This window comes from Phacochoerus africanus, chromosome X (genome assembly GCF_016906955.1).
Source record: "Phacochoerus africanus isolate WHEZ1 chromosome X, ROS_Pafr_v1, whole genome shotgun sequence".
NCBI classification, from domain to species: Eukaryota; Metazoa; Chordata; class Mammalia; order Artiodactyla; family Suidae; genus Phacochoerus; species Phacochoerus africanus.
In genome coordinates, this window is record NC_062560.1 from 43725581 (window position 1) to 44007161 (window position 281581).

General features: G+C 41.8%; 3 protein-coding genes and 1 long non-coding RNA gene across 11 annotated transcripts; 3 read left to right on the forward strand and 1 right to left on the reverse strand.

Moving 5' to 3' along the window:
• The first annotated feature begins 3487 nt into the window (after positions 1–3487).
• Positions 3488–47333, forward strand: RP2 (RP2 activator of ARL3 GTPase). The gene is made up of 5 exons (XM_047765728.1): positions 3488–3869; positions 21130–21795; positions 29070–29184; positions 44560–44645; positions 47126–47333. The coding sequence occupies exons 1-5, from the start codon at positions 3768–3770 to the stop codon at positions 47207–47209; spliced, it is 1053 nt and encodes a 350-aa protein (XP_047621684.1). The 5' UTR covers positions 3488–3767; the 3' UTR covers positions 47210–47333.
• On the reverse strand, positions 12944–71306 carry LOC125118859 (uncharacterized). Its single transcript, XR_007132903.1, has 3 exons — positions 71074–71306; positions 17961–18156; positions 12944–13593 (listed from the first exon to the last, which is right to left on the reverse strand). It is a non-coding gene; the product is annotated as an uncharacterized LOC125118859 (long non-coding RNA).
• A 23323-nt stretch (positions 71307–94629) lies between these two features.
• On the forward strand, positions 94630–229121 carry JADE3 (jade family PHD finger 3). Of its 6 annotated transcripts, none has more exons than XM_047765687.1 (12): positions 94997–95130; positions 122288–122368; positions 166650–166706; positions 167769–167848; positions 181656–181813; positions 193087–193277; positions 197293–197504; positions 202695–202862; positions 205503–205619; positions 219294–219764; positions 220835–220952; positions 226059–229121. In XM_047765687.1, the coding sequence occupies exons 2-12, from the start codon at positions 122326–122328 to the stop codon at positions 226967–226969; spliced, it is 2526 nt and encodes an 841-aa protein (XP_047621643.1). In that variant the 5' UTR covers positions 94997–95130; positions 122288–122325; the 3' UTR covers positions 226970–229121. The 6 variants fall into 6 exon arrangements, with proteins under 6 accessions (XP_047621648.1, XP_047621647.1, XP_047621643.1 ...); XM_047765689.1 differs by having other exon boundaries at positions 122288–122384; positions 226059–229104; XM_047765690.1 differs by having other exon boundaries at positions 94999–95130; positions 122291–122384; positions 226059–229104.
• An 11782-nt stretch (positions 229122–240903) lies between these two features.
• RGN (regucalcin) lies at positions 240904–263736 on the forward strand. 3 transcript variants are annotated; one of them, XM_047765730.1, is made up of 7 exons: positions 240904–241233; positions 244091–244269; positions 246980–247162; positions 254508–254723; positions 260776–260907; positions 261578–261732; positions 263195–263327. In XM_047765730.1, exons 2-7 carry the CDS (start codon positions 244101–244103, stop codon positions 263243–263245), a joined length of 906 nt encoding a protein of 301 aa, XP_047621686.1. In that variant the 5' UTR covers positions 240904–241233; positions 244091–244100; the 3' UTR covers positions 263246–263327. The 3 variants fall into 3 exon arrangements, with proteins under 3 accessions (XP_047621686.1, XP_047621685.1, XP_047621687.1); XM_047765729.1 differs by having other exon boundaries at positions 240905–241233; positions 244088–244269; positions 263195–263736; XM_047765731.1 differs by lacking the exons at positions 240904–241233; positions 244091–244269 and adding an exon at positions 246426–246554.
• The last annotated feature ends 17845 nt before the right edge of the window (positions 263737–281581 follow it).

Here is a 281581-nt window from a genome sequence, read left to right on the forward strand (position 1 = left end):
TTTCCTTGTTTAGTCCCCTCCCTTAGTGAGCCAGGGCCAGCCCTGTGTGATATGTGATTTTGGAAGCTACACCACAAGGGGCCTTACTGTGGTCTGCCTTGGCTGCATGACCCCACACTTATCCTTAGGGTCCTCAGCCTGATGTATGAAATCTGACTACCTTAAGGCCACCTTGCTTGGACAGATCACATGGAGAGGGTCTGAGATTTTGTGTAGAATGATTCTGGGCCAGCCCCCCAGCCATTGGAGTCATCCCAGCTGAGGCTCTGGGCGCAGTGTGGAGCAGAGTTGATCTGTCCCCACTGAGCCCTACCTAAATCTCAGATTCAGAGGAAGGTAAATAATTGTTGTTTAAGCCATTAAGTTTGTTAAGCAGCAATGGATCATGGAACAGCTCTTCTCTTTTCTCCTTCACTTGTAAAGTGTTCCCTTAGGTGAGTGCAGAGTGAGCAAGCATGTGTCAGACCAATTTAAGAATAGGGAGTTTTGGAGTTCCCTGGTGGCTCAATGGGTTAAGGACCTGGCACTGTCACTGCTGTGGTTTGAGTCGCTGCTGTGGTGTGGATTTGATCCTTGGCCAAAGGCTTGGCCAGAGAGAGAGAGAAAAAAATTGGGGATTTTCCAGTCATTTTTGCTGGGGTACGTGGCTTATTCATGCTGTAAATATATCTGTTTTCAAAACTGTCTTCTGAGAGGTAACTATGTCACTTCTGGGGTCAAGACATATGGGGACCTAGACCACGACCAAAGCCTGTGGCTGGGTGCACACCCACACCCCAAATTTTTAATAGAGATGAGCATGCATCTATTCAGCTGAACATGAAGGGCAGCTTTCCATTGAAAAGAAACCACAAGAATATAAGTAGCAGGAGGACCATAGGCAGAAGGAGCGACCAATTTCTGTCTGGACTCTGTGGAGTTAGGACTGCCAGCACGTGTGCCTGTTTCAGGACCTGAGCCCCACTCGCGTTTGCAATATAGGACTCATCCTTGCACCTGCAGCAATTCGACCAGGGGTGTATATGAGACCAGTGGGTAACCATTCTATTATTGGTTGACGAGCAACTTATCTGGTTATCTCCCTTGAGAATCCAAACTGGTATCAAGAGATTGTAGCAGGCACTCGGACAGAAAGGCCATGAGGAATGGGAGGGATCATGACTTTTCTCAGCCCCGTGTATGCTAATGAGTAAGTAGAGTGCTGGTTTGCAGAAAGAAGTGGTGATGAAAATCCACTGGCAGGGATGGGGAAGCGGGGAGAAAAGAAAGAAAAAGTAAGAGAGAAAGAAAGAGCATGAGAAAGCTCTAGCACTAGCTCTGTTCATTGGCTTGGAACACGCCCCAGTTTAAATAATTTAATTATTAAATAATAATTCTTCTCCTTTTTTTTTTTTTTTTTTTGACTGTGCCATGCAGAAGTTCCTGGGCCAGGAATTGAACCCGCACTTCAGTTGTGGGCTGTTGCGCCACAGCTGTGGCGATGCCGGGTCCTTAACCTGCTATGCCTCCAGGGAACTTTCTAAATGATTATTATCACTAACTGCTTTAATTTAATTTTCCTTTATTTTCTTTCTGGTCGGGGTGATGGTGGGATGGGATTTAACAGAAAGGGGACCTTATCTTCACTTTCGTTTAAGGGACCTTGACAAGATTGCTATTGGATATAGATTTTGTTTTAGGTTTAAGTTTCTTATTAATGAATACTTCAAAACTATATTCGTTTTAGGGATTGTTTCTCTAAAATAAGTTCTGTTGTTCATTCAGTACAAGGAACAGCATCACTGCGGGACAGAGCTCCCATAAACATCAGAAGGCCTTAAGAAGACGCTTCTTTTATTTATTTATTTATTTTCTTTCTTTCTTTCTTTTTTGGCCGCCCTGAGGCATGTGGAGTTCCCAGGCCAGGGATCAGATCCAACGCCAGATCCTTTAACCCACTGTGCCGGGCCAGGGATTGAACCTGTGTCCCAAGCAGATACTTCTTTACTTCTATCTTTCAGATGAATCAGAAAGTACCACATTTGGGAGGAGGGAGCATTGGACACACAGGCTCTCGGTTTTTCTAGACCCTGCCCAACCACTTTCATTGTGACGGCAGATTAGTCCCTTCACCTCTGTGGACCTCTGCATTCCTCTGCATGGTGATCACAATTTTAGCCTTCTGGGAATAAAAAACACCTAAGGGTCTCATCCAAAACATCCTCACATAGACTCTCTCATCTCACTCTGAAGAAGAAAAAGGGAGCACTAGGTAAAACCTCAATTGCCTAAGATCTGGAACTTAAATTTACAGTAATTTCTCATACTTAGGCGCATGCACTTTTCTTCCTGATTGTGCAATAAAAGGCAGGAAGTGAAAAAGGGAACATCCTTAATGCTCAAGTTAAGTCAGAGGCTCATTTAAGATATACACCAGTGAATACGTGTGAGAAAGCAGAAAAATAACTAAATTTGAGCCTCAACTAATCTGCATTTGATGTCCTACCAAATACCAAAATGATGTGTTCAGAGAACTAAACCAACAACTTACCTTTTCTCTCACATAAGCAGTATATGTGCATCGTAGTAAAACTCAACCCGAGTACAGCAAATGTGAATATTTAATATATATTTTTTAAAAATCTTCAAACTCTGTACCATTTGCCGAGAACAGATTTGATGGTTTATATGGGAATGCTTTTTTCCTCCACTAGGCAATAAACTCCAGGAGGAGAACCCTTTTACCGTTCCTCCCCCTTCATCCCCTCCCCCGCCCCGCCCCGCCCCACACACTCTGGTTATTTTGTTTGGGAAGGAAGAGGGAAAGACTGTAAAGGTTTCCTTCATTAGTGTGCAAGCATTCATTCAACAAACGTTTTATTGAGCAGCTAGGGAGAAACTGAGCCAGACTTGGGGGATTTAAAAAAAAAAAAAAGACAAGCCTTTTGATGTCAAGAAATTCACAATTCCAATAGGGAGACGATACACAAGTAGTTATTTTACTAAGTTCTCGTTCAATTTTAGAGTGATACGTGCAAGTTCTAAGAAAGTACAGAAGACAGGGCAAGGAAGGTAGGGAAAGTGGTTGGGGAAATCTCCCGCGGGGGGTGGGGGTGGGGTGGGGGGTGGTGACGCGGGCCAGAAGACGCGGGGGCGGGGAACGGGTGATCGGGAGTGAGGAATGCGAATTTCAGGGTCCTTCTTGCGTCAGCAGGACTTTCTGTTCCCTCATCAATTGCATCACAAAACTCAACTCCCCCGGAGACTGCACACGGGAGCCCTGCCGCATCTAGAACTTTGCCCAGCTGAGACGCAAGGGCAAAAAGACCCGCCTGCCAAAGCGGCACTCCCAGCAGCGGGACGGGCCCGGTGGAGTCCTCGGAGGGACGGGGCAGGGCTGGGGGCGGGGTCGGCCGTGCGTGGGCTGGAGCCGGCTGGGCCCGCCCCTGGGGGCTGGCGCAGGAGCCGGGTGTAGATTGGTTGTGTGCATTTGTCGACCTCTCTTCATAGGCAGCACAGGGCTGCTCTCGGGACTTTGATTGGCTCCCCGGGCGCTGAGTGGTCATTGGCTATGGTGGGTCGTCAGGGCGACTGAGAGGAAAAAGAGCAGGGGTGTTGGGCCTGGCGGGCGAACCTAGGCTGCGGGTGGCTGGGCGGTTTCGCGGGGGTGGTGTACAGGAGAGCTGCGGTGCCCGGGGCGCCCAGGGCTGAGGCTGCAACTCCGGGAGGTACCTGAGCTAGTGGGCAGGCAAGGAGGAGCGGCCAGTGAGACGCCGCGGGCCGGGACCATGGGCTGCTTCTTCTCCAAGAGGCAGAAGGCTGAGAAGGAGTCGCAGCCCGAGGGCGAGGAGGAGCGGCCGAAGCAGTACAGCTGGGACCAGCGCGAAAAGGTAACCCAAGTCCCATAGATGCTCGTCTCAGCCCCCTCCGAGCCTCTTGGCGAGGGTCCCCCGCCGCCCCGCAGCGCCAAGGGGGGCTGACCCAGCAGCTGCTGCTCCCGCACGCGCGCTCTCTCCCGCGAGTAGTTGAAGTCGGAGTGAATGACTTTTTGGGGAGCCGAGAAATTGAGCGCTAGAGAGGGCGCCACGGAGGGCTGTGCAGCGCTGGAGGGGGGCCTAGAGCTCATTGTCCGGGTTGATGGACCCTGCGGGCTTTCCTTCCTCGCTGCATCCCGGCCTTCGGTCCGGGGATGGACTCGAGGGAGGGAAGGGAAACCCGGCAATGCCCTAAATCTCACATCTGCTCGTTTCACCAGCAGCGCCCAGCGGGGTTTTGTGCAGTCCTCGAGTTACACATGGGACTGATTCTCATCTCTTTCGCGGCTTATGTTCTTTCTTTCTGTGGCTGTTTTCTCTTTTGTCTGCCCCTGCCAGTAAATCTCTTTGGTGCCTCCTGATAGATTCCGCTGCTGAATTTTCTCAAGGACGAAGTGGACCGTTTGACCTACAGCTTTGCTTTCCCTCCTCTTCCAGTTACCCGAAAGGAATAAGGAAAATCGAATCAGCCTTGGAATGTGGGTTAAGACTGTAAGATGAAAATAACCAGCATAAGCCAGGCGATATTTTCCTGTTGTTTTAATGAATGAAAATGCCCTCGTTTTTACTTTTCTATATAGCCAGAAACGAACAAGCTTTGAGCACGTCCACCAGGGTTACACAAAACACACTTAGTCATAAATTTCATAATGCTTCCTCTTTCTACATAGTTCTCCATTTGACAGATTTATCAATTATTTTTCTCTTCCAAACAAAATGAGAAAAAAAATTTGAGTGTTATGAACAGTTAACTCCTGCTTAATGCAACATGTCTTTATGCAGAAATTCTTTCTGGTAAATTTCTTATTAAAGTTTTGATTCCATAGACCATCCTGCATGAATTGCAACCCCCAGGAGAATTTAATCATGTAAACTCAGTTCTCCAAGTGTCAGATTTAAGAAATTGGATGCTTTTTACAGACTTCTTGGCCCCATCTTTCTGCCTCTGGTTTCACAGGGTTGCCGGGTCTTTATTGATTCTCTCTTATCCATAGTTGATAGCAGCATTTTATTTATTTATTTGTTATTTTATTTTATTTTTGCCACGCCTGTGGCATGTGGAAGTTCCCAGGCCAGGTATCGAACCAGACCCGCAGTTGCGGCAATGTGGGATCCTAACCCACTGCACCACAAGGGAACTTCTGATAGTGGCAGCAGCAGTTTGTAACGTAGGAGTGGAAATACTTTACTTTCTGTCTTACAAGAAGATTGCATCTATTATTTAAAGTTATTTGGTGGACAATTTTTAAAAGATTCATTTATGTGGCCTTAGGGGTGTTTTGTTTTTTTGTTTTTTGTATTTGGCCCCGCCCATGGCATGCAGAAGTTCCCAGGCTAGGGATTGAACCTGTGTCATAGTAGCTACCCAAGTCACTGCAGTGACAGTGCTGAATCCCTAACCGGCTGTGCCACAGGGGAATGCCAAAACTCAAGTACTTTTAGTTTATTATTATTATTATTATTATTATTTTTGTCTTTTTGCCTTTTCTAGGACTGCTTCCCATGGCATATGGAGGTTCCCAGGCTAGGGGTCGAATCGGAGCTATAGCCACCGGCCTACACCACAGCCACAGCAACGTGGGATCCGAGCCCCATCTGTGACCCACACCCCAGCTCACGGCACTGCCGGATCCTTAACCCACTGAGCAAGGTCAGGGATCGAACCCGAAACCTCATGGTTCCCAGTCGGATTCATTAACCACTGCGCCACGACGGGGACTTCTGTTTTTTATTTAGAGTAGCTTGGTTGCCCTCTGACTCATTACTTCATAATAAATTGTTTTACAGTTGCCTTTATTAACATAATGGTTCTGTTGAATGGAATCTCATTGATCAATCTTTCTCCTTTTAGATAAATGGATGTATTCTGTGATTTTTTTTCCCCCTTTGGCACTTCGGCTAAGTAAACACACTGAAAAATAGAATAGTGGAGACCAACATCTAACCTTTTTCTCCCAAATGAGGGTATAGCAAACTTCCACATGTAGACATGGTTTTAAGCTTACAGGGAACACTTTTTGGGAACCCTACTAGGTACTAGAGTTGTAGGGGAGTAAGAGGTGTTGCTGGGTATGTAAAATAAGCTCATGCTTCTGAGTTGTGTATAATAAAATCTCAGTCAACTGAACTACCCCAATTTTTCTAACTCGATAAGCATTATATTCTGAAAACAACCCCTCTTAAAAAGCTTTTGGGGGAGTTCCCATCGTGGCTCAGTGGTTAACGCATCCGCCTAGGAATCATGAGGTTGTGGGTTCGATCCCTGGCCTTGCTCAGTGGGTTAAGAATCTGGCGTTGCAGATCTGGGCTGTGGTGTGGGTTGTAGACGTGGCTTAGAGGCAGCATTGCTGTGGCTGTGGCGTAGGCCGGCAGCTACAGTTCCAATTTGACCCCTAGCCTGGGAACCTCCATATGCTGCGGGAGTGGCCCTAGAAAAGGCAAGAAGACAAAAAAAAAAATCTTTTGGATTATTAGAGAAAGACAGTTACCAGCTGACATCGGGAGACAATGGAGATACCACATTTCCCATCATTGCCTTTTCTCTTTGGAACTTTTTCTTTTGGAATTGCTAGGCGTTCACTCTAGGGTACTTCTAATTTATGACAGCCTGCTAATGACTTTAAAGATTTTTTTTTCTAGCCCCTTACCTCTCATGAGGTTGATAGGGGTAGTGTGCAAATGTTCTGTATTAGTCCAGTGATGCTTTTATTGAGTTTAGCATGGTCTTGCTTGCTCCTAGAGGATTTTACTTGTACCTTAAAAAGCATAGACTGCAGGAGCTCCTGGTGTGGCTCAGTGGTTAACAAATCCGACTGGGAACCATGAAGTTGTGGGTTCGATCCCTGGCCTGTGCTCAGTGGGTTAAGGCTCCAGCGTTGCCGTGAGCTGTGGTGTCGGTTGCAGATGCAGCTCAGATCCGGTGTTGCTGTGGCTGTGGTGTAGGCCAGCGGCTACAGCTCCAATTCGACCCCTAGCCTGGGAACCTCCATATGCCAAGGGAGCGGCCCTAGAAAAAACAAACAAACAAACAAAAAAAAAGCGCAGACTGCAAATACAGTCCAGAGAACAGAAATGAGACATGTTGGATGTATACTAACGGAAAATGGTTCGTATTCAAAGTTTAGGTCTCTGTAATGTGATCATGGAGTATAACAGAAACAATTTTAAAGTTCAATCAGGCAGTTACCCTTCAACTGTAAGCCTTAACTGCAAAAACAAAGCGCATTGCCTGAAACGTTTCCTTGCCACTTGGAAAAGTGGTGTTTCAATTTTTCCTTAGGTTGTGTAATAAGAGTATCTTTATCAAGAGGCATCCTCTGGGTTTTGGGTTTTGAGCTGCGTAATTGGGTCAGTCTTAGGGGACTGAAGCTCGGAGAGGTTGTCTCAATTAGAAAGAATGTTTGGGGACTAAGTGTTGTCATGACAACTGATATACTGTAATCAACAGTGTAAAAAGCTCATTTTCTTTTGCTGACTTTGAAAAAGAAAAACGCTTACTGTACAATTACTCCATTAACATAAGGAAAAATATTTTTGGATTGTGAGATCTGTGTTTAAATCATTTGGAAAGAGATGCTTTTATCCTTGTTATCTGTGTGTTGCCTCCCATAACGAGGCAAACTATTCTATATACACACACACACCAAGGAAGACTCAAAAGTGTGAGAGCTGACTGGCTTTTTTGAGTTAAAACAGGAAATATTTGAGTACAAAGGGAAGGTGAGTAGTACAGGAAAGTAGCTTTCATTTTCTGGTTATTCATACCAACACTCTACCTAGATGATAGAAATGATGGCATAGGAGTTCCCGTCGTGGCTCTGCAGTTAATGAACCCGACTAGTATCCATGAGGACACAGGTTCGATCCCTAGCCTCGCTCAGTGGGTTGAGGATCCGGCATTGCCTTGAGCTGTGGTGTGGGTTGCAGACACGGCTCGGATCTCAGGTTGCTGTGGCTGCAGCTCTGATTGGAGCCCTAGCCTGGGAACCTCCATATGCCACTGGTGTGGCCCTAAAAAGCCAAAAGAAAAAAAATGATGGTATAGCTATGAAAACTGTATGGACAGCACATCTTGTATCCTCAGCTATAAAATGAAACCTGGTAGGAGTTCTTTGGTGGCTCAGTGACTAAGGATCTGGCATCGTCACTGCTGTGATGTGAGTTCGATGCCTGGCCCCAGGAACTTCTGCATGCTGTGGGCGTGGCCAAAAAAATTTAAAAAGTTAAAAAATAAAATGAAACCTGTAATGATTTCTCTACTATTTCATAAGGTAAAGGCTTGTCCCGAGGAAGAGGGGTTAGACAATAACGGTCACCTCTGAAGCTGGAACTTTTTTTTTTTTTTTTTGGTCTTTTTGCCATTTCTTGGGCTGCTTCTGTGGCATATGGAGGTTCCCAGGCTAGGGGTCGAATCGGAGTTGTTGCTGCTGGCCTACGCCACAGCCACAGCAATGCGGGATCCGAGCCGCATCTGCGACCCACACCACAGCTCACAGCAACGCCGGATCCACAACCCACTGAGCAAGGCCAGGGATCGAACCTCATGGTTCCTAGTCAGATTTGTTAACCACTGCACCACGACGGGAACTCCCTGAAGCTAGAACTTGGACCAGGGGTTGGACAGGACAGAACTAGTCTTACTATAAAGCAGATCTTAACTCCCAGACTTGTTCATTAGTGGAAGGAGTGGCTATGTGAAGAACTGATCTCCATGTCAGTCAAAACATTCAGACAGATGGAGTTCCCATCGTGGCTCAGTGGTTAATGAGTCCGACTAGGAACCATGAGGTTGCAGGTTCGATCCCTGACCTTGCTCAGTGGGTTAAGGATCTGGCATTGCCGTGAGCTGCGGTGTAGGTCACAAATGCGGCTCGGATCCCGCGTTGCTGTGGCTGTGGTGTAGGCCGGCGGCTACAGCTCTGATTGGACCCCTAGCCTGGGAACCTCCATATGCCGCAGGAGCGGCCCCAGAAAAAGGCAAAAAGACAAAAACAAAAAAACCAAAAAACACACACATACACATTCAGACAGAGGTTGGATGGCGACCTACTAGAAGGAAGTGTCTGCATTGAATGGGGGCTAGATGCTGTTTTTAGCCCTTTAAGTACACAAGGTATTCTAGTTATCCATTGCTACATACCAAACCACCCCAAACTTAATAGCACAGAATAATGGCAAGTACTTATTCTGCTCACAGCTCTGCAATTTGTTTAGGGCTCAGCAGGGTTGGGTCTCTGCTTTACGTGGCATCAGCTGCGGCCGCTTGACTAGGGGCGGGAGGATCTGTTTTCAATGTGACTTCATCACAGAGCTGCCTGGCAAGTTGATGCTGGCTTTTGGCTGGAGCTCAGCTAGGGCTGAGGGCCTGGGGCCTAGGCACGTAGCCCTAGCCCTGGCTGCTGCACGGCATGAAGGCTGGGTTCCAAGGGTGAGTGTCTTAAAAGAGACTGGCAGAAGCTGCATGGCCTTTTCTTTTTTTTTAATAATGGTTTTTATTTTTTCCATTATAGCGGATTTACAGTGTGCTGTCAATTTTCTACTGCACAGTGAGGTGACCCAGTCACAGATACATGTATGCATTCTTTTTTCTCACATTATCATGCTCCATCACAAGTGACCAGACATAGTTCCCAGTGCTATAAAGCGGGATCTCACTGCTTATCCATTCCAAAGGCAATAGTTTGCACCCAGATTCCCAGTCCCTCCCCCTGCCTTGGCAACCACACGTGTGTTCTCCATGTCCACGATTTTCTTTTCTGTGGAAAGGTTCATTTGTGCCATATATTAGATTCCAGATGTAAGTGAAATCATATGGTATTTGTCTTTCTCTTTTGACTTCCTTCACTTGGAGAGTCTCCACTTCCATCCATGTTGCTGCAAATGGCATTATTTTGTTCTTTTTCATGGCTGAGTCGTATTCCATTGTGTATGTATACCACATCTTCTTAATCCAATCATCTGTGGATGGACATTGAGGTTGTTTCCATGTCTTGGCTGTTGTGACTAGTGCTGCAATGAACATGCGGGTGCATGTGTCTTTCTCAAGGAAACTTTTGTCCGGATATATGCCCAAGAATGGGATTGCTGGGTCCTATGGTAGTTCTATGTATAGTTTTCTAAGGTACCTCCATATTGTTCTCCATAGTGGCTGTACCAGCTTACCTTCCCACCAACAGTGCAGGAGGGTTCCCTTTTCTCCACACCCTCTCCAGCATTTGTTATTTGTGGACTTGCTACTGATGGTGCATGGCCTTTTCTACGTAGCCCCTTAAGTCAGGGAACATTACTTCTGCCACAGTTCATTGGTCAAGGCAATCACAGATGTCTACCCACGTCCAAGGGGAGAGGACCTCTTGAGGGGGGACGTGTCAGAGACCTTGTGAAAACGTGTTTTAAATCCTCTACATAAAGTTGTGGTTAAAGGAAATAACTAGTTCTATGTTTAATCATTTAAAAATAGCTTTAGCGAGATAGAACTCATATGCCTTCTAATTTAGTAATTTAAAGGTTTCAATCCATAGTTTTAATAGGTTCACGGGCTCATGTTACCATCCCTATGATGTAGTTTTAGAACATTTTCATCCCTCACAACCCAGCCCCATTAGTAGTCATTCCCCACTCCCCCCAGCCCTTTGAAACCAGTTTTACTCTCTATCTCTATAGATTTGCCTACTTAGGACATTTATCAGTGGATTCATACCATATATAGTCTTTTGTTCTTGGTTTCTTTCACTTAGCATGCTTTCGAGATTCATCCATATCATAGCGTACATCAGTAATTTATTCCTTTTTATTGCTGAATAACATAATATAGCATAACTATTTTATTTCATTTTATTTCTAAATAAATTTCGCTTATTTTACAATCGGTTTTGTTTATCCATTCATCAGTGGATAGACATTCAGATTATTTCCACTTTGGGGCCCTTACAAATAATGTGGCTATGAATATTTGTGGACAAGCCTTTGCATAGACACACATTTTTATTTCTCTTGGAGATATACTTAGGAGTGGCATTCCTGGGTCGTATAGTAAGTAACCCTGTGTTTAACTTTTTGAGAATCTACCAAACTGTTTTTCAAAGGGTCTGCACCATTTACATTTTTGCCAGCAGTGTGCAAGGGTTCCAGTTTCTTCACTCACATAAAATGAGAAAAGAGGAAAAAGCACGTCAAGTGGACAGTGTATGGGACCGGGGTTTTAATTTGCATTTTGCCCTATGCTCCGTCTCACCAGTCGGGTCATTCAGCTTTTCCAGCTCTCAGTTTCCTAAGAGCCCTTCTAGGTCTTCAGTTCTTTGAGCATCTCAGGCAAGGAGGTAAGCATTGCTAGCAGCACTCAGGCAAATCTGAGTGAACAGAGGAGAAAGTGATAGGATGTAAAATGAGATTAAGAATAGATGAGATTGGAGTTCCCGTCGTGGCGCAGTGGTTAACAAATCTGACTAGGAACCATGAGGTTGCGGGTTCGATCCCTGGCCTTGCTCAGTGGGTTAAGGATCTGGCATTGCCGGGAGCTGTGGTGTAGGTCGAAGACTCGGCTCAGATCCCGTGTTGCTGTGGCTGTGGCGTAGGCCGGTGGCTGCAGCTCCAATTCGACCCCTAGGCTGGGAACCTCCATATGCCGCGGGAGCAGCCCTAGAAAAGACAAAAAGACAAAAAAAAAAAAAAAAAGAAAAAAAAAAGAAAGATGATACGAAAAAATCCTTTCCAATCCTGATGTGTTACCCAGTCTGTTATTTTGTCATGGCAGCCAGTCTTAGTCTGCTCAGGCCCTTATGAACGGGGGTGCTTAAACACCAGGAATTTATTGCTCCTGGTTCTGAAGGCTGGGAAGTCCAAGATCAAGGCACCAGCATATGCAGTATCTGGTGTCAAAGATAAATACAGCTGGACATTATTAGTTAAGGCAATGAAAACAGATTTTGTTCAGTAACTCCTGACAGGGGAAAGAGCTGAGCTCCGTTTTGCTTTGTGCCAAGGTGATGTGAGCCATGTGAAGGAGACGGAGGGAGTGGGGAGAGCAGGGGCTCAGCGGAGCCCGTGAAGTGAACAGCTACCCAGTTGGTCCTTGCAAATGAGATTAGGCCAGCAGTGCTGGTTAGCTGGCATTTTTGGAAGTTATCCTCCCACGGAGCCTGGCCCTGTCCTTCGCAATAAGTACGTTTCAAAGGAATGGCTCCCAGGTCCTGGAGAAAGACACTTTGCAGGTATAAGAGATACAGCCACAATTGTCAGTGCTTTTTAATAAATGCTCTGAGAAAGGGAGGTCAGGGGCCTATCATCAGATGTTGGCTGGAACAAATGGTAAATTTTCTCGCAGGGTTGAGCTTTCTCAGACTGGCATTTGAATAGGGGCCAGGGGCCCTTCTAGTAGCCTAGTGCTACGAGAAGCCATGCTAGAGTGTGGTCAAGTCTCTTGGTACAGGGATTTGGACAGATGTGCAGTGTGCCAAGAGCCCTGCAGTCCTCACTGGTGACAGCCCACTTCCTGCTTGTAGTCAGGAAGCTGCCCTCTTGCTCTATGCTCACATGGCCTTTCCGCCGCCGTGCCTGCCTGCGCATGGAGCGAGTGAGAGAGAGAGCGCTTCTGAAAAAGGGCACGAATCCCAGCATGAGGGCCCCTCCCTCACGACCCCTTCTAAACCTAATTACCTCCCAAAGTCCCTGCCTCCAAATACCATCACATTATGAGGTTACCGGGCTTCAACATAGGGCTCTTGAGAGGACAGAAAACGTTCAGTCTGTAAACACAGCCCACGCAGACGAAGAGAGCAGCTCAGTAACTTTAAAATTAAGAATAGAGAGTTCCCGTTGTGGCTCAGTGGGTTAAGAACCCTACTAGAATCCATGAGGATGCAGGTTTGATCCCTGGCCTTGCTCGGAGGGTTAAAGAGCTGGGGTTGCTGCAAGCTGCGGCATGGGTCACAGATGCAGCTCAGATCCAGTGTTGCTGTGGAACTAATTATATATTAATACCATTGAAATTTCTGTTAAATAGTGTATATCGTATGTCATCTATAATTTCTCATACAAAAAATTTGCAAAATCCCTTTTTAGTAAGAAGTATTAACTATTTTATCTTTGTCTAAATATTGGTTTGTTTCCGACTTAAATTCTCAGATAAATGTGCTTGCAAACTTTTGAATCTGCTGTCTGGGCCTCAGGCAGAGATAATTTGGCCAGACTCTTGAAGCCCACATCAATTCCCCAGGAAAAGAGACACATTTTACATAATAGCTTTAAGGAGTTTCTAATCCAGTGAGAGAAACCATAAACTGAAGCCGAAAGATTCCTCTTGCTTATTGAGTTTGAGGCCTTGGTAGAGGCAGGCCATCTCCTGGGCTCCTTTTCAGACAAATCTACCGGTGGCACTCACACCCGCCGTGGGAGGGGGACTGGTGCCCAGAAGAAGGCCAGAGAATGTCTGTCATCCTCCTTAAGGCCTAAAGCAGAACTGACTTCAGCCACTCTTGCGTGTTCCATACGCGATCAAGATCCCGTTAGCCTGCTCCGCGGCCACATTCCCATCTCCTTCCACAAGCTCGACCAAGCAAAAGGCAGCTCCACTTCCTTTTTCCTGAAGGTCGAGACAGAGGAGAATGAAATGGAGACGCCCAGGGGTGCCTCTGCCTGGCTTTCTGTAGAAGGATAATATATATCTTCTTGCTCAGAAGTTGGCCAATGGCGGGAGTTCCCACTGTGGCTCCGTGGGTTAAGAACCTGACTAGCATCCATGAGGACAAGGGTTCCATCCCTGGCCTCGCTCATGGGGTGAAGGATCCGGCGTTGCTGTAAGTGGTGGTGCAGGTGGCCGACACAGCTCGGCTCCCATGTGGCTGTGGCTGTGGCGTAGGCCGGCAGCTGCAGCTCCAATTTGACCCCTAGCCTGGGAGCTTCCATGTGCCACGGGTGCAGCCCTAATAAGACAAAAAAAAAAAAAAAAGAGAGAGAGATACCTGGAGACCACCTGCCTCTGGGTACAATCTGAGGTAATCAATTTAAGCGGTTAAAATGAATTCAACAAAGACAGGTGCAGTGCCTCCATGGTGCCAGACACTGTTCTAAACGCTGGCGACAACAGGGGTTTACAGAACAGATGATCCCTTCCCTCGTGGAGCTTATGTTCCAAGGGAGGGCAGGGGGAAGACGGACAATACATATAGTTCAGAGGAATGTGTTAAAAAGAAGCTAAGTGCTTTGGAGAAAAATAAGGGTAAAGGCGTAATATTGGAGGAGGTGTTTCTCTTTTTATCCCCCATTGGTGAACTCCCCCCCCCTTTTTTTTTGACTTGCGTTACCTCTTTTTTTTAAGTTTTATTGAAGTAGAGTTGACTTATGAGGTTGTGATCATTTCTGCTGGACAGCAACGTGATTCAGTTCTACACGTACACATGTCCATTCTCTTGTAGACTTTTTCTGTTTTAAATAGATGGGTTATAGAGTTCAGGCCTAAAGCTTTAGATACATTAAGGGACATAGATTGGGGGTTTTTTTCTTCCCTTTTTTTTTTTGTCTTTTCTAGGGCTGCAGCATATAGAGGTTCCCAGGCTAGGGGTCCAATTGGAGCTGTAGCCGCCGGCCTACACCACAGCCACAGCAACACAAGATCCGAGCCGTGTCTGAGACCTACATCACAGCTCACAGCAACGCCGGATCCTCAACCCACTGAGCGAGGCCAGGGATCGAACCCACAACCTCATGGTTCCTAGTCGGACTCGTTAACCACTGAGCCACGACGGGAACTCCATAGATTGGTAATGTCATGTAGGTACTCAGGAAAAGGAGAAGCAGGCTCCTGGTTGAGGGAAACTGGAAAGCTTCGCAGAAAAAAAATTTGACAGGTGGACAAGTAGAACTAGGAGAGAGCCTTCTGGGCAGAGGAGAATCAGGGGGCATAGACAGGTCTCAGCAAGTGCTTCAGCTCTACTGAGGAATAAAGTTCCCATAGGGGGGCAGTGGGAGTTAGGACTAAAATGTAACTTGATGTCACATGATGGTGACTTACATCGAAAGGTTTTCTAATAACTTCCCCATTTGTACACAACCTGAGATAAATCTAACTTGGTTGTGGTGCTTCTCATAGGATTGATTTGCTTTTCATTTCTTTTTTTTTTTTTTTTTGGTCATTTTTGGCTGCCCCCATGGCATTTGGAGCTCTGGGCCAGGGATCAGATCAGAGCCACAGTCTCGACCTAAGCTGCAGCTGCTACAACGCTGGATTCCTAACCCACTGTGCCTGTGCTGGGCCATGGATTAAACCTGCCTCCCAGCTGCTCTCAAGATGCTGCGGATCCTGTTCCTCCACAGGGGGAGCTCCTGCTTTGCAGTTTTTAAATACCATCCATAAGCATGTGTGAAATGGATCTAAACTTTTCTTCCTTCTTTCCTCTCTCTCTTTTCTTTCTTTCTGCCTGCCTTCCTTCAGTGTTTTTGTTTGTTTGTTTGTTTGTTTTTGTCAGTGCCTGCAGCATGCAGAAGCTCCTTGGCCAGGGATCAAACCTACGTCACAGCAGTGACCTGAGCCACAGCAGTGACAATCCACTAGGCCACCAGGGAACTTCCTAAAATTTTCTTTTGTTCCGACTTTTTCTTATTAGAGTCTTGCTGGATAGACTAGTAGCATAGTTCTTTTTATGTTGTCTTTAAGGGTTTTCATAAAGCCGGGATGAATAAAACAAGAATCTGGTGTTCCCTTTGTGAAAACTCTTCAGCCACTGCTTCTACTTCTTTCTAGTAGTAATAGCTTTTAACTTTTTGAATTGGTTGTGGTAAGCTAATTTTAAAGACATTTATTCAATTCATGGACAAAATCTTAAGTTGTTGGTATGAAATTGTTAATATTCCTTTTTAACTTCTACTTTATTTATAACACGCCCCTGTTCATTCATGCTGTCTGTGTTTTCATTCTCCTTTTCTTGATTATTCCTGTCAAGTTTGCCTAATTTTTAAGTCCCCCCCCAAAAAAAAACGATTTTGGGTTTTGCTGATGTTTTCTATTGTGTATTTGATTTCTAAATCATTAATCTCTCCTTTTATTTTCACTTTTTTTCCTTCTACAGAAAGTAGATTTATTCTATTATTGTCCAATTTCTTCACATGGACATTTAACTCATTAATCTGAGAGTTTGTTTTTTTTTTTTAATTTTTGCCTTTTTAGGGCTGCAACCCTCCTTTTTAGGGAGGTTCCCAAGCTAGGGGTCAGATTGGAGCTATAGTTGTCGGCCTACACCACAGCCACAGCAACGAAGGATCCTACACTACAGCTCACGGCAATGCCAGATCCTTAACCCACTGAGCGAGGCCAGGGATCGAACCTGACTCATGGATACTCGTCAGGTTTGTTAATCACTGAGCCACAACGGGAACTCCTGAGAGTTTTTATTGTAGCGATTTACAGTTATACATTTCCCCCAAAGCACCATTTTTGCTGCACCTCATATATGGTGTCTTAATGTTTAATTCTAAGTATTTTAGGTTTCGATTATGATTTTTTTAACCCTTGAATTATTTAGCAGTGTCTTTAAATTTTCGAATAGGCAAGGATTCTTAAAAGTGTCTTTTGTTATTAACTTCTAACTTATTTGCCTATTGTTCTATATAATGGCCTGTGCATTATCTGTTATTTAAGATTTGTTGAGGGGTTCCCTTAAAGCCTAGCGGTTAAGGATTTGGCATTGTCACTGCTGTGGTTCAGGTTTGCTCCCTGACATGGGAACTCCCACATGCTGTAGGCATGGCCAAAAATAAATAAAGTAAAATTTGGAGTTCCTGTCGTGGCGCAGTGGTTAACGAATCCGACTAAGAACCATGAGGTTGCGGGTTCGATCCCTGGCCTCGCTCAGTGGGTTAAGGATCCGGTGTTGCCGTGAGCTGTGGTGTAGGTTGCAGATGTGGCTCAGATCCTGAGTTGCTGTGGCTCTGGTGTAGGCTGGTGGCTACAGCTCTGATTGGTCCTCTGGCCTGGGAACCTCCATATGCCGTGGGAGCGGCCCTAGAAATGGCAAAAAAAAAAAAAAAAAAACCAAAAAAGTAAAATTTGTTGAGGCTTTCTTTATGATTTGGTGCTAGTACATAATTTTTTTAAAAAAAATCTTCAATGTGCCGTTCCCGTCAGTAACAAACCCGACTAGTATCCATGAAGACTGGGTTCGATCCTTGGCCTCACTCAGTGGGTTAAGGATCTGGCATTACCCTGAGCTGTGGTGTAGGTTGCCGACGTGGCTCGGATCCCGAGTTGCTTGTGGCTGTGGCGTAGGCTGGAAGCTACAGCTCCAGTTTAACTCCTAGTCTGTGAAATTCCATGTGTTGCTGGTGCAGCCCTAAAAACAAAACAAAACAAAACCAAAAACCAAAACAAAATAAAAAAACCACCTTCAATCTGTGCTTGAGAAAAAAATGTGAGTATACTCTACTTGTTGGATGCAGAACTCAAACTTACTCATTGTGTAGTGTGGATCTCCTAGATTCTCGGAGTTTGGTTTTTGTTGGTTTTTTTTTTTTTTCCTACTTGACCAATTGATAATTGAGAAGCAGCACTTGAAGACACTCCTTAGATTTCAATTTGCCAGTTCTGAGGATTTGGAGAGGTGCTGAACCACTGTCCAAGTTAGTCCCCACCCATTTTTCTCAGCTCTTCACCAGCATAGGGTTTCTGCCCTGCCCCAGATTGGCTCCCAGGGAAATCTGGACCAGAAATCTGAGTCCCAGCAGGTGTAGGAGAAGCATCGCTGTCTCAAGATTTGCGAGGGGGTGAAACACGAGCAAAACTCTCAGAGGTTCCTTTTCTATTTTATCCTCCCACACCCACCACAAGGGTTTCTCATGGTTTCCCCTTTTCTTGGTGTTTTCTCTGCCTGATCCATTTGGGATGAGTCTTGGGCAATGGGGAGCCAGCAACTACACTAGTTCAAGTAGCTTGGTAGAGACCAAACTGGAACACAGTACCTTTACATATGTGTGTCGCCTGTGAAATCCTAGGAGTGAAATTGCTTGAGCATGTCTTCCCATTTTAAACCTGTTGCCTCCTATATGTTCGTTCGTTCGTTCTTTATTATTTTTTTTTCTTGCTTTTTAAAAAAATTTTTGGTGTGTGGCACGACCAACCTCCAGGCACATAAATCAGAGCCATGCTTTTTCAAACCTGTGGGCAGAATAATAGAAAGTATTAGGGGGGTTAACACGAACTAAGTATTTTGTGAAACTGTTATTTCATTGGTATGTGTACATGCACAAATACTCAAAGGTACATGCACTGGGCTGCGCTGGAGCATGTACTAATGTGGATTGTAGTCCAAAAAGTTGAAAACTACTGGACTAGAGAAACTAGGAATCATCTTTGACCCATCCTTCTGCCTTACCTCCTACAGCCATTGAATTACGAAATCTGCTGGTGGGACTTCCTCAGTATTTCTCAAATTCCTCCCATCTTCCTCTTCCCGGCCAACCACTGCTCTGGTTCCAGCCCTTTCTGGATGGTTGCAACAGCCACACTCCACTTGTCCTTATTCTCACCAGAATAATCTTCCCAAAGTGTACATTTCGCTTATTTAAATCCTTCTGTGGTACCCTGTTACCCACGGATAACTTCCAAGCTTCATCCCACGGCCCCTGCCTATCTCTGTGGCTTAACTTGCTCCCATCGCAGTATCGCTGATAACACCAAACTACTTTCTGTTTTCCTCACACTGCCTGAAGAATTTCATTGTGTTCATTCTTTCACTCTTGCCTGGTGTGGGAAGGGAGGATCCTTTTTTTTTCTTTTTTTTTTTTTTTTTTGTCTTTTTAGGGCCACACCGCAGCATATGGAGGGTCCCAGGCTAGGGGTCCAATCGGAGCTCCAGCTGCTGGCCTACACCACGGCCCCAGCAATGTGAGATCCAAGCCGCGTCTGCGACCTACACCACAGCTCACAGCAATGCTGGATCTTTAACCCACTGAGAGGCCAGGGATTGAACCTGCATCCTCATGGATGCTAGTCGGATTCATTTCCACTGAGGCAGGACAGGAAGTCCAGAAGGGAGGATCCTTTACTCCCACCCCTTTTACCTAGTAAACTTCAGCTTATTCATTGTCACCTCATACAGGAAGTCTTATAGCGCTGCTTCCCCTGCCCCTCAGTGTTCCTCTGTGTTTCCTGAATATTCTGGGTACTTCTCATTCTACAGCCAGGTTGTTTTAAAATCATCTGTTTAGGTTAGTGTTTACTTCTTTTACGGAAAGAGCTGGTCATGTGCATTGTGGCCCTTAAAACAACGTCTGCTTCATATTGAGTGTTCAAATGTTGGTTGACTGAAGTTCTAGAAAGTTAAAGTGCCTTTTTCATTCACGTTGTTCATGGGTGACAAAATTGACACTAGAAAACAGGTGGCTCCTATTGCCTCATGCTCCGTACCAATACTTGCTTCTAGAATCTTGTATAAAACTGGACAAGTACATTTACTGAGTCACACTGAATAAGTCACTTTAAGCTAGTTTGTTAACAATTAAGATGATGAAATTATCTTTGTAAATACAAGCAAGTTTTTACCTATTGTACCTATGGGAGCCTGTTTCTGGTACATGAATAGTATGAAATTTGTGTGAAACCATATATTCACAAAGAGTAGACAGTACAAGTAGATTTTAAAGTAATTTGGAAAAATCTAAATGGTCTTTTAGTGACTGTTTTTGAGATGTTGTCTAAAATTTTAAAACTAATGTTTTTGTTTCTCTTTTTTCTTCAGCTACTTTAACTATCCAGGCACACCATTTAAAAGATTATGTGCACTTTAGTTTAGAATACCTAAAGGGGGAAATGGGGAAATTTGAAAATTACATTGGAGGACTAGCTCAATAAATGTTTGAATAAAAGTTGTAGAGGGAGTTCCTTGGTGGCCTAACAGTTAAGGATTTGGAGTTGTCACTGCGGTGGCTTGGCTTCAATCCCTGGCCTCAGAAAAAAAGTCGTAGATGAAGATTCTGACACATACTGATTCTTGTCCCTCCAGGTTCTTCCATTTTCAGTAGCGTATTGCAGAAATCAGTTGGGGGTTAGAAACTAAGACCCAGGCATCAATTTGTGGAAGGATAGAGAAATATATTCCAATCTGGGTGTATTTCCAATTCCAGAAGTGTTTTTTTTTTTTCTTTTTATGGCAGCACCTGTGGTACATGGAGGTTCCCGGGCTAGGGGTCAAATCGGAGCTGTAACTGCTGGCCTACGACACAGCCATGGCAACACTGGCTCTGAGTCACATCTTCGACCTACGCTGCAGCTTGCGGCAACACTGGATCCTTAACCCACTGCATCCTCACGGAGACTACATTGGGTTCTTAACCCGCTGAGCCACGATGGGAACTCCTCAAATTTCAGAGACTTTTAAAGAAGCTGAAGTTGTCTTAAAAGTGAAACATCACTTGACATTGTAAATCAACTCTACTTGAGGTAAAGAAAGATTTCAAAAATAGAGATAAAAAAGCGAAGCATCAGAAAAAGAAAAGGGTCAAACCTGAAATATTCTTTCATATTATCCAGTATGCTGTATGTATGAGAATTTTCCCACCTGTTTCCAAAAAGTACTTTTACAGTTGAAATGTTGCAACAGGATCCAGCAATGTCCACACCTGGCTTGGCTGCTATGTCCTTGAGTCTTTCTTTATCTCTAACAGTTTCCTCTCCCATTCCCCTTTATGCCTGCTATTTTTTTTTGTCTTTTTGCCTTTTCTAGGGCTGCTTCCCACGGCATATGGAGGTTCCCAGGCTAGGGGTCGAATCGGAGCTGTAGCCGCCGGCCTACACCACAGCCACAGCAACACAAGATCCGAGCCGTGTCTGAGACCTACATCACAGCTCACAGCAACGCCGGATCCTCAACCCACTGAGCGAGGCCAGGGATCGAACCCACAACCTCATGGTTCCTAGTCGGATACGTTAACCGCTGCGCCACGACAGGAACTCCGCCTGCTATTTATTTATACAGGGTTTTTTTTGCCCTGTTCCTTTTCTTACTATGTGGCAAAGTCAGTAAGCGTCAGAACCTATTATCTTAGCATTCAGAATTGTGCCTGACATCTAATAGACAGTGTTTGCAGAATACTGTTCCTCATGCTCAGGGTCTGTGCTTTGTTCCTGCAGGTCGATCCAAAGGACTTCATGTTCAGTGGCCTGAAGGACGAAACAGTAGGTCGCTTACCTGGGAAAGTGGCAGGACAACAGTTTCTCATTCAAGACTGCGAGAACTGTAACATCTACATTTTTGATCACTCTGCCACAGTCACTATCGATGACTGTGCCAACTGTGTCATTTTTCTGGGACCCGTGAAAGGCAGCGTGTTCTTCCGGAATTGCAGAGATTGCAAGTGCGCCCTAGCCTGCCAGCAGTTTCGTGTGCGGGACTGTCGAAAGCTGGAGGTCTTTCTGTGCTGTGCCACTCAGCCCATCATCGAGTCTTCCACACATATCAAGTTCGGCTGTTTTCAGTGGTACTACCCTGAACTAGCGTTCCAGTTCAAAGATGCAGGGCTCAGTATCTTCAATAATACCTGGAGTAACATTCATGACTTTACACCTGTGTCAGGAGAGCTCAACTGGAGCCTTCTGCCAGAAGATGCTGTAGTGGAAGATCACGTGCCTCTGCCTACGACGGAAGAGCTCAGAGCTATCCGCCTTTCCACTGAAGCCAGTAAAAGTATCGTCCCGGTGTCCCGGGGCCAGAGGCAGAAGAACAGTGATGAATCCTGCTTAGTGGTATTATTTGCTGGTGACTACACTATCGCAAACGCCAGGAAGCTAATTGATGAGGTAAGGAGAGAGAGGAAAGAGAAACAGATATACACCTGCGTGGTAACATACCACTTTCTGGCGAGCTCCCATTCTTTTCTCATTGGCTATTAGGAATACAGGCAACCTACACAACATCGTAAAGGAACTATACTTCAACTTTACAAAAAGAAAGAAAAAGAAATACAGGCTATCTTTAAATTATAGTCCTCTGCCCCCCTACAGATTTATCTGTAAGCTGGTTGTAAGCAAAAATACTTTCCCAAAGAAGTTTTTTTTTCTTTTTTGGATGCCTCTTGGCATATCCAGTTCCCAGGCCCAGGGATCAGGTCCAAACTGCAGGGGCAACCTACGCCACACTAGTGGCCATGCCAGATCCTTAACCCACTGTGCAGGGCCGGGGATCGAACCTTCGGTCTCAGTGCTCCAGAGATGCCACCGATCCCATTGTGCCACAGCAAGAACTCCCCAAAGAAACTTTTTAAAAGTGTAATTTAATTCAGGAAGCATTTAGTAAGCACTCGTTATGTACAGGTTACTGTTACCCTATTTCATTGATCGTAGGATGCGTTTGGTTTTCCTCTGTTTTGCTTGTCGGAGATGCATCTTGCAATTGATGGCGGCTTAGAGCTGATGAAATCTAACATGGGCTGGGAGTGGAAATACATAGACAAAATTCTCTGCCCTCAAGGAACTTCTGCTCTATAATAAAAGATTTCTATAGGAGCTCACAAAAGTAGTACTGCAAAGTAAAGCATGACCTTTTATAATGATTTGGTAGGGAAATCTATTTGGAGTTTTAATTGCTTAGACTGTGAACTGTGAGAGCACCCATCACATTACTTGCCTTAGCTTCCTTTGCCCTGTTGCCGAAGAGAAAGTTGATGCGAAAGAATAAGTTGGGAGCCGAGACAGCAGAGGTAGGCTCAAGACCAGGGGCTTGTAGTGTGTTCAGGAGTAGAGAGGGGTCCTTGGGTTTCACCTGACAAATGAATGGGAACATGGAGGTGTGGGGCTCCAGAAGCAGCAGTTCCTATGTTGGCGGGTGCTCCAGCGGGGAGGCAGCAGTGGGATGTATTAATTATCCATTCATCAAGCTTTCTTCAGGAAGTGTTGATTGGAATTTAAAAATCAGACTTTCAGAGTTCCCGTCATGGCTCCGCAGAAACGAATCTCTCTAGCATCCATGAGGACACAGGTTTGCTCCCCGGCCTCTCTCTGGTTAAGGATCCGGTGTTGCCCTGAGCTTGGGTGAAGGTTGCAGATGTGGCTGGGATCCCACGTGGCTGTGGTGTAGGCCGGCAGCTGCAGCTCCGATCCAACCCCTAGCCTGGGAACCTCCGTATGCCGAGGGTGCAGCCCTCAAAAGACTAAATAAATAAATAAATAGATAAATATCAACCTTCCAGAAACAGAGACGTGAATGGAAAACTCTTTTGGATGGATTTTTTCTTAAGTTGTAACACGTCTGTCAAAAGGAATGATTTTTAGAAAAGACTTTAAATGACCACTTCTCTGCAGCTTATACATTCTACCATGTTGAAAACCCATGTCTGAAATCTACAAAGTATATCCGAGGTCTAGTTTTCAAAGCAACAGATGCCAGGAGTTCCCGCTGTGGTGCAGTGGGTTAATGATCTGGTTCGTCTCTGTGGCGTTGCTGGTTTGATCCCCAGCCCAGCACAGTGGGTTAAGGATCTAGCGTTGCTGCAGCAGGGAGGTAGGTTGCAGCCCCAGCTCGGATTTGATCTCTGGCCTAGGAACTTCCACATGCTGTGGGTGTGGCCGAAAAAGGGGGAAAAAAAAAAAAACTCCAAAGTATAATCTTAAGACTTTGATATTTTCTTTTTTGATTATGCCAATCTGATAAAAATGTACTGGTGCATCTGTGAGATATAGAAAGTGTTTTTGGAGTTCCCGTCGTGGCCCAGCAGTTAACAAACCTGACTAGCATCCATGAGGATACGAGTTCGATCCCTGGCCTTGCTCAGTGGGTTAAGCATCTGGCGTTGCTGTGAGCTGTGGTGTAGGTCGCAGACATGGCTCAGATCCGGTGCTGCTGTGGCTGTGGTGTAGGCCGGTGGCTACAGCTTCGATTTGACCCCTAGCCTGGGAACCTCCATATGCCGCGGGTGCAGCCCTAGCAAAGACAAAAAGACGAAAGGAAAAAAAAAGGCTAAGTAAATAAATTTAGGGAAAAAAAGTGTTTCTGGCCTGTGAGCTATCTAATCACATGTTAAACCAACATCTGAGAGGTAAACATTTTCATTATACTGTATGGTGATCTTTTAAAAAAATCTACATGCAGTTTTCAAAAGAGGTAATTATTTCAGGTTAAACTCCTTTTGGATAGATAATGAGGAGTGGACATAAAAAATGTAGAGCATGTTTAAAGAAAACAAGCTATCAGAACCAACTGCCGTCATTCTTCATGAGTCATCAGATGTTCTTAACCTTTTCACTTTTGCTATCTGATGTGAGAGATGGCAGTGTCGTGTGCACTTGAAAGCAATGTGACCGGGAGGAGTGATGTTCTTTAGATGTCCCTCTGGGTTACAAAATAATTTAAAACAATAAAAATCCAGTAAGAACAAAAACAATGATGACAATAGTTATGATAGCTAAGACTCATAGAATGTTTACTATATGTCAGGCATGTTTATGGGATTTAAATGAATTAACTTAATTCAGAATAACCTGTGAAATGGGCGCCATTATGCCCCTTTATAGAGACAAGAAAAAGCCACAGAGAAGGTAAGTAACTTGCAAAAGGTCATTCACTGTTAAGTAGCAGAGCCATGATTTTTTTTTTTTTTTTTTTTTTTTTTTGCTTTTTAAGGCCGTATCCATGGCATATGGAGGTTCCCAGGCTAGGGGTTGAATCGGAGCTGCAGCTGCCGGCCTACACCACACAGCCACAGCAATGCCAGGTCTGAGCCACATCTGCGACCTACACCACAGCTCATGGCAATGCCAGATCCTTAGCCCACTGAGCAAGGCCAGGGATCAAACCCACAACCTCATGGTTCCTAGTCAGATCCGTTTCCACTGTGCCACAACGGGAATGCCAAGCCATGATTTAAATACAGGCAGTTGAGCTTTGTAGGCCATGGTCTTAACCCTTAAGCATGATGCTACTATGCTGCCTCAGTGGTAAAGGAAACTTAATAAATGCCTGGTTGGAGCAGGAATGTGACCAAAAGTGTGTGGATGCAAGGCAGATACTACCCTCCAGCCTAGAAGGAAAAACCCTGGGACTTTTTGGCTAGAGTTATCCTATCTGATTCTGAAATCAAAGAATTAAGAAAAGAGAACAGGGAGTTCGTGCTGTGGTGCACTGGGCTAAGAATCTAACTACAGCATCTCGGGTCACTGCAGAGGTGTGGGTTCCATCCCTGGCCAGGGTAGGTTGCAGCTGCAGCTTGGATTCAGTCCCTTGCCCAGGGACTTTCATACGCTGCAGGTGTGGCCATTTAAAAAAAAGGAGCAGGAAATGGTAAAAATTAAAAACCTTCTTTAAAAAAAGAAAGAGGAATTCCCATCGTGGCACAGCGGAAACAAATCTGACTAGGAACCTTGAGGTTGCGGGTTCCATCCTTGGCCTCGCTCAGTGGGCTAAGGATCTGGCATTGCCACTGCTGTGGTTTGGGTTACTGCTGTGGCGCAGGTTCGATCTCTGGCCTGGGAACTTCCACATGCCACAAGTGTAGCAACAACAATAACAAAAATCAGAAAAGATAACAAAAAGAAGAAAATGCCAAGTATATGAGAAGAGGGTATCACATGTTGAAAGACCAGTGACTTACACGTTAAGAGATTATGTATTTTTTATTTTTTAATTTTTTTTGTCTTTTTAGGGCCACACCCCCAGCATATGGAGGTTCCCAGGCTAGGGGTCCAATTGGAGCTGTAGCCGCCAGCCTACACCACAGCCACAGCAATGTGGGATCCAAGCGGCATCTGCGACCTGCACCACAGCTCAGAGCAACGCCGGATCCTTAACCTGCCGAGCGAGGCCAGGGATCAAACCCGCATCCTTATGGATACTAGCTGGTTTTGTTAACCACTGGGTGATGACAGAAACTCCTGAGATTATGTATTTTTTTCAAAAATGAAGCTCGAGTTCCCTGGAAAATTTGTGTAGAAGCTAGTTAATTCTGAGATGGAAAAAAAAAAGAACCACTCGAGTGGTTTCTGTTATCATAACACAAAATGTCTTGGAATAGCTTAGACTGGAACTGTGCTGCTAGCTCTGGTTTTGTTAAACCCTAGGAGTATCACAGAATTTTGTTTCACACTGTTTTCATAAATTAAACATATCATAATGGTTTTCTGAGATAGGAAGTATGAAACTTTGAGAGGGCAGAAGTCCAGAAAAACTGGGTAAAGCAGAAAGCACATTCTGTAGGAGTCAAGAGAAGTTACTGGGCCTCGGTTTTCATACCTAAAAAATCAGATTTCTTGCGGGCTCTTAACTCTATCACAGACATGCATGGGCTAAAGTAGATAAAAGCAGTTTGAATTGTTTGGAAGTATGGCGTAATTTGAGCTGGGTAGTTACAACTATTTTCGAGTCTTTCAAAGTAGAGGAATTTTCATAAAAAAAAAGTCTCTTCACATATCTGCAGTGAAATATCAAAACAGATACACTCGTTTCAGAGCTCATTATTTGTTTCTAGGTAAAGGTATTTTGAATTAATCATCTTTTGTCAGTTTATGTGTCTGACTATAAAATGAGAGGTAATGAGCAGTCTAGAGAATTAGAAACAGATGTGGGATTGTTTCTGATATTTTAAGTAACTTTGCAGTCATCATCTGGCAGTGATGTTTATGTAATTTTCTGCTACTTTTTATGTATGTCTTTTTTTTTTTTCTGAGGCAGCAAAAGGATTCGAGTTGGAATCCAGCTTGATCAAGTGGTATAGGATAATGTAGCCATAGAATGAAATAGTAGCAACCATTAAAACTGATTTTATAGTAGAATAGCTGGGAAATGTTCATAACCGAGCAAGTGAAAATTTGTAAAATATTATGTAAAGTGTTTGATTTTTTTTTAAGTAGCTAAATCTGGAAAGTATATATATACTAAAATGTCTTCTTAGGAAGTGGATGAAGAGTAGGGTTTTCTGTTTTCTTTTTAAAAAAATTTTTTATTAAAGTATTGTTGATTTACAATGTTCCTTCAGCTTCTGTTGTACAGCCAAGTGACCCTGTCATACATATATGTACGTTCTTCCTTTTTTTTCATACTATTTTCCATCATGTTCTCACCCAAGAGATAGGACATAGCTCCCTGTGCTGTACAGTAGGACCCCATTGCTTATCCATCATTCTAAATGGAATAGTTTGGAGTTCCCATTGTGGCGCAGTGGAAACGAGTCTGACCAGGAACCATGAGGTTTCAGGTGTGATCCCTGGCCTCGCTCAGTGGGTAGAGGATCTGGCATTGCCGTGAGCTGTGGTGTAGGTCACAGATGTGGCTTGGATCTGGCGTTAGCTGTGGCTCTGATGAAGGCCGGCGGCTGCAGCTCTGATTCGGCCCCTGGCCTGGGAACCTCCATATACCACAGGTGCAGCTGTAAAAAGCAAAAGCAAAAAAAAAAAAAAAAAAAAGTAAGATTTTGCATCTACTAACCCCAAACTCCCTATCCATCCCACTCCCTGCCCCCTCCTCCCTGGCAACCACAAGTCTAGCAGAGTTTTCTTTTTCTTTCTTTCTCTTTTTTTTTTTTTTGTCTTTTCTAGGGCCGCACCCGAGGCCTATGGAGGGTTTCAGGCTAGGAGTCTAAGCGGAGCTGCAGCTGCTGGCCTACACCACAGCCACAGCAACACCAGATCCCTAACCCACTGAGCGAGGCCAGGGATCGAACGTGTAACCTCATGGTTCCTCGTTGGATTCCTTTCTGCTGCGCCATGATGGGAACTCCCTAGCCGAATTTTCCTCTCTTATTTGCAGTTCTATGGATTGTACATATAACATGTATCATTTCTGTGACGGGAAAAAGAAGACTGGAGGGTAAAAGGAAGTATACCTACGTGGCAGTGGCATTTTTGAGTAGTAGCACCTTGGTTGATATTTCTTTTTGTTTTTTTTTATTTTGCAAATGTTCTGTATTGAGCCTAATTGTTACTTTTATAACTAAAACCCCAATAGGCTTTAATGGGTCGAATGACTTTGCATTTTTAAAAACTACTTTCCTAATTATTTTAAAAATTAATGTGACCTCATTGTAGAGAACTGTGGAAATAAAGAGTAGCAGTAAGTTTAAAAATCATCCTTAATGACTGGTGTTTTTAGGAATAAGTTTTAATTTATCTAATCTGTGATTAGAGTAATTGGGTTCAAATCACAGCTCTGTTACTTAACAGTTGTGTGACCAGGGGTGGATTTCTTAAACCACTCTGTGCTTTAGTTTCTCACCTGTGAAAGGAGAGTAATAGGAGTTCCCATCGAGGCGCAACGGAAACGAATCCGACTAGGAACCATGAGGTCGTGGGTTCGATCCCTGGCCTTGCTCAGTGGGTTAAGGATCTGGCATTGCCGTGAGCTGTGGTGCAGGTTGCAGACTCGGCTCGGATCCCAAGTTGCTGTGGCTGTGGTGTAGGCCGGCGGCTGTAGCTCTGATTTGACCCCTGAGAACTTCCATGTGCCACAGGTGCAGCCCTAAAAACCAAAAAAAAAAAAAAAAGAAAGAAAGAAATGAGAGTAATAATTGTAATTGTACCTGGTGAAATGTGTTACACATATAGAATGCATAAAACTGCCTGGCACATAGTACTCCATAAATATAATCTATCAGTGTGCTATACTATATAAATATGAATTATGCTTTTTAAAATTGACATTATTGTATAAGCTTCCCCTATTTATTATTTGTTACATTTGATGAACTATAGTACTTTCTCATGTGAAGGTACCATAACTCATTTAACCATTCACTCCCTGGGCATTTGCAGGATCATCAAACCAAAGTCTCCATCCGTTTGTTTCAGCCTCCCCAATTTTTTTAATAATGTTTAAAATTTCGAGAGCTAATTCACATTGGACTGTTAATCTCAACAGTGGGCACTGCAGTACCCATTCTTAACCAGAACCGCCCCCCCCAATCTGGAATAAAGAATCTTCCGTATGGTGAAATCTTATTACAACAAACACTCTGAATTAGAGTCATAACTAAAACAAAAATCAGTGCTCTGTTGCAGTTTATACAGAAAAATTGTTTATACAGAAAAAAAATTATTGTTTTAGTCCCTGAAGGTCATTTTAAAACCTAAATGACATTTTATTTCCACAGATGGTGGGTAAAGGCTTTTTCCTAGTTCAGACCAAGGAGGTGTCAATGAAAGCTGAGGATGCTCAAAGGGTTTTTCGGGAAAAAGCACCTGATTTCCTTCCTCTTCTGAACAAAGGTACCTTCTGGATGACTGCTATATTTTTGTGATTATTCTCTTGACCTGCTGATTTGATTTACTCTTGCCTTTAATGTTTCTCGTTTATGTTGTTTCCTATTGCTATTCAGAAATGTCAACATTTCACAGCATTCAAAAAGCCATATACAACTAACTAGAAATTAGGTATTAGGGGTTTCCCCCCCCTCCTGTTCTATCATCTTAGTTCTTGGAAATCACATTTTATTACTATGTATTTTATTATTTTCAATTATTTTATTATTGTTGTATTAGTATACTTTAGTGAGTGACCATTTCCTTGTCCCGGCCCAGAGTTAGAAGGCACTGGATAAGGATTCTTTTTTTTTTAATTTTTAAAATTTTATTTATTTATTTATTTATTTATTTGCCATTTCTTGGGCCCTCCCGCAGCATATGGAGGGAGGTTCCCAGGCTAGGGGTCCAATCGGAGCTGTAGCCACCGGCCTATACCACAGCCACAGCCACGCGGGATCCGAGCCGCATCTGCAACCTACATCCCAGCACACGGCAACGCCGGATCCTCAACCCACTGAGCAAGGCCAGGGACCGAACCCGCAACCTCATGGTTCCTAGTCGGATTTGCTAACCACTGAGCCATGACGGGAACTCCTGGATAAGGATTCTTTCTGCCTTCAGTGTGCTTTGACCATCCTAGAAAAGAAATAAGAAATATATACTATTCTGTGTATTGAATACAGTTGATTAACTCCCCGTGCATCATCAGAATTATTTTCTCCCATGGATGCATGCCAGCAGTAAATTTCAGATACTGGAAATAAGTTTGCAAACAGAGTTTGTGTGCCCTCCTAAAGTATGGCTGTTTGCCTCCATGTATTTGAAGGTGTACCGATCTACAAGGCAGTACTTATTCATCTGTCAGAGCACGGATGTTGTTTGCTCAAGGCTCATCAGGCTTTTCCTGACTGGCCTGAGCAAATATGTATAGTAATATGTAATGCTGATTGGTTATAGCCTAGAAAAAGGGTACATCTGCATGGACATGGTCTTTATGTATAAATGAGTTGTGATACATTGCAAAAACCTGTATGAGAATATTGGAGGACTGTTAGGATAATTTTAATACTAATGCTGGGTGTGTGATTTGGCCTTAAGTCTTTTTTTTTTCCTCTTTTTTTTTTTTTTTTTTTTAGGTCTGCACCTGAGGCATATGGATGTTGGAGGTTCCCAGGCTAGAGGTCGAATTGGAGCTACAGCTGCTGGCCTACACCACAGCCACAACAACGCCAGATCTGAGCCGCATCTGCGACCTACACCCCAGCTCACAGCAATGCTGGATCCTTAGCCCACTGATCGAGGCCAGGGATCAAACCCACATCGTCACAGTTCCTAGTCAGGTTTGTTAACCACTGAGCCACGAAGGGAACTCCCGGTCTTAAGTCTTAATACAGTATTTTATAAGCCTTGGTGGCTTTATTCTAACAGTACTAAGGACTGCCTACAACCAGCACATGAATCTATCCTAGATTATATACGGGAAATTATGACCTGGCTCCTTTGATGCAGCCATTCTGATATGGGAACATTCTGATGGAACCTTGAAAACAAATCTTTAAACTCTCAGCAGCTTTCAGAAATTCAGTCAAGGACCAAGTGTAATAGCATCCTGAGGATTAAGAAAGAAGGGAGCATCTGAGTAGGCCTAAACTCGTGATTTATGTACTCATGATAAAGTCAGTGAAGTTGTTTCATAAAATTGCTCCAACCCAACCATCGTATGTGTTTCAGTGACACAGCATTCCACATGGAAGAAGTAAAATGTTCTGCTTCTGCACAAAAAAGTAGCACTGAAACCAGTGAGCAGATATTATAGGAGTTACAGCAAATAAATGTCATTTAAACAGCTTTCAGAACCAGAGATGCCCAGAGGAAGTAGCCAAAGACAAAGGAGGTCATGTCAAAAAGTCATAGGAGCTAGCTTGAAAGAGTCTCCACTGGCCAAATTTGGGACAATTTGAGCTTTAAAAAGAATAATGAAGAGAACTGATTTAACAACAGCAGAAACCCATGTACCCATAGTGATAACGAAAAAGAAGGAAGAGGAAATTGGCACTAAACCATGGCCCAGCATGCCCTGTAAGCTTGGAATCTATCTAACTTTGGGGTCTACATAGATATCACATGTGACTGCTAGGCACGCCCATGGTCTAGAAGCTTCCTATCCTCTAGTAAAAGAAACACTGGTCCATTAGCTTAAAATGACCAGTTCTCCAGGACCCCAAATTGGTAATAATCAGTTTCTCATCTCAGTAATCACAAATCTGTTTGAAATTTGTTTTTCTAATCTGTGAAATACCTTCATGAAACTTATCAGCCCATGCTTTTTATCTAATTTGAAAAATCAACACTATTTAATGTATTCAGTTAATAAATGTGTACTAAGCACCAAAAAAGGGGGCGGGGGGCGGAGGGAGAGGGAATAAAGAAAAGCTCTCGGGAGTTCCTGTTGTGGCTCAATGGGTTAAGAACTCAACATAGTCTCTGTGAGAATGTGGATTCGCTCCCTGGCCTCACTCAGTAGGTTAAGGATCTAGTGTTGCTGCAAGCTGCACCAGAGGTCCTAGATGTGGCTCAGATCTGGCGTTGCTGTGGCTGTGGTGTAGGCCAGCATCTGCAGCTCCAATTCGACCCCAGCCCGGGAACTTGGATATGCTGCAGATGCAGCCATAAAAAGACCAAAAGAAAGAAAGAAAAAAGGAAAGAAAAGCTCTTTACAGACTACTATGAGCTAATAAACATAGAGAGAATGATAGACTTTAGAAATCACCATTTTCCAACCCCTGATGTAATAATTAATTCAGACAGAGTTTATCAGTGGATGCTAAAATTCCTGGGGTAAGAGCTGTGCGGTGGCACAGTGGGTTAAAGATCCGCCCGCAGCAGCTCGGGTCACTGCGGAGGCCTGAGTTCCACGCCTGGCCCGGGAACTTCCAGGGCCATGAAAAAAAAGTTGATAAGAAGCAGGATATTTATACATTCTAACTCAGATGGGAAAGTGCACCTTTACAGCAGAGATTTGGTGATTATCACATTAACCCAGTGATCAAACTTAGCATTGCTGAGGGCAGGGCAGCCTGACATTGTATGTCTCCTGCTGTGATGCAGTAAGAAATAACACATCATCGGCTATGAAGGACTCTTTCCAAAAATATTTTACCTAAATCTAACCAAGCCAAGGAAATCTGGAAACACGTTAACCGACCCCTTGAGGAAACAGACAAGCAAAAAGAGAAGACCTTCTACAAGATGACTGACTAGGACGCTTCAGACAATGTCCTGGAGAACAAAAACAATGGGGGACAGTTTGGGATTAAAAGAAATCTAACCATGGGAGTTCCCGTCGTGGCGCAGTGGTTAACGAATCCGACTAGGAACCATGAGGTTGCGGGTTCGGTCCCTGGCCTTGCTCAGTGGGTTGACGATCCGGCGTTGCCGTGAGCTGTGGTGTAGGTTGCAGATGCGGCTCGGATCCCGAGTTGCTGTGGCTCTGGCGTAGGCCGGTGGCTACAGCTCCGATTCAACCCCTAGCCTGGGAACCCCCATATGCCGTGGGAGCGGCCCAAGAAATAGCAACAACAACAACAACAACAACAACAACAACAACAAAAAAGAAATCTAACCACTACATGGAAGGAATGAAACTTCATTGGATTTTGGATTAGGGTAGGGTGAGCAATAGAGCTGTAAAATGCATTTTGGGGACAACTTGGGAAGTTTGAAGATGATATCATGGAATTATTATTGTATCCTGCAGTATGATAATGGTATTATAGTTATATAGGAGATGCATGTTGCATTGTCATGATGCCTGCTATTTTCAAATGGCTCAGCAAAACAAAAACGAAGTATGTTTGTCTGTGTGTGCATGTGTGTGTATGTGTATAGTGTGTGGCAGAGCAAATGTGGCCAAAGGTTAACATTTGATGGGTGTAGGTTAACACATCCTAACAAATCCTTGAGTTCTCCTTGTGGCTTGGCGGGTTATGAACCCAACTAGTCCCTGGTCCCGCTCAGTGGGTTAAGAATCCGGCCGTTGCCATGAGCTGTGGTGTAGGTCACAGACGTGGCTCGGGTCCCACGTTGCTGTGGCTGTGACATAGGCCGGCAGCTCAGCTCAGAATCAACTCCTAGCCTGGGAACCTCCATATGCCACAGGGGCGGCCCTAAAAAAAAAAAAAAAAAGTTTAAAAAAAAATCCAAGCAAATGGATGTTTGTTATTCTTTCGATTTTTATATACTGTTTGGAATTTTTCCAAATAAAAGTTGGGGACAAATTTTAAGCTGCCCAATAGCACCCTGAGTGATGCAGCGTTATGAGTAGGCTGTCTGTGGAGATATTCCAGCAGGTGTTAGATGGACTGGGTCCTTATCTAAAAGTGGCCATCAGTCATTCTAAGGAGTTTCTCAAGCACAGCACCATTGATATTTTAGATAATTCTTCATTGTAGCGGGCTGTCCTCTACATTGTAGGATGTTTAGCAGCATCCCTGGCCTCTATGGACTGAGTGCCAATAGCATACTGCCCCAGCTATAGCAACCAAAAATGTTTGCAGACATTGCCAAATAGACATTGCCAAATGCCCCTTTGGTGGGGGGACAAAACTGCTCCCAGTTGCACACCGCTGTTCTTGGGCTTGGGCGGGGGTTGAGGGGAGTATGGACTTATGCTTTTGAACATTCATTTTGATTTCAAATAGTTTATACTTTAGAGTCTCTAAATTTTCCTCTTCAGTTCAAGTAGTCATATTATTTCCTTTCAGAGAATGAAGCTCTTTGACAGAATTCACTGTTTCCATCTAGAGACTCTCCAAATCTGACTTGAGTCTCAGAACCGTCTGGGGTGCTTTTAAAGATTGCAATTTCCAACCCCTACTCCAGAAAGACTGATTCAAGTATCTCTGAGATTAACCCTTGGAATCTGCATTTTTTAAAAGCTCCCTAGATGGTTCTGCTGATTAGGCCGACTTGGGCTCTTTTGTTGTAGAGAGTCATTCATTAATTTAGTCTATAAACATAGTAGATGAGATCTGAGAAGTAGTAAAGGAAGAATTAGATAATATAGGGCCTTGTAGGCCACTCTACAGACTTTGGTTTCTAGTCTGTATGAGATGAGAAGCTACTAGACATTTTTATTTTTATTTTTTTAATTAAACTCTTTATATTGGAATAATTTTAGATTTGCAGAAAACTTGCAAAGTCCGTACCGAGTTTTGAAACCCATGTTCCCCTCATGTTAACATAAGTATGGTACCTTTGTTGAAACTAAGAAATTTACATTGGTAAAATACTATTTACTTGAGCTGTAAACTTTATTCAAATTTCCACCAGGTTTTTTTTTTTTTTTCATTCATGTTCTTTTTCTGTTCCAGAACTCAATCCAAGATCCCACATTGCATTTAGTCATTGTGTCTCTTTAATCTCTTCTTGTCTGTGACAGTTCCTTAGTCTTTCCTTGTTTTTCCTAACTATGAAATATTTGAACAGTACTGGTACATTACTCTGTAGACTGTCCCTCTATTTGTGGGTGTTGTTTTCTCTTATTAGACTAAGGTTTTGGAGAAGAGGTCATATCACATCACATCGCAGGGCACATGACAGCAACATGACTCAATGCTGGTGATGTTGACCTTAGAGACCTGGCTCAGGTGCTATGGGCCAGGTTTCTTGCAGTTCCTGTTTTCCTCTTTCTATACTCTTTGGAAGTTCTCTCTACATTCTTTGGAAGTTGAGTCACTAAGACCAGTGTCCATCCTCAAGGAGAGGAGAATTATACTCCACCTCCTAGAGAGGGGAGTATCTACATACATTATTTGGAATTCTGCAAGAAAGATTTGTCCCTTCTCTCTCATTTATTTATTCAGTCATTTATGTCTATCAGTAGGGACTCAGAGATATGTTTTTATTCTTTGGCTTATAGTCCAATACTATCCAGTTGTTCCACTTTTAGCCTTTGGGAGCTCTTTAGGTTAGTTGCTCTCTTTCTTCTACATGCCTCTTATTTCCTTTTTTTTTGCATGATTATGTTGGCTAGGATGTCCACTACGATGTTATGTAGAATAGTGAGAAGAGAACATTCTCGTCCTCTTACTGATCTCAGGGTGAAAGTGTTCAGTCTCACCCTTAAGAATGATGTCAGTGGTAAATTTTTCATACATACCTTTTATTAGACTACGGGAGTTTCATTCTATTCCTAGTTTGTTGAGTTTTTATCACACGTGGATGACGAATTTTGTTGAAAACTTTTTCTGCATGTATTGCGTTATCATGCGTTCTTAATGATTGAGTCATTGAAGCAGGTGAATTAATTTTGTTCATTTGAATGTTGAACCAGCCTTGTACTCCTGAGATGTACCCCCTTGATCATGGTATTTTATCCCTTTAATATATCACTGGGTTCCATTTGCTAATATTTTATTGAGGATTTTTACATCTTTGTTCATGAGGCACATGGGTCTCTGATTTTCTTTTCTTGTAATATCTTTGGCTTTGATGTTAAGGTTATGCTGGCCTCCTTAAGTGTCTAGTAGAAATCACCAATCAAACCATCTGGACCTAAAGACTTGGGGAAAATATTTAGCTATACATTTTATTTGTTTGTTTGTTTATTATTTATAGAACTCCTCAGGGTATATTTTCCTTCTTAGGTGTATTTGGATAAGTTTTGGTCTTTCAGGGAATTGTTTCATTTCAGTTATCAAATTTATAGGTATAGAGTTTATAGTATTTCCTTATTCTTATGTATGTGGAACCACTAGAGATGTCCCTTTTATCCTCCTCCTGTTGGTAATTTGAGGCCTCTCCCTCTCCCATCAGCCTAGATAGGGGTTTATCACTTTAGTGATCATTTTAAAGAAGCAACTTTTTGTTTTACTGATTTTCTCTATTGTTTTTCTCTTTTCAGTTTCATTGGTTTCTGCTCTAATGTTTATTTCCTTCCTTTCACTTGCTTTAGGGTTTAATTTGCTCTTCTTTCTCTAGTTTCTTCAAGTTTAACCTTAGGTTACTGATTTTAGATATTCCTTTTTTTTTTTCTTTTTGTCTTTTTGCCTTTTCTAGGGCTGCTCCCTTGGCATATGGAGGTTTCCAGGCTAGGGGTCGAATCGGAGCTATAGCCGCTGGCCTACACCACAGCCACAGCAATGTGGGATCCGAGCCACATCTGTGACCTACACCACAGCTCACGGCAACGCCAGATCCTTAACCCACTGAGCGAGGCCAGGGATCGAACCGGAAACCTCACAGTTCATTAACCACTGAGCCACAACAGAACTCCGAGATATTCCTTCTTTTCTCTCTCTCTCTCTCTCTCTCTCTCTCTCTCTCTCTCTCTCTCTCTCTCTCTCTCTCTCTCTCTCTCTCTTTTTGGCCACACCCGTAGCATGCAAAGTTCCCAGGTCAGGGACCAAACCCACGCCACAGCAACGACCTGAGCCACTGAAATGACAACACTGGATCCTTAACCTGCTGAGCCACAAGAGAACTCCAACTTTCTTTCTTTTCTAAAAGAGTGGTTCTCATTATTCATGGTAGTTCTGTTCCATAAAGTTGCTATGAATGCTGAATCCGTAAGTATGGAACTGCTACTCCTAGGAGAAATGCAGAGCCAGGATCCACAAGTCTTTGGTCACACACAACATTTGTATCAACCAATCAATACATAACCTTATTGTATGTATGTGTCTGTTTAAAGACACCTCATTTAGTAGATGTTCATTAACATTGAACTCACAGCCAACAGCATTATACCTTCTGCCTGAATGACGCTTATCTAACATATTTTCTCTGTAAGGCACATTGCAGCTTTCCTAAGCTTAGGAACATCAGACCATACTTGAGCATTTCATTTGAAGGACATTTTAAGCACCGATGTTCCCAACGAAAAGCACAAAAATGTGAAAAATGTGGCATGAAATGGACTGTGAAAAGGACATTTGGTTACAGAATCAGTGCTGAAACAAGAAGGCAGAGCATCACTTAGTTCAACTTTACCTGGGAACATGCAATGTCAGGCAATTCATATTTTTTGCCACCTTGTGTGTGTCCATGAATGACCATGAAAAGACTGCAAGTATTGATTTGGGGTAACACATTTTGCCTATTGGGTAAAACAAAGTTTACCAAGTAAGCAGTTAGCAAATAAGGAATCCACTGATGATGAGGAATGACTGTGTGTGTATTTTGTGTTAGAAATTTTCCTTTAAGTGTTGCTTTAGCTGTGTCCTGCCAATTTTAATATGATGTATTTTGATTTAATTCAGGATTTAGCAAACTATGGCCTACCGTATGTTTTGTAAATGAACTTTTATTGGAGCACAGCCACATTCATTGTTTCATCTGTTATGTTTTGCTGCTCTTGCGCTGTAACAGTAAAGATGATTAGCTGTGACAGATACTGTATGGTTCACTAAGCCTAAAATATTTCCCATCTGGCCCTTTACAGAAAAAAAGTAGGCTGACCCCTGATGCAGTTCAGAATATTTTTTAATTTCCCTGGAGGCATTTCACTTGATCTGTGGACTATTTAGAAATATGATGTTTGGAGTTCCCACTGTGGCACCATGGGACTGACAGCATCTCTCTAGTGCCAGGATGCAGGTTCGATCCCCAGCCTGGCACAGTGAGTTAAAGGATCTGGCATTGCCACAGCCACGGCGTGGCTCAGTTCTGATCCCTGGCCTGGGAACTCCATATGTGGGGGTGGGGGCAAAATGAAAAGAAAGAAAAAAGAAATATAATGTTTAATTTCCAAACATTTGGGCAATGGTCCAGATATATTTCTATTACCGATTTCTAGATTAATGTTGTTATGGTCTGAAAACTCACATTGTATGATTTCTTTACTAAGTTAAGGTTTGTTTTGTGGAACATAATATAGTCTATTTTGGTGAATAGTCTGTGTGCAGGGAAAAGAATGTGTAATCTGCTTTTGTTTGGTGAAATGTTCTATAAATGTCCCCTAGGTTAGTTTCATTGATAATGCTATTCAGGTCATCTATGTCCTTACTAATGTTCTGTCTATTTTTTCTATGAATTAAAGAGAGAAGCATGTCAAAGTCTTCAACTATAACTGTGGATTTATTTCTCTTTTCAGATCCTATCAGATTTTGCCTTAGGAATTTTGAAACATTTGTTAGGTGCATACACATTTAGGATTATGTCTTCTTGAAAAATCTTTTATCATTACGTAATATCCCTCTTTGTCGCTGATAATCTTCCTTGCTCTGAAATCCACTTTGTCTGAAATACAGCTACTCACTCCAGCTTTCATTTAGTTGTTAGTGTTTCATCATATATCTTTATCCCTTTTCTTTTAACTTATCAAAGTCTGTGCATCTAAGGTGAAGTTTCTGTAGACAGCATATAGTTGGTTCTTGCCTTTCAGTCCAATCTGATAGTCTCTGACTTTTAACTGGTGTGTCTGCACCATTCATATTGAAAGAGATTGATATATTTGGATCAACATCGACCATCCTGCTAGCTGCTTTCCATTCCATTTGCTCCTTGTTTCTTGTTACCTCTTTTGCTGTTTAATTGGGTATTTTTTTAACGATTCCATTTTTTTCTCCTCTGTTGCCTCTTTTCCTAAATCTTATTTAATGGTCACCTTTGGTTTTTACAGTATACATATTTAAATCATTTGAGGCTACCTTATTCTAATATTATACCCTATCACCTATAGTATGTAGGGGCCTAATTTATATCCTCAAATCTTCCTTCTCATCCTTATGTCATTGTTATATATTTTACTATTACATATGCTATAAACATCTAATGCATTGTTCACGTTGTTACTCTAAACCGTCAGTTATCTTTAGAAAAATTAAAAATAGGAAAAATACAGACATATTTTACCGGAGGTTTTAGAACCTAGGAATGCCACGGTCCCTTTAAAATGTAACTTTTATCATTCTGGTTACTCTAAGGGAGAAGCAGAGAGACCAGCTGGGAGTCTGTTGCTCTAATCTAATTGAGACATGTCTTGTTCCAAGGTCATGTGAAATAACACAGAGGAGTTCGTTAGACAGAACATCCAGAAGCCTTTTTTGTTTACTTCACAATCTCACAATTTTTCACGACAGTTCAAATTTTAGATTTAAAGCTACTGCGAACTATTTGATAAGACGGTCACATTAAAACACTAAAAAACGGGGCCAGTGATCTTGGTGACCTCATGGTTCAGTTTGAAATAACCACCGTAATTGCGGTCACCATCAGATAGACAGAACTACTTAAAAAGTACACTGTCAGTGTTGTAGGTTTTTAAATTTAGGATAATTCACACATGTTAATCAAAACTCATGCCCTTATCCATCTTTATTGTTGATTTTTTTTTCCCTTTTCGGCCACACCCCTGGCATAGGGAAGTTCCCAGGCCAGGGATACAATCTGAGCCAGATCTGTGACCTACATCATAGCTGCGGCAATGCTGGATCCTTAACCCACTGTGCCAGCCTGGGGATCGAACCAGCAGTGCCACAGAGACCAGCCAGATCATTAACCCACTGTGCCACAGCAGGAACTCCTGTTGATATTTCTTTGTTGACAAATTAAGTTACTTATTGGAAGTTCCTCATATTTTGTTCAAAGTATATCAACCAAGTGATATACTTGGAAATTCTATCAAAAGTGTATTTCTAAATTCTAGATTGTATTGTCTTTAGAGAATACAGAAACTTTTAGTAATAAATGTCTGATTTAAAAAATATATCTATTGGGTGCAACCACTGTGGAAAACAGTATGGAGATTCCTCAGCAAACTAAAAATAGAACTACCATTTGATCCAGCAATCCCACTCCTGGGCATCTACCCAGAGAAAACCATGACTCGCAAAGACACATGTATGCCGATGTTCATTGCAGCACTATTTGCAATAGCCAAGACGTGGAAACAACCTAAATGTCCATCAACAGAGGAGTGGATCAAGAAGATGTGGTACATATACACAATGGAATATTACCCAGCCATTAAAATGAACAAAATACCAGCATTCTTAGCAACATGGATGGACCTAGAAATGATCATGCTAAGTGAAGTCAGCCATACAATGAGACACCAACATCAAATGCTTTCACTGACATGTGGAATTTGAAAAAAGGACAGATGGAACTTCTTTGCAGAACAGATGCTGACTCACAGACATTGAAAAACTTATGGTCTCCGGAGGAGACAGTTTGGGGGGTGGGGGATGTGCTTGGGTTGTGGGATGGAAATCCTGTGAAATTGGATTGTTATGATCATTATATAACCACAGATGTGAAAAAAAATATATTAAACCACCTAAAGTTGGTGACTTCAGGTGTGGAAAATATATATATATATACATATATATATATATCTGTTGGAGTTCCCGTCGTGGCTCAGTGGTTAATGAATCCGACTAGGAACCACGAGGTTGTGGGTTCAGTCCCTGGCCTTGCTCAGTGGGTTAAGGATCCGACGTTGCCGTGAACTGTGGTGTAGGTCGCAGATGTGGCTTGGATCTCACGTTGCTGTGGCCCTGGCGTAGGCCGGTGGCTATAGCTCCAATTAGACCCCTAGCCTGGGAACCTCCATATGCTGTGGGTGCAGCCCTAAAAAAGACCAAAAAAAAAAAATATATATATATAGTATTCTTTTTAGTGACCCTGAATAGAAGTAAATTCCATTCTACCTTAATTCAAACTTTCCATCTGCTCTCTGCAAAACTGGAAATCCTACATTCTCAACTTTTTAGATCAATATTTATTTGGTTTAAAATGCTTTTTAAACTTTTTTGAAAATTTCCAAATGTACTGTGTCTTCTCAGAAGTAGAATGCCATCACCTCATGTGTACCCATGCCCCAGGTTTATCAACTTTTGCCATACTTTAAAAAATAATCTATACTCTCCGTTTTTGCTGAAATATGTTAATCAAATTTTGCCATTTCATCCCAAATACTTCAGTATGTGTCTTAAACAAAACAAAATTAAAAACGAATGTTTTTCTTTTTTAATAACAGTTTTATCAAGATATATTTTAGGAGTTCCTGCTATGACGTAGTGGCTTAAGGATCCAACTGCAGTGGCTCAGGTCACTGCAGAGGTGCAGGTTCGATCCCCAGCCTGCGGCAGTGGGTTAAAGGATCTGGCATGGCCACAGCTGTGGCTCAGATTCAATCCCTGGCCTAGGAACTTCCATATGCTGCAGGTGTGGCCAAAAAAAAATTTTTTTTTAAAGATATATACCATAACAATTTGACAGCTACACAAATATTTTCTTAAGTGAAATATATTACCATGTCTAACATGATTAACAATTTCTCAGCATCATCTACTAACCATTCCATATTCAAATTTCCCTAATTGTCTAAAAATATTTTTTATGTATTTTTACAGTTAATTTGATACAGATGTAAAATTGGCCTACTCACTCACTGTATGTGGTGGTTTTGTATCTTATATCACTCTTAGCTCTTAACCAGAAACAGGAGTTCCCTCGCCCAGAAACAGGAGTTTTATGCCTTTGTTTCGTAAAAGAAACCTAGTCCATTGTCCTCTAGTTTGCAGATGTTTGTTTAATTTGTTCCTCTTGTAGATGTTAAATCAAAGTCTTGTGCTTTTTTGTGGGGGGGGGGGTGGCAAGAATATTACACAGATGGTATTGTTTCCTATTAATGAGAAGGTGCAAAATGTTTAATTGTTGTACTGTTAGGCTTAGGTGGTGACAGTCTTTTTATTGTAGTTTCCTGTCAGTCTTTCTTGTGAATTGCCTGATCCAATTATTTTATTAGGAATTTCAGGAGTTCCTATTGTGGCGCAGCGGAACTGAATCCGACTAGGAACTATGAGGTTGTGGGTTCCATCCCTGGCCTCGCTCAGTGGGTGAAGGATCTGGCATTACCGAGAGCTGTGGTGGAGGTCGCAGATGTGGCTGGGACCTGACATTGCTGCGGCTGTGGTGTAGGCCGGCAGCTACAGCTCTGATTAGACTCCTAGCCTGGGAACCTCCATGTGCCACAGGTGTGGCCCTAAAAACACAAAAGACAAAAAATAATAATAATAAAGGAATTTCAAAATGATCATTTTCTTTTTGGCCACACCCTCAGCATGTGGAAGTTCCCAGGCCAGGGATCAAACCCACACCACAGCAGCAGCAGTGACCCAAGGCACAGCAGTGAAAAACACCATATCCTTAATCTGATAGGCCACCAGGGAACTCCAAAATGATCACTTTCTTTTCTTTTGTTTTTTTTTTAGTCTTTTTAGGGCCGAACCCATGGTATATGGAAGTTCCCAGGTTAGGGGTCGAATTGAAGCTACAGCTGCCAGCCTACACCACAGCCACAGCAACTCAGGATCCGAGCCACCTCTGCGACCTACACCGCAGCTCATGGCAACACCAGATCCTTTAACCCACTGAGTGAGGCCAGGGATTGAACCTACATCCTCAGGGATATTAGTTGGATTCTTAACCCACTAAGCCACAATGGGAACTTCAAAACGATCATTCTCTAATTGTGTCACTACATCTGCATTTATTAATGGATGTTAATAGAACTTCTCGTACACCAGGCTGTTTGGTTACCTTGAAAAGTGCTTCATATCAGAAAAGCAAAGTAAATAAAGGAAAATTAAACATTGATTTTCAGAGTAATAAATCAGTGCCCTAGCAACCTACAGTGGTGCTCAGTGACTTCTGTTTCTGTCTTTTCTAAATATCATTATGAGTTCACGACTTTATATATCCAGTATGTTTTAATAAATTGCAGTCATTATTCCTTCTGATCTCACCATGTCTCATTTTTGGCCATTAGGAGCCTCTTCAAACTGGCTCCTGTGTCCTTTTGATAAAACACTATTGGCCTTTGATAGCCTATTGCTTTTTGGCTGAACAAGATAGTGCAGATTGAGCTTGTCCATTTTGTAGCCCCAGACATAGAATCATCCATTTTTCTGAGAAAATATTCCCCAGTTACCTTCTTTTGTTTATTCAGCACCTATCTTGATCTACATACTGTGACACTGAAAAACTCACACTTTGTTAATTTGTTCTCTGTATCTAATTGTACAATTGACTGTAATATATCCTGCCTTTTCTTTTTTTTTTTTTTCTTCTGTCTTTCTGCCATTTCTTGGGCCACTCCCGCGGCATATGGAGGTTCCCAGGCTGGGGGTCGAATCAGAGCTGTAGCCTCTGGTCCACACTAGAGCCATAGCAACGCGGGATCTGAGCCACGTCTGCAACCTATGCCACAGCTCACGGCAATGCCGGATCCTTAACCTGCTGAGCAAGGCCAGGGATTGAACCCGCAACTTCATGGTTCCTAGTCGGATTCGTTAACCACTGTGCCACGATGGGAACACCCTATCCTGCCTTTTCTGTATTTGCTGTTGATATTAAATCTCAAGCCCTTTTCTCTTCTTGTGCCTTGTTCTATGGACTGTGACCACATTCACCTTAGTATTTCATTCCTGAGTACTTCATTATCCTCTCTTAGTCCATACTGTTTAATGGATTTATGTCTTTTTTTCAAGAAATTTGTAATCTCCTGGAGGTCAGGATTTCTCCATTATTAAAGGAGATTAAAAAAATCTATTAGGAATATAGTGATAGATGAATAAGTTATAATTGAATTGAAAAGCTTATTTTGTTTGGCTCACGTATGGCCATGTTTGCCAACAATTTGATGCCAGTTGTGCCAATGCTATGTTTAAATCCAAGTCAAACTGAATCACGAATCTTTACACCAGGATTTAAAGTATGGGTGGTTTCAAAGTAATCAAATTAAGCCTGGGAAAGGAGGCACACATGTTCTCTTCAGAGAATTAAAGACTAAAAACTTCGTTGTTGGTTCTAGGATATAGTTTTATGGCACCCTCAAGAAAAGTACTTTCATATGGTCATGACTTTTGGTGCCTGCTTTCAATTCCCACTTGGCTGAGCTTCATCATTGGTGGCCCAGAACTTGGCTGCTAAGTAGAAGAGTTGGAAGCAAGACTGGCTGCTTGGCACAATGACTTGAATAGCATTTGATCTTATTTGTCATTTTATCAACTATTTTTTGTACTGCTAAAGGGGTGGACTTGTTATGGATTTTGCAGAAGTATGAAAACCAGAAAAGCCAGGCGATTTACAACACTTAAAAATGTGACACTAATCCCAGCACTGAAACTACTTGTCCTGTGATGAAACTCTATGTTAATTTGTTTTATGATTAGAGTAGGAAGTGGCTGAAGTGACGTGTCCCATCTGTCTACTTCTTTCTTTTCTCTCACCCTCAAAGAAGAGGTTGGAGAGTCTTCAGGGAAGAAGAAAAAGATTAATTGGAGGATAGATTTGTATTCATAAGACAACTCTTCTTGGTTTTGCTTATAGGTCCTGTCATTGCTTTGGAGTTCAATGGAGATGGTGCTGTAGAAGGATGTCAGCTTATCGTCAACGAGATATTCAATGGAACCAAGGTACAAGGCTTTGTTGACTATCTTCCTTCCTTCCTTTCTTTCCTTTTTTTTTTTTTTGGCTTTTTAGGCCCGCACTTATGGTATATGGAGGTTCCCAGGCTAGGGGTCCAATTGGAGCTATAGCTACCAGCCTACACCACAGCCACAGCAATGCCAGATCTGAGCCACATCTGCGACCTGCACCACAGCTCATGGCAATGCCAGATCCTTAATGCACTGAGCAAGGCCAGGGATTGAACCTGAGTCCTCATGGATCCTAGTCAGGTTCGTTAATTACGGAGCCACGATGGGAACTCCTGTGGACTCTATTTCAATCAAGCCTTTCATTTCCTTACAATTAAATAGTTACTTTCAGCACATCATGACTTTTAGAACTTATGGTAAACAATTGGAAGCTAAGCTTTGGTTTTTCCTTGCCAAACTAAAATTCTAATAGCTTAAAAATTTACCAAGTTAAGTATCTACTTATAAAAAACCTTCAATAATACATATGTCTCTAAAGTTAAAAAGTCTCACCAAATGTTTCTTCAGATCCTTCCTTTTCTAAAAATAGTGGTATGTTGAAAATATTATATTTCTAAGATCCGTATACTTTGGATGGACAATCCTATTGCCCAGTGTTCATTTTTATTTGCTTTAGTAATACTTCATAGCTAGAAATCACTGTATGTAGGTATTTTCTGGATATGGTAGATGAAGTTGCTGTATCTAAGAATTTCAGACTTAAATAACTTAATAGAGCTTAAAAACCAAACATATAATTACTTTGTCTTTTGTCTCATTTTATCATCCCAACAGTACTAAGGGAGAAGGCATATATAATCAGATTGCATAGAAAAGGAAACTGAGAGAAAAAATGGTTATATAATTTGGAGTTTTTAGATCTGAGTGAGTTAAAAGATTATCTGTTCCCACTTTCTCATTTTATACACATGGAAACAGGCCAGAGAGGTTTATTAAATTGTCAGCATCATATAGCTGGTTTATGGTAAAGCCAAATAGGACTCAGAACCCTCTAATTTCTGACTAACATTTGTAAAAGCTATTTTTGAAGGGTTCTGTTGAGTACTGCTTTGTTGATGTTTGGGAAATAATTTTAAATTAGTGATATATCTTTAGCAGCTTTAAAAAAGATTATCTCAAGTTTTGCTTCTCAGCCTATTGAGATTCTTCCTAGAAAACATAAGAAACTAAGAAATCTTTAAATAAACCTCTTTGTTCAGTAGCTTTCATAATATTGATAGTTGTATAGTTTAATTCTGGAGTTCCCAATGTGGTGCAGTAGTTTAAGGATCTGGCATTGCCATAGCTGCGGTGTAGGTCACAGCTGTGGCTTGGATTCGATCCCTGGCCTGGGAACTTCCACATACTGCAGGTGCAGCTGAAAAAGAAAAAAAAGCCCTGATACTCCAAGTGTAATAAAATACAACTGAAGTATTATGAAGCAAAGACCTTAATTATATCATAAATGCTTTTAAAAGAGCTCAATTTGGAGTTCCTGTCATGGTGCAGCGGAAGGGAATCCAACTAGGAACCATGAGGTTGCAGGTTCGATCCCTGGCCTTGCTCATTAGGTTGAGGATCCCGTGTTGCCACAAGCTGTGGTGTAGGTTGCAGACATGGCTGGGATCTGATGTTGCTGTGGCTGTGGCGTAGGCCAGCAGCTACAGCTCCGATTCGACCCCTAGCCTGGGAACCGCCATGTGCCACAGGCGTGGCCCTAAAAAGACCAAAAAATAAAATAAAATAAAAAATAGGAGTTCCCGTCATGGCGCAGTGGTTAACGAATCCCGACTAGGAACCATGAGGTTGCGGGTTCGGTCCCTGCCCTTGCTCAGTGGGTTAATGATCCGGCGTTGCCGTGAGCTGTGGTGTAGGTTGCAGACACGGCTCGGATCCTGCGTTGCTGTGGCTCTGGCGTAGGCCGGTGACTACAGCTCCGATTCGACCCCTAGCCTGGGAACCTCCATATGCCGCGGGAGCGGCCCAAGAGGTGGCAACAACAACAACAACAACAACAACAAGACAAAAGACAAAAAAATAAAATAAAATAAAATAAAATAAAATAAAAGAGCTCAATTTACATCATAGCCATTGAAACTATATTTGCATGAATTATACAGAAAACCCACAGATTAAACATTATAAATGATGTACTTGAATTATTTCTTTTTCTGCTTTTTAGGGCTGCATCTGTGGCAAATGGAAGTTCCCAGGCTAGGGGTCAAATCAGAGTTACAAATGCCGACCTACACCACAGTCACAGCAACACTGGATCCTTAACCCACTGAGTGAGGCCAGGGATCAAACCTGCATCCTCATGGATACTAGTTGGGTTTGTACACCACTGAACCACAATGGGAATTCCTTGCATTTCTTTTAAATAGCAAGCTTCTGGTGCCTGTTGTGTGAAGAACATGGGCTTTGGAATTGGGGGATTACTATTTATGTATTTTTTGTTTCTTTTATATTTAACATAGATGTTTGTATCAGAAAGCAAGGAGACGGCACCTGGAGATGTAGACAGCTTCTACAACTTTGCCGATATACAGATGGGAATATGAAGTACAGTTTGAAACCAAGGACTTGATATTAAGTTCTTTTCAATTCGCGTATTAGCAATGGTCTTTTTACTGATGCTGAAATTGTTAAAGGCATTTTTAAAATAAATTGTGGAATACTGCATCATTCCCTTGAGGTTCAAAAAGAGTTCATTTTAAATTAAGTCGTTTTCATCAGCTTAAAAACTATTTAACCCAGTTCAGTGAGCTTGTAGTTTTGTTCCTCTGCATATGATACTGTTATTAGAAAACAGAAGTGGCTCACAGTTCATGATTTTAATCCTAATTAAACATTCTTTCAAGTCTCTATTTTACACTGTCCTCAGTACTCTATGATTTTCTCTTTTTGTTGTGGTTTTTGGCCGCCCCACGGTATATGGAGTTCCCAGGCCAGGGATCAGATCCGAGCCACAGGTGCGACCTAAGCTGCAGCTGCAGCTGCAGCGACGCCAGATCCTTAACGCTGGGCCAGGCACCGAACCCTTGTCGACAAGGGGCGCTCCCAAGACACCGCTGATCCCATCACACCACACTGGGAACTCCAATACTCTACGATGTTTGTTTGAGAATACATTCCATTGCTTATTTTTCTTTTCTAATTTAGAAGGATTCATTCTAGTTGATCAATTAGAATGAACCCATGTGCTTTTTTTTTTCATGTGTACATAATCCAGTTAAATATTTGCTTCCTAGTTGCATACTATGGCAAGTGAGGTTTTATATACACAGTTGTCAGAGTACTTTGTAAATTTAATTTTTTAAATTAATAGCTATTTGATAGCCAGTTTTGCAAGTAACTCTACTAACTGATGTTGGTATAGCTATTTAAAGACTATTTTGTGAGTAATGCGATTATTTGAATCCCACATTGTTTTGTTTTTGAGTACAACTGCTCCGTGACTCTTCTGCTTCCTGGTAAGAAAAGGCACATGTCACACTAAAACTATAGAAGCCCACTCACTGGCAGTTCAGCAGTTCAAAAAGATGGTCATTGTTTTTATCAGCTTTTTGTTTTGTTTTGCTTTTTAGGGCCGAACCCACGGCATATGGAAGTTCCCAGGCTAGGGGTCAAATTGGAGCTGCAGCGGCCGGCCTACCCCACAGCCACAGCAACGCCAGATCTGAGCTGCGAGCTGCGAGCTATGTCTTTGACTTACACCACAGCTCAGGGCAATGCCGGATCCTTAACCCACTGAGCAAGGCCAGGGGTCAAACCCGAATCCTCATGGATACTAGTTGGATTCGTTTCCGTTGTGCCACAATGGGAACTCCTTTTATCAGCTCTTAAGAGCTACTAGAATTAAAACAAAACCTTGCAACACTTAGCTAAGAAATACTTAAGCATATTTGATGAGATATGCAGGTTTCTAAAAAGCTAGATAAATTCGATTTTTATTAGCTATGCCATGCCTATCAAGCAATGTTCAAGTATGATAAAATAATGTTGGTGGCTTTAAAGCATTATTTTCCAAACCAATCTGCCTATAATAATTTACCAGGGGGCAGGAGAGAGATACTTGTTTAAAAATCCACATTCTTGGGCCCAGCGTTTAGGTGCATGGATTCAACATCCAGAGGAAGCTCTGTTTTTAAGGGGTGTGTTGTAATGTAATCAGAAGATATTGATAGGTTGATCTTGCAAGAAGGGACTGAACCTGCCATCTATACCACACAGAGCAGCTAATCGGAAGTTAGCTTTCATAAGTCTATTTTTTAAAGGAACCTTAAATTTAATTCTATTTTGATAAAAAAACTAAGGCTGAAAATAGCACAAATTTCACTTGTAAAAATTCCTCTTATGATTGTTACTAAAAATGTATTTTCCTGTTTGAACTCTTTGGGGATATTTTTCAGATTCATTTATAACTACTACATTGAATCATGTCTTGATATTCAGAAATGATACATTGAAAGACTTTTCACTTTAAATTAAGTAATATTGACCACCTACCCTGTGCCTCGCCTGTATTAGCATTGTATCATTTCAGTCTTTTTACAAGAGCATTCTATACCACATAATCAACCTCTTCTTTAAATCACATGACTTCATAAGATGCAAATAAAAACAGGTGATGGGTTTAATATAATTTGTAATCATAATTTACAAATGAGCTTTGCCAAGTAGTGGTTAGAGGGCATTGATTTTTCTGATGGTAAGGTGAATTAAGCATATTCTTTCTGATCATGGTTGCATTATTAAATCCCATTATTCACAGTTTTAAAAATCACAGTACTTTTTGTTTTTCAAAAATATAACACAATGTTATGCCATGCTGTAAATTGAGTTATTTTATCTACGGTATTTTAGCAAAAACTCAGGAATATTACCTATAAGGGAGATGTTAATTTAATTTTCCACTAAATTTAGTATCTATTAACCAGAGCCTAAAATTTTATACTCCAGTTAGATAAGAGCTTTTACCCAAGTTTAATTTGTCTTTCAGGACAGTTCTTTGCTTCTAAATGTTTGAAAAGATTTTTTTAAAATAAGTAGTGCTATGTTTGTTGTTTCTATCCTTTTAAATCTTGATCGTAATTAGAGTATTCTACACTTCATGTCTTTTTTTCCCCTACATTTCATTTCTGAATAGCTTTCAAATGTATGAAAAAGTATTAGCAATGAAAACTTAGTAATTTTATTAAGTTATACATGTTTAAACATGATATTAGACATTATATTAGCGTATTTCTCTTGTTAATAGTACTATTTTTGCTTCTATATATTTATGTCTAGCTTTTATATGTAATTTATCTAGTGTTTATAAAATGTGATTTGTAATAAATATTGTTAAAATGAAAGTGGCTTCGTGAATTTTTGAAGAGAACTTTTATAACATATATTTACTCTTACATGTACCAAAATTTGGTCATGATACCAGTTTTTTAATGATAAAAGTAAAGCACAATGGTCTAACCTGTCTTATGTTAATGAGAAATGAACGATATTGTGTGTACAAAGCACTCTGAAGAAATGCAGAGGAACTAGAAAACCTATTTTAATCTAAGGAATTTCTGACATAATGCTCCCTTTGTTAAAAGATACATTTTATTATAATCAAATACTTACTAAGATTAGGTATATTTTTCTTCCATATTTGAGAAAATAACGAGGAGTTCCCGTCGTGGCGCAGTGGTTCACGAATCCGACTAGGAACCATGAGGTTGCAGGTTTGATCCCTGGCCTTGCTCAATGGGTTACGGATCCGGCGTTGCCGTGAGCTGTGGTGTCGGTCGCAGACGTGGCTCGGATCTGTCATTGCTGTGGCTCTGGCGTAGGCCAGCGGCTATAGCTTTGATTCGACTGCTGGCCTGGGACCCTCCATATGCCGAGGGAGCGGCCCAAGAAATGGCAAAAAGACAAAAAAAAAAAAAGAAAAAAAAAGAAAATAACGAATTGTTTGTGATATACTTTCCGGCTTATACAAATGGACCTTATTTTTACATTACTACCAAATTTACCAGCCTCTGTACCCAACTTCTCCCTCTCCCAGCCCATAAATCAGAAGCTACAGTGTTTAAATAAGATTTATTATCATTATTTCTGTAAAGCTTCTATATGTACAGGTAGAGCATTTGGGGGAAAAAAACAGAACTGCATAAGATAGTAGCAAAAATTACTTACTGGATAATTATTGCTGTGCTGAGTTTTTTTTTTTTTTTTTTTTTTTCCTTAGGGCCACACCTGTGGCATATGGAGGTTCCCAGGCTAGGGGTCCGGTTGGAGCTGTAGCCACTGGCCTACACCATAGCCATAGCAACACCAGATTTGAGCCACATCTGTGACCTACACCACAGCTCACGGCAACGCTGGATCCTTAACCCACTGAGCAAGGCCAGGCATCGAACCCGCAACCTCCTAGTTCCTAGTCAGATTTGGTTCCGCTGCGCCATGACGGGAACACCAGCTGTACTGAGTTTAAAATTTGTTTTTCTCATTTAAAAGGGACATATTAACTGCTTTCCATAGGAAGAGAAGGTACTGTAATTAGGGTATGATTACTCCTTCAAAATCCATTCTAGAAAATATTTTATCCTTTAAAAGTGTAACACTAAAAAAGCCAAATTTTATTTGCATTGTAGTAATGAAATTTTTTGTGTGAAAATGGAGTCATTCTCTGTTGACTTGGTTTTCTTTTTTGATACAGTGTTTGAGGAGCGTGGCAATCAGTCCTACTCAGCTGAGGAAGCAGTAAACCTTTATACTACATCCCTCTCCTTTGACTTTTTTTTTCTGGCTTTTTAGGGCCACACCTGAGACCTGTGGAGGTTCCCAGGCTAGGGGTCAAATTGGAGCTGTAGCTGCTGGTCTACACCACAGCCACAGCAACATGGGATTGGAGCTGTGTCTTCGACCCACACCACAGCTCACAGCAACACCGGATCCTTAACCCAGGGATGGAACCCACATCCTCCTGCATACTAGTCGGGTTACAGCTGAGCCACAATAGGAACTCCTCCTTTGATGTTTTTGACATCTTAGGTGTTAGTGGCAAACTCCAGCAAAATGTTCAGAAACGGCAGGGGGTTTTTGTTTTTGTTTTTTTCCTTTTCTGGTGTTTTGATGCTTTCCTGGTCAGGGCAGCTTCTCACCTATAAATAGATGTGGGAGCAGGGGCCCAGGTGGCAGAGAGCCCCAGCACCCTCTTCTTAGCTCTGATCCTCCCTCTGGGGCCTGCCTTCCTCATTTCAGTTTAATCTGTCCACTAGTGATTGGACTAATGAAAAGAAACTTGCAAGTGGTGTGACAAGTAATGAGCTGATGTTTGGGAAGTGCCTTGAAACTGAAAGGTGCTTTATGGATGTTAAGTGTTATTGTGCCGAACAAGTTGAGTACCATGTTCTTTAAAAGTAGTCCAGTTTCGAAGCCATACCCTCACCTACAAATAGGCAACTGAAAGGAAGCACATGTAAGAGGCTGTTAAGACTTGTGTTATTTTCTTATTGATTGATATACTTTTAATCTGTCAAATGGAGGTCAGTTTGTTAGGCTCATTAATAGAACCTCTCATACTATTTCACCCTAACTTCTAAACAGAGCACATACTAAGTGATTTATCTCGTTAGGAGTTCCCTGGTGGCTTAGTGGGTTAAGGACCCAGCATTGTAACTACTATAGCTGGGGCTGCTGCTGTGGTGTGGGTTCCAGCCCTGGCCCTGGAAATTCTGTATGCCATGGGCACATCCAAAAAAATTTTTATTTCATTAGAGTCATCTAGTTTTAGGACTGACGCGTCTGGACATTTTCAATCCCTTCTTTTATTCTTATTTTATTATTATTATTATTTTTTTCGCTGCACCCACATCATGTGGGAGTTCCTGGGCCAGGAATCGAACCCATGCCACAGCAGTGACCCAAGCCATGGCAGTGACAATGCCAGATCCTTAACCCACTGCACTGTAAGAGAACGCCAGTCCCTCGTTTTACAGATGAGAAAATTGAGGGTCAGAAAGTTTAAATGGCCTGTCCAACTCAAACCAGACTCAGTGAACTACAGTGTAGACCTCTTGAGTTTCAAACCATAATCATTAAACTACAACGGAGACATCTTGACGTCCCCCCTGCGATCACTTAGAGAACAAGGCTCAGCCCATCAGGCTTCTCTACGAAGCCTTTTCTAATTCAGAAAGGCACAGTCCCTCTTTGGTGCTCATACAGAACTCTGCAGAGACGTCCTTATTCCAGTTCTTTATCCATGCCTCGCATGTGGACATGTGGACAGCATCAGCATCACCTAGAGCTTGTTAGAAACTCAGGCCTCACTGCAGACCTGTTGAATCAGCCTGTCAGCTGAAGAAAAACATACAACCTAAAAGCTTTAAGCTATGTTTTCTTTGGGGACCTTATCGAGGACTATAGCCTGGGAGACAGCCTCTCAGACCATTCTGATGAACTGCTCCAAAGAGGTAAGGGAAGAGTCAGGATATATAGGAGTTTTTGCTGAAAAAAAACAAATATGTAGTTCAAACAAATGTCAAAAGATCACTGCTAATCACAAAAACCAGGCCTCCTAAGTGAATGATTTTAGTGCTCACCTATGTATGGGAAGATGCAAGTCTGTGCTCATGGAAATTATTCCTTAGATATGCATCTCAACTATCTAGAACCTGTATTGTTTTTTCTCCATCCTGAAATCCCCTCAGGGGCTGCTGTTGGGGGGCAGCTGCAGTGGCTGATGGCTTGATGGCAGGGCAACATTCTTTGTTTACTGAAATCCCAGGCAACATTTTTTTGTATGCAAGCTTCTACCTTTTAACAAGGTGTTCAGAGGATGCATATGCACATTAAAGTTGGAGAAGCTCTATTCTAGACTGTTAATTCCTCAGGGACTAAAATCAAGGCTCAGAAATCTCTGTATTCCTAGAGAGGGTCCATAATGTGATCTATAGTTTATCAATATTTTTGATTGAATGACATAATCCAGACGCTCAGATTTGAGTCTTTTCCGTCATCCCTCTCTTCGTGTCCACTCCTTGATTGGCTTTGGAATAAGAACATTCTACAGTATTTACTCCCCCCCCCACTCTCCCATTTTGTGTTAAAATAGTAACCAGGATCTCTGCCCACTGAGGCTTCTGGGGAGCTTTAAGAACATCTACGGTAGGCGGTGGAAACAGAGATAAGAGCACAGCAGCTTCTGACTTAAATCTTCTTCTGATGTGTTTTCGTATTCAAGCGTGTTTTCTTCAATGAAGAAACATGTTGCATAAGCCAGAGTGGGGATTTGTTGATGCTGGGGCTGAGTTAAAACAGCAGTCAGCTACTTGCTTTGAGCTTGTGGGGAAAGCTAATCACTTGGTCCCTCTCAGACATTATCCTCCATCTTTTTTTTCCCCCTTTTCAGCAGCACCCATGGCATAGGGAAGTTCCTGGGCCAGGGATAGAATCCAAGCTGGAGCTTTGACCTACAACACAGCTGCAGCAATGCCAGATCCTTAACCCACTATGTCGGGCCAGGGATTGAACCAGTGCCTCCATAGAGACGAGGCAGATCATTAACTGTGCCACAGTGGGAACTCCTATCCTCCATCTTTATCTCTTGACATCTTCCCACTTTGAGAGTTTAAGGTTGAGCTTGGTCATTATCATCAGTAGAACATGTATGGAATTGTCCATACGGTGTTGCTCCAACTTGGGGCGCAGGGATATAGTGGTGATAATGCCTTTTTTTTCTTTCCTGGAATGAAAGCTTAATTGTAAATTTAAAAGAAAAGTAAAATCCTAAATACACATTCTACCCTTTATTTACTTTAAATGTTTTTTTTTTCTTGTCTTTTTGCCTTTTCTAGGGCTGCTCCTGCAGCATATGGAGGTTCCCAGGCTAGGGGTCTAATCGGAGCTGAAGCCGCCAGCCTATGCCAGAGCCACAGCAACTCCGGATCCGAGCCATGTCTGCGACCTACACCCCAGCTCACGACAACGCCGGATCCTTAACCCACAGAGCGAGACCATGGATCGAACCTGCAACCTCATAGTTCCTAGTCGGATTCGTTAACCATTGAGCCACGACAGGAACTCCTTAAATGGTTTTTCTTTCTGTTTCCTCAGTATATTGATGTCTTCATATGATACTTAATTGTAATTTCTTGTTTGGAAAGTATTTCTTTGCATTTATTCAATAGTAGCAGTAGACCAAGATGCAAGTGGCTCATGATCACTCCCTTCCTATTACTGTTTTAAAATATGTGCATAACAGCAAAGGAAACCAAAAGGAAACCAACAAGACAACTTACAGAATGGGAGAAAATAGTTTCAAACGATGCAACTGACAAGGGCTTAATCTCTAAAATATGCAAACAACTTATACAACTCAACAGCAAAAAAGCCAACAACCCAATGGAAAAATGGGGAAAAGACCTGAATAGGCATTTCTCCAAGGAAGATATACAGATAGCCAACAAGCACATGAAAACATGCTCAACATCCCTGATTATTAGAGAAACACAAATCAAAATTACCATGAGGCACCACCTCACACCAGTCAGAATGGCCATCATGAATAAGTCCACAAATAGCAAATGCTGGAGGGGGTGTGGAGAAAAGGGAACCCTCCTGCACTGTTGGTGGGAATGTAAGCTGGTACAACCGCTATGGAGAACAGTATGGAAGTACCTTAGAAAACTATACATAGAACTACCATAGGACCCAACAGTCCCACTCTTGGGCATATATCCAGACAAAACTTTCCTTGAAAAAGACACATGCACCCGCATGTTCACTGCAGCACTATTCACAATAGCCAAGACATGGAAACAACCCAAATGTCCATTGACAGATGACTAGATTAAGAAGGTGTGGTATATATACACAATGGAATACAACTCGGCCATAAAAAAGAACAAAACAATGCCATTTGCAGCACCATGGATGGAACTAGACTCTCATACTGAGTGAAATAAGTCAGAAAGACAAGTACCATATGATATCACTGACATCTGGAATCTAATATACGGCACAAATGAACTTTTCCATAGAAAAGAAAATCATGGACTTGGAGAATAGACTTGTGATTGCCAAGAGGGAGGGGGAGGGAGTGGGATGGATGGGGAGCTTGGGGTTAATAGATGCAGACTATTGCCTTTGGAATGGATTAGCAATGAGATCCTGCTGTGTAACACCAGGAACTATGTCTGGCCACTTATGATGGAGCATGATAATGTGAGAAAAAAGAATGTATACATGTATGTGTAACTGGGTCACCATGCTATACAGTAGAAAACTGACAGAACACTGTAAACCAGCTATAATGGAAAAAAATAAAAATCATTATATAAAAATATAAAATATGTGCATAAATGTGGTACTTAGGTTGTATCAACTGAAAAAAATGCACAACCTAAAAGTTCAGAATTATGTTTTACTCGTGGACATTCTGAGGACTTCAAGCCTGGGACATAGCCTCTCGGATAAAGAATAGAGACTGCTCTAAAGAGGTATGGGAGGAGCCAGGATAGACAGGTGTTTTTTGCAATAAAGACTAGTATTCAGAACATCAAAAGATTATTGTTAACTAAAGAAAACCAGGGAGTTCCCGTTGTGGCTCAGGAGAAACAAATCCGACTAGTATCGATGAGGATGCAGTTTCGATCCCTGGCCTCGCCCAGTGGGTCGGGGATCTGGCCTTGCCATCAGCTGTGGTGTAAGTCGCAGACATGGCTCTGAGCCCACATTGCTGTGGCTGTGGCGTAGGCTGGCAGCTGTAGCTCCGATTCAACCCCTAGCCTGGGAACTTCCAAATGCCATGGGTGAGGTCCTAAAAAGCAAAAAAACCCAAAAACAAAAAACCAGATATCTCAAGGGATTTAGTGCTCTTCTGTGTATGGGAAGATGAGGCAAGAGTCTGGGCTTATGGAAATTATTCCTTTGATACGCAACTCAGCTATCTGAGGCCAGTATCCTGTGTTTTCCCATCCTGAGTCTCCTTGGGGTGCACCATTGAGGGGTGGCAGCAGTGGCCAAGGGCTTGATGGTGGGCATCCTGTTTCTTTTTTTTTAACTCAATGAATTTTATTATACTTGTAGTTGTACAATGATCATCACAACACAGTTTTACACCATTTCCATCCCAAACACCCAGCCCAACCCGACCACCTCTATCTGTCTTCCTTGGTAGCCATAAGTTTTTCAAAATCTGTGAGTCAGTACCTGTTCTGCAAAGAAGTTCATTGTATCCTTTTGTTAGAGTCTACATATAAGTGATAGCATATGATGTTTGTCTCACTGTCTAACTTCACCTAGCATGATAATTTCAGGTCCATCCATGCTGCTGCAAATGCCATTATTTCATTTCTTTTTATGGCTGAGTAATATTCCATTGTATATATGTACCACATCTTCTTTATCCACTGCTCTACTGACGGACATTTAGGTTGTTTCCATGTCTTGACTACTGCATATAGTGCTGCAATGAACACTGGAGTACATGTATCTTTTTGAGTCATGGTTTTCTCTGGAGAGATGCTCAGGAATGGGATGGCTGGCTCAAATGGTAATTCTATTTTTAGTTTTTTGAGCAACCTCCATACTGTTTTCCGTAGTGGTTGTACCAATTTACAGTCCCACCAACAGTATAAGAGGGTTCCCTTTTCTCCACAACCTCTCCAGCATTTATAGTTTGTAGACTTTCTGATGATGGCCATTCTGACTGGTGTAAGGTGATAACTCATGGTAGGTTTGCATTTCTTTAATAATTAGTGATGTTGAACAGATTTTCATGTCTTTTTTTGGCCATCTGTATATCCTTGGAGAATTGTCTGTTTAGATTTTCTGCCCCCCCCCTTTATTTTTGTCTTTTTAGGGTCACACCTGTGGCATATGTAAGTTCCCAGGCTAGGGGTCGAATTAGAGCTGTAGCTGCTGGCCTACGCCACAGCCACAGCCACGCCAGATCCGAGCCATGTCTGTGACCTACACCACACCTCATGGCAACGCCGGATCCTTAACCCACTGTGCAAGGCCAGAGATTGAACCTGCATCCTCATGGATCCTAGTCAGATTCATTTCTGCTGGGCCATGACAGGAACTCCTCTCTGCCCATTTTTTGATGGGGTTGTTTGTTTTTTTTTGGTATTGAGCTGCAGGAGGTGTTTATATATTTGGGAGATTAATCCCTTGTCAGTCTATTCATTTGCAAATATTTTCTCCCATTCTGTGGGCTGCCTTTTGTTAAGGGTTTCCTTTGCCGTGCAAAAACTTTTAAGTTTAATTAGGTCCCATTTGTTTATTTTTATTTTTATCATCATTACTCTAGGAGGTGGATCTGAGAAGACATTGCTGTGGTTTATATCAGAGAGTGTTCGGCCTATGTTTTCCTCTAAGAGTTTTATAGTATCTTGTCTTATATTTAGGTCTGTAATCCATTTTGAGTTTATTTTTCTGTATGATGTTAGGAAGTGTTCTGATTTCATTCTTTTACATGGAGCTATCCAGTTTTCCCAGCACTACTTATTGAAGGGACTGTCCTTTCTCCATTGTCTATTCTTGCCTCCTCTGTCATAGATTAGTTGACTGTAGGTATGTGGGTTTAATTCTGGGCTTTCTATCCTGTTCCACTGATGTATATTTGTTTTTGGTGCCAGTACCATACTGTTTTGATGACTCTAGCTTTGTAGCATAGTCTGAAATCAGGGAAATTGATTCGTCCAGCTCCATTTTTTTCTTTCCAATATGGCTTTGGCTATTCGAGGTCTTTTGTGTTTCCATATAAATTTTAACATATTTTGTTCTAGTTCTGTAAAGAATGTTATTGGTAATTTAATAGGATTGCACTGAATTTATAGATTGCTTTAGGTGATATTGTCATTTTGACTATATTAACTTCCAATCCAAGAGCATGATATATCTTTCCATCTATTTGTGTTTTCTTTGATATCTTTCATCAGCGTCTTATAGTTTTCAGAGTACAAGTCTCTTTAAGTAGGTTTATTCCTAGGTATTTTATTATTTTTGATGTGATGGTAAATGGGCTGGTTTCCCTAATTTCTCTTTCCGATCTTTCATTGTTAGTACATAGAAATACAGTCGATTTGTGCATATTAATTTTATATCCTGCAACTTTACCAAATTCATTGATGAGCTCTAATAGTTTTCTGGTAGCATCTTTAGGATTCTCTAGGTATAGTATCACGTCATCTGCAGACAGTGATACTTTTCCTTCTTTCTTTCCAATTTGGATTCCTTTTACTCCTTTTTCTTCTCTGATTGCTGTGGCTAGGACTTCCAAAACTATGCTGAATAGTAGTGGCAAGAGCAGACATCCTTGTCTTGTTCCTGATCTTAGCAGGAATTCTTTCAGCTTTTCACCATTGAGAATGATGTTAGCTGTGGGTTTGTCATATATGGCCTTTATTATATTGAGGTAGGCTCCCTCTATGCTCAGTTTTCGGAGGGTTTTTTGTTTGTTTGTTTGTCTTTTTATCAGAAATGGGTGTTGGATTTTGTCGAAAGCTCTTTTTGCATGTATTGAGAGGATCCTATGGTTTTCATTCTTCAGTTTGTTAATGTGGTGAATCACCCTGATGGATTTGTGGATACTGAAAAATCCTTGCATCCCTGGGATAAATCCCACTTGATCATGATATACAATCCTTTTAATGTATTGTTGGATGCAGCTTGCTAGTATTTTGTTGTGGATTTTTGCATCTATGTTCATCAGGGAAATTGGCCTCTAGTTTTCTTTTTTTTTGTGGTATCTTTGTCTGGTTTTGGTATCAGGGTGATGGTGGCCTCATAGAATGAGTTTGGGAGTGTTCTTTCCTCTGCAATTTTTTGGAATAATTTCAGAAGGATAGGTGTTAGCTCGTCTCTAAATGTTAGACAGAATTCGCCTGTGAAGCCATCTGGTCCTGGACTTTTTTTTGTTGGAAGTTTTTTAATCACAGTTTCAATTTCAGTAGCTGTGATTTGTCTATTCATTTTTCCTATTTAATCTGGGTTTAGTCTTGGAAGATTGTACTTTTCTAAGTATTTGTCCATTTCTTCTAGGTTGTCCATTTTATTGGCATATAGTTGCTTGTAGTAGTCTCTTATGATCCTTGGTATTTTTGTGATGTCTTTTGTAACTTCCCCTTTTTCATTTCTAATTTTATTTATTTGTGTCCTCTCTTTTTCTTGATGAGTCTGGCTGAGGGTTTATCAATTTTGTTGATCTTTTCAAAGACCAGCTTTTAGTTTCATTGATGTTTTCTATGGATTTCTTCATTTCTATTTCACTTATCTCTGTTGTGATCTTTATGATTTCTTCTGTTAACTTTGGGTTTTGGCTGTTCTCTCTCTAGTTTCTTTAGGTGTAAAGTTAGGTTGTTTATTTGAGCTTCTTATTGTTTCCTGAGGTAAGCTTGTATTGCTATTAACTTTCCTCTTAGAACTGCTTTTGCTGCATCCCATAGGTTTTGGATTGTTGTGTCTTTGTTGTCATTTGCTTCTAGGTATTTTTTTAAATTTCCCTTTTGATTTCATCAGTGATCCATTGGTTATTTCGTAGCATGTTGTTTAGTCTCCATGTTTTGTGCTTTTTGCAGTTTTTTTTCCCTGTGGTTGATTTCCAGTCATATAGTGTTTTGTTTTTGTTTTTGTTTTTGTCTTTTCACCTTTTCTTGAGCTGCTCCTGGGGCATATGGAGGTTCCCAGGCTAGGGCTCGAATAAGAGCTGTAGCCACTGGCCTACACCAGAGCCACAGCAACGGAGGATCCAAGCCTCATCTGTGTCTGTGACCTACGCCACAGCTCACAGCAATGCCAGATCCTTAACCCACTGAACAAGGCCAGGGATCGAACCCACAACCTCATGGTTCCTAGTTGGATTCGTTAACCACTGAGCCATGACGGAACTCCATATAGTATTGTGGTTAGAAAAGATGCTTGAGGGAGTTCCCGTTGTGGCGCAGTGGTTAACGAATCCGACTAGGAACCATGAGGTTGCGGGTTCGGTCCCTGCCCTTGCTCAGTGGGTTAATGATCCGGCATTGCCGTGAGCTGTGGTGTAGGTTGCAGACACGGCTCGGATCCTGCGTTGCTGTGGCTCTGGCGTAGGCCGGTGGCTACAGCTCTGATTAGACCCCTAGCCTGGGAACCTCCATATGCCGCGGAAGCGGCCCAAAGAAATAGCAAAAAGACAGAAAGAAAAAAAAAAAAAGAAAAGATGTTTGATATCATTTCAGTTTTCTTAAATTTACTGAGGCTTGATTTGTGGCCCAGACTGTGATCTATCCTAGAGAATGTTCCTTGTGCACTTGATAAGAATGTGTATTCTGCTGCTTCTGGGTGGAATGTTCTATAAATAACTATTATTAAGTCCATCTGGTCTAATGCATCATTTAAGGCCTGTGTTTCCTTCTTGATTTTCTGTCTGGATGATATGTCCATTGCTGTAAGTGTAGTGTTAAAGTCTCCTGCTATTGTTGCGTTATTGCCAATTTCTCCTTTTAAGGTTTTTAGCAGTTGCCTTGTATATTGAGGTGATCTTATGTTGGGTGCATATATATTTACAATTGTTATATCTTCTTGGATTCATTCTTTGAGCATTATGTAATGTCCTTCTTTGTCTCTTATAATATTCTTTATTTTAAGGTCTATTTTATCTGATATGAGTATTGGTACTCCAGCTTTCTTTTGATTTCCGTTTGCATGGAATATTTTTTTCCATCCTCTCACTTTCAATTTGTACGTGTCCATAGAACTGAAGTGGGTCTTTTGAAAGCAGCATATATATGGGTCTTGTTTCTATACCATTCAGCCAGTCTATGTCTTTTGGTTAGGGCATTTAGTCCATTTACATTTAAGGTAATTATTGATATGTATGTTCTCACTTCCATTTTATTAACTGTTTTAGATTTGTTTTTGTTCATTTTTTTTCTTCCCTTCTCTTGTTCTCTTGTGGTTGGATGATTATCTTTAGTGTGCTATTTGGAGTGCTTTTTCTTATTTGTGTGTATATCTATTGTAGATTTTTGGATTGCAGTTACCATTAAGTTTTGATAAAGGATTCTATGTGTGTGTGTGTGTGTGTGTGTGTGTGTATAATAAAACAATCTTGTATTATATATATCTTGCAAAACAATCTTGTATTTTAAATATATATAAATTTATAATATATTTTACATTTATATTTATTTTAAATATATATATTTATATATATGTATATATATATACACACACACACACGAGATTTTTTTCAAGTTATTGGTCTCTTAATTCCAAGTGCATCTCCAGTGTCCTGCATTTATACCCTCCTCATGATTTCTAGTATTGGTAGCATATTTGTGTGTAGATGATTTCCTACCTGTACTAGATGTATGCTTTTACCAATGAGCCTTGTCATTTGTAATATTTTTGTTTCTAGTTGTGGCCTTTTCTTTTCCACCTAGAGAAGTTCCTTTAGTATTTGTTGTAAAGCTGGTTTAGTGGTGCTGAATTCTCTTAGCTTTTGCTTGTCTGTAAAGCTTTTGATTTATCCTTCAAATCTCAGTCAGAGCCTGTTGGGTAGAGTAATCTCATTTGGAAGTTTTTTCCTTTCATTACTTTAAGTATATCATGCTACTCCCTTCTGGCATGCAGAGTTTCTGCTGAAAAATCTGCCAATAGCCTTATTGGGTTTCCCTTGTATGTTATTTGTTTCTTTTCCCTAACTGCTTTCACTATTTTCTCTTTGTCTTTGATTTTGGCCAGTTTGATTAATATGTGTCTTGGGGTGTGCCCCCTTGGGTTTATTTTATATGGTACTCATTGTGCTTCCTGGATTTGAGGGATTCCTTTCCCATGTTAGGGAAGTTTTTGGCAGTTATCTCTTGAAATATTTTCTCTGGGCCTTTTTCTCTCTCTTCTCCTTCTGGCAGTCCTGTAATGTGGATGTTAGTGCATTTAACGTTGTCCCAGAGTCCTCTTAGACTGTCCTCATTTCTTTTCAATCTTTTTTCTCTTTTCTGTTCCTTGTCAGTGATTTCCACTGGCCTGTACCCACCCTGCTTATTCATTCTTCTGCCTCCTGTATTCTGCTATTGGTTGCTTCTAGTGAATTTTTAATTGGTGGTTGTATTTTGCATCTCTGCTTGCTTAATCCTTAAATCTTCTATTTCTTTGATCAATGTTTCTTGTAATTTATCAATCTTTGCCTCCAGTTCATTTCCAGTATCTTGAATCATCTTTACTATCATCGGTCTAAAGTCTTTTTCATAGAGGTTGGCAATCTCCAGATCACTTAACTATTTTTCCGGGTTTTTTTTTTTCCTTGTTTCCTTATCTGAGTCATAATTCTGTATCTTTTCATTTTGTATAGATTTCTGGTGTGGTCTCCTTTTTGCTGACAATACAGCTGTAGCCTCTCTTGCTTCTGATGCCCCCCCCCACACACCTTGTTGCTGAAGTTGGTAGAGGGCTTGCCACAGGCTTCCTGTAGGTGGAGCTGATTCTTATCCCTCTGGTGGGTGGGGCTTTGTTTCTGGGTGAGATTAGAGGTGGCTATGTGCCTGGGGGTCTTTAGGCAGTCTGTTTGTTGATGGGTGGGGCTGTGTTCCCACCCGGATTACTGTATGGCCCTGATGGGTGGGACAGATGGGGCCATTTCCCAAATGGCCATCTCTAGAGAAGCACACACTGATGATTAATTCCCAAGATTTTGCCCCCAGTGTCCCACACAACAAGCTACAGTCATCCCGTTTTCCCAGAAGATCCTCCAAGAATGGCAGTCAGTTCTGACCCAGATTCCTATAAAGTCTCTGCTTTGCCTGGGGCCCAGTGCACATGAAAGCCTGTGTGCACCTTTTAAGAATGGAGTCTCTTTGGGATGGAAATGCTCTAAAATTGGGTTGTGGGAGTTCCCATCATGGCTCAGTGGTTAACGAATCCGACTAGGAACCATGAGGTTGCAGGTTTGATCCCTGGCCTGGATCAGTGGGTTAAGGATCTGGTGTTGCTGTGAGCTGTGGTGTAGGTTGCAGACTCAGCTCGGATCCTGTGTTGCTGTGGCTCTGGTGGAGGCCAGTGGCTACAGCTCCAATTAGACCCCTAGCCTGGGAACTTCCATATGCCGTGGGTGCGCCCCTAGAAAAGACAAAAAAAAGAGTTGTGATGATTGTTGTACAACTATAAATGTAATAAAATTCATTCAGCTAAAAAAAAAAGAATGGAATCTCTGATTCCCCCAGTCCCGTGGAGCTCTTGCACACAAGCCCTGCTGGCCCTCAACACCAAATGCTCCGGGGACTCCTCTTCCCAATGCTAGATCCCCAGGCCTGGGAACCTGAAGTGGGGCTCAGAACTCTCACTCCTGTGGGTGAGCGTCTGTGATACAGTTACTTTCCAGTCTGTGGAGGTATGGGGTTGCTTATATCACATAATTGCCCCCCTACCATCTTGATGTGGCCTCTTCTTCTTCTTCCCAAGTAGGATATCTTTTTGGATAGTTTGCAGTCTACTTAGTTGAAGGTTGTTCAGCAGTTGATTGTAATTTTGTTGCTCAGGCATCCTGTTTCTATCCTGAATTCCTTCAGGGCTCACCATCTAGGCAGCTGTACTGTGTTGCAGCTTGATGGCTGCAAAATCCTTTGTTTACAAACTTGGCAGGCAACTTTTTTTTTCATTTGCAGTCCTTCCTTTTGGTCATAAATTCAGCTAATATTTGGTAGACATTTCATGGCAAATTTTTTGTCCCATGGTGCTAGGAAGGTTCATTCCTAGATCAGGTGAAGATTTTGTTCATATGCCACTCAAGGTGCTAATTTCTGGATTAGGCGCTGTTGCTAATTTAAAATTCTCTGGATCCCCTGTCTTACTAGTCTATTACAACCCAGGAAATGTTTTCCCTTGTTGCTTCTTCCCATACCTAGAATCACGCTATTACAATTATTCTATGTAGAGTTATAAATGTTAAATATTTCTTCAAGGTGTTTTGCCATCATCATTTTTGTTGGAGGCCTGGCTACATATTGGGTCATGTAAGAGACAGCAATCTTATAAAATCAACAGGTTATAAGTAATACAGCTAGTAACACTGACAATGTCATAGTGCAGTAGGGAGACAAAGCATGAACAATTTTCAAATAAAGAATGAATTAAAACAATGACTGGTATAACTAGTTATAATCCGGTTGCAATAAACTATCAAGTCGTAGGAGAGCCAGCTGGAGAAGACAAATTTTAGAAGGAACAGGTAAGAAACATGAAAACAACAAGAACAAGAAAAAGATATAAATATTTTATCTTTGCTTACAAAAGTACACTTTTAGTATACTTTTTTGCTTTTTTAGGGCTACACCTGCAGCAAATGGAAGTTTCCAGGCTAGGGGTTAAATTGGAGCTGCAGCTTCTGGCCTGTGCCACAGCCACAGCAACACCAGATCTGAGCCATGTCTGCAACCAATACCACAGTTCACAGCAACGCCAGATCCTTAACCCACTGATCGAGGCCAGGGATTGAACCCGCGTCCTCATAGATGCTAGTCAGGTTCTTAACCCACTGAGCCACAATGGGAACTCCTACAAAAGTATACTTATCAACTTGCAGGTCATAGTATAAGCGGGAAGTTTTTCTGAAAACAAAGATTAAAAGCCAGTATATTTCCAAAAAAACAATCATTAAGTTATAAATTGTATTTATCAGTTTGTTCATCCCATGTAATTAATTAATTCCTGGTGATGCGGATGAGGTCAAGTTTGCTTCTTTCAGCAGCATGATCAGACTATCAGAAACTTCTGTCAAAAAGTCCTTTTTATGAATTTTATTCAAGACCTTCACTTTATAAAAGCATCAGAGTTTAAAACAATGATTGTCAATAAACAACAAGACTTAAAATGGCGTGGTTAAAGATTTGATTACAATTGACAAGAAACTTGACTATTTCTATAGCATACCATGTTTTAAGATAATAACTAGAATTATGACTGATAACATTATACTATGCAATAAACTTTAAGATTTTTAGGAATTCCGTGTAAATTTCCGAATATCTATATTAATGACATTTACCCCTACAATATAACCTAAGGTTCACCTCCAATCACTTGACAATGTTTCTCAAGTAATTTAATGTACCAAAGAAGTCTAATTAGTTTCTTCCTATGTATGTTTGTATATAGAAATTCCTCTCTGAGATGTTTCAGGGTTGCTTTGAAACGAGCATTCCAGAGTTTACTGGAGGTTAAAAGAACTTCAGTTAGAATTTGATATTTGGCAAGTTTGTTTAAAAAAGGTTTTAAAACACATGAAGTCACTGTGAAGCAAATACCTATTGACTTAACTAAGGTGACAAAGATTTCAAAAAATAAATACCGATGACTTACAGCCACTTATACAATCTGTTTTCAAAAGCAGTACCCCAAGAACACTTTGTCCTCTTAACGGAGAGAAAAATCAACCTCCAGTCTTGTACCAGCCTACTTGTAACAACAAAATCCCTTTACTTAATTAAATTAAACCTAAATTTAGCCGATCTGGACCATGTATAAAACTCTTTTCTCCAGGGTTCCTTTTCCACAACCTTTTATCATTTTCTGTGGCCATGTCATTTTGTCCTTTCATTTTCCCATTTAGAAACAATCAACTCTAGGGAACAAAATCACTTTACCTTCTCTTAACAAAATGGAATTCCATTCTTTATACCTCCTTTTGTTCACAATATATGTCTTCCATTTCTATTGTATACTGAAAGGTTTTTATTATTTCTAGTAGCATTAAGTATATATTTAAGCTAGACTCCTCAACTCTTAAAACCTTAATTTCTAGTGAAAATTAAAACAGGCAATTAGGAACTGTTTTCTACATTAGTATTCTATAGGTTGGCAAACATAAATACCAATAGTAATTTCTAACAACATGTGCTTTCTTATAAAAAATATCTCAGTGTGGCACCAACATATTTAATCATAGTCCTAAATACCTTTGGTTTCTCTGTTAAGGGAAGCCAATCTTCAGTAAACTTCAATAAACTTCAATGTTCAATAAACACCCATCATTCAACTGAATTTAGCACTCCAGAATTTCAAGTTACCAGGTATCTGGAGAGATTGCTTTCAAGTAGGCATTCCTAAAACATAATTATTTCTGAAGAGTTTACCCAAAAGCTCTCATCTCATTTGTGTTTAATTTACAAGAATTTTATCACACCAAGTTTTTTTCTTGCTGTCAAATTCGTAACAGATATAACAAGATCTTGCCTGACTTGTATTAAACCTAGGAACAATAAAAACATTATACTTAATATTGATGACTCTGAAAACATGTCAATATTAATTAACTCGACAAACTTTAACCTTAATATCAGGTATTAACTTAATACTGAATATTTCCCAGTTCACATGACCCAGAAAGTCATTCTGGCTGGGTTTCTTTTTTTCATATTTAGAAATACTTAATTTATAAGTGCTTACTTTTAAGTTAATTAAATAGAACACTTTTATAAATTTCATTTTGATAATATTTTCTAGAGCTAGAGATAGCTCATATGTATAATGTGTACACAGACATATAAACAGACAAAAACAGAGATCTCGTAGCGTCACTTAAAAAAAACCCTTAGTTATGAATCAGATATTACAATGTAAACTTAACTAGTTTATAAATAACAGTTGGAATAAATTAAATTTGCTTGCTTAGATGACTAAGGCTTTACTATTTATGGAAAAGACTTTTAAGATTTGTATTTGTTCTTGATAAAATTCTAAGGAGGCTGTGAAGAATTAGATTTTCAGCTGAGGAGAGATTTCTGGCAGTTTAACTTTAATATGCCATTTTTCCTTTTTTTCCCTTGATTTCTGGTTCTACCTGATGGAGCTAATTAGGTTCAGTCTCAGGTCCTCTTGGCCTGTATTTACATTTCTGATCTGTACAGATCTACAAAACAAAGACAGTTCCTTTTAACTTGTCAAAGAACTAGTCTGTCACCCAAAGGATATCAAAAGGTTGATTGGCCCGACTATATTTTCTTTCATTTGTTTCTCTATATCAGTGGGAAGATTTCTAACTAAACCAAAATGTAAGAGTTCCATGTTCTAGACTTTGGGGTTTAATTTATCATGTCTTCCAAACCTGGCAGAAGGCATTCAACAAGGGCCCTCTTTCTGAGTGCAGGCTAGACCCAGAGTAAAATCTCTACTATTATTTTTATTAGCTCCTGAATATTAGTTTCCAGGTTTTACTTTATTTTGTATGGTTCAGGCAACCCAAGTGGTTTCCTTTAGGATGTGATATTTCCCGAGAGGAAGTTCCCCTTGTGGCTCAGTGGTAAAGAACCTGACTAGTATCCATGAGAACACAGGTTCGATCTGTGGCCTTGCTCAGTGGGTTAAGGATCTGGAGTTGCCCTGAGCTGTGGTGTAGGTCACAGACATAGCTTGGATCTGGCGTGGCTGTGGCTGTGGTGTAGGCCGGCGGCTATAGCTCTGATTCAACCCCTAGCCTGGGAACCTCCATATGCCATAGATGCGGCCGTAAAAAAAAAAAAGCAAAAAAAAAAATCCTCAGAGGCAGAACTATATGCCTTATCTTATAATACCAAGCAGCGGAAGACCCCAAGTGAGACATGTCTATCCCACAATATAATTATGCAAAAGAGATGCAGCCATCTTATAGAAAGCCCATTTATATACATCATTTTTTGTGAACTTTTATCTTAATCCTATCAACTTTGGTTTTCATTAGGGCCCAATCAACAGTTCTTGTTTTTAGAAGGAGTCTTAGAAGCTTTTCTTTCTTTTTATCCCTTGTCTATTTAATCTATTCTTATATAAAAGACGCTGGGATCCCCAGAGAGGGGTTGAGCCAAGGGACTTAGACCCTTTATCAATTTTTAAACGTGATTAATTGGCCTGTTGCCCCAAGTAATTGTTGGTCAAGTATCTCAGTATAATTTTTTCCCAGCCCTTTAAATGTCCATTTTATTCATCCCATGTTTTTTATTTTAATTATTTTTTTTGCATTAAAATGTTTATTGAAGGATAGTTAATTTACAATGTGTTCATTTCTGGTATACAGCAAAGTGATTCAGTTATACATATATATATATATACATATTCTTTTTCATATTCCTTTCTGAACATAGTTCCCTGTACTATACAGTTAGGACCCTGTTGCTTATCCAGCCTATATGTCATACTTTGCATCTGCTCATCCCAGACTCCCAATACTTCCCTCTCCCCTCACGCCCCTGGCAACCACAAGTCCATATGTGTGAGTCTGTTTCTGTTTCGTAGATATGTTCATTCGTGTCATATTTTCTTTCATTTTTGAACATTTTATTGAAGTATAGTTGATTTGCAATGTTGTATCAATCTTTGCATTGTATTTTAGATTCCACATATAAGTGATATTATGTGGTATTTGTCTTTCTCTTCCTGACTTACTTCACTTAGTATGATAATCTCTAGTTCTACCCATGTTGCTGCAAGTGGCATTATTTCATCCTTTTTTATAGCTGAGTAATATTCCATTGTATACATGTACCACATCTTCTTTATCCATTCTTCGGTCAACAGATATTTAGGTTGTTTCCATGTCTTGGCTATTGTAAATACTGCTACTATGAACACAGGGGTGTATGTATCTTTTATGAATTAGAGCTTTGTCCATATATGTGCCTAGGGGTGGGATTGCTGGATTGTATGGCAACTCTATTTTTAATTTTTTGAGGAACATCCATACTGTTTTCCATAGTGGCTGCACCAATTATTTATCCCATTTTAAAATAACCATCGAAAGATTTCTTTATCCAGTTGGGATGTCTCCTTAAAATTTCCACCTTGTTGGGAAAGAGGCTCTAGACATTCCCTACAGCTTTTTTTCCCTGTTAATCAACCTAAGTAACATTAGTTATTCTAATGTTTTTATGAGCATCTTTAAGACCCATTGAGGGGAAGGGGAGACCCTTGGGAGACCACTATACCCGATTCCCAAATCAGTTTTTCTTGTTTGATTTCAACTAAGGCAGTTCTTAGGTTAACCAGTATATATTTTTCCACCTTTTAATTTAATTTTGTATAGCTACCAATATGCAGTTATTTCTAATGAGAGCTAAGAATTTAGCAATTTAGAAAAGCTTCTCTAATTTAAAGGATCCATCACCTGGCTATTAATGAGATATATATTAATTGTGATTCAAACCAATAAAATGGGGAGTTGTCATCATGGCTCAGCAGTAATGAATCCAACTAGTATCCCTGAGGACACAGGTTGGATCCCTGGCCTCGCTCAGTGGGTTAAGGATCTGGCGTTGCCGTGAGCTGTGGCATAGGCTGGGAGCTACAGCCCTGATGTGACCCCTAGCCTGGGAACTTCCATATGATGCAGGTGCGGCCCTAAAAAGCCAAAAAAACTAACCAAACAAAAAACAAGCAAAAGCAATAAAACACAAGAGGCTTCCCCATAAGAGAGTGAGGAGGATGCTACATAAATAAGATCCAGAAAGTTTACTCAAAAAATAGTATGGAAGAGGTCAAGTTTTCAAAACACACACACACACACACACACACACACACACACACACTGTCCTAAGATCAGTTAGAACATTTTCCTTTTTTTTTTTTTTTTTTAAGAAAATGAGAGTTGCAACGTTTATTTCAGGTTCTCTCTTGGTTTTTTGTGTTTTTTTTTTCCTTTTTGGCCACACAGGCAGTATGTGGGAATTCCTGGGCCAGGGATTGAACCTATGCGGCACAGCAGCAATCAGAGCCACAGCGGTGAGAACGCAGGAGCCTCCACCCCCTAGGCCATCAGAGAACTCCCGGTTAGAACATTTTCATTTCAAAGACATAGGAAGACAAACACAAAGTCTCCCCAGAAGGCTTTTGTTTCTTTAAGGTTAGAATTCTGAAAAGATGTTTTTATCAAACCAGCTTTAACTTAACTGTGTATGCAATATAAGAGCCCCATCTTATATTTAAGTTATTATTTAATTAGTATTATTTAAATAATATTTACTTTCTTATTAAATATTAAAGTAATATTTAATTTCCAATTAAGTAGGTACATTTAAGTATGAGCTCCATACATATATGAATCTGGCTGGAGTGTTAGAGGTTGGCTTTCTGATGCCCATCAGGGTTTTTCGTTTGTTTGTTTGAGAGACTCTCTTTCCCATTTTAAAGTTGAATTCGTTGGGGATAAAATTTGCTCATGCACTTTCATCCTGACATTCTTGTTAAGGTAGCCAATTTGAGGAAAGACATCAGGTCAGCCTCTGACCTAACCATTCAGCCCAGACCACTCAGTAACTTTTTAACTGAGCCAATCTCCATGTTTTTGAACTGGGCTCCCCCCGTATCTTTCAGTTAGGGGAGTCACTCCCCAGTATCTTTCAGCTGGGGAGCCAGGTACCTGTTAGATGTTGCCAAATAAACCTCAGGCTCATCAACCAAGGAGACCCGAAAAACAGGAGAGACTCACCCAAATTCGTCTGGACTCTCCAAGGAGGGAGACGGGCACGAGAGGCCTCTGCTGGCACCAAGGCTCTGGTGCCTCATAGAGTTTAGGTGAAGCAGAGAAGTCTGCGCTGGATCCCTTCATGGTCACCAGAACCGGTGACTGAAAAAATGCACAACCTAAAAGTTGAGAATTATGTTTTAGTCGGTGGACATTCTGAGACCCAAGCCAGCGTGTAGCCTCCCAGATAGCTCTGAGAGACTGCTCCAAAGAGGAAAGGGAGGAGCCAGGGAGACAGGAGTTTTTGGCAACAAAGACTAGGTAGTCAGAACATCAAAAGATTATTGCTAATTAAAGAAAACATGCATCTCAAGTTAAGGAATTTAGTACTTTTCTATATATGGAAAGAGGCAAGAGTCTGAGCTCCCTGAAATTATTCCTTTGATATGCACCTTAGCCATCTGGGGCCAGGAGCCTGCATTTTCCCATCCTGAGTCTCCTCAGGGTGCATCTTTAAGGGGTGGCTGCAGGGGTTTGATGGCAGGCATCCTGTTTCTATTTCTATCCTGCGTTCTTTCAGGCAGGGCTCACCATCTGGGCAACTGCGATGTGATAGCTTGGTGGCTGCCACATCCTTTGTTTACTGATATGGCAAGCAAGATTTTTTTTCACTCGGGTCGAATTGGAGCCACAGCCGCAGCCACAGCCGCGCGGGATCCGAGCCTCGTCTCCCACCTACACCACAGCTCACGGCAACACCAGATCCTTAACCCACCGAGCGAGGCCAGGGATCGAACCCATGTCCTCGTGGATCCTAGTCGGGTTCATTAACCACTGAGCCAGGAAGGAAACTCCCAAGAGGCAGATGTTTCTGACTTGAATCAGGGCTTAGCTTCTTGAAGTGAAAGAAAAAAAACAAAAAAACAAAAAACTCACCTCCTTCCCACCACTTTGCTCAAGTTGATTGTATTACAAATCCTTTGGTGTTAACAAGTACTTGTAAAGCTAACTGAATGATCAAAGGCTATGGCAATAGATAGGGCAGCATGTGAGGTTCATATAGTATTATTCACACTGAATCTGCCAACACAAGTGCTGTCCTGATTATTCTTACTATTTTTATTTTTTTGGCTGTGCCTGCCGCATGTGGAAGTTCCTTGGCCAGGGATCAAACCCACACCACAGCAGTGACCTGAGCCACAGCAGCGACAATGCCAGATCCTTAACCCACTGAGCCACCAGGGAACTCCCTGATTATTTTTATACTGGAATTAAGTATAAGGAAAAATGTAAAGCGTGGGACACGGAGTGAATGCTCAGAATGTCACAGCGCCCTTCCTTCAACTTTATTTATAAAACTCATTTCTATGAGTGAATTTTGAAAAACTGTGGTGATGGGAGTTCCCATTGTGGCGCAATGGTTAATGAATCCAACTAGGAACCATAAGGTTGCGGGTTTGGTCCCTGGCCTCGCTCAGTGGGTTAAGGATCCAGTGTTGCCGTGAGCTGTGGTGTAGGTGGAAGAGGCGGCTCAGATCCCACGTTGCTGTGGCTCTGGTGTAGGCTGGTAGCTACAGCTCCGATTGGACCCCTAGCCTGGGAACCTCCATATGCTGCAGGAGCAGCCCTAGAAAAGGCAAAAAGACAAAAAAAAATTGTGGTGATGAGTTGTATGAGATGCTTGTATAGAGATTAAGCCCTTGTCAGCTGCATCATTTGAAACTATTTTCTCCCATTCTGTAAGTTGTCTTTTTGTTTTCTTGAATGGATTAGCAATGAGATCCTGCCGTGTAGCACTGAGAACTATGTCTAATCACTTATGATGGAGCCCTGCTAATGGGAGAAAAAAGAATGTATACGTGTATGTGTAACTGGGTCACCATGCTGTACAGTAGAAAAATAACTGTATTGGGGAAATAATAACAAAAAAATTTTTTCAATTGTGGTGAAAAAACACATGAGATCTACCCCCTAAAATTTTAAACGAGTGCATTTTTATGGGAAAATGTTGGATTCACTCTACCTCTACCCCCTGCATGCTCAATTATACGTGAGGAGACACTTCCCACCTTCTCTGAAGGGGCCTAAATCACTTAAATGTAGTTAGGTTTGAGGTTTTGGGGTTTTTTTGTCTTTTTAGGGCTGCACCCGTGGCATATGGAGGTTCCCAGGCTAGGGGTCTAATCGGAGCTGCAGCTGCCGGCCTACCCCGCAGCCACAGCAACGCAGAATCCGAGTCGCGTCTTCCACCTACACCACAGGTCCCGGCAGTGCTGGATCCTTAACTCGCTGAGCAAGGCCAGGGATCGAACCCGCATCCTCATGGATACTAGTCGGGTTTGTGAACCACTAAGCCACGCTGGGAACTTCCGGGTTTGAGTTTTTAAATGCTGTTAGATAGGGCAGCTACTTCTTATATGTGCTTACCTCTGTGTTAAGCACTTTGCATATTTGATCCTCTTAGCAACCGTAAAAGATAGGTACTTCTACTATGTCTACTTTTATGATTGAGGAAATTAAATCTTAGTGGGGCTAGCTAACTTAAATTGGTAAAAAAAAAAAAAATATATATATATATATATATATATATATATATACACACACACATACACATAAGGCACGAATGAACCTATCTGTAAAACAGAAACAGACTCACAGACATAGAGAACAGACTTGTGGTTGCCAAGGAAGGGGGGATAGGGAGAGGGATGGACTGGGAGTTTGGGGTTAGTAGATGCAAATTATTCCATTTAGAATGGATAGGTAATGAAGTCCTACTGTATAGCACGAGGAACTATATCGAGTCTCTTGGGATAGACCATGATGGAAGATAATATGAGAAAAAGAATGTGTGACTGGGTCACTATGCTGTGCAGCAGAAAGCAACACAACACTGTAAATCAACTATACTCCAATAAAAAATTTTTAAAAAATATGTTAAGTGCAGAATATAGACCCAAGGCCAAAGAAATAAGTTTAACCCCAAAATCTGTGCTCTTAACTGTTGCATTATACTGCTCAGCAATACTAACAAGAGTAAAAATAATTTTAACTGTTCGTTGAGCACTTGCTATAATAGCTAAGCACCATATTAGGTGTGTTGTATACTTTAAGCCATTTAACCTTTGAATCAAATATATGAAGACCTAGGATTGGCCCCATTTTGCCAGATGGAGAAATGGGAAGTTAGGCGAGGACCTCATTTGTTGAGGTCACACGTCTGAGACTGGTGAGTGGGGATCTATCAAAGGATGAGATCAACAGGCTGAGGATGTGTTTGGCCAGGATAGAGCAGAACCTCAATCCTGCCCCGATTACGTGGTTCCAGGAGGTCTCGGAGGAAAACCCATGCCCAGAGTTTAAAATAAAGCAAAGTGACCATTTCACAGGAGCCACAGCTTTTGGCCCCAAACTCCAATGTACCACCATGAGGAGTGAGACTGGCTCCTCACGATTTTCCTGCACTAGATCGCAGCCTGAGGCTTCCACACATTCAAGGTGTGGCTATTCTTCCACTGATGTGATAAGGCCCTCCTTAGGGGTGCTAGATGGAAAAAAAAGATTTTGTTTTTAAGGCTTTAGTTATTTTTTTAATTAGCATATAGTTGATTTACAGTCTCATATCAATTTCTGCTGTCCAGCAAAGGGACCCCCAGCAACCCCACTCCCGGGCATATATCCAGACAAAACTTTCATTCAAAAAGACTGGGTTTTTTGTTTGTTTGTCTTTGTTTTTGTTTTGCTTTTTAAGTCTGCACCCGTGGCCCAGGGAAGTCCACAAGCTAGGGGTTGAATCAGAGCTGCAGCTGCCAGCTACATCCACAGCAATGCTGCATCCAAGCCATGTCTGCGACCTACACTGAAGTTCATGGCAAGGCTGGATCCCAAAGCCACTGAGCAAGGCCAGGGATCGAACTCGTGTCCTCATGGATCCTAGTCGGGTTTGTTACTGCTGAGCCATGACAGGAACTCCAAAAAGACTTTGTTTGGATGGCTAGAAGCCTCTGCCCCTAGAAGATGGCTGCTGTGAAGGGAAGGCAAGCAAAAGGTCCCTTTCAGACCGAGGGAGACAACCTGTAAGATCCGTGTATCTCTTTACTCCTTGCCAAGTGCCTCCTCCTGTGACTATGGTTCAGACTAGGGTCCTGGAATCTTCTCAATCCAGATCAGCACTCCTTTGGGGGCGGGGATGGAGGTGGGGTGGGGAAGGAGAAGAGTAAGTAACCCTGAGCTTCCTTTCCCCTAAGGACTAAGCATTACCATAGCAAGTAAGTGGCACAGCTGGAGCGTAAATGGCTGTCCCTTAACCACCATTCCAGAGAGAGGGGCATATCAAAATTACTTGCGGGTCTTTTTCAAAATACATATGGCCCATCAGGCAGTAGAAAGCCTAAGCAAGGTGACTGTACAGAGTATTAAAAGGTGGGAGAAGAAGATCAAAGATGGGCAGAGAAACAACATGCAAAGAGCCAAAAAGAAACAAAGATCTATCTTTATGTACTGTGAACAAAAAAATGCTGCCTGCCATTTCAGTAAACAAAGAATGTTGCCCGCTATTAAGTCCTCAGGCACTGCAGGCCCCCCCCCCCCCCCCCCCCCCCCCCCCCCCCCCCGCCCAAGGTGCACCCTCAGGGGAATTCAGGATGGAGAAAAATAGGATACTGGCCCTGCATATTTAAGATGCATATCAAAGGAAAGATTTCAGTGAGCCCAGACTTGCATCTTTCCATATATAGAAACTCACTGAAATTATTAACTTGAGATGTCTGGTGTTTTTTTTGTGATTAGCAGGAATCTTTTAATGCTCGACTACTTTTTCTATTTATTTACATTTATTCATCTGACACTATCTTTAGTCTTAGTTTTTTTTTTTTTTGTTATTTCCCCAATACGATTTTTCCCCCTACTGTACAGCATGGTGACACATACATGTATACATTCTTTTTTCTCACATTATTATGCTCCATCATAAGTGACTAGACAGAGTTCCCAGTGCTACACAGCAGGATCTCATTGCTCATCCATTCCGAAGGCAATAGTTTGCATCTACTAACCCCAAGCTCCCCAACCACTCCCTCCCCCTCCCTTCGACTACTTTTTGTTGCAAAAACTCCTACATATCCTGGCCCTTCCCTTCCCTCTTCAGAATAGTTCCTTAGAGCTACTCTGTCTTCTGGGCTATAGTCTCAGTAAGGTCCCCACATAAAACAGAGCTCATAACTTTTAGGTTGTGTGTTTTTCTTCAGGGGGCAGTACTGATAAGGAGTGACGTTACATTTAGATTACAAAACCAAGGTCTGGAGTTCCCGTCGTGGCGCAGTGGTTAACGAATCCGACTAGGAACCATGAGGTTGCGGGTTCGGTCCCTGCCCTTGCTCAGTGGGTTAACGATCCGGCGTTGCCGTGAGCTGTGGTGTAGGTTGCAGACGAGGCTCGGATCCTGCGTTGCTGTGGCTCTGGCGGCTACAGCTCCGATTAGACCCCTAGCCTGGGAACCTCCATATGCCGCAGGAGCAGCCCAAGAAATAGCAAAAAGACAAAAAACAAAACAAAACAAAACAAAACCAAGGTCTACAGCAGTGCACTCACTGTGCTAACTTACGTACAAAAAAAGGGACCTAATAAGTATATGTATATATCAATTTTGCATAAAGGACAACTGAAAGGACAAATAAGCCAATAAATTGCCCATAGAGGACAAGAGAAACCAAAGGAGATGGGGTTAGAAGTGGGAATGAGACCCCTACATGTATGTATGCCTTTTTACAATTTTGATTTTTTTTTCTTTTTAGGGCCACACTTGCGGCATGTGGGAGTTCCCAGCCTAGGGGTCCAATCAGAGCTGCAGCCGGCGGCCTACCCCACAGCCACAGCCACAGCCATGCCAGATGTGAGCCAGGTCTGCGACCTATACCACAGCTCATGGCAACGCCGGATTCTTAACCCACTGCACCACAAGAGAACTCCATGTTTTTTTTTTTTCAATCACACTTTGTACCTGGTAGCATTTTTCACTGATAATCATTGCCTTGTTCTTTAAAATTTCTCCCCCCTTGGTTCCCAGGATAATGAACACAGTTGTTCCCCCTCCATGAATTCACTGAGCCCTGCTTCTTGGGCCAGGCACTGTGCTAGATGCAATTTTTCCTACATCTTTGAGACTTGGTCTCTTTGGTTAGCGCCTCATTTCTTTTCTTTCTTTTTTCTTTTTTTTTTTTTTTTTTTTGCCTCTGTCCTTCTTTTTCCTCCTTCTACCTAAGCTGTTATTATGGTATAAGGTTCAGTCGTGAGTCCTCTGCTTTGATCTCTGTGTCCTCTCCTTTAGGTGCATGTACCTTACGCATAGCTTCAACCAGCGCCGCTAAGCTCAGCTGCTTATCTGGCTGCCATTGCTCAATCTTCAACTCTACCAAGTATGTTCACTTGGGTAGTTAAATTTTAATTGTTCTCCTGGTCTCACCATGTACTAAACAGAACTCATCACATTCCTCCTTCCCAGATGGTCCGCCTCTCCTGACACCCTTGTCTCCACTGATGACATGTTTATCTTAGTTATAGCACTGACATTTTGGGATCATGTTAGAATATTATTCCCCCCACCAACACCAGCACCCCACCCGCCAGCTAAGCAGCTCTTAACTAGCCCTATTGTTGAAATGTTTTTCTTCTACCTACTTTCCTTTTCATGCCCATTCTTATCAACCTAACGTGTGCCATTGGTCCCATGGTTGCTGTATCAGCCTCCTCGCTAGGACCCCTACTTAATACCTCTGATCGCTTCTTCCCATGCATCTGATGCATGGGCAAAAGGCATAGTAGTTAAGAGTGTAACCTTCCGGGAGTTCCTGTCGTGGCTCAGTGGTTAACAAATCCGACAAGGAACCATGAGGTTGCAGGTTCGATCCCTGGCCTCGCTCAGTGGGTTAAGGATCTGGCATTGCCGTGAGCTGTGGTGTAGGTTGCAGATGCGGCTCGGATCCCGCATTGCTGTGGCTCTGGTGTAGGCTGGCGGCTACAGCTCCGATTGGACCCCTAGCCTGGGAACCTCCATATCCTGCGGGAGCGGCCCTAGAAAAGGCAAAAAGACAAAAAAAAAAAAAAAGAGTGTAACCTTCGGGAGTGGTTTTGTATCATTAGCCTCACATCATCGTGACACTTTCTATTGTGGAACTCAAATAATTCCATTCTCTCCCAACCTAGACTGTCAGCTTTTGGAGAAAGCCAAATGATGAGCACCTTCGTTTTCAAGTGTGGGACCCCTTAAAGAACAAACACATCAAAAACTGAGTGGTAGGGAGTGCCTATTGTGGCACGTGGAAACGAATCTGACTAGCATCCATGAGGATGCGGGTTCGACCCCTGGCCTTGCTGGTGGGTTAAGTATCTGGTGTTGCCATGAGCTGTGGTGTAGCTCGCAGACATGGCTTGGATCCCGCATGGCTGTGGTTGTGGTGTAGGCCGGCGGCTGTAGCTCCAATTCAACCCCTAGCCTGGGAACCTCCATACGCCAAAGGTGCAGCCCCAAAAAGCAAAATAATAATAATAAGAAGAAAACAACTGAGTGGCAACTACATGCCAGGTGCCTTCACAGAATTCACCTTGGTATGCCCACAGCAGCTATCACAGGATGCTGAGATAAGTCAACGGATACTTATTTGTTTGAAGAATTCCGTTCCCTACTTTAGCCATCTGATCTTGTGACTGTTAAATAGTCATGATCCATGAAAATTGCTCATTGTTTACGTTCCTCTCCACACCTGGAATCCTTTGATCACTCTCCCCTCTTCCTCTCCCTTGCCCCAAAGCTTCAAATTCTTCCCTTCCTTCAAGACTGGCCCAATTTCTACCTCTTCCAGGAAGCCACGGACCCCTGCTTGTTTGGACTGGTCATGTCAGAGGTGCAAAGAACGAGTGTGAGTTTGAGAACCATCAGACCTGGGTTTGACTTACATTCTGCTACATGCTGCCTGTGTAGATCTCTGTAAGCCATGTTATGTCTTTAGTTTTATCTTCTGTAAAATGAGAATCATGACTGCTTTGCAGTTATTCTGAGTATTCAGTGAAATAAAGGGTGTAAAAGTTCTAGCCTTAGTGTTACCTCTTGTCCTTAATCACATAAAACCATGAAGTATTACTTTCCTTGTGTCTTATTTTTCAAAATGACCAGAACTCACTGTGGACACCAAGACTTTACAACTGCCCCCTGTTGGCCTCAGGCAGCCAAATACTGCCCGAGTAAAAGAAATCCTGGTTAGATGAGTACAAATCTAAACACTTGTAGGGGGCTCTAATGCCGCAAAATCAGTAACTCTGAATGAATACCTGTAAGTATTGAACTTAGGAGCTGAGATGATGGGTCATATATAATAAAGTCTTAAGGTAGGCAGCTAGGCAGCCCAACAACTCTGCAATGTCGTTACAGCCCTCGGCTCTTTCTATCTTCCTGCTCTGCCATTCTAAACATGTAACTTCTTCTTTATGCCAATACCATGGCTTTCATACCTCTAAGTATGGTGAGTGCGCTCTCAGTAGAAAGAATGGAAAAGGCGAATGGCAAAAGGCCAGCAAGGTCTGCACCTTTCCATTGGGAAAAGAGAACTTTCCCTGGAGTGTTACTCAGTAGACTTCTGCTTGTATCTCATTTGCCAGAGCTGGATCCCGTGGCCATCCTACCTTCTAGGGAATTTGGGGAGGTGAGTATTCTTACGGGGTATATTGCCTCCCTGAAAAATTGAGGTTCTGACAGTAAGATGAAAAGAATGGCTATTGCCTAAGCAACTAGCAGTATTTACCACATGAAGCCTATGGTCTGCGTAGTTTAGAACACACCATAAACAGATGTGAGGGGAGAAATTTAAGAACATTTCCAAGAAATAACCCAAAAGTTTCTTCAGAGGGCTAAAGACTAGGATGAGATCATTGGGGTAAGGTCTCCCAGAGAAGTAAAAAATTCCCAAGAAATTGCTGAAGAACTTCAGACACAAAACTATTGCTGTTGTGATGAAAACAAACAAACAAAAACAACAACTGGCCCATGTATCTCATCAGACATGTAGGATTTTATGGATGGGCTTGACTAGAGCATAAAAGGCTTGGAACAGTTTTCCTGAGCTTCTATCCCTTAAAAGTGCTTATATCTTCAGAAAGCTGAATACAGAGACTTCTGAGAACTCACTTGGATAATGGTTTCCATGAGGAATCACTCTCCTAAGCCACACATGGTGTAGTTTATTTCCAATATGGAAAATGATGGTTAGTCTCTAAAGTTGAGCATTCTCCAGAATCGGACACTTAGTTCATCCCTTTCGAAATTTCTGATTGAGAAAAATCTAAAGAGAGGAGACACAGTTCAGGGAAAATTAATTTTCAAGTACATAAAGATTCCGGATTTATATATAAATGTAAAGATACTGATTGTATCATTCAGGATTCCACCAGAGAAACAGGACCAATGAACTACCTTAGGTGATTATGGGGGCTGGCAAGGCCAGGCAAGTCCAAAATCTGAACACTGTAGTGGGGATTATCAGGACAGGGAGGTTAGAGCTCTCAGGCACAAGCTGATGCTGTGCTGCTGTCCATGGGTGGGAGTTCTATTTTTTTTTTTTTTTTTTTTTTTTTTTTTTAGGGTCACGCCCGCAGCACAGGGAATTTCCCAGTCTAGGAGTCAAATCGAAGCTGCAGCTACCGGCCTACACCACAGCCACAGCCACACAGACCCAAGCTGTGTCTGCAACCCACACCACAGCTCACGGCAACGCTGGATCCTTAACCCACTGAGCAAGGCCAGGGATCAAACCTGCATCCTCATGGATACCAGCTGGGTTTGTTAACTGCTGAGCCATGAAGGGAACACCGGGAGTTCTTCTTAAGGGAAGCCCCGGTTCTGCTCTTAAGGCTTTCAACTGATTGAACAGGCCCGCCCAGATGATCCAAGATAATCTTCCTTGCTTAAAGTCAACTGAATGTAGACTTGACCCACACCTACAAAACATCTTTGCACCCCCATCTTGACTAGTGCTTGACGGAATAGCTGGGAACTATAGCCTAACCCTGTAACACGAATGGTGTTGGCTGGTGTTTCATTTTTGTTTTTCTTTCTATCAGTGAACACCTTGTTCTTTGTAAAAATAAATCACGAGTCCACACAGGCTTACAAGGAGAGACGGAGCCAATATTATCAATCTGCGGCATTAGCATTAATACATATGTGGTCTATAAGGTCATTAACCATCTGGTAAAAGGAAGCTTCATTGATTATAACTCATCTACTGGGTGTATGCTATGGCCCAGCTCCACTAAGTGGTTTTCAGTTTATTGGTAAGAAAATGAGTTCTCCAACTCATTTGCAGTTAATACCTAAAAAGGAAGGAAGTAGTTCAAAGAACAGGTATATATTTCTCCATTTGTAAATCATTTCCTTATGCCACAAATGTTTAATGAATACTGAGCTAGGTTAGTTGGCTATTTCTATATTCCCTTGGGATAAAAATGGTGGATGCTTTAATTGGTGAAACCTGGAAGTTTCCTCGTGGTGCACCAGGTTAAGGACAAGGCTTTGCTGCAACCGTGGCATAGGTTGCAACTGCAGCATGGGTTTGATCCCTGGCCCAGGCACTTCCATAGGCATGGCCAAAAAAACCCCAAAAACAAACCTAACAACAACAACAACAACAACAAATAGTGAAACCTACACAAGAATAGAAAGCATTTTGTTTGAAGCATACCTACTGTCTACTAATGATGGGGAAAAAGTTATTTTCTCTCTGAGCCTGTTTGTTTACCTTTGCAGTGGGAATAGTGATGACTATATGGAGGATCTGGGGAAGGATTAGATGAGAAAATATAACTTAAACACTTGGAATACTGTAGATTCTCCACACATATTGATTTTCTGTCTCCTTCCATGAATATAGCTTTCACAAGTGAAATCTTGTGAATTAAAAGTTCTCTCCAGAGAGTTCTCATTGTGGATAAGTGGGTTAAGAACCCTACTAGTATCCATGAGGATTTGGGTTCCATCCCTGGCCTCATTCAGTGGGGTAAGGGATCTCCCATTGCCATGAACTGCGGTGTAGGTTGCAGACACGGCTTGAATCTGGCATTGCTGTGGCTGTGGCGTAGGCCGGCAGCTGCAGCTCCCATTTGACTTTCCTCCCGGGAACTTGCGGCCTCCCCAATATTTTTTGCTGTCTCTACTTGATAGCATTATTTTGGATATCAGTATGCAGCAAAAAATCAAATAATGTCACTAGTGCTCATGAATTTATCACTCTCTCACTGTAGTTGTCTTTGTATTTACTATGTGCACACAAAGACCATTTTTACATGTTATCATTTCAACCGAGAGCGCAGATAAAGGTTCCCTGTGTTTACAATTGCTTTTTTGTTTGAAAAACCAGCAATTTTCCGAATGTTATCTGAAAATGTTCCTGCAAGTCGTGAAGTTCTGAAGAAAGGTTAAGTGTCACCAGATTTCACAAGGTTGAAATAACTTTTGGCTGAAGAAAAGGGAGCATGTCTTAAATTCTTTTCCTTATCAGTCTCTCTCTCATGTGGCCTGGCAGATGCACAGGTTGTTTTGTTTTATTATTAGTTGTTAATTATCCAAATCATACCACTTTATTTTCTCTGAGAAAAAATGTTGATAAATCTAAAATCCTTGGAGTTCCCGTCTGTGGCTCAGTGGAAATGAATCCGACTAGCATCCACGAAAATGCAGGTCCGATCCCTGGCCTCACACAGTGGGTTAAGGATCCGGCGTTGCCGTGAGCTATGGTGTAGGTCGCAGACTCGGCTCGGATCTGGCGTTGCTGTGGCTCTGGCCTAGGCTGGGCGGCTACAGCTCTGATTCAACCCCCCTACCCTGGGAACCTCCAGATGCTGCGGGTGGTATGGCCCAAAAAGACAAAAAAAAAAAAAAATCTAAAATCCTCTTTGATCCCTACTCCCCATTGGTAACTGCCATTATCAGTTTGGTCTGTATTCTTCTAGACCATTTGTCTATGGGTTTACATATATATTACAGTGCACAGACAGATGAACTTACATGGGAAGTAGCTATTTTACAAGTAAAATACTTGTCTAAGGGAAACGGGGCCTACTGATTTTTATCATGTGAAATTGGTGTGATGGGTAAGAGAGAAATTGGAGAGAAAAGAGAAGGAAGGACAATCTTGCCAAGGGTGATAATTTACTCCTCTATATTTCTTTGGCCTTTTCACTTTTGGTCCCCTGAGCCCGTTTCTGGCAAGTTACACCACCACAGCGTCTGCACCAAAGCACGGCCAGATCTTACATCCAGTTCCATCAACAAGTGGCTTAGCAAAGATTTACAATCCCCCAGGCCTTCTGAAAGTATCTGTCCACTAAAGTCCAAACATTAGCAGTTCTATTATTTTACAAATTTTAAAAAATTGTTTTAAAAATTAAAAAAAATTAAATTAAAAAAAAAAAGAAAGACAAGAAAAAGAGTTTTGGCTTTAAAGTGCAAGCTGAAGTCATCATGACCCCCGATGGCAAATTCTTTCTGTTTTCCAACTGAAACAGAAATGTCTTCATTTATCATTTCATTAATTGCTTTTAAAAGATGACGTAACTTCAAGTTTCAGACAAGACAGCATGGACTCATTTCTCCTTGCTCCTCCCTGCTAAGTGTAACTAAAATCCCTGGAAATAATAGCAAAAGTCCATCATGAAGAGACTCTGGTGGCAAAAAGAGGAATGGGGGCTGGTTAGAGACCTCAGGACTTGAGGAAACCTGGAGTGAGCTCCCTAGTTTTTCAGTATTCCAGACTAGGTGCTTGTGAAGCCTGCAATCTAGAATTTCCTGCCAGAGCAGACCGAAACAAACAAGCAAAAGATAACAAAGCCAAAGAAAAACCTGTTCCTTCTGGCCAAAGCACCTGGAAAGGAGAGAAACCCAGTCCCGTAGGAGAGAAAACTTGATGACGACACCTGCCCTACCTCAGCCTATGGTGTCTGAAGTGACTAAGCAGGGACACTAGACTTAGGACCCCCATCTAGTCGCTGCTTTCCTCCCCCTGGAAAAGCACAAGCTGAGATGGAGTGGGAGTCCCAGTGGCACCAGGCGGCCTGTGATGCACTCCCTGCATTCAAGAGTGAGCTGAGAGTTGGGGGCAGTGGTGGTGGTGCTGTGCTCTGCTGGAGGCATCAGCAGATACCCAGCAAAGAATTCACACTGCTATGGCCCAGCCAGCAGCACCAGGTAGCCAGGGTTAGCATTTTCAGCCTGGCATCTTCCCCCACCCCCATCACCAACCTGAAGACATCAGATGGCCCTGGGGAGGCATAGGATCTCCGGACTCCCATCAAGTGGCAGGTGGCTGGGGAGGCACTTTCCTCTCCCACCAGCAGTGCCAGTTGAGCACAAGCGGCAGTTTGGACATCTGCCACTCCTCTCCCACCCCGCATAAGGAGAGGATCCAGCAAGATGCTCCCTCTACCCAGTGTTGCCATGTCTAGACTTTCACCCTGTCTGCCAATGGCAGCTGGTGCTCTCATTCTCTCAGTTTCAGAGTGAAGAGGGGATCTCAAGAGAGGAGAGAACTGGGAAAAGGGCTTCTTCTTCTTCTTTTTTTTGGCCCCACCTGCTACATGCAGAAATTCCAGGGCCAAGGATGGAACCTACACCGCAGCAGTGATCAGAGCCACAGCAGTGACAAGGCCGAGTCCTTAACAGCTAGGCCACCAGGGAACTCTGGAAGGGACTCCTGGAAAGACACTTGACTGACCCAAAGGTAAAAGTGACTAATCAACATGCCTGAAAGTCTGAGAACTGAACTACAGTGTGGAATACCACCTCAGTTTTCAAGGTGGCTTCAAATAGCACACAAACAAAGTAGACTGGAATAGCACTGCAAGGGTTCTAAAAACTAAATTGTCATTGGTACCATAGCCCCCAAAAGTAGGCTAGGACCTGCGCACTAAGATTTGAGTAGCGTCCAGAGTCTCTTGACATCCAAAATGTCTAGGAGACAATGGAAAAGAATTCATCACATTCCCAACTTGAATGGGAAAAGACAACAGATATACCACTGAGATGAACTAGATGTTGGATTTATCTTCTTTTTTTTTTTTTTTTTTTTCTTTTCTTGGCCGCCCTGCAGCATGTGGAATTCCCGGGTCAGGGATCAGATGCTGCAGGTGTGGGAACGCTGAACCTTCAAGCCACCATGCCAGAGATTGAACCTGTGTCCTAGTGCTATAGAGATGCCGCCAATCCTGTTGCACCACAGTGGGAACTCCATATGTTGGATTTATCTTACACGAACTTTAGAGTAGCTGTCATTAAAAAAATGTTGCAATGATCAATTACAATCAACGCTTCAGTGATCTTGAAACAAATGGAGAAATACATAAAATACAGGAAAAAAAGAACCAAACAGAAAGCATAGAATTGAAAAATTCAGTAGTGAAAAGTTAGGGGGGGTGGGGGGATGGGATGCTGGGGGTTTGGGATGGAAATTAGTTTGTGACGATCATTGTACAACTATAAATGTGATAAAATTCATCGAGTTAAAAGTAATTAAATAAAGAAAAGGTACTGAAAAAGATTTTTAAAAACTCATTGGATGGATTCTATAGTAGCATGAAGATGACAGGATAAGAATCAGTGAACTTGAGGACAGAACAATAGAATTTCTCCAATCTGAACAAAAGAGAAAAAATAGATGCGGGGAGGAAAAACCCAGTCTCAGGGACTTGTTGTACAATAACAACAAACGTGCTAATACTCATAAAATTGAGGTCACTGAAGGACAGGGGGGAGTGGGGCTGAAAATGAATTCAAAGAAATAATGGCCCAAAATGTCCCAAATTTGGCCAAAGACATAAAGCTACAAATTCAAAAAGCTCACTGAAACCCATACAGGAAACCTCAAGAAAAAATCCACAGCAAGACACATCACAAATAACTTCTAAAACTAAAGATAAAGAAAAATGATCTTGAAAGCAGCTAGAGAGAAAACTACATTACCTACAGAAGAACATTGAGTCAGGTGATAGTGAATTTCTCATCTGAAATTATAAAGGCTGGAAGAACGTGATACATTTTTCAAATGATGAAAGAAAAGAACAGTCAAATCTGAATTCCACAATCAGCAAAAATATCCTTCAGGAATAAAGGAAAATAAAAATGTGCCCAGATAATAGAAAACATACAATTTTTTACTAACAGACTTACCATTAATTAGTGGGTAAAGGAAGCTCTCCAAACAGGATGGAAATGATAAAAGGAGGAGGCTTGGAACTTCAGAGAGGAAGGAAAGCAATGACTTGTGTAAAAATAAGGATAAATATAATAGACTGTGTTTTTCTTCATGAGGTTTTTTTCTATCATGATAGACTGCTGAAACAAAAATTATAATACCATCTAATGTTAGGTTTAATGTATGTAGAGGAAATAAATACGAAAATTGTATTTAAAACGTGAGAGGGTCAAGGGACATAAATGAAAATAGGATTTCAACACTTTACTAGAAGTGGCAAAATGGTGATAACAGTACATTGTGATATTACATATGTGTATTTTAATACCTAGAGTAAACATAGATCTCTATAAAGTTATATACTCAAAAACACAATGTCAGTCAAAATGGAATTCTAAACAATATTCGAGTAACCTATAGTAAGGCAAGAAAAGGAAAACAGAGGAATGAGAAATAGAGGGAATAAACAGAAAGCAAATAATGAAAACCTTAGATGTTAGCCCTAAGATATCAATAACTACGTTAAAGGTGAAGAGTATAAACACATGAATTAAAATGCAGAGATTCACAGAATGGCTTTTCAAAATACCCAACTATATGTTGTTTACAAGGAACTCACTTCAAATATAACATAGGTAGGCTGAAAGTAAAATGATGGCAAAAGATACACTAATCAAATATTAATTTATAAAAGCAGGAGTGGCTATATTAATATCAGATAGACCTTAGAGCAAACAAAACTAGCAGGGACAAAGAAGGACATTAGTGATAAAAGGGTCAATCCACCAAGAAGACATAGCAATCCTAAATGTGCATGCCTCCGTGACTCAGCAGTTAACGAACCTGACTGGTATCCATGAGGATGCGGGTTCAATCCCTGGCCTTGCTCAGTGGGTTAAGGATCCGGCATTGCTGTGAGCTATGGCATAGGCCAGCAGCTGTAGCTCCAATTACACCCCTAGCCTGGGAACCTCCATATGCTGAGGGAGTGGCCCTAAAAAGACAAGAGACAAAATAAATAAATAAATAAATGTGCATGAGGCAAACAACAGAGCTTCAAGATACATGAAGCAAAACCTAATAGAATTGAAAGGAGAAACAAATCTATACTTATAGCTGGAAACTTCAATAACCCCTCTCAGCACCAGAACTACTAGACATAAAATCAGCAAGATTATACAGCTCAACAACACCATAAAACAACAGGATCGAATTTATAGGACACTCCACCCAACAATAGCATAACTCACATTCTTTTCAAATACCAATGAATATTCACCAAGATAGCTCATATTCTGGGTTATAAAACAAACTTCGACAGATGTAAAAAGAATTAAAATCATGCAGAGTATGTTCTCAGGCCATAATGGAATCAAACTAGAAATCAATTTTTTAAAGAAGTCAACAGGAAAATCTCCAAATACTTGGAAACTAAATACCACATTTCTCATTAATCCATAGGTCAAAAAAAGAAATCTCAAGGGAAATTTTAGAAAATATAATGAACTGAATGAAAACGAAAATACAACATATCACAATTTGTGGAATGCAGCTAAAGCAGTGCTGGTATGGGAATTTAGAACCCTAAATGCTTACATCAGAAAAGAGGAAAGATCTCAAATCAGTCACGTAAGGAGACTAGAAATCAATCACGTAAAGAGACTAGAAAAAGAACAAAATGAAATGAATTCAAAGCAAGCAGAAGGAAGGAAATAATAAAGAGCAGAAATCAATGAAATTGAAAATAGGAAAATAGAGAGAATCAATTAAACAAAAGGCTGTTTCTCTGAAAAGATCAATAAAATTGATAAACCTATAGCACAATTGACTAAGATAAAAAGAGAAAACATAAGTCACTAATATCACAAATGAGCCAGGGGATCTTCCTACAGATCCTGCAGCCAATGAAAGGAAAATAAAAGTTCTCAACCCAGTACCCAAATTCCTTGGGAGAAAGATGCTATGGCAATGTCTGTCTATAGCAAATACAGAGTCCATCCCTGACCAAAATATGTCACTATTTGGAAGAAAAACTTGCAAATCATTTCATATATATATAGTAATTGTTATTTTAGGGCTACACCCAGGGCATATGGAGATTCCCAGGCTAGGGGTCGAATGGGAGCTACAGCTGCCAGCCACAGCCACAGCCACAGCCACAGCAACATGGGATCCGAGCCATGTCTGCGACCTACACCACAGCTCACAGCAATGCCAGATCCTTAACCCACTGAGCGAGGCCAGGGATCAACCCGCATCCTCATGGATACAAGTCAGTTTCATTAACCACTGAGGCACGAAGGGAACTCCTCATTATATTTTTTGATATTAGGGACCCCCCCTTACAAAAATTAAAAAAAAAAGAACTACCACATGCACCAGCAATCCCACTTCTGGGTATATTTCAAAAGGAATGAAATCAGGATCTCAAAGAGCTATCCTCACTCCCATGTTCAATGCAGCATTATTCACAATAGCCAAGATATGGAAGCGACCTAAGTGTCTGTCAACAGATGAATGAATCAAGTAAATGTGGTGTGTCATGCGGGTACACAAGAATATCATTCAGCCTTTAAAAAGAAGGAAATCCTGTTATTTGTGACAATAGTGATGAATCTGGAGGGCATTATGCTAAGTGAAATGAGCCAGACAGAGAAAGACAACTACTGCATGGTATCACTTAGATGTGAAATCTAAAAAAGAGTCAAACACATAAAAAGAGAGAGGAGAGTGGCAGTTGCCAGGGGCTGAAGGGCAGGGGAAATGGAGAGAGGTTGGTAAAAGGGTGCAAACTTAGATGAATAAGGTCTGAGGATCTAATGTATAACACAGTATAGTTGATAGCACTGTATTGTATAATTGCAATTGCTAAGAGGGTAGAACCTAAATTGTCTCACCAAAGAAAAAGAAGGGGAGATAAATATGTGAAGTGTGTGTTTGTGTTTTTTGTTTTTTCTTTTTTCTTTTATGGCTGCACCTGCGGCACATGGAAGTTCCCTGGCCAGGGACTGAATCCAAGCCACAGCTGTGACCTACCCCACAGCTGTGGCAATGCCAGCTCCTTTAACCCACTGTGCCGGGCCAGGGATCAAACGTGCATCTCCGCAGCAACGTGAGCTGCTGCAGTGGTTCTTAATCCACTGTGCCACAGTAGGAACTCCTGGATGTTTTTTTTTTCTTTTTTTAAAAAGGAATGCTATGAAAATCCCTATGCATATAAACTTGACAATTTAGATAAAATGGACCAATTCCTTGGAAACCACAAACTATCAAAACTCAAGATGGAATTTTATAATCTAAATAATCCGATAACTACTAAAGAAATTAGATTTGTAATTTATTTATTTATTTTTTTGTCTTTTTGCCTTTTCTAGGGCTGCTCCTGCGGCATATGGAGGTTCCCAGGCTAGGGGTCGAATCAGAGCTGTGGCCCCTGGCCTACACCAGAGCCACAGCCACGCGGGATCCTACACCACAGCTCACGGCAACGCCGGATCCCTAACCCACTGAACAAGGCCAGGGATCAAACCCGCAACCTCATGGTTCCTCGTCAGATTCATTAACCACTGCGTCACGACGGGAACTCCCTTAGATTTGTAATTTAAAAGGTCTTGGGGGAAAAATGTTCCAGGTCCACATGGTTTCACCGGGAAATTTTACCAAACATTTAAAGAATTCACACCAATTTCACACAGTCCCTTCCAGAACACCAAAGAGAAGGGAGCATTTCTGTCAGGAGTCCTCAACCCATTCCTGGCTCAATGATTTACTAGGATCTCAGCATACAGTCAGACTCAAGGCTACTATTCGTCACAGTGAGAGAATACAGAGCAAAATCAGCATAGGAAAAAGGCACATGGGTGAAGGGCAGAGAAAACCAGGCACAAGCTTCCAGGAGTCCTCTCCCCGTGGAGGCACACAGGATGTACTTAAGTCCTCCAGCAAAGAGTTGTGACAACACATGCGAAAGGTTTTCTATCAGGGAAGCTCACTAGAAATGTAGTCCCAGGGCATTTATTAGGGGGTTGGTCACATGGGCACCCTCTCCTTAGCACTCAACAAAATTCCAGACTCCCAGAACGAAAGCAGATGATCGACACAAACCATATTGTTTGTACAGTTTAGGCACAGTGAGGCACTCTTATCAGTCCTGGGAGTGGGGCGAGCTCACCCCAAATCCAAGTTTCCAAGAAATGACTTTGCAAAGAGGTCTTTCAAAGACTAACAGTCCTGCGGTGTTAACTCTTCCCGCAAGGCTTGGAAATCAGAAGACCTGAATTTTAGTTCCCGGCATAAATCACATCTGTACAAACAGTTTAGGCATAGTGAGCCACCCTTATCAGTTCTGGGAATGGTGGAAACGCGCCTGAAATCCAAGTTCCTAAGACCCACCAAGGACCTGCTATGATTACTCTTTTCTGCACAATTTCTCAACTCATTTCATGAGGCCAGGATTCACCTAGCACCAAAACCAGACAAACACAGTATGGGGGGAAAAAAAACTCTCAAAACTTATTTCATGAACTTTGACACAAAAATCTCCAACAAAATATCAGTGGTATAGAATCCAGAAAGGTATAAAAAAATTATACCATGGCCAAGTGGGGCTTATTCCAGCTATGTAGTGTTAGTTCAAAAATCAATATTCAGGAATTCCTGTTATGGCGCAGCAGAAATGAACCCGACTAGGAACCATGAGGTTGCAGGTTCGATCCCTGGCCTAGCTCAGTGGGTTAAGGATCCAGCATTGCCATGAGCTGTGGTGTAGGCCGGCAGATCCGGCATTGCCATGAGCTGTGGTGTAGGCCAGCAGCTATAGCTCCAATTAGACTCCTAGCCTGGGAACCTCTATATGCTGCAGGTGCGGCCCTCAAAAAACAACAACAACAACAAAATATTCAATTAATATAAACTATCATATCCAAAGGCTAAAGAAGAAAAATCATAGGATCATATCAATTGCTGCAGAAAAGCATTTGACGAAATTCAGCATTCATGATTAAAAACTCTCAGCAAATCGGGCACAGAAGGGTACTTTGCTCAATTTGATAAAGAGCATCTACAAAAACAAACACACTACAGCTAACAATGTTCTCAGCTGTGAAAGCTGGAATGAAAGTTTCCCCCTAAGACAGGGAACTAGGGAAGGATATCTGCTCACACCACTCTTTTCCGTTTTTTTTTTTGTTGTTTTTTTTTTTGCCATTTGGAATATGGAAGTTTCCAGGCCACAGATCAAATCGAGCAGCATCTGCTACATATGCCACAGCTGCAGCAACACCAGATCCTTAACCCACTGCGCCGGGCCGGGGATTGAACTGGCAACACCTCACAGACAAGCTAGCTCATCAACCCACTGCACCACAGTGGGAACTCCTGCTGACACCACTCTTATTCAACATAGTACTAAAAGTTCTAGCCTGCATGAAAAGGAAATAAAAGGCATATTTATTGAAAAGGAACAAATAAAACTGTCCCATACGCATGGGAAACACATTTGTCAATGTAGAAAATCCCAAAGAATTTACCCAAAAAACCCTCCTGGAACCAGTAAGTGGGTTCAACAAAGTCAAAGAATCTAAGATTAACACCCCAAATTAACTGCATTTCTATATACTAATAACGAACAATGAATGAAGAAGCTGAAATTTTCTTTTTCTTTGTTGGCCACACCCATGGCATATGGAAGTTCCTGGGCCAGGGGTTGAATCTAAGCCATAGCGTCAAGCTATGCCACAGCTGTGGCAATGCTGGGTCCTTAACCCACTGTGCTACAGCGGGAACTCCTAAAGCTGAAATTTTAAACACGATGTTATTTGCCATCACTCCAAAGAAAATAAAATACGATACACACTTCACCAAACATGTACAGGATCTGTATGCTGAAAATTCCAAAATGCTGATGAAAGAAGTCAAAGAAGATCTAAATACACGGAGAGACACACATAATGTGTTTATGGATTGAAAGACTCAATATAGTAAAGATGCCAGTCCTCCCTAAATTGATCTATAGGTTCAACATAATTCCTATCAAAATCCCAGCAAGGTTTCTGTAGATATACACAGGCTCATCTCCAAATTTGTATAGAAAGGAAAATAAATGGCCTTGAATGGCTAAAACAATTTGGAAGAATAAAGAAATGTGTAGCTATAGTAATCAAGACTGTTTGGTATTCACAGAGAGCTAGACACATAGAACTATAAAACAAAACAGACAATCTAGAAATAGCCCCACACAAATATGCCCAACTGATTTTGACAAAGGTGTAAAAGCAAGTTAATGGAAGGAAAACTGTCATTTTCACAAACCGTGTTTGAGCCATCAGACATCCATTGGCAAAAATATGAACCTTGACCTTAAGTTCACATTTTATACAAAAATTAATTCAAAATGAATCATGGCCTTAAAGGTAAAATATAAAACTATAATACTTTTAGAAGGAAATGCAAGAGAAAATTTGTGGGACCTGGGGCTAGGTGAAATTTTTCTTGGACATGACACCAAATCACGATACATAAATGCAAACATTGACAAGTCGGACTTCATCAAAATAAAAAATTGTGGCCTGCAAAATCTCTTAGAGGGATGAAAAGACCAGCTACAGACTGGGAATAATGTTTGCAGACCACGTACCCGACAGAGAACTTGTATCTAAAATATATAAAGAATTCTCGAAATGTAATGGGCAAAAGACATCACATCAAAGAGGACGTACAAATGGCAAATAATCAGATGAAAAGATGTTTAACATTATTAGCTATTGGGGAAAGGCAATTTAAAACAAAGAGATATCACCGCACACCTATTAGCATGACGAAAATAAAAATACAGTGACAATACCAAATGCAGACAAAAGAGACAAAGACAGAGAAAGTGGATCTCTCATACATCGCTGGTGGGAATGTAAAATGGTACAGATAGTCTAGAAATTTTAATAGTTTCTTATAACACTAAACTTACATACACCACCTGACCCAGCAACTGCGCTCTTGGGCATTTGTCACAGAGACGTGAAAACCATGCTTACACAAACACTCTATATGAATATTCCTAGCAGTTTTATTCTTAACAGGCAAAAATTGGAACAACCCAAATGTCTGTCAGTGGGTGAATAGTTAAACTGTAGTACACCCACAGCAATACTACTACTCAGCAATAAAAAGGAATGAACTATGGATACATGCAACAACTTACGTGGATCTCAAAGGAAATTATGCTGAGTGAACAAAAGGTATGATTCCATTTACATAGGATAAAAATTACACGGTACTATATACCCAGACACAGAAATGAGTGCATGTAAAACTGGTGAGATCTGAATAAGGCCTGTGGATGGTACCAACGTCAACACCTTGGTTCTGGGAGATATTACCATTGTGAGAAATTGGGTGAAGAGTACATGAAACTTCTGTAATACTGTTTATGGATTTCGTGAATCTCTAACTATTTCAAAATAAGTTTTGAAGGACCATGAATACTTCAGAACTCACACATTTGCGTATAATAAAATAGAACTACGTCCTTCATATGGAAAACGGACAAAATACAAAAAGGGCCTATATTTTTGTTTAGCCTAGAAATGTAAATGCAAACGACAGTGTGAGCTCACAGTCAAGGGTTTGTTGCTTAAACATCTGTATGAGTCAGTATTCCACCAGGGAAGCAGACAAATAGCCATATGTGTGTGTGCGTATTATATTATATATATTATATTTATATATATATATTAACTCATTTAGTAATTAGAAGATATTGGCTTACAAATGTGCGGCTGGCTAAGCAAATCCAGAATCTATAGGGCAGGAGTCAGAAAGGAATAATCAGGCCCATTTAGATTATCCAGGATAATCTCCCTTACTTTCCATCGACTGATCAGGAGCTTTAATGACAGGAAAATTTCTTCACGGCAACACCTTGGCTTAGGGTGTGCATACCTGGGGGCTGTAGCCTAATCAAGTTGACTCATCAAAAAGCCACACGCCATCATAAACCTTTTGGGCTTGCCATTGAATAAATTCACTCTGTTAATAGCCTCTTCGGCTGGACGATTATAGGTCATTCCAGCGCAAACGACCTTAAGCAATAGAGGCCGACAACGAGGTGTAGACAGGAGGGTCCACTTAGAGAACTTTCGAGTTGAAAGGGGCCAGGCAAAGCTTCGGCAGTATTTCCACACAGCCGAGCTACCTCCCCTGCGGTCGCTCTCCCCGGCCCTGGGAGGCGCTGAGGCGCCTCCCGGCTGCAGCGCGCCCAGCAGGAGCTGCGAGGAACCCACCTGGAGCCCGGCGCCGCGGGTGCGGGAGCACTGAGTGGGCGGAGCCTCGAGACGCGCGGCGGTGGCGACGGCGCCCAGCCCGCCAGAAGAGCGAGCGGCGGGCAGACGGCGGGGAGCCAGTCGGGTAGGGCGAGCGCGGCCGGCTGTTGGCGGGGCGGGTAAGTGGAGCGCGGTTGGGGGGGCGTTGGGGAGAGGAAGGAAGGGGAAGAGGCGGAGCGTGGGAGCGCACAGTGTCAGGAATACAATAGTGCTCCGCTCCGCTTCAGCCGCCGCCGCCTCCGCTGCCGCCGCCGCCGCCGCCGCCCAACCGCCTGCCCAGCGCTGAGGCCTGACGGGCCGGCCGGGCGGGCGGGCGGGCGGGCGAGGGCCCGAGGGCGGGAGCTGCGGCGCGGGGGGCGGCCCCGGCGGAGGGGCGGGAGGCGGGGGTGGGGAGGAGATTCGGGGGCAGGTGCGAGGGAGGGGAGAGAAGAAAGCGAGCGGTTCAGGGGGCGGTGACCACCCCGGCCGGACTCGCCCGGCACGTTGCCGGGCCCGAGCGTGGAGCAGGGGAGGAGCGGCGACCGAGCTGCGCGAAGGTAGGCGCCGCTGAGGCTGGACGCGGGGCGAGCGGGCTTGGGGGCGTTGCGTCGGGTGGGCAGCGGGAGTGGCGGCCTCGGGGAGTGGAAACGGACGCCGCGGAGCGCAACGTCCCGGCCCAGCCTCGCCGCGCTCCGGGTCGCTCCGGCTCCACACCGCGGTGGCCTCCGGTGTCCCCAGCGCCTGGGGGCCGAGAGCGCGTGTGGGCTTGCGGCGAAGTGCCCGGCAGCCCCTCAGCCAACCCGTGCAGCGCCGGGTGGCCGGCTCGGAGCGGGGGGGCGTTGGAGGCGGGGGTTGGGGGGGGGGCGGCTGCCGGCCGGGCTCGGCGGCGGCTCTGCTCGGGCAGGAATTGAGCGCCATAACTGTTGCGGCCGTTCCCTCCGGTGCCCCCTCCTGGCGCCCCTCCCTCCCGGTCCTATGCCTGCTCGTGGGGCTCCCGGGGCCAGACCCCGCGGCGGGAGGACCTGCCGTGCGGGGCCGCCTGAGGCCGGATGCTCCGGGGAGCGGGGGCGCGCCCTGGCTGTTTCGATCTCTAGGGGCGGGAAGAAGCGAGTCCCGGAGACGGGGGGACGGGCGGTGCGGGCGGCGAGGCCCCCGGTGAGCCCGGGCGCCCCGCGGGCTGGCGAACTTTCCCTCCCCCCCCCACCCCGGCGTCATTGTTCGGGCGCTGCTGGTCCCGGGCCGCCGAGGCTGAGGAGCGCCCGGGCGGTCCCGGGGGCGGGAGGGTGGGAAAAGCGGGAGGGCTTTGCGAGTCTGAAGGGAAAAATTTCCCACCACGGGGCACGACAAAGTTAACTTTTCTCCACCGATCGAGTTGGCTTTATTCCCTCCGCCGTGGGGGCAATCGATGAAAAACATTTTTTAAAAAAAAGATAGCCTCCTTCCCATCCAGTCCCTCTCGCCGCTCTTCAGGGCTGCTGTTGGTGGGCTGACTTTTAAATTGCACGGGGCAACCTGCGTTTATTATTTGTGAGGAGGAAAGGGGGGCGGGCTCTCGGGTGTGTGGCCGCGATAGTGGTATGTGGAGGCATGTTTCAAAGGTGGTGTCCTTGTGTAGCCCTGGGACATAGGTAGCTCCGAAGCATTTGGCAAGAAACTTGTTTGGCCGCTTCTCTGACTTGCTGAGCTGTGAGGAAATCCACGGTCTCAGATGTTTGAGCGATTGTTTTTGAGGTGAGATCCCTGGATCTGGGAAGCTGAGGATGAGAGATCCCCGTGCCTCCCCCACCCCCCTCCCCGCCTTGTGATTGTAGGAGAAATCAAAACCGACTTGATGGTGATTCCAGTGGCTGGGAGGGAAAGACGACCTCATTCCTTGTATTCAGTCTGATAAAGATAACTGTCTACTTCTCTCTCAACTCGCAAAGTAATGGAAAATAATTTAGGTAAAGACTGGTTGCACAACATCTCGGCTTAGTTTAAGCAACCCAGAATCCACTTTCCCAGAGGAGTTCTTTTAACTATCTTCCCTGCAGCCACGTCTTGTCAGCCTGGGGGTGATGGTGGGGGGGCTGAGAAAGGAGCCGGCCTGAACAAAGCATTGTGTTTTTATTTAATTTAATACTTTCATAACCTCTGTAAACAATGGGAATGTGGATCTCGGGCCTCTGTACCCTTTGAATAGTGTAGTTCTCATGCTTTTATAGCATCATGTGATTGCTTTCTGGTTAAGTGAAAATAGATTTTTTTTCTCTTTTGTTTAGCCTAGAAATATTCTATCTCTATATAACATTTTCATTTGAAGTGAGCTCTGAATTTAAATACTCGAACTGTAAAAGGATGATAACCTCTCTTCAAGGGTGGGAGAATTACATGAGATCTTCTCAGTGCTAGCTACCATCGTTTTGTTGGCTAGAGAAGTGCTGTTAACCCAGTATCGTTGCCCTGATAGAGTTCCTTGCATTCTTTGTCTAGTCAATTTTGGAAGACTCTGAAGTCCTGGTCTGGTTCTAGAACCCACAGTTTTGGTCTCTCTCTTTTTTTTTTGCTTTTTGGAGCTGAACCTGCAGCATATGGAAATTCCAAGCTAGGGGTCAAATTGGAGCTGCAGCTGCCGGCCTACATCACAGCCACAGTGGATCCTTAACCTACTGAGCGAGGCCAGGGATGGAACCTGCAGCCTCATGGCCAGGGATCAACCCACATCCTCAGCGGTCAGGTTTGTTACCCCTGAGCCACAATGGGAACTTCCTCCGTCTCCTACCTTTCTGAGTCGTGTTGCTATGTCTTGGCAGTGTGGTAAATGCCTTCTTACCTGTAGAAGTTGGTGAATCTTGGTCACAAATAGAGGAAAGTGAAGAAGCCCCCCCCCCACTCCTTCCTGAAGTATTTGTGATCAACTGGCCGTCAGGAGTGACTTGGAAGCAGCCTTTGGGTGCCTGTGACACACCTTCTGGACTGTAGAGAAGGTTCCCAGGAGCAGGACAAGTGATGGTGCAGGGCTCTCATCATAGTTGAGATGTAAAGGTTGGTGAAAGTTAAAATATTTTAAGAACAAAGGATGGAGTTCCTGTCGTGGCGCAGTGGTTAACGAATCCGACTAGGAACCATGAGGTTGCGGGTTCGGTCCCTGCACTTGCTCAGTGGGTTAACGATCTGGTGTTGCCGTGAGCTGTGGTGTAGGTTGCAGACTCGGCTCGGATCCCGCATTGCTGTGGCTGTGGTGTAGACCAGTGGCTACAGCTCTGATTTGACCCCTAGCCTGGGAACCTCCATATGCTGCGGGAGTGGCCCAAGAAATAGCAAAAAAAAAGACAAAAAAAAGAACAAAGGATGTTGAAGCCTTGTAGGATGCGTATGGTCTCCTTTGGTTATGCTTGTCTTTTCCCTCCTTTGTGTTCCACCAGCCCTGACACCCATTTCTCCCTTAAGCTATACAAAGCTATTTCTTCTTTTTGCACACTTCTTTGAGGTCTGGCTGGAACTAGGTAAGTGTTTGGGTGGAGGCAGAAGGCGTTGGGTGTTTTTGAAGACATGGCATTACAGATAGCTCTTATAAGCCTTGATCAAGGATACAGAGCTTGAATGTTATTACAGAACATGATGCACCTATCTCCTCATGGAGCTTACACAGAGCAGGATCTGAGGAAGGTAGAGAGCATATCCTGGTTTACATTAAGAAAATCTCTCATCAGGGAATAATTTATCTCACCTTATTGGTGATGGGTTAGTGTTGGGTGTCACCCACGTGGCACTCCTCTGAAATGGCTAATGTGGAGATACTTGAATGGTTTACAAGGTTCTACTTGTTCCACTTACAGTGGCTAGGAAAGCCCAAGCATCCTGGTTTGTGGGGTGGGGAGAATCTGGGATGAGTAGGTGGAAGTGATGAATGAATAAAAGGGTGCTAGCTAGTGGTCATTATAGACCAAGTAACTACTGCTTTGATTTTTCTGTTTCTGGAATCTTTGTGACTCCCCCATGGTTATTTTTGCTTCCTCTATTTAGGTCTCTCCATAGACAATAGCAGCAAAGCTCTTACCATCAGAATTGCCTCTGTGCTTCTCTTGGTGGGGAACTCGGAGGGGGCAGGCCTACTAAAGAAAGTAGGGGGCCTGGTATGGGTACATAGGACTGGGGCTTTGTCCAGTAGGAGATACCTTATGTGTTCATTACTGTTCTGCAGGCAATAAGTAATTTAATCTCTGTCCCAACCCAGAAGCCATGGCTGAGCTCTGCTACCCAAGGGGCTTCTTATCCCTTGATATTGGCTGATAGGCAAGGAAACCCAAGTCTAGAGTGTGTTTTTGGAAATAGCTGACAAGAAAATATGCTACCGGCATGGCCAGTACATTAGACCTTGTGTGTTGGAATGTCCTAGGAAAAATGTTACCTTTCTTAGATTTTCAAAACTTCTTACTTTGTTATAATAACTACAAAAAAAAAAGTCGCAAGAATAGTACAAAGAACTCCTGTATTCCCTTTACTCAGGGTCACCATTTACTAACAGTTTGCTCCCATTTGCTTTATCATTTGCTCTTTCTGTTTCTTTTTATGAACATTTGAGAATAACCATTGAGAGATTAATATTTGTCAAAGGCATCTTGTCATGAGGGTAGCTCAGGTGCAGCTGCAGGGTATAGCAGAACATTGGTAAGTCTACCTATAGCTGCTAAAGCATGCAGTTGTAAATCACATGGAATTTCTGGTGCTATATTTAGAAATCATCAATTGTAAAAGTGGTTAAGATAAACTCCCCTTTTGATATGATTTTTGTTTTGCTATGCCAAACTTTAATATTGTTATGAAAATCCATTCCACCACTCCCCAACTTTGCACCTATAAAATATATTCTCCTAACATTTTCATGTAGTTGCTTAGCAAACATATATTTGCTAGGGGTATAAGAGGTAAAAGATATTTACCCCTTTGTGAGCTTCACACCCAGTGGAAAGAAAGGTAGTAAGGAAATCTACCATCTCAATCAAAGGGAAGAGTATTCTGCTGAAGGGGTTTACAGGGATGATTGGAACACCAGGCTGGTTAAGGATTTGAAGAGTTAGATACCTAGGAGTCGTTTGGGCTGTATGTGAATGTGAAGGTCCGTCTTTGCTGAGGCTTACTGCTCTTAGGTGATGACAAGGTTCATGAGTTAGGGAAGCCAGCACAGGCTGTGGGGTCAGACCAACTTGAATTCTAATCCACCACTTGATTTTGGCCAGTGTCTTATCTTCTCTCTGCCTCAGTTTCTTCATCTGCCAAACCACATCTCCAAGATAATAATTAAATGAGGTAATACTTGCTCATTTATTCATCTTCCCTTCCAAAAATGCAGTATAGGGTAAATAGCATGAAGCCATTAGGTATTAAAGTGAGATCCAAAGAAGTATTTCTATTTTTTCTACAAATTTCTAATTACTAATTGTACTAAAGAGTTGTGATGGAGATTACTGTGAAGTAAGAGCAATAGCAGCGATGATTTGTTGAGCATTTTCTGTGCACTAAGCACTGTGCTAAGCGCTTATCACGGTATCTTTCTGAGCTCTGAGGCTCGGAGAGGTGAAGCAAAGGTAACTCGCCTAAGGTCACACAGCAGGTAAGAGGTAGAATGCTTCTGAGAGGGAGATCAGCAAGGTGCCCTGGGGTCTGAAGGAAGAGCAAGAAAAAGCAAGGTAAAAGTCAGAGAGAAGGGATTGCCAGGCAGAGGGAACAGTAGTGTTGTGAGGGCACTGAGGTGGGAGAGAGATGGAGAAAGGATCCACAGAGGATTGGCTAGGACCTGGGGATAGAGATGAAATAGGCAGGGAAAGATTGACAGGGCCTTATGGGACCTCGTTAAGGAGCTTGTGTTTTATTCCAAGGGCTGTGGGAGTCTGCTGGAAGGTGTTTTTCAGAGAGAGAGGGAGGGAGAAAGAGAGAGAGAGTGAGCCCACCATTAACATGACTAAAAAGGGTTGCTGTGATGCTGGAAGAAGCTGGTCCTGTAGAATGCTTCTAGAAGGAGGTTTAATTGGACTCATAGATCTGATGCTTTTTAGACTGCATTAAGGACGCTCTTGCAGCTTTCACCAAGCCGTGTCAAATTGGGAAAAAAGTAGAACTGGAAGAAAAAGTAATTCCTGGAAACCTGAGTTGTTATTTGTGTTAGAAATGGAACTGCGAGTATAAGACTTTGGTCTAAATATATCATGATAAAGATGCTTCAATGAATGACTAAATGGAAATTTTTAATTTGGGGGTTTTTTGTTTTTTCTTTTTTTTAATTTTTTGATGTGCGCCATCTGTGATGGCAGACAGTGCATTTGTGAGAATCTGGGAAGACTTAGGAATTTTTTTCAATACTTATATATTTATTTATTCTCATCCAGGTACCACAGGTTTTTTTATTTGAAACTATTTCTTATGTGCAGAGTCAACTTCATAGGGAAAATAAGTGTTCTCTTTCCCTTTCCGTGTGTACCAGACCACAGACATATTTGCTCTGAAGTAGCCTATGTCAGTTAGCTTTTTTGGGCAAGGAGGGTGGTTAGCTGGCAGCTGGGTGATCTAGGATGGCCTTGCTCACACATCTGGTAGTTGGCAGGCTGGTCGGGCTAGGAGGCCCAAAGCTAAGATAGCTCGTCTTCACCTCAAGTGGTCTCTCCTCCAGCTGGCTGGTCTGGACTTGTTAACATTGTGGTCTTAAAGGCACAAAGAGGAGCAAGTGAGAGCAAGCACCAGGGCACAAACACTTCTCAAGTGACTGCTTGTGTCAAATTTGATATTGTCACATCAACCAAAGCACAGTTCTTCCCTGACCAATACCAGAGTCATTGTGAGAGACTCTGATGTGAGAAAATTGGGGACCATTACTACAGTAGTACATAATAATTGCTAATGAATATAACCTATTTTCCTTTGATTAAATCATGCTAAAGACTCATTTATAAATGTAGTGCATTCTTGAGACTAAGTATTAACAATTGTGCCCCCTTCTCTTCTCTCGAGTGTGGAGCTGAATGATGGTTTTTCTAGGAGGAAGCCAAAGGGAGTCAGTGTGGTTCTAGATGTAGATATTCTCATGAATGTCTTGGCTGCTCACTGATCTTGTGTGGCTGTTATCAAAGGAGTTCCTGGGTTTCTGCAACCTCCTGTTCAAGCTTTATCATGAAAACTGTAGTGTACTAGACTGTGCTAGGTTTGGTAATTAAGCAAAAAGATGGTTAATTGGGAATCCATCACTACCTAAAAGATGAGAGAAACATTTGCAGCCTTTCTTGACCTTAATGTGATGTATAGTTTTACCTAAGAGAAGAAATCCTTATTTGGGCATTATAATAAGAACAGAGATAGATATGTTTTATTTGGTCAGGATTTGAAAATCTCCCTTTGGTTGCAGTGAATAATCCAGCATTGCGCTGTAGCGTGGGTGGTCAGTGACTAGTAATTTGAGGCCTTTGGCCTTTGCTTAGGAAGATTTTAGAAGTAACACCTTTTATGTACCTGAAATAGGCTTTACAACTAGCTTGTGGGCTGAAATATATTGCATGAAAATGCAGCTGGACCCTAGGAAGCATGTGTTGGGTAATTGAGTAGAAGACTCACTTTGTACATCTTAGAGCTGTACATTCCTCCAGAAAGTTGCCTGGTGATAGAATCACAGCTTCCTTTTTTTCTTCTTAGGATAAAAATGAAAAATCCCTGACATTTTAAAAGTCAGTGACTTGGAAATATCCATCAAAATTATAAATGCACATATCATTTGACCCAGCAAACACTTCCAGGGATGTATTCAACAAATATTAGCATATTACTTGGAGTATTGCTTATAATAGTAAAAGAGTGGTTATAGCCTAAGAATCAATCAAGGCTTGATTACACAGTAGAATATTATATTAATAGTGCATGATCTTCAAGATGTACAAAATGAAAAAAAAGCAAGAGACAGAACAGTGTGCATTGTATACTAACATTTGTATAGAATAGTGAGGCAATAATAGAAAAGCTTTTGCTTACATGAACATAAAATATTTCTGGAAGGATATTGAAGACAGTAATAGCTTTGGGGCGTATATGGTGAGAGGGAGACTTCACTGCATAAACTTTTTTTTTTTTTTTTTGCTTTTTAGGGCCACACCCAAGGCATATGGAAGTTCCCAGGCTAGGGGTCAAATGGGAGCTATAGCTGCTGGCCTACACCACAGCCACTTGGGATCCAAGTGGTGTCTGCAACCTACACTACAGCTCACGGCAGTGCCAGATCCTTGGCCCACTAAGTGAGGCCAGGGATTGAACCCTCATCCTCATGGATCCTAGTTGGGTTCGTTATCCACCGAGCCACAAAGGGAACTCCCTGCATAAATTTTTATATATACTTTTGGAATTTTAAGTCATGTGAATATATTACCCTATTTTAAAAATACTTTTATCTAAAAAGATATGATATATGGTGATGGTAATGTGAACTTCCATGGCTTCCTATCCAGGTTGATCTGGTCAGAACTATCCCTGTTAAAAATACATATATCCAGCCAGTTTTGTTTCCTAGAAATGCCTTAGAATAGTGTATGTCTGAATTTTTAACTGTAGCCCTACCTTTTCCAGAATGTCATATGAGTGAAATCATACAATATATAGCCTTTTTTGGTCTTGCTTCTTTTACTTGGTTCATCTATGTTGTGTGAATTAATAGCCTATTCCTTTTTTTTTTTTTTTTTTGCTTTTTAGGGCCACACCCACACCATATGGAGGTTCCCAGGTTAGGGGTCCAATCAGAGCTACACTGCCGGCCTATGAGACAGCCACAGCAATATCAGATCCAAGCCATGTCTGCAACCTACACCACAGCTCATATCGACACCAGATCTTCAACCCACTGCACGATGCCAGGGATTGAACCCAAAACCTCATGGTTCCTAGTCAGATTCATTTCTGCTACACCACAGTGGGAACTCCAATAGCCCGTTTCTTTTTATCACTGAATTGTATTCCATTATCTGGATATACCACAGTTTGTTCATTCACCTGTTTGAGGACAACTGGATTGCTTCTGGTATCTTGATGATTATGAATAAAGCTGAAGTAATCATTTCGTGTGGACATAAGCGTTTAGTTTATTTGGGTAAATGCCTAGGAGTGGGGTTGCTGAGATTTTATGTAAAAATCTCCAAACTACCTTCCAAAGTGGCTCTGCCATTTTGCATTCTCACCAGCTGTGAAAATGGGGAGTGTATGCCAACGTTCATCTTCCTGTTGTGGCCCAAATGGTGTCGAAGCAGACTAGTATCCATAAGGATGCAGATTCGATCCCTGGCCTTGCCAAGTTGGTTAAGTATCCGGCGTTGCCATGAAGCTGTGGTGTAGATCGCAGACGTGGCTTGGATCCCCAGTGGCTGTGGTGTAGGCCAGCCGCTACAGCTCTGATTCGACCCCTAGCCTTGGAACTTCCATATACCACACGTGTGGCTCTAAAAAGGAAAACAAAACAAAATAGTATCTTTTCTCTGTTGGATTACTTTTGTTCCTGTGTCAAAAATGTGACCATGCTTGTGTGGGTCTATTTCTGAGCTCTCTGTTCTGTTGAATTGATCTATGTGTCTTTCATTTTGCCGTTATCACACTGTCTTGACTATCATAGCTTTATAGGATTCTCGAAATCAGGTAATACGAGTACTGTTATTTTTTCTTCTATCAGAATTATACTGGTGAGAGAGGACATCCTTAATTTGTTCCGATCTTGGAAAGCATTCCATTGCTCACCATTAAGGATGATGTTAGCTCTAGGTTTTTTTTTTTTTCTTTAAATATATACTCTCTGAAAAGAATTAACATAGCAGGCCTTAGGCTGCTGTTTTAGAGGGATTTCAAGATCGGCCCTTGGATGGTGTCTGGGGAATTGGCTTTTCAAACATTTTGAAAATAAGATACTATATTCTACCTTCATTTATTCCTTTTCCAGTGCCGTTAATTTCTTTATACTAATCCAAGTTCCCACCTTAATCATAATCTTTCTTTCTGAAGAATTTTCCTTTAACACTACTTTCATGCCACATCTGCTGGTAGTAAATTCTTTGTTTTTGTTTGTCTGAGAAGCTGTTTTTTCTTCACTTTTGAAGGACATTTTCATAGAATATGGAATTCTGAGTTGAATTTTTTCCCTCTCTCAATGTATTACTCCACTGTTGCCTTGGTTACATGGTTTCTGATAAGTCTGCTGTAATTCTTACCCTTATTCTTCCATAGTTAATGTGTCTTTTTTCCTCTAGCTGCCTTCAGTCTCTTTGTCTTTGCCTAGGTGTGGCCTTTCTGTCTTTTCATATTTATGCTGCCTGGTGTTCTTTGAGCTTCTTGTATCTGTAGTTTGTTGTCTGTTAACTGATTTGATAAGTTCTTAGCCATTATTTCTCCAAATAATTCTTGTGCCCGTTCTCTCACTCTTTTTCTTCCGTTTATGGTTCCAATTGAAAATTTTATACTGTCTGATAATGTCCCACTGTTGTTGAATGCTGTGTTCTATTTTTTTTTCCTCTCTCTAGTCTCTTCCTGTTTTTATTTTTATTGACCTGATCGATAAACTTGATCTTCATCCTCACTGATTCTTTGCCTTCTGTGTCAAGTCTACTGTTGAGCATGTGGGTTTTTTGTTTGTTTGTTTTGTCTTTTTAGGGCCACACCTGAGGCATATAGACGTTCCCAGGCTAGGGGTCGTTCCCAGGCTAGGGGTCGAATTGGAACTGTAGCTGCCAGCCTACACTACAGCCACAGCAATTCAGGATCCAAGCCATGTCTGTGGCCTACACCATAGCTCATGGCAACGCCAGATCCTTAACCCACCGAGTGAGGCCAGGGATCGAACCTGCAAATTTTTTTTTTGTCTGCTTTTTTATTGAGCATTTCTATTTGATTCTTTATGACAGTTTCCATCTCTTTGCTGAAATTACCCATCTGCTCTTGCATATTGTTTACCTTTTCCATTAGTCTTTACCATATTAATTGTAATTTTAAAAAATTTCATTTCTGATAGTCCCAACTTCTTTGTCACACTGAGTCTGGATCTAATGATTGTTTTGCCATTTGGAATATTTTCCTGCCTTTTATCATACCTCATAAATATGTCGAAAGCTGAACATGGGCAGAAGCACACAGATTCCCTTCTGTTAGGCCTTTAGTGTGGGGATTTAAATTAATCTAAGTCAGGAGTTGGCCTGTGTTAGATGTTTGTTTTTGCTGTGGGCACTAGAGATTTATGATTCCTCTAGTGATACCTTCTTTTTGACTCCTGCTTGGCTTTGGATTTTTCCTTTGTGCTGGTTCCCAAGAGCTGTCTCTTATAGCCCTCCCAGTTGTATTCCCACTGTTGCTAACCAAGTAGCTGGTTTGCCAGGTGGTGGTTGGTGGGGGAGGGGGAGTTTTGATGATTTGATTAAGCCTCAGACTTAGGCAGGTACTAGAAGCTGAGTCTTGAGAATGTCCTTCACAAGATTTCCTGCCCCTCTATAGGTAGGACTTCTTTTACTTTTTCCTCCCTAGCTGCAATGAGTATCCACCAGTGTCCTCAAACCAAAGGAGTTAGGCCCTTCCTCCCCCTGCAGATTAAGCCCTTTGTTCTGGCTGGATTTCACAGTGAATGCTATTTTCCTCAGCCAACCAGAACCATGGTGGGAGCCTTCTCTAGGATTTTCCCTGATCCTCCCTATAAGAGCCTGGTGGGATTCCTTTTGGTAAAACTTGTGAGGGATGGGAAACCCCTCCCCAACAGTATGGAGCCTAGGAGCTTCATACTCTCATTATATCCCGTAGTCTGGCTTCCAGAATAATTTGTCAGAATCACTAGTTTAATCTTCCTACCAGTTTACATGCTCAGATCCTGTATGTACCTGCAGGCACCTGTCTCTTCAGACAGTGGATGGTGGTTTGCCCTGTGACTTAACTTCTCTGATAGGTCCGAGAAGAGTCATTGATATTCAATCAGTCTAGCTTCTTTCCTGTTGTAAGGGTGGAAATGATGGCCTCCCAGTACTTTTATGTGACCAAGCTGAAACCTGAGTCCTCAAATAAGTTTTAATCTACACAGATGTCTAATGTGCCACCTATAGAAACTTAGTACAGAATTAGCCTTTTTTTTCCCCTTATTTTTCTGTTTCTCACCCCCTTGAATTTTATAGTTTTATGGCTAGGGAGCCAGAAATAATAGATTCTGGTTTGGGTTCTGCCTATTTTAGGCTTTGAAAACCTGGCACTGCTGGTATGTTATATGTTTGTCTTGCTCTCTTCCAAAATTCTATGTATGCCTTTGTAATTATTGAGCTTGTCGTTAGCACTCAGTAATAATTTGCCTCATTCAAAATTAGAGCATGATTTAGCCTTTTTAGATTATAGGGTTCATTAGTGACCCATGTGTTTGTGATTTTTATTCTCCACATTTCCAGGTGCAGTTCAGTTCAGCTGATATTTGTGAGTGCCCCGTGTGCTACAAGTGAGACACTAGGTGTTGAGAAGAATACAAGCCTGACCTGGTAAATGGAGCAACCAAGGGGTTTCTGAAAGGAATGGAAGCCCCATGGATAGAAGTATAGTGCAAGTTGGGAAACATCTCCCTACCAATCTGGAAGGATTTTTGAAATTCTTTAAAAATTTTTACTTTTAATTGTATTAGTGATATATGAATACATTCTAGTAAAAACTGAAAAGTTATAGAAAGAGCCATGGTTGTCCATGACATCCTTAATGATACCCTCATTCCATCACGTTCTCCTTCCCAGAGTTAATATTGGTAACTTATTTTTTACTATGCAAATTGCTATATCAAATATATCATCCAATACATTTGTTGAAACACTTTTTTTGGCTGTTCCCATGGCATGTGTGGAAATTCCCAGGCCAGGGATCAAACCCAGACCACGGCAGCAACCGGAGCTGCTGGAGTGACAATGTCAGATCCTTAACCCACTGTGCCACAAGGGAACTCCTATTGAAATATTTTTCTTTTTTTAAGGGAGTAAGCACCCAAATTCATTTATTTATGTATTTATTTTTGTCTTTTTTGTTGTTGTTGTTGTTGTTGCTATTTCTTGGGCCGCTCCCGCGGCATATGGAGGTTCCCAGGCCAGGGGTTGAATCGGAGCTGTAGCCACCGGCCTACGCCAGAGCCACAGCAACGCGGGATCCGAGCCGCATCTGCCACCTACACCACAGCTCACAGCAACGCTGGATCGTTAACCCACTGAGCAAGGGCAGGGACAGAACCCGAAACCTCATGGTTCCTAGTCGGATTCGTTAACCACTGCGCCACGACGGGAACTCCCCAAATTCATTTAACTTTTAAGGAATGTTTATTGGAGATAACTGTCATCATTCAGTTTAGATGTGTTGCCTAGTAATGGGTCTTTACTTCACATTATAATGTAACTCTTCTAATTTTTTTTTTGTCTTTTTGCTATTTATTGGGCCGCTCCCATGGCATATGGAGGTTCCCAGGCTAGGGGTCGAATCGGAGCTGTAGCTGCCAGCTTACGCCAGAGCCACAGCAACCCTGGATCCAAGCCGCGCCTGCAACCTACACCACAGCTCACGGCAATGCTGGATCGTTAACCCACTGAGCAAGGGCAGGGACCAAACCCGCAACCTCATGGTTCCTAGTCGGATTCGTTAAACACTGCGCCACGACGGGAACTCCTAACTCTTCTAATTTTTAAACATGAAAACTAGTGTTGGTGATAGATAGAACTGTAAAAGTCTACTGTGAGTAAATGGGAAATATAGAAATTAGTACTGACCAAAAAGATGATGACTCCTTGCCTTTTTCTTTAATTATCATACAGTAAAATTGACTTTTTTGGAGTATGTATAGTTCTGTGGGTTTTGACACATGTGTAGATAGGTGTATCCACTACCACAACTAAAGTACAAAACAGTTCCATCACCCCTAAGAAACTCCCTTGTGCTACCTCTTTCAATTACACTCTGTTCCCACCCCAACCCCAGTCAGCCACTGTTCTCTGCGCTGTCACACTATAGTTTTGTCACTTTGATATCACATAAATGGAGTCGGACTGTATGTAATCTTTGGAGTCTTACTTTTTTTTCACTCAGGATAATGCTTTTGAGATTCATCCAAGTTGTGTGTATGAAATAGTTTGTTCCTTTTTATTATTGAGAAGTATTCCATTCTATGAAGGTACCACATTTTGGTTGTTTCTAGTTTTAGGTGATTATAAGTAGAGCTGCTATGAAAATTCATGTGCAGTGTTTGCGTGCATATAAATTTGCATTTCCCTAGGGTAAATACCTGAGAGTGAGATTGCTAGAATTATACTGCTATTCATGGTAAAACTGGCTAGAGTTTAAATGCTAGAATGGATAGAGAAACAAACACCCAGGAGTTCTCATCATGGCTCAGCAGTAACAAACCCGACTAGGATCCATGAGGATGCGGGTTCGATCCCTGGCCTTGCTCAGTGTATCAAGGATCTGGTGTTGCCGTGAACTATGGTATAGGTCACAGACATGGCTTGGATCCCAAGTTGCTGTGGCTGTAGCCTAGGAACCTCCATATGCCGCCACTACAACCATAAAAACACACACACACCAAGAAAAACAAAAACCCAAGTTGTTTAAATTCTGCTTTTGCTTCTTACTAGCTATGCAACCTTCAGTGAGTTTAACCTCTTTGTTCCTCAGTTTCCTTATTTGTGACTTGAAGTTTTACCCATTGGTAACAACCACTGGAATTGTTGTGTGGAATTATGGCATATTAAGTATAAGAAACTGGAGTTCCCTGGTGGTTCAGTGGGTTAAGGATCCAGCATTTTCACTGCTGTATTGCTGTATAAGCTTGATCCCTGGCTCTCAAACTTCTGCATGCCATGGGCATGCCCCCCCCCCCAAAAAAAGAATAAAATACTGAGTAATGTCTGGCATACCACATTTATTATTATTATCATCATCAACATTATCATCATCTATGTTTAATAGAGCCTCTTTTTTGTCAGAAACATTCACCTTTAGTTAATTAAAATGGCAAGATTAAGTAATCCATAGTTGCAGTGTGTTTGGCAGGCAAGCCTTCAAAGCATGCTGTCTGTGGATGAAATTTTAAAAATTGTCCTCCGGAGTTCCCGTCGTGGCGCAGTGGTTAACGAATCTGACTAGGAACCATGAGGTTGTGGGTTTGGTCCCTGCCCTTGCTCAGTGGGTTAACGGTTCGGTGTTGCCGTGAGCTGTGGTGTAGGTTGCAGACGCGGCTCGGATCCCACGTTGCTGTGGCTCTGGCATAGGCTGGTGGCTACAGCTCCGATTCGACCCCTAGCCTGGGAACCTCCATATGCCGCAGGAGCGGCCCAAGAAATAGCTAAAAAGACAAAAAAAAAAAATTGTCCTCAGTGGTGAAAAAGTTTAGGAACATAGATGTATGGGAGTCTTATATAACATCCTAAGATTGGACCAGATGCCACTTTTGATAGTTTTACTTGTCCTTCCAAAATTAAAGAATCAGAGTTCCGTCATGGTGCAGTGGAAACGAATCCAACTAGGAACCATGAGGTTGCAGGTTCGATCCCTGGCCTAGCTCAGTGGGTTGAGGACCCAGCATTGGCGTGAGCTGTGGTGTAGGTCGCAGACGCAGCTGGGATCCAGCGTTGCTGTGGCTGTGGTATAGGCCAGCGGCTACAGCTCGCATTGGACCCCTGGCCTGGGAACCTCCATATGCCGTGGGTGTGGCCCTAAAAAGACAAAATCAAAGAATCATGTTCACCAAAATTTAGGGTGTTACTGTACTTCTCAAAGAAAATAGCTCAGAATCAACTAACACTCCTTGAGTGCCCAAGTCTAGGCACTTCTCAAGTCTATAAACCTGAGTGCGCCCTCACAAAATAAATAATTTGGATAGTCACTAAATGTTATTTTTATACTATTTTAAGAAGCTAACTGTTGAGGACACTGATGAGGCATGATTTCTTGAAACCCCTGTGATGTGAACCATCTATGATTTCTCAGGTCCTAAAATAGAACACATCTTTTTCATAAGAAACCTCCCCGGATTTGAGGAACATGTTGAGGAGAGAATTGGCAAAAACTCAACATGCCCACTCAGATCTCTCCTTAGAACACTATGTCATTAGAAAATGCAGTGGAGGTCCCTTTCTTGCATAACTGCTGTATAGTATGGTATGGCTCCGTCTGAGCAAGCACCAAGGGCAGAGGAGATGTGTTTTCCCCTGGAGAACTTTTCCCTGTCCTGTGAGGTATGCACAAAGGGCCATCTGTTTCCCTAGACAGTGGATAAAGCCCTGTATGTGCAAAGAGGAACCTAAATATCCTTTCTTTTCCTGTCTTTTAGCTCAGTTGTTTCGTAATGTTTTCATATGACACAACCCATCAACTGAGGACAGTTCTTCACCTGGAATTTCAGGGCAACTAGGTGGAACAGAAGTCTGCAGTACACAGTCTAAAAGTCATCTCTGAACTGTTTGCTCACTGCCTCCCCTCCCCCAGTACCACCAACAATCTAGCACTCAAGTTTACCTGGAGTCATTCCTCACAACTGGATCATCCTTTCCTCTCTGCCCTGCCAATCAGTCCTTCTTGGGCCAATTCCAATTTCTCAGAAATTCTGGCTCATCAGGAGATTCTCCACTTCTCTAAATCCCACTCATTTGGATGTCATCCTCTACACCATATCCCCTCATTAGGTCCTGACTTTTCTATTCACTTTGGCACCTAATGCCATACTTCCTTACTCTGTGACCTATTTTGTATACACTTGACCTGAAGATTTACAACTAGACTGCCACTCCCATGGTGGAAACCCTCAAATTCTCTACATCCTATCTTTCACAAATACCTGAAAGAGAATTGCTGCCTACTATTTAATTAATAAGCCAAACATCAGTTCTCATTTTGTGTTAAAAAAAATTTTACATGTAACATGTTCTAATGGCTACATAAGTCCTGTGGAAAGCAGTAGTTTGGAAAAGGTATACATTTTTCAGACTGTCAGAAAAAAACTGGTGTTTAATATGCTGCCGTTGTGAAAAGTGTGGCTATACAATCTGTCTGAGCAGAGCATGGTTTCACAGTGTAGATAATAGTCAAAGCTGCAGGCAGCTTTTCCCTGGCTCCGTCATGGTTTCTAGCCTTATCATGATTCCTTGTCCAATTAAAATGTTAAAGAGCACTATAACCTATATGGAAAAAGAATCTGAAAAGGAATATGGATATATATATATATTGATTTACTTTGTTGTACACCTGAAACTAACACAACTTTGTAAGTCAACTATATTTCAATAAAATTTATTTTAAAAAAGAGCACTAGGGAGTTCCCGTCGTGGTGCAGTGGTTAACAAATCTGACTAGGAACCATGAGGTTGCAGGTTCAGTCCCTGGCCTTGCTCAGTGGGTTAAGGATCCGGCGTTGCTGTGAGCTGTGGTGTAGGTTGCAGAAGCAGTTCAGATCCCACGTTGCTGTGGCTCTGGCATAGGCCGGCGGCTGTAGTTTCGATTCGACCCCTAGCCTGGAAACCTCCATATGCCACGAGAGCAGCCCTAGAAAAGACGGGGGGGGGGGGGGGAAGAGCACTAGGATTTTTTCTTTTAAAATACAGACAAAACTTTGACTGTAAGCAACAGTTGTATCCTACTTGTCTCACATGAAACTCACACCTTATACAGGAGGTGTGTGTGTGTGTGTGTGTGTGTGTGTGTGTGTGTTATGAGCCTAAATTTAGTTCTCTCTAGGATAACCAATTAAATCCAAAGTAAACATTTTTTGTACTTCTAAGTAAACCTACCCTAAAAGCTCCAATTACACCCTTTAGCCCCTTGAGGAGAATCTATGTAGGAAGTTGCCTTTAGGGAAACCGACTCTAGGCTGCTTTCTTGCCATGATCTCTGTGCCACTCCAGGTACAACTCAGCTTCCTTCCAAACTGCTCTCCACAAAGATGCAGGCTCTAAAGGCCTATTCCCTATACCCCCATACCCAGTCATGCCACTCGGCCACCATGTACCCCTGGCTGCTCACTCCATAGTAGGTAGTGTCTGTACACCTGAGAGCCTAGCAGTTGAAGGCCCCCACATCCAATCATAACCTTTCCCACCTCTTTACTTCTTATGTCTTAAATACCCTTCTCTACCCACTCCACCCAAGTGTGCATTCACTAGAGTCTAAACATAAACATGAGTCATCCTGCTGCTCTGTCTGTACTGCCTCTACCTGAAGTTCTCCCCATTCCTCTGTATTTCTTCCAGCTGCATGTTTCTCAGGATCCATTCAGAAGCTCTTTTTTTTCCACCCCAATTGTTCCTTCCATCTTTCAAGGTCCACAGGACTAAATGTGATCAACACTCATTTTCCCAAATGGGATGATATGATAGAGTGCTTAATGGCCACCAAGTCCTTTGATCTCTGTGTATACACCACTTTACAGTGTGACTTTGCAGCTCCTCCCATCAGGAGGTGGAATCTACTTCTCTACTCTTTGAATCTGGGCTATTCTTGTTACTCGATTTGGCCAATAAATTCTGGGTGACTTCTGAGCCTAGGTCTCAAGAAATCTTGTAGGTTTCCTCCTCTCCCTGAGAACCTTGAAGCAACCGTGTGAAGAAACCGCAGCTAGCCTACTGGAAGATGAGAGATCATGTGGAGCACACATTCAGCAGCCAGCCATCAGACATGTGAGTGAGGCCATCTTAAATATTTAGCTCTAGTTATACTGCCAGATGACTGACTGCAAGAGGGACCCTGGGAAAGATTAGCAAAAGAACCACTCAGCTGATTCTAGCCTAAATTGCTGACCCACAGAATGAATTATGAGCAGATAAAATTATTGTTTTGGGGTGATTTGTTATGCAGCAGTCAATATCTGTGAAAGGGTAGGGTTCGTGCTGCTGTATTCCTGGCATCTAGAGGACATGTCCATGGTAGGTTTTCAGTAAGAGATTGTTGTGGATCACTGTCATCATGGTGTCACTCCTGTCTTGTCTTAGTGGACAATCAAGCTTCCCAATCCTCGTGTGTCTCCCTGGCTCTCAAACAGTTCAAAGCTTGGGCTCAGCACTGTATTCCAGAATGACACCTTGCAGTTCTGCTTCGCTTCACCGGACCCACATGCGCTCCTTTCACAGCCCCATGACAGGTCGTATCTCTGAGCTCCATGCTGCATCTGTCACTACTTACCTATTCACTAATCCTGTGGGGCCAACCCCAGTACCATAAAGCTGTTCTCAACTTCCCAGCCTTCCACCGTCACTGAACCCTTACTACCTGATTCATATGTGCTTATGATTAGGAGAGACCTAAGAGATTGTGTAGGACAGCCCCTTCCAGTTATAAATGAGGGGGGGAAAGCCTAAATAAGAAATAATAATAAATGGCTTATTCAAGGTAGCCTTACCACAGTATCAGTACAGAATCTGCATCTCATGCATGTAATTGCCTTTTACGTTGCTTGTTTGTGCTTGGTTTATGTGTGTGAATCCGTGCCTTGTGGTTTAGACTAGAAGTTCTTTGGAGACAGGCATAATATATTTTACTTCTGCCTTTTCACATTCTCCTGCTATCTCCAAAGGCTAACCAGTAATTACTAGACACATCAGTAGTTGATAAATACTTATTGATTAACTGACATTAAAAAAGAAATTATGCTGAAACTGTTCTATATATTGTTTCTGGTGGTAATTATAGCCATAGGTACTTGTCAGAACTTGAACTGCACATTAAAAAGAGTAAATTTGGAGTTCCTGCTGTGGCATAGTGGGTTAAGAATCTGACTGCAGCAGCTCAGGTTTCTGGGAGGCATAGCACAGTGGGTTAAAGGATCTGGCATTGCCACAGCTGCTGTGTAGGTTGTAGCTGTGGCTTGGATTCAGTCCCTAGCCTTGGAACTTCCATATATCTCAGATGGGCCCATAAAAAAAAAGGTAAATTACACTATGTATAAAATTATTAAATTAAGGTAGAATTCAAAGCAATTATGCTGAAGAAATCTACTTATTTGATAAATATTGCTGTGTGTATAGGTAACATGTTATTGTGTGAAAAGAAATTTGGCCCTTAGAAAATAAACTTGCACATAATAGGCACTCAGTAATGTTAGTTTCCTTCCTCCTTACACACAAATGCTTCGTGATCACCTGTCAAGACTGCTAAAGAAAGCATTCCTGTCATAGGAGATGATTGGATCTCACATGACTTGTAAGATCCTAAGATTGGTTTGAAAGGTAAATAAATAACTATTTTAGAATGCATTTGTAAAGTAAAATGTATTAGCACTACCACACTATTTTATAGGTGGGCCCCCTAGAACCTTAATTTTATGTCTGAAGACTTAGACATAAAAGTATTAGCCCTTTGTTAATAAAAATTATTTTAAAACTTAAAAATAATACAAAAGGATGGCCAGATGTCCTTTCATTTTCATTCTGGAGCATTGATTGAGAGGCCTACTTGAGGATTATTTAGTTCTCTAGGAGATCACATCTTTGCTTGGTTTATTATTCACTGATGATTAGGGTCTAGACTTTTTTGAAGTGACATGTTAATTTACAGATTTTTTTCGGCCATACCCATGGCAACGTGGATGTTCCCAGGCCAGGGATCGAACCTGCACCACACCAGATCCCTAACACACTGCACCACCAGGGAACTCTTAACTTACATATTTTTGTCTGGTAGAGATGAAAAAAATTTCTGTTTGGTAGAAGAAATAATCCCCAAGACTACAAATTAACTCTCCTAGACTGCATTAACCACTTTTCTATCAAGCTATTCTATTCTAGCATTTTTGCTTACAGTATCTATATGTACTGAATCTCTCAAATATTTTTCGAATGAGCCTTACATCATGCTGGATCCCTCACTAATAAATTAGCCTTTGACGTGTTCATTCTATATTTGTATGTGAGTCATATTTTTAATTTTGAAAATTATATTTTGATACCCCAAACATCCTATGACATTTTCTGTGGGCTGTGCCCCAAACTGTACCAAACCCCTAAAATCTGTGACTTATTGCTGGTTGTAACTCTATACCAGCACCTTGAAATTCCTTTGTGATCATGGTGGTATCTGAAGAGGTCTTAGGAAAAAAAAAACAAAAAACCCAGATACCTCTGCACGTGCTCAAGAAAACTGCAGAAAGACTCCCTGGAACTACTTTCACAAAATGAGAAGCTGATGCTCCTTCCTATCATGTTACTTACTGTTCTATCTGTAACATGATAGGATGACATTAAGAACCTTTGTTTTAGGGATCCAGAGCAAATAGACTCACACTGGCCCTTCTTTCCTGTCAAACATTATTCTTATAATCCACTTTGCTAGTAATGGCCATAAAATAGCTATATTGGTGCAATAAAAATTGATAAACTACCAGCTGCCTCAAAAATCTAATAGCTTTGGCAAAATATACTGCAGCTCATTGTGATAGAGCCTTCTTTTCCCTAACCACTTTCCTTTTCATACTACTGAGTAGCATGATCAAATTAACAAATTCAGCAAATGCCCAGTGTGTTCCAGGCATTAGGCATTGCTCAGCCCTCAGCACCCTCACTCTCTGCCCCTGCAGGCTCAACTCAGTGTTAATCACTGATTTGCAGTTGTCTAGGATGAAAATGGGGAATAGAGCCCAAATGGAGGGTTGCAGTCTGCCCTGTCAGCACCCAAAAGATTTGAAGTGGAGTCAAGCAAAAGAATGATCTCTTCCACAGGAATAAAAGCTTAATTATCTACAATACCACTGAATATTAAATACATACAGATTTGAAACATCCTGAGAAACAGGAAGGGCAGGTTAAAACATGGTTCACTAACAGGTATTTATAAATATTCCGAATTGGCTTGACAACTATTGAAAGAGGTATGAAACAAATATCTTGAAATAAAAACTCAAACATAGATAATCCAAGTATGGTGCCCATTCATACAAAGACCAAAGTGCCAACTTTCCATGCAGGATAGGAAATTCTCTTCAGCGTAAGTCTGAACCAAAATTCTAAAACACCAGGGAGAAGGAGGTGAAGTGGGTTGAGGAAATGAAACAAGAGTAGGCAAAATTTTTTTCAACCTACTTTTCCTCTAGTGATTATTAAAACAAAATTCTGTAATATTTCACAATAAAATGTTTTTGAAAAAATCATTTTGGGCCAGCTTCTGCCTTAGGATGTAGAAAGCAGGAAGTAGTGTTGCTCTCACCCTTAAAATTAAGTCAAACTAAATTAAAATTCATGACTTTTATTGAACACATCGGAGAAGAGTCTTTTACTCATATATTTGAGAGGAGTATTTGTTCAAGTATTTTGTTCATTTTTAAATTTGGTAGTTTCTTTTATTTTGTCGTGTCTTGAGAGCTTTTTTAAATATTCTGAATAAAAATCCTTTGTTGATTATGTTATTTATCAATGTGGCTTGGCTCTTCATTCTCTTAAAGGTGTCATTTACCACGCAAGATTTTAAATTTGGTGCAATTTATCATTTTTTAAAAGGGCTCATGTCTAAGACCTCTTTTATTAACCCTAGGTATGAACATTTTCTCCTATGTTTCTTCTAAAAATTTCATAGTTAAATGTTTTACATTTAGATCTATACCTACTTTGAGTTACTTGTATTTCGTATGAAGTTTAGGTGGAGATCCGTTTTTTATATAAGGATGTCTGATTGTTCGTGCACCATTTGTTCAAAAGACTATCTTTCCTCCTTTAAATTGCGTTTTGCACCTTTTTCAAAAATCAGTTGCCTAGGCCCAGGCGCAGAGCCAGGACTCTGGAAGTGTTACAGTTGAGTTCGCTAAGACTCCTGCTCTGTTCCGCCTGGCTCTGGTGCTGTCTACAGGGGCTGAGGCTTGCCGCCTTCCAAAATGGCCAAGCAGTCCAATAAAGCCACGAAGTACTAGACCCTGGAAGAGATCCAGAAGCACAGCCACAGCAAGAGCACCTGGCTGATCCTGCACACAAGGTTTTGACCAAATTTTGGAGGAGCATCCTGGTGGGGAAGAAGTCTTAAGGGAACAAGCTAGAGGTGATGCTATAGAAAACGTTGAGGATGTCAGGCACTCCACAGATGCTAAAGAGTTATCCAAAACATTTATCTTTGGGGAGCTGCATCCAGAACTCTTCACCTGAAAATAATTTGAATATACCTGTTCACTTTCTTCCCTACATTAGTTGCAAAGCAAACCAAAAAGCACTGTTCTATTTTTTTCTACTCCTGAACTTTTAGAGTGTGTCTTTTTATTCATCAGCTTTGTTTTGATGTTCCATCACTATGTCATTTGCTTATTGTGGGAACAATCTTGAAACATACCACCAGGAGTTCCCATTGTGACTCAGCAGTAATGAACCTGGTTAGTATCCATGAGGATGTGGGTTTAATCCCTTGGCCCCGCTCAGTGGGTCAAGAATCCAGCATTGCCATGAGCTATGGTGTAGGTCACAGACGCAGCTCAGATCCTGTGTTGCTGTGGCTGTGGTATAGGCTGGCAGCTGTAGCTCCAATTGGAACCCTAGCCTGGGAACTTTCATATGCTGGCTCTAGAAAAGAGAAAAAATAAATAGAACATATCACCATGTTTGCCTGTCTTTTTGGTGTATAATTGTCTTTAACATTTGGAGTCTGATTTTTTTTGTCCGTCTGATGTGAGGAGGGGTGCCTTTGGATCTCTTCTTGTGTTGCATGGTCTAATTGAATAATCAGATAGTGCCTATTTCCAGTGTAGTTGTTTTTTTTCCAAGGAAAATAAGAAAGGCTCAGAAATAATAGCTTCAGGATTTCTAGGAGTTCCCGTCATGGCTCATCAGAAATGAATCTGACTAGTATCCATGAGGACACAGGTTGGATCCTTGGCCTCCCTTGCTCAGTGGGTTAAGGATCTGGCTTTGCTGTGAGCTGTGGTATAGATCGCAGATATGGCTCAGATCTGATGTTGCTGTGGCTGTGTCTGTGGCGTAGGCCAGCGGCTATAGCTCCGATTCGACTCCTAGCCTGGGAACCTCCATATGCCGAGGGTGTGGCCCTAAAAAGACAAAAAAAAAAATAAAAAGATTCCTAATACTTGTTCTACTTGAACAATTGAATAGAGGACAAAAAGAAAAAGTGGCCTGTAGGACCTCGAAAAGAGACTCCATCCCTTCTTTGATTAAAAACCACCAGCAACATCAACAAAAGCCTGTGAACTGTGAGAGAACATCACCATTGTCACTTCCCTCAGCTTAAAAATGACGTTCCACGAGTTCCCATTGTGACTCAGTGGTAACGAACCCTACTAGTACCCATGCGGGTGCAGGTTTGATCCCTGGCCCCACTCAGTGGGTTAAGGATCCTGTACTGCCGTGAGCTGTGGTGTAGGTCACAGATGCAGCTCGGATCTGGCGTTGCTGTGGCTGTGACTTAGCTGGCAGCTGTAGCTCCAGTTCGACCCCTGGGCTGGGAACTTCCTGATGCCGTGGTGTGGCCCTAAAAAAGACACACACAAAAAATGACGTTCCAAAGATGTTCTCAGTTATAAAGCTACTGATGTTTTATAGACTCCTTCAGAGGTGAGACTGTTTGTATACTCCTATAAGAAAATGTTGAGTCTCCAATTTGCAAAAACACATATTTGAAAGAGATTGTGGGACGTTTAGCATCTGATACGTGAAAGTTCCTGGGCCAGGAATCAAACCTGCACCACAGCAGTGACTGAGGCTGCTGCAGTGACAATACCGGATACTTAACCTGCTATACCACAGGGGAACTCCTGGAATCTGATTTTTGAAGTAGTTTAGCTGCTCATGGGCCATGAGGAACTCTGCTGTGGCTCCAGTGGACTGATTTGTCATCCTGTCTTTGTTTATTATTCTCAGGCTCATGCTTTTTTTTTTTCTGTAGATTTGGAAACATGAGAGATGATTTTGTAGAAACTGAAGTACCTCATAGTTAGCAATGACTATCTCTTGCTGTGCTTGCTGATTCTGAAGCCATGGAGTTCTTCAGAAATAACTAAAACACATTGGAATGGAATTTTTTTTTTAAGGTACAGGGCATAGATTTTTATAATCAAAGACATGTGTCACCACTCTCTGCCTGGAATTTAGAGTGAATGTAGGAGGACGGTGGGGCAGGTGGCTGTATCACAGAGGAAAATATCTTGCAGAGGAATCCTTTGTTCAGATTTTGATAAATGTATGCCTGGAACAAAAAAAAAATCAGTCGCTTATATTATGTAGGTCACTATCTTGACTCTCTCGTTCCATTCATTGTTCTGTTTTTATCACTTCATCAATACCACTGACTTGATTACTGTAGCCTTTTAGTATGCCTTAAAATCAGTGTTTCTCCAACTATTCTTTTTTTAAAAAAATTGTTTTAGCTGTTCTAGATCTTTTGCTGTTCTTTATAAATTTTAGAGTCAGCTTGTCTATATTTACAGAAAAAAATCCTACTGGCATTTTTTTTATTGGAATTAGGTTAAATCTCGGGATGAATCTGATGAATTTGGGGACATTTGACATCTTTAATAATGCTGAATCTTCTACCACATGAATATATTTCTTCATTTATTTTGATTTTCTTTGATTTTGTCCTGCAAGTATCAGCGTTTTAATTTTCAGCAAATAGATCCTGTACATGTTTTATTAGATTTATACCTAAATATTTTATTTCTTTGGAGTTGTTATAAATGACATATTTTTGGAGTTCCTGTTGTGGCTCAGTGGGTTAAGAATTCGGCTAGTATCCATGAGGATGTGGGCTTGATCCCTGGCCTTGCTCAGTGGGCTAAGGACCCAGCATTGCCTGCGTAGATTGCAGATGTGGCTTGGATCCAGCATGGCAGTGGTTGTGGCTTACGCCGGCAGGTGTAGCCCCAGTTTGATCCCTAGCCTAGGAACTTCCATATGCCTCAGGTGCAGCCATAAAAAGCAAAAAAAAAAAAAAAAAATTTTTTTTAAAGATTCAGTTCCTAGTTGTTTATTGCCACTATGTAGAAATATGATTGATCTTTGTTTTGACCTTATGTCCTACTTCCTTGCCAAGCTGTTAGTTATAAGACTTTAAAAAATAGGTTATCTGATATATTCTAAGCAAACAATCATGATGTTTAGGAATAGGTATATTTTCATTTCTTTCACTCATTCTGTATACCTTTTGTATATTTTTTTGTCCCTTATTGCACAGGCTAAGACTTCTAGTATGATGTTTAATAGGAGTGGTGAGAAAGCACATCCTTTTCTTGTTTTAAGGTCTTTATCAAGTTGAGGAAGTTCCCTTCTATTCCTAGTCTGCTGAAAGTTTCAATGTGAATGCATATTGAATTTTAACATATGCTTCTGTCTTCATCAACTGATATTATCATTTGGTTTTTCTCTTTTAGACTTAATATGTTGATTACATTGATTGACTTTTGAATATTGAATTTGCCTTGTATTCCTGGAATAAACCCCGTTTGGTTGTAGGGTTTTATATATTGCTGTTATATTTGCTAATATTTTGCTGGGGGTATTTGCTTCTATATTCATGAGAGATATTGGTCTCTAGGTTTCTTTTTTTTTTCTTTTTTCTTTTTTCTTTTTGCTATTTCTTTGGGCCGCTTCCGCGGCATATGGAGGTTCCCAGGCTAGGGGTCTAATCGGAGCTGTAGCCGCCGGCCTATGCCAGAGCCACAGCAACGCAGGATCCGAGCCGCATCTGCAACCTACACCACAGCTCACTGCAACGCCGGATCGTTAACCCACTGAGCAAGGGCAGGGACCGAACCTGCAACCTCATGGTTCCTAGTCGGATTCGTTAACCACTGTGCCACGACGGGAACTCCTAGGTTTCTTTTTTGTATTGCATTTGTCTAGGTTTGATATCAGGGCTTCATAAAATGATTTGGGAAGGATTCTCTCTTCTGTTTTCTGAAAGAGATCTAAGAGAATTGGTGTTATCTTTTCTTTAAACGTTTGTTGGAATTTGCCAGTAAAACCATCTGGGCCTGGGCATTTCTTTTAAAAAAGATATTTAGCTATGAATTTAATTTCCTTAATAGATGGTATATTACTCAAGTTACTTTTTTTTTTTTGTCTTTTGTTGTTGTTGTTGCTGTTTCCTGGGCCGCTCCCGCAGCATATGGAGGTTCCCAGGCTAGGGGTTGAATCGGAGCTGTAGCCACCGGCCTACGCCAGAGCCACAGCAACGCGGGATCCGAGCCGCGTCTGCAACCTACACCACAGCTCACGGCAACGCCAGATCCTTAACCCACTGAGCAAGGGCAGGGACCGAACCCGCAACCTCATGGTTCCTAGTCGGATTCGTTAACCACTGTGCCACGACGGGAACTCCTCAGGTTACATATTTAATCTTCAATGAGTTTTAGTAGTTCGTGGTTTTCAAGCAGTCTGTCCATTGCATTTAACTTGTCTAACTTATGTGTATAGAGTTATTCGTGATAGCATCCCCTTATTATCTTTTTCTGTGGGGTCTATCGTGATAATCTCTTTCATTCCTGATATTGGTACTTTGAGTGTTCTCTCAAAGTAGAGGTTTATCAATTTTATTGATGTTTTCAAAGAACCAGCTTATATTTTCATTTATTTTTTTTTCTGTTGTCTGTTTTCAGCTTCATTGATTTCTACTTTATTTCCTTTTTCTGCTTGCTTTGGGTTTATTTTGCCCTTTTTCTAGTTTCCTGAGGTGAAAGTGTAAATTACAGTTGACCCTTGAACAACAGGGATTTGAACTGTACAGGTCCACTTATATGTGGTTTTTGTTTTTTTTTTTTTTCAGCAGTATTACACAGTCCACATGGTTGGTTGAATCCACAGATGTGGACAGCAGAGAGGAAACGAGGTTATGGAGGAAGCACGGGTACGGAGGACAGACAGTAAGACATGAATTTTCCACTGCACAGAGGTTTGGCATCCCTAATGCCTGCATTATTCAATGGTCAACTGTATTTGAGACTCTTTTTTTTTTTTCCCCTTAAAGGAGCATTTGCTGCTATGAATTTCCCTCTAAGCACTGCTTCAGCTGTAGCCCACAAATTGAGTTATGTTGTGTTTTCATTTTCTCTAATTCTCAATATTTCCTAATTTTCCTTAAAAGTTTCTCTTTGATTAATGGATTATTTAGATGTATGCTATCTAATATCCAAGCATTTGGAGTTTTCTTCTTTATTTCTTTGTTGTTGATTTCTGTTTTGTTTCCTCCATAGTCAGGGAACATATTATTTATGACTTCAGTTCCTTTATATTTGAGGTTTGTTTCGTGACCCAGGATGTGTTCTATCTTATTGAAAGAATATATATTCTGTGATTGTTGGGCACAGTGTTCTGTACATGTCAGTTAATTCCCCTTAGTTGACAATGGTGTTTAGTTCTTACATATTCTTGCTGATTTTCTACTAGTTCTATGTGTTAATTAAAGAGGAATGTTGAAGCCTCTAACGATAATTGTGGGTTTTTCTGCTTCTCATTTCAGATCTGACAGTTTTTGCTTTACATATTTTGAAACACTGTTGTTAGGCATTTACACATTTAGGATTGCTAAGTCTTTTGGGTGAGTTAGATAATCCTTTAAACATTATGCCATGTCCCTCTATATCCCACTTTATCCTTGTAATTTTCTTTGCTATGAATTCTTTTTTCTTTTTGTTTTTGTGGGGTTTTTGGCTTTGCCTACAGCATGCAGAAGTTCCAGGGCCAAGGATCGAACCAGCACCACAGCAGTCACTGGAGCCACAGCAGTGACAATGCCAGATCCTTAACTGCTAGACCACCACGGAAGTCCTTAATCCTTTCTTTTGATCATCATTTGCATCATATCTTTTTTATCTTTTACTTTTCATCTGCCTATGTCATTATATTTAAAAGGACTTTCTTATAGACAGTTTGTAGTGGGGTCATGTTTTTTAAATCTGTTCTGACAATCTCTTTTAATTGTATGTTTAGACCATTACACTTAATGTAGTTATTGATATGGTTGGTTTAAGCCTACCGTTTTACTATTTCCTTTCTTTGTGTTATCTCTGTTATTATTTCCCACTTTTTTCCACTTTCCTGCCTTTTGGGTTATTTGAACATTTTTAGTCCTTATTTTACTTCATCTATTTTTTTTTTTGTCTTTTGTCTTTATAGGGCTGCACCCTCATTATTTGGTGGTTCCCAGGCTAGGGGTCTAATTGGAGCTGTTGCTGCTGGCCTACACCAGAGCCACAGCAAGGCTAGATCCAAGCTGTGTCTGAAACCTATACCACAGCTCATGGCAACACCAGATCCTTAGCCCACTGAGCAAGGCCAGGGATCAAACCCGAAGCCTCATGGTTCCTAGTCGGATTAGTTTCTGCTGTGCCACGACAGGAACTCCATCTATTTTTTTAATTCATAATTTTTGAGTTTATCTCTGCATATTATTTGTGGTTGCTCTAGGGATTATAATGTAATTTTTAGCTTTGCAGAGTCTGCTTATAATCAATACTTTACCACTTCAGGGGGAATGCAGAAACCTTATATCCTATAGGTCCCTTTACCCTCACCTCTTTATGTTATAGTTGTCATATATTATATCTACACATAATGAAAATCCCTTCACACATTCTTATCAGCTGCCAAACATATTTTAAAGAATTCAAGAGAAGAACAGTCTATCATATCTACTCAAACATCACCATTTATGTTGCTGTTCTTTCATTCCTAATGTGCTACATTTCTTCCTGCTGTTATCTCCCAACTGTCTGAAGAACTTCCTCTAGCAATTCTTTTCAAGTAGACTGCTGGCTATAAATTCTCGTTCCTGAAGGGTATTTTTGCTGGGTATAGTATTTATGTGTTGACAGGTTCCCCCTACACACACACACACACACACACACACACACACACACACACACACACACACACTCTCTTCAGACATGTCTTGCCATTTCTTTCTGACTCCATGGTTTCCAATTAAAAAAATCCACACTGGGAACTCCCCTAGTTGTGGCTCAGCAGGTTAAGAACCTAGCTAGTATTCATGAGAACACAGGTTTGCTCCCTGGCCTTGCTCAGTGGGGTTAAGGATTCAGTGTTGCCACACAATGCAGCATAGGTCATAGATGTGGCTCGGATCTGGCATTGCTGTGGCTGTGGCATAGGTTGGCAGCTGTGACTCCATTTCAACCCCTAGCTCCAGGAACTTCCATGTGCCATGGATGCAGCCCTAAAAAGAGAAGAAAGTCCACAGTAATTCACATTGTTATATCCCTATAAGATAATATGTTTTTCTCTGGCTGCTTTCAAGATTTTTTCTTTCTTTTTATTTAAGCAGTTTGATTTGAGTATGTCCAGATATGGGTTTCTTTGGATTTATTCTGTTTGGGGTTTTTCACTGCTCAGGCTATTCAAAGTCTCATAAGTAGGCTCTAGATCTAGAATAGGTTGGAATAGTAATGATAAAAGACTTCTTTTGAAAGTATCTTTGCTTCATAGGGACCTATACACAGTAGAAATAGAAATTTTTCCGTATATCCCAGACAGAATTTAACGTAAGTTTAGTAAATTATAGTTGTAACTCCTATTCCCTTTCAGTGATGTGGAAGATTGTTGCAGATGGACTAGAATGGACAGAGTTGAGCCTCAGAGAGAATGAGTTTTGTAGCTTTACACACCTAGTAAGTTGCAGGTCTATAAGTTAGTTTTCAAATTCTGTTTACACTACTATAATATGTTTCTGTGCACTTACAGAATTTGACCCTCCTCCCAGTCTGAAACTTGAATGTAAAGTTTATGGTGAGATGCTGGTTTGAAATGTCTACTTTTTTTTTTAAATCAGTCTAAATCTGAAATTTTAAATTCCTTCAGGGAAGCATCAAATCTTGGTTTGAGCAGGGATTGGCACACTGTAGCCTGCCAGCCAAATCTGGCCCACTACCTATTTTAATACAGCCCATAAGCTAAAAATGGATTTTTCTGGTTTTGACTGGTTGAAAAAGAATCAAATGAAGAATAGTATTTCATGACGTACGAAAATTATATGAAATTCAGATTTCAGTGTCTATGTGTGAAGTTTTATTGGAACACAGCTATGTCCATTTGTTTACATATTGTCTGTGGTTTCTTTTATGTTGTAATGACAGAGTTGAATAGTTAAGACAGAGTCTGAATAGCCTGCAAAGAAAAAGATATATTGTCTGGCCCTCTACAGAGAAAGTTTGCTAACTCCTTGTTTAGAACAATGTCCAGTGAATTGAGTGTGAAAATGGTAGATATAATTCAGAATTCGCTGTTTGAGTAACTGTCATAGGTGTAAGAAAGTAGAAGATAAGGATTATTAACTGATTACAGTACTAGTCTATTGGCATGTATTAAATATTTTCAATTCTGCAGCAGTATGCTGTTCATTTACAGTTTGCCCTTTGGGGAGTTCCCATTGTGGTGCAGCAGAAGCGAATCCAACTAGTATCCATGAGGATGTGGGTTTGATCCCTGGCCTTGCTCAGGGGTTTGGGGATCCAGTGTTGCTGTGAGCTGTGGCGTAGGTCACAGACATGGCTCGGATCTGGTGGGGTGCAGCTACAGCTCCGATTCAACCCTTGGGAGCCTCCATATGCCGTGGGTATGGCCCTAAAAAGACCAAAAAAAATTAAAAGGAAAAAAAAGTAACCATGTGAAGTGATGGATGTGTTAACTTGATGGTGGGAATCCTTTTATAATGTACAGGTATATCAAATCATCACATTGTACACTTTAAATATAATTTTGTCAATAAAGCTGAGGGGGAACTTAAATAAATAATAGGCAAAAAAATAAAATAAAATTAGCCTTTCAGATCAAGAAAAATGATTGAAAGAAAAGCCAGAGCTGTTTCTACCTGGTTATTTGAAGAAGATCGACAGTTGGAGGCACTTGAGGCCCAAGTGTGAGGGGCTTAGGGAGGTTTTCTTGGCTGGATGAAATAAAGGCTGTTATTTAAATTCTGTTTTCCTGCTTCTATGGGTTTTTTTAATAGGTCTAATTACCTTCACTACTGTGGTACAAGTTTGATCCCTGGCCCAGTTACCTAGGTGACTTTCTGTAGGCTTCTTTTGTCAAGTTTTTTTCTCTGTGGTGAGAGGAAGTGGCTGATCACTTTTAAGAGGAAAGCCCAACTCAGACCAGGAACCATTGTCTCTCACCCCTACCCTTATAGGTGGGCCTTTCCTCTGGGCTTACAGACCTGCCTTGCCAGCCAGCATCAGAAATCAATTGAGATGTCCATGGTGTGTTTCTCCTAACCTCTTCTTGTCCATCTCAAGGGCCAAATGAGCCACATCTGTACTATGCACATATTTACGTATTTTTTAGGTCCAAGTTAACTTCTGTTACTCATTGAAATTTAAGCTTCTCAGGTGGGTCAGGTGGTTTCTGAGCATTTCATTGTATGAATGTACCAAAGTTTCTTTTTATCTGTTCTGTTGATGGACATCTTGGGTTTTTTTTGTAAGTCTTATTGTGGTTTTAATTTGTATTTCTTTGATGCCTAATACTATTGAACATTTTTTCATAATTTATTGCCATTTGAATATTCTCTTGTGAAGAGCCTGTTCAAGACTGTTGCCATTTTTCTATTGAGTCATCTGTCTTCTTATTAATTTATTAGAGTTCATTATGTAACTTGGCTATGAGTCCATTTTAGTCTGAGAGTCTTTTCACTCTTAAGAGTATCCTTTTTATACATTCATACAGGAATGTTCATAGCAGCTCTATATATAATAACCAAAAACTGGAAACAACCCACATGTCCTTCAGTAGGTAAATGGTTAAACAGACTGTGATACATCCATATAATGGAATAAAAGTAATGAACTATTATTGATACTTGGAACAACTTGGATGGATCTCAGGAGCATTATGCTGAATGTAAAAAAAGCCAATCTCCAAAGTTTATATACCAAATCATTTCATTTGTATGGCATTCTTAAGATGACAACTTTATTGAGGTATAATTTACATGTCACAAAGTAAACATAAATTTAATGCTTTTTAGTAAATTTACCAACTACATAATCCAGTTTTAGAATATTTCCATCACTCCAGTACAATTCTTTGTGCCCATGTGCCATCACTCAGTTCCCCTCCCCCAAGCCCTAGGTCACCACTAATCTACTTTCTGTCTCTATAGATTTGCCTTTTGTGGACATTTTGTATAAATAGAATCACACACTATATGTTCTTTTCTGTCTGGCTTCTTTCAGGTAGCATAATGCTTGTGAGATTCATTCATGGATGTGCCGTGTATCAATAACTCATTCTTCTTTATTGTTGAGTAGTATTACATCATATGGGTTTACCACATTATGATTATCTATTCTCTGTGGATGGACATTTGAGATGTTTCCAGTTTTTGGTTCTCATGAATAGTGCTACTGTCAGCATTCATGTACATGTCCTTGTGTTAGGCATATGTTTTCATTTCTCTTAGGTAGATTCCTAGGAGTAGAATTTCTGGATTATTAGGGTAAATTTATGTTTAACCTCCTAAAGAAACTGTCCAAACTGTTTTCCAATAGTCCCACCAATTCCTGGAGAATGTTCCATATGCACTTGAAAAGCATGTGTATTTTGCTTATCTTGGGAGGAATGTTTTGTAAATACCAACTAGGTCAATGTTTGGTAATACTTTTCTATATTCTTTCTTGCTTTTCTTTCTAGTTGTTCTATCCATTTTCAACAGTAGGATGTTGAATTCTCTTTTAGTTTTGAATTGTTTGTTTCTTCACTTCTTTGCGTTTAGTTCATCAGTTTATGATGTGTCTGGGTGTGGATTTCATTGTATAGATTATGTTTGGTATTCTCTCATCTTGGCAATTTTCAACTCTTTTCTTCAAATATTTTTCAGCATCACACTTTTTCTTCTCTGTATTAGATTCCAGTTACACAAATGTTAGATCATTTATTGTTATCCTGCAAGTTCCTGAGGCTTTGTTCTCCCCCCCTTTTTTTTCTCTTATTTAAATTAGCTAGTTTGTTTGTTTTCAGTTTCAATACCTCCTCCCATTCTGCTGTTGTGTTCTTCCAGTGAATTTATTTTATTTTATTTTTGTCTTTTTAGGGCCGCACCTGCGGTATATGGAGATTCCCAGCCTAGGGGTCTTACGGAGCTACAGCTGCTGGCCTATGCCACAGCCACAGCAATGCCAGACCCCAAGCCGTGTCCACAACCTACACCACAGCTCATGGCAATGCCAGATCCTCAACCCACTGAGCAAGGCCAGGGATCAAACCCACAACCCCATGGTTACTTGTCGGATTCGTTTCTGCTGCACTACAACGGGAATTCCTGAATTTTTTATTTCAGTTATTTTCTTTTCCAGTTCTAAAGTTTTAATTTGGTTTTATCTTCTCTGTACTTTGCCAATAAATTTCTGTTTAACCTTATTTCAAGAGTTTTCAAGTTCGGTGATTGCTCATTTGAGCATTTTTATAATAGCTGTTTTAACGTACTTGTTAGATAATTTCAACATTTATGTCATCTCGTTGTCATTTATTGATTGTCTTTTCCTGTGTGAATTGATATTTTTGTTTTTTGCATACCAGCTAGTTTTGGATTTTATTGTGGACATTTTGAATATTTTGTAATTAAACTCTGGACTTTGTTTCAGTCCAGTGGAGAATGTTGATTATTTGTTTAGCAGTCAGTTGACCTGGTTAGGTTCAGACTGCAAGTTCCAACTCACTTTCTGTGGGCTGTAGTTCTGATAGGAGTTCAATATTCAGTGCCTTTGCAGTGCTATTCAGATCTGTCCTATGTCTGACGCCCACCTGTCAGTCTGAGACCTGAGTGTTTGTCTCTTACTTAGCTCAGTTCTCAAAGTATTTGACATGCTTATTAGGATCGAATCCACATATGCACAGATGGGGGATGATCAGAATTGTTCATTAGCAGCTTCCTGAGCTCTCCCCTCTTTGTTTTCTCCATGGTACTTTCTGGTTTTCCAGAGCTTTCTTTTTTGGTCCTCCAGTTGAAAGCCACCCACTTTCATGATGCACTGCCTCTAGGGCACAAGGGTCAGACTGACAGAGAGAGAAAGTAAAAAACAATGGTATGTGGCTTTGCCTTTTTGGAGCTAGCTATAGTTGCACCAAATGGAATGGAATGTTCCTCTCCCTTGAGAGTTTTTCACTCCTACAGTTTTCTTCTGCCAATCAGTTTCGTCGCTGCTGCCACAACTTCCACCGTGGGATTTTCTGAGCATGAGAGAAGGGAAAAAAAAGGAGAGAAAACCCCAGGGGATTCCCACCCCTGCCCCGCAGTCTCTCTTATAGTAGTTCCCTTTTCCAAAAAAAGCACCTTGAGCCAGAACATGTGCTCTAAAACCTCACTTTCAGGTTTTGTTGTATTTTCAGGCCAGAGAATCCTGGAGAGAAAAAATAGTAAAGTCACTACCAGTTCATTTGTACCAGGCATTTTGATATTCTTCCCTGATTCACCTGCTGAATCTAATAGCTTCCCATGCATTCTGTAAAGATTTTACAGTTGCTTTCAGTGGACAAAAAGGTGGATGTGTTGATTTCATTTTACCTGGAACCAGAAGTCTTAACTGATTTTTTTAATTGGATTTTTTTAAACTTTTTTTTTTTTTTTTTGCTTTTTAGAGCCGCACTGGTGGCATGTGGAAGTTCTCAGGCTAGGAGTCGACTGGGAGCTGCAGTAGCCTCAGCAACGCAGAATCTGAGCCACATCTGTGACCTACACCACAGCTCGTGGCAACGCCGGATCCTTAGCCCATTGTGCAAGGCCAGGGATGGAACCTGGATCCTCATGGATACTAGTCATGTTCATTACCACTGAGCCACAATGGGAACTCCTACTTTTTTTTGTTGTACAGCAAAGTGACCCAGTCATCCACAGTTCCCTGTGCTGTGCAGTAGGACCCCATTGCCCATCCATTCTAAGTGTAACAGTTTGTATCCACCACCAAGTATAGTTGATTTTCAGTGTTGTGCCAATTTTTGCTATACAGCAAAGTGACCCAGTCATACATGTATATACATTCCTTTTCTCATGTTATCTTCCATCATGGCCTATCCCAAGAGATTGGATATAGTTCCCTGTGCTATGCAGTAGGACCTCATTGCCGAAATCCATTCTAAATGTAATAGTTTGCATCTACTAACTCCAAACTCCCAGTCCATCCCACTCCCTCCTCCCTCCCTTGTTCTGTATGTGTGTGAGTCTGTTTCTGTTTTGTACATAGATTCATTTTAACTGATATTTTAAGCAGTGTTCCTATTTATTTGTTTATTGGCTGCACCCAAACTCCTAAGTGGTGTTTTAGATTGGTTTCCTCAACTCCTCAAAATGTTTATATCTGAAATAATAGTTACGAAGATGCAGCGTTTGGTGAAGTTAAGTGGACAAAAGTTTCTAAGGGTAAGCAGAGGAGCTGCACTATTGGCAGAATGATGACCTGAAAAACAAAGCCACTTTTCTGAAGACATACATGGTAATCTCATCCGGAAGCACAGTTCTTTGTCCTCATGCAGCATATCATTGACCTTGTTTTCCTTGGCCCTGCCTCTTTGTCACATTCTCTTACTTCTGTCCTGCTGTTTTTCAGTTAACCTTTGCCCCCCAGGACTTCATTCATCAACTCCTTTCTCCTCCTCCCTCCCGTTTGTCTCTGGTTTTCCTACCCTCTTCTGAACATTACATTCTTATATTTTATCCCCAGACTCTATCTTTCAAGGACGATTACACTGCCCTGTGACGTCTTAGGATGTAACTAGGTTGGGGTGGTGGGGAGTGAGTAATCAGCTTTTGCTTATAGATTAGGGCCAGACCTCAGTCCCTGCAAGACATTGTGGTGGTCTAGTGAGCTGCTTTTCCAGCATATTAAGGCTTTTTCTCTCATATAGTATTTCTGGTGATAGTGGGGCCAGGCCACGTGAAGCGCCAGCACAGCCAGAAATTATCAGTCTAGAAGGAAGGTAGTATTCAGGCCACACTAACCTCATTCACTTGGGACTATATCAGAGCTTTCTGAGCTGTTTTGTTTTGTTTTATTTGCTGTTAATCTTGAAATTTAATGGGGAGAAACTACTAAATAACAGTTACCTTTATGCCAGCATTTCCTATTGTTAGTATGGTACAGAATCACTGCAGGAAGGAAATCCTAAAAGGGCAAAAATACATGGGCAAAGCACATGTTTTTATGTTGCAGCATGCTTTCAGTATTTTTATGGTGGAAACATAACATTCCTTAAAAACCACAGTAGGCTTCCCAGGTGTCTCTTCAGATCCATCAGGTTCTAGGCATATAAAGGCTGCTCAACTCATAACCTTCTGGGCCATGTACAGATAAACTTGTAGGTACAAAAGATATGGTACCTTTTGGAAAGAAAATCCTCAGGTACAGCATGTTGTCTCATTTACTCTCACTAAAATTCATTATCTTGTCTGGGAGCAAGGCAGCAGCAGGGAGCAACATGAGTTCTGACCCACTGTTTTTATGCCAAACTGGCCCTCCTCACACAAGGACAGGTCAATGATACTTGTTTTCCACTGCTAAGATTTTTTTTTTCTTTTGGCAGTAGCCAAGGCACCTAGTTAAAAAGAAAACACTCATTATTCCTACTTTTTCATTTTACACAGTAATAGTCATTTCAGTGGCATGTTTCTGGTGAAGATCTCTTTAGCTATGGGAGCAGTTTGACTTTGATACTGAAAAAGCTAGTAAGTCACAGAAACAGTGATTAAATAGGCAACCGTTCTATAAATAATATTGATTTAATTATGTACCTGAAGTTGACCAAGGCGTGAGAATTAAAGTGAACTTTATTTAGGGCCAGTAGAGTTCTTGTAAACACCCCACTCCCCGTACTTGTAATAATTTTCAGGCCTAATTAAGTGAATTATTCTTTTTTTTTTCTAGGGCCGCACCCACAGCATATGAAGGTTTCCAGGCTAGGGGTCTAATCGGAGCTGTGGCCGCCGGCCTACACCACAGGCACAGCAACACAGGATCCAAGCCGCATCTTTGACCTACACCACAGCTCACGGCAACGCTGGATCCTTAACCCACTGAGCCACGACGGGAACTCTGTGAAATATTCCCAGATAAAATCTTTAAAGGCTGTATCGATTTGAGATTATTGCATTATTTTTTAAAAACTTGTCTTGGTATAACTACTGCATTTTCCAGAGCCTGTGAGTCTCTGGTCCCATGGTGATGGAACCTGAGGATTGGAAGGACCTTGGGGATCACCAAATTCCCAGTGCAAGAATCCTCTCCATAATATTCTGTCAGACAGGCAATTGTCTGCTTCTTGACCACTTTTTTCCCCCAAAGTATGTATTTTTCCTCCACAGGTGTTTGATGCTACTCACTCATCTTTCCATGATAAGTCATTGTTTATGTCCAAGCCAAGATCTGCCTTCTAGGATCTCTCACCATTGTTCCCAGCTCTCCCCTCCATTACCACACAGACCAAATCTTCTTTGTCCAAAATAGTTAAAGCCATCTATTTTCCTATTTCCCATTCCCCTTTCTCCCACCTGTGATCTTCTCAGGTCAAAAAAAAATTCCTGGTTCTTTCAACAGCTTATTTCAAGGTTTTAAATGCAGTGGAAAATTCAAAGAGTAATATAATGAACACTCATATTCTCTGTCAGCCAGAATTATCAACAATTAAGATTTTGTCATGTTTTTCTTAAATAAAGGAATTTAAACAGTACAGAAATGGTTATTTCCCTTTTGATCACCCTTTCTAGTGTCGTCTTTCTCCTCTGTGTCATGCATATATAGGTATGTTTAAACAACATACAGATTTGTTTTGGTTTTCTGTTTTAATTTACACAAATGATGTTGTTATGAATTTGTCTGTATGTTTTGTCCACACAGCAAAATGTCATAGATCTTTCTGTATTTTTTGTATTAATCTTTCCATACTATATATTGTCTTAATCATTATATATAACAAAGTATTTTTGGCTATCTGCCATTTGGGCTTATGATAGGATTGTAGTCCTGTCCCTTTTGAAGTTAGGTGTGGCCATGTGACTTGTTTCCGTCAATGAAATGTCAGCAGAAGTAATGGGTACACTTCCAAATGGAAGTTTTAAGAGTTGGTGTGATATTCATTCCCCCCACAAATAGAGACAGGGTCTGTCAGCCTGGGTCTGAGAATAACTACGTTGAACTTCACTGCCAACTCACTTTTTAAACATGTAATATAAGAAATAAATGGCCTTTGCTTGTGTTAAGCCACTCAGATTTTAGGTTCCTTTTATTAATTTGGCAAACTTAGCACATCCTGATATATAAGTAAACCTACATCATTGTTTTAGTGGCTGCAAAGTTTCCCTTATAGACTTTTTCTGTCTGTCCATTTTCCTACTGATAGAAGCCTAAGGACTTCCTGAATTTGCTTTTATAAACAATCTTATATTGGTAGTTGTATAAATTGGTGAGAATTTCTCCAGGATATATATCTAGAAACAGGATTTCTGGGTCGCAGGGTATGAATAATTTCAGTTTTATAGGATTCTGTTTTTGCTATCTAAAGTGGCTATACCAATTTACATTCTCACCCTTTCAACTGTCATTTGTGTGACGTGATTCCCAACCCTTTTTCTAATCTTGGTTCCCTTTTCGGAATTCACTTTTTTTTAAGGGTCTCTGAATTCACTCTTGTCAGTCATTGTTTCTCTGTGATACTCAGACTGGAAGTTGGTTGTCCAGTTGTCCAACTGAGGTAGATGATATATTTCTGAATTCAGCCCAAGTTGAATAGCTGGGGGTGTTTGCTGGCATAGAAAACTGAATATCTATCATGCTATATTTAGGAGTTTTTAAAATTGCGGTGGCTTTACATATGTTCTAGTTAAATTTCATTCTGTTTTTGCTTATCATATTAGCTTCTGAATTCTCCCCTTTCCACTGATGAATGTTATTTCTCCTAGGACAGTAACCTTAGATTCATCTACATTACCGATCAAAGTTTGATCAGCACCAGGCCAAAGGCATAGCTCTCTGTCCCATCCCAAGACCCTTTTCAGGTTTACCTGTCTGTAGCTGGAATTCTTCATCTTATCACCTGGAAAATTTTGTCAGCTGCACCACATATACTCTACCTGTAAAGAATTATCCCAGTGAATGAATTGAATGGCTAGAACAGAAAGGAGTCTGGTGTAAGTTGGGTGTGTCATGATTTTAGAAAGCCTATGCTGGCTGTTGGTGACAATTTTTTTCTTTTTCGAATGCTTATCCAACCAGTGCTTTATTAATCTCATCTAGAATTCAGTATGGAGTGAGACTGAAGCTTTTTATTTGTAGAGATTACATTCCACCTCTTTTTTTTTTTTTTTTTTTTTGTCTTCAGTACCGCACTCGAAGTTCCCAGGTTCCCAGGCTAAGGATCGAATTGGAGCTGTAATCACTGGCCTACACCACAGCAACACCAGATCTGAGCCACATCTGCAGCCTACACCATGCTCACGGCAATGCTAGATCTTTAACCCACTGAGCGAAGCCAGGGATTGAATCTGCGGCCTCATGGGTACTAGTCAGTTCGTTTCTGCTGAGCCATGATGGGATCACCCCTTCTACCTCTTTGGAAAAAAAAAAGGGGAGATTTTTGCCTCTCTCCAGTCTTTTGGGAGGTCTGATTTCTGTGGGTTTTCATAGATGAAAGGAAGTGTTTCTTCTATTACGGCTGCGAATAGTTTTTTAGCCCTGAGGAGAGGAACAAGATGATTTTTAGGAGTATGAGCATTGGGATGCCTGTGCTCTACTCCCCAGTCAATATGTCTTTTTTTCTTGTATCAGAACCAAACCTGTTCATAGTTCAAGGAACTATAGGGATTTCCTAGGCCAGCAGCTCAGGTCGTTACAAGTTAGGTTTATTGATGGTCTTTCTCTTGTTCTTTGGGACCAGCTACATGCCTTATTCCTATTACCATTTTCATAGTAGGATTCTTAGTTACATGTGTCAGGATCCCAACTCAGATTAGCCTAAGAAAGAAAAAGAAAGTTTACTGTTAAGTGAATAACACATAGATGCTGCTTTTAGGAGTGGCTGTATCCTCTCACTCATCACAGCCCTGATTCTCTTTCTCCTACCTTTGCTTTTCTCTGAGTCAGTTTCGCTTATTCTCAGGCAGGCCACCTGCAGTAGATGCGCAGTGCTTCTTTTCCAGTACTTCTGTCAAAACCCTTGGGTGACTTGTTGATGTAGCCTGGTTCATGTGCCTTAGAAGAAAGAGGTGTGTATGGGGGGGGGGGGGCAGAGAGTGCGCTCACCCAGACCACATGGACTGAGTGAGCCCTCATTCATTCCTCTTTCATACACTTGCTGAGTGCCCACTATGTGATAGGCACTGTGTTAGGCTCAGGGGTTGTTACAGCAAACAGTACAGTTATAGTCTCTGCCTTCTTAAAGTGTGTAAGTGTTTAAAAAAAAAGTGGACTTTAATGTGCTCATAGTAATAAAGGAGAAATTACGGGTGCTGGAAAGCAAACGACAGGGGTTCTGACCTACTCTGGGGCAGGTAAGGGAAGGCTGCCCTAAGGAAGTGCTCTTTGGATTGAAATCTAACATGAGTAGAAGTTAGCTATGTGAAGTAGGTAGGAAGGTTGATGACGAGCATTTGGGGGAGAGAGGTGGAATATACAGAGCCTTGGAGGCAGGAAGGAGCATATTTCAAGACACTGAAAGAAGGCCAGGATGTTCGGATCACAGAGACTGAAGGGGCAGAGAGAGACATACGTGGGACTGGAGAGGTAGGTTGGTACCACCTCTAGTAAAGCCTCATGATTTGGCAAGAAGTTAGGAAGTCATATAGATAGCCATAGCCCACATCATGTGGGTAACGCATGTCCTACGGCTTAATCTAGTTAATTAACTAGCCAAGATCACTCACCTGGTTGGGATTTAAGTCTTGGCACACCAGGTATCTGTCATGTGTCCAGACCTGTTTCAGGCATTGCCTCTCCCAGGAAGCAGTCCTTCCTGCCCATGGGAAAGGGTAAGTGTTCCTCCATTCCTGCTCCCTTAGTACTCTGTGCAGAAAACTTTCATGGCTTTATTTACCCCATCCAGGTCTGGGCAGGACATGTTGGTGCCCAGCCAGGCCAATGATTGGCATCCATGAAAAAAAAAAGTGTTATCATAGCAGGCTTGACTGAAAAGTTGTCCCTTGGCTGGCATCTGGAACTTGACTTTCAGGGGGGTTCCCACCATTCCCAGAACTGATAAGTGTGGCTCAGTGTGCCTGAACTGTTTATACAAATAAGGTAGTTTCTGCTGAACATCTGCTTTCCTTCTTGAGGTCTAGAACTTTGATATTTGCCAATCAGAGGATGCCTGTGTGACCAACCTCCAATCAAAACCCTGGATACTGAGTCCCTGATGAGCTTCCCTACTGAACATTTCACGTGTGTTGTCACAACTTGTTGCTAGGGAAATTAGGTGCATCCTGTGTAACTCCACTGGGAGAGGACTCTTGGAAGCTTGTGCCTGTTCTCCCCTATATTTCATCCCATATGCCTTTTCCCTTTGCTGATTTTGCTTTGTATCCTTTCACTGTAATAAATCCTTGGCGATGAGTGTGGTTATATGCTGAGTTCTGTGAATCCTCCTAGTGAATCACAGAACTTGGAGGTGGTCTTGGGGATCCCCCGATACAGCACCCTTGAAAACCATTGTTAATTTTTTTTTTGTCTTTTGTCTTTTTAGGGCCGCACCTGGAGGTTCCCAGGTTAGGGGTCGAATCGAAGCTACAGCTGCCAGCCTATACCACAGCCATAGCAACATCAGATCCGAGCCACATCTGCAGCCTACACCACAGCTTGTGGCAACACCAGATCCTTAACCCACTGAGTGAGGCCAGGAATTGAACCCTCAACCTCATGGTTCCTAGTCATCCGATGCACCATGATGGGAACTCCCCATTGTTAAATATTTTTCAACACTTATTTTCAAAGGAGAGAGTGAGCCTGGCGAGGAACTAGGGCAGAGAAAGGGGCTCTCAATTCACTTTGCTGTACACCTGAAACTAATACAATATTGTAAATCAACTATACTCCAATAAAAAAAAATTTTTTTTAAATCTTTATTGAGGATAGCCAAGACATGGAAACAACCTAAATGTCCATCGACAGAGGAGTGGATCCAGAAGATGTGGTACATATACACAATGGAATATTACTCAGCCATCAAAAAGAACGATATACCAGCATTTTTAGCAACATGGATGGACCTAGAAACTATCATGCTAAGTGAAGTCAGCCATACAATGAGACACCAACATCAAATGCTTTCACTGACATGTGGAATCTGAAAAAAGGACAGACGGAACTTCTTTGCAGAACAGATGCTGACTCACAGACATTGAAAAACTTATGGTCTCTGGAGGAGACAGTTTGGGGGTGGGGGGAATGTGCTTGCGCTGTGGGATGGAAATCCTGTGAAATCAGATTGTTATGGTCATTTTACAACTACAGATGTGATAAATTCATTTGAGTAATAAAAAAAAATGAAGAAAAAATCTTTATTGAGGATTTCCCTGGTGGCTCAGTGGGTTAAAGATCTGGCATTGTCACTGCTGTGGCATGGGTTTGATCCTTGGCCCCTGGAACTTCCGCATGCCACAGGTACAGCAAAAAAAATAAAATAAAAAATTGGGTTCTTTGATGGGCTCTATAAGAGTGAACATGTGAAACTCAGTCCCCTCCCTGCTTTACTTCTGAGACAGCTTATGCAAAAGCAAGTATCACTTACATTTTCTGCAGTGGAACCCTCTGAAATTGTTTTTTAGGTGGTCGGGATGCTATCAACTGTCAAAGTAGGAATGTGGGGTTCTGAATTCAAATGTGGGGAGAACAGTAAGTAAAGAACTTTTTTATTAGTCTCCCTCCTGTGAATTGCTGATATTTCAAATTACTATTAGTAGCTTTAGGGGTATTTTGGGCACTTTTGAGTTTTACAGTTTTTCAGTTGGTAAAAATATTACTATTTCCATAATCTGCCACCATTGTTTTGCTTTCGTTGCATATCAGGGATGATATTTCCTAAGGGAAAACTTAATCAGACCGTGCTATAAATCTTCTTGAGGAAATAGAGAAAAATGGTTATTGAAAACACACTTGATGAAAGATCTTATTAAAAGAAAAACCTTTGAAAGAGGAAAACATCCTGTACTGCGGGAACAGAGGTGGGATGATGGAGTTTTGCTGTCCCTGTTTTGCATTTCTAACAGTAAACTTGAAAGCACAGGATCTTCTGACCATTGAAGCTGAAATTATGTATTCAGTGTTTCTCACGAAATAACATTTACTATTAAAAAGAGATTGCATTTATATTTGTCTTGGGTAACTTTCAAAGAAATTGCATTTATATTTGTCTTGGGTAACTTTCAATGCAGAAAATTCTAAAAATTTTAATGCAGAAAATTCATAAGTTCAAGACCCACGTCAGCACACAAGAGCATTACATTGATTACATGTCCATGTATTGGCTGATTCCTGAAATGGTGTCTCAGAAGGATTAAAATTGAGCCTCTGTTCTGAACACGTGGTGTTGACTGTGGCTTGGGAGTGTGCCAGTTAGTTGCAGCACCTGCGCCTCCTCACAGGGTCTTGTTGCGGCTGTTCAGGAAGATGGAGGGAAACTGCCTCACCACTCTAGCCGCAAACATAAGGCTAGGAAGCCTGCCTATGAAGCTTCTTCTCCTGCTCTGACTGACAAGAGATCCAGAGATGATATTCTAGCCAGCTGGCTGCAACTTTGGGGCAGTAAAAGCAGAAAAAATGAGAATAAAATCAAGCCCTCCCGCCCCCAGCCTACACTGATGATAATGATCAGATGCCTTTTTGTCAACCACCTCATCTTTCATTAAAGAGCATTCGGAAATCCTGGGTGTGATGGCCTATTTGCAATGTGTAAATGGATCATGGGAAGAGGGTGCTCAAATCTGACCTAGACATTTGAGATGTAGGCAAAGAGACCTAAAACCCCACTGGGGACTCACAGGCCAATTACCTTGAATCTGGTTAACTGGAATACAAGTCCTAAAGGAAACTAGGTGTTTTGAACTAAGAAATAATGTGTGTATAGGCGAGGCTTCATGTATTCTTTCTTTGTTTATTATAAGTCCTCAAAAGTTCGTAGGAATTAAGATTTTCCAGAGTGTGTGAGGGCTTTGGAAACAAAAGAAGAGAAGCAAAGGAGGAGCCTTTTCTTTTTTCTTTTTGTTCATGAGTAAAATCCTGCAGTATTAGATTGAACCATATGAAATTGCTGATACTCAAATGTTTTTACCTACAACAATGGCAGTTTCATATGGTTTAACCTAATATATCTAAACTAATTTCGTCACATCAATTCTTTGAAAACATTCTCAGCTTATGGTTGTATTAGGCTTAACTTTCTTTATCAGAGGAGGAAGGATCTCATAAATTCTTAGAATGTCTTTATTCTTTATAATGATGACATGATCATCACTTATCACATGTTTTTTTAGCAGTTCTATTGAGATACAACATAAAAACTGCACATTTTCAGTGTATACGTTTGGATGAGTTTGGACGTATACACATACCCATGAAACCATCACTACAGTCAAGGTAATGGACATATCCATCACCTGCAAAAGTTTCCTTTGTGCCTCTTTTTTTTTTTTGTGATAAAAAGACCTAAGATGAGATCTACCCTCTTAAATGTTTACATGCACAATATGGTATTGTTAATAGACAGTATGTTGTATAGCATATCTCTAGAACTTAATTCATCTTGAATAATTAAAATTTATACTTATTGAACAATAATTCCCTATTTTCCTCTCCTTCCAGTCCCTGGCAACCACCATTCTATGGTCTGCTTCTATGAGTTTGTTTTAGCAACTTCGTATAAGTGGAATCATGCAGTATTTGTCCTTCTGTGATTGGCTCATTTCACTTTACCTTATGTCCTCCAGATTCATCCATGTTGTCACTAATGACAGGATTTCCTTCTTGTTAAAGACTGAGTGATATTCCATGGTGTGTATATTACCATATTTTCTTTATCCATTATTCTATCAAATAGACATTTGGGTTGTTTCTGTATCTTGACTGTTGTGAATAATGCTGTAGTGAACATTGGAATGCCAGTATCTCTTTGAGATCCTGACAATTATTTTGGATATATATGGCCAACGAGCATATATAAAGGTGCTCAACATTGCTAATCATCAGGGAAATGCAAATCAAAATTACAGTAAGCTATCACTTCACATCTGCTAGGATGGCTATTATATATATATAAAAGATAAGTGCTGGTGAAGATGTGGAGAAATTAGATCTCTGGTACATTGTTGGTAGAAATGTAAAATGCCGCTATGGAAAACAGTATGCAGTTCTTCAAAAATTAAAAGTATAGCCACCATAAGATCCAGCAATCTCACTTCTAGATATATATCCAGAAGTTGTGTTTGTTTTTAACTTGGATATTCTTTCTTTTCTTTTTCTTTTTCTTTCTTTTTTTTTTTTTTTTTTTGGCCAAGCCTGCAGCATGTGGAAGTTCCCAGGGCAGGAATCTAACCCACACCATAGCAGTGGCCTGAGACACTGCAGTGATAATGCCAGATCCTTAACCTTGCTGTACCACAAAGGAACTCCTTAACTTGGATATTCTTGAGAGAGAAACCCAAGGAAATCCAGAACCACAAGGCCTTCTATCTGGAATACTATAGCATTGTAATCAGTGGTCTAGATAGGCTGGAGAAGCCTGGAATTTTTAGTGCATTTCTGGCTCAGTACCTGATTCACTAGGTACTTCTTAGGTAATCATTAGGCATTACTACAAATCAGTTGTTGTTCCATCATTTCATAACTTCATCCTCAAAATGTATGTTGAAGACTAGCTACATATTCCCTTGCTCAGAATGTTTTTGGAGCACTCTTTGGGGGGATTACCTTCAGAGCCATTTAATAAGCCACATGAGGAATTGGATATTCACTTCATTCAGTAAGTGTTTATTTGAGTCATTTACAGTGTTGGGCACTGTATCAGGTACAGAGACAGATGACGTGGATATAGCAGGGAAGGAGCGTGCAGGAAAGCACCAGGACATGTGAGTGGGGAGCAATGAGTGGCTCACCTTCCCTAGGAAAGAGACTGTAAGGAACATAAAATTGGAAAGGTGAGCATGGCCACATTATAGAGGGCCTTGGATACTAAGTCTAGGAGTCTATAATTGTGCTGTGAGGAGTCGGGAGCCATTGAAGGTTTTGAGATTTTTTTTTTAATTTATTAAAGTATAGTTGATTTACAATATGTTACTTTCTGTTGTACAGAAGAGTGATTCAGTTATACATATACATTCTTTTTCATAATCTTTTCCATTATGGTTTATTACAGGATATTGAATATAGTTTCCTGTGCTATTCAATAGAACCTTGTTAATCCATTCCAGACACAATAGTTTTTTTCTTTTTATAGCCGTACCTGTGGCATATGGAAGTTCCCAGGGTAGGGACTGAATCAAAGCTGCAGCTGAGGCCTACGCCACAGCCGCAGCCACAGCAACACTGGATCTGACCTGCATCTGCGACCTATGCTGAAGCTTGCAGCAACACCAGACCCTTAACCCACTGAGTGAGGCCAGGGATCAAACCTGCATCCTCAAGGAGACTACATTGGGTTCTTAACTTGCTAAGCCAGAGTGGGAACGCCTATGCATAATAGTTTGCATCTGTTAATCCCAAACTCCTAATCCATCCCTCTTTTCACCCTCCTTCCACCTTGGCAACCACAGGTCTGTTCTCTATGTCTGTGTGTCTGTTTTCTATTTTGTAGGTAAGTTCATTTGTGTCATGTTTTAGATTACACATATAAGTGATACTATCTGCTATTTGTCTTTCTCTTTCTGACTTGACTTCACTTAGTATGATAATCTAGGTCCATCCATGTTGCTGCAAATGGCATTTCATTCTTTTCTATGGCTGGGTAGTATTCCATTATATATATTACCATATTTTCTTCATTCATCTGTTGCTGGACATTTGAGTTCTGGGTTTGTTTGGTTTTTGGTGGGTTTTGGGGGTTTTTTTGGCTTTGGTTTTGTTGTTGTCTTTTCGGGGCCGCACCCGCAGCATATGGAGGTTCCAGGCTAGGGGTCTAATCAGAGCTGTAGCTGCCGGCCTGCACCACAGCCATAGCATCTCGGTATCCGAGCCACATCTGCGACCTACACCGCAGCTCATGGCAACGCCAGATCCTTAACCCACTGAGTGGGGGCCAGGGATTGAACCCGCAACCTCATGGTTCCTAGTCAGATTCGTTAACCACTGCGCCAGGACGGGAACTCCTGTTTTGTTTTGTTTTGTTTTTGCTTTTTAGGGCCACACCTGCATCATGTAGAAGTTCCCAAGCCAGGGGTCAAATTGAAGCTGCAGCTGCCGTCCTACACCACTGCTCGCAGCAACACTGGATCCTTAACCCACTGAGTGAGGCCGGGGATCGAGCCCACGTCCTCATGGATACTAGTCAGATTTGTTTTGGTGCACCACAACAGGAATTTCTGAGTTGTTTTCATATCTTGGGTATTGTAAATAGTGCTGCTGTGAATATAGGGGTGTGTGTATCTTTTTAAACTCTGGTCTTGTCCAAATATATGCCTAAGAGTGGGATTGCTGAATCATAGGGCAACTTTATTTTTAGTTTTTTGAGGAACCTCCATACTGTTCTCCATAGTGGCTGTACCAATTTACATTCCCACCAACATTGTAGGAGGGGTTTCCTTTTCTCCACACCCTCTCCAGCATTTTTTATCTGTAGACCTTTTTTCCCCCCTTTTTGGCCAGCTTGCAGTACATGGAGTTCCTGGGCCAGGAATCAGATCCGAGCTGCAGTTGCAACCTGAGCCACAGCTGCAGCCTATACTGCAGGTGCTGCAATGCTGGATTCTTCACCCACTGTGCTGGGCTGGGGATCTAACTTGTGTCCCAGGGCTCTGGAGACAACACCAATCCCCATTGTACCACAGCAGGAAATCCTGTAGACTTTTTTAATAATGACCATAGTGACCAATACAAGGTGATTTCTCATAGTAGTTTTGATTTGTATTTCTCTAATAACTAGCAATGATGAGCATCTTTTCATGTGCCTGTTGGCCATCTGTATATCTAGGTCTTCTGTCCCTTTTTTTTTAACGGCTGTATTTGCAGCATATGAAAGTTCCTTGGCTAGGGGTTGAATCAGAGCTACAACTGCAGGCCTGTGCCATAGCCACAGCAACACTGGATCCGAGCCACACCTGCAACATACGCCACAGCTGTGGTCACACTGAGTCCATAACCCACTAAGCAAGGCCAGGGATTGAACCTGAATCCTCATGGAGACAACATCAGGTTCTTAACACACTGAGCCACAGTGGGAACTCCTTCTGTCCATTTTTTTTATTGGGTTGTTTTTTGTTATTGAGTTGTATGAACTGTTTGTATATGTTGGAAATTAAGCCCTTGTTGGTCACATTTGCAAATATTTTCTTCTAGTCTGTAGGTTGTCTTTTTGTTTTGTTCGTGGTTTCTTTTGCTGTGCAAAAGCTTATAAATTTGATTAGGTCCCATTTGTTTTATTTTTTCTTTTATTTGTATTGCCTTGGGAGAGTGACCTAAGAAAACATTGGTATAATTTATGTCAGAGAATGTTTTGCTTATGATCTTTTCCAGGAATTTTATCATGTCATATCTTATGTTTTAAGTCTTTAAACCATTTTGAGCTATTTTGGTGTGTGGTGTGAGGGTATGTTCTAACTTCATTGACTTTCATGTAGCTGTCCAACTTTCTGAGCACCACCTGCTGAAGAGACTGTCTTTTCCCCATTGTATATTTTTGCCTCCTTTGTCTAAGTTTAATTGACCATAGGTGTGTGGGTTTATTTCTCGGCTTTCTGTTCTGTTCCATTGATTCGTGATTTTTTTTGCCAAGACCATGTTGCGGTTTTTTTGTTTGTTTGTTTGTTTTTACATATCTTTGGCTGTGCCCACGGCTGCAGAAGTTCCTGGGCTAGGGGTCAAACCTGTGCCACAGCAGTGACCCAAGGCACAGCAGTGACAATACCAAATCCTTAACCCACTGAGCCATAGGGGAACTCCTATACTGTTTTGATTACTCTAGCCTTGTGGCATTGTCTGAAGTCTGGGAGGGTTACGCCTCCTGCTTTGTTCTTTTTCCTTAAGATTGCTTTGGCAATTCTGGGTCCTTCATGGTTCCATATAAATTTTAGGATTATTTGTCCTAGTTCTATGAAAAATGGCATGGGCAATTTGATAGGGATCACATTAACTCTGTAGATTGCTTTGGGTGGTGTAGCTATTTTAGCCATATTAATTCTTCCAATCCAGGAGTATGGGATATCTTTGCATTTTCTTGAATCATCTTCAATTTCCTTTATCTGTGTTTTACAGTTCTCATTGTTGATGTCTTTCACCTCCTTGGGCAGGTTTATTCCTAACTATTTTATTTTTATCACTTCCTAATAGTTTCTGCATGAAGTCTTTAGTGTTTTCTATACATGTATCATGTCATATGTATATAGTGACAAGTTTTTCTCTTCCCTTCCAGTTTGGTTACCTTTTATTTTTCTTGCCTGATTGCTGTGGCTAGAACTTCCAATACTAGGTTGAATACAAGTGTTGAGAGTGGGAATCCTTGTCTTGCTCCATTTTAGTGGCAAGGCTTTCAGCTTTTCACCATTAAGTATTATATTGGCTATGGGTTTGTCATAACTAACTTTTATTATGTTGAGATATGGTCCCAATACACCCACTTTCACAAGAGTTTTTATCATGAATGGATGTTGAATTTCATAAAGTGCCTTTTCTGCATCTATTGAGATGACCATATGGTTTTTGTCTTTTGTTGATGTGGTATATATATCACATTGATTGATTTGCATATGTTGAACTATCCTGTGACCCGGGATGAATCCAACTTGGTCATGGTGTATAATCTTTTTTTTTATTATTATTATTTTTTTTTTTACTGCACCCATGGCATGCAGAAGTTCCCAGGCCAGGGATTGAACCCGAGCCACATCAGGGACAATGCCAGATCCTTAACCCACTGAGCCACAAGGGAACTACTTATGGTCTTTTTTAATGTATTATTGGATCCAGTTTGCTAATATTTTGTTGAGAATTTTTGCATCTTTATTCATCAAAGACACTGGCCTGTAATTTTCTTTTTTGGCAGTATCTTAGTCTGGTTTTGGTATCAGGGTGATGATGGGCTTCATAGGATGTCTTTGGGAGTGTTCCCTCCTCTTCAGTGCTTTGTTAGAGTTGGAGAAAGATTTGTATGTTGTTTGTATGTTTGGTAGAATTCACCTGTGAAGCCATTTGGTCCTGGACTTTTGCTTGTAGGGACTTTTTTTAAATTACAGATTCTGTTTCCCTTCCAGTGATTGATCTGTTCAAATTATCTATTTCTTTTTGATCCGGTTTAGTGGGCTGTATGTTTCTAGAAACTTGTCCATTTCTTCTAGATTTTCCAGTTTCTTGGCATATAGTTGTTCATAGTATTTGCTTACAGTTTTCTGTTTTTCTTCAGTATTGGTCATAATATCTCCTCTTTCATTTTTTATTTGTTTATTTGGATCCTCTTTTCTTCTCAGTTAGCCTGGCCAAAGGTTTGTCAATTTTGTTTACCCTTTCAAAGAACCAGCTCTTGGTTTTACTGATTTTTTTTTCTAGTTTTTAATCTCTATTTCCTCTTTGATCTTTATTATTTCCTTTCTTCTGATGACTTTGGGTTCTGTTTGTTCTTTTTCTAATTCTTTTAGGTGATGGGTTAGACTGATTGGGATTTTTCTTTTTTCTTTTTTTTGAGGAAACCCTATATCACTGTGAACTTCCCTCTAAGAACTGCTTTTGCTGCAATCCATGGATTTTGTATGGCTGTATTTGTGTTTTTATTTAGAGTTTTAACTTGCTGGCTAATGACTGTAGAACTGGAATTATAAATCAGTCTTGCAGTTTGTTTTCCCAACTTGTTACTGACTAAAACTAGTTTTACACACCTCAATTGCATGCTCATTTGAACGGACTTCAGGTAATATTTGATTGTTTCCAAAAGTGACATTCACTCTCAAAGGGAAAAAAATTGCTTCCATTGACCTTATTCAAAGAAATATGATATGCCGAAAGGACAGAAAGCAAATGCAAGTGAAAATGTCCTGAGTATTTTGAGAAATTTCATTTGCCTAATAGTATCTCTTGGAAGTCAGCCTATAATTGGATGTATGAATTCTGGTGTACTTGGGGTTTTTTAATTATGTCATAGTTACATACATATGTGTAATTAATCTTTTGAGTTGGTATCTGCCCTGCCTTTAGTGGAGTGCACTGAAGTGTAAACAGTGTGCAAATAGAGGATGGGGGTTATAACTAAAACAAATAGGGATTCTAATAGTAATGCTAAATTGTCTCAGGTGGGATATTAGGGGTGTGGGACATATTAACTAATTAACTAGTTAAGTACTAATTGCAGGTTCCACTGCCTTTGGTGAGGAGGGTACTTTATGTCTGCCTTGGCATCAGACAGGATGAGAGACTTATATAGAGTGACTTTTGTTATTTGTATGGCCACTATTGCACATTTCTTGAGTCAGGTGTTGACCCCTCTGTGATCTTGGCATTGGCTAGAATGCTTTTCTGAGTGGAGCTCAGCAGTAGTGCCTGCTTTGGAGAATTATTCAATGTCTAAAGTGATTCAGTGTAGTAGGACTGAGGTGTATGATGAAATTTCCATTTTACATTTAATCATTCAAAACTGATTACTAAATTCTATCAGTTAACTATTGCTGTATACCTAGCCACTTCAAAATTAGTGGCTCAAAATAATAGTTGTCTATTTATCACATTATTTTGTGAATTCGCCATTTGGGCTCAGTTCAGCTGAGCAGTTCTTCTGTTCTTAGCTGGTCTCCCTTCTGTTTATGGTTAACTACAGGTCGGCAGGGAGTGCTGTTTTTGAGGTTGGCTGGCTGTCAACTGGGGCAGGGGTAGGGGGCAAGAGCCCTGGGCTATAGATCTCTTATATAGTCAGTTATAACAAACTGTTTGTTTTCATGATAGCTAGGCAGGTTTCTATGTCTGAATAAGAAGCAGCAAGGCCTCTTGAGGCCTAGATTCAGAACTGGCGCAGCATTACCTCTGCTACATTTTGTTGTCCTAGGCAAGTCACAAAGTCAGTCCAGATTCAAGGAATGGAAAGGAGCTTCACAATCACCTTGAGAGGGCATAAATAAAGAACAGGAGGGATGGAGTTCCCTGGTGGCCCAGAGGGTTAAGGATCTGGCACTGTCACTGCTGTGGCTCAGGTCACCACTGTGGAATTCAACCCCTGGCCCAGGAACTTCTGCATGCTGCAGTAGAGTCCAAAAGAAAGAAAGAAAAAAAAAGGAACATAGGGGAGAATTGGGACCATTTTTGCTATCAGACAAATGCAGATTACTCTTTTTATGGCCACACCTGCAGCATATGGAAGTTTCTGGGTGAGGGGTCAAATTGGAGCTGCAGCTGCTGCACTGTGCCACAGACATAGCAATGCCAGATCCAAGCCACATCTGTGACCTACACCACAGCTTGCATCAATGCTGGATTCTTAACCCACTGAACGAGGCCAGGGATTGAACCCGCATCCTCATGGACACTATGTCAGGTTCTTAACCCAGTGAGCCACAACAGGAACACCAGATTACTCTTCTTAAAGACTTCAATTACTCCTATAACATTTAAAAACTCATGTGTTCTGTATATTCACATAATTCATATTCATGTGGTCAAAGACTGGTCAAAAACCAATAGGGAAATATTAAAATTGTTCATAGGTCAAGGCCATGATAGTCCTTTTGTCAGGTTGAATTTCGTGGGGGGACTTGAATGCTCTGATACTTGAATATGACTCATATTTTAAATCAAAATCATTAACTCCGGATCCTTGCTACTAAATAATGTGAAGAACATAAATGGAGGTTTAAAACGAAACCCCAGATTCTTGGACACTCATCAGGAGGCAGTCTCCTTCCTCCTGATGTCTCCTGTGTCTCCTTCCATTTAAATCTGGGTGGACTTGTGACCACTTCAGCCAGTACAATAGAGTAGGTGACTTTTGGGGCTAAGTTATAAAAGGCAGTGCAGCTTCTGCCTTGTTCATTAGAACATTCATGCTGGGACCTCTGAGTTTCCATGTAAGAAGTTTTATTCCCCTGAGGCTACTGTGTAGAGAAGCCTTGTGTGGGCACTTCAGAGATGGTCTCTGCTAAGCCCAATCATCCTTGTCAAAGGGGCCAGGTGAGTGAGGAATTCTCCAGATGATTTCAGCTGTTTAAGTCTTCCCAGCTGAGGTCCCACACATTGTCGAGTGAAAAAAAAGCCATCCCTGATGAGTTACCTGAATTTCTGACCCTCAGCATTTGTGAGATTATAAAATGGTGGTTTGTTCTATGCTGCTGTGTTTTGTAGTGGTTACACAGCAGTTGATAAGTAGAACAAAACAAATGAATGGGCATGACTGTATTCCAGTAAAACCTTTTTTATGGACACTGAAATAAGAATTTTACATAATTTTTATATGTCATAAATATTCTTTTGTTTTTTTTCAACCTATAAAAACTATAAAGGCCAATCTTAGTTCATGGGCTATACTGAAAACAAGCAGTGAGCCAAATTTGGCTTACAGGCCATGGTTTGCTGACCTCTGCTCTAAAAAATTATGTATACTTGTAAAATTTAAACCTAAGGGCTTTTGGTCATGGTGGCTCTGATTTCATACTTCAAACTTATATCAGATCTTTTCTAAACAAAGTGACAATAGATAAAAAGTTAGACATATCTGTGATCAAGAAAAGATAAATCTCTAGACAGAAACAGATAAAACAGTAAGTGGAGATTGTCAGTCATGGGCCTCTAGTCACTGATATACTGGACTCTAGATCTAGAAAAGAGTAGAGATGGCTGGGAATTGTATTTCTGTAGATGATGGAAATCAAAACATTCAGATCGGGGAAAATGATCCCTGGTTGTGTAAAGTCAAGGATTGCTCATGAACAGAGACAGAAAATGATGATGCTTCTATTCATAGTGGCAGGCAGGAGAGCAGAGAGAGACTCAGGACTAAATGCACATGTATTATTGGCTTACTGTCTAAATCTGTACTTTTACTCCTATTGGTGGGATGGGATTGAGAATGCTGGGAGGAAGCAGCTTTCAGTGGAGAGGGTGAATGAAGGTGAGAAATGAACTTTTTCCAAGGTCTTACAAACTAAAATTTCAAAGTGAGAATATTTGTCCAAATTAGCAGCCAGCAAATAAATTTACTCCCAATGAGAATCTTTTTATTTTATTTTTTGTTTATTTTTTGGCCATACCTGCAGCATGTGGAAGTTCCTGGTCCAGGGATCAAACTCAGCCACAGCAGTGACCCAAGCTGCTGCAGTGACAAAGCCCAAACCTTAACCGACTGCACCACAGAACTCCCAAGATTCACTTTAGAGTGACTTTAAAGTTTATTTTCAAAGAGATAAAGGAAGGATAATACCCATTAGAATTTTTTTTTAATAGCAATACTTGGAAGGAACTCATGTTCTAGTTGGAGATTTTAAAACCTATATCAGTGATTATGTTTGTAATGGTGCTGTACACAGTCCATTCCGAGAGCATACTGCTATTGGGATTGTCAAGTGCTAAGTCAGACAAGGGAGGTTCTTTAGAAGAGGTGATGTGTTTGCTAAGTCTTATAAGGATGAGTTTATGTGTTTGCAAAGTAAGGAATTGAGAAGAGGGCCTTCCAGGCAGAAGGGATAGTATGATTATATAAAGCATAGGGGTGAGGGGCACAACATGGCGGTAAGAACTACAGAGGTTCATTGTTATTAGAGCATAAAACCGGAGCATACATAGTGCGTTGAGGGATAAAGCTGCAGAAGTAGATGCAGTTCGACTATGGAAGACCTTGTTGGGCTTGACGAGGACCTTAACAAAGATCTAGGAGCAAAAGGAAGCCATTCAAGTCTCAACAATGAAGGGACATAGTTCAATTTGTGTTTCTGATCAGCTTCTGGCATTTGAATGAAGGGTAAATTTGAGGGCAACAAGATCAGAAGCCCCCAAACCAGTTAGGAAGCTGCTATTTCAGTTTCAGGAGATGGATAAGTCACAGACTAGGAAAATAAAGGCTAAAATGGAGTAGACATAGTGATTTACAAGATTATTTCAAAGGTTAACTTGGCAGGGTTTGATGAGAATATTCCAGGGTGAGCGAGAGGAAGAAGTTGATAGACTTCTTCCAGATTTTGTAACCATATAAAGGAGGGAGCCAACTGAGACCACTAGAAGGGAAGAAGAACCAGTGGAGAAAAGAAGGTAGTGGCCTTGGTATTGATCATCATCTTCCAGGTTGATGCGTCTGGTTGGCATACAGGGTGAAGTATTAGGGGTTTTTTTCTTTCCCTTTTCCTTTCCTTTCCTTCCTTCTTCCCCCCACCCCCGACTCCTCTTTCTTTCTATTCTGGGAGCCATAAGCATGGGTATAGTGTAGTAGGGCACTTTGGGGAAACACTGTCATGTACAAGATGGTTAGAGGAAGAAAAGAATATTAGGGAGCACTGCAGGAACCCAAAAAAAGCCTTTGGAAACAAAGACAGTTGTTTCAGGAGGGACAGTGGGAAGGGAAGGACCAAGTGATCATGGTGTCAAATCCACCATGCAGAATGGGAGGGTTGGGAAATATCTTGGTGACTCTTTCAAGAACTCTGTAGAAGCCAACTGAAGAGTGACTGAGAGCAAGGAAGGGAAGACAGACCATAGACTACATTTTGAGGCGTTTTCAAGAGAAGGGAAAGAAGGAAATTAGGTGTATTAAATAGAGAAAAATGATGTAAGATCAAGAGATAGTGTGGGGACAAAGACAAGGAGAGATTGGAACCTGTTAACAGGTACAAATCTAGTATAAAGGAAGGTTTTTTTTCTGTTTACAGAGTTATTTCTTTGTTTAGAGCTGTTTAAAAATTAGAATGGGGAGTTCCTGTCGTGGTTCAGCAGTAACGAACCCAACTAGTATCCATGAGGACTTGGGTTCGATCCCTGGCCTTGCTCAGTGGGTTAAGGATTAGGCATTGCCGGAGTTCCCGTCGTGGCACAGTGGTTAACGAATCCGACTAGGAACCATGAGGTTGCGGGTTCGGCCCCTGCCCTTGCTCAGTGGGTTAAGGATCCGGCGTTGCCATGAGCTGTGGTGTAGGTTGCAGACGCGGCTCGGATCCCGCGTTGCTGTGGCTGTGGTGTAGGCCAGTGGCTACAGCTCCGATTCGACCCCTAGCCTGGGAACCTCTACATGCCGCGAGAGCGGCCCAAAGAAATAGCAAAAAGACAAAAAAAAAAAAAAAAAGGATTAGGCATTGCCATGAGCTGTGGTGTAGGTCACAGAGGAGGCTTGGATCTGGTGTGGCTGTGGCTGTGGCGTAGGCCAGCAGCTGCAGCTCCAATTTGACCCCTAGCCTTGGAACTTCATATGCCACGTCTGTGGCCCTGGAAAGACAACAAAAAGATAAGAATGGGAGTTCCTGCTGTGGCACAACAGGATCAGCAGTATCTCTGCAGCACCAGGATGATCCTCAACCAGGACATCTTTACAGATTTGATCCTCAGCCTGGCACAGTGGGTTAAAAGGATCCAGCATTGCCACAGCTGCCACATAGGTCACAACTGCGGCTCAAATCTGATTCCTGGCCCAGGAACTACCATGGGGTGGCCAAAACAGAAAAAAAAATTAGGATGGATTGCCTTGCTAGATAGTTGCTCTCTCACTGGAATGGTCAGATAGAGGTTAGATGTTTTCTATTCAGCACTGTAGAAAGATATATTGGTGAGTGTCTTGGGGTGTCTCTGTTCAGTTCTCAACAGTTTGCCCAGAGTTGTTTTAAGCGTTATAAACTAATGAGTTACTTTGTGGATTTGTCTTGCCTGATAGCTCCAAATCAGTGGACCAAGTTAATTTATGTGCCTTTGATCTTGAAGGATGAAATTAAACTGCTGATTCTCAGATAAGAAAATACTGAGGCTCATTGTCCAGGAAAGTTTCATCACTATGACAGTCAACCATGGCCTGGGTTCACAGGTATTTTTGACAAGCTTTCCATACACAGCAACACCAGTCTTTATTTCAAATTTTTGAGAGATTTATTTTTTTATCTGCCCATCATTTTTGTAAAACACTCTTACTTGGAGTAATTAAAATAGCACTGAGATTACAGGAGAAAGGATAGAGAAGAAAAATCCATTTCCTTCCCTCTTTTTGTGATTCCTATATGGATGATTTTAGTTTACAAAGAAGTTTTTTTAGGGCCAAGAGGAAATAATTAGTTTCCATCTACGCTCTCTAGTCTTCATCTTAGATCTTTTAGTGGTCCTTTTGGGTAGCATTTAAAACAATTCAGGGGTAAACTTTGCTGTTTGTCTCAAATGACTACTTATCTGTATCCAAATCTGGCTTCCTGGGGCACTGAAGCATGAACGGCATAAATTACTGAACTCAACTAATTCTCAGAAAGCCACATTTTAGTCAGTACTTTCCAGCTTTCTCACTCTTCATTTCTTTTACAGAACTAAATTGTGTAACTAATTAGAGTTTTATTCCTTTACAAGTTATACATTTTAAATTCTCTCCGTTAACCTTTTGAAAATGCTAATAAGTAGTAAAATAACAAATACATACAGGGAAACCAGAAAATATAAGTACTGGAAAACAGCTTCTCACTCCCAAAGAAAAAGCACCAGGTGTGGTTAAGTATTTATCTTTTAAGGAAAAGTAGATGCATCCCTGTCACCAACCGACATTCCTTCTTATGGCCTGCAGATGATAGGGGCACAGCCTCCCAGTTACCCGCACACCTATAAGTTTTATCTGTTTCTTAGTCTTCCTCTGGGAGAGTGCTGTAAGTGAAAAGTCTCACAAGTCCACAGGTTGATTCTTTTTCTTTCTCAATGTAATACTCTCCAAACATGTTAAGAACTTGAGTAAAATGCCCTTTTTTATAATACTTTTTATGTTAATTTTTTAATTTTGAGATTAGTATTTTTATTTTGAAATAAGAGATTTTGAGATAATGTCTAAATATAGAGAGGAGTTGCAAAAATAATATAATAGAGAGCAAGTGTCCTGTACCAAACAAGATGGCGTAGACATATTTCACTCTATTCCAATTAAACGTAATGATATAGGTAATTTAAAAGTAAATGGATGGAAAAGGACATACCACGCAAATGCCAGTCAAAAGAAAGCTGGAATGGCTATACTAATATCAGATAAATTAGACATCAGAGCAAAGAAAATTACCGAGGACAAGAGGAGCACCATAGTGATCCAAAGGGTCAATCCGCCCAGAAGACACAGCAATCTTAAATGTGTATGTACCAGACAGTAGAGCTTCAAAGTACATGAAGCAAAACTCAACATAACTGACTTGAGAAGTAGATAAATCGACAGTTGTAGTTGGGAACTTCAATGGCATTATATACTCACTTTTCAAGTAGACATGTAACATTCACCAAGGTAGACTATATCCCAGGTCATAAAACAAACCCCAACAAATGTAAAAGAATTGAAATCATATATAGTACATTCTCTGACCATAATGGAATCAAAGTAGAAATGAAAAACAGACCACAGGAAAGTCTTCACACACTTGGAAACTAAACAACACACTTCTCATTAATCCATGGGTCAGGAGGAAGTCTCAAGGGAAATAAAAAAATACATTGACCTGAATGAAAATGAAAATACAGCATATCAAAACGTGTAGGTTGTAGCTAAAGCAGTGCTGAGTGGGACAGTTATAGCACTAAATGCTTATATGAGGAATAGATGAAAGGTCACAAATGAATAACCTGAGCTTCCACCTCGAGAAAATAGAAAAAAGAAGAGCAAAATAAACCTAGAGCAAGCCAGAGGAAAGAAAGAATAAAAGAGAAGTTAATGTAATTGAAAACAAAAACAATAGAGAAAAACAATGAATCCAAAAGCTGGTTCTTTGAAAATAGAGATTCTCACTTAATTGATAATGGGTACAGTTTGGGCATTGGGATTTTTTTCAAGCTCCTCAGATGATTCCAGTGTATAGCGGGGATTGAGAACCTCTGCTGGGGAGGCCACATACATTTTCTCAGGGTTTAACTTGTGTTGGCATCTATGACCCAGCCCCTTTGATTTCTCCTGAGGAAAACTTGTAGCCATTTCATTTCCCCTCAATTTTTGTTGCCCTCAAAGTCAGTACTGACCCTTTCCCTTATATGTTAACTTCCCTGTCTGACTGCTCTTTTGCCATGAGTATAGCTCAGACCGGAGGTAAACGTTTAACAGCAACCCCCACCCCACTTCACACCCACATCACCTTGATTGATTTGGGATTAACCCCAAAACCCCCCGCTGATTGGTTTGTCACACATCATTGGTCACCAGCTTTAGGCTGTGATCACCCAAGCCATAGTAACAGTGTGTCTAGTGCACCTGGTCTTGTGACCCTGACTCTGAGGGAGCCGAAGGACTTGGTTTTTCCATTGTGGTGGCCACTTGCAGGGCCTGCCCTCTATTAACACAGTATTAACAGTGGATGTGCGGTGGATTTGAATTTGCTCAGTAAGTTTGGGATTGTTTGTGTTTGTTTGACCTATGTGAGGCATTGTTTAATATGTGAGGCATATTAATGTTTCTAAAACCTGGCGTAAAAGTATTTTTCCTCCTAACAAATTCTGATGTTTACTTTAAATCAAGTAGATGGTATTGTAAATGTATTAGGGGGTACATGTGACTAAATTTCAGCATGGAAGCAATTCACAGCAGGAGATAAGACATAATGGAAATCATTCTTTTAAAAATTGTGTGAGTTTCTATCTGGAGAAAGAATTATGTATTTCTTGGTACAAGCTATTGTTGATTTGCTTTATTTTTAAGAGGTCTTATTTGAAATGGTGTCTTATCTTAAAAGGATTTGTTTTGTGCATATATCTCTTTATTCCTAAGATGCCAAGCCTACTTATTTATCCGAGTAGTTGAAATTATTGAATATATGTGTATAAATTAAAAAGAAAATGTACTGCTAATTTTTAAAAAGTTGTTGTAATGGAACCTTTTTGCTTAAAAGGCATAAAACAGATTTTAATTTAGAAAGGCTCTAGGATCATTAAAATCTGTCAAGATAACATCACAGAATAGGCCACCCAAGCTGAAACCTTCCGGTGAGGTCTGTATTAGCCAAACAGTGGGCTGAGAGATTAGGAAGAAATGGGTGGTGTTAGGAGAGTGATAATTCAGTTGTATGCTTTCAATTTTCAATGTTCTTTTTTTCATTAAAAGAAAGGTTTCTTGTAGATTAGACCAGAGGTTGACGAACTATGGCCTGTGAGCCAAATCTAGCCTGCCACCTGTTTCTGTATAACCTACAAGCTAAGAATGGTTTTTAACATTTTTAAGTGGTTGAAAAATGACGAATACTATTTTGTGACATGTCAAAATTATATGAAATTCAAATTTCAGTATAATAAAGTTTTATTAGAACAGAGCCATGATCATTTGTTTATATACTGTCTGTGGCTGCTTTCATGCAGATTTGAGTAATTGCCACAGAGAACGTATGGCTCATAAAGCCAAAAATATTTGCTGTTTAGTCCTTCACAGAAAAAGTTTGCTAAACCCTGATCTAAATTCTCTTCCCAGCCTGGCCTTCTCAGGCAAAATGATTTCTACTCAGGGGGTTTGAAATTCCCAAATAATTTGTTAACATGTCTGTATTTTAAAGAGGGTAAGCCTGTTTCCTGGCAATGGGGATAACTGTAGTTGACAAAGAAATACTCGATTGAGTGGCAGGAACCTACCTAGGTAAATTTGCATTTTCTTCTTTTTTGTTTAATGCTTTTTGAGAGCTTTAGAAAAGAGTTGACCTTCAGACTCCTTATCTAGTCACAGGGGACTCATGAGTCACATGATGTGTCTTTTTGCTTTTTAGGGCTGCACATGGAGGTTCCCAGGCTAGGGGTCTAATCAGAGCTACAGCTGCTGGCCTACACCACAGCAACACCAAATCCAAGCTGTGCCTGTGACCTACATCACAGTTTATGGCAACACTGGATCCTTAACCCACTGAGCAAGGCCAGGGATCGAACCCGCAACCTCATGGTTCCTAGTTGGATTCGTTTCTGCTGTGCCACAACGGGAACTCCCACATGATATATCTTAATTTTTGAAAACAAGCTTTTAAAATGACCGAGATGAAGGCATTCTTCTTTTAGAAGGTTTATCTACTCCAACTTCTGGTATCTCTTTATTTATTTATTTATTTATTTAAAGCTTTTTAGGGTTGCTCCTGCAGCATATGGACGTTCCCAGGCTAGGGGTCAAATCAGAGCCGCGTCTGCAACCTATACCACAGCTCATGGCAATGACGGATCCTTAATCCACTGAGCAAGGCCAGGGATCGAATCTGCGTCCTCATGGATACTAGTCTGGTCCATTACCACTAAGCCACGATGGGAACTTCCATCTCTTCTTTTTTAAAGATGAAAGGCAAAGATTTGTTTCGGAGTGAGGGGAAGCAGTAAAATACATAGGGTATATTCTTTTTCTCTATTATTTCTTGTTTACTCAGGTAGTTATAGTTTTAATTACTGGACTACTGAAATGTGGTACAGATGAAAGATATCTGAGGCGAACAGACTTAAAGGAAAGTTTGGTTTCCACAACACTAAAATAGTGATAGTTTGAATTGTTTTATTGAGAGGGGTGAATTCTGAATTAAAGCGTAGGCAGATGACTCAAATAGTCTTAGTGTGGAAAGGGTTAGTATTGTTTACCCCAAAGCAGTTAGTCAGCTTAGAAACACATTTATAGTATTTATGATTTCTGTTTAAGGCATAGCTTGGGCGGTTCTTTGCACACATGGGCAGGATTGATCCTTAAGGATAAAAGAAGTGTGTTGCTCTGGTCTGACCAGTGGCCTGACTCAAACATTTATCTCTTTTAATGGCTCTGAAAAGTATTTTCCTAAGGGAGCTGGACTTTCAGATGCTTCTTTACTTAAGGATTACTTCCAAATTCCGTCATGGATTTATCCTCCCTCATTTTATCTCAGTCCTTCTTGAACCTGTTTACATTTACATTCTGTTCCACTTCTTGAGCTGATGAGTTCTCTAAGTTCCCTAAGCATTGCTCAGAGTCCTGCTTTATTTTGATAAAATTGCCTTTAAGTTACAGGGGGTGCCCCTTTGTTACTTTAACTCTTTGATTGTGTAAGTAAAGTCAGTCATTTCTACATTCTTCTTGACTCTTAAGGTTTTGCACTTTCTGGGACTAACTTTATAATACCTCTATCCAGTTGATTATATTGTGCTTTTCTGGATTTTTTTCAGCTCTGGTTGATGTCCAACTTGAACAATAGTGACAACTGCTTTCATAGTTTCAGTTTTTCAGGTCAGCTGCATTATTTGTGGGTAGCGTGCGGGACACATACCTTGAAATCTCAGAAGTTTTTTTTCCTAATTATAAATGTCCTGTGTGTGTAAAAATGTGGAGAACGGAAAGAACTGAAAAGAATGTTTTTATCACTCAGAAATTCATCATTTTAATGTTACTGATGCAACTAACATGAATAAATTGATTTATGGCCTTCATCTATTTTCTATATATTTTATTTCATAGATGCAGTCTTGATATAAAACCAATTTTTATACTGCTTTTTCCATTTAACTTTTTTTTTTTTTTGTCTCTTTAGAGCCACACCCGTGGCACATGGAAGTTCCCAGGCTAGGGGTCCAATTGGAGCTGTAGCTGCTGGCCTACACTTCAGCCACAGCACACCAGGTCTGAGCCACATCTGTGACCTACACCACAGCTCATGACAACACCAGATCCTTAACCCACTGAGCAAGGCCAGGGATCAAACCTGCTTCCTCATGGATAGTAGTCAGGTTCGTTACCACTGAGCCACAGTGGGAACGCCCATGTAACATTTTAATATAAATATTTCCCTGTGTACTATATTTAAATGATGGAATGAAATACCATAATGTTAATATACTTTGTTCCTCTTTTGTTTGATAGCTAACTTTCATTTATTTTTATTAAGGAGTTTTAATGAACATTTTTGTTCATAAATAATTTTCTGTGTTTTGGATTATTTTTCAGAGATGAATGTTAGAAGTAGAATTCCTGGGTCAAATGGTGTGAATATGTTTAAAGTAAAGCCTTAGATTATTTTTAATCTGCTGCATGGCCCCACAGATGGCGGTGAAGAGCAGCTCCTTGCACTGACCATGCATTTCAGATGTCTCATAGGCATAGGCAAATAGAAGGAAAGGAACAGGGCTGTGTTTGAGTTAATCACTTTTCCTGCCCTCCTGCTCTTCTGTGGGAATATTAATGGGGAGGCAAGTAGCCACCAAACCACAGATTTATATTCTAGTCCCAAATAATCCTAGTTGGGTTAACTTCCAGACAGTGCTCCTTTAAGAGGGAGTCTCACCCAAGGAGGGCACTTACTTTATATGTTTGCATTTTGCCTGGCTTATGAGTCACTGTTAAGATAGTAATCATTTAAGTTGTTAATCATTTTGGTTGAGATTATAGTAGGAATAAGATCTGAAAACTGCCATCAAATTACTGTTCTCAAGGGTACAAGGTGAGAGCTGGTGCACATTTCATTTCTGCCAAAATAAAGGAGTACTCATTGTGGGAGGTAAGGAAGAAAAGAATACCTTTATACAGTCTGCACCCTGAATAGAGGACTAGAAAATAAACAGCTGCTCAATATATCCAAGTAAGACATCATGGCACATTGAGCTCCGTTTATTTATGGTTTTGCCTAACAAAAAATTTTTATTCTAAAGCACTTTTTTTTTTCTTTTTCTTTTTTTAGGGCTGCACCTACAGCATATGGAAGTTCCCAGGCTAGGGGTCAAATTGGAGCCGCAGCCACCAGCCTATGCCACAGCCAGAGCAACGCCAGATCCGAGCTGCATGTGTGATCCATGCCACACCTTGCAGCAATGCCGGATTTTTAACCCACTGAGTGAGGCCAGGGATTGAACCCACATCCTCACAGACACTATGTCTGTCAGGTTCCTAACCCGCTGAGCCACAATGGGAACTCCCCTAAAGTACTTCTTAAAGTGTACCACCTAATGAAGATTCGTATGTTGTCTTAAGTAGAGGTGCCTTAGAAGCAGAACCTGAGATCGTATTTGAATGTACATGATTTGTTGAGGGAGTACTCCCAGGAGAAACTTGTAAGGGAGTGAGGACAAGAGGGTAGGAAAGAGGAAGGAGCTAAAGTAAGGATACGGTCTTAGGAAAGTCTAGCCTTAGCCTCTTTAGGTTAGGGGTAGGAGTGGGGTGGTGTAGAGCACTTATTGACTGCTGGCTGCCCCTGGGAGGAAGACAGGGAGAGTATAAGCTCCCTGCAGGACTCTAGCCCTTGGGGAAGGGGACAGCGGTGAGCCATTAGCAGCCATCAGGCAGTGGCTGGGAGATAGGTATGCTAGCTAGTAAAAGGATCTGAGTGAGGCACCACAGCTCCTTTAACTCTTTTGTATGTTTACTTTGTACAGGACACTGTACTGAGACCTAGGGATAAAAGAAGAGTGTGGCGTAGTTCCTGCTTTGATGATAGTTGTGGTCTTGTGGCAGGGCTGACCATGTAAAGAAAATTTACAGTGCAAATGAAGAGTTTTTTTACGTGGACAGAAACATGTAGAGACTTGGATATAGAAATGAAAGGAGTGAACAATTGTAAGAGAGGCATATCTGGGGAGCCTCACTGAGGAGTTCTAACAAATGGGTAGGACCAGGTCAGGGTAAACAGACAGGAAACTATTAGACAGAGGAAAGAGCCCTGTGCAAAAGCTGGCAAGCGTGAAACAGGATGGTGTATTCATAGAATCACATGGGCCATAGCATGTGCAGGAGGCGGGGGAGCAGCATCTGATGAGATCTGACAAATTGGAGCTGGAAGTCTATAGGCCTCAATGGTCATGAGGCTGAGCTTAGATAATATTCCTACTGTTATCCCCCTAGTCTTCCTCAGGCCCCAGGGTCAACCTGGAGTGCACATTCTCCATAGCCCTGCCAGCTCTGCCCTCTGGTGGCCATGTAGCTCCAAGTGTGTCATTTAAACATTTCTGAGCCTCAACTTCCTCATTTGTAAAATCTGGTGGTAATAATGTTTATGACTATTGTGATTAGAAGTAACGAAGATAATCTAAAGATTTGCCATCATGGCATTATTCTGCTGATGTTTACTATTCTTTGTCATTTTTCTGTAGTAGATAAAACAGCAGTGCAGTCACAGAAATGGACAAACAGATCAATGGACTTTAATAAACCAGACCCGAAAACTTGCTTTTTCTTTTCTAAAAATTGTAAGCAACCCAGTTTCCAGGACTGGCATTATTGGTGTTAGATAATCTGTTTTCGAGGCTCTTTACTGATATGATTTTTTGTTTCAATCTCTAATAAAAAATGATTGTTTTACTGTAATAGTTTAAAAAGCACCGGATTTTACAGATTCTTAAAAATCTGTACCTGCCTCAGTCATGAGCAGTTTGGTGTCTTACTTAAAGAGAAGAATATTAGAGAAAATGGAGATGCCATTTTAACCAAAGTTCGTAAGACCAGAACTTCCAATAAGAGGAAGAGTCCTAAGATGTCTTAGGTGTCCTGAAACTTTCAAGAAAGTGAAGAGAGAGGGGCCCCGCTCAGTTGGCTTTCTTCACTGAGGGTTTTTAAAAAACAAAAATTATTTCTTCTATGGCATATGCTGTTTCCAGTCTCAGTATGAGTAATGTTATGTTCAGTAGACACAGAAATTTTTTATTGCTTTTATTCTCGACTCTACCTAAAAATTTCTCATTGGTAAAATGTCACAATAATTTTTAAAGGTTTTTTTTTCTTTCATTTTTTATGCCTTTTCTTTTTTGGGCCTCACCCTTGGCATATGGAGGTTCCCAGGCTGGGGTCTCATCAGAGCTACAGCTGTCAGCCTACACCACAGCTCACAGCAACGCAGGATCCTTAACCCACTGAACGAGGCCAGGGATGGAACCTGCAACCTCATGGTTCCTAGTCAGATTCATTTCTGCTCCACCACGACGGGAACTCCCTAAAGGTTTTTTCCTTAGCTCTATTGAGGTATAATTTACATACTATAAAATTCATCCATTTTAAGTAGACAATTCAGTGGGGTTTAATATATTTACAGTTTTGCATCTATCACTGCTATCCAATTTTAGAACATTTCTGTCACCCCAAAAGAAGCTTCATGCCCAGTCAGTATGTGTTTTCACTTCCACCCCTAGGCAGCCACTAATCTACTTCCTGTCTCTATAGATAGGCCTACTCTGGACATTTCATATAAATAGAATCTTATAATAAATGGTCTGGTATTTATGACTTCTTTCACTGAGCCATAATAGTTTTTTGTTAAGTGGGGTTTTTTTTTTTCATGTTTTACATTTGTTTTACATATTGTAGCATTTATCAGTATTTTGTTCCTTTTTATTGCTGAGTAGTATTCCATGGTCCAGATGTATCATAGATTGTTTAACCATTCATCTGTTGAAAGAGATCTGGATCATCTCCAGTTTTTGGCTATTATGTATGAATAAAGCTGCAGTAAACATTTGTGTATAGGTTTTTGTGTGAACATATATTGCCTTTTCTCTGGAACAAATGCCCAAGAGTGCTATTGCTGGGTCCTATGATAGGTGCATGTCTAATTCTTAAAGAAATAGCTGAGGAGTTCCCCTTGTGGCTCAGTGGAAACAAATCTGACTAGCATCCATGAGGACACAGGTTCGATCCCTGGCCTTGCTCAGTGGGTTAAGAATCCGGCGTTGCCGTGAGTTGTGGTATAGGTTGTGGACGTGGCTCAGATTTGGTGTTGCTGTGGCTGTAGCATAGGCCAGCGGCTATAGCTCTGATTCAGCCCCTAGCCTGGGAACTTCCATATGCCAAGGGTGTGGCCCTAAAAAAAAAGAGAGAAAGAAATAGCCAAATTGTTTTCTGGAATAGCTGTGCCATTTATATTCCCACCAGCAGTGTTTGAGTGATACTCTGGGTAGATTTGTGCATTGTGCATTCAATAGGGAACAGTTAGAAAATATATTACTTTCATCTTTAAATTTCTACATTCATTGTGACTTTATTTTTCTTTTTCCACTGCACCTGTGGCATATGGAAGATCCCAGGCCAGGGATCAGATCCAAGCCAGAGCTGCAACCTATACCACAGCCGTGCCTAACTCACTGGGCTGGGGATCAAACTGGCACCTCCGCAGAAACAAGCTGGATCACTAACGCACTGTGCCATAGTGGGAACTCCCATTGTGACTTTATGTCACTTTTTGATGAGAAGTGTTCTGTTATCATTGTTTTTGTTTACATTTCAGAAGAGTGTTTGAATGTCTTAAGTTTTATACTGGGAGCCAAAGGTAGCCCCTCAAATTTATATGATGGGAGATTAACATCCTATTTAAAGAAACATTCTTCATTTTGCAATATGTACAGATACTGAATTATTATGTTATAAACCTGAAACTAACATAATATGAAATGTCAATTATATTGCAGTTTAAAAAAAGAAATATTCGGGGGAGTTCCCATCATGGCTCAGCGGAAACGAATCTGACTAGTATCCACAAGGACGCCTGTTCAATCCCTGGCCTCACTCAGTGGGTTAAGGATCTGGCATTGCCGTAAGCTGTGGTGTGTAGGTCACAGATGCGGCTCAGATCTGGCGTTGCTGTGGCTGTGGTGTAGGCTGGTGCTACAGCTCTGATTCGACCCCTAGCCTGGGAACCTCCATGTACCACGGGTGTGGCCCTAAAAAAAAAAAAAAAGAAAAAAAAGAAATATTCAGTTGACTTTGATAGTAGAACAAATAGAATTTAATGCTTTTGATACTTAGGCTAATCCTATTAGTTTAAAAAAAATAACAGCTTTATTGAGTTATAATATATATATATATACCCTACAGATCACCCATTTAAAGTGTACAGTTTCATGATTTTTAATATATTCAATGATATGTGCCAACATTACTACGGGGCACTTGGAATATCTTATCTTACTGCCTCCAACTTCCATTGTTTCTCATGAGAAGTTAGCTGTTAATTTTATTGGGGTTCCCTTCTAAATGAGGAGCCATTTTTCCCTTGCTACTTTTGAGATTTTCTCCTTGTCTGGCTTTCAGAAATTTGACCGTGTTATATCATCTATTTGTGCATCTCTTTGCAGATAGTATAGTATAGTAGTCATAGTAGTAGTTTTAATAGTAATAGTGCTGTAAACTACTTGGCATTTGATGAGTTTCCTGGATGTGCAAATTAATGTTTTAGAGTAAAATTGGGAAGGTTGAAGCCATTAAAAATTATTTTTTCTTTTTGCTTTTTTCTCTCTCTCCTTCTGGTACTCTCCTTACATATATGTTGGTGCATTTAATGGTGTCCCACATTTCTCTGAGGCTTTGTTCATTTTGCTTCATCTTTTTTCTTGGTTCATGGTTTTCTTTAGTTCTAAGAACATATTTATATGGCTAATTCGAAGTCTTTGCCTGCTAAATCTGACATCTGGTTGCACTTACAGGCAGTTTCTGTTGCCTCCTTTCTTGCTGGTGTGCAGGTCATACTGTGTTCTTTTTTGGCATATCTCGTAATTTTTTGTTGGAAACTAGACATTTTAGATAATATAATGTAGCAACTTAGTACTGGTGCCCTGCCACCCCTGAAGGCTCGTTATTGTTATTTACTTGTTTACTTTTTTAGTGACTGGCTACATTATTTTATTTTCTTATTTTCATTTTTTTAAACACAACACAGTTATATTTTAATACACAACCAAAATACAAAACACCGTAGTAAACTGGTGGCATAAATATATGGTATTTCATTTGCAATGCATGACAAATGGTTAATATCCTTAGTCATAATGAGTTTTTAGAAACCAGTAATACAAGCATTGATATTCCAAGGGAAATGAAAAAAAGGAAAATCTAATAACACAAGTGACCAGTAAAGATTAAGTATATATGAAGATGAGCATTGTTTTATTGAACTCTATTTACTCTCCCTCCTTGCCCTGGAGTATGAAGTCTCTATGTTGCTTCTTAGGGGTGCAGCCTTTGGTATGCCCACAGTCACCCTAGGATGACAGTGGTTTTGGCAGGGTTCTTTTTGACTCTTTTCTCTGACCACACCCAGCTGTTAAACTCCACTAATTGCTGGCTGATTGCACTGTTGTTTTATAATAATGCCCTGGGGCATAAATTGTTCCCCAAACTGATCCAATCAAATTGGGGCTCCTTTGAAGGGATAAGTTCCTGAGCAGTAAGTAGTCGAGATTTCTTCTGACCCCAGGATGATTCCTCCCAGCTATTTCTTTCCCTAATTCTCTCTAGCATGCTAGCCTAGGCTCGAACTTCCCCACACACTGATGAAGTCGTTCCATTGGGGAACAATTTGGAGCCTTATGTTCTATGATCTACTTCTCCCCCTAGGCAAAATTCTGAACCATAGCTCTAGTGTAGCAGGTGGAGACAATGATGTGTTTCCTTTGAGTGGCAACTCCAGGTCTTCTAAGTTTTCCTCCCTATGTAGAACCCCCACTCTATGAGCTGGAGCCAGGACAATTGGGGCCTCATTATTTTGGTGGCACCACACTTGAGGCTTAACCTCCATCTCAAGAATGAGGGCCACCTGAAAAAAGGGAACCCCTTTCTCTCAGCCACACTTGTCTGGGACTTAGCCTCAGCAACAGGTAGTAAGTAGCTGGGGACCAGATGAGAAACACAGACATCCAGCTTCTCCCAGGAAGAAAACCTTGCATCTGGGAGAGGAGAGGGAGCTCTGTGTTCTTGATTGCAGCAGTCTGGTGTGAGATCTGTGCTGGGAGCTGGGATGGAGAAAGGGAGTCTAGGTCCAAATACTACAGACTCTAACTTTATGTTCTGAGTTGTAGTAGATAAAATTCTTCATTTGCTGTAGGCCTTTAGGAGTATTTACAGAAATTTTTAATGAGTGGGTTTTTTTTATTTGTTCACCAGTTTCGCTAAGAAGTGGGTCCACAAAGCTCTTCACATTGTCATGCCAGTAATGGAACTCTATTAGCTTTTTAACATATAATTTTGTTTCTGTTACTCCTAATTGCTCGTATTACTTGTACTTGAATTTTTATCTCCTTAGTAGATTGTAGGGCATTTAAAGAAGTAACCCTGACCTTTATTCCTTGTGGAATCATTATTTCCCCTAGTAGCATTTCATATACTATGGCACATAAAAGAATGTCAGTTATTGACTGTATCACTATCTTTTCTAGTTTACAGTTTCAGCACTTTGTGACTCAAAGTGTCATATCGTGTCTTCCTTTTCACCTACTCTCTAGTGCTGATATGTTCCCAAGAAGGTGGTACCTCTTTTTGTCTGTTGTTGGTGTCTCTCTCTCTCATGTGCGGACACATACACACATGGAAGGATGCTTAAACCATTAGAAATTTTAGTTAAAAACATATTTTTCACAATGTAAGAGCTTTCTGTAGAATTCCTTGAAGATTATACAGATATAATTTTAACTTAGGCTGGTTTTTTGCAGGATAAGGACAGAGAAAAAGTGAGAAAGAGGGAGAAAGGGCAGGCAGAAAAGCAATGTGTTCTGCTTTTAAAGGTGGGGGGCATGCCTTACTTTTTTTTTTTTTTTTTTTTGGTCTCATGCATTTTAACCTTGGCCCTTGGCAGCTCCGCCTTTGCAACTGCTATTTGATTTCCTACTCTTCTCTTTTTGGGGATTTCTGGCTGATGGCCCTTTGGGTGCCCCTCTTTGTTTGGGCATTGGTCATGTGTCTACATATGAGGCTCCAGCCAATCCTATACCATTCATCCCCTGCAGCTTGGGTTTTCTCCTAAAGCTAATACATGGCCTCACCCAGTCTTTGATACACTCTGTATTGGAGAATTTGGTAGTACTCTTCTCTCATCACTCTAGGTCATTTGAGACTATTCTTAACATAAATCATTTGATTTGTGTGATTTGCCTGCTCTGCTTCTTGGGCAGTATTTACTGCCCTCTGTGTGTGTGTGTTTTGACTCTTTTATTCAGTGTTGTTTTCTTTCCCAGGATGCTCCAGGATGAAACGCCATAGAACTCTGAGCAGCAGTGACAGTTCAGACGAGAGTGAGTAGAACCGGCCAACAGCTGGTAACCTCTGTATCTTTACTCCTTGAGGATTTCTTTTTTGACTTGAGGACAGGCTTTTTCATGCTTCCTTCAATGGTTAAAAAATGTTTCTAGGAAGGAAAGTTTGGGATACCATTTTTCTTCTTCATTTAAGTTTCATTATACATAGATAAGTTAGGTGAGAGAATTGATTTTGTGTGGCATATAGCATTTTGTTTTTCACTTTTTATTTACTCAAGCAATAAAAGCCACATCTACCAATGACTTAGCAGTGTTTCTAGAAAAGTAAGAAAAGTTTGAGAGCATAAATTGTAGACCCCACAGTTATGTTTGTAGCTCAGGTACTAAGTGCTTGACTGGATGAGTCATCATTTGTAAAAGGCAACAACTTGGAGTTCCCATCATGGCTCAGTGGTTGACGAATCCAACTAGGAATCATGGGGTTGTGGGTTCCATCCCTGGTCTCGCTCAGTGGGTTAAAGGTTAAGGATCTGATGTTGCCGTGGGCTGTGGTGTAGGTTGCAGGAAAGCAGCTCGGATCCTGCGTTGCTGTGGCTGTGGTGTAGGCTGACGGCTACAGCTCCAGTTCGACCCCTAGCCTGGGAGCCTCCATATGCCGTGGGAGTGGCCCTAGAAAAGGCAAAAAGACCAAAAAAAAAAAAAAAAGGCAACAACTTTATTAACAGTAGCATTTGGGAAGTGCTGAAGGACATACAGATTACTTGCTCCACATTTTCAGTTTTTTCAGTTGCTTTTGCAGATAACTTTTTCTCTAGATAGAACATAAATTGTGTTATTCCAAATTGTTATGAGGTATGATTACACCAAATCGAATCTCCTTAGCATTAGTATTGTTGAAGCTTTTACACCCTGGGAGGTCACCTGTAAATGTCATTAAACTCCATTATGAGGCTTTCTTGGTTGCAATTTAACTATTTTCTTCTGTGATATAAGGTCACTGTGCTCTTCTCAATCATGTCTTTCATATTCTCTTGGATGACATTTAGTTTTATTAGCAGGTAATAAGTCTCGGTATTTTTTTCTAATTATCTTTTGCAGGTCCTTCCACTTCCTTTACTTCTGGCTCAATGTATAGGAGCAAGTCAAAAATTCCAAATGAACACAAGAAACCTGCTGAGGTGAGATCAGATATTCAATTTTTAGACTTTAAAAAAAAATAGCTGCCTTCTGCCTATATACACCCAGATCTTGGAGCTGTGAAGAGTAAATTATGTGCCAATGGATAGGCTTATCTTTTGATGAACTTTTGTATTTTTCAAGAAAGATTCCATTTCCTTTCTCCCTTGGGAAAAAGTAATCTTCACTGTGCTTTCATTTTGGTGATGACACCTAAGTGCCTGGCTTTAGAATATAAATCCTCCCCTAGCTAAGACGTCAAAGGGAGCCAGACTTGGAGAATTGGGAAGGACCCAAAGATCCAAAGATTTGGCCTGTGATAGGAAAGAGTTAAGTTGGCAAGTGGGAGGCAGTGCAGGAAAGGATAGATGAGGAAGTTGTGGATAGGGAAGGAAAGGACTAGATTGGAGATCTGGGTTGTGGTGTGTCCTCACAGCCTTCAAGACACTACCGCCAGCCCAGAAAAAATGGGTCAGTGCTCATGAGGCTGGTTATCTTCTGCCCCAAGGGCAGCAAAGTGCCAGGGTTGCACTTGGACTTGGTAAGGGTTTAGTGATCCTGTATACTTTCCTCTGTGATGATTTAATGATGAGAAACTGACCTTGATTCTTCATATTTACTATGAATAATAGTCTTCCTTGACTGCAAAGGAAAAGAGAGTGTATATTAACTATCGCTGTATTACACATTATCACAAAATCAGTGGCTTAAAGCAGCACACATTTATTATCTCAGTTTCTGTGGGTCAGGAGTATGGGCACAGCATGACTAGGTTCTCTGTTTAAAGTCTTTCAAGGCTATAATCAGTGTGCTAGCTGTTCTGTGTTCTCACCTAAAGTTTGACAAGGGAAGAATTCGCTTTTAGCTCATTCACCTTGTTGGCAGAATTCATTTTCTTCCAGCTGGAGGACCAAGGTTCCTGTATTTTTGTCGTTGTTGTTGTTCGCTGGCTTTTGGTAGAGGACTACCCTCTGCTCCTAGGAGCTGTTTGTAGCTCCTTCCCATGTGGCCTTCTGCATAGATCCTTTCAAAACATAGCAGCTTACCTTTGCAAAGCCAGCAAGGGGAGAGTCTTTTGCTCCAGTCTTCCAAGATTGAGTCTTATATCTCATAACCATCACATTTGCCAGGTAACAACCTAATCAAGGGAATGATATCCCATCATTTTTGCCATATTAATTAGAAGCAAGTCCAGGTTCCACCTGCCCTCTTGCAAAGGGGTGGAGAGGCATCACTTTAGGGTGTCAGCCAGAGAGAGCATTTCTCCCTTTCTCAGGTCACTTTTCATTTGTTAGGTGTCTTTGTAGGCATGGTAGAATGTATTTATATGTGTCTGTGTCATGAGAAAAACTTAGCAAATAAAATGTGCAGAAACAGAAGCAGAACAAATTTCCTCCTCTATCCAGAGGAGGCTTTCACTACAGAATGGTGAGGGAAAAAACCTTGCTACTTTCCCATTTAGGACAACCAGTGCTAAAACTTAAAGTGACTCAAGAGCTTTGGGTCTTAAGGTCTGCTGCCTCCAAGTCAGTGAGAATATCGGTCTTTTGTTGTAAGAAATATGGGATCTGGGCTACTGGAAGCAAATTGTTTTGTTCATATGTCACATTCTGTTAGAAAAGAGAGATCCTGATGTTGTAGAACAGAACCAGCCTTGGCATTAAAAGAAATTGAATCCATGTTTTCCTTTGCTGGCTTATTTCATCTCTCTGAAATAATTTTTTTCATTATAATATGGATATTACCACACCTACCTCATAACTACCATTTATTGAAATTTTTATGTGCCAAGAGCTTTCTATTAGATAACCTGGTTGTTTCCCAAAATTAAACAATTGTAAGAACTCCCTGGATGCTTCCTTAATTTAAAATTTTTATTTAATAACTTATAGCAGTATGAACTCAGGTATATTTATTTTATACTTTGGATTATAATCCAATACTACATAATTTACTGTACTGCTCAGAATATTCTTTAAATCAGTGAAGTTATCTCTTATTATTTTTCTCTTTTCAATTCCATTGATTTCTGCTCTTATTTTTTTTTTATTTTCTTCCTTCTTGCTTTAGTTTTATTTTGCATTTTTTCTAGATTCTTGAGGTGGGTGCTTAGGCTATTTGAGATTTTTTCATCTTTTCTAGTATAATAATTTTAGTACTATAAATTTCTCTTTATGTTTGTTTGTTGTCTTTTCTGGGGGCCACACCCACAGCATATGGAGGTTCCCAAGCTAGGGGTCTAATCAGAGCTGTAGCCGCCGGCCTACACCACAGCCACAGCAACTCAGGATCCAGGCCGCATCTGCGACTTACACCACAGCTCATGGCAACACCGGATCCTTGACCCACTGAGCGAGGCCAGGGATCGAACCCGCAACTTCATGATTCCTAGTCAGATTTGTTAACCACTGAGCCACGACGGGAACTCCTAAATTTCTCTTTAAATACTGATTTAGCTGCATCCCATTAATCTCATGGTTTCTAATAGGAAATCTGCTCACATTTCATCCAGTTCAGTATATTTATTTCTCTTGAGACTTCCTCTTTGACCTATGGATTATTTAGAAGTGTGGTGTTTAGTTTCCAAGCATTTGGAGACTTTCTTGCTGTCTTTCTGTTACTGATTTCTAGTTTGAGTCCATTTTTGTCAGAGAATATAGTCTCTTCTCCAAGTTCTATTAGATTGCCTTTGTGTATGTTGAAGCTCTGTTGTTAGGAGCATACACATTTAGGATTGCTATATCTTCTTTGTGAATGTATCACCACGTAACGTCCCTCTTTGTCTTTAGTAATTTTGTTTGCTGTGAAGTCTACACTACCTAGTATTAATATAGTTTCTGGCTTTCTTTTGATTCATGTTTATATGGTGTATGGTATTTTTTTCTATCCTTTTACTTGTAATTTTTATATATGATTTTATTTGAAATGAATTTCTTGTAGATGCTACATAGTTGGGTCATTTTTAATCTACTTTTTCAATTTCTGCCTTTTAATTGGTTTATTTAAAACATTGAATATAACTTTCGGTACAGTTTGGTTTAAATCTGCCACTTTACTGTTTTTCTATTTGTTTCCTCTGGGTTTTTTTGTTCCTCTTTTATTTTTTGTCTTCTTGTGAATTACTTGAACATTTAAAAAAAATTCCATGTTGGTTTTTCTATGGTGGTTTTAAGGGTTTATCTTTGTTTAACTTTTCATGGTTACTCTTGGGAAGCAACCTTTAAAAGGAAGGGCCTTTTACAAACATGACATACCAGTCTACTGGTCTCTACCTTTTACCACTTTGAGTGAAAGAAGGAAGCCGTACCACCATTTAGGTTTGTTTATCCACTCGCTACCTTTATAAATTGTCTTAAATATTTTATCTACATACATTGAGAACTACATTAGACATTGTTAGAATATTTGCTTCAACTGTCAAATATTACTATAAAACTCAAGAGAAAAAGGATAGTCAATTATATTTACCCATATTTGTATTCTCTTGTTCTTCCTGTATTCCTAATGTTCCAACTTTCCTTTTCTTTATTTCCTTTCTATTTGAAGAACTCCCTTTAGTTATTCTTTTAGAGTAAGTCTGCTAGTGATAAATTCTCCTAGCTTTCCTTCATTTGAGAATGCCTTGGTTTCACCTGAAGAATATTTTCACTTGTTATAGCATTCTAGTTTGACAGAACTTTTCTTTTAGCACTTGAAAAATGTGTTGCTTCCTTCTGGCCTAAATGGTTTCTAATGAGAAATCTGCCCTCATTCAAACGGTTGCTCTCCTGGCTCCTTTACTTACAAAAGTCTTCATCGGCAAAGGAAGGATTTCGAGTGAGAGCACTGGAGTAATATGACTAGCGTTGTGCAAAGGAAAAAGCACCCAGCCTCAGCTTCCCTGTGTTACTCAAGGGAGAAAAAAATCCAGTTGCCTTCAAGATTTTTCTTTGCCTTTACTTTTCCAAAGTTAGATCCTGTTTAGTTGTCCAGATCTTGATGTGCCTGGCATGGATTTCTTTTGGTTTTCCTATTTAGAGTTTGATGACAACACTGGATCCTTAACCCACTAGGCCATGAGGAAACTCCTATTTACCAGTTCTTTATTGTGTTAATTCCGTTATTCTATTGAGCCTAACCTGTGAATTTATTTCAGTTATTATCTTATTCCATTTCAGATTTTCAAATTTGGTTATTCTTTTATATGCTCTTATTTCTTTACTGAAACTTTCTTTTTTTGTTTCAAAAATGTTTCTAATTTCTTGTTGAAGCATTTTTATGATGGCTTCTGTAAAATCCTTGTCAGATAATTCCAGCATCTGTGTCATCTGAGTGTGTAGGTGTCTATTTATGGCCTCTTCTCATTCCTAGTTCTTATTAGTATTATGAGTGATTTTCTGTTACATCTTGCACTTTTTATTTGCATTATGTCATCAGACACTAAGTCTTATTTAAGTCTGTTTTAGCAGGCCTTCGTAATAACCAGACCAGTGGGGAAATGAGGGCACTGACTTTTTACCACCAACTACAGAAATTCTAGGCTCCCATCCTAGTTCTATTATATTTCTAGAAAGATAATTCTGTTAACTTCTCTGGAAAGGGGGAAGGGTATCTCATTACTTCTCGGCAGGGGTGGAAATCTCACCTTGTTGCCTCCACTGACAGCACGGGGAGTGTATGGTAAGGGGTACCACATTACTGATGTGGTACCCCTTACTATAAAAACATTAACATCTTTTTTTGAAATATAATTCTTACAGCATATAATTCATCTTCTGCAGCTCTCCCATCTGTAACCACTGTTATCACTAAAGGCTTTAGCATGGTGGTAGGGTATGGGGGAGGGGTGGTGTTCTCTAATCTTCTGATGAGTCTCAGTCTTTGGAGTGTATAGTGGTCCTGAGTCTGGGGGTGAAGTGGGGGAGGTGGCCCTTAGGGATAGAGCTTTTTCGCCCCTGCCTGCTCTTCTGCCTGCCTGCAGTAGGTATCCTCTGGTACTCTCAGTCTCCATCCTTGAGGTTCTCTCTCCTATAGATTAAGGATTTTTTTCTCCCTTGAGTAACACAGGGAAGCTGAGGCTGGGTGCTTTTTCCTTCGCACAACGCTAGTCATATCACTCCAGTGCTCTCACTCGAAATCCTTTCTTTGCCGATGAAGACTTTTGTTAGTAAAGGAGCCAGGACACTGAGCACCAGCAGCCCAGACAGCACCACTGGGGAGCTTTTTTTCCAGGTTCTTACGCATTTTTCCCTGTGATAGCCTTCTTGAGTTTCCAGAGAAAAGTTTATAAGAAAGTGGGAACCTCCTGACTACAGCCCCCAGGAACTTCAGATTCTCATAGTAGTTCCCACTTGGCCCCCAAAGATTCATCATTATTTCTAGTTTAATGTTCCTACTGTGGCTTCTGCCCCAAGTAAGCAAATACTCCTGTCCTGTGTCTTCCTGCAGGCGTGCTTGTCTCTCTTTGAGTTGATCATTTGTTCTGTGACGCATTTCTCTAATGGTTTCACAAAAAGTCGTTAATTTGCTGCCTTTCCTACCTTGTTCTTCTTATAAGGACAGTAACTTCTTTCTTCTGACTCTCTGCAGGTCTGAGATGAAACCTTATGGTTTTTGTTTTTTACTGGGAGTTAGTCATTGGAATGCAATATAAATCTTTTTCACTGGGGCTTAATTGGTTACATTGATAGACAGATATTTTCTTTGATGTTTAGTGCTTTGGTGAGAGATTCCTTTGTGTGCCTGCCCCTGATTTATTCCCTAGAGAGGTGTTTCCTGGGGATATGTGAATTCCAAATATGACTCAAGGGCTTTGGTACCTTCTGAAAATTGTATACAAACTTTTAACGGTATATTTTTATGTGTATTTTTTTCTGAGCTAGTAGCCTTCATCTGATCCTCAAAAGGCTCCTGTTCTTAAAGATGTTTTTAAAAAGCTAATTGCAGGAGTTCCCTTTGTGGTGCAGTGGAAATGAATCCAACTAGGAACCATGAGGTTGTGGGTTCGATCCCTGGCCTCAATCAGTGGGTTAAAGATCCGGTGTTGCTGTGAGCTGTGGCGTAGGTCACAGACGTGGCTCAGATCCCACTTGAGTTCCTGTGGGCTGTGGCGTAGGCTGGCAGCTACAGCTCCAATTCAGTCCCTAGCCTGGGAACCTCCGTATGCTGCGAGTGTGGCCCTAAAAAGCAAAAAAAAAAAAAAGGCTAATTGCCCTAGAAAAAGCACATAGTACTAGATGACCAATTTGAGTGTATTAAAAAATCTTCTATTCTTTCTCAAAAGCCAGGATATTTTCACCTAATATTAGCCCAACTAGTCTATAAAACATACCAACCTATCTTAAAAGATTGACTGCCTATCTTCTGTAGGCCCAGAGTCTAATTTATCATGTCTAGAACTTTCATAGCAACAGAGTAAAAGCTCATATACTTTAACTCAACGGAGAACACTGCATACCCTCAAATAGAGCCTGTTTATATCACTTTGTCTCTATTTCTCACAAGGTTGATTATTTGGTTTTCTGACCCACGACAGATAAAAAGTACTAGGCTTGCAAACGCATACTTATTGCACAAAAGGGACATTGAGGGATGGGAAAAAAACTTTCAAAGCAAACTTCAGTTGTCATCTCTTATATGAAAATTGCCCAGATCTTCAAGTCAGGCTCAGTTGCTCCCCTTCCTCCATTACCAGGATGCATATGCCTCTGTTTGGCACAGGGTAGGGGGAATAATCAAACCTACCTAAGTAGCCCAAAAGTATATTGCTTTATGGTAACTGATATTCCAGTTGATATCAGCCCATAGTCATCAAAAATGTCCTGTTTAGGAGTTCCCATCATGACTCAGTGGTTAATGAATCCGACTAGCATCCATGAGGACACAGGTTCGATCCCTGGCCTTGCTCAGTGGGTTAAGGATCCAGTGTTGCCATGAGTTGTGGTGTTGGTCGCAGACACGGCTCGGATCCTGTGTTGCTGTGGCTGTGGTGTAGGCTGGCAGCTGTAGCTCCAATTTGACCCCTAGCCTGGGAACTTCCATATGCCACAGGTGCAGCCCTCAAAAGACAAAAAAAAAAAAAAAAAAAGAACGAGCTTGTATTCTTTGCTAGGTTTTCTCTGCTTTAAGTAGTTGATTCTTTTAGATAACCTGAACGTTTTTCTCTTAAGATTGTATAATTTGGAGTTCCCTGGTGGCTCAGTAGGTTAAGGAGCAAGCATTGTTCCTGCTGTGGCACTGGTTTGATCCTTGGCCTGGGAACTTCTACATGCTGTGGGTGTGGCCAAAAAAGAAGAAAAAAAAAAGATTTATACAATCTAAGAAAATTACTTAAGGTTAATTCCTTTTAATTCCATATAGTTACCATGGTTGCAGCTGTTTTTTAAATGCTTTTGAGGTGACACATATATTTGTCATCAGTTACGTATAGTTTCAGATTTAGTGACTGTGAATCAAAATTGATCTTTCTCTCTGCTTCATTATACATGAACCAGACAGTGTACCCCTTTGTGTCATATAGGAAGTAAATGTTTTGGCTTTTCCCCTAAAAAATGTCACAAATGTTCGGACTAGCTGTGCTTTAAGAAACTGCCCACTGAGAGATGTTAATGAACAGTAAAAAGCCAGAGCTGTCCATGAAGGGCATTTTCATTTTGTGGCTCTGGCAGGTTAAGCATTGATATTCTAATTGAATACATAGTGAGGCCTCCTTTGTTTCTGCAAGCATCTGAGAGGCCAAGATGTGCATGCACTGTTGGACTTGGCATAGCTTCTGGGCTGTATGTTAGTCTGTGAATCCCCTCTTTGACCATAAATGAACAGATATCTAGTAAGTACAAAGCCTTTTTGTTTCAGGAACTTTTGGGGAAACTACCAGTGCATATAAAACAGGCACACAATTAAGAACTTGTAAAACTTCTCAACTTCTTTCCCTAGGTCAGTGTCAATATCCAGATCCCTCATTCATAATCTTTAATTTAGCAACAAACAGCCATGTTTCATTTTGTGAGATTTCTGCATTACCTCATGACTTATATATAGGATGTTGGTTAACATTCTTGGGGGGCTCTTGCTTGGCAACATTATCTTTGGGAGTCAAACCATGTATGTTTTAGTTGAGCCATGAACTCACATCTCCTTTACCTCATCAACAATTACTTTTTAGACTAGAGAGGAGAACTCAGCTATATATTTCTTTCTGCTTTTAGAAGTAAAGCTAAAACTATGATGATGATGGTAAAATAACTACAGCTAGGATTTATTTAGCAGTTACTGTGAGCCCAGTACCATGCTAACCCCCTTACATAGTTTCATCTATTTAATCCCTACAGCTACCCTTATGAGATCAGTGTTATCCTTATTTTGCAGATAAGTAAACTGAGACATGGATAATTTAGACAACTTTCCCCCAAACTACTTTTGAAACCAGTGGATCAATCTAGGCAGTCTGTCCCAGAGCCATATTCCTTTCTTTAAAGATTTTTAATTTCATTTTAAACCATATAAAGCATTTGTCTGGTTCAAATAAACTAAGAACAAAATACATTCAGAGAGATCAGTTTTTGTCTCTCTCTCCCTGTTTTGTCCCCTTTCCTCAGAGTTAACTTTTTCCTAAGTTCTTAGTTTATCCTTTTATTATTTCTTTATGAAAATATATACAAATATGCATGTATGTATATGCTACTGTATGTGTTTAAAACTCACATCTCTACCCAGGATACACCATAACCATTTTGTTTGCGTATGTTTATTTTAAAAACCTTAAAAATGCCTTTTCTTATCAGAAGCAGATTCATGAGACCAGTCTGGTAAATATATTGCATATCACTTTGCAGATACCGTCCTGAGTACTGAACTTACATTCCTATCTTCTCTTCAGTATTTTATGTTCTGCCTCATACTTGAAATGTTTGACTTCTACAGCAAGATAAGGCAGACTCTTGCACTCTGCCTTGAGTAAAAATGCTTCTCTAGAAACCTTGAATCTGATGCTGTTTAATCGGGCTTGTAAAGTTGAAATCAGGCTTCCCATATAAGTCTGCTATTTTTCTCTAAAGACAGGAGGGAAAATTATAATAGTCATTGGATTTAGCTTTCATTTGTTTAGGAAAAATCTGTATGAGTTGATTGCTATTTCTGTAGGCCGAGGTTTCCCAGACTTCACAGAGTGCCTGTTCCCTGGAGGTTTGATATTTCTGAAGCCATGGACAAGGGCCAGATTTCATTGGCCTCTGCTTTTTATCTCTTTGTCTAGAGTCTTCAGGTTACTCTTCTATTTGGTAAATTTGTGTATTAGTTTCCTAGGGCTGCTGTAACAACTTAACCACAAACTGGGTGGCTTAAAACAACAGGAATTTACTTTCTCACAGTTCTAGAGGCCAGAAGTCCAAAATCAGCCACACTGCACTCCCTCCAGAGACTTTAGGGGCGATTCCATTCTTTTCCTCTTCCAGGTTCTGATAGCTATCAGAATGTACTAACTTGTGGATTAATGAGTCACTCCAGTCTCTGCCTCCATAGTCACACTCCCTATCTCAAATCTCCCTCGGCCTTTCTCTTATAAAGATACTTATTACTGGATTTAAGGCCCACCTGGATATTCCAAGATGCTAGCTTCATCTCAGAAGCCTTAAATTATTTATATTTGCTAAGATCCCTTTTCCAAATAAAGGAACATTCATGGGTTCTAGAAATTAGGATGTGGACATATGTTCTGAGGGGCCACCGTTCAACCTACTACAATATGTTTCCAGTTTACTTAGGAAACTATACAGAACAGATTTTCATAAGCATTTACGTCAGGTATGAAGACATGGCATGTTATGTGATTATTACTAAGCCCAAAGCATGATTTTGCAACCAGTTTATTTATTTTGAGATGTGTTATCATATGGAAAATAATGAAATATTTTAAGAGGTTGAAAAATAACTTGGCTCTGGAGTTCCTATCGTGGCGCAGTGGTTAACGAATCCGACTAGGAACCATGAGGTTTCGGTTCCATCCCTGGCCTTGCTCAGTGGGTTAAGGATCCAGCATCTCCGTGAGCTGTGGTGTAGGTCAAAGACACGGCTCGGATCCCGCGTTGCTGTGGCTCTGGCGTAGGCCAGTGGCTACAGCTCCCATTAGACCCCTAGCCTGGGAACCTCTATATGCCAAGGGAGCAGCCCTAGAAAAGGCAAAAAAAAGAAAAAAAGAAAAATACTTGGCTCTTTCCAGAGTATTCTTCCCATATCTAAAGTAAGATTTCCCACAGTACTGCCATTGCCTTTTAAACACTGTCTCATTAAAGTCACTCTGGCAGTTTATAGAGTATTTGGCAAAATAGTGATTCGGTTTCTCCCTCTAGCACACTAGCCCTATGCAAAACCTGTTAATGGATATGTCTGTGAGCCTCTCTTACCCCCTTATACAAAGCATTATGTAATAAACCACCAGTTTTTATTTCCTGTAGACTTGCTCCTTACACAGTACCCAATTAACCTTAATTGGCTAGGATTCCTGGTAAAAAGGTCATTTTTGTTGCCACCTCGCTGGTCTCCAGCATATTTAAGGTTGGTTTCCTTCTCTGCATTACTCAGGTCATATTATTAATCTAAATCTTCCCTAAATGAAACCAACAGGCATTTGCAGGGTTGTCCCTGCAAAAGTAGTAGTTGGAATATCCTTTCTATTTAAATGGCATCATTTAATTATGTGGTAGTATAGCCCTGTACTCTGAAATGTTGTCAGTTTAAGTAGAACTACACCAGCTGAGAATTAATTGCTTTATTGTATCATGCTCTGTGCTTCTACTTTCATGTTATACATAACTTAGTGTTTCTCCTCCGAAAACCTTGATTAGCATTAAAGGCTAAAATGTTTGCTTGATAGCATCTTGTCCTTTGATAATCCAGAGATGTAGAAACATTTATCTTAAACCTGCAAGTGATTGTTTGATTTTTTTCAGAATTAGCAATTAGTAGGTGAGGTATATACCAGTGTATGTATGCTTTTGTGTGAAAGTTTATTCCATCATTGTTTAGATGTTTATTGGGCCTTCATCACTGAAGTCAATGCCAGGTTAGCTGAAGAACTCATGGCATACTTTTTCCCTGTTGTTGAAAGGGGAGACATGCAAAGCCTAGCTTGTCACAACAATTTATATGTTCCTAGGCTGGTGAGTACATTTCTGTACTCCTTAGTCACCCGAGGGCCCTTTCAACCAGAGCATAGTAGTACATCAGCCTTTAGATGGATCCTCGTTCCCATATTGTCAGTACTTAGTTGTGCTTAATGTGCAGAAAATGGACTTGTAGGGAATCTCTTTGTAAGTCCAAGGTTTAGCTGTACCCATATTATCATTCCCTACCTCTGGCCTTTGAACTTTCCACACAGCTAGGGATCCTTTGCCAGGGGTAGGGTTAAGGATCCCACTGGGCACCTCTTGGCTGCCACAGTAGACATATCATTCCAGTCCTCCTCTTCACCCCTGCTGTGCACACTGCTGTGCAAAGTGGAAGTGTCGATACTTTGCCAGCTCTTGTACAAATAAGTTGAAAAACTTGGATAAGATAGATAACTTACTATGGAAATAAAGATTACCAAAATTGATCCCATCATAGGTAGAAAGCTTAAAGAGATCAACTTCCAAAAAGGTAGAGAAAATTATTAAGGAACTACCCCCCCAAAAAAGTACTGAGTCCCAATAATTCTCAGATTATTCTAGAGCATTGTAACAGAAGGAAAATGTCCTAATTCCTTTTATGAAACATGCATAATGCTGATACCTAAATCTAAAAGACAAAGACAATAGAAAAAAAAAACTGCAGACAAATATCACTCATGAATATGATACAAAAATATTAAATGGAGTTCCCATTGTGGCTCAACGGGTTAAGAACCCAACATAGTGTCTGTGAGGACATGGGTTTGATCCCTGGCCTTGCTCAGTGGGTTAAGGATCCGGCATTGCCACAAGCTGCAGTGTAGATGGCAGATTTGGCTCGGTTCGGGTATTGCTGTGGCTGTGGCATAAGCCGGCAGCTGCAGCTCCAATTGGACCCCTAGCCCAGGAAATTCCATATGCCGCAGGAAAAAAAAAAAGAAAAAATATATATTAAATAAAATATTACAAAACAGAGTGTAGTACTTTAGTAAGAAAATGTCATGATCAAATAGACATTCCAGAAGTGCAAGTTTGTTTCAGTATTAAGAAGTCCAGTATTGTCATATAGCATATTAATATATCTAAGGAGAAAATTATATAATTATTTCCTTATGTACTAAAGAAGCCTTTAATAAAATTCAGTACTCAGGCATTATAAAACATTCAAGAAAATGGGAACTGTAAAGCACTTTTTTTTTTTTTTTTTTTGCTGTGCCTGTGGCATGTGACATTACCACAGTAATAACTGTTGGAAGCAAGAGATCATCTACCTCTGGATGCTAAAATTACTCCTCGACAGGTTGAGGCAATACAGGATGTTTTTATAATCTCAGAGTATCTCAAAGATATTTATTAATTGCAAAGGGAAATATAGTAACCTAACGGTGGAGAAAACAGCAAGACACACTACCATAACCACCTGATCAAGTTTAACATCACCACTAACATGACATCAGCATTATACATTCCTGATATAATGGAATAACAGGGGCACAGCATCATTTCTGTGGCATTCTTGCTCAAAAAATGAATAACCTCAATCTAATCATGAGAAAACATCAAACAAACCCAGATTCTAGGGTCATTCAATAAGATATATGACTGGTACTCTTCAGGAGTGTTAAGGTCTTAAAAACATGGAAAGACTATGAACTGTCACAAATTGAAGAATGCTAAGGAGACATGAAAACTGATGCAGTGTGGGATTCTGGACTGCATTCTGGAACAGGAGGACATTGGGGTGAAAATTAGTAAAATTTGAATAATTTTTGTAACAACGTTAATTTCCTGGTTTAGGTAATTGTACTCTGGTTACGTGAAATGGTTTAACATTAAACTACATGAAGGGTATATGGGAACTCTGTACTATTTTTGTAACTTCTCTGTAAGACTAAAATTATTTCTAAGTAAATAATTTTAAAATAAAGTGATATCTAAATAAAGTTATAAGCTATCAGAGGATACTTGTTGCTAAATTTGAGAGAGTTAAGGATTGTTTGTTTTATGCAGACTTTTTTTTCCTTCTTAGGGCTGCACCTGCAGCTTATGGAAGTTCCCAGGCTAGGGGTCGAATTGGAGCTTCAGCTGTCGGCCTACACCACAGCCACAGCAACGTGGGATCCAAGCCACACCTGCAACCTACACCACAGTTCATGGCAGCACCAGATCCTTAACCCAGAGTGAGGCCAGGGATCGAACCCACATCCTCATGGATACTAGTTGGGTTCGTAACCCCCCTGAGCCACAAAGGGAATTCCTTATGCAGACTTTTTAAGAGGCACTGATAGTATTGTTTGTTTATTTGTTGGCAACACCCATGGCATGTGGAAGTTCCCAGGCCAGGAATCAAAAACGCAGTCCTACAGTGACAATGCCAGATCCTTAACCCTCTGTGTCACAAGGGAATTCCAAGAGTAACCTATACGGTTGATTTAAATTCAAGGAGTCCCAGAAAATAATTCAGGAAGAACCTTTTTATTCTTTATTAAATCCAGAACAAGCTGGCTTCCTTGTCCATACCTCAAACCTTTTCCAAATAGAAGTTCATCTGGCCATTTAGGAAGTTAGAAATGTGTCTCTTGTTGATATGTAGAGTGGATGAGGGTGGACTTTTTAAAAGGAGAACATTAAATGGTGTTAGTTCCATAGTGATGGTCCTCTCAATGTGTATACACTGTTTTCCCAGGTATTCCGGAAGGACCTTATCAGTGCCATGAAACTTCCAGACTCTCACCATATTAATCCTGACAGCTATTACCTCTTTGCGGATACGTGGAAGGAAGAATGGGAAAAGGGAGTCCAGGTACCAGCCAGTCCGGACACTGTTCCACAGCCTTCCCTCAGGTATTTGCATGCATGTACCTTTGATTTAAGGGATGATTGCTCTTGTGGTTATCTGTGTGCACTTGAGGGGAGACTTTGAGTGACTAATTATACATTTCTAATGCAAAATCACATACCATGTTCAGCAGTTCACTCAGACCAATGGCAGATTATACCAGCCTAGGATAGGTCAATAGTTAAAAATCAGACTTATTTACTTAAGGATATAATATGTACCTGTTCACAGGATAAAACTGTTTGAACTCCAATCTGAAATTATGATAAGGTTTTAGAGACGAGGATTTCCAAGTCTGACTCAACAATCAATAGCATTTATAGCCTTTGAAGAGCATTAATAAGCCCATAATAATTCTGTTAATATATAATGCCATGAGAAGTTACTTCGTTTTAATAGGGGCCTCATAGTGATAGCATCTGTAAATAGAGGGCCAAAATATACAGAATTATAAAATGCATAAACCCAAATGAAAGGGGATAACTGCAATAATTAGGTTGAACATAAACACACAGCCTTCATTTGCAAAGACTTGAGAAGAAAATTTAAGTAAGCAAGGACTTTTGGTTTTGTTGAAAGAGAAGAGAGAACTTTTCTACCAAAGGAAGTAGTAAATTTAGCTCCTCAGGAGTAATGACTGATTTTTTCTTACTGGTCTTTGTGTTCCCAGTGCTTTGCACAAAGGCTGGTGTGAAATAAAATGCTTGGTATAAGTTTGAGTGAGTGAATGAATGAGGGAAGGAAGGAAAGGGGAGGAATAGCATCAGATAAAGGGACTAGTGGGACCTACAACTATGAACAATTGAACATCTCTCTATTTCTAGTATGTATTAGGTTCATAAAGGTCAGAGGCCATATTCTTGAATTCTCGGCCCCTAGCCGAGGTTCTTAGATCTCAGTCATGTTTCAGAAATGCTTGTCAAATCATTTCTAAAAACCCAAGCCCTGGCTGTCCCACTCACAGAGAGAATGTCTGTGCTCTTTTAAGAAAAGTCTCACAATCTTGCCCAAAACATGCACCAACCCTCACTTTTTCATCATCATTGCCACCATCTTCCTAGAAATCACAAATCATGAATGAACACAAAAGTCAGGCATTTTCATGTCCTTACCATCAGTATTTTTATATACTGTTGCAGTAACAGGGGGGAGCCTAGACTTAGACCTTAAACCAGCAGTAATGATGCATCCTTCCCTCTCCCATCTAGGGTAGTATCAGAGGAGACTTTCACCACTCTCTAGAGGTAATGAGGACACCTCCCCCACCACCATGGCCACATAGGGAGCAGTGGTAAGGTGATCTTACCAACCCCAACAGGGGAGGTATCAGTGGAGTCCTAATGGGAAGTGAGAACGCTCAGCCTCACCCAGTAATAGCAAAGAGTCCCCACCTCTGGATGTCAACAGAAGCCAAATAGTGAACAGGGATTTCTACAATCACCCGGCAGTAATGAGGTGATATCTCCCCCAACCTGATCTCCAGCCAGAGCAGTGTCAGAGGAAGCCAATCAAAACAGATTTAAAGAAGATCCAGAGTCTCATAGCATGATCCCAAAATGTCCAGGTTCTAGTAAAAACAAAATTACCAGAAAGATCTCAGCTTGGTCAGTCAGTAGATGCCAGTACCATGGTGACAGAGATTAGAATTGTCTAACAAAGATTTAAAAGTAGCCATCATACAAATGCTTCATTGAGCAGTTATGAACACAAAGCAAATGAAATCCCCTCTTTCATAACTGATATTGGCAATTTTTATCTCATTTTTTTCTTGCTATAGGTTGATTTTTTTTTTACTGACCATTTTACAAAGCCGTCTTTTTGTTTCATTATCTTTTTAAAAATTTATTTCTGCTCTTTATTATTTCAATTCTTTTACTTTAGATTTATTTTTTTTTTTATTTTCCCACTGTACAGCAAGGAGATCAAGTGCTTTAGATTTATTTTGCTCTTCTTTTTCTAGTTTCTCAAATTAGGAACTAAGCTTATTGATTTGAGACTTCCTCTTCCAGAATAATTGTCATTCACTTTAGTGTATTTTTCCCTTGAGACTTCTTTTATTTAAAAGTGTGGTTTTGGAGTTCCCGTCGTGGCGCAGTGGTTAACGAATCCGACTAGGAACCATGAGGTTGCGGGTTCGGTCCCTGCCCTTGCTCAGTGGGTTAAGGATCCGGCGTTGCCGTGAGCTGTGGTGTAGATTGCAGACGCGGCTCGGATCCCGCGTTGCTGTGGCTCTGGCGTAGGCCGGTGGCTACAGCTCCAATTCGACCCCTAGCCTGGGAACCTCCATATGCCGAGGGAGCGGCCCAAGATATAGCAACAACAACAAAGACAAGAGACAAAAAAAAAGTGTGGTTTTTAGGAATTCCCACTGTGACACAGTGGGTTAAGGATCCAGTGTTGTCTCTGCAGAGTCATGGATTCAATCCCTGGCCTAGCACAATGGGCTAAGGATCCAGCATTGCCGAAACTGTGGTATACATTGTAGCTGTGGCTCAGATTCAGCCCCTGGCCTGGGAACATCCATGCACCTCATTGTTGTTGCACCAGAACAAAAATGTGATTTTTAGCTTATTTGAGTATTTTTTTAATCTTTGTTACTGATTTCTAGTTTTAATTCCATTATATTAGAGAACACACTCTATATAATTTCAGTTTGTTTAAATTTGTTGAGGTCTATTTTATGGCCTAGGACATAGGCCTATCATGGTATATGTTCTGTGGGTGCTTGAAAACAATGCTTCTGTTGTTCCTGTTGGGTGGAATATTTTATTAATGTCAGTACAATCCCATTGATTGATGATGTTGAGTTCTATATTCCTGATAATTTTCTGCCCATTCTATCACTTACTGAGAAAGGTTGAAGTCTCTAGCTATAATTGGGGAATCGTTTTTTTCTCTTTTCAGTTCTATCAGTTTTTGTTTCAGATATTTTGCAGCACTGTTGTTTGGTGCACATACATTTACAATTGCTATGTTTTCTTGGTGGATTGATCCTTTCATCATTATGTAATATTCTTCTCCATCTTTGGTAATTTTCTTTGCTATGAAGGCTACTTAATCTGATATTAATATTGTCACTCTTGCTTTCTTTTGAGTAATGTTTGCATTGTATATCTTTCTCCATTATTTTACTTTCAACTTATATGTTTATATTTTTAGTATGTTTTTGGCAGACAGCATATATTTGGATCATGTTTTTTAATCTGCTCTGCCAACCTCTGACTTTTAATGGGTTTAGACCATTTATATTTAATGTAATTATTGATATGCTAGGGCTTAAGTGTGCTAATTTTTTTTGGCTGCACCTGCAACATGTGAAAGTTCTGGGGCCAGGGATAGAACCTGTGACATGGGAGTGACCTGAGCCACAGCAGTAACAACACTGTGTCCTCAACCTGCTGAGCCACCAGGGAACTCCTGCTATTTTATTACATATATGTGTCTGTGTGCTCTCTCTGTTTCCTCTCTTTTCTTTTTCTTGCCCTCCTGAGGGTTACCTGAGCAAATTACTACAACTCAACCAGTGTGAAATAATCATTTTGAAGAGCCCCATAACTATTAATGAAATTGAATTTGTAATTTAAAACCCTCTCTAGGGAGTTCCCTTTGTGGCTTAGCACCTAACGAAGGATCCATGAGGATGCGGGTTCAATCCCTGGCCTTGCTCAGTGGGTTAGGGATTCGGCGTTGCCTTGAGCTGTGGTGTAGGTCGTAGGCGGGGCTTGGATCCCATGTTGCTGTGGCTCTGATTTGACCCCTAGCCTGGGAACCTCCTTATGGCGAGGGTACAGCCCTCAAAAGACAAAAAAAGACCAAGCTTGTATTCTTTGCTAGGTTTTCTCTGCTTTAAGTAGTTGACTCTTTTAGATAACTAAAAAACTAAATAAATAAATAACCCTCTCTGAAAATACCTCCACACCAAAATAGTCTCACTGGAAAATTCTGCCAGACATTTAAAGAAATAAAAAGTGATAACACTGGAAGAGAAATTTGAATCAAACTAAATGTAGTTATAAAATAAGTAGTTGATCATGGGAATGTGAATACGCTGTTGTAGTTTAAGAGGCTCTAGATATGCAGCTAGAAGAACTTAATGAAGGCAAACTTATGGGCATAAAGAAAGTGATTGTGATGGAAAGAATGAAGATGTCCCAGAGAAAATGATGGCAGAAAAGAAACTGCACATTAAGGAACCCTCAGAAAATTTTACAACAGTGAAAGCACAAAGGACAAAATGATGGAAAATGATCCAAACTTAGGAGTATGACAGTTTGCCAAGACATAGAAAAATTGCTTGCTCTGTGTCATAAGTTACGCAATTAAAAGGAGTCAAATACTATACTCTTGATAAGTTTTAGAAAGAGATAAAAGAGTTTAAATTCTCAGTGTTTCAAATTACAGCGTGTTAAATACATGTGTGATTTTACTATTTTTTATTTCCCCACATACTTATGGCCAGCAGTAAGAGAGTAAAATATTTTGATAAATTTTAAAGGTCACTCAACAATCATAATTTAACCATTGATGATTAAGATTGCTCTTCATAGTTTCATTTTGCGCAGTCATTTTTACAATACAATACCACTGTGCAAAGTGAGGACTATTTGATTTAATGACTACAGATCAGTCGTGTTTTGGAAGTGGCCAGTGAAGCAGAAGGGCACAAGGAAACGTTTAGAGCTGATGGATATATTTATTATCTTGGTTGTAGTTCTGGTTGCACAAATGTATATATATGTGTCAGAACTTACTAATTTGCACATGTTTAATATATTCAGCTTAATATATGTCATTTATACCTCAATAATATTAATGTGTCATCCATATATATATTATAAATATATATATAAATAATCATCACAAATAGAGGAGTATATAGATGGGTAAGAAAATGTGATAGTGGGTACATGAAGGCACAACAGTCTGTGATTAAAAGAGAGAAGGAAGACAAGATGTGACTATAAGATACCTGAGAACAGAACCCTTACTGTCAAATAGGTTTTCAGTATACATTTATTATTGTAAGGGGAATAGAACAAAGGAAGTAAAGAGGAAAATGAATAGGTGTTAGGAAAGAAAATTAGCAGACAACCAGAAGATATAGTTGACCCTTGAACAACATGAGTTTGAACTGTGTGGGTCCACTTCTATGCACTTTTTTCCCAATAGTAAATACTGTGGTACTGCACAGACTATCGTTAATTAAATCCACAGATCAAGAACCATGTATATAGAGGGCCAACAGTAAATAAATTATGTGCAAATTTTTTACTACACGAAGGTTCAGTGCTCCTTATCCCATCTTAAGAGTTAACTGTACATTCCTATCAGCATTGTATGAGGGTTCCTTTTTTTTTTGGCTACCATGCAGCAGTTCCCAGGCCAGGGATTGAACACGTGTGTCACAGCTATAACCAAAGCCACAGTGGTGACTATGCCAGATCCTTAAGCCCCTGAGCCACACTAAAACTCCCTATATTCCTTTTTTATTGGTTAATTTTATGACTTTTTATGTTAGGGTTTCTTTTTGTATATCTGGGTTTTTTCGTGGATTACATATTTCCTAGAAGTTAAGGAGGTGCCAGGTAACAGTTTGGTTATTTACACTTTTGAGAGAATATTTAGACAGTTTGAAATTAAAAGATGTAGCTTTATTCTCAAAAGCCACAAATAAAAGTATTCTCTTCTGATGTAACTGTCAAATCTAACAAATGTATGTTTCATAACAAAGCCTCGCAATTATTGCTTTTAGATTTAAGACTACTGTCTTCAACAATTGTGTATTACTTCCATATGAAAATAAATGTTCGTTAATATTATTTAATTGTAAAAATTCTTCCTGCCTTACAAATTTAAAAATTGTAAATCAACATGTAATAAGAACTTGATGGCATTCCTTAATTTTGTGCTAAATACTTTTAATAAAGAATGTGATAGCATTTCACAAGAGCATATGAAAAGTATCAGAATGTAAAAACAAAAATCTTTTAATGTATTATTTTGGATTGACTCCTCCACCTTAGTTTTGGTAAAATTAAAACCTCATTGGTTAATGATTTTCTACTGATGGATGTCTCAGTTCTCTAGAGAAAGTATCCTAAAATATACATCTGTTCAAGAAATTTAGAATGACTATTGTAGCAATAATTACTTAAGTTGAAACATACATGAAAATATTGGGAAATAACTTTTTACCATTATGTATGTATTGGTCAGGATAGGCCAACTGCTATAACAAACATCTCCAGAAGTCTCAGCATCTTAACACAATGAAGGTTTTATTTCTTGCACATAATCTCCCTCTAGTGTGGGTTTGGGATGTGAGTCACCTCTGCCCCACATAGTCATTCAGGGACTTAGGTTCTTTTTATGAGTGGCTCCTCTATCTTCTAGGTCTTTTCTCACTGCCTTTTTCACCCCCAAACTTCTAAATCCAGTCTGCAGAAAGAGAAAAGGCAGTATGGAAGGTTATGCATGTAGATTGGGGGAGAGGGGTTGTTAGGCTTTGAAGTGGATTATCCACACATATGCCATTAGCCAGAACTCAGTCGCATGGCCCATGTAACTGCAAAGGAGTGGGAAATGCAGTCTTGCTATGTACCTAGATGAAAAAAGAAACAGGATTTGGTGAACATATTAGCATTTCTCTGCTACTCTTTGGTAGCAGCATTACAAACTCAAAGCTATATGAGCACAGGAACCTTACTGATTTTATTCACCACTGTTAACCCTGTAGTTGATGCTATGATTCGCACTGCCCAGATTCCCATTCAGTCTTGAGACCTGTCCACATCTCTCAGCAGGATAGTCTCCAGGTTCCAAGAGGGAGTATCCCAAGAAATAAAAAGTGGAAGATGTTAGACTCGAGGCCTGGGCTCAGAAAATGGCACAGTATTACTTCCACCACATTTTATTAGAGCAGTCACAGAGAGCTCCTGGCTGAAGGGGAGGGAAATAGACCCTACCTCTCCACGGAAGGACTATCAAAGCATTTGTGAATTCCTTCAATCCATCACAATAATAGTATTTGTAATGTTTGTGTTTGAGTTACTTATTGCTTAAAGACAGATTACTCAATCAGTCAGAGAAATTTAAATGCTAATAAAACTAAACACTTGTTTTTTATTTATTACCTAATCTACAAGATTGTCAAATTCTTCAGAATGTTATTTCCTAATGGACTTACAGAAGTAATTTTGGAGGTATATAAATTAATTGACCTGATTCTTGGGTGCTAGAATTAGTCTATTCGTGCTGTGTAACTGAAGGCGCAGTGGGGAGTAGGGAGACATAACAGAGTAGGTGGAACAAATCCTTTCAGAATTTTTGTTCTGGCTTTCAGGCTGTTTTCTCCTCTATTCCATCGTCCTTTCCGAGGTTCTCTTGTCTCTTAGTTTGAGGTAGTGTAATGTGTGGATGCGATGATTGAGGGAAGGGGTACGGAGAATTATGAAATGGAGCCAGCTTGCATTATAAGTTCCTGCTGCTTAGATAAGTCTGTTCGTTACCACAGGAAATTTTTTGAAAGTAAGTTCAACACATGAAGATGATGTTAACCCTGTTACATGTTTTTTAGGTAAACCATGGATAAATTTGATGCTAGCAGATACTAAACAGGCTTTAGATTGTCTCTGTTTTGTTTTGTTTTCATTAGTACAGTTAAATTAGTTCCTATTGCAATAAGGTTCCAGTAGGAGGAAAGCAATGCTTCATGTTTGGTTGAAAGGAAGCGTGTGGGAGTTCCTGTTGTGGCGCAGTGGAAACAAATCCGACTAGGAACCATGAGGTTGTGGGTTCAATTGCTGGCCTTGCTCAGTGGGTTAAGGATCTGGCATTGCCGTGAGCTGTGGTGTAGGCTGGCAGCTGTAGCTCCGATCCATCCCAGGCTGGGAACCTCCATATGCTGTGGGCGGGGCCCTAAAAAAAGAAAGGAAGCTTGTATTATAAGTTATATCACACACAGTGGTTAATGATGTATTAACCATGTATATGTGTGCGTGATTTTCACATTATAGGTAAATGATTAACTTACTGTAAAAGCAAAAATAATCAGCATACAGTAGCAGTTGCTATGTACCAGCACTCCAGAAGCCCTCCTTCCACTCTTGCTCACTGACTTCCTTCACCATAGGTGACAGTTATGCCAGTTTTTAATCCTTCATACTGAGACTGGATTGTTTTGTTCATCATTATGGTTGTGAGATTCATCCATGCTGTTGCATATAGTATTTCTTTAAGTTTCACTTCCATGTCATAGTTCCATTGTGTGAATATACAACATTTTATTTATCCATTCTACTCTTGATAGGTATTTGGGTTGCTTTTAGGTTTCAGCTATTATCAAAATTGCTAATATGGACATTTTTATTCATCTTTTAGTGTACATATGTGTACTTTTTTGTTAAGTATATTCCTTGGAGTGGATTTGCTAAGTAATAGGGTATGCATATGTTCAGCCATAATACCTGCTACCAAATAGTTTGCCAAAATGATTGTACCAATTAACAGTTGCATCAGCAGTGGTTTGTTTGCTCCATTTCCTTATAAGCACTTGGTATTGTCATTTTTTTGGTCAGTCTTTTCAAGTTTAGCAGATTATGGCAGATTATGATTTCATTTTGCGTTTCTGTCGTGACTAATAAGGTTGAGAATCTTTTAAGTTTTCTTGCTATCTGGGTATCCTTATTTGTGAAGTGTATATTCAGATTTTTTGCCCAGTTTTTAATTGGCCTATCTGTAGTTTTCTAACTGATTTGTAAGAGTATATTATATATTGTTGATAAACACGTTTTTCAGTCTCTTCTTTTAATGGCTTTTGGGTCTTATATAAAGTATCTTTGTCTATCCCAAGGTCACAAAGATGTTTATTTTCATTTTTTCCAGAAGCTTAATAAATGTATTGGTTTAATTCACAGACATTTACAGTCTATCTTGTTCCACACAGAGTTTGAGGCATTAAGATGAATAGTTAAGCAAAATATTGTCCCTTTTAGAAAAACATGAATCTTGAAAAAAAATTAGATATTCTTAATTACCTTGTAGGTTATGCACCAAAAAGTTCAGCATAATTAATCTCATAGTCTCTGGAGAATTCATATGCATGTCTTGTCCTTTTCAGTTGGGCTCATTTTGGTTGGAAGCAGACCTCAGAAGCAGTTCCCAAATTTTTAGCTTCAATTAATATTTTAGAGGTCTACTTTTTTCCTCAAATGCTTTGTTGCCTTTGGCTTTAAAGACTCCATATGGTAGGAAAATTAAAATGTGCAAATGTGTGTGGTTATTAACTTTATTCACCATTATTTGTAGATTTTGGAAGAATGCTTAGGAGGAAATATTCATGCTCTGTTTACAAGGTGGACTATTCCTAGATATATATTTATATATATTTCTCTGAATTCATTTATGTTTATGAATCCTTCTTCATCCATAGTAACTCTAGAATTTTAAAAAAAAAAAAACTGGCTCCAGAAGCCTTTCAGATTAACAATTTTCATTATTTTATGGTGACACATATATCTCTTTCTTTTGTAAATGGCCTACCCTGTTCTTTAAAGTTGCCAGGGATTAATAATACAGATTTTCTCTCTTGGTTATATTTTGTGATGCTTCGTGTAGTATCCAAAACATCAATTGTAGAATGAGTCTTTGGTATGAGAAACATCTGTTTCTTCCCTTGCTTGGTTTCCTTGCCTTAACTATCAGGAGGCCTAAGGGGAAATATGAGGTTGCTCTGGCCTGTTGGGTAATTTGATGGAAGAATGGGAATCTTTCATCCATCATGTTATCCTGGCTCAGACTTATAGTCACTATCCTTTATGCTGGGGGAATGCCTTAAGTTTGTATAAATCCGTGGCCTCTTGGCTTTAACTCATCTACATAAATAGTGAAAATAATAAGAAATATAACAGTAACAATGGCATTATTTATTTGGCCTCATCCGTGGCATGTGGAAATTCCCAGGCCAGGGATGGAACCTGCACCATAGCAGCAACCCAAGCTGCTGCAGTGCTAATACCAGATCCTTAACACACTGCACCAAAAGAGAACTCCCAACAATGGCATTATGGATCATCTCTTTTTTACTATACATTATGATAAGCACTTTATGTATGATTTTTCATGTAATTGTCATAATAACCTTTTAAGTTTGATGTTATTATATCATAATTTATGATTATTATCCTTTTTAGCTAAGAAAACTGAACTTTATAGAAATTAAGTAATTGCCCAAGATTATCATGCGAATGAGTATCAGAAAAACAGGTTTGGGAGTTCCCATCGTGGCGCAGCAGAAACAAATCTGACTAGGAACCATGAGGTAGCTGGTTCAATCCCTGGCCTCATTCAGTGAGGTAAGGATCTGGCGTTGCCATGAGCTGTGGTGTAGGTTGCAGATGGAGCTCAGATCCTGCATTGCTGTGGCTGTGGTGTAGGCCTGCAGCTGTAGCTCTCATTCGACCCCTAGCCTGGGAACTTCCATATGCCACAGGTACAGCCATAAAAAGCATAAAAAAAAAAAAAAAAAACAGGTTTAGGGAGTTCCCGTCGTGGAGCAGTGGTTAACGAATCTGACTAGGAACCATGAGGTTGCAGGTTCGATCCCTGCCCTTGCTCAATGGGTTAAGGATCCGGCGTTGCCGTGAGCTGTGGTGTAAGTCACAGACGCGGCTCGGATCCCGCGTTGCTGTGGCTGTGGCGTAGGCTGGCAGCTACAGCTCCGATTCGACCCCTAGCCTGGGAACCTCCCATATGCCGCGGGAGCGGCCCAAGAAATGGCAAAAAGACAAAAACAAAAAACAGGTTTATGTGAGTCTATAGACTGTAATCATTACCACCATCCAGTATTGCAGAAAATCATGAATTTAGCTGAAATTTATTTTTGGTATGGAATCTGGTTGTGTCTTTGTATAGGTATCACCCTTTCTGCTATTTTCCCTTCTAGGTAAACATAGTGACCATTGCACTAAGAACACACAATGCACCAACATTTTGATAGGATGAATGGTGGTAGGGACCTAGAAGCCATAAGGGTAGTGAAGCATTTTCTTAGCAGTCACAGTGTTCACAGCAATTGACAAAACGGGATTTGTAGAACCATTTGCTTTCTAGAAAGGAATCTGCCATGCCTCCCAGTTGGCAGAGCAGAGGATTTCGCTAGGGTGGAAAGGGAACGCGTTCAGCTCCACTGTATGGCTTGAGTGCTCTTGGGCCCATCCAGTCAGTGCCTGGAATCTGTCATTTGTTGATTATTATCAGTGTCTTTCTTTTGCTTTTCTAGGATTGTGGCTGACAAGGTAAAGGAGGTCCTATTTATCCGACCCCGAAAGTACATCCACTGCTCCAGCCCAGAGACTGCAGAGCCTGGCTATATCAACATCACGGAGCTGGCGGCATCTGTGTGCCGCTATGACCTAGACGACATGGACATCTTCTGGCTCCAGGAACTCAATGAAGACCTCGCAGAAATGGGTAAGTTGTTTCCTCACAAGTAACTTGTTCCTTGACTCAATACCTAAATTTTTTTTTAAGTTGTCAAGACCATATATAACTTGCTTTTATTTTGTGGCTTCCTTTCTTTTCGGGCCTTTTCGATTATTTTTCTCTTTAATCTTAATCTTAATGAGGCATTTCCTGAAATGCATAAGTATATTAAAGTAGAGCAGTAACATTTAAATCTGACCTTTTCTTTCCTTGTTCATGGTGAATATCACAGATAAGGGACAGCATGTAGGTTTTACGAGGCTGTTTCCCAGTTCTGAATGTGAGATTGGTCATGCTGATTGGACTTCTGGTTGAGAAGCATTCCGAGACCAGTTCCTTGCTCAGCCCTGAAAAGTACCATGATCAGTGAGCAGAGCCAAGGGCAGTGGCACCTCTGGCATCTCCACCTGATGGAGAAAAGTTCCAACTTCAGCATTAGACAGCACCGCTGCAACTGACAGGTTGATGTGACAAGGATGCCTTAATGAAGGACTTGTAATTTTGCTGCCTGAAAGAATGCTCCCTAAAAGAAGAATGGCAGGCCTAGGGCAAAACATTTCCAAAGCGGTTCTTAGCTACCTCCAATGAGTTCTAGAGTTGTCATGCAGTTCTCAAAAAATAAAATAGGAGTTCTCATTGTGTCTCAGCAGGTTAAGAACCTGACTAGTATCCATGAGGATTTGGGTTTGATCCCTGGCCTCGATCAGTGGGTTAAGTATCCAGTGTTGCCATGAGCTGTGGTGTAGGTCACAGACGTGGCTCGGATCTGGCGTTACTGTGGCTGTGGCATAGGCCGGCAGCTGCAGCTCTGATTCAACCCCTAGCCTGTGAACTTCCATATGCCTCAGATGTGGTCCTAAAAAGGAATTAATTAATTAAATGAAGCAAAAACAAGCAAACAAAACTCGGATATAAACATAATAATAATTTTAAATAAATGTATACCATACAGTACTATACCAGCCATGCTCAGAAATCCTAGGCTGAAAGGAAACTCACCTTATACTTACATACAGCTCTTTTTGACCTGTCTTCAGTCTAAATGTTTAGGTCCAAATGGTCCTGTGAAACTGGGTGGTTTTTAAGTCTCTCTATGAGATACGGTGAAGGATATATTTGACTTTATTTTTGTTTGAATCCCATTTGTTCATTGTTAGTACAACAAGGATCAGTGGTTTTTCTTTTCTACCCTTTTTTTTTCCTCTCTTTCTTTTTTTCAAGGGCCGGTGGCATGTGGAAGTTCCCAGACTAGGGGTCGAATTGTAGCTGCAGCTGCTGGCCTACATCACAGCCACAAGAACACCAGACCCAAGCCAGGTATGTGACCTATACCACAGCTCACGGCAATGTCGGATCCTTCACCCACTGAGTGGGGCCAGGGTTCGAGCCCGCCTCCTCATGGGTACTAGTTGGGTTGATTTCCACTGAGCCACAGCAGGAACTCCTCTTTCTTTTGAAAAGGTTTGTATCTGAATGCATGCGAATAAAAAATTAAAATTAGATTAAATCCAGTTTAGCATAACGGTGATAGTTATTCTGCCAGTAACCGATACTTACTCCTTGCTTTTTAAAACATTTTGTTTTGTATTTTCTCTTGCTCTGCTTTCTAAGAGGAGAGGTCAGTTTAGGGTGCAAACCACAAAGAGAAGGGAATAAAAGACTGACAGGGAAAATGAGAATATGAGGGCATAATAAAGTGGAGCGATAACTCATTGTGCAGTTGTGTTATGAACTGTGTAGCATCCATATACTCTCCAGCCATTACAGTGCTGCTTTCAACATGAAAAGATCCCTTTGGTATTTTGCAATTAATTCCCTTTTGGATGAGTTGGGTTTTTTCCCAGTTCTTCTGATTTTCGTTTTATTTATTTTTTTAAGTATAGTTGATTTACAGTGTTGTGCCAATTTCTGCTGTACAGCATAGTGACCCAGTCATACATATACATACATATATATATATGCATACATACACACATTCTTTTTCTCATACTGTTTTCCATCGTGTTCTATCCCAGGAGACTGGATATAGTTCCCTGTGCTATAGAGTAGGACGTCATTGCTTATCCATTGTAAATGCAATAGTTTGCATTTACCAACCCCAAACGTCCCGTCCATCTCAATTCCCCCCCGCCCTTGGCAACTACAAGTCTGTTCTCTGTGTCTGTTTGAGTTTTTAAAAAATAAGCTTTAAAATTTTTTGGAATAGTTTTAGGTTTCAGAAAAGTTGCACGTTTAATAGTTACCATATACCCCTCGCACAGTTTCAGGTACCCTTAGTGTTAACATCTCACTTTACCATGGTATATTTGTCAAAGCTAAGAAACCACCACAAGTACAGTACTATTAGCTAAATTCCATACTTTATTGGGATTTCACCAGTTTTTCCACTAATGACCTTTTTCTATTCCAGGATCCCGTCCAGGATACCACATTGCATTTAGGCCTGGATGAGTTTTAAAAGACGATTGCCTTATCTCAAGCATTCCTTTAGAGTGAATGATACTGTAGTAAGGCTCTAAGAGCTTAAACTTTTAAAAACAATATTAAATTAAGCATTTTTAAATTCACATTAAGCAATTTAAAAAATTGAGTGCTTACTGCATGCCAGGCACTATACTAAGCAGTGTACAAACATGATCTCATCTCTGCCTCATAAGAAATCAGTGAGTTTGGTATTATTATCTTTATTTTTATAGATAAGGAGGCTAAACCCTAAGGAGAATGAATAGGAAATTCCCACTGTGATGCAGTGGGTTAAGGATCCGGCATTGTCTCTGGCAGCACAGGTTCAATCCCTGGCCTGGCTCAGTGGGTTAAGGGTCCCTCATTGCCACAGCTGTGGCTCAGATTCCATCCCTTGCCCAGGAACTTCCATATGCTACAGGTGTGGCTGAAAATGGGAAAAAGCAGATAAATAACTTGTCAAAGCTTACATAACCAATATGAGGTCAAGTGAGAATTTGAATCTAGGTGTTCTTATAACCAGACACTATACTTCTTCACTCCAGGGGGGAAAAGTGTAATTTGTCTTGGCCGGAAAAATTCAACATACTACCTGAGTAGTTTTGAGTTTCATAAGTAGCTACAACTTTGAAAAGGTAGTTTATGTGGAATTCCTAAAATGGAATACTTGGGTATATTTGTTTCGGATCATTTTGAAAATTATTCCTGAGTTTATAAGCTGTTAGAGTAAATATATGTGTGCGCTCACAAAACCATTGGTTCCCCTAAGAAGAAAGATGTTTAGTTGTTACCGGTAGCCACTATATGAATCTTTTAGTTGGGTTACTAAGTATAGAAGACTAAGAAAAATTAAAGTATGAAAGGAAAAGGAATCAAGAGGCAAAAAAGATAATTTCACAATTTGAAGTTTGACCTGTGTGAATGCTAATAAGTTTATTTTATATTATACTTTGCCATTAGAAAATATTACTGGATTTTTTAAAGTCACGTTTGAAAAACAAATATTTCATATGTATAAATCTCATATGCATACCTTGAATTTTCTTTAATGGCTTAATACCCTTTTTGTATGAAAATTTCCTTCTGTAACCATTAGATGTGCTCATTGGAACTAATTTGCTAAGAATAAATTATTATTTATGTCCAAATAGTTATGTGAGTCTAACTTTATTATACTGTAAATTAAAGTATTCAAAATTACAAAGTGCAGTGAAAGTCCTCCCTCAGTAGGAATAAGGGAAAACAGATTTAGGAGGAGACTGACTAGGATTTAGACAGAAAATTGAAAAGGTTACTGTATAACTTACAAGGAATATGGTGAAATGTATTTCTCCTTTCATGTGTCAAACACTAATATGTGATGATAGATAAATTTTAGAACAGCTCTAGCAAAAGATACTTTGAAATCTGGTTGTTTTAGATCAGGGAAGAGATGGTGTTATTCTTTAGAATTTCCCCACCTCCGTATCGGGCTCACAGTAGGTGATTTGGGAATGACAGCTGACTGATGGGTTGATTGATTGTTTGTATTTCTGTGCAGGTTGTGGGCCAGTTGATGAGAATCTTATGGAAAAGACAGTAGAAGTCCTGGAACGCCATTGCCATGAAAATATGAACCATGCTATTGAGACAGAGGAAGGGCTAGGCATAGAGTATGATGAAGATGTGATCTGTGATGTGTGCCGGTCTCCAGACAGTGAAGAAGGGAATGATATGGTGTTCTGTGATAAGTGTAACATCTGTGTACATCAGGTTAGTGAGAGTGGAGACCGCCACCTCCCCACGGTCAGCCTTTCTGAAGCTCAGTGATGATCTCCAGCACCCATATCTGGGTAGCAGCTTGCATTTAAGGGGGAAAACAAAGATTTGGCCTGGCTGTTCTTCAGTAATTTTTTAGAAGCAATACTTTTCATGATTCCCAAGGTGACTTAACTTACTAATGTTACTCCAGGGGGCTAAGCCCAGATCTTTATTGTGTTGCTTCATGCCCATGCCACTGAGATTGCCTTCTGCGATATTTTTTAGTCCCCTGGAGAGTCTCTTTGCTGCCTGCCTGGGAGTCTCTCTTCTGCCTTGGAGTCCCTGTTACATCATCAGGTTACACCCCTGGTCAGTAACCTTGGTAAATTTACACTTCCTACAGCTGGAAGTCTGGACTCCTTATCCTGGCACCCAAAGCTCTCCCCCATGTCCCAAATATATACCACTACCAGGAAACTAGGTCCACTCTACTTTTAACGATCATAGAATTTTAGGATTGTAAAAGACCGCCCCACTTCTTAATTTTACAGATAATACCAGGAGAGGTGAAGAGACCTTCCTCAAGCTCTTACAGCTAGTTATTTATCATTTGTTCGCTACCACACTAGCTTTTTAGTTAAACAGTAGTGATGACGATGATATCTGAACTCTTTTCAGCTCTTTGATTGTCTTCCCCCACAAGCCCTGTGCTCTAGTGAAGTAAGGTTACTCAGCGGGGCAGTGATAAATATTCCTGATGCTGTCCTGTGTCCGTGTTTCAGCCACACCAATTTAAAATACCTTCTCCCACCTTCAGCTATCAAAACTTTCTGTATTTTTCAAGATCTAGTTCAAATCCTTTCTTGAACTCCCTTACCCTAAAGTGATTTTTCACTCTTCTGAACCTGTTGTGTGTTTCATTTATTTATCTAGCAAATAGGTACGCAACACCATCCATGTGCCAGGACTGCTGCATGCTGAAGATACAGTGACGAAGAGGCAGACATGGTCTTTGCCCCCAGGGAGATCAGACTCTGGTGTAGGGTCTACAAGGAAACTGCCCATTTAGCATAGTATGCCAAGTGCTTTTGTAGGTAGAAGTCTGTGCTGCTCTGGAAGTACATGGGACGGATGGGGGTTAGGGATAACTTCCAGAAAGTGGCATCCAAGCTGAATTGTAATGGCCAAAAAGAGATGCCAGGAAATAAAAAAAAAAAAAAAGCATTCACTCAGGCAGAGAGGAAAACATGTTCAAATGGAGTAGTGAGAGTAGGCAAAGTATGTCAGAGGCAACTCTGAGCAGTTCAGAACTGTAAGGAGCAGTGGAGTCAAGTAGGAAGGCCATGGAGAGTGAGGGTAGAGAGGGATACAAGGGACACATGTGAAGGTGTCTCTAACAAACTAAGAAACTTCGGTTTTGTCCTGTGTTTGGAAAGATCACTCTGGCTACAGAATGACTAAAATGATTAGATAGCACAGGAGATAGAAGCCAGGACTTAAGACTTCATTTTAATTCCCTGGGCCACAAAATCCTCTGTATTAGAAGGTACTCAGAATTACTCTGTGATCACTTGGGTCTTTTTCTTCATTTTGCTCACTTACTAAATTCACTTTTAGAGTGAATTTGAAAATTTATCTTTACCAGTTATTGGTATTTATGCCTCACCTTTAGTGAGAGAGAAAAATCTTTACCATTTAAGTATGAACTTAAATGTCTGACCGTACAGGTCCACAGTCCCTTCTCTGCAATTCCAGATTTTTAAAGCTCTGAAAACTACAAGTTTTTTACTTAAGTTTGGCACCAAAACTGATTTGGGGGCAGTAGCAGAACTCATCCAATGTGAGGCTATTTATACTCATTTTCCATTTTGTGTAAATACTTGTATATTTTATTAGAGAAACATTAATGTATTTGATTATATGATACTACCCTGGTCCCGTTAAGGGGTTAGGTCATATGCCATGTATGCACCGTAGTAATTTCCTAAGATATGAACAATTCTGAATTTCCTGATGTTTCTTACCCTCAAGTTTTCAGATAAATGATTGTGGATCTGTAGTAGACTTGAAGGTAATAGTACAAAGGTCATCTGTGTGTATTTTCTATCTTTATCCCTCACAGTTGGAACAAAATATGAATTATTTCCAGGTTCTTTAACTAACAAAACGAAATGTAGTATAAACTCCTTGAAAGTAATTTGCATGGAAAACATATCTAGTAATGACTGTAAATGGTACCCTTTCCTCACGTAGAAAGAAATGATAATAACACCTGACCAGGCCTTGCAGAATATAAGCTGGTATGTAACAAAGCTGGATATTGGTGCCACATAAAGTTTCATATAAAAGAGAGTCTTCCAAAGTGAGTATATTCACTTGAATTCTGAAGAGATACTTAGGTTAGAGCTCCCTCTGCTGACTGAAAAGGGACTTTAACCGATTTGGAAGGTTGGTTTACTCAACAGAATTGGGGACATGTTGACATTTGTATTTATTAAATATAATTTTTCTTTTTTACTTCCACCATATTATAGTAAGTTTTTGTTCCTCTGTGACTATAATACACTTATGGTCAGTACTTTAGAAGAGAATTTTACATCAACAGATTTTGGATTTTAACAATGAACTTAGATATTTTTCATTAAAAAATATGAAAATCGGGACCATTCCAAGTCCCTTTATGTGTTACATTTTCTGCTTCTTAACCCAGGCATTGAACACTCAAACTGAGGCCTAATTAATTTACCTAAAGGTACACGCTCATAGTTTTTATGCCTGTCATATATATGTTTGACACTAAATTTATTAACCCCCTGAAATACATACATGCATGTGAACAGCTTTTTTTTTTTTTAAGGAGAGTTCAGCCTTCATCATTTTGTAGTCTAGAAAAAGTTGAGAACTACTGCTAGGAAATACAAGGTTCTATGATCTTATGACCAATAAATCTACACAAGGGCTCAGTAAATGATTTTCTACCCAATAAAATGGTCAGGTAATAAAGGATATTCCTAGAAGCAGCTACTAGTTTTTCTTCTGCTGGTCTGAAAGAGGCTCTATTTTAGGGAGAAAGCTTGCTTTCATTTCAGGGCAGGCTTTTGGGATCTCAGAAAAAGAAAAGGCTTTGAAGGTTAGGGACCTTATAAAATGATGCCCTGCTCTTGTGACAGCAGCCTAGTTGTAATCCAGTTTCAGTTCCTGAGTGAAATTTATTCGTTCTACCAAACCACTTGCTCAGACTCAGCATGGAGAACCTTCCAAATAAATTGGTGATAAGGGACTTTTCCCCAGTGACCTTACAGTCTCACTGAGGAGATGAAACATAATCGTTAAAGCAGAGAAGAGTACACAATGTCGACTACGTACCTGGGAAGGGAAACTACATTAAGTAGAGGGGGTCGAGAAGTGGAGCAGATGCAGGGACCACAGTGACCTGAGAATTGGGGTAAAGAAGAGCAGGCTGTTTCTTTGAAGGACCAGATAGTAAATATTTTAGACTTTGAGGACCACATACAGCCCCTGTTACATATTCTTATTTTATTTTATTTTTCTTTTCTTTTTATGGCCGTACGTGCAACATATGGAAGTTCCCAGGCTAGGGGTCAAATCAGAGGTGCAGCCATTAACCTGTGCCACAGCCACAGCAACGTAGGATCTGAGCCACATCTGCAACCGACACTGCAGCTCACGACAACGCCAAATCCACTGAGTGAGGCCAGGGATTGAACCTGCATCCTCATGGATACTAGTCAGTTTCGTTCATGCTGAGCCACGGCAGGAACTCCACATGTTCTTCTTTTTTAAACATCCCTTTAAAAATGTGGAAACCATTCCTAGCCTTGTTGGCCTCACAGAACAGGCCTTAAGAAGTAGTTTGCCAACCCCTGGTTTTAGGTGGGATTGGGAGTGGGAGCACAAAGAGTTTTTAGAGGGCTTATTGCTATGCAGTGGCACGAAGCCTTTGTTTTAGTAAGAAGAATATGGCAGCCAGATAGAGGAAGGATTGAAGGTATGAAAGGGGAGGAAGAGAATTTAGAAATAAATCATGCGAGCCATGGTGCGAATGAGGACTTAGATGGAGCAGTGGTGGTGGGGTTGGAGAGGAAGGTCAGAGTCTAGTGATCACTCTGTAAAGAGAATTAGCAAGCCCGGGGGACAGTAGATGAAGGAAAGTGGATCATAGGAGTCTAGGAATTTGGAGCTGGAAGCTGGAAAGCATGGTGGTGAAATGGTTAGAGAGACTTTGGAAAAGTGGCCAGTTGGTGGGGGATAACGGTGACTGTTGTAACTTGAATCTGAGCTGTGGGTGAACCTTCTGGGGCATGCACAGGCTTGAAGCTGCCGTGGTGACTCAGTCAGTGGTGAAGGTATGCTAGGCCACATGCGGAGCCAGGTGGCCCCTAAGTATAATCTTTAATGGTGAGAGTCGAGCAGTAAGGGAGGGAAGGAGGCTGAAATTAGAGGTAGTGAAAAGGAAATCTAGAGTATTTTCCAAACTAGCCTCCCTCTCCCCTAGTAATTAATTTATGTATTTGTCCAACTTCATTCTGTAAGGAATTTGAAGTAGCTTCCAGAACTCATTATAGAACATTGTGATTAGTCTAATAATCTCTTCAATTCAGGATCCATACATAAGTCCCTTTTTCTTCAACCCAAGCAAGTAATTGCAACACTTTTCTGAGAGTGCTTTTTATGCACCAGGCACTGTTAGGCTCTTTAAACATTAGCTCATTTGCTCCTGAAAAGTTTCATTTTGCTTATTTTCTAACACTTTTTTCTTGATCACAACAGTGCATGACATGTAGAAGTTGTCCAATAAGTATACGACTAATTATAAAACACAATCATTGAGGAAGCTTTAGAAAATGGAGGCAAAAAAGAAAAAAATATATAATCACAAAATTCAGATAACAGTTGGGCTAACCTGTGCTTGTATTTCTTTTTAGTCTTATTCTATCGTCCTTAAAAGTCAGTTCTCATAGGCAGACATGCTGATCTTAGAATAGATTCTAGAAGTTGCCTTTTTTTTTTTTTTTTTTTTTTTAGTGTTTTAAAATTACTAAATCCTGGATATGAGCTTGTTTGGCTTTATTTGCCTCTTTCTCCTAAAAGCAGAGAGTACTCTGTGACTGTGTGCCAGAGCAGACGTTGAGCCCGGTGAGAAGACACTAACCATTCCCCCCTTCCTCCTCGTGCCTCCAGGCCTGCTACGGCATCCTCAAGGTTCCAGAAGGCAGCTGGCTGTGTCGCTCCTGTGTCCTGGGCATTCATCCTCAATGTCTGTTATGTCCAAAGAAAGGTGGAGCCATGAAGACCACCAGGACAGGGACTAAATGGGCTCACGTTAGCTGTGCCCTGTGGATTCCAGAGGTAAGACTTCATCTGTGTCTGTGAAGCCATTTGCTCTCTCACAACATTCAGACTGACTCAGGCCTCATGGCGATGCTTTGTGCCTGCCCATGTTTCTGAGATGATAATGGTTCCAATTGAACTCCCTCACATCCTTCTTGGATGCAGGTGAGCATGTGAGCCCATGCTGATTTATAGGGGGCACTACCAGTGGTATTGGATTAATTTGTATGAGAGGAGTGGGTATGAGCAGCAGATTTTTTAAGGTAAAACTCACCTTAAAATACCAAACATTAAGTGTAGTTTCATAAATTTTTACACATGTATATGTCTGTCCCCACAACCCAGACCAAGACATAGAACACCCCAGAAGTAGACACAGAGCACCCCAGAAGAATCCCTCATACCCATTTTCCAGTCCTTATCTGATCCCTATTACCAAAAAGTAACTACCATTTTAATTTCTGTCACTGTAGCTTGGTTTTATATGTTTTTGAACCTCATGTACATACAGTATGCACTCTTCTGGCTAACTGACACTCTGTATTGTAGCCATATGGTGTATCACCATTCATGCTTTCTATTGCTGAGTAGTATCCCATTTTCTAAAAGTTTCTTTATTCAGAACTCCACTCCTCACTACTTAATCTGGTCCTTCTCTAGAAAGTACAAAATAGTATGTCTTTAGCAAAAATAATTTAATACAAAATGAAGAGGGTTGAAAATATGAAAATGAAGATAGAGTATGCTGATGACAAGTTAATTCCTGTTCCTACATATTCTTAGCATCTTACTGCATCCATTCCCTTCCATTAGCTTTGTGGTTTACAGTTTCCTTGTTCAGTGACTTTATAAAGTGTTTTTATTTTATATTATCTGGGTGTTCTTCCTACTCAACCAACCACCTTTATATTCTGTGAATTCATCTGTTCATATTTTGACAATATATTATTAAATCATAAAAAAAAAATCTGGTCCCCCAGTTGCTGATATTCCTTTTTTTTTTTTTTTTTTTGGCCGTACTTGCAGCATGCAAAAATGCAAAAGTTCCTGGGTCAGGGATCAAACCTGTGCCACAGCAACAACCCAGGCCACTGCAGTGACAACACTAGATTGTCATTGTCTTGTTCCACAACTGCAGATCAAGAGAGATTGCAGAATTCAAGTCATGGAGATCTGATGATACTGTATCAATAATTCATTCTCCTTTAAAACTTGCCTGACTTTATTCTTGTTAACTTCCAGTCTGTTAACATCCAGTCTGAGCTTACAAAGTTAAACTGAAAGTCCTAGATACCTACTATAGTATTCTTACGGATGTAGAAGTCAGTTTTTTTTTTTTTTTTAATTTATGGCTACACCCATGACATTTGGAAGTTCCCTGGTCACGGATTGAGTCCAAACCACAGCTGCAGCAATGCCCTTAACCCGCTGCACCAGGCCAGGGATTGAACCCACTCCTCTACAGCAACCCAAGCCACTGTAGTCAGGATCTTAACCCACTGTGCCACAGCAGGAATTCCAGAAGTCAGTTTTGTTTTGTTTTGTTTTTAAGTAGTGGTTTCTTTCTCTTACTGGGAACATCCACTTAATAGATATATGAAGTGAACTCTGAGGTTTCTGGCCTGAGAGTCACTAATTTCCAGCAGCAAATCCCCAGCTAATAAAGCAGGCTCTTTCAGCGTATTAAAGTCTAGAACATGACTCAGGAAGAGTTGTTTAATAGTAAAAGAAACTAATATATATTAAAATATTTTAAAAGTAAAATAAACTTTCTCACCTACTGAAAATCTCTTACAGTTTCTAGTATCAGGTTTCTAGTACCTTTTGGGCTGTTCAAGAGCTCTCTGAGCTTTTTACTGTTGGTTTCTTGATGCGGGTAGAACTTATACTCTTTTAACTGTCCTTATTCAAAGGTCCTTCACTTTTTAATGTTGTCCCTCTCTTAGAACCTCATGTGTATATTTTTAAAGAGAACACTTTTTACCAGAAGTTGCTTGACTCATTTTCACACAGAAAAAAAAAATCTTTTTTAAAAGCATCCCTTTCCTCTCAGCACTCCCTCAAAGACTAACTTCACTTTAAAGCTACTTTGGTTGAGAGAATACAGTAAGCTGATGATAGTTATATAATTTTAAACACTAGTTTAAAAATGTTATCATCCTCATCTTTTCTACTTACCTGGTGCAATCTCTACATTACACAGCTTGCTGCCACTATCCAACAATATCATGCTTCTTTGTAAGTCGAACTGAAAAGCTTGTCACTGCCTGTTTTTCACCCTTGGTTGATTATAAATGAAAAAAAAAAAGGCATGTGGCACCATCTCAAACATATGATGGGTGCTAGGGTTTGTGAATTTTAATTCCTTTTGTTCGTAGCTTTCTTTGGTTCCTAGAATATAGATATCTTGAATTCATTAAGGTAACGTAACCATGCCTCATCTCTACTTTTGCCCTTTGATCCTATATCTGAATCATTTATATTACTGGAAGTGATTAAAGGTGTGAGCAGTAGTTAGAGACAGGTTTAATTTATTCTTAATTCCATAGCAACCTTAAGAGACATGGCTCACCTCATTGTTTTCATGTAACATCATTTATGGTTTGTAAAAGATATTCTGGAATGCCTTGGTGCCTTATGGTGGTGTTTTATGTTTAGGTCAGCATTGCTTGTCCTGAGAGAATGGAACCAATCACAAAGGTCTCCCACATTCCGCCCAGTCGGTGGGCCTTAGTCTGCAACTTGTGCAAGTTGAAGACAGGTGCTTGTATTCAGGTAAGTCCTCATGAGAAGTGGTGGAGTGGGCTAACACCAAATTGGCTGGACTCACCCTCCCAGTAAGAGCATCGTGTTAACTGAAAGGTTACTCAGGAGGCTTCCTACTCACTCCCAGAGCTCTGCCACTGTTCAGACCATTTCTGGAACCCCTTTTTTGGATATTGCCTCTGGACCCTTCAGCTTATTTTCAATAGCCGTAGTCGTAGTTAATTTCCATCCTTTGCTGTCCTGTGTGATGGATTAGGTAATTTCTGAAGTAGATGCTACCTACCATCTTGGGTGGAAATAAGGTGTAACTTCAAAACAACCAGGCCTGTGTTCTTGTGTGGCTCACCCACTTTAGATGGACAGCTTGGGCTCCAGGATGATTTGACAGATGACCCTACTGTGGATGAAATGCAACTCATTTTGGTAGGGAAAGATGAATCTGAATGGATAAATTCTGATTACTGGTTTGAAAGTCATTCTCAGGCACATATGTTGCATATGATACTACAGTAGAGTTTTCTAGGACATCTGGGGCACAGAAATTGAGCTGCTTGAAATAGAAGTAGTAGCTGGAACACCCAGCAGCAGCGCTGTGGGGAGGGGAGTGAGGATGGGGCTGGGAGATCCAGTCACCCCTAGAAAAGGCAGAAAGATTGACCCTTCATAAACTAGTTTTCCAAAATGTCATCTCACCTTTTATTTTTTTTTTGTTTTTGATTTTTGTCTTTTTAGGGCCACACCCGTGGCACATGGAGGTTCCCAGGCTAAGGGTCGAGTCGGAGCTACAGCTGCCAGCCTACACCACAGCCACAGCAATGTGGGATCCGAACTGTATCTGCAACCTACACCATAGCTCACAGCAGCGCTGGATCCTTAACCCACTGAGTGAGGCCAAAGATTGAACCCACATCCTCATGGATCCTAGTCAGGTTTGTTAACCACTGATGGGAACTCCCCATCATCTCTCTGTTTACTCCAAATATAATAAGGTGCTCTGCTGGCGAGAGGGGGATGAAGGGCTGACCTTGCACTCTCCAGACCTCTTGCATAGGAGCTGCAGGCTGGTTGGAGTTAGGTTGGCCTATTCACCTTCTTCCCAGAAAGGGGACCATATGATGTCATAGCTTAGGGACAAGTGGCTCCAGGTGTTTTGTGAGGTTCCTTATTATCTGGCTCATCTTGTAGATTTATTTCTCTAGACTTGGAATCAGCCCTTCCTCCAAGTAACCCTGATTCTTTTACTGAGAAATGGTATTTAAACAACACAGGACCCCCAAAACCTTTTAACATCATTTTCACATTTGACAGAATCGGATCCTTTGTCTTGCCTTTTTTTAAAAAAAAAAATTCCTACTGATTTTATTTACCTATAGCACTTTAGCAATTATAAGGGGAATTTTTTTTTTTAGGGTCACACCCGTGGCATATGGAGGTTCCCAGGCTAGGGGTCCAGTCGGAGCTGTTGCTGCTGGCCTACGACAGAGCCACAGCAATGCCAGATCCGAGCCACATCTGCGACCTACACCACAGTTCATGGCAACACTGGATCCTTAACCCACTGAGTGAGGCCAGGGAGCGAACCTGGTTCCTACTCGGATTTGTTTCCGCTGCACCACAAAGGGAACTCCTAAGGGGAAAAGTTTTTAAGGAAGACTATACCCACAGGCCCTACTACCTTAACATATTGCCTGTTTATGTTTTTCTAAGTTCTCTCCTGGTTACTCCCCACTTGTGAGCACCTTGAGGGCCAAGGTTGTGCATGATTCCTCTGTAAATTTCCTCTAGCACAAAGAAGAGTGCCTACCCATTGTCAGTGTTCAATTCGTGTTTATTGAATAAATACAACTATATATGTAACTGTATCATAGATTAGTTTGTAATATGTATTCTCCCCACTAAAAATATTTTCCATGTTTTCATAATTATCATTTAGTAATTTTATAATAGTTTACTTATTTTCCTTACTGTATTACCTGCATTTCCCCTCAGTTTTGCTATTTTTTTTTTGTTTTGTTTGTTTTTTGGCGCCCATGCTATGCGAAAGTTCCCAGGCCAGGGATTGAACTCAAGCCAGAACAATAACAATGTCAAATCCTTTACCACTAGGCCACCAGGGAACTCCCATTTTTGCTATTTAAAGGCTGATTTTTATTTTCTTTTTATGGCCGCACCTGCCATACCCCAGCTAGGGTTCAAATCAGAGCCGCTGGACTACATCACACCATGGCAACACCAGATCCAAGCCTCATCTGCAACGTACACAGCAGCTTGCTGCAACACCAGATCCTTAACCCGATGAGCAAGGCCAAGGATTGAAACCACATCCTCACAAACACTGTGTCTCATTCTTAATTCACTGAGCCACAATGGAACTCCTAAAGCCTGTTTTTTTGACAACAGTTAGTAACTGACCGCATGACTGTGATGAGAGAAAACACATCCTGCATTAGCATATTCCACCCTCTATCGTTGTAATTTATCTACAAGTCTTATCCTCCCTTACAGGCTGTAAGCTCAGACTGTTTCATCCTTAGATCCTCAACACCCCTGACATGGCAGATAAAAATATTAGATTGATAGATGGATAGTGGATGAACAAGTGGATGGATGAAACATTCTGGCATGCATTTTTCATTTGCAGGGCAATAGTTTTTATTTTCATTACTTAGAGTTTAGATTCTACATTTTGTAAAGGTCTTTCCAAATTAAGACTCTTAAAATTTTGATTATAAGGAATTACATTTATTCAACAAGTATTTGAGTGCCTAATTGTGTGCCAGGCACTATTCTAGGCACTTTGGATTTATCAGTGAGTCAACAGAACACTTTGCACCATGGAACTTACAATTTGGTTTGGAAGAAATGGATAATAAGCAATAGATACTAAATAGTTAGTATCTATTGCTAACTATTGCTAGAAGATGGTTAGGTGCTATGGAAAGAAAAACTATAGAGTATTGTAAGAACATGAGTATTGTGGAGCGGGGGTATGCATTGCAAGTTTAAATAGAATGATCAGAGTATAACTGATAGTTGTGACATTTGAGCAAAGACTCAAAGGTGAGAGAAGACAAGACATTTTTATTTGGGGTAAAAATGTTCCAGGCAGAGGGATCAGCCAGTGCAAAAGGCCCCAAGATACGAGTGTGTTTGGCCTGTCTGAGTGAGAAGAAAGAAGCCAGTGAGATTGGAATGGAGTGTATGGGAAGAGAAGCTCAGAGAGATTACACAGGGACCTGATTGGTTAGGGCAGAGGTTGACAATTTTATCTATACAGATAGATATCAAATATTCTAGGCTTTGCAGGCCATACAGTCTCTGTTACAACTACTCAACTCTGCCTTTGTAGCACAAAGGCAGCCACAGACAATACTTAAGCAAATGAGCATGGCTATATTCCACTAAAACTTTATGGACTTCAAAATTTAAATGTAATATTTTATGTGCCATGAAATACTCTTTTTCTTTTGACTTTTTCCCACCATTTAAAAATGTAAAAGCCATCTTTAGCTCCTGTTCTTAGCTCATGGGCCACACAGAAACAAGCAGTTGGCTACATTTGGTCTGTGGGCCATAGTTTGCAAGCCCCTGGTGAAGGGTTTCTAGGGCCTTTATGAGATCTTTTGTTTTTACTCAGAGTTTAAGGGGGAGCCATCAGCAGGTTTTGAGCAGATTAAGTGATATGATTTAATTCTTGATTTTAAGGGATCACTTTGTGGAATGTTACGATGTCTAAGGTTTGCTTCAAACTAGCCTGGAGGGCAGGGTACTATGGAGGTTAGAGATGAAACAAGATTGGCCATACTTTAATAATTACTGAAGCTGGATGATGGGTATGTAGGGTTTATTATAGTATTCTCTATGCTGTTATATAGGTTTTTCCATAGTAAAAGGTTAAAAACAAAAACAGGCACTCTAGCTGCTTATTTAGAATAGACTGTGAGGAAGAAGGGTTAGGAACAAGATAAGTAATTAGACTATTACAGTAATCCTTGAGAGGTGGCAGTGGTGACTGTCTGGATTGATAGCCCTGGAGGTGGTGAAAAGTGATGGGGTTCTGGTTGAATGTGAAAGGTAGAACCAGAAAGATTAACGACAAATCGGATATGAGGTAAGAGAGGGAGCTAGGAGTTGAAAATGCTTCCAAGTTTTGACCTGAACAGGGAAAAGGGCAGATTGCCATAAACTAAATGGGAACATCTATAGATAGAACAGATGGGGGGGGGGGTGTCATCATGAGTTCTGTTTTAGACATTTAAATTTGAAAGATCGTTAAGATATCCTAGTGGAAATGCCACACTGGCAGCTGTCTGAGTTTGGAGTTTGGGAGAAAGTTTTGGACTGAAGACATAAATTTGGGAGTCACTGGCATATAGGTATCTTTAGCCTAGACTGGGTAAGATCATGAGTGACCGTAGATAGAGAAGAGAACAGTAGCAAGCAGTGGGTCTTGAAGCATTCCAGTGTTAAGAAGTCAGGAGAGTAGGGAGAAATAGCAGAGGAGATTGAGAAGAAGCCACTAGGGAGACAGGAGAAAAACCAAGAAAGTATAGTAGCCTAGAAATCAAGGAAAGAAAGCATTTCAAGGAGAAGGAAAAAATCAGTGGTATAAAAATACTGTTGAAGTAAGATGAGAACTACAAATTGACCCCTGAATTTAGCATTGCGGTTATGGGTAATCTGGGTGAGCAGTGTAAGTGGAGTGGTAATGACAAAAAGCTCTGTGGCCACGGGTCAGGGCAAAGAAATGGAGTAGGAACAGTCTTGGAAAAGTAGGGGGAAGAAGTCTGCTCTTTAAGATGGAAGAAATAATAAGGATGTATGGTCAGCTTTCTGCATCCTTGGGGTCCTCATTCAACCAACCACAGATTGAAGATATTCTGGGGAAAAAAATTCCGGAAAGTCCCAAAAAGCAAAACTTGAATTTGCCTTGCACAGGCAGCTATTAACGTAACATTTGCATTGCATTAGGTTTTGTAAGTAATCTAGAGATGATTTAAAGTACAAGAGGTTGTATGTAGGTTATATACAAACATTGCACCGTTTTATGTAAGAGACTTGAGCATCCATGGATTTTGAGATCCACAGGGAGTCTGGAACCTATACCCTGAGGATACTGAGAGACTACTCTATGTGTACTTGTATGCATACAGTATGCATGCAAAGGGAGTGACCCAGTGAGGAGGAAAAACTGCTGGAGTGAGATTTTTCAGTAGGTAAGAGAGGGTGAGTTGAAGTGTGCAGTGGAGGGGCGGCTTCAGGTAAGAGCACAGATCATTCTTCCCAGGTAACAGTCTTAAAGGTAGGTGTGCTGGTGGGAATCTGCAGAGTGCTCTTTTGATTGTTGTAATTGCCCCAGTGAGGTAGGAAGCAGGATCATCAGCTGAGAGTGAGGATGTGGGTGAAGTCTCAATGTTTGGGGAGAGAAGAGGTGTGAAATAGTTCTTGGTTTGGGAAGTGCAGCATGAGTGCCAGACTGCCCAGAAGATTCCCCAGGTGAGAGGGAATGAGCTTTCAGTGACCTTGTGAAGTGTGGTTGTATTTTTCTCCACTGTTTATACTAACAGAGTGGGCCTTGTGTTCCATGCTTGACACCGAGTTTTCCTGTGGGAAATGAAACCAAAACCGTTTTTTCTTTTTAAACCACCACTGAATTAATCCAAACCAGTTAAAAATTTAGCATCTTGTTCCCTGTATGGGAATCAAAAGCAGTAAACAAATACAGTAATTCATTACAGGTCAGATTTTATTAGCGTCATTCTTCTTCAGAGGTTTATTTTAAGAGTATTTGTGATTAGTAATGCATCTCAGGTATTTTGCTTTATAAAGTCTTTACAGAAATTTCCTTTTTTTGTCTTTTTTGTCTTTTTAGGGCCACACCTGTGGCACATGGAGGTTCCCAGGCTAGGGGTCTAATCGGAGCTGTTGCCGCTGGCCTACACCACAGCCACAGCAACTCGGGATCTGAGCCTCATCTGCGACCTACACCCCAGCTCACAGTAACGCCAGATCCTTAACCCACTGAGCGAGGCCAGGAATCAAACCCACAACGTCATGGTTCCTAGGTGGATTCATTTCCACTGCACCACGATGGGAACTCCCAGAAATCTCTTAACTGTGTTTATTCTTCCTGTCTCCCAACAGTGGGGAACACCCACATTTCTACTCTTCTTTTGATTTGGGGACACTTATTTGGACAAGGATAGAATCACACTGTGATAAAGGCTAAAATCACACTGGTGGTTTGGGAATCTAGACTAGCCAGTATCTACAGCCTCCATATCTGACAGCGAGAACCTTTTTCCTGAGCATGAAGATTTCTTATAATCTTGGAACAGGTCCTAAAGACTGGGTTCAAAACAGATGCCCCTAAACTTCCCTTGTGGCAGCAGGTTAAGGATCCTGCATTGTCACTGCTGTGGCTCTGGTTATAAGCTGTGGTGTGGGTTTGATCCCTGGCCTGGAAACTTCTTTTTTTTTTAACCCTAACCCTAACCCTAATCCACCTGCAGTATATGGATGTTCCAGGCTAGGGGTCTAAGTGGAGCTACAGCCACAGCAACACCGGATCCTTAATCCACTGAGCGAGGGCAGGGATTAAACCCGTTACAACCTCATGGTTCCTAGTTGGATTCTTTTCCACTCCATCATGAAGGGAACTTCTGGCCTGGAAACTTCTGCTTGTTATGGGCGTGGCCAAAAACAAAACAAAACAAAAAACAGATGCCCCACACAGCTCTGGATTTTGCCTGAACTCTGGACACAGTCCCTCTGCCACCTTTCCAGAATTCTTGTAGGGTCCTTATATGTTCATATGTTCAAGCCCCATTCAATCCAATCCAGATGTGTTAGGCCTTCTCTGAGAAGAAGGAAAGAACACTGGTTAAAAATAGGGCCTTTCAGAGTTCCCTTTGTGGCTCAGTGGTTAATGAACCCCACTAGGATCCATGAAGACATGAGTTTGATCCCTGGCCTCACTCTGTGGGTTAAGGATCCAGCATTGCCACGAGCTGTGGTGTAGGTTCCAGACATGACTTGGATCTGGAGTTGATGTGGCTGTGGCGTAGGCTGGCAGCTGTAACTCTGATTTGACCCCTAGCCTGGGAACTTCCATATGCCTCGGGTGCAGCCCTAAAAAGCATTAAAAAAAAAAATGGCCTTTCGGAGTTCCCGTTGTGGCTCAGCGGTAACGAACCCAACTAGTATCCATGAAGACACAGGTTTGATCCTTGGCTCCTCTCAGTGGGTTAAGGATCTGGTGTTGCCATGAGCTGTGCTGTAGGTCACAGATGCAGCTTGGACCCACATTGCTGTGGCTGTGGTGTAGGCCAGCAGCTGCAGCTCTGATTCAGCCCCTAGCCTGGGAACTTCTGTATGCCACTAGTGTGGCCCTAAAACAAATTTTTATTTATGGCCTTTGGAGCCAGATTCCTGGGGTCCAAATCCTTGTCCCACCTCTTGTTATGTAATCTTGAGGAAGTTACTTACCATATCTGTGCCTCAGTTTCCACATCTATAAATGGAGATGATAATAGTGCCTGCTTAATAAGGTAGAAAAGAGCTTAACACAGTGCCTAATAGATAGTAAACACTCAGTAAATATTGGTGGTACTAGTAGTTGTACTTGTTGTTTATATTATTTCCTGGAATCAGTCTGACTTTACTAATGGAAAGCCCTAGCATTCATCCAGCCAAACTGAATAGAATCATTAAATATTTGATGCTAGAGTAGGTGTCCCTTTTGACACTAGAGGAATGTAGTCATGTCTGGAGTTACATGCAAGTATATTGACATCAGAATAAATCAGCCGGCCATCATCAGTTCATTGTTAGGCTAATATGAGTTTGACTACTCATACGACTATGAAGGAAGTGAACTTTTTTAAAGCAGAAATCTTTGACAAGTGGGGAAATGCAAGTACATCTACTCAGTGACTATTAAAGGTGGTACTAGTGGAGAAGGAAATTAAATGTTAAGATTAAAGGGCATGGAGTTCCAGTCCTGGCTCAGCGGTAACAAACCCAAATAGGATCCATGAGGACGTGGGTTCAATCCCTGGCCTCGCTCAGTGGGTTAAGGATCCAGTGTTGCTGTGGCTGTGGTGTAGGCCTTGGGTGCAGCCCTAAAAAGCAAACAAAAAGATTAAAGGGTACCAAAGAAATTTAAGAAGTAAAGTGCCTTGATATTTTTCTCATATTTTGCAAATTTTATTGGTCAGTAGAAATATTCCTAAATCGGAGTTCCCGTCGTGGCACAGTGGTTAACGAATCCGACTAGGAACCATGAGGTTGCGGGTTCGGTCCCTGCCCTTGCTCAGTGGGTTAAGGATCCGGCGTTGCCATGAGCTGTGGTGTAGGTTGCAGACGTGGCTCGGATCCCACGTTGCTGTGGCTCTGGCGTAGGCCAGCGGCTACAGCTCAGATTAGACCCCTAGCCTGGGAACCTCCATATGCCGTGGGAGCAGCCCAAAGAAATAGCAAAAAGACAAAAAAAAAAAAAAAATTCCTAAATCAGTTTCTGGCGTTCTTTTTCAAAGGTTTTTATCCCAACCACCCTATCTGCTCCAGTTCTCATCCCATCCCACAGAAACTCTAACTCCTTACAAATGTGAACATGTAAAGGTAGCTATTTTCCTTCTAATGAAATTATTTCAAAAACTCATTTCTGAGGAATAAGTAGAAGATTATTTCCTTTTACCCCTTTAGGGGAGTTACTGCTGCAACATAGCAAGTTAAAGATCCACTGTTGGAGCTCCCATCATGGCACAGCAGAAAGAAATCTGACTAGGAATCATGAGGTTGCAGGTTCAATCCCTGGCCTCACTCAGTGGGTTAAGGATACGGTATTGCCAGGAGCTATGGTGTAGGTTGCAGACATGGCTCGGATCTGGCATTGCTGTGGCTGTGGTGTAGGCCGGCAGCTGTAGCTCCAACTAGACCCCTAGCCTGGGAACCTCCATATGCCACAGGTGCGTCCCTAAAAAACAAAACAAAACAACACAAAACAAAAAAAAAGGATCCACCATTGCTGTGGCGTAGGTCTCAGCTGCAGCTCAGATTTGATCCCTGGCCTGGGAACTTCCATATGCTGCAGTGCAACCATAAAAATAAAGTAAATAGGCCACAATGATTTACTGCTTCCTACTAGGATGGTAATAATCAAAAAGGCAGAAAATAACAATTATTGTCAAGAAAGTGGAGAAATTAGAACTCTTATGCATTGGTGGTGGGAATGTAAAATGCACAGCCACTGTAGAAAACAGTTTGGGAATTCTTCAAACGGTTAGACATAGAGTTGCCGTATGTCTTAGCAATTCCACTTTTAAGTATATACCTATAATTAGAGGTCCGCAAGACCACTATCAGGTTCAGTAATTCACTAGAAGGACTCAGAACTCAGAAAACCATTATACTCATGGTCATAGTTTTATTACAGTGAAAGAATACAGATTAAAATCAACAAAGGGAAGAGAGAGGCACATAAGGCAGGGTCCAGGAGAGACCAGGCATAGAGATTGCAGTTTCCTCTCTAAGTGCAATCTTCTGGACCATGCTTATTTTCTCCCAGCACTGGTATGTGCTGATACACACAGAATATTGCCAACTAGCAAAGCCACTCAAGCCTTAGTGCTCAGAGGTTTTATTAGGAGTTGTTCACGTAGACATGGCTGACCACCCCCATGGCTGACCTTAGTCTCCTGTCCCTCCAGAGGTCAAGCTGATACCACATGGCCCAAAGCTTCCACCATAAATCACATTGTTAGCATAGCCTATCTGACTTGGCCCAAGGCCCCCAGGTAAATAAAGACTCTTATCGGGCAGGACATTCCAAGGGCTTAGAGGTTACCTCTCGGGAGCTAAAGGCAAAAGGCCAAATTTTCTTTGGCAGAGTTAGTCCATTATTGCACATTACCAAAGAGAAATGAAAACATATGTCCACAAAAAACTTGTACACAAATGTTCATAGCAGCATTCTTTCATAATGTTAAAAATGAAGACAGCCCAATATCCATGAACTGAAGAATGGATAAACAAATGTAATACGTCCATATAATGGAATATCATTTGGCCATATTTTAGCAAGAATGAAATTCTAATACATGCTACAACATGGATGAACCTTGAAAACATGCTGAGTGAAAGAAGCCAGACACAAACTGCCACCCAGATACAATTATATGAAATGTCCAGAATAGGCATGTCTATAGAGACATAAAGTAGATTGGTGGTTGTTTAGGGCTAAGATTGGAATAGGGAATGACAGCAAATAGACTTGAGATTTCTTTTGGGGGGGGTGATAAAAACGTACTGGAATTATTTAGTGGTGATGATTGCACAACTCTGGAAATACACTAAAGACATTGAAATGTTTACTTAAAAGTGGTGAGTTTTGAATCTGACTAGGAACCAGGAGGTTTCGGTTCGATCCCTGGCCTTGCTCAATGGGTTAAGGATCCGGCATTGCCGTGAGCTGTGGTGTAGGTCGCAGACACGGCTCGGATCCCACGTTGCTGTGGCTCTGGTGTAGGCCAGTGGCCACGGCCCCGATTCGACCCCTAGCCTGGGAACCTCCATATGCTGCCAAAGCGGCCCTAGAAAAGGCAAAAAGACCCAAAAAAATGGTGTTTTGTAGCATGTAAATTATATTTCAGTAAAGCTATACTTTTTAAATGGGCATAATAAAACCTTGCACGTCACCTTAAATGATTACGGTAGAAATAAAGAAGGTGTATACAAAGGTATTTGTTTAACAGAATGTGCCAAATGAGTTTTTGGACAAAAAAGTAAATATCCTTCTGTAACGCACAAGGAACATATTATATCCAATCTCTTGTGATAGAATATGATGGAAGATAGTATGAGATAAAGAATGTTTGTGTGTCTGTGTGTGTGTGTGTGTGTGTGTGTGTGTGTGTATGACTGGGTCACTTTGCTATACTGCAGAAATTGTAAAACAACTATACTTTATAAACATTATAAAACAACATTATAAAACAACTATACTTTAAATTTTTTTTAATAAATAGTTATTTGGCATCAAAAATTGGTTAGCATTTCTACTTTATCACCAAGATATATGGACCTCCAGCTATAAATATCATAGAATGACCTTTTTTGAAACTAAACGGATTTTATGGCAGAGTTTCCTAAGGACATTCCATTTTTCATCTAAGTACTCAGTTCTTATTTATGTATTGTCTTTTATTTTGAGTAATTTATGTCTCTACCTTATGTAAAATTTGACCTGAGAGAGATGATCCGTTTTTCACATTCCCTTAGTAGTAGTTTTATGTCATACACTCCTCCCTTTGAGTAGAAAACAATCCTTGCATTATCTTCCCATAGTTTTGTCAGTTATTAAACAGCAAATGAACACTGTGGGAGTTCCCTGGTGGCTCAGCAGGTTAAGGATCCAGCACTGCCACTGCTGTGGCTTGGGTCGGTGCTGTGGTATGGGTTCAGTCCCTGGCCTGGGAACTTCCACATGCCATGGACACAGCCAAATAAAAGTAAAAATAAAACAGCACTATGCTCAACACTTTTAATCTTTTGCTTTTGCTGCTTGTTTTGTAAATGACCAGCTAGTTTCTTAGCTAAGGGATAACAAAAGGTACCCAGATAAAAGTATGTTTTGGGGCTTTCATTATCCTCATTTTCATGAGGCTTTTGAATACATAGAATTTTTCTTTCTTTTTTGGCTACCCTGCAGCATATGGAGTTCCCAGGCCAGGGATAAGATCCAAGCTGCAGTTGCGACCTACACCACAGCTTTGGCAACACCAGATCCTTTAACCCGCTGTGTAAGGCCAGGTATTGAACCTGCGTCCTGGTGCTGCAGAGATACCGCCAATCCTGCTATACACAGTGGGAACTCCTCAAATACATTGAATTTTTAAGGATACAAATTTTGATGTAATGTAACAAACTTTTCCAATTGAGCCAAGTTGGAGTGGGCTGTTTTGGAAAGCAGTAAGTGGCTAGATTACCACTTAACTAAAAAAAAGCTAAAGGAGTTGAAGACAGAGGGCAGTGGAGGTAGAAAATCATGTACTTTACAGGAAGTACAAGCAGTAATACATGTGATGCTGGGTAAGATTATCTTTGAATTGTATTCCATCCCTGGAATTCTTTATCCTGTGAAAATAGATTAAATGGAATCTGCCCCCATTAAAGCTTTGATGGTGCCAGTATTCTCTTATGTGTTAAATTTCTCAGTCTATTATAAGGAGACCTGTCAGGGTTTACATTTTTTTAGTCTTTATTCATATCCAAAGTCACACTCTATGTTTAGTTATCAGAAACCCAACTGGAGCTCCCATCGTGGTGCATCAGAAACAAATCCAGCTAGGAACCATGAGGTGGCAGGTTCGATCCCTGGCCTCACTCAGTGGGTTAAGGATCCGGTGTTGCCATGAGTTGTAGTGTAGGTCACAGATGCAGCTCGGATTTGGCATTGCTGTGGCTGTGATGTAGGCCGGCATCAACAGCTCCAATTGGACCCCTAGCCTGGGAACCTCCATATGCCATGGGTATGGCCCTAAAAAGACAAAAGACCAAAAAAAAAAAAAAAAAAACCCAACATATAAGTAATTGAGTAGTCTGCCCTCCAGATGCAGGCTCCCAAAACATTTGACGCTTGGCTTTAACCATGGGAATTCCTACTATATCTTTTGAAACAAATCCACTATTTGCTTTCCCTCCTTCCTCTGCATAAACGCATATATGGCATTTGAAGTCTTTGGAAGGAAAGCTGTAGCATCATAACCATATAAAAGAGCAGCCGAGACTAACTGAAGCCTAAGAGTCCAGCAATCATGAGCCAGGTTCTTTCTGCCTCCCTGTGAATCTTCAGTGCATGCCCCATAGTAATACTTAACAAATGTGTTGCATCTATGAATGGCAGATTACAATAAACTTAATTCCAGATTGTCCGTAACCATACTGTCCAATAGAAATTTCTGCAATGTAATGGAAATCTAGGCTGCCCAGTATGGTTGAAATGTGGCTACTGTGACTGAGGAATTGAATTTTTGATTGTATGTAATTTTAATTTCATACGATAGCTACTTGTGGCCAGTTGGCTACCGTGTTGGACAGCACAGCTCTATAAGAACAATTTCAAGAAGTTAGGTTACTTAGATATTGGCTTTCCTGTGGCCTTTTTAGAACTAGTAGGTATTCTGACAATAATAGTGATTTTGTTTTTCTTTCATTTGTTCAGAAGTATTTCTTGAGTACTTGCTTTTTTAGTTGTTGATGGCAATACAAAGATGAATAGCAGTTTCTGTCTTTAAGAGCCATGACCAGGGATTTACATTTATTATGCTATAGGTACAGTGTGAAAAGGACCATTATAGAAGCATATAATAAAGTGATAAGGGGGTTACAGAAAAGGTACAACGTGACTCTTTACAGGGGCCAAAGAAGAATTCCCAGAACTACCTAATGGTTGAGCTAAAAATTTAAAGGAGAATCGAAAAAAAAAAAGTCTCTGTTTTTACTGCTTTCTGTAAGAGCAAATTTCCTTGACACTTGTAAAGTGTCTGTCATGGTCAATTTAGGACCAGCTTTCTCCCTGTCATTCCTTTACTTGCTATGAGCTCTCACTTTAGGCCCAGGCATATAGGACTTCCCCTTCCCCCACACAGCCCTGCTGTCTTAACACATCTTTTCTTCCCACAGTGCTCAGTGAAAAGCTGCATCACTGCCTTCCACGTCACCTGTGCCTTCGAGCACAGCCTAGAAATGAAGACCATCCTAGATGAAGGGGATGAAGTGAAGTTCAAGTCATACTGCCTCAAGCACAGCCAAAACAGGCAGAAGCTCGGGGAGGCCGAGTACCCCCTACACAGGGCTTCAGAGCAGAGCCAGGCCAAAAGCGAGAAGACCAGCCTGCGGGCACAGAAGCTTCGGGAGCTGGAGGAAGAGTTCTATTCTATGGTCCGTGTGGAAGATGTGGCCACAGAGCTGGGGCTGCCCATACTAGCTGTGGACTTTATCTATAACTACTGGAAACTGAAGCGGAAAAGTAACTTCAATAAGCCATTATTTCCTCCTAAAGAGGATGAAGAAAATGGCCTAGTACAGCCAAAAGAGGAGAGTATTCACACTCGCATGAGAATGTTCATGCACCTACGGCAAGACCTAGAGAGGGTAAGGTGACCAACCGACTAGTGTGTAGGTCTCGGCCTGCCTAGAAATGGAGGCCCCACTTCCATTTTGTAAAAAAAGTACAGTTAATGTACATTTATAGTGTGGGCTTCTGTTTCCTTGCTTATCTTCTGATTTCACTGCGGCCTCAAACATTGGGCTCAGTTGAAATTTTGGTAGGCACATTCAGAGAATAGAAGAGAACTCATCATGTATATGTATATATCAGGTATCTACTAAATTAGGTACTGTAGGGGTTCAAAGATAAGTTAGGCCCTGTATTTACTATAGAGAATTTTATAATCAAGTATAATTATAGAGGTAGCTTATTTTTTTTCTCTGCTACCAGAATTTGTAGGGGAACTGATAGAATTGGCTCACTTTTAAAATTTTATCTCATACATATATGGCACTTACTATATGGCAACCCTGTTCTAAGCATTTTGTAAGTATTATATAATCCTAACATGCTTATGAAGAAGGTACTATTATCCTTACTTACAGATGAATAAACTGGGGCACAGAAAGGTTGAGTAATTTGTATAGATGAGGGAGCATGAAAGAGTGAGGATTTCACCCTTGTGTCTGTGGAGATGTGGCTGAGCTGAAAGTGTGAGCAAAGAAGCCGTTCTGGTCTTCCCAATAGACTTTTATCCTGTTGGTCCAGCACTCATTAGAAAATTGTACTGGATCCAGCATTGCCACCATTTACTCAGGGATCTAAAGGGAAAGCTAAAATATTAAATCATCATTTGGTGTTCCCAGCCTGGCTGTGCAGATAAATATCAAGCCCATGACACTACAGGGAGAGTAAACTTGAGAAGGTGACTTTGGACCATTTTGCTTGTGCTACTGATTGGTATCGGAACCACGATCCCAGGACTGACCGTGCTATATGAATTCCTGTGGAGTGGCCGTTGTTACGCAGCTTTTGGGTTCTGTCTTCTCTCCTCACCCACCTGCCTCCTCCCGCACCACCTGACTTTAGTTGTCTTAATTTTAGCTATACAGTTTAAGTTGTCAGGTTTGTGCAACATAACAAAAATCTCTGTTCGCTGGGTTTGGGCTTTCAGGTCCGGAACCTGTGCTACATGATAAGCAGGCGAGAGAAGCTGAAACTGTCACACAGCAAAATACAGGAACAGATCTTCAGTTTGCAAGTCCAGCTTGCTAACCAGGAAATTGCTGCAGGTAACCTACATAAATTTTATGTCAATTATTTTACTTTAAAATCTTAAATTCATTTGTGCTAGTCCAGTCCTAATATAACATGGCCCATTTCACGGTCAACTCCTGAAGCAAGAAATCCCAGGACAGGGTTGAGGGAGTTGCAGGTCTAGGGCAGATAACCGAGGCCCCAGATAGATATTAAAGGCTCTTAGTTGGAGCCATGAAATTATTCTAGAATCATTGGATTTATTTAGAAATCAGTAGGATAGGTTGTAATCCTAGTTTCCAGAAAACATTTAATTCCAGGATTACTCATCTTAGCAATAGTCTGTTATAACAAATCCTTAGCCAGAAGTTATAAGATCTGGGTTCTCGTCTCTTCATTTATTCACTGGTACTTGCTGAGCACCTACTGTGGACTAAGAGCTGAGCTAGAAGATAGAGCAGTCAGCAAGACAGAATTCCTTCCTAAGGAGTATGCTGCCCACTTGGTGAGAGAAACGGGGGAGCATAATTATAGCCCTAAGCATGAGGAGCTTGGCTAGAATGAAGACAGTCATATTCAGACACATTTGTAACCTCCCTGTGCCTCATTTAACACAGAGGTCAGTGGCAGAGCCTAGGCAACCAGGGGACATTGGGCAGAGTAGGCACAATCCAGCTTCTGCCAAGGGTCAGCCGTAAGACCAAGAAAGACATCCAGAAGTTAGGTGCCAGGTAAGCATCAAAGACTCGTGGGTAGTTGTATCATGAGTCACAGCAGAATGATGTAGCAGGAGGCAGCAGGGCTGCTCAGCCACAAGGGTACCATGGTGAACAAAACAAGGAGAACCAAAGGACAGCTGCAGGAGCCCCCATGGTGCCAAGGAAATTGGCCCCTAGACCATGTGGCTTCTGATTAGCAGGAGCCAGCCCCATAACTGCTTGTAGCATCAGCAGGTGGCAGGCCCTGGTAGAGATGGGGGCTGTGAGTGTTCAGCATGGACCCTTAGGGAACAAATGTTGCCCGTTGAGGCGCCTGCTAGTTGTCCTCTCTGTATGTCATCTTTTTGAGCCTAGAGTGAGATGGTGATGGGCAAAGGTCAGTCCATATACAAGGAGAAATTTTTGGTAGTGCCCTTTTAATTTCAGAGCACTCAAAATAATAGAGGAAGACCTGTTCTAAATATGATTATATGATTGACATAGCCAGGTAACTAGTTGCCGGTAATCCCCAGGCCAAGCCCATACCAGGCCATTGGCAGGAACATCATGATTCTTTTCTGCTGGCCTTGCCACTACAATACCTGTTCCACACCTCCGTGATTTCACAGTGAAGAAATTATTTTAGGTTAACATAAAATATATGGGAACCACCCACTACCACTGCTACTAATGCCAGGTTAAAACAGATACTCACATACTCTTCACTCACCAAAACCTGTGCTACATTCTTTCAGATTTGTATTTGACTTGCTTTAGGAAGACCGGGAAAGACTGGAGGGTGGGGTGTTAAATGTCTATGTCTAAGGCACATCCTAAGTGCTGTGCAGTACTCAACACATGCATACTGCAGACACACAAATAGGGAGACCCTGTTCTAAACCATTGCTAGTGACATTCTTTTCAGAAATAGAAGGAGCAGGGAAGGGATGTAGGAAGCACCACACGAGTCTTTGATCATTTTACAAACTGGGAGAGCAGAGGTGAAGTGGTTGGGAGTCACAGAGAAAACAGTGACATTACAGAGTTTTCCACCTGTAGCACTTCCCGCCCCAACTTCTAGCTCACTTTAGCTGCTATAGATACATAGCAAAGACAGGTGCTTGTTCAACCTTTGGAAGAGTGGGTATGTAAACTCACAGTGCTGTAAACACACATGCCGGTATTTGTTAATTTCTTTTTTTATTTATGTAATAATTGATTTACAAAATTATATTTGTTTCAGGTGTATAGCATAATGATTCAGCATTTTTATAGATTATACTCCATTAAAAGTTACTTTAAGATAATGGCTATAATTCCCTGTGCTATACAATACATCCTCATTGCTTGTCTATTTTATACGTAGTAGTTTGTATCTCTTAATCCCACACCCTAATTTGCCTCTCCTCCTTTCCCTCTCCCCTTTGCTAACTGCTAGTTTGTTGTCTATATCTATGTTTGTTTGTTTCTGTTTTGTATATACATTAATTTATATTATTTTTAACATTTCACATATAAGTGATATCATAAAGTATTTGTCTTTCTCTGACTTATTTCACTTAGCATAATATAGTATAATATAACCTAGAGGTCCATCCATGTTGCTGCACATGGCAGAATTTCATTCTTTTTATGGCTGAGTAATATTCCATTGTGTGTGTGTGTGTGTGTGTGTGTGTGTGTGTGTGCGCGCCACGTCTTTATTCATCTGCTCATGGGTACTTGGGGTGTTTCCAATCTTAGCTATTGTAAATAATGCTGCTGTGAACATTGGGGTGCATGTACCCTTTCAAATTAGTGTTTTTGTTTTTTTCAGATATATATCCAGGAGTGGAATTGCTGGGTCATACAGTAGTTCTTTTTTAGTTTTGAGGAGCCTCCATACTGTTTTCCATAATGGCTGCACCAACTTACATTCCCACCAACAGTGTTCAAGGGTTCCCTTCTTTGCATATCCTCACCAACATTTGTTATTTTAGACTTTTTGATGATAGCCATTCTGGTGGTGTGAAGTGATACCTCATGTTTTGATTTGCATTTCTCTTAATAGTTAACAGTATTGGAGTTCCCATCGTGGCTCAGTGGTTAACAAATCCGACTAGGAACCATGAGGTTGCAGGTTCGATCCCTGCCCTTGCTCAGTGGGTTAAGGATCTGGCGTTGCTGTGGCTCTGGAGTAGGCTGGCGGCTACAGCTCCGATTGGACCCCTAGCCTAGGAACCTCCATATGCTGTGGGAACGGCCCTAGAAAAGGCAAAAAGACAAAAAAAAAATAGTTAACAGTATTAAGCATCTTTTCATGTGACTGTTAAGTATCTGTATGTCTTTGGGAAAATGTTCAGTTCTTTTGCCTATTTTTTGATTGTGTTGCTTGTTTTTTTGATGCTGAGTTGTATGAGCTGTGTATGTATTTTGGATATTAACCCCTTATTGGTCATGTCATTTGCAGATATTTTCTCCTATTCAGTAGGTTATCTTTTTGTTGATGGTTTTCTTTGCTGTGCAAAAGCTTTTCAGTTTAATTCGGTCCTTTTTGTTTATTTCTTTGGCCTTAGGAGATAGATAAAAAAAATATCGCTATGATTTATGTCAAAAAGTGTTCTACCAGAGTTCCTGTCGTGGCTCAGTGGTTAACGAATCCAACTAGGAACCATGAGGTTGCAGGTTCGATCCCTGGCCTTGCTCAATGGGTTAAGGATCCGGCGTTGCCGTGAGCTGGGGTGTAGGTCACAGACACAGCTCTGTTCCCGCATTGCTGTGGCTCTGGCATAGGCCAGCGGCTACAGCTCGGATTCGACCCCTAGCCTGGGAACCTCCATATGCCACAGGAGCAGCCCTAGAAATGGCAAAAAGACAAAAAAAAGAAAGTGTTCTACCTATGTTTCCTTCTAGGAATTTTATAGTTTCCGGTCTTACATTTAGGTCTTTAATCCATTCTGAGTTTATTTTTGTATGTAGTGTGAGGAAATATTCCAATCTCACTAATTAACATGCAGCTCTTTTCCCAACATCATTTGTTAAAGAGATTATCTTTTCTCCATTGTATATTCTTGTCTCCTTTGTCATAGATTAATTTACCATAGGTGTGTGGATTTATTTCTGTTCCATTGATCTATGTGTCTGTTTTTTGATCACTGTAGCTTTATAGTATAGTCTGAAGTCTGGGAACATGATACCTCCAGCTTTGTTCTTTTTTCTCAAGGTTGCTTTGGCGATTCGAGGTATTTTGTGGTTCCATATGAATTTGAGGATTATTTGTTCTGGTTATGTGAAAAATGTCTTGGGTATTTTGATAGGGATTGAATCAAATCTGTAGATTGCTTTGGGTATTATGGCCACTTTTTTTTTTTTTTTTAAGGGCTGCACCTGCAGCATACGGAGGCTCCCAGGCTAGGAGTCGAATTGGAGCTACAGTTGCTGGCCTTCCCCACAGCCACAGCAACGCCAGATCCAAGCCACATTTGCAACCCCTCCCACATCTAGCTCAATGCCAGATCTTTTAACCCACTGAGTGAGGCCAGGGATGAAACCCTCATCTTCATGGATACTAGTCGGATTCTTAATTCACTGAGCCACAACAGGAACTCGTGGCCACATTTAAAAATTGTATCTTGTTTGTTTTTTTTATTGAAGTCTAACTGACATATTACATTTGTTTCTCTTTTTTTAAGGGCTGCACCCCTGGCATATGGAAATTGCCAGGCTAGGTGTCAAATTGGAGCTACAGCTGCTGGCCTACACCACAGCTCACAGCAATACCAGATCCCCTACCCACTGAATGAGGCCAGGGATCAAACCCACATCCTCATGGATTCGTTTCCGCTGCACCACAATGGGAACTCCCTATTTTTCTTTCTGTAATTGATGTCTCTTTTCATATCATTATGATCAGAAAAAATGCTTGGTATAATTTCTGTCCTCTTACATTTGTTAAGACTTGTTTTGTGCTTTTAGCATGTGCTCTATCCTGGAGAACATTCCATGGGCACCTGAAAAGAATACATATTCTGCTGTTTGAGGATATAATGTCCTATAGATATCTATTATGTTCATCTGGTCTATTGTGTCATTTAAGACCACTGTTGGCTGTTGATTTTCAGTCTGGCTGATATGTCCATTGATGGAAGTGAGATGTTAAAAGTCTCCTACTATTAATGCATTATTGTCATTTCTCTTTTTATATCTATTAGTATTTACTTTGTATGTTTAGTTGCTCCTGTATTGGGTGCGTATGTGTTAACAACTATAATATCCTTTTCTCGTATCGCTTCCTTTATTATTATATAATGCCAGTTTTTTGTCTTTTGTTATAGTCTTTGTTTTAAAGTTTGTTTCGTCTGATTATGAATGTTGCTACCCCCTCTTTCTTATCATTTCCATTTACATGAAAACATACGTTATTTAAATCAGTTGTTAAAAATAAATCTTTCCTTTTGATTTCAGGACTTCCTTTGACAAGTGCACTAGAAAACTCATTGTTTTACCCACCACCAAGAATTACCTTAAAGTTAAAAATGCCCAGATCAGCCCCAGAAGACTGCAGAAACAGCTCCACAGAGCCTGATCATGGACCCCTCTCTCCTGACAGCAGCTCCATTGTTCACAGTGTAAGGAGCATGCAGGTGGCTCAGGAATCACTAGAAATGAGAATGAAGTCATACCCGAGGCATCCACTAGAGAACAAGAATAACTGTTTGCTGGCCAGTCTCAGCCATGCCAGGAGTGAAGCAAAGGATCCCAGTCCTGCTTGGAGAACTCCATCTCCAGAGTTCTATCATGGGCAGGCGCTGGGAAAGCCTCTGGTCCTTCAGGCTGCCCTGCATGGACAGTCTTCCATTGGGAATGGGAAAAGTCAGCCTAACTCCAAGTTTGCCAAATCCAATGGCCTGGAGGGCAGCTGGTCTGGGGATGTCACCCAAAAAGACAGCTCGAGTGAGATGTTCTGTGACCAGGAGCCCATGCTCAGCTCCCACTTGGGCAGTCAGGGCAGCTTTAGAAAATCTACCGTGGAACACTTCAGCAGGTCCTTTAAGGAGGCTACCAACAGGTGGGTGAGGACCACTGAGGACCTCCAGTGCTGTGTGAAGCCAACCAAGAGTATTAACCCCAAGGAGCAGCTCTGGGGCAGGCAGCTTGTCAGGCGTTCTGCAGGGAGAGCTCCATATCAGGAAAACGATGGCTATTGCCCAGATTTGGAGCTGAGTGATTCAGAAGCAGAAAGTGATGGGAGTAAAGAGAAAGTCAGGATAAAGAGAGAGAGCTCAGACAGGGAAAATCCTCCCCATGACTCCAGACGGGATTGCCATGGTAAAAGCAAGACATATCCCCTTTCTCACAGTTCAATGCATAGGTGATTAGAAACGCCAAGAAAACCTGCGTCTTTGCCTTTGCCTCATCTATTGGGGGAAACCGACACACCAAAAGGATTCTAGTATATGTTAGGAGGAACTGTAGTGAAAAGGATAAAATTCGTCCACAGTAAATTGGCTTGCAGTTTTTGAACCGGTCTAGTTTTCACAAGCACATCATAGAAGTTGCATATTGTCCAGCAAAAGTTTTTTTTGCCAGAAGCTAGTGAGAACAGCTGGGACCAGAGTATTTGCTCAGTAAATACTTTGGGGCAGCTTTCTAGTTATATTAACACATTGATACACATATGTATTAAAAGTCCTTGCATTGTTGATGCATTTACAAGAGACCGTGATTATCAGACACTAAAACTACTTACTTACTATCTTTTGAAGCTACAGCCTGTGACTCCCAGAGAGCCTGTCTGTAGGAGGTTTCTAACTCCACTGGTACCTGGAAACCCTCTTCAGGGAGAGACCAGGGACCAACATCTCAGATACTGTCAAACTCACTACCCTCTTCCTTTGCTCTGCACAAGGTTGAGTTCCTTTCACAGTATCTTAACTTACCAAGTCAATACTCCTAATGCTTCTACATGTCCAGTGCCTGTTCCTAGACGTGCTTGTTGGGGACGCACTTGTAACTATTTCACCCAGCTAACAAGCGTAAAAGGCTAACTTGTGGATTGTGTTTACAAAAGTACTACTTCCAAGGAAAATGCTCTGATTCTCTCAGTTTAGGCATTTGTGAAGGATCCCAGAGCCTTTCCCAAAGTGAGAACATTTCTGGGGGATTTGTATCAGGTCAGGGTTTTTGAGTTACTGTTTTCAAATAAGTTTGACTTAAAACAAGTTTGGCTGACAGTTTTTGTATACCTGCTTTAATGTTTATAAAATTTTTATTGAGGTATAATTAAAATATAGTAAAATGCACAGAGGTTAAGTATTCTTACCTGCTTTAATTTTGAAACAGATTTCTATTGTCAAACAGAATTTGAAAGCATGTGTTTAACACATGGATATAATTTAGCTTTGTACCAACTTTGAATCCAAGGCAGTTTCCCAAACAGAAAGGCTGGAGCCGTTTTTCAGAAGTTGCTCATACCCTGTTCCCAAACTATCAGCCTTGATTAATTTCTGGAAGGAAGAGAGTAATTACATTTGTGGGGGATAGAACATATCTGCTTCCCTTTTAAAGGAGAGGAAACTTAGTTTTTAAAATGTGAAGCTGACTTTCATTCTCTGCTCTCTTTTCTTCTTAGCCTTAAATTAATATTCTCTTTCTTCTAGTTTGGGAACACGAAGTGAGACTTTTCAGACAAAAGAGGCCATTTTAGATTTTTTAAGTTGCTTTCAGGTGAAACAGCCCAGTTGCAGTAAAGGCAGGGGCGCCTTTTGTCTCCATCAGTATGGGAAACTCAGCAGTTTCCCTCTCCCCTCACTTTTGTTCTTATAGCCTGGTTAATGGGTTCCTTTGCTCTTGTGTACCCTCCTTTTCTGAAAACTTCTGTATTTTGCCTCTCCTTTGGCTACACCTACAAAATGTTTCTTTTGTGCCTGTGTACATGTGTGAACATGCCATAGCATGTGTGATAGATGTCTCCTGTACTTTGTTTGAGTGGAAAAAAGCTATGGATTATCCAAATGAGAATTTCTCCCATTTATGCACCAGGTTTCTGTGCTTTTTCTTTGCATTCTCCTGGGGTAGATACTAATTTGACACCTTCATGGTAATGAAATTGTAATGGATCTGTTGTATAAACTCCTTCTGCAGTAGCCTATATGTCCTTTCATGCCTTTCAATTCTGAGTGAGTGGGAAGGAAAGCGAACATTGAAAAAGTGCTTCAGCCAAATTCCATATGTGATGCCATTGGGAAAGTATTGACTAAAATAATTTCAGTCAGGGAAATATAGTTGTAATATTTTTACAGGATTTTCCTAGGTAAATGAAGGAGCCTTCAGTTGTATACATTTCAGTTGCCCCAAAAAATGTATTTCCTACATTTTGCTGTTGTTTGAAGTATTACCTCTTAACCTTCTTTGTTAATTTTTTTTTCGTTTTGTCTTATATAGTCCAGTTTTCAAAGATAAAGTCGGTCTTTTTTCAAATGTCACCTTTTTACCGATACTTTTTCATTAAATTATGAAAACTGCTAACTATTGTCTGTGTGGTAACTTTTTATTTGGGCACGTGGGTTTTAGAAAATCTTACGTTCCTTTTATATTTAAAAAATCTTATTCATTAAACAAAAATGGTAAGGGGAAAAAAAGAGGAGACGGAGGAGCTGAATGATTAAAAGCACAAATTCGTAATTCTTGTTAATACCAGGACCAAAGAGAACTCTGGGGAATTGGACTTTACCCAGAAATCATGATTTCATCAGGCTAATAAGACAAAACCTTGGTATCAACATAAAAAATCACCAGGGAAATGGATCCTGTCTAAAGTCAAAAAGATCAGGAGTTCTCATCGTGCCTCAGTGGTTAACGAATCCGATTAAGAACCATGAGGTTGCTGGAGTTCCCGTCGTGGCACAGTGGTTAACGAATCCGACTAGGAACCATGAGGTTGCGGGTTCGATCCCTGCCCTTGCTCAGTGGGTTAAAGATCCGGCATTGCCGTGAGCTGTGGTGTAGGTTGCAGATGCGGCTCGGATTCCACGTTGCTGTGGCTCTGGCATAGGCTGGTGGCTACGGCTCCGATTCGACCCCTAGCCTGGGAACCTCCATATGCCGCGGGAGCGGCCCAAGAAATAGCAAAAAGACCAAAAAAAAAAAAAAAGAACCATGAGGTTGCAGATTCGATCCCTGGCTTCCGACGTGGCTGTGGCATAGGCCAGTGGCTATAGCTCTGATTTGACCCCCAGGAACCTCCATATGCCACAGGTGCAGCCCTAAAAGACAAAAAAAGAGAAAAAAAAAGATCAGAAGGCTTAGATCAGGCCTCATGTAAATATACATTCTTTACAAGATGTCATGGCCAGATTTTGAGGCCAAACATTTCCATTACGTTTGATAAATGTACTTGCTAAAGGTCACTGGGTAAATCATTGATGAAGATGGTTAAAAGATAAGTGGTTTCTCTTTCCCCCTCTCCCTCCTCCCGCATTCCCCCCCCTTCCATGGATGACTGTTTTGATTCCATAAATTGTTAGGTAAAATGTTGGATTACTAAAATTATAAATACACCCTGTTATAGCCAACAAAAGCTTTGGATTTATGCTAATGTCTGTCTGTATCTCTAATAGGAAATGAACCTTTGTTTCTGTGTTGAAACTTTTAGAAGTTCCCATCGTGGCTCAGTGGTTAACAAATCCAACTAGGAACCATGAGGTTGTGGGTTCAATCCCCGGCCTCGCTCAGTGAGTGAAGGATCCGACGTTGCTGTGAGCTGTGGTGTGGGTCACAGACGCGGCTTAGATCCTGCGTGGCTGTGACCGTGGTGTAGGCTGGCGGCTGCAGCTCTGATTGAACCCCTAGCCTGGGAACCTCCATAGGCCGTGGGAGTGGCCCTAGAAAAGACCAAAAAAAAGAAACTTAAATTCAGAGAAGCTAGAGGATAAGCAGTCTTGGGGCTTTTTCCCTCCAGGACTTTACAGTCCTCAGCATGCTTGCTAATAATTTTAAGTAAGGCTGACACTCCTACACAAGGAACTCAGTAATAGTTCCTCACTTGCAGGAGGCTTCTGTGAATTCAGTTAATTTTACTTCATGGGTTGGAACAAATTGCATGACCTGAAGCCATGCGGATAGTCATCCTTGAAATGAGCCAGGATGAAGAGGATGGTCACACCCCAAACCAGTGCCCCCCGTCACAGATGAGTTCTTTGACCTGACGCTCCCTAAGTACATTAATCGTCCTGATAAAGTCTCAGAGCATCCAGCCTTTCTCATCTTGCTAAGGTGGGTTTGTGTGTGACCATTCCAACTTCAAAGCCTGAAGACCCCCAAGGTTTAAATTTCCTTCTCCTCCCACCCCACCTTCTCAGTTTCACTTATTTTAACTGATCAGGTTATAAACAAACTAGAAAGACAATTGGGCTGATTAAGCTGTGCTCATTATGGCAAGTTACCTGAACTTGGAAACCATTTGCCAAGCCACCTTTTGGTCAACATGACTTTCTAAAGTATTGCCAATGATGTAATGAAGCTGCTTCCATAAATCACACATGGAAATGGTCTCATTATTTTGTAGTCGTTTCTCACATGTTGAAAAAACCTTCATGCTAAGAATTGCTGACATTTTGAAAATTATAATCTCATCAAATTAATCACCTCGGCTTCAAAAAGAAGGACACTTCAGATTGGGCAGTTACCATTTTCGATCTTTTTTTTTTTTTTTTTTTGCTTTTTATGGCCACACCTGCAGCACATGGAGGTTCCCAGGCTAGGGGTCTAATCAGAGCTGCAACTGCCAGCCTACACCACAGCCACAGCAACGCCAGGTCCAAGCTGCATCTGTGGCCTACACCCACAGCTCACAGCACACCGGATCCTTACCCCACTGAGCGAAGCCAGGGATTGAACCCACATCAATGAACTATGTCAGGTTCATAATCTGCTGAGCCACAATGGGAACTCCCAGACTTCTCTTTTTTTTATCCTAACTTTTCATCTTCCTCTTTCCAAGATAGGATTTCTGGTTAATTCTGTCCCCCTCACTCCTCCAGCTCTACAGACAGGGAGTCAAGGGAGTGAAACCAGTGATAATGTTCACAAGGCTGTTGTTGGCTGTATGCAATACTGTGGCCACTCATCCATTTTTTTCAGTCACTTTTTCCCACAGGGATAACAATGAACAGGATCAAACAGGGCTCAGGAGTTCCCTGGTAGCCTAGCAGGTTAAGGATCTGGTGTTGTCACTGCTTTGGCTCAAGTCAATGCTGTGGCACAGGTTTGATCCCTGGCCTGGGAACTTCTGCATGCCACAGATGTAACAAAAAAAAAAAAACCAAAAAACAAAAAACAAAAACCAACACTGTAAATCAACTATAATAAAAAAATAAAAATCATTAAAAAAAACAGTGGTTAAAAAAAAAAAAAAGGAGTTCCCACTGTAGCACCATGAGTTAAGAATCCAACTGCAGCAGCTGAGCTCTCAGGTGTGGGTTCCATCCTGGGCACAGTGGGTTGAAAGATCGGTGTTGACGCAGCTGCAGCATGGGTCAAGCTGCGGTTTGGATTCAACACCTGGCCCAAGAACTTCCATATGCTGCAAGTGTAGCCATTAAAAAAAAAAATTTTTTTTTAAGGCTATCTCTGCATGTTTGGAGCAGAATTCATGCCAGTGTCTTTGCCCCCCAATCCTCAAAGTTGGACTGAGAACTACACTGGCAAAGACCAGGCTAAAGCTCAGTTTCAAGACAGCCACTTAAGGGAATTCCCACTGTGGTGCAGCGGGTTAAGAACCTGGAGTTGCCACATCTGCGGCATAGGTCACAGGTGCAGCTCGGCGTCTATCCTGGCCCAGGAAACCACATGCCTTGGGTGTGGCCGAAAAAGAAAAAAGACAGCTACTTAGGTCTCTTAGGGAAGCCAACCAAGGCCAGGAAACCTGAGACCAGTCAAGCCTTCAAATAAGCAGGGCAGAATTCACTGAGCCCTTCTGCATCAGGCCCTTTGCTAATTAAACCTTTTATATGAACTACCTTATATTTAGTTATGCTAACCTTATAAAGATGATACTATTAGCTCCACTTGACACATGTGAAAACAAAGCCCAAGTGAGTGAGACAGTTGTTCAAGTCTCCACAGCTAGCGTGCAGCAGGAGTAGGACTAGAACCTTGGGGGCTGCCTCTACAACTCAGACTCGTGGTCAATTTGCCTGACTGCTGTGCCCCAAGCACCTTCGTTAAGTGTTTCTCCTCAGCTTCTCCCTAAAGAAAGCAACCTGAGAGGGGGTCTATTCATGAGTTCAGTACCACTCCATTCCTGTCATCCTGGACAGATGATGGGACCAGAATCAGTCATCTGACATAAAGGCAAAGTGTTTTGAGGCTCACATGCAAAGAGCAAGATAATTCACACAAATCTGCACTGGACAGACCTCATGGTGAAGCTAGGAGCTAGGGAACATGTTGCTCCATAGCTAATCTAACCTATAGATTAGATTATAGGTTGCCTATAGTTGCCTAATTAATGCCCCCCCTCCAAAGAGGTCCACATTCTAATCCCTAGAACCTGTGAATTTGTTACATTAAATGATAAAAAAAAAAAGACTTTGCAGATATGATGGATGTTAAGGACCTGAGATGAGGAGGTTATCCCTGGTTATCCAGGTGAGCCCAACCAGTATACTCACAAGACTACTTTTAAGAGGGAGGCAGTGCAATCAGTGTCAGTTGCAGTAGGAGATGTGAGAATGGAAGCAAGAGGTTCAAGTAAGGCTACAAATGGCCACGAGCCAAGGAATGTGGGTGACCTTTAGAAACTGAAGAAGGCAAGGATATGAATCTCCCCTAAAGTCTCCAGAAGGAACCCGGGCAGCCCTGCCGACACTATGATTTTAGACTTCTGACTTCCAGAACTATAGGAGAATAAATGTGTTGTTTGAAGCCACTAAATTTGCAGTAAATTTATTACAGCGAAATAGGAAACTAATAACTAGGCACAGAGCATAGTGTCCCTTACTCTTTCAGGGGAGCATTTATCCTTCCCAGACAGTCCACCTGGGCTTCAGCTCTCCACTCTAGGTTGGTTCTATGTGCCTACGCGTTCTCTCTCTCTCGCTCTTTTAGGGCCACAGGTATGGCATATGGAGGTCCCCAGGCTAGGGGGCAAATCAGAGCTTCAGCGGCTGGCCTACATCACAGCCACAGCGATGCCAGATCCGAGCCACGTCTGCGACCTACACCACAGCTCATGGCAACGCCAGATCCTTAACCCACTGAGCAAGGCCAGAGATCGAACCCGTGTCCTCAGGGATACTAGTCGGGTTCTTTACCACTGAGCCACAATGGGAACTCCTGTGCTGTCTCTCTTAGTCGAAACTCTCTCTGGAAATGGAAAATAAGTATTTTTTTTCAATCAATAAAATCCTTCCCTGTAGACATTAGTTCTCTATTTCCTGCCTCCCCCCCCCCCGCCCCCGCCATGTTTTCCAAGGGCATCGATGGTGCGTCTCAGCCCAGGTAATCTCCATGGGCCTGCTTGATCCAGTGTGGCTGGGTCTGGCACTGCCTAAGGAGTTGTCATAGGTTTGGGTGTCCCTGTTATCTGAAAAACTGTCCTAGGGAAGTGGAAATAACTCACTGAGTGTTGCTCCAGGGGGAGGGGATAGAAGGCAGGTGGGGTTCGTTATGAGGGATGATGCTCTAATTATCAAAGCTTCCCACAAGGAATTGGGTATGTTGGAGAGTTAGTTCTTGAAGGTCCCAGGGACCTGAGCATAGAGAGAGATTTTCCTCTTATAAGGACATGAATCTCATCATGAGGTTCTCACCCACATATGAGGCCCGATCTTAACCTAATTATCTCCCAAAGGCTCCACCTCCAAATACCAAAATATTGTGGTCTGGGGCTTCAACATATGAATTTGTGGGCACACAAACATTTCAGTCTATAACAATGACCAAGTGAGATTTATTCCATAAATGCACGGTTGACTTTAACATTCAAAAATAATCCATGTGATTTGCTGCCTCTCAAAGATACATAAAAAACATTCGACAAAATTCCAATATTCACTCCTGGTAATAATGCTTGGCAAACTAAAAATAGAAGGGAAACTCGCTGAACCTGATAAAGGACATTTATGAAAAACCAACTGCAAACATCATAGTTAACAGTGAAAGAAAATGTTTTCCCAGGACTAAGACGAGAATATCTGCAGTCACTACCTCTCTTCAATACTGTACTGCAGTTTCTAGTTAGTGCAATAAGGCAAGAAGAAGAAATGAAAGGTATCTTGATTAGAAAGGAAGAAATATTACTTTCTTTATTCTCAGGTGACATGATTATTTATGTAGAAAATCAGATGGAATCAACAACAACGAAAAAGTTACCAGAACTCTGAAGTGAGTATAGCAAGGCTGCAAAATCAAAGGTCAGCTCACACACACACACACACAAAATCTATTATATACTAATGAGGAACAATCAGAAGTTGAAATTTTAAAAATAATACCAGAGTTCCCAGCGTGGCGCAGCGGAAAGGAATCCGACTAGGAACCATGAGGTCGTGAGTTTGATCCCTGGCCTTGCTCAGTGGGTTAAGGATCCAGCATTGCCGTGAGCTGTGGTGTAGGTTGCAGACACAGCTCAGATCTGGCATTGATGTGGATGTGGTGTGGGCTGGCGGCTATAGCTCCGATTCGACCCCTAGCCTGGGAACCTCCACATGCCACAGGTGTGGCCCTAAAAAGACAAAAAAGACAAAAAAAATTAAACAATAATACCACTTATGATAGCACCAAAAATATGAAATTCTTATGTATAAATCTTAAAAAAAAGATGTGTCATTTTACAATGACATCTGTAAAACATTACTGAGAGAAATAGAAGACCTAAGTAAACAGAGAGGTATACCATGTTCATGGAATAGAAGGCTCAGTATTTTTTTTGTCTTTTTTTTTTTTTTTTTTTTGTCTTTTTGCCGTTTTTCTTGGGCCGCTCTCTCGGCATATGGAGGTTCCTAGGCTAGGGGTTGAATCGGAGCTGTAGCCTCTGGCCTATGCCAGAGCCACAGCAACGCAGGATCCGAGCCACGTCTGCAACCTACACCACAGCTCTTGGCAATGCCGGATTGTTAACCCACTGAGCAAGGGCAGGGACCGAACCCGCAACCTCATGGTTCCTAGTCGGATTCGTTAACCACTGCGCCACGACGGGAACTCCCAGAAGGCTCAGTATTATTAAGATTTCAATTATCCCCAAGTTGGTCTACAGATTCAATGCAGTTCCAATCAAAATCACACCAGGGTTTTTTGGAGGGTGAATTGATAAACTGACTTTAAAATTCATATGAAAGTGCAAGAGACCTAGGATAAGCAAAACTACTCAGAACAAAAAGAACGAAGTTAGAGGACTGACACTACCCGACTTCATGGCTTTTTATAGAGCTACAGGAATCAAAGCAATGTGGTATTGGGGTAAAGATAGACATATAGCTCAATGGAGCAGAATGAAAAGTGGCTTTCAACAAAGGTGCAGAGCAATTTAGCAAAAAGAGGAGTGTCAGTATCTTCAACAATCCTCTTCCCAAAAAAAGTGTGCTGGAAAAACTAGATCTCTATATGTGAAAAATGAAACAGCTTCTATCAATACTTCACACCACATATAAAATCAATTTGAAAATGTGTCAAAGACCTAAAACTAAAACCTAAACTATAAAGCTGCTAGACAAAAACAAAGAAGAAAACCTTTAGGATCTTGGCTAGGTAAAAACTTCTTAGATGTGACACCAAAAGCACTTTCCTTAAGAGAACATATTGGTATATTGGACTTCATCAAAATTACAACTACTTCTTGAAAGACTCTGTTAGGAGGCAAAAAAAAAAAAAAAAAAAAAGAACTCAGACTGGGAGCAAAGGTTTGCTACTCCTGTATCTGATAAAGAAGTGTGTCTAGATTGTGTCCCTCACAACTTCAATACACGAAAAAAAAAACCTAATTAAAAAGGAACAAACTATCTCAACAGGCACTTTGGTGAAGACAATGAATGGCAAATGCTCAATCCCATGAAAACATGTTCAATCCCATTCGTCATTAGGGAACTGCCAATTAAAACCACAATAAGGTACCACTACACCCCTATTAAAATGACGAAAATTTAAAAGACTTACCACGTGAACCGAAACTCCCATACCCGGCTGGTGGGAATGTACAATGGCACAGCCACTTTGGAAAACAGGTTGGAAGCTTCTTACAAAGGTCAACATACACCTACCATAAGATGCAGCCATTCTGCTCCTAAATGTGTCCTCGAGAGAATCGAAAGCAGATGTTCATTCATATAAAGATTAGTACACAGATAGTCAGAGTAGCTTTGTGATTGAGGAAACTAGAAGCAAATCAAATGTACATCAACCCTTGAATGGATAAGCAAGTGGTGACATTTACATACAGTGAAATACCTCTTAGCAATAAAATGGAATGAAATACACACAGCAGAGTAGATGAATCTCAAAGTAATTATGCGGAGTAAAAGGAGCCAGACAAAACAGAATACCTACTGTACAATTCCATGTATATAAAAATCTTGGAAGATGTCCCCTGTGGCTCACATAATAACTACTCGGCATTGTCTGTGCAGTGGCTCGGGTTCGATCCCTGGGCCCGGGAGCTTCAATATGCCACAGGTGCCAAAAAAAAAAAAAATCTAGGAAATGAAAATTAATCTAGAGTAACAGTGGGTCAGTGGTTGCCTAGGAGTTAGGAGCACGGAGGGGAAGGATGGAGAGATAATAAAGGGGCAAGAGGAAACTTTTGGGAGTGACAGACATATTCATTAATGGTGGTAAGGATTCAAGCATGTGTGCATGTGTCAAAACTAACCAAGTTATATTTTTTATATATGTCGGTTTGTTGTATGTCGCTTATGCATCAATACAACTATTAAAACCTTAAGGATTTCCCCTTAAGTGGCAGAGTGGGTTAAGAATCCTACATGGTCACTGCTGTGGCTCAGGTCACTGCTGTGGCATGGGTTCAATCCCTGGCCCTGGAACTTCCACATGCCATGGGTGCGGCCAAGAATAAAACAAAATAAAACCTTCGGGAGTTCCCGTCGTGGCACAGTGGTTAATGAATCCGACTAGGAAGCATGAGGTTGCGGGTTCGATCCCTGGCCTTGCTCAGTGGGTTGAGGATCTGGCGTTGCCGTGAGCTGTGGTGTGGGTCGCAGACGCGGCTCAGATCCCGCGTTGCTGTGATTCTTTCATAGGCCGGCGGCTACAGCTCTGATTAGACCCCTAGCCTGGGAACCTCCATATGTCGCTGGAGCGGCTCAAGAAAAGGCAAAAAGACAAAAAAATAAAATAAAAAAATAAAAATAAAACCTTAGGAGTTCCTATCTTGACTCAGAAGAAGCAAATCTCACTAGTACCCCTGAGGACACAGGTTCGATCCCTGGCCTCAATCAGTGGGTTAAGAATCCGCCGTTGCTGTGGCTGTGGTGTAGGCTGATGGCTACAGCTCCGATTGGAACCCTAGCCTGGGAGCCTCCATGCACAGCGGGTGTGGCCCTAAAAAAAAAAAAGCATACAGTTGAACAAGCTTTCTGCATCAGCACAGTGGTGGGACCTGGGGAGGAGAGGCTGAGTAAGATGCACCCCCTGCCCTACAGGACCCATGATCTAGCTCACCATCTTGGCAGCAGATCCAAAGGTGTGAGACCAGCCTTCTAGAGAGATGCTACCAATCCAGGCAAGAAATGGAGATGTCCTGAATGACCTAAGGGAGTGTCAGCCTAGTTGGAAGGACATCAAGGGAACAACAGTTATGATCTGGTGACTCCCTGGACCTAAGGTGGGGAACAAGAGAGGTCAAGTGAGGGCTCCAGGCTTCTGATGCCGCCTATTGGTTGGACCATGGTCCCATTGGCCAAGAGAGCTTGTGAAGAGTCATGGGCTTGGCTCTTATCAGCTCAATGGTGCTGTTCAGTAGAGGGTTTGAACGAGAGGCCTGTGGTTTGGAGGAGAGATCTGGGCTGAGATATAGTCTGGGGAGTCATCAGCCTCAAGGAGCTAGAGGAAGCCACAGGATAGGAAGGCCCATGAGAACCCCAACGTCTGGAGATCGTAGGCCCACCTGTTGGCTCACCCAAGAACGTGTCCTCCAAGTTCTTACTTTTCTACTGATGGTTTGGGCTCTTTGCTGGATTTTTTTCTTTTTCCCATCTGGATATGCAGCTTTGGGAGTCTCCTCACTTTGCAGACATGTGTGTTCCCATCTGTAAATGGAACATGGGAGAATAGTTGTCTAAAGTACCTCCCGGGGTGAAAGGTGAAAACTGGAGCCATAAATGCCAGTTAGTCTAAGGACTGATGGTAAACTGAGCTGAGATTGCTCCCGCCACCTCCTGCCTGCCTGGAGCTTAGCACCTTTGGAGATGGATGCCTAGTTCTTCCTCCTTCATGAGGTAAAGGCAATCAGAATGCCACGATGAGGAGTTGCCACTGGGGTGCTGTGGGTTAATGATCCAGTTTGTCTCTGTGGCGGCACCCGTTTGAACCCCGGCCCTGCAGAGTGGGTTAAGGATCCGACATTGTGGAAGGTGGCGTAGGTGGCCGCTGTGGCTGGGATTCGATTCCTGCTCTGGGAAATTCCACATGCTGCAGGTGTGGCTGAAAAATCAAAAAAATGAGTTCCCATTGTGGCTCAGTGGTTAACGAATCTGACTAGGGACCATGAGGTTGAGGGTTCGATCCCTGGCCTCACTCAGTGGGTGAAGGATCCGGCGTTGCCATGAGCTGGGATGTAGGTCGCAGACATGGCTCAGATCTCGTGTTGCTGCGGCTCTGGCACAGGCAGGTGGCTGCAGCTCCAATTGGACCCCTAGCCTGGGAACCTCCATGTGCCGAGGGAGCGGCCCTAGAAAAGGCAAAAAGACAAAGATAATAATAATAATAATAATAATGCCACAATGATTGTGATTTGAGTGGGATTTGATAGCGCAGATGGCAAGTAATGGGACACTTGACTGAGAGATACAAATAATAATAATAACGCTGACCTTGGATTCAATACATACAATAAAGAGTTCCTGGTGGTTCAGTAAGTTAAGGTCCGATCCACCATTGTCACCACTATGGGGTGGGTTCAATTCCTGGCTTCCATCCCCCCAGGGGCAACCACCATTCTGTTTATCTCCCTCCCTTAATTTTAATTTTATTTTTTTATTTTTTTTTGTCCTTTTTTTTTTTTGCCTTTTCTAGGGCCCCACCCACGGCATATGGAGGTTTCCAGGCTAGGGGTCCAATCGGAGCTGTAGCCGCCAGCCTGCACCACTGCCACAGCAACACGGGATCCGAGCGGCGTCTGCAACCTACACCACAGCTCACGGCAACGCCAGATCCTTAACCCACTGAGCGAGGCCAGGGATTGAACCTGCAACCTCATGGTTCCTAGTCAGATTCGTTAACCACTGAGCCACGACAGGAACTCCAATTTTAATTTTATTTTTTAGTATTTTAAACTTGTGGGTTATTTAGAGGAAGTACACATGGTCAGGTTGGCAGAGCCAGGAATACCTTCAGACTTTCAAAGGAGAATGTGAAACTGAGCGCAGCTTAGGAATATTTCTTCCACAGGATTTTATTTTTTAATTTTTTATCGAGATATGGTAAATGTACACTATCATGTATGTTTCAGGTATACGGCATGGTAATTCCACATTTTTTTTTTTTTTTGCGATTCACAATTTTTAAAAGTCATGCTCCAGAGTTCCCAATGTGGCTCAATGGAAACGAATCTGACCAGCATCCATGAGGACACAGGTTCCATCCATTGCCTCACTCAGTGGGTTAAGGATCCAGCATCACCGTGAGCTGTGGTGTAGGTCCCAGATGCAGCTAGGATCCTGCTTTGCTGTGGTGTAGACTGGCAGCTGTAGCTCCGATTGGACCTCTAACCTGGGAACCTCCATACGCCACGGGTGCGGCCCTTAAAAAAAAAAGTAATGCTCCATTTATAGTTATTACAAAATATTGGCTATATCCTCTGTGCTGTACAATGTATCTTTATATCTTATTTATTTTATATGTAACCTCTTGATCCCCTGCGCCTATCTTGCTCCTCCCTCTAACCTCTAGTTTGTTCTCTATATCTGTGACTCTATCTCTTTTTTTGTTATGGTCACTAGTTTGTTGTATGTTTCAGATCCCACTATAAGTGAGATCATACAATAGTTGTCTTTGTCTGACTTACTTCAGGAAGCATCAGATAAAGCCTCTCTGCTCCCCTCCGCCAAGAATGTTTTGCAAGAGCTGGCCTCCAGCCTGTTAGACTCTTCACCAGGGAAAGGGAGGGTTTGTTTAACCGCTTTGAACTTTCCTTTTGAACTTGTTTGTGTTCAAACCGGACCCTCGATCCCATCGCTCCGTGAGGCATTTTAATAACGTTTTGCTGCTGTCAGAGACAACCTTTCGCTCTCCGGCCAAACTCCAAAGCTTGGATTCACCTCCGCTGGATTCTTGCAGCCACGGAGGAGAGGACGGGAGAGGGGGATCGGTCCCCACCCCCACCCCAGGCGGGCCGGCGACACCCACACACCCCGCACGCGCCGGCTCTGCCACCTGACCTCCCAGCTGCCTGCGAGTCATCAGCCTGGTGAGTGCTGGGTAGGGCCGGCCTCCCCGCCCCCTCCTTGGAGAGGGGACTTCTGACGACAGCCACACACACACACACACACGCACACACACCCCGAAACCCGCGCGGTTGGAAGGAGGCCGATTTGACCCCCGCGTCCCGTGCACCCAACTCGGCCGGCCCGGGCTGGAGGCGACGCAATGCAATCTTCAGCGTCCCAGGGCCCCGCGGTCACCCGAGGCCTCAACCGAGCCGCCGGCCGGTGTCGAGCCTCCCCTCCCCGCTCCCGCACGGGTACCCCGCCGCCGCGCGGCCACCTGCTGCCCCGATTGCGGGCCGCGCTCGCAGAAGTCGGGGCAGAAAAGGGACGACATTTGCCAGTCTCCCCCCACCGCCCCCCACTTGCACCACGGAGCGTGGGGTTAAACGCTGCGATTGCAAAAGTCCCGTGTCTGATCTCGTGCCTTATCTCCGATTGATATGAGGAAGGCCTTTGGAACTTTTGCCAATTTTTAACCTCCCATGAGGATTGCAGATACCCCAGCGCTGGCAGGTCATACATGAGGACGATGGAGCTGTGTGGTTTGTTTGTTTGTTTTTTCCTTTTCTTTTCTTTTCTTAAGCGGTTTATTGAAAGAAGTATTCAACCCACGACTGTCGTTCCTTTATTCCCCTAGCCTTAATTTGCCCACCCAGGTGTGGGACCACTGACTTCAAGTCAGGGAGAAGGATGAAGATGCAGGCAATTTTCCTCAGCAGGGCAGAGTGTGGGAAAGAAGACTCTAGAGAGTTTTGCCTGTCCTTCCTCTCTCACATGGGTTTCTTAAGCAAGAATTTTTTGTGTTGAACATTTTTCTTTTTCTTCTACCTGTTCGCTGGTCACAGCTCCTGGCCAACAGTCCCAGCATAGAACGTTCCTGCTTGCAGAGTTCAAGACTCCTTGCCAAACTGGCACAGTGCCTTTCTAGGCAGCAAGAAATACCTGTAACTTCCTACAGCGGTGCCCCAGTGGTGTCCTTTTCTCCCCCTTTTCCGATGTCTGAATTTGAGAATGGATGTGAGAGGCGTTCCCGTCGTGGCACAGTGGAAACGAATCTGACTAGGAACCATGAGGTTGCAGGTTTGATCCCTGGCCTGGCTCAGTGGGTGAAGGATCCAGTGTTGCTGTGGCTGTGGGGTAGGCCGGCGACTACAGCTCCGATGCGCCCCCTGGCCTGGGAACCTCCATATGCCGCAGGTGCGGCCCTAACAAGACAAAAAAAGACAAAAAAAGAAAGAAAGAAAGAAAGAAAATGGATGTTAGTATTCCACTGATAACAGATAGTAATAAGTAATAGTAATAAAATAAATGGTAATAAATAGATAAAATGATATTCTTATTTGACAAAGTTGTGAAGAGTTTGACATATTTTTCAGTTGAAAGAATTAACAAGGGAATTATAATAAGCCTTAAATGGAGTGGAATACCTTTTTACATAAGTTTTACTGCATCATTCTTTTACGATATCTAATAAATCCCCCTTATGCTCACAGCCTCTTTTATTTCCAGAGGATTTTTTTTGTTCTGGAATAGAAAACTATGAAAATCAGATGAAAAACACTTTGCCATACCTCACGATCGTATGGATGATAGAAGGGGATTCAAACACTTTCCAGAATTATAGAACATGTGCGAATATATAAATGGCTGTAACTCTGCACTTGAATGATTCATAGTAAGATCCAAATGAGATTACAAAAGAAAATAGATGTTGGTGTATTATTATAGTGGCGTGTGTTGTCACTGATGCACTGCCTTTCTTATCGTGCAGTTCAGAAAAATGCAGAGCAGGAAGACCGGGGCCTTGAAGGTCACAGAAGGCCATCAACACCATCCACAGATGGGGAGGGCAGCAGGAGAAGGTGACCTGCAGACGCCCAGAAAGGCCACCAATGAGGGAGCTACACGCCCCCCTGACGAGCCTTGGGGGCTAGGGTGTTGGCATAAAGGGAGCCTTGCCTTGTGCAGACAGTCAGCTTTCCCTGGGGGGGTCACTAGCGCCAAGGTGTGGCCGTTGTTGCTTTTCTGCGGCTCTCTTTTTTAAAGATTGTTTAACAAACAGCACTGGTAAGTTGATTGAAGCTGTCTTGTGTTCTGGCCTGTCCTCTCGCTCTTCTTTTGTATATGCCTCCTCCTGCCAGATTGCATATTTTGTTCAGAGTTAGGGAAAATGTGTCTGTCCTTTCTCTGTTTTTTTGGTTTGTTTGTTTTTGTCTTTTTAGGGCCGAACCCGTAGCGTATGGAAGTTCCCAGGCTAGGGGTCGAATCGGAGCTGGAGCCGCCAGCCTACGCCACAGCCACAGTAAAGCAGCATCCGAGCCACGTCTGCAACCTACACCACAGCTCACAGCAACGCTGGATCCTGAACCCACTGAACCAGGCCAGGGATTGAACCCAAGTCCTCATGGATACTAGTCTGATTCCTTTCCACTGCACCACAATGGGAACTCCTCCAGTTCCTTTTTTTTTTTTTTTTTTTTTTTTTGCTTTTTAGGGCTGCACCTGCAGTATATGGAGGTTCCCAGGTTAGAGGTCGAATTGGAACTACAGCTGCTGGTCTACACCACAGCCACAGCAATGGGGGATCCAAGCGGGGTCTGTGACCTACACCACAGCTCACAACACTACCAGATCCTTAACCCACTGATTGAGGCCAGGGATCGAACCCACAACCTCATGGTTCCTAGTCATTACTGCTGTGCCACAATGGGAACACCTCCATTTCTAATTTTTTTAAAAAAATCCCTACTGGGGTCTTGCCAGGGGTCTTGAGTCAGGTGTTTTGCTGAATTTGCTCCATGAAATAACATGTCCCTTTATCTCGGTTACCTTCAGTAGATCTCCCCCCATGACAATGTCTTCCATTAAGATTGAGTGCGTTTTGCGGGAGAACTGCCACTGCGGTGAGTCGCCCGTGTGGGAGGAAGCATCCAACTCTCTGCTCTTCGTGGATATTCCCGCCAAAAAGGTTTGCCGGTGGAATGCGCTCAGCAATCAAGTGCAGCGACTGACCCTGGGTAAGGATGGAGCCCGGGCTGGGAGCTGCCCAGACAGCCATTCTCTTCTTCCCTGGAAAGGGACGGTCACCTAATGTGTCAGTCCCCCCAGGGACCTTCTTGTTAAGAGGTACTGAATATACTTTAAAAGTCTTGGATCGTCATCCTATGTCACCCACTGCGACCCAGGAGTAACATCTGGATCATCCACACGTGCCTCTTCCCTTTTGGGGTCACATTCCCCATTTCGTTTTGGAGTATGAGTCACAGCAGGATCTTTCCCTTTTTTTTTTTTTTTTTGTCTTTTTAGGGCCACACCTGTAGCACATGAAAGTTCCCAGGCTAGGAGTCCAGCCGGAGCTGCAGCTGCCAGCCTAGGCTGCAGCCACAGCAACGCCAGATCTGAGCTGTGTCTGCGACCTACACCACAGCTCATGGCGCAGTGGATCCTTCACCCAATAAGTGAGGCCGGGGATCGAACCTGTGTCCTCATGGATACTAGTCAGGTTGGTTACCATTGAGCCACCATGGGAACGCGCCACAGTAGGATCTTTTCTTAATAGCTGCAGATAACAGCCTTGAACGTCAGAGACCCTGTTTGTGGCACAGCAAATTCATCTACCTTGGGTCAGGCCAAGCAAGGCCTTGACTGACCAAAAATAACAGCTATATCCCTTCTTTGAATGTGCAGAGAGCTTGCACCAGGACTTTCTCTTCCCTGTACAACGTACGATTCGTGAAGGAATTTTGAGCGCCTTTGCGTATGATTCTGTTTATGGCCCTGTGGTTTCCCGAGGAGGGGCTTATCACATTCTATGGCCCTAGGGTATGGGCTTGACCAGTGATAAAGTTTCTTATTTCGTTGTTGTGTTTGTGGGAACAAGATACTAGGAATTCCCGTGACCTTAGGACACTGTCAACTCAGATCTGGGGACCTGAGAATTGTTTTCTTTTTTGGCCACCCCATGGCACATGGAGTTCCTGGGCCGGGGATCAGGTCCGAGCCATCATTATGACCTTCGCCCGCAGTGGGGGCAATGCCGGATCCCTATCGCACTGTGCCTGGCCAGGATCAAAGTTGCGTCCCAGGAGTTCCCGTCGTGGCGCAGTGGTTAGCGAATCCGACTAGGAACCATGAGGTTGCGGGTTCGATCCCTGGCCTTGCTCACTGGGTGAAGGATCTGGCATTGCCGTGAGCTGGGGTGTAAGGTCGCAGACGCAGCTCGGATCCCACGTTGCTGTGGCTCTGGCGTAGGCCGGCGACTACAGCTCCAATTGGACTCCTAGCCTGGGAACCTCCATATGCCGCAGGAGGGGCCCTAGAAAAGGCGAAACAAAACAAAAAACAAAACAAAGGTGCGTCCCAGTGCTCCAGAGACACCACTGATCCCTAATTGCGCCACAGTGGGAACTCCTCCAACTTTTTTTTTTTTTTTTTAATGAGAAGGAACAGCTTTTAATTCACACAGGGATGTGACCATGACTAGAGGCAAAATGACTATGACCTGCTGTGATCAGAGTAGGGAAGGGACCTTTCCTAGTCTCTCTTTCCCAACATGCACACCTAAGGGATCTATTCCTAAACCTAATCTGCAAAAACAAAAACCAACCAAACAACAACAACAAAAAAATCCCAAACTACGGGAAAGGCTTGTGCTGTCAGCATTTGCTTGAAAGCTAACAGAAGCCTCAGGACACAGGTTGGGATCCCAGACGAGAATGTGACCCTTCTAACAGTGTCCTGCACATTTCCTGGGACCCTTAATGGCTCCAATCAACTTTTGCACAGGACTTTTAGCTAGAAGCTCCACCTAGAGCACCCAGCGTCTCGCCCTGAATAGATGCTTTGGAAATGTTTTCAAAGTAAATTTTCATCAGTTTGTTTCCTGTGACTGCTCACCGTGGTAATCAATCTCTCCACTCTAAAATAAAAAAGTTTCCTGGAGTTCCCTAGTGGCTCAGTGGGTTAAGGATCTGGCATTGTCACTGCAGCGGCTCGGTTGCTGCTGTAGCTCAGGTTCAACCCCTGGCCCGGGGAATTTCCACAGGCATGGAAGTTTTTGTCATGGCCAAAAACAAATTTTTTTTTAATTAAAAGAAAGTGTCCTTACACGTGGAAAAATATTAAACCGAGAAAACCTAAAATTTAAATATACAAAATATAAGAATATAAGGAAGATGCGTTTGTTCTTACTGCGTCTGTTTTTATATATTGTTTATCATGTTTACTTCCAAAAAGGATTTGAGAAACTGTTTTGGAGGGAGAGAGATGTCACAAAACTTAGTGGCTGAAACTCAACTAAACGGTTTGTGCATCTGAATTTGCTGAAGATCGGGCAAATTGAGCATCGCTTGCTCTGTGGTTATGGCTCTTGTTCATGGCATGCTCCCACCCCCTCTCCCCCGTTCGGAAATCTCTCCTCTGAACGCGCCGTGGCACCTGCTGTAGGGTAGGGCGGCTGCTGTGGTTTGACTTCTCTGCTTCTCTCACTAGGCTAGGCGCTTTCAGAGGAGCTGGGTTTCATTCATCTTTCCATCCCTGCTGCCCAGTTCAGCACGCGGGGTCCCTATGCTCCACGAATATACTAGGCTGTGTAGCCTTCACTCTTCAGTGGAAAGAAGGGTGCATGCCCGTGGTCCAAAGTGCCATGTCGCCTTCGGGGTACCGGGTGGTGTGACGGCTGCGTGTGCTGCTCGGCCGGCCCTCTGACTGCTGCTTTTGCCTCTGCAGATGCTCCTGTCAGCTCTGTGGCCCTTCGCCAGGCGGGAGGCTATGTCGCCACAGTTGGAACAAAGTTCTGTGCTTTGAACTGGGAAGATGAGTCAGCAGTTGTCTTGGCCGCTGTCGATAAAGACAAGAAAAACAATCGATTCAATGACGGGAAGGTGGATCCCGCTGGGAGATACTTTGCTGGTATGGTTTATCTTTAGCATCTACATACTGAGCTTTGGAGAGGATCAGAATCTGTCTTATAAAAGTCTCACAGCTGCAGTGGTGAAAAGAATTGTTCCTAACAGATCTTGGGGGCTTCTTTAATTATTACTTGAGTCACTTTGATCCCGCTCCAAAACAAAAATTCCCATGAGAAAAACTTCCTGGGGGAGCTCCCGTTGTGGCTCTGTGGGTTAAGAACCCGACACAGTGAGGACGTGGGTTCAATCCCTGGCCTCGCTCCGTGGGTTAAGGATCTGGCGTTGCCGTGAGCTGTGACATAGGTCGAAAATGGGGCTCAGATCTGGTGAGGCTGTGGCATAGGCTGCAGCTGCAGCCCCCATTCAACCCCTGGCCCGGGAACTTCCATAGGCAACAGATGTAGCAGTTAAAAAAAAAAGAGAGAGAGAGAGAGAAAAAAAAGAAAAAAAAACTTCATAGATGTTCCTTATAGTTGCTATCTCTAGCAGACTAAAATATATATGGTATTTTTGTAGTTGCAATGAGTTTTATTCTAGAGGTCGTGTTGTTTCTCGGTTATTCTTTAAATTCTATTGGAGTAGAGTTGACTTAAATGCTGTACTAGTTCAGAGATATATAGATATATATCTCCATTCTTTTTTCCCACATAGATTATTACAAACTATTGAATAGATTTCCCTGGGCTCTACAGTAGGTTCTTTTTTTTTTTTTTTTAAGGGGCGCACCTGTGGCATATGGAGGTTCCCAGGCTAGGGGTTGAATCGGAGCTGTAGCCACCGGCCTCCACCACAGCCACAGCCATGGGGGATCTGAGCCGCATCTTCGACCTACACTACCGCTCACGGCAACACTGGATCCTTAACCCACTAAGCGAGGCCAGGGATCGAACCCACAACCTCATGGTTCCTAGTCGGATTCGTTTCCGCTGTGCCACGACGGGACCTCCCACAGTAGGCTCTTGATAATATCTATTCTCTAGAGTAGTGTGTATATGTTATTCCCAATTCCTATGCTTTCCCCAAATGGTTGCCCTAAATTTGCTTTTGAAATCTTGGATTGTTTCTGTTTTATAAATAAGTTCTTTTGTATCATTTTGTTGTTGATGTTTAAATTGGAAATAATTTCACATGTACAGGGTGGGGGGCAGTAAGAATAGCACAAACAACACCTGTACAGTCTTTCCCTGGTCTCACCTCTGGCAACATTTTGTTTCATTTGTTTTCTCAATATACATAAACATTTTTCTCCAGGATCATTTGAAAGTAAGTTGCATATGTCATGTGCTTTTGCCTCTAAAATACTTCAGTGTGAATTTCCCAAGAAAAAATGACATATGCAGGAGTTCCCAGGGAGGTCCCATCATGGCTCAGCGGTTAACCAATTTGACTAGCATCCATGAGGACGCAGGTTCAATCCCTGGCCCCGCTCAGTGGGTTAAGGATCCAGCATCACCATGAGCTGTGGTGTAGGCCACAGATGCGGCTCGGATCTGGCGTGGCTGTGGCTGTGGTGCAGGCTGGCGACTGTAGCTCTGATTCGACTGCTAGCCTGGAAATCTCCACATGCTGCAGGTGCAGCCCTGAAAAAAAAAAAAAAAAAAGCTTACATGACCACAGTATAGTATTCATCTCAAAGAAATTTAACATTATATGGTCATTTTAGCTAATATACTAGCTATATTCCAGTTTTGTCGGTTAGCCAAATAATGTCCTTTATAGCATTTTTTTCCCTCCAGCACAGGATCCAGTCTAGGATTATGTGTTGCATTTAGTTGTCATTTCTTTTGAATCTGGAACAGAACATAGACCTTTCTTTGTTTCGAATGACATTGCTGTTTTTGGAAAATGCAATCCCATCCCGCTCCCCTCTTTTTTTCATAGGCTATTCCTCATGTTCCTCCTGGTTTTGTGTTTGTCTAATGTCTTCTTTCGATTAGATTGATGCTATCCGTCCATGGCTGGAATCCCTAAGTGATGCTCTGTCCTTCTCAGGGTCCCCCATCTGGGTACCATCTGTTCCTCATTGGTAATGTTACCCAGTTCCCAGCTGAGGTCTTGAATTTCTCTACTGCTGCATAGTTACTTTTTTTTTTTTTCTTTTTAGGGCTGCACCTGCAGCACATGGAGGTTCCCAGGCTAGGGGTCGACTTGGAGCTGTAGCTGCCGGCCCACACCAGAGCTCACAGCAAGGCCGGGTCCTTAGACCCCTGAACAATGCCGCATCCTCATGGATACTAGTCAGCTTCATTACAGCTGAACCACAACGGGAACTCCTCTATTTTTTATTGTAATTTATAAGCGTTCTGTGGGACTCCTTAGTGATCTGCTGTGTAACAAATTAGCTTGAAATGTAGGAGCTTAAAAGAAGCATAAATTATCACACTTAGTTTCTGAAGGTCGGGAACCTGGGTCTGGCTTAGCTGGATGGTTCAAGGCTATGTCATGACGTTGCAGTCAAGCTGTTGGCTGGGGCTCCAGGTTTGAGGGGCGGTGCTGGAGTCTCTGAAGGGGCCTGGAGGGGGTTGGCAGGAGTTCCTTACCATGTGGGCTGCCTGGGACATGGCTTCCCTCAGAGCCAGTGATGATAGAAAGAGAGAGAGAGCACGTCCGAGATGGATGCTATGGTTTTATTAACCAATCTCAGAGGTGACATAACATCACTTCTGCCATGGGCTATTGTCCCGCAGTTACGGAGGGGACTAGATGAGGGTGTGAATATGGGGAGACCGGACTCTTTAGGGACCATCCTAGAGGCAGGCTACAACATGGGAAGATACCTTAAAACTCCAAGCAAGGGAGTTCCCATCATGGCTCGGTGGTTAACGAACCCAACTAGGATCCATGAGGATGTGGGTTCAATCCCTGGCCTTGCTCAGTAGGTTAAGGATCTGGTGTTGCTGTGAACTGTGGTGTAGCTTGCAGACCGCGGCTCAGATCCCATATTGCTGTGGCTGTGGTGTAGGCTGGCAGCTACAGCTCTGATTCCACCCCTAGCCTGGGAACCTCCATATGCCGTGGGTGCGACCCTAGAAAATACAAAAAAACCCACAAAACTTTATTCTGACAATCTCTTTTTGATGTGTTTAGATTATTTATAAGTAATATAATTATTGATATGCTTTGACTTAGATATACCATTTTATTATTTGTTCTCTCTTCTTTCCCTCTGTATTTCTTATTTCTCTGTTTCCCCTCTCCTACTTTCTCTTGGGTTGAGCAGTTTTTAGAATTCAATTTTAATTTATCTATTGCGATTTTTCACTCATCTCTCTGTATATTTTTTTCCTTCTTGGCCGCCTCACAGCATATGGAGGTCCCGGGCCAGGGATCAGAACTGAGCCACAGTTGCCACCTACACCATGGCTGCAGCAATGACGGATCCTGAAGCTACCGTGTGGGGCTGGTGATTGAACCTGATCCCAGGGCTGCAGAGATGCCGCCAATTCTGTTCTGCCACTTGGGAACTCCTGTCTAGTTTTTTAAGGGTTCTTGAAGGGATTACAAAATGCCTAGTTAACTTTCAGTCTATGCAGAACCAATATTTTACCACTTCAATTGGTAATCACCCATTTATGTTATGGTTGCCTGTCTATGCACATGGATTGAAAATCCCATCAGAAAATGTTATTTTTGCTATCAGTCATCAAAAATGTTTTTGAAGAACTGAAAGGAAGAAGAGTCTATTATATTTACTCATATATTTACTACTTCTTTTTATTTATTTATTTTGTCTTTTCTAAGGCCACACCCGAGGCATATGGAGGTTCCCAGGCTAGGGGTCCAATCGGAGCTGTAGCCACCGGCCTACACCACAGCCACAGCAACGAGGGATCCGAGCTGCATCTGCGACCTACACCACACCTCCCGGCAATGCCGGATTCTTAACCCACTGAGCGAGGCCAGGGATCGAACCCGTATCCTCATGGTTCCTAGTCGGGTTTGCTAACCACTGCGCCACGACGTGAACTCCAATATATTTACTATTTCTGTTGTTCCTTCTTCACTCCTGATGTCCCAAGCTTCCTTTTGGTATGTCCCTTCTGTCTGAAGAGCTTCTTTTAGCAGTTCTTTTAGAGCAGACCTACTAGGTGTGAATTGTCTTAGTTTTACTTCACTTGAGAATGTCTTTATTTCACCTTCGTTCTTTTTTTATTTCTTTTTTTATTTCTTTTTTTTCTTTTATTTTTTTCTTTATTTTTTTTCTACTGTGCAGCATGGTGACCCAGATACACATGCATGTGTACATTCTTTTTTCTCCCATTATCAGGCTCCATCATAAGTGACCAGACAGAGTTCCCAGGGCTACACAGCAGGATCTCATTGCTCATCCATTCCCAAGGCAACAGTCTGCATCTGTTAACCCCAAGCACCCTACCATGATCACCTTCGTTCTTAAAGGACTATTTTTCACTTAATATAGACTCCTAGGTTGATGCTTTTTGTTCCTTTCAACAAATTTAGAACATGACACTTCCTTCTGATTTCCACCATTTCTCATGAAAAATCGACAGCCATTGAATCACTGTTCTCCTATATGTAATACGTTGTTTTTCTTTCATTGACATCAAGAATTTCTATTTAACTTCAGTTTTCAGAAATGTGATTATGATGAGCCTGGCTTAGGGTTCTTTGGGCTTCTCCTGTTTCAGATTTGCTTGCCTTCTCGGCTCTGTAGTTTTATGCTTTTCATCACACTTGGAAAATTTTGAGCCATTTACTTCTTCAAGTGATTTTTGGCCCTGTTTTCTTTCTCCTCTCCTCTAGGAATCCAGTGACACATAAGTTAGCTCTTTTGTTGTTGGCGCACAGGTCCCTGACACTCTACTGCTTTCTTTTCAGTCTTTTTTCCTCTCTGCTGTTCAGATTGGATAATTCCTTTTGCTCTAGCTTTAGAAACTCTGACTCTTTCCTCTGTCATCTCTAGTCTGCTACTGAGTCCATCCAGTAGGGGTTTTTTGGTTTTTGCTTGTTTGGCCACAGCAAGCAGCAGCTTGATGTGAAATCTCAGTTCTCGGACCAGGGATCAAATCCAGGCCACAGCGAGGCAAGCACCAAATCCTAACCACTAGACCACCCGGAAACTCCCCCACTCAGTGGGTTTTTTATTTCATTGATTTCGTTTTTCAGTTCTAAAAATTTCACTCGAGGATTCTTTATATCTTCTACTCCTTTGCTGCTATTCTGAGTTTTAAGACTTCATAAATTGTTCATTTGAGCCTTTTTGTAAGAGCTGCTTTAGTCTTTGTCAAATAATTCTAATATCGGTGCTGCCATCCCTTTGTCTGCATCGGTTGATTCTTTTTCCTATACATGTTGACATGTTCGTGCTTCTTTGGGTTGCCAAGTAATTTTGGAGTGTATCCTGGACATTTTGACTGTTGCATTAGGAGCCACGGGGTCTTGCTTAAATCCTCTGGAGGAATGTTGATATATTTGTTTCAGGTTCAGATCGCAAGTTCCAACCTGCTTTCTTCAGGTGCCATTAGGATCTGTCCCCTGTGTCTGCCAGTCATGGGTCAATCTGAGCGCTAGGACGAGTTCTATCCATCAGCTCCCTTCTCCAAGGCTGTGGTATGCTAATTAGATTCCAACCCATACTTGTATGAGCAGGAGATGAGCCCAGGAGATCACAGACAACTTTATGGGGTTGCATTCCTGAGCAACATCCCTCTTTGCTGTCTTCTAGTACTTTCCAGCTTTCTGGAGCTCTCCTTTTCATTCCTCCAGCCAGACACCACCCACTTCTGTGACTGCACTGCCTCCAGGGCCAAGTAGCAGGAGGGGTCGGGGGAGAAAGAGGGAGACCATGAAAGCAACAGTGTCTCAGAGTTCCCGTTGTGGCTCAGGGGTTAACGAATCCCACCAGGAACCATGAGGTTGTGGGTTCGATCCCTGGCCTTGCTCAGTGGGTTAAGGATCCGGCATTGCCCTGAGCTGTGGTGTAGGTCATAGATGTGGCTCAGATCCCACGTGGCTGTGGCTGTGGCTTAGGCCAGTGGCTACAGCTCCGATTCGACTCCTAGCCTGGGAACCTCCATATGCCGCAGGAGCGGCCCTAGAAAAGGCAAAAAAGACAACAAAACAAAACAATGCAAAAAACAAACAGTGTTTGGCTCTGCTGTTTTGTCCTTGCATCGTCACTAAATGGAGAGGAATGTCACCTTCCCTCAGAGTTTTGATTCCTGTAGTTTCCTGTGGCTGACCATTCTCCGCCTTTGCTATCCTCACTGCAGAATTGTCTGGGGACCAGTGCACAGAAAAAGGAGGGAAGGGACTGGAAAATAACCAGGGCATTTCTTCCACTCTCTGAGCCTCGGGAGTGTTTGCTGCTCACTGTAGCAGATCTAGACTGTTTTTCTCTTGGATCTCATTCTGCCTGCACCACAGTGCTTATTCCTTCCAAGTTCCAGGCTGTGTTGAGTTCAGGCGGGGACATACTGGAGGATAAAATGGAGACGCGCCACCAATTAGGTGATACATCAAATTCTATGTTCTTCGGAGTTCCCGTCGTGGCTCAGTGGTTAGTGAATCCAACTAGGAACCATGAGGTTTCGGGTTCGATCCCTGGCCTTGCTCAGTGGGTTAAGGATCCAGCCTTGCCGCGAGCTGTGGTATAGGTTACAGACACAGCTCGGACCCCACGTTGCTGTGGTTGTGGTGTAGACCAGCAGCTACAGCTCCGATTCGACCCCTCACCTGGGAACCTCCATATGCCATGGGACGGGCCCAAGAAATGGCAAAAAGACAAAAAAAAAATATTCTGTGTTCTTCTCTGAGCTGCCTGATATTTTCTGTTCAGAGTTCTCAAATAGCGCTGCCATGCATTTTGTCCAGGTCTTCTAAGAGCTGTGCTCAGTGGGAGAAAATGAGGTGGGTGCAGCTTTCTGGGACTAGAATCTCTCAGGGTAGGTGTTTTTTTTCTTTTTCTTTTTCTTTTTTTGATTTGTTTGCTTTTCATTTTTGTTTTCTTTCACAGCTGCACCTGCAGCCTATGGAAGTTTCCCAGCTAGGGGTCACATCTGACCTGCAGCTGCGGGCCTACCCCACAGCCACAGCAATGCCACAGCTTGCGGCGGCGTCCGATCCTTACCCCACTCGGCGAGGCCCAGGATCGAACCCACCTCCTCAAGAATCCTAGGTCAGGATCTTCACCCCGTGAGCCACAACGGGAACTCCCTCTCAGGGTAGTTTGAATTTGCATTATACGCAAGGTTGTTGTCATTTTTTAAAAAAATAGCATCCAGATTGGGATTGTGTAATAGTTGATTTCACCAGGGGGAAGAAGATAGTGCTTTATATGGACGGAATGCTGTGTGGCTGAGCTCTGTGCTCTTTGGTGTTTGTAGGAACCATGGCTGAGGAAACAGCGCCGGCGGTTCTGGAACGGCACCAAGGGTCCCTGTACGCCCTCTTTCCCGACCACCACGTGGAAAAGTACTTTGATCAGGTGGACATCTCCAATGGTTTGGATTGGTCTCTGGACCACAAAATCTTCTATTACATCGATAGCCTGTCCTACTCCGTGGATGCCTTTGACTATGACCTGCAGACAGGAAAGATTTGTATGTACTTTTTCATCATTTTTCTTAATATTGCTGGTATTTTTTTTTCACGTGTATCTGACTAGCAAGCTGCCTCTCCCTTAACCCATGTGAAAAGATCCTTATTTTCCCAACAGAGAATTGCCCGATATGATGATTGCAATGTGGTAACGATGACACAGGCTCGATTCTGCTGCCAGTCAAGCCATGGCTTTCACACAACTAAATATGGCCACTGTTGGCATCGCATGGCTAGATCCTTAATCCTTTTTCTTGCAACCATATCTAGAAAGAGGTTCCCTGGAAAACAGATCCTGTGCTTAGAGGCAAATAATATATAACAGAAAAGGGACAAAAGAACAGAAAATTAGAAATGGGGGTTGATATTTCTTATTTGGACTTTAATTAACTATAGGCAAGTACTCAAAGACAACTTTTCAAGATGGAAAAGTAGGAGTTCCTATCGTGGCGCAGCAGAAACACACCTGACTAGTATCCATGAGGACACAGGTTCGATCCTTGGCCTTGCTCAGTGGCTTAAGGATCCAGGGTTGCCGTGAGCTGTGGTGTAGGTCACAGACACGGCTTGGATCCTGCATTGTTGTGGCTCTGGGGTAGACCGGCAGCTGCACCTCCCATTCAACCCCTAGCCTGGGAACTTCCATATGCCCCAGGTGCAGCCCTGAAAAAGCAAAAAGAAAAAAAAGAAAAAAAAAAGTAGCTACAGATTGTTCAACTCCATCAGTGGACTCTCCATGAGACATACTTGGAAACTAGGAAGGAAGGAATTATTGGGAAGAATTTACAAGGGGGTGCTTGAAACTTTCATGAAAGGCGCCAAACCACAAGAACGAAACCAATCCTAAAAATGATTTGAAAAAAATCCGAAGACTGTCATGTAGATTTAATCAGAGACAAAATATTCCAGCAGATGTTTTACTCTTAAATACGTAGTGCTCCTTTTCATGACTATTTTTACCCATTTTCCCTGCACATGGCTTTAACATTCTTTCCATTATATCTCAATCGGATTACTATAATGACCTGGATTTTGTAGCGCAAAGTTCCTCTGGATTTTGATGTCTTTTTTTGTGTGTGGGGGGGGTATATTATGATTCCCTTTAGGGCCAGTTGCTTTCAGAATACTCCTTTCAGAAACAAGCTCTTTTTTTTTTTAGTTGAAGTATAGTTGATTTACAATGTAGTGTTAGTTTCAGGTGTACAGCAAAGTGATTCATTTATATATACATATATACATATATATATGTTCTTTTCCCTTATAGAAGCCCTACTCATATTTAGAGTTTGTTTTTTTTTTTTTCTAGTAGTATGTTTTGATAAGGTGATTTTGGAGCATTTAGTCAGGCAGAACAGAACTCATCCATCTTGCTAGTTTTTATGCATTGACTGTTTGTACAGTTCCTTCTAGATCTTGGAGTTAATCAAGGTAGGAGTTTCTGGAAGTAAAACAGCAAAGGTCTAACCTCAGACTAAAGTGTGCATTCAGGTCTTCAGTTCAGATCAGCCTCAAAAAGATATTTTGGTATTTTAATAAGGATTCTGGGGAGTTCCCATCGTGGCACAGCGGAAACGAATCCGACTAGGAACCATGAGGTTTCAGGTTCGATTCCCTGGCCTTGCTCTGTGGATTAAGGATCCGGCATTGCCCTGAGCTGTGGTGTAGGTCGCAGACACTGCTTGATTTGGCGTGGCTGTGGCTGTGGCATAGGCGGGCAGCTGTAGCTCCGATTAGACCCCTAGCCTGAGAACCTCCATATGCCACAGGTGTGGCCCTAAAAAGCAAAATAAATAAAGAAATAAATGGGTCAAAGTTAACCTTTATTCTAGCTCTCACCTTGACCTTTAAGAACATCATTTATGGAGTTCCCGTTGTGGCGCAGTGGTTAACGAATCCAACTGGGAACCATGAGGTTGCGGGTTCGATCCCTGGCCTTGCTCAGTGGGTTAAAGACCCGGCGTTGCCGTGAGCTGTGGTGAAGGTTGCAGACACGGCTCGGATCCTGTGTTGCTGTGGCTGTGGCGTAGGCTAGTGGCTACGGCTCCGATTCGACCCCTAGCCTGGGAACCTCCATGTGCCGCGGAAACGGCCCTAGAAAAGACAAAAAGACAAAAAGACAAAAAAAAAAAAAAGACTCCTCCAGAAACCCTGAATTCCTGCGTTGCAGAACGCCGACTAGCTTACCTTGTAGAGAACCATTTTCCTTCCCCTAGAATCAAAAGCTATTTAGTTTGTGCCCATTGCTGTTAATAAAAAAAAAAGAACATCATTTATAATCGGCATTATCTGTCACCAAGTACCTGATAATCTTCTATACTAAAATATGTACCAGTAGGTCTTAAGAAGTTTTATTTATTTATTTATTTATTTATTTTGCCTTTTCTAGGGCCGCTCCCGAGGCATATGGAGGTTCCCAGGCTAAGGGTCGAATCGGAGCCGCAGCCACCGGCCTACACCACAGCCACAGCCACGCGGGATCTGATCTGCGTCTGCAACCTACACCCCAGCTCACGGCAATGCCGGATCCTTAACCCACTGAGTGAGGCCAGGAATCGAACCGGCATCCTCATGGTTCCTAGTCAGGTTTGCTAACCACTGCGCCACGACAGAAACTCCAGAAGTTACTAAAATATATTCAATTAACATTTATATTTAATTGCTTTCTTTTGTTTCCGACTGCACTTGTGGCACACGGAAGTTCCCAGGCCAGGGATCAAATCCACGCCACAGCAGAGACCTGAGCAGCTGCAGTGACAATGCCGGGTCCTTAACCCACTGCACCATAAGGGAACTCCAAGAAAAATTACTGTTATAGATCTTGTTTATGGTGTTGGAGGTTCCAGAAAAACTGGTCCATATTAAACCAGTCTTAGAGAACTAAGCTGAAGACTTAAATTTATAGACCTTGTAATAACAGCTTTGTTTTACTACTAAGGTAGAAACTCTAATGCTTCTTTTCCCATGCCTAAACAAAGATACTCAGTTACAGTTCTTCAGATTTTTTTTTGTCTTAGTATAACTGCTGAATGACCTCTTTATAAGTTTGAGTTCAGTAGATGACCCATATTATGGATATTATATTTATTGGGTCATACTCTAATTAATAGAAGATAATTAATATACTATATTGAAGTGCTCTATAAGATTTGCAGTGCATTACTCCACTTTTTTCATATTTCATAACATTTCAGCTGGAGGAAGACCAGAATAGTTCAGAAAAGTCTTGCTCTTAGGATCTAGATAAAGTAGTTCACAGTGCGTCTTTTAAAACATATTTAAGGAGTTCCCATTGTGGCTCAGCGGAAATGAACCCGACTAGGATCCATGAGGATTCAGGTTCGATCCCTGGCCTCACTCCATGGGTTAAGGATCCGGCGTTGCCGTGAACTGTGGTGTAGGTTGCAGATGCAGATCAGATCCCGGTGGCTGTGGCTGTGGTGTAGGCCGGTGGCTGCAGCTCCAATTCGACCCCTAGCCTGGGAACCTCCATATGCCTCTTGGGTGGCCCTAAAAAGACAAAAAGAAAACAAACAAACAAAAAAAATCGCACCTGAAATTGCACTGGAACACTGGAAATTTAAAAAACACTAAAATCATAAAAATACAAAGCCCCATTATTTCCCTGTAAAATGTATTCAATTCATGTCTAAATTTCAACATTTACTATATTACTATTGCTCTGATTTAAAATATCACATCCAAAGGATAAGGCAAAACCACCTACAAACTGACACATTTGTTTATTTCTCAATTTATGAAAATGTCCTACTGGTATTAAATAGTGAAAAAAGTTAACAGTTTATTATAATTTTTATTTTATTTTTTTGTTTTTATTTTTTTGCTTTTTAGGGCCACACCCGAAGCATGTGGAAGTTCCCATGCTAGGGGTCGAACTGGAGCTGTAGCTGCCGGCCTACACCACAGCTACAGCAAAGCCAGATCCTTGACCCACGGAGCAAGGTCAGGGGTCAAAGCTGCGTCCTCATAGATTCTAGTTGGATTCATTTCTGCTGCGCCACAATGGGAGCTCCATATTATAATTTATTCGATTTAGCAGTCTAGGAGGTTTGCAGCCATCAGTGGTTCCAGTGCAATATCAGGTGCAATTGGGAATTCAGAGTTCTCGTCATGGAGCAGCAGAAATGAATCTGACTAGGAACCATGAGGTTGCGAGTTTGATCCCTGGCTTCGCCCAGTGGGTTAAGGATGTGCCAGTTGCCATGCGCTGTGGCGTAGGTCACAGACACCGCTCAGATCTGATGTTGCTGTGGCTGTGGTGTAGGCCAGCAGCTGTAGCTCCAATTCGACCCCTAGCCTGGGAACCTCCATATGCCGCAGGTGCGGCCCTAAAAAGACAAACAAACAAACAAAAGGTGCAATTGGGAATTCAGGAATCTCCGAGGTGTTGGAAGTGTAACAAACCTTGTGGGGAAGATACATGCATACTTTCCATAGTGCAGCTGAAGGGATCTCTCTATTTTATTTTTTATTTTTTGCTTCTTAGGGCCACACCCGCAGCATATGGAAGTTCCCAGGCTAGGGGTCTAATCGGAGCTGCAGCCACTGGCCTATGCCACAGCCACAGCAACTTGGAATGGGAGCCATGTCTGTGACCTACACCAGAGCTCACGGCAACACCAGATCCTTAACCCACTGATCAAGGCCAGGGATCGAACCCTCAACCTCATGGATCCTAGTCGGGTTCATTACCTGCTGAGCCACGAAGGGAACTCCTGAAGGGGTCTCTCTAAAATTGACTACATCAGTTTCCTTCTCAGCAAACTGACCTGGGCTACTGAACATGGCTTTTATTGCTCCTGATGTTAGCACGTGTTCTCTTTTTACAATAAATTCTTGACTATCCTGGAGTTCCCGTTGTGGTGCAGTGGTTAACGAATCCAACTAGGAACCATGAGGTTGCGGCTTCGATCTCTGGCCTCGCTCAGTGGGTGAAGGATCCAGTGTTACCATGAGTTGTGGTGTGGGTTGCAGACGGGGTTCGGATCCTGAATTGCTGTGGCTGTGGTGTAGGCCGGCGGCTACAGCTCCAATTCAACCCCTAGCCTGGGAACCTCTATATGCTGCAGGAGCGGCTCAAGAAAAGTCAAAAAGACAAAAAAAAAAAAAAATTCCTGACTATCCGAAGCTATCAGTTTGCCATATGTGGCATCAGGCCCTTCACAGCCACCATAGGATCTCTCTTCTCTGTCCATCATGTTCTTAGGAATTTCTGCTTTGCATCTACAGGAACTTTAGTAGCTTCCTGGTGCAGTGGGGACACACTGAGTCCAAGAATTCTGCTTTCTTTTATTCCCCCGTCCTCTGAAAGCTTCGACAATTGTGTCTGTACCCAAACTAAAGGGAGTGAGTCTATCCCAAATCCTGCAGTCAAAATCCTTTGTTGAGGGGTGTTCGCCCATGTTTCTGGACTTATTTATTAATTCATTTATTTTACTTATTTACTTATTTTATTTATTTATTTATTTATTTTTGGCCATTCCCATGGCCTGCTGAAGGTCCCAGGCCAGGAATCGAACCTGCACCACAGCAGTTACAATGCCAGATCCTTAACCGGCTAGGCCACCAGGGAACTCCAGGACATTTTTAGAGCTAGGGATCCTCCTGAACCATCCTGCCTGTGCTGCCCACACAGCACAGGCAGACCCTGGATCAGCAGAAGTGATCGGTATTTTTTTAAATACATTTTATTGGAATAGAGTTGATTTACAAGGTTGGGTTCGTTTCAGATGTACAGCAAAGTGAATCAGTTATACATATACATATATCCATTCTTTTTTCCCAGATTGTTTATTATAGAATATTGAGTAGATTTCCCTGTGCTGGCAGGAAACTCTGACACTGGTAGCTAGAATCCCCAGGATCTTGGGGGCAGTTCAAGGCAGGGGGTACAGAAACCAGCTTTGAAACAACTCAACAGGTTGAAAGAGGAGAACTCCATGAATGGGGAAGCCTTGTCAGAGGTGATCAGTATTTATAATCAACTTGTTATTTGGTGTGTGTGTGTATGTTTTGTTTTTTTTTTTTTAACCATAGCCAACCGCAGAAGCATTTACAAGATGGAGAAAGAAGAACACATCCCAGATGGAATGTGCATTGATACTGAGGGGAAGCTCTGGGTGGCCTGTTACAATGGAGGAAGAGTGATCCGCCTGGATCCTGAGACAGGTAGGCCCACAGCAAAATAAAAACTCCCTGTCATGTCTAGAAAACGCCAGACATTAGGGACTGGAGAAACTTCATTGCTAATAAAGATGCATGTTGGGAGTTCCCGCCGTGGCTCAGTGGTTAACGAATCTGACTAGGAACCACGAGGTTGCAGGTTTGATCCCTGGCCTTGCTCAGTGGGTTAAGGATCCAGTGTTGCCGTGAGCTGTGGTGTTGGTCACGGACACGGCTCGGATCCTGCGTTGCTGTGGCTGTGGCGTAGGCTGGCAGCTATGGCTCCAATTCGACCCCTAGCCTGGGAACCTCCATATGCCGAGGGAGCGGCCCTAAGAAGATGAAAAAAATAAAAATAAAAGTAAAGTAAAGATGTGTATTTATCTTTGATGAGATATATTCAAAGATGAGATCTATTCAAAGGTCTCAATTGGATGCTTTTGGAAATAAGGGCCAAAGACATAGACCAAAATTTATGACCAGAACTCCTTTCCCTACAGTGGTAAGTCTTTTTGCTCAAAATAAACTATCAAGGAAGGTAGGTGAACAAGCTGGGTCAAGTCTGACCTCCAGATCCTCTTTGAACTTTCTTTTGGCTCCACAAGGGATCCTAAAAGCTTGCGTGGGTTGAAAATGTGCTACAGCTAGACTTTAAAGGAACTATTTGGTGATCTAGGGAAAAGACTCCAAACCGTGAAGTTGCCTGTTGATAAAACAACCTCATGCTGCTTTGGAGGGAAGGATTACTCTGAAATGTACGTGACCTGTGCCCGGGATGGGCTAGACCCTCAGGGTCTTTTGCAGCAACCTGAGGCTGGTGGAATCTTCAAGGTGAGCTGGCTCTGTCTTTTATTTTGAGGTCTTGCAATAAGTAAATGAGTGATTGGTGCTGTTTCATACTTCCCCAAACTATGAAGCCTTCATGCTAGGCTTAAAAACATTTTATTTAGATTTTCTAGACCTTAAGTTATCCGAAGTCCAGGACAATGTGTTTAGCCTACTTTGTACAGTACTTAAAAAAATTTTTTTTTCGCTTCAGTGTGTTTCTTGAATTCTATAAATCAGTAGAATTGGCTTGGAAAACCAGTGTTTGAAACATGTTGATGCGATTAGTTGATTGTTTTGATGTTACAAGAATATTTCAGGTTCTTAACTTTTTTTTTTTTTTTTTGGCTTTTAAGGGCCACATCCACGAGACATAGGGAAGTTGCCAGGCTAGGGGTCCAATTGGAGCTGGAGCTGCAGCTGTCGGCCTACACCACAGCCACAGCAACACCAGATCCGAGCAATGTCTGCAACCTACACCACAGTTCATGGCAACTCCAGATCCTTAACCCACCGAGCGAGGCCCGGGATCGAACCTGCGTCCTCGTGGATACTAGTGGGGTTCGTTACCACTGAGCCACAATGGGAATTCCTCTTAACTCTTTTTTTTTTTTTTTTTGTCTTTTTGTGTTTTCTAGGGCCGCTTTCGCGGCATATGGAGATTCCCAGGCTAGGAGTCGAATTGGGGCCGTAGCCACCGGCCTACGCCACAGCCACAGCCACAGCAACGCGGGGTCAGAGCCTCAGAGCCGCGTCTGCAACCTACACCACAGCTCAGGGCAATGCTGGATCCTCGACCCACTGAGCAAGGCCAGGGATCGAACCTGCAACCTCATGGTTCCTAGTCAGATTTGTTAACCACTGCGCCTCGACGGGAACTCCATCTCTTAACTCTTTTTTTGGTGGTGACATAAACACTGATAAAAATTATGGCTCTCTTGAGCTGAAAAGGAATGTAGAAATCATCTCAAACCCCTTTCTTGAACAGATGGGAAGAAGATAGAAATAAATTCAGTTTTAACTTTATTTATTTATTTATTTATTTATTTATTTATTTATTTATTTATTTTATTATGGCTGCATCTGTGGCATATGAAAGTTCTCAGGCCAGGGATTGAATCCAAGCTGCAGCTTCAGCAATGCTGGATCCTGTAACCCGCTGAACCAAGCCAGGGATTGGCCAGGGATCAAACCCAGGCCTCCACAGAGACCAGAGCTGCTGCAGTCAGGTTCTTAACCCACTGGGCCACAGCGGGAACTCCACGAGTTCAGTTTCAAATTCTAGTGGGAAAGGGTTGCTAGATGGATTCTTACCCATGTGGATAATTGGGTGGGACCATAAATATCTAATCAAATAATATAGGAAATAAAACAAGGATAATAGGTGGCTAAATATATTATTGTGAATCATAAAACTGCTTTTGGAGAATACTTGTATCAGAATTCCTCTCTTTTCTTTTTCTAACAGATAACTGGCCTGGGGGTCAAAGGACTTCCTCCGTATCCTTATGCAGGATGAGTGACAAGCCTTCTTTCCTATTGCAGGAGACTTTGAAGACAACTAGAAAATTCGGGAGCTGAGATTTCAGTCTAGCTACCCCCAAAAAAATGAAGCAATGAGATTATTAATAGCATTAAATTTTTACTGACAATTTTTAAAAGGCAGAGCATTTTTAACAAAGGGTGATGGGTGCTTTTGATAACATAAGACGTTTTGCAAAGGTGCTATAGAAATATAGAGTTGGCAGTTCCCTGGTGGCCTAGCTGTTAAGAATCCAGTGCTATCACTGCTGTGGTTCGGGTTCAGTCCCTGGCCTGGGAACTTCCACATGCCACAGGGGTGGCTAAAAAAATAAGAAATGTAGTTTTTCAGCTGTCAACCCAGCCTCTTGAGTCTTTGAAATTGTTGGTGGAGTGGGGGAAGAGGGAAGGGACCATATCTGCTCTTTATTCTGCATACTACACCCAAAGCTTCAAAACTCTAATAAATAGTAGTTTGGTAATGACTTATATGATTGTGCCTTTTTATTTTCATCATAATCTTATACACTATATGACAGTGCTCACCCACCTTCATATTACTCTTCCTTTAAGTTATTTTACAAACTAAAATATTGCTGGAGGATAAGAACGAAACCCTCTGGCAAAATCCATGGTTCCTCTATCTTTTTTTTTTTCCTTTTTAGGGCCACACCTGCTGCATATGGAAGCTCCCAGGCTAGGGTTTGAATCTGAGCTGCAGCTCAATGCCAGAACTGAGCTGTGTCTGTGACCGACACCACAGCTCCCAGCAACGCCAGATCCTTAACCCACTGAGCAGGGCCAGGGTTCACACCTGCATTCTCATGGATACTAGTCGGGTTCAGTTTCCCCTGAGACCCAGGCAATCACGTATCTGATTTCTGTCAAATTAGCCTTAAAATTGGGTAGTGTGAGTTCTCCAACTTTGTGGTTTTTTTTTTTTTCAAAATCCTTTAGCTCTTTTAGTTCCTTTGACCTCCCATATAAATTTTAGAATCAGCTTGACTATGTCTACAAAAAAATCCTGTGGCAATTTTAATTGGAATTGCTCTAAATCTGGAGGACAGTTTGGAGAGAACTGACATCTTTACTATTTTGAGTCTTCCAATCTATGAACATGGTATGTCTTTCCAATTATTTGTCTTCTTTGATGTCTTTCATCCGCATTATGTAGTTTTCAGCATGCAGATCTTGTACATGCTTTGTTAGATTTATATCCAAGTATTTCATGTTCTGGAGCTATTGTCAATGATATCATTATTTTCAAATGATTTTTGTTTCCAACTGTTCATTGCTCATTTATGAAAGTATGATTGATGATTGTAGGTTGACTTTGATGACTTTGCTAAATTAACTGAGTAGTTCTAAGAGTATCTATAGCTTCTCTGGGATTCTTTGGATATTTAATTATATCTTCTGTGGGTAGATGGTTTTATTTTGTTCTTTCTAATATGAATTATTTCTTTTTCTTGCCTTATTACACTAAGTCTGCATAGTAAGAGTGGATATCATTGCCTTGTTCCCAATCTTAGGAGAAAAGCATGCAGACTTTCTTCATTAAATATGATGTCACCTGTAGAATTTTTTGCAGATGCCCTTTCTCAGGTTGAGGAAGTTCTCCTCTAGTCTAGTTTGCTAAGAATTTTATTATTATTATTATTATTATTAATGTATTTCATCAAACTTCTTTCTGCATTTGTTGATATGATCACATCGGTTTTGTTCTATATAATGTGATAGATTTTTGCATTCTTGGGGTTAACCCCCCCTAGTGGTAGCATATTATTCCTTTTATATGTTAACTGGATTCAGCCTTCTAAAATTTTGTTGAGGACTTCCCTTCATGGCTCAGTGGTAACAAACCGACTAGTGTCCATGAGAACTCGGGTTCAATTCCTGGCGTCGCTTAGCGGGTTAACAATCCAGTGTTGTCGTGAGCCGTGGTGCAGGTCACAGACGTGGCTCAGATCCTGCGTTGCTGTGGCTGTGGCTTAGGCCAGTGGCTGCAGCTCCGATTTGACCCCTAGCCTGGGAACTTCCATATGCTGTGCGGGTACGGCCCTAAAAAGCAATAAAAACAAAAGAAAATTTTGTTGAGGATTTTTGCATCTATGTTCATCAAGGGTATTGGTCTCTGGTTTTCTTTATTTCTACTGTCTTTGTGTGGTGTTGATATCAGGGTGATATTGGCCTCAGAAAACGAATTAGAAAAGTGTCCCTCCTCTTCTATTCTCAGAAAAGATAGTGTCATTTATTGTTATTTTATTCTTTAAATATATAGCAAAATTCACCAGTGAAGACATTTGGATCTGGAGATTTCTTTTTCATTATGAAGCTACTCAGGTTATCTATTTATTCTTGATGAGGTTTGGCAGTTTATGGATTTCAAGGAACAGCTCATATTCATAAAAGTTTTCAAATTTATGTGTGTAGAGTTGTTCATAGTATTTCCTTATTATTTTTGAAATACTGTCTGTGAGGTTTGTAGTAATGTCTCTTTCCCCTCCTTACACAGGTTGTTTGTGTCTTCTCTTTATTCTTTGTCAGTCTTGCCAGAAGTTTATTTTTTTCTTTTTAAAGCCACACCTGCGGCATATGGACATTCCCGGGCTAGGGACTGAATTGGAGCTGCAGCTGCCGGCCTGTGCCACAGCCACAGGAACATCAGATTCAAGCCACATCTGTGACCTATACCATAGCTTGTGGCAACACTGGATCCTTAACCCACTGAGCGAGGGCAGGGATCAAACCTGAATCGTCACTGACACTATGTCAGGTTCTTAACCCACTGAGCCACAATGGGAACTCCAGAAGTTTATCTTTTAAAAGAACCAACATTTTTTTTTTTGTCTTTTTAGGGCCACACCTGCGTGACATATGGAAGTTCCCAGGCTAGGGGCCCAATCAGAGATACAGCTACCGCCTTACGCTCACAGCCACAGCAACACCAGATCCTTAACCCACTGCACAAGGCTGAACCCACACCGCCACAGAGACAACACCAGATCCTTAACCTGCCGCACCACAGTGGGAACTCCCTCATGGTCTATTCAGAATCAATATTTTATATTTGAAATGTATAAAGCTTACTACCGTAGAGAGCCCTTTACCCTTCCTCCTTCATGTTCTAAGTGTATTATATACTACATCCATATACATTGAAAATTCATTGAAAGTTAAATTTTTTGCTTTCAACCATCAAGCATGTTTTAAAGAACTTTAATAGTTCTATTAGTCTGTTATATTTACCAAGATACTTACCATTTCTGTGGTTCTTCCTACATTGCTGGTGTTCCAAGTTTCCTTCATGTATCCTTTTTCTTGTCTGAAGAACTTCCTTCAGCAATTTTTTTAGAGCAGGTGTGCTGGCTATGAATTCTCTTAGTTTTCCTTCATATGCGAATGTCTTCCTTTCACCTTCAACTCCTGCGGACTATTGCCACCGGGTGATATTTCTCTTTTAGCCTTTTAGTGGTTTTAAAATGTTGTGCCATTTCCTTCTGGCCTTCGTGGTTTCTGATGAGAAATCTGTTGTTGAAATCATTGTTCCCCTATGAGTAATGAGTCATTTTTCTGTGACCGATTTCAAGATTATCAATTTTGCCTTTAGTTCTCAGCAATTTTGATGATAATGTGTCTGGATATGGATTTCTTCGGGTTTATCCTCTTTGGGGTTTGCTCTTGAATCTGAAGGCTTATGTCTTTTACCTAACTTGGGAAGTTTATGGGGGGCATTATTCAAATATTTTTTCTGCCTCATATTCCTCCAATTACTTGAATATTAGACTTTTTGCTATTGTTCCATAGGTCCCTGAAGTTCTGCTAATTTTTTTCAATACTTTTATCTATTATTCAGGTTGGATAACTTTTATTGATCTCACTTAAGTTCACTGGCTCTTTTCTCTGTTATCTCTTTTGCTATTGAATCCACCCAGTGGGTTTTTTTCTTGTTGTGGTCGTTATTTTACTTTCAAATCTAAAATTTCTATTTAGTTAATTTTTATGTCTTTTTTCTATTCCAATTTTTTTTTTTTTTTGCTTTTTAGGGCTGCACCCACGGCATATGGAGGTTCCCAGGCTAGGGGTCCAATCAGAGCTGCAGCTGCCAGCCTACACCATAGCCACAGTAACGCAGGATCCAAGCCACATCTGTGACCTATGCCACAGCCACAGCCATGCCAGATCTGAGCCGAGTCTGCAACCTACACCACAGCTCACGGCAACGCCAGATCCGTAACCCACTGAGCAAGGCCAGGGATCGAACTTGCAACCTCATGGTTCCTAGTCGGATTTGTTTCCTCTGTGCCACAATGGGAACGCGTCTATCCCAATTCTTTCCATTTTAATATTTGTTTTGAGAATTTTCATGATTGCTCATTCAATCATTTTTATAAGAGCTCTTTTAAAGTGCTTGGCGGCTAATTCCAACATCTGCATTATCTCATTCTTGGCACCTGTTGATTGTCAGTCCCCATTTGAATCAAACATTTCATTGTTCTTTGTATGCTGGATAATTTTGGATTGTATCCTGGACACTTCGAATATTACGAGACTCTAAGTCTTGTTTAAATCCCATGAGGAATGTTGATATGGGAGTTCCCGCCATGGCTCAGTGGTTAACAAATCCAACTAGGAACCATGAGGGTGCGGGTTCGATCCCTCGCCTTGCTCAGTGGGTTAAGGATCCGGCGTTGCCGTGAGCTGTGGTGTAGGTTTCAGATACGGCTCGGATCTGGTGTTGCTGTGGCTCTGGCGTAGGCCGGTGGCTACAGCTCCGATTCGACCCCTAGCCTGGGAACCTCCATATGCCAAGGGTATGGCCCTGAAAAGACAACAAAAAGAAAACAATAACCAAATTAAAAAATTCAGTAGAAGGGCTCAATAACAGATTAAGAGAGAAATTTATGGGGATGAATGCCTACATTTAAAAAAAAGATCTGGAGTTCCCATCGTGGCGCAGTGGTTAATGAATCCGACTAGGAACCATGAGGTTGCGGGTTCGGTCCCTGCCCTTGCTTAGTGGATTAACAATCCGGCGTTGCCGTGAGCTGTGGTGTAGGTTGCAGACGTGGCTTGGATCCCGCGTTTCTGTGGCTCTGGTGTAGGCCTGTGGCTACAGCTCCGATTGGACCCCTAGCCTGGGAACCTCCATATGCCAGGGGAGCGGCCCTAGAAAAGGCAAAAAGACAAAAAAAAAACAAAAACAAAAAACAAACAAAAAAAACAAACAACGACAAAAAAAATAAAGATCAGAGTAGAAATAAAGAAAGAATAGAAGCACAGTGGAGTTCCCGCTATAGCACAGTGGGTTAAAAATCTGACTGCAGTGGTTTGGGTGGTTGCAGAAGCGCAGGGTCAATCCCCTGCCCCACCCAGTGGGTTAAAGGATCTGGCGTTGCCACAGCTGTGTCCTTTGCAGAAGCTGCAGCTCAGTTTCAGTTCCTGGCCCAGAAACATCCACATGCCATGGATACAGCCATTAAAAAAAAAAAAAAAAAAAGAATAGAAACACAGTAGAAAAGTCAACAAAAATAAGAGTGTATTTGGGGGGAGGGGAATCAACAAACCCCTAGCTAGCTTGACTAAAAAAGAAGAGGGAGTGAGAAGACTCAGATACATAAAGCTAGAAATGAAAGGGGAGACATTACAATGGATGACTCAGAAAAAAAATAATAAGGATCTATGTGAACAGTTTCATGCCAACAAATTGGATAACCTGAAAAATATGGATAAATTTCTAGAAGCATACAGCCCACCAAGAATCAAGAATAAACAGAAAGGCATTGGACTTCTCTTCATGGCTCAGTGGTTAACAAACCCGACTAGGATCCATGAGGTTGTGGGTTCGACCCCTGACCTCGTTCAGTGGGTTAAGGATCCAGTGTTGCCGTGAGCTGTGGTGTAGGTTGCAGACTCAGCTCAGATCCCAAGTTGCTGCGGCTGTGGCGTAGGCTGGCAGCTGTAGCTCTGATTCGACCCCAGCCTGGGAACTTGCAGATGCCACGGGTGCTGCCCTAAAAAGCAATAAAAAAAAAAAACACAAAAAACAAAAAAAACAGAAAGGAGTTCCCATTGTGACTCGTATTCATGAGCACTCAGGTCTGATCTCTGGTCTCGTTCAGTGGGTTAAGGATCCAGCGTTTCTGTGGCTTTGGCATAGGTGGGCAGCTGCAGCTCCAATTCGACCCGTAGCCTGGGAACCTCCATATGCCTTGGGTGTGACTCTAAAAAGACAAAAAAAAAAAAAAGAATTTGTTAGACTTAATTGGGAACACTATGACATTGGTTTGGTTAAGTCTCATAGCTGGTATCACCCACTGCTTGTAGCCCAAGTACTAAATGTGACATGATCTGAGACGACTCGGGTGTTGGGAGAAGCAGATGAATTTGTATCAGTCAGATCTAAACAAGGTCGTGCTGGCCTATGTGATCGTTATGAGAGAAATCTGTGTTCGGCGGGGAGGGGGGGCGTCGATGGTCTCAGGCAGAGCAGAACAGTTTAGGACTGGCCACCTTCACATGAGTTTTTCTGGTTTGTTTGTTTTTTTTTTTTTCCTTTTTCTTTTTAGGGCCACTGTGGCATACGGAAGTTTCCAGGCTAGGGGTCGAATCAAAGCTGCAGCTGCCACAGCCACAGCCACAGCACCTTGAGGTCTGAACAGCATCTGTGCCTCGGCTCGTGGCAACACTGGATCCTTAACCCACCGAACGAGGCCAGGGATCGAACCCACATCCTCTTGGACACTATGTCAGGTTCTTACTCCACTGAGCCACAACGGGAACATGGAGTTTTTCTTCTGTTTTTGTCATCCCCGGGAAGTCACGACAAACCTGGCAGCAGGTCACATTGCCAGTGGTCTGCTTGACTCTGGGAAACCATACCATGTTCTGCCAGGCTGGAGTGCTCAATCTAGGAGACAAAGGGCATTAACTGTCTCCCTATCTCGCACCTCTCAGGGATGAAGGTGTTCCTTCTCCAAGTACACTCCTTCCATAGCCATGAAATCCACGTGTCCCATCCCAGGGCCTATAACTTCACTTTTATTCAATCATCTCCTGTTTGCACCCAGACCTTTTATCAGTTGCAGGGTCAGGTGCAAGAGGACAGAGGGCATTTGTATACAATTTACAGATTTTTTTTTTTTTTGCTTTTTAGGGCCACACTCGCGGCATATGGAGGTTCCCAGGCTCGGGGTTGAATCGGAGCTGCAGCCGCTGGCCTACGCCACAGCCACAGCAATGTGGCATCTGAGCTGCATCTGCAGCCTACACCACAGCTCACAGAAATGCCAGATCCTTAACCCACTGAGCAAAGCCAGGGATCAAACCTGCGTCCTCATGGATATTAGTCAGGTTCTGAACCCACAATAGGAAGTCCCTTGAGTCCGTGTTTGAGGAGGCTGTTCAATGTTCAACAACACTCAGATATCTGCTGATCCAGCCATCCCACTCCTGGGCATCTATCCAGAGAAAACCATGACTCAAAAAGATATATGTACTTCAATGTTCATTGCAGCACTATATACAATAGCCAAGACATGGAAACGACCTAAATGTCCATCGACAGAGGAGTGGATCAAGAAGATGAGATACATATACACAATGGAATATTACTCAGCCATTGAAAGGAAAGAAATAATGGCATTTGCAGAAACATGATGGATCTAGAAATTATGCTGAGTGAAGTCAGTCAGTGAGATGCCAACATCATATGCTATCACTTACATGTGGAATCTAAAAAAAGGACACAATGAACTTCTTTGGAGAACAGATCCTGACTCACAGACTTTGAAAAACTTATGGTTTCCAAAGGAGACAGCTTGCGGGGGGTGGGAGGATGGTCTGGGCTGGGAGGGTTGGGATGGAAATCTATAAAATTGGGTTATAATGATTGTTGTACAACTATAAATGTAATAAAATTCACTGAGTTAAAAAAAAAAAACACAAAAAATCAGATATCTGCTGATGGTAGGGAGCAACTGTCAGACTGAAAACAGACTGCAGCAGAAACATAGGGTCTAGTTCTACTTCGTACCCAGTGTCAGATGGCGAATGTGTTGCCATGTCCAAGGCGCAAAAGCGGTGATCTCGCCAGCTCAGGCTCCATCTGCCACTTGATTCCAGCTGGCCTCATCAGAGACCAGGCCCTTACTATGGCCGTCTACCTGAGTCACCCAGACTGACCTCAGCCACTAACCATCTATTAGTGATTCCCACAGGCCCCCATCATCATCCCCAGAAACTCCCATCGCTCACACCAGAGACCCTCCATCAGACCCATAACAGTCTCTCAAGCCCTAAAATTCAACTCAAGTTCCAATAGGCTAAATGCCGTTCAGCAGCTTCAGAAAGTCACTTCCATTTCCACTCCCCACCCCTAAGATCACCTTTTCTAAGGGCTGCTTTTTTTACCACGGGCGCAGGGAGGCCATCATTTCTGCCCCGCATGAGCTAAATTGCTCCAAAGCTGTGATTTTCCAACTTTTTAAAGTATCATAGCCTTTTTCAAAACAGAAAAAGAGGAGCTGCTTGCGGAATTTGGGTTTCCTTATTAAGCAAAACAAGGGTCAGTCAAGGACAAGCCCCTGCCTGTTTTGCACCCAATCGCCCCGCCCCGAGCTCAAGCAGACATGTTTATTGGATGATAAACGTATCTGTCAAAGCAAGACCCACCCCCACCCACCCACCCCTGTGGCTCCGACATTGTCACTGGTTGGAATGGCTATCAATCAAGTCCTCGCTCCCACCCCTTGCTCGCAGAAGAGCCTGGGGTCCCAAGACTGCACTCACTGACTGGCTGGCTTGTCCGTCAGCACCCCCCGCCCCCCACGCCCCACCCTGCCTCGCTCCGCACCCTCAGCGCGCAGGAGCAAGAGCTCTTAATTGGCCCCCCGCTGCCCTTTCAGATGGAGAGCCCACCCTTTAAAGGTGGCAATGCTGCGGTGATGAACAGCTGATTAACCCAAGGGCTGTCTGTGGCCCGCTGATCTGTCACGACTGGCTCCGCCTCTTCCCAGACCTCTATTGACTTGGAGACTGGCGGGCCTGCAGAGGGTCTCTGTGGCCTTCCCAGCTTCCCTCTGCTGGTCCTTTTAAGGTATCTGGTTTGGAGCCCCGTCTCCACTGGGGAAGGAAGACCGTGGGGGAGTGTTGGTTTCCCAGGCCGTTTGGAGCGCAGAGGGCCAGAGTGTCTGCGCAGCCGCAGTCTAGAAAAACAAAAACCTGGGGTGGGTCCAAAACACAAATTAACTCAGCGTGCTGCTGCTTTGGTGCTTAGGTGTTGGGTTTCTTTAAGACTGCCAGAGTTGAATCCTGGCATGGGAAATTTTACTTGCCTGTGTACATGTCTGATTTTTTAAAAATATATTTAAGATTTCTGTAATTGTGTTTTCTGTAAGATTTTGTAGTATGGTAATGGTGAGCCATAATTCCTTTAGAACTCTAAAAGGTAAAAACAACTGTAGGAGTTCTCGTCGTGGTGCAGTGGTTAACGAATCCGACTAGGAACCATGAGGTTGCGGGTTCGGTCCCTGGCCTTGCTCAGTGGGTGAAGGATCCGGCGTTGCTGTCAGCTGTGGTGTAGGTTGCAGACTCGGCTCGGATCGCGCGTTGCTGTGGCTCTGGTGTAGGCTGGCGGCTACAGCTCCGATTAGACCCCTAGCCTGGGAACCTCCATATGCCGTGGGAAGCGGCCCTAGAAAAGGCAAAAAGACAAACAAACAAAAAACTGTAGTAAAAATAATCATAACTACAACACTTTGTTATTGGCTACAAAATGTTAAAAAATATATAAACTTTTAACACCAATGATCGAAATTGTGAGGCAAAGGTGTAAAGTTTAGGAATGCTGTTGAGGAGTTCCTGTCGTGGCTCAGTGGTTAATGAATCCGACTAGGAACCATGAGGTTGTGGGTTCGATCCCTGGCTTCGCTCAGTGGGTTAAGGATCTGGCGTTGCCGTGAGCAGTGGTGTAGGTTGCAGATCCCGCTGGGATCCTGCGTGGCTGTGGCTCTGGTGTAGGCTGGCGGCTGTAGCTCTGATTAGACTCCTAGCCCGAGAACCTCCATATGCCACAGGTGTGACCCTAAAAAGCGAAAAAATAAAAATTTTTAAAAAGCCTTTTTCCAGAAGTTCTCTTGTGGTTCAGTAGGTTAAGGATCCGGCATTGTCACTGCAGTAGCTTGGGTCCCTGCTGTGGCATGGATTGGATCACTGGCCTGGAAACTTCCACGTGCCATGGGCACGGCCGGGGGGGGGGGGGCTTTTTTTAGGGTCAGATCCTAAATAACCCCTCTAAGCTTGTTTTTTCAAAATGAATGAAATCTTCCCCCCTCCCCAAGAGGCCACGTTTGTAGGAAGAGTGGAATTTTCTGGAAAAGGGAGAAAGTGGATTCCAGGTGAGAAAAACAGTGGCTCTGAGGTTGTTATGACTTTAGAATCTTGGCAGAAGCAGAGGCTGGAAACTGTGTGCAGAGAATGTTTCTCATTTGGATGGAATTTGTTCAAACACACACACACCACTCGCCAAACCTCAGTGTGACATTCAGAGCCCTGTGGGATCTGGCCCCAAACTACCATTCCTGCCTCATCTTGGTGGGTTTAGGGTTTTTGAAGATTTCCTCCATTTCCCCCCCTTCTCCTCCTCCTTTCTCTCTCCCTGGATTCCCCCTGCTTCTCCCTCTCCCTCATTAAAATAACAACCTAGTTTATTTTTGTTTAATTGCCTCAATTACAAGGACAACACACCTGATGCAGTTTTGTGTGCTGTGGCAGGAAAAAACTAAAAAAACAAGCACAAAAACAAAAATTGAAGAAAATGTCACAAATACAGAGAATGAATAGTAAGGGGGATTATGCTTTTAAATAAGGGGAATCTTTGAGAAGCTGATATTTAACAAAGACTTGGAGTTCCCGTCATGGCGCAGTGGTTAACGAATCCGACTAGGAATCATGAGGTTGTGGGTTCGATTCCTGGCCTTGCTCAGTGGGTTAACGATCCGGCGTTGCCGTGAGCTGTGGTATAGGTTGCAGACGCGGCTCGGATCCTGCATTACTGTGGCTGTGGTGTAGGCCGGTGGCTACAGCTCCGATTGGACCCCTAGCCTGGGAACCTCCATATGCTATGGGAGCATATGGCCCTAAAAATACAAAAGGCAAAAAAAAAAACACAAAGACTTCTGAAGGAGGTGAGGTAGTTGGAAAGAGAATAAAAAGAAAAGGCTATAGCATTTACGGACCCCCAAAGGTGTACCTCTAATTGGCACCTAATGGCTCTTATCCTAAATTCCAGCCAAGACCCTGGATCCTCATTCTAACCCTGGCAGTGTTCCCCAGACCCCCTCTACCTTTATTTATTTATTTATTTATTTATTTGCTTTTTAGGGCCTGGGTTGCCAGGCTAGGGGTTGAATCAGAGCTACACCTGCTGGCCTACACCACAGCCATATAGACACACGGGATCTAAGCCAAATCTTCAACCTACACCACAGTTCATGGCAACACCAGATTTTTTTTTTTACCCCTTCTACCTTTAGACAATTGACTCCAAGAATCCTGCAGCTTTTCTAACAACTGCTAAGGTAACTTCACTGACCTAAGTAATTTTTCTTTCTTTCTTTCTTTTCTTTTTTTTTGTCTTTTGTATTTTTAGGGCCACACCCATGGCATATGAAGGTTCCCAGGCTAGGGGTCGAATCGGAGCTGTAGCCATTGGCCTTCGCCACAGCCACAGCAATGCCAGATCCGAGCCACATCTGTGACCTACATCACAGCTCCCGGCAACACCAAATCCTTAACCCACTGAGCGAGGCCAGGGATCGAGCCTGAAACCTCATGGTTCCTAGTCAGATTCATTTCCGATGCGCTATGACGGGAACTCCTGGAAACACAGCTTTCAACACTAGACCCTAATCTTCTCCGTAGGGCCTGCCAGGGCTCCCAAACCGCCTTCCATTCCAAGTCCACAGTCTGAACATCTCCTGGAACCATGGTTACCACACTTTCATTTTTTTTGTCTTTTTTTTTTTTTTTTTTTTTGTTGTTGTTGCTATTTCTTGGGCCGCTCCCGCGGCATATGGAGATTCCCAGGCTAGGGGTCCAATCGGAGCTGTAGCCACCGGCCTACGCCAGAGCCACAGCAACGCAGGATCCGAGCCGCGTCTGCAACCTGCACCACAGCTCCCGGCAACGCCGGATCGTTAACCCACTGAGCAAGGGCAGGGACCGAACCCGCAACCTCATGGTTCCTAGTCAGATTCGTTAACCACTGTGCTACGACGGGAACTCCCACACTTTCATTTTTTAGGGCACTCACTAAAAAACCAAAATTTTCATTTAAGGTGAATGAGGATTGATTCATTCAACCAATATTTACAAATGCCTGATCTGTGTCAAGTAGGGTTGTAAGGACTCAGAATCCTTAGGAGGTAGTTACTGTCATTAGCCCCAGTTGACAGAGGAGGAAAATGGGAACTTAAGGTCACATGTTTGGTGTGGAGGGGGCTGTGATTTGAACCCAGGCAGTTTGGCTCTAGAATCCATGCCCTTAACTGCTATGACTGTCTCTCTATTTTTTTTTTTTGTCTTTTTTGTCCTTTCTAGAGCCACACCGGCAGCATATGGAAGTTCCCAGGCTAGGTGTTGAATTGGAGCTACAGCTGCCAGCCTACACCACAGCTACAGCAATGCCAGATCCGAGCCACATCTGTGACCTATACCACAGCTCATGGCAATACCGGATCCTTAACCCACTGAGAGAATCCAGGGATCAAACCCACAACCTCATGGTTACTAGTTGGATTCGTTTCCACTGAGCCACAAGGGGAACTTCCATCTTTTTCTTTTTTTTCAAAATGAGAATTGGCTGATTTTTTTTTTTTTTTTGGTCTTTTCTAGGGCTGCACCCACAGCATATGGAGGTTCCCAGGCTAGGGGTCGCATCAGAGCTGTAGCCGCCGGCCTTCGCCAGAGCCACAGCAACGCCAGATCCGAGCCATGTCTTCAACCTACACCACAGCTCACGGCAACGCTGGATCCTTAAACCTCTGAGCAAGTCCAGGGATCGAACCCGAAACCTCATGGTTCCTAGTCGGATTCGTTAATCTCTGCGCCACAATGGGAACTCCTGATTTATTTATTGACTAAAATTTCTAGTTCCTTGAGGATGCTATAGAAGACAGAGTGGTGGTAAAAACCAAATCCCTATATAAAAAGAGAGCAAGTAGATAGCAAATCTCAAAACCCACGGATTATATTTACAACCAAACTTGGTGACAGCGTATCTCTATGAACCTCAAGATGTAAGTGGGGTTCAAACCACCAACAACCACAAGATCTGTCTAGTGTTAGGATCTATGTGAGAGGAAGCACAGAAAAGCAATAGGCTCTCTGCCAGATACGAGAACAGGAGCTCTCAAAAGGGTTCATCTTTACAGTGATGATGAGATCCATGCATCAATTCTCTTAACTGTGTCATATTTGAGCAATAATAGTTTTGCCCCAGATATGTCCTTGGCCACAGGCTTCTCCTTGAACACTCAGGCACGCTCTTGCTTCAGGGACTGTACTGGGTGTTCCCTCTGCTAGAAATGCTCTTGCGTCTGTAGCTCATTACTCACTTTCTTCACATTTTTTTCTAAAAAAAAAAAAAAAAAAATCACCTCTCCACAAGGCCTAAGCTGCCTCCCTATGCAGATACAATCTACTCCCCTCCTTCACTTCTGATCCCTCTTCCTGCCATGTATATATATATATATATTTTTTTTTTTTTTCTTTTTGGCTTTTTAGGGCTGCACCCGCAGCATAGGGAGGTTCTCAGGCTAGGGGTCAAATCGGAGTTACAGCTGCCAACCTACCCCACACCCACAACAATGCCAGATCCGAGCCGCGTCTGTGACCTACACCACAGCTCACGGCAATGCTGGATCCTTAACCCACTGAGCAAGGCCGGGGATCGAACCCGCGTCCCCATGGATGCTAGTCGGATTCGTTAAACGCTGAGCCATGACAGTAACCATTATTTTTCAATTATTTTTTTATTGACGTCTAGTTGATTTATAGTGTACAGAAAAGTGATTTGGTAAAGAAAAAAATAGATTCTTTTTCAGATTCTTTTTCATTATAGGTTATTACAAGATATTGAATATAGTTCCCTGTGTTTTACAGTAGGTCTTTGTTATTTCGTGTATAGTAGTGTGTACCTGTTAATCCCAAACTCCTAATTTAGCCTTCCCCCTGCCTTTTTTTTTTTTTCTTTGTATGGCTGCACCTGTAGCATATGAAAATTCCCGGGCTAGGGACCAAATAAGAACTGCAGCTGCCAGCCTACGCCACAGCCACAGCAACACTGGACCCAAGCCACATCTGCAACCTATGCTGAACCTTGCAGCAACGCCAGATCGTTAACGCACTAAGCGAGGCCAGGGATTGAACCCATATCCTCACAGAGACAATGCTGGGTCCTTAACCCACTGAGTCACAACAGGAACTCCCCCACCTTTTATTTTTAATTTAATGCATACTCATCACCTCCAAATATACAAATATAATGTAATTTGTCACGTTGTTTATTGTCTGTCTCCCTCTGCTAGAATAAAACTCCACAAGGGCAGGAAGTTTTGAATCTTTTGTTCCTCGTAGCCACACTGCCTATAATAGTGCCTGGCACCCAGTAGGCACTCAATAAATATTTGTTGAGTGACTAGCTCTTGGCATTCTGAGATTTATTTGTGACCGGTTTTCACCAAGTCTAATATGTCAGGATCAAAATTTGCGGATTCACATTTGGTTGAGAGTATTGGATCTTTCTATCAGTTTTCCCTCAAGTCTTTTATTTTTTTTTGGCCATGCCTTCGGGGCCAGGGATCGAACCCGCACCACAGCAGCAACCCAAGCTGCTACAGTGACAATGCCAGATCCTTAACCTGCTGTGCCCTTTTCCTACACATTTTACCTTTTTCTTTTTAGGGCCGCACCTGCAGCATATGGAAGTCCCCAGACTAGGGGTCACATCAGAGCTGCAGCCGCCGGCCTACACCACAGCCACAGCCACTTGGGATCCAAGCCATATCTGTGACTTATGCCACAGGTTGTGGCAATGCTGGATCCTTAACCCACTGAGCGAGGCCAGGGACTGAACTGCATCCTCATGGATACTAGTTGGATTCTTAACCCACTGAGCCACAACAGGAACTCCCCTCAACACATTTTAAGTTCACATTTTAACTGTTGTCAGTTTATTCTGCAGCGCTATGTCTTTCAGTAACAGTCATTGTGAATCTGGAAAGATATTTTGTTTTTATTCCCTGGGTAATTCAGAAGTAAAACTGTGAGCGGTCCCCTTGGACAGTTCAGAGTTGTCTGGGATGGACTTTGCAAAGCTGGGTTTTCAGTAAGTTTCTGGTCAGCTTTATATAGTATGAAAAATCTAAACTCCTTTTTTTTGTCTTTTTTTTTTTTTTTGGCTTTTTAGGGCCACACTCACAGCATATGGAAGTTCCCATCACAGACTGTGGGTCAGACTACAGGTCGAATCAGAGCTGCAGCTGCCAGCCTACTCCACAGCCTCATCGATGCCAGAGCCGAGCCTTGTCTGCAACCCACACCACAGCTCAGAGCAACGCCGGATCCCTGACCCACAGAGCAAGGTCAGGGATCGAACCTGCATCCTCATATGGATACTAGTTGGGCTCGTTTCCACTGCCTCACCATGGGAACTCCCTAAACTCCTTCTAACAACAAGGTCTTATTGTGTAGCCCAGGGAACTATATTCAATATCCTGTAATAAACCATAATGGAAAAAGAACATGAAAAAGAATATATATATATATATATATATATATATATATACACTACCTGACATCTATACTTCAAGCCAACCCTGAGACAAGGATTGAAGTCAAGTAGTTTATCAAGGATACAATGCCAGGAAGCACCTGTAGAGCAGTGGGGACAGGACCTGCGGAAATGAGACAATGCAGCGACTTAGCGCTGCGGGCAATTGGAACTTGTTCCCACAGCCGAGTTCTGGGGACCGGTGAACGCATATCGCAGGGACACAAGCAGGGAACTGACAATGTCTGCCACAGGAACATGACTGCCTTGGTCATTGGGCTTTGCACATAATCCATATTGTCTTAGCCTGAAGGGCGAAGGGGGTTTGTATCTGTTATGTTGCTGGAGCAAAGCTGGGCCCCAAATAGGAAGGCTCAGATATCCTTGGGGCCAAAGAGTAGAGTGAAAACATTTAGTTCAAGGTCTCTGACCGTTCACACTAGCCTCCACCCCCCACCCTGGGAAATTCCTGAGGACAAGGATCCTGGTATCTGTCATGTCTGGCACACTGTCAGGGCTTGGCACACAGTAGGCACTCAACTTCCACTTCGTCATCCCGACATGGCCCTTAAAAGGTCAGTCACTCACCAGAATGGCTACAGGGAGAAAGATGGGGAGTGCTGAGTGATGGTGAGCAGGTGGCAGTCACCACTGGGCAAGTGTAGATTGGAGAATTGGCATGATTTACAAAGCTGATCATTTTTTTTGTCTTTTTTTTTTCCTTTTGTCTTTTCAGGCCCACACCCACAGCATATGGAGGTTCCCAGGTTAGGGGTCCAATCAGAGCTGCAGCCGCTGGTCTACACCACAGCCACAGCCATGCCAGATCCGAGCTGAGTCTGTGACCTACACCACAGCTCGGGGCAACACCGGATCCTTAACCCACTGAGCAAGGTCAGGGATCGACTCTGCAACCTCATGGTTCCTAGTCAGATTCATTTCCGCTGCACCACGATGGGAACGCTTACGAAGCTGATCTTATGCCTACCCTCGTGACTTAGCAATTCCATTCTTAGCTATATGCCCAAGAAAAATGTGTGCATATATCCATCAAAATAGGTATACAAGAGGAGTTCCCTTTTAGCTCAGTGGGTTAAGGATCCGGTGTTGTCACCACTGTGGCTCTGTTACTGGAGTGGCAAAGGTTTGCTGCCTGGCCCAGAAAGTTCTGCATGCCATGGGTATGCCCCCCCCCCAAAAAATGTATATAAGAATGTTCACAGAATTATTTTTATCTTTTTAGGCCTGCACCCACGGCATATGGAAGTTCAGGGCTAGGGGTCGAATCAGAGCTGCAGCTGCTGGCCTACGCCACAGCCACAGCAACATGGGATCCGAGCCGCATCTGTGACCTACCCCGCAGCTTGCAGCAATGCCAGATCCTTAACCACTAAGCAAGGCCAAGGAACAAACCTACATCCTCACAGACACTATGTCAGGTTCTTAATGCACTGGGCCACAACAGGAACTCCCCACAGAATTATTCTTGATAGCCCCAAATAGAAAACTACCCAAATGCCCATCAACATTGGGATAAATGAAGTGTGGTCTATTTGTACAAAGGAAGAGAATACAGCAATGAGAATGGGCAAACTACTGGTTGCATAACAACGTGGATCCAACCCACAAACACTGTGAGCCCTAATACTGTTAATTCAACGGTTTAAGAAAAGGAGAGGCGGGAGTTCCCATTTTTGGCACAGTGGAAACGAATCTGACTAGGAACCATGAGGTTGTGGGTTCGATTCCTGGCCTCGCTCAGTGGGTTGAGGATCCGGTGTTGCCATGAGCTGTGGTGTAGGTCACACACGTGGCTCGGATCTGGAGTTGCTGTGGCTGTGGTGTAGGCCGGCAGCAACAGCTCCGATTAGACCCCTAGCCCGGGAACCTCCATATGCCGCGGGTGTGGCCCTAAAAAGACAAAAAGAAAAAAAAAAAAAAGAGGTGGGAGTTCCCATCATGGCTCAGCGGTAACAAACCTGACTAGTATCCATGAGGACTTGGGTTTGATCCTTGGCCTCGCTCAGTGGGTTAAGGACCCAGCATTGCTGTGGCTGTGGTATATGTCAGCAGCTACAGCTCCGATTGGATCCCTAGCCTGGAAACCTCCATATGCTGCAGGTGTGGCCTTAAAAAAAAAAGACAACAAAAAAAAGAAAAAAGCCGAAGGGCATTGGAGGGGTAAGGGATGGCATCTACAACGGAGAGAATAATACCAATGTTTTTCAGACACATACTGTGCCAATCCCTGCTCTAAGTGAATAGACATACCAGAAGAACTGCCCTCCTGGAGCTGGCATCCTGGTGGGGGCCAGCGGGGGGGACGTGTTCTCTGGGTCCATGGTGGTTAATGCTGCAACAGGGTGAGGTTTATTATGGGGGGTACTCCCCCAATATACTCAGGTACTTGGCGGTTGGGATAACGTGCCCCTTTCACTTCCAGAGTCCCAGTAAGTGCAGGCTGGAGGGCGGAAAGTGCTTCCTTTATATGTTAGCATTCTC

What these genes read in the sequence shown, in the direction of transcription:
- RGN (XM_047765730.1), top strand. Translation starts at nt 244,101, where the DNA reads ATGACAATGTCTTCCATTAAGATTGAGTGCGTTTTGCGGGAGAACTGC. An exon ending in AGTGCAGCGACTGACCCTGG is followed by an intron (nt 244,270 to 246,979) that starts GTAAGGATGGAG and finishes TTGCCTCTGCAG; the next exon opens with ATGCTCCTGTCAGCTCTGTG. An exon ending in CCGCCTGGATCCTGAGACAG is followed by an intron (nt 260,908 to 261,577) that starts GTAGGCCCACAG and finishes TTGGTGATCTAG; the next exon opens with GGAAAAGACTCCAAACCGTG.
- RP2 (XM_047765728.1), top strand. Translation starts at nt 3,768, where the DNA reads ATGGGCTGCTTCTTCTCCAAGAGGCAGAAGGCTGAGAAGGAGTCGCAG. An exon ending in CCTTCCTCTTCTGAACAAAG is followed by an intron (nt 29,185 to 44,559) that starts GTACCTTCTGGA and finishes TTTTGCTTATAG; the next exon opens with GTCCTGTCATTGCTTTGGAG. An exon ending in AGATATTCAATGGAACCAAG is followed by an intron (nt 44,646 to 47,125) that starts GTACAAGGCTTT and finishes TATTTAACATAG; the next exon opens with ATGTTTGTATCAGAAAGCAA.
- JADE3 (XM_047765687.1), top strand. Translation starts at nt 122,326, where the DNA reads ATGTGGACAGCAGAGAGGAAACGAGGTTATGGAGGAAGCACGG. An exon ending in AGGTTATGGAGGAAGCACGG is followed by an intron (nt 122,369 to 166,649) that starts GTACGGAGGACA and finishes TTTCTTTCCCAG; the next exon opens with GATGCTCCAGGATGAAACGC. An exon ending in GTTCCACAGCCTTCCCTCAG is followed by an intron (nt 181,814 to 193,086) that starts GTATTTGCATGC and finishes TTGCTTTTCTAG; the next exon opens with GATTGTGGCTGACAAGGTAA.